The following is a 242,805-nucleotide window of genomic DNA, read 5'->3' on the forward strand; positions in this document are numbered from 1 at the left end:
GATGAGATGCCTGAAAGTATGAAGAATGAAAGAAAACTTACGGATTTTAAAAAAAAATGTTACGTTTATTGTAATAATGTAGTTATGTAAGAAATATTTAATGAGTATTTGTTATAATTGTAAATATATTAGTTAATATACAATGTAATATGAACTAACTTAAGTAAATAAATAAAAAAATAAAATAAAGAACTACATACTACAAAAATAAATAGAAATGTGCCTACTGCCAACTGCGACACGGTACAAATTACTAGTACTTAAACATACACTTTTTTCTACAAAACACTCGGTTTACCCTGGAGATGGCTCCTGAAATGGTAGCTGAAACGTCGGAACAAATCCAACACACACGGTATCACCCAAAAAAGAAACATATTATTAATTTATGTGTTATTTTTGAAGTACGTTTAAATACATATTTATTGACTTGATTCTAAAATATGAACACCCTTCTTTAAGAAGAAGTAGCGGTAAGTCTTCTATATGTTTGGTTACTGAAGCACTCTTTGGGGCCGAATTACTATGCCTACAGCGAAACCTTTTAATGCGTAACAAATTATAGCCTCCATTTGAAGCTCCCTTCCTAAATTTATTTGAGGCGATAAAATAGTTGAAGGGCTCTCGGAAACCGCATTTCAAATTCATTGGTGCTACAAGTTCTTATCGATACTAATAGTTAGAGAAACACGATATTACTAGAAACGAAAATATTTTATTTTTTACTTAAGTTAGCATTTAGTTTTGAAATTTGATTAAACTGAGAAAGCTAATAGAATACCTATTTTTTAAATTTATTTAAAAAAATTGTCTGTACTACACAATAGAATATTAACTAATATTCACTATTTATTGATAATACAAGGGTCGGCACTCAAAGTGTCTCCAATTAAAAATTCTGTAATTTTATCAATTTATTTTTTTAAAAAACTTCAGTTTATCTTAAAAACATTTCCATTTAAAAAATGTTTTTGCTATGTGGCCACCTTTAGCGTGGATAAAAATATCGGGTCAGTCCAAGAAGGCCTCAAACGCTGCACGAATGTGGGCTGATGGTATTTTGTCCCACTCTTGGCGAAGAGCAATCTTTAAGGCGTCGACCGTCTCATATTTTTTAGCTGATACTTTGGCCTCTGGATGGACCATTTGGAAATATCCATTGGGTTTAAGTCTGGGGAATATGGAGGCCACTGTTGTGATAAAATGAAGTTGAGAACTCTTTCTTATAAAAAAACATTAGGTTTTACGGGCCTTATGGGATAGTGCCGAGTCTTGTTAAAACGTCCAATGGTTTCTATCGAATTTTTTACGTACCCAAGGTAACACCGCATCATTTGATATTTTTTCACGGTAGATTTGCTGATTTACATTTACGCCCTATTCCATGACAATGAGCGGTGAGCGTCCTGTGGCAGTTACCGCGGCCCAAACCATCACTGATGCAGGCGCTTGCTTTCGCATCGCTGGTCTAAATTGTCTTTTAATTTACAATGTAACCATACACGATTGTTTTGTTTGTTTACATATTGCCTAACCGTAAAAATTTTTATCAGAAAAGACCAAATTTTCTAGTTCGCCACAACGTGCAAGCGTTTTAACACCTTTGCTCTTGCTAGGCGAACGGCTTTTGTGCAGGCGTTAAATCTTGCACTTTCTGTATTTTGTAGGGTTTCAATTGTAGTTTATTTTTTAATATGCACTCCATGCTGCGAGCAGACACATTGAGATTTTTCTCCAATCGAACTGCGCTTTGTCGTGGATTACGTTCAATACAGGCTTTCACCTTTCGAACCATTTTTCAATGTTGCTGTTTTTGGATGTCCACCTCCATGGCGTTTTTTTATGCTACCAGTATCATTGTACCATGAAATGGTCCGATACACAAACATTTCGTTTACGTGTAAATGTCGTAGCTCATTAATAGCTGGTTGCGATTTTTCACCTAAATACAAAGCAATAACACTGTCGAGTTTGAATTCCATATCGATAACTTTTTTTTGTTGTTACGTAAAACTATATAACAGACTGATACGTGTTAAAACATGAGCGCACTGTCATTAGCCGTTTGGTTGGTACAGCAGCGTAAAGTTGGTAACCGCCTACCCCTGTTTATACAATAGAGTCGGGTTGTAGCCCCGTGTCTAGTGTCTTGGACTCACAGATCAATGGTCTGTGGTTCGAATCCTACTCTACCCCAACTTAAATCCTTTTTTTCTAATAGTGAGTTATTTACAACTCGTTGAAAATGCCCCTCAAAATGAAATATTTACGTAAATTATAAGAACGCAAATTTTTATTTAAAAAAAAATAAATATGTATATTTATTATATACAATTATGGAATTTCACTAATTGAAATATTAAAAAAATACATTTTAACAAACCAAAATACAGATGGAGAACATTTTAGAGAAGGAAATGATGAAGTCTGGGCATTTACAGGAATTATGACCTGTTATTGGTTGCTTGACATACCACTTTACGCACTGTGTAACATGGGGAAATTGGTGAATTTTAGACAGTGTGTAAAGTAGTCACTTAAAGCAACCAATGGCAGGTTATGAGCGCTGTAAATGCATAGAGTAACGTATTTCTTTCTCTAAAATGTTGTTGATCTCTGTTTTTATTTATTGATTTTAATATAAACTCCTATTAGGTGAAATCCAGTCTTTAGTCTGCAAACATTTGGACAAAGCCTTTTTTCTGTTTTAATACTGATTTCATAGTAAATTTTGTACAAATAACGAGATATTTTGAAAATACACGGAATTAATGTATATTTAAAAAATCTTTATTTATTTCTCAATATAAATATAATCCCCCTTTAAATAATCATCATCGGATTTAATACATTTATGCCAGCGATTGTTCGAATCCTTGAAATTTCGGAACACACTTTTTCTACGTCTTTTAGTTATTTAAGCGATTCAGACTTTATCTTTTATATGGTCACGAAACGTCGTCCTTTCATAGTCCTCTTCATCTTTAGGAACAAGAAAAAGTTGCAGAGGACCAAGTCTGAAGAATACGGTGGCGGGGTATCAAATACGGTCTGCAGGCGTAAGCAGACATACGTCATTTTTATTGGAATAATCTTGAAAATTCGTCGATCACAACAAAACGCGTTTCACTTGTTTATCTGTCAAAAACTAACTACGCGTCTAAAATCGCCGAAAACAGACTTATGAATTAAAAACATGTGTACCAATTTAAAAAAAAAATGGCTTTTACAATTTCGTGTTTAAATTCGAAAATAAAATATTACGTGATTTTTTTTTATCTGTCCTCGTATATTAAATTATATTAAACGTGTGAAATAATATGGTAAAATATGTAATATAGAAGTAAGGAGGTCCTTTATATTTAGACTGGCACCTTTCCACTTAATGTAAAACTTTTGAGTTTGTTCTTAGAATCCTAACGTTTAATTATTAAATACTTCATGATTAACTTGAGAGGAAAGTATAGCAGAGAAAACATATTTTATTAAATTAATATGTAGAAAGTTACATATTAAGAAACTTCATGGATACTAATATGAGAAGTTTGAGTTAAATACTATATACCAGAGGCGAATGGTGATTTTATTTACAGGTAAGCAATAAAAAATATCATATATTTGTACCTATATAGAAGGTACATAATATAATGTAAGTAATATATATAATTCTCATCTGTGAAATCAACTCAAACGACGTAACTTCGTGATATATTATATTTAGATATATTATCCATTACTTTGATACATAACTCATTAAAAAATAATAGCACTATGAAATTCAGTCGATCTTACGTATACAATTAAAATATCAACTGGCCGAATTGTTCTAGAAATTAATAGTGCTAAAAACGGCCGCGTCGAGTGCCATATGTCCTGCGATATGACGCATGAACGTAATTATGGTCTTATGTTAAAAGTATTATCTCAAAGAAAAATAGCCCTTAAGAAACAATTGTTTGAAATACTGTTTTCCAAATCAAGAATCTTTAAATAATTTGTGTAATCTGCAAGTTTAATCAAGGAGTAAAAATCCGCACTGGGATTAAGACATTCAAAGTATAGTATACTTATTTGTATGAAAAAATAAGCTGGAATAATCGGCTAGTTTCTTGACTCACCGCAGGCGCTGGGCGCGCTTTATTAATATTAATATTTATAGGATAAAAATACAAACGGTGGAAATGATTTAAAATAAATATTAATTATTTTATTTGTTTTTCTGTAAATAAAGATACAGTAAAACGTTGTTATGGTTACTCAAATAATAATGGTAAGCTACCCATAATCGCTTCTATACACGATTCGCTCCTGCTGTATACTGATATATATATTCAAATTAAATTGTAAAATTTGATTCCATTAATTATGCCAGATTATTTTAATCATTCTCCGTTTTGTGATTTGAATTTTAATTAAAGGGAGTTAACAAAGGAAATGTTTTCATTCAAAAATTTATTCGTATATCACAATACGATATTTAAATAATATTTCTCTGTAATTTAAATTATATAATTAAAAAAAAGTTTTTTGTATTAACCGACATGATACGGATTTCATTAATTGGCAAGTCAGGATATCAACATTAAAACAATGTTATGTTTAATACTGATATCTCCGTAAATAATACACAAATATGTTTTTTTTTGTGTGCGCGCTTAAAGTATTTCAATTTTTTTTATATTTATTTCAAATGTGCGGTTAAAATATTATATTAATAAAATATTTTTTTTTTTTTTTCAAAAAGTTAATTGATAATATTAGCATGTTATATAATATGGATACTTCATTGGCTCATTAGAGATAAGTCTAATTTTGTATACTATAAAACTATATAATTTGCGGACAGTGTATACTTGTTATGCCGCATTGAACAGACTCCATGAACTCGCAAAAGTTATTCCCACGTATGTGATATATTAGTATAGGGTATTGTTCCTATAGAACAAACCTTTTGAACTTTTTCAAAGATGGTGAATGGTAAGTATATTTGTTTATTTATGCATTTCATAATATATACAACTTTTGTTCACTTCGCCCAACAGTACTTGTGATTTTCTTGTTATATTACTTTAAAATATTTAATTTGTTTTTTACATTTATTCTTGAATTGTTTAAACCTTCTACTGAATATGATGTAGAATTTTTAGGTATTTTTTTATAAATAAATCTTGTATAATTTTTAGGTTGAATTTTTTTATTAACCCTTGTTAAAATGAAATTTACGTTTAAAAAAAAATATATATAGTAAGCTAAATATGCTAGTATTATAGTTTTTTGTAAAAAACAGATTTGCCGTTTTTGTTAATAAAATAAATAAATTGTACTGTATGTTTCCTGAATAAAAGAAAAAAAAATCTTAATTCATACATACTATAAAACAAAGACATTAAAGTAACTCAAGTGCAGTTCGTTCGAATGTTTAATAACCCTATGTCAATGAGGAAGTGACATAATGTTTTCAAATAAAATGTTCTAGTGGACCTACTAACACAAATAACATTTTTGTGTTGACTTGGTTCACCGACAGGCACTGACACGTTTAAATAAGGTTATTAAACACTACGCACGAATGCCTTTATAAAATTTTAAAAATGCAAGACAATCTGGCATTGTAAAACTCCCTCAGAGACATAAAAAACATAAATTTTCAACATAATGGTAGCCCTTCTTACAGGCATAACATTTTGACGCTGTCTGAGGCAATTGGTATGTTGGTCCTGGATATTGTAACGTAGAATAGTCTTATTGTCGCTGTCTAAGGTAATTATCCGGAACATAAAACTAACACTTAGGATAATTTAGGTTTGTCGACAATACCGCGCCACAAAAGAAAGAAATGAGTAGCTAGATACACTTTCTTTTTCTGGTCTTTAAAATGTTGTATCCAAGCATACTATGATGCATATGACACTTCATTGGTACGCTAATCGCAGCGTATTTTAATAATTTTTTTGTTACATGAAGGTAAGATGATCAGTCTTACACTTGAGGTACTAGTCCAGGGACTATGAAATATTCTAGTGTGAAAAACACCTTTTGAATAAAAATGTTCATACCAACAATGTCGGGAATCGTACAGAGACCTCTCGAATGGTAGGTAAACGCACTAACCATTACACCACGAGGCCGACAAAAATACATATGCTCAAGTAATATTTTATCAGAAATATCGAGCATTTTCTAAATAATCTTATTGTGAAAAATTTGACTTATTTTATTTACATTCTAGACATTATTTATTTATTTATTTATATATCAATGGTTCAAAGAATCTTTTACAATAAAAAGTTTAACAGAAATAATCACAACAGTGAACATTTCATTGTGTAATTTATAATATGAAATAAAGTAGAATAATTTAAACTAAACAACCCAGTAAAAGTAAAATATAAAAAAAAAAAACAGAAAAAGTAAAAAAGAAACATAACATATCTAAGATGACAAATAAAAGATAGCAATTAAAATGAGAAAATCTTTTGTTCTAAACATAAATATATCAAAGTAAAGTTAAGAATAATTTAACATTAAAATAAAGTGGCTAGTATTTAACTAGGTAAAAATGAAAAAGAAAAATAATGCTACAATAATACTTTACAAATAATAAGTTTTTTGGAGCAATATAAAAACTGTAATAATTTCAAAAACCATCTTAAATTTATCAGTTGGTTGGAAGAAGTTGCCATTTGGCAATAAACCCACCAATATATAATTTATATAAAAATAAATAAAAAAACACGTATCCAAGAAAACAAAGTCAAATTTAATAATACATTTAAAAATACATTCATCAGTTTTCCAAAAAATAACGAGTGAGATTGTTTCCATACTTATGAATCCTGGATATAGGTGAATGCATTTCGAAGTTAGTTCGAGAATTGTTACAAAAAATAATTCTTTACTTCTAGTGCACCTACCAGGTATTCAAATTTGAATTAGTACAAGTAGAGCAGGGCTGTCAATTATTGATTTCATTATTTTAAATAAGTATAACAAATCAGTTATAACTCTTCGGTCTGACAATTCAAGTAATTTTATTTCACTTCTTAGAAAATCATAATTTAAGGCATCATTTATCTCTGAAAGCTCGACATATTTATTAGAAAAAAAAGGTTCAAGGGGTAAAAATCAAAGCCTTTCAAAGTGTTTGGGCGACTCAAGACACATTATTTATTTTAACGGTAAGATTATTAGAACACTAAAAGTTTAAAAAGGGTTTGGTTAGTAACGAATTGAATTGAAATTCTTCAGCCCAACGAATTTCACAATGTAAAAAACAGCATTTCCATTAGTTTGCGGTATGTGTAAAGTGTATTTGTAGCAAGCGAAGTCTCGAATTGGTTGGCGAAATTCTACCATTTGATTCCGAAGCTTGTGTACATTTTTTGCAAACATAGACTAGTTTTTACGAACATACCGGATGAATGGCAAGAGCTTCATTGGTCGTGGAAAAAATACGGTTTTGAACTAACGGATTTTCCTATTTAGGAGAGATGCAATCAAAACGTTGTATTAACATTTTTCTGTCAAAATACAAATAAAAACCTATCGCTCTGATATTAAATGTTTGTGGCTTTTCAATAGCTAGGCTTATATTTGTGAAACGTGAATTTTTTTTAAACCAATGAAAACTCTGAATAGAGAATAGGACAATTAAAGAGTGGTCATACAATGATTTTATTTCGTATTTCATATTATAAAAAGTCTCCTATACAACTTGTCCTAAAATTCAACGATAAGCAGGTACCAGTAAGTGGACCTGCTCAGACTACTCGAGAAAAAAAAATTATACCCACAAAAAAATTATAAAATCCGTCGAAAATTAACACCCTCTAAGCTATTTTGAACTACCCTGACCAAAATTTTTCAAATATTTCAGATTTTTATTGTATCGGTCTAAGTAGCACTGCTATCTACCACAACCCTTAGAAACCCTAAATGCCAGTTGTTTTTATAAAAAAAAAATCCTTAAATTTTTTTAATATTTATACTTTCAGTTTACTTTCACGCATTGTGATGTAAAAAAAAGTATGGACACTAATATGGCAAGCTTTTTAAAAAACTAGCGCAACTAGCGTGGTAGATAGCAGTGCTACTTAGGTTTCCGATACAAAAAAAAAGTTCGAAATATTTGAAAAATTGTGGTCAGGGTAGTTCAAAATAGCTTAGGGGGAGTTAATTTTCGACGGATTTTTTATATTTTTTTGTAAGTAATTTTTTTTTTCTCAAGTAGTCATGAGCAGGTCCACTCGCTGGTGCACGCTTATCGTTGAATTTTGGGACATGTTGTATATACCATAACAAGTCTCCTTTGTAAATACTATTATGACAGGGAGGACAACAATACTATTGTGACAGGTACGAGTGTTTAAATTTTACTCTTCAAAATTTAAGTGTTTTTTATCAAAAAAATTATCCACAACACTAATGGCTCCTAAAAAAGACATAAGAATCAAGGATTTGGTGGTGCAACCTAATTCTCCTCAACCACCTTTCTCTATAGGCATAGATGTAGGAAATGCAATTTCTGCTTTACAAAGTGAAGTTAAAAGAATTGCTGACTCCTACGACGAATTAAAACAGAACTTGGCACAAGATGGGGATAGATGGAACAAAGTCCTAGAAAATCTCGATATTGCAAAAAAAACCATTTATGTATTGAAACAAAAAAATCTGGAACTGGAAAATAGAGTGACTAAACTGGAAAGAATTGCTGAGATACAGGAACACGAAAAGAAATCCTGCAACATCGAAGTAACAGGGGTAATCGAAGACAAAAGTGAAAATATCATGGACAGCTTCACGAGAATATGTAAAACTATCAAGACATCGATAACTGCCTTGGATGTTGAAACTGCATATAGAGCCAACACTAAACCGTCAGAAGACAACACTCCGCGTCCCATTATCTACAAACTAAACACAAGAATGAAGAAAGAAGTGTTACTGAAAGACGTTAGAAACTACAATTCAAATAAGAAGCCGGAGGATAAACTTAGCTCCAAACAGATCGGTTTCTTAGGAACGAACAGGCAGATCTACATAGCGGAACAACTAACATTTCGGGCTAAACATTTATACTACTTGGCGAGGAAAGCTGGAAAGGACCGAGAGTATAAATTTGTTTGGACCAGGAATGGAAAGATATTCATGCGAAAAGATGTCGGTGCTCCGATCATACCAATTTTATCTGAAGATAAACTCCCTAAGTAGTTCCAGGTTAGATATGAATATTGTTTTTAAATTCACACTGTTAATATTTATTATTATAAGAAAGAACTTGAAAACTAAATTAAGGTTCTATTATTATAGAATTATCTTTTTTACACTCACTTTTAATACAAACCAGTTATTATTTATACTGAAAAAGAGATTTTTTTTGGCATTAACCATAGTACTTTATACTAAAGAAATAAAAATCATTCAACAATCGATGCTAAATTTTTCAATGTTACTTATTCATTTATATATAATTTATATGGCATTGAAGCATACAAAATTATTCCAGGCTCAACTCAACTATGTGAACCAAATGTCACTCGTTATTATGACAAGATTGAGCGCGTTTATTGAAAAACTAGTCGGTAAAACAGTCGCCACTAAGATGATAAATAATAACAATTTCATTTCTTATTACTATGAGGAACGCACTTATCAATTATTTTGTAGTATTTCAAAAACAAGTAATGTGTTAGAAACTTTATTTTTAAATTTGTTTTTATGTTTTTATTTTAAAGACCTTTTGGAAACAGTTTCTTTTTTACAGTATGTATACCCAAAAACATTCTGTAGAATTATTGTTATTATCAAAACGCTTGTCGGTAAAACAGACGCCATCAATATGATGAGCAATATTGTAAACATCATTTTTACATATATTATTAATATGTTGATTACTAGTGTATACTCTGATAACCTGAAAATATATTTCTGGCTTGTGACTAGAATAAATGTACCAACCTCTTCTATAAATGTTTTTCAATTCCATTGTACTCTTTATAACTATATTGAATTAATCTACTTTTATCCTTTCATTCTGTATTTGTGCCTAAATGTTATCTTTTACAAAATCACAGAAACAATTAAAACACCATCTATTGTTAAATATCCAAACTATTTTATTGTTAAATTATTGCATCTTACAACCGTTAATTTAATATCCTGTCGTATTTTCTTACTTTCTAGAAATGAAATTGTATGCCAATGTATTCAAATTTACAAGGAAACGATAATAACTACTCATATCTATTATTATCGACCATATCACATTTACACAAGTCAAATGACCATTAATATTTGTGTACATTTTAATTACTATAAATTTATTTTCTCCAACATAAAAATATCTCAAAACCTGACGCATATCTTTTTAATATTTAATTATGGAGGACAGTAATAATGATTTTTTAGAGAAAATGTACAATAATATAATAATAGATAACCTTGAAGAAATAAAGATATATGACTGGTATGGGTACAATTTAAAAATAATTCACCAAAATATAAGGAGTACGGTAAACTTAGATAACTTTTTAACTTTCTTGGATAATTTTAATGATAAATTCGATATAATTATCCTCACCGAGTGTTGGATAAATGAGTGCTATCAATCTAAAACGATTAATAACTATATTGAGCATCATTCTATCAAATGTATAAATAGAAGTAGTGGTATAATTGTATATGTTAAGGAAGGACTTATTGTCAATGTGGATGAAATGTTACTTTCTCAAGCTAATTGCCTAAAACTAACGTGTAATGATTTGACAATCCTGGCTATTTATCGGTCGCCATCGTTTCTTAATATTCACCCATTTCTCGACTCCCTTCAGTCTATACTCAATGACATGAGAGATCACAGGAAACAGATCGTTATTGGAGATATCAACATAAACACGATTAACAATAAACACCATCAAGCAAATGAATATACCTGTTTTCTCGGCGAACAGGGTCTACATTTGATTTCTGATGCGATTACTAGAGAGCAAAGTAATACATGTATCGATCATATTATAACAAAAGGAATATATGGTTTCGATGCCTTTACTTTTCATTCTAATATAACAGACCATCACACCATTGCCATATGTACCAAATCTGAATCTCACATTACAAAAGAAAAAAAATCTCGCGTTACAAAACTAATATACTCTGATTTGACAAATGATCTAGAAAACGAAATGTGGGAAAAAGTTTTTATGGAGAACGACGTGGATATGGCAATGGACGCATTCATTACAACATTGACTCAATACATAAACAAACACACGACCACAAAAAATGTCTCTCACAAAAAACTAAAATTCACTCCATGGATAACCAATACTTTAGTACAAAATATTCACAAACGGAATAAATTACATGTAAAAGCCAGTAAAAATCCTAGCGATATAATTATTCAATACGAGTATAAGAAATATAGAAATTTGTGTAAAAAGAATATAAGATTAGCGAAACAAAACTACTACAAAAAACTGATTTACGAAAATAGTAACTGCGACCCTGCACGGATGTGGAAAATAGTGAGGGAAATTACAAGAACTTCAAAATCGAAAACTACCCAAATAGACAGTATTGACATAAATAACACAACTTCAATATCAGACACTAAATCGATAGCAAACCATGCGAATAACTATTTTACTTCTGTTGGAAATACTTTAGCCCAAAATATTCTTAGTGAATTAAAATCTAACGAAGACACCCTGGCTTATAATATACCATCTCTTGCTTCAGCACATAAAATTGAAGAAATTACAACAACACCTATTGAAATAATAAAAACTATAGACTCCTTGAAACTGAGCACAGCTACGGGTCCAGATAAAATAAATTCAATTGTTATAAAATCAATTAAAACATATATAGCAAAACCATTAGCATTCATATTTAATCTTAGTTTTAATATAGGAATTTTTCCGAAACATTTGAAAGAATCGACTGTAATACCAATTTATAAAAATGGTGACAGTAAACGTATTAAAAACTACAGACCAATCTCCTTGCTCAATACTGTTTCTAAAATTATTGAAAAAATTGTCAAACTAAAGCTTAATAACTATTTAGAAAAAAATAATTTACTCTCAGAAAACCAATATGGATTTCGGACAGGCATGGGTACTGAAAACGCAATAGCTAAATTGACTGAAACAATAGCTAAACATCTAGACAATAGGGAAAAATGCTTGGCTATTTTTCTGGACCTGGCTAAAGCTTTTGACACTATTTCACATAAAATTCTATTTAAAAGGTTACATAATATAGGAATCCAAGGGCAGTTATATAAATGGTTAAACAGCTATGTAAGTGGAAGATTTCAGAAGGTGAAAGTGGGTAGTGACTTGAGCGAACCTGCTCAGCTCTCATTTGGTGTTCCACAAGGGAGCACTTTGGGACCACTGCTGTTCTTGATATATATTAACGAACTTTGTAACAAGCCATCACTTGGACAAATCATTTCATTTGCAGATGATACAGCTATAATTTATAGCGCATCAACTTGGTCAGAAACTCATAAAAAAGCAAGTAATGACTTAAGTTATATTAAAAAATGGCTAGACGAAAACTTGTTGACTTTAAATTCGGATAAAACAAAGTTCATACGTTTTAGTGCAACTTCCGCCGGGCAACCTAATGAAATTCACGAACTTCAACTACATAATTGTTCAGTGATGGTAAATTGCAACTGCAAAAAACTAAGTAGTGTTCAAAGTATAAAATATCTTGGAATAATTATAGACCAGTATTTGAGATGGAATGAACAAATTGAAACTATAACTGCAAAAATTAAGCGCTTAATACATTTTTTCATCCCACTTAGAAATATACTTAAAGTCCCGGACTTGAAACACCTATACCATGCACTGGCAAATTCTGTGTTGACTTACGGTCTAATTGGTTGGGGAGCTTGCACAAAAACCGCCCTTGAACCTGTAGCAATTGCACAGAAATCTTTAATCCGAGTCATCTTAAAAAAAACATTTCGCTATCCAAGTGACTTGCTCTTCAAAGAATTCAGAGTACTGAATATTATTCAACAGTATATATTGAGAACGGTAGTGGTTACACACATAAAGAGAGACATTTACCCAAGCGTCAACCACAACCATAATACAAGATACTCTAATAGGGATCTGATACCAAGTGAAGGGGTCAACACTGTTCTGGCATCGAGACAACACTATAACGTAGGCAAAAAGGTTCATAACCTTTTGCCAGAATCGTGGAAAGACGGGAGTGTTGTCAAGTTACGGAAGGTGTTGACCTCGCTCTTTCATGACATTGGTCGTAGGGAGTCAGAAAAGTTGATGCATGCCACGGATTGGAGAACCTTACTGGATGTCAAAAATAAAATATAAAAAATAAAGAATAATTTAAAAAATATATATTTATAGATGACAACCATGAAGTTTCGCATAAATAAATAGTCTATGTTTTTATGAATGTATGTATGTGTATGCGCATGCGTGTATGTACGTGTGTGTGTATGTACATATGTATATATGTGTATATTTATATATACATGTGTGTATATATGTGTATGTCTGTATGTATATGAAACAAAATGTGTATCCGAATAAGTTTATATTTTGTTTGTCTGTGCTCTATATTAATTTGTTAAGTATTATAATATATTAAAATGTAATTGCCTAGCTTGGAACGGGGTATGTACCCTTGTTAGCTGGGCAAAGTGAATATGGAATTGTATTTTGATAATAAGTGTGAATAAATAAATAAATAAATAAAATAAATAAATACAATTCATATCCTATTCATATATTTGGTATGTTTATGTTTCATAGAGTCTTTATTCAGTGGAATATACACATTATTACAATATTAATACATTATAAAGAAAACAAAGTATTAAGATATATTTTGTCCCGATAAACTATTCAATAATAGTTTGTAATCGGGTGCTGTATATGGGTGTGAGGGTGGGTTTATGGACAGGGTGGATAGAAACATCTTAAATTTATAATGTAAAAATATTTTTTTTATAAAGAAATAGATTTTTTTTTCAAATAATAGTTTTTTAATTCTTATTAAAAAAGTGGCAAGTAGTTATTTTGTAAAAATATATTTTTTAAGTCGTTAAATTATGGGTATATTTTAGTTTTCGACTTTTTAAAATTGATATACTAATGTTTTCATGTACAAACCTGGCCATCTTTGTTGGCATCAGCTCTCTGCCTCAGGCCGTCCCAGATCTTAATCATGGTGTCATATGTCTCCGTGTGCTTCGCATTGCCCTGCGACCACCCCCGCAGACTGCAAATTTTCTGTAAAAACGTTGCCATGTTATCGACATATTAATTTCAACTTGGACGACTTATTTTCTATAAATTTAAACATAACCACTTTACTATATATAAATATGTTCGTTTGTGTGTCTTCGATGAATTGAATAACTACTAAATCGATTTACGTGCGGTTTTCAGCGAAATGTAGATCTTTGCTACGAGCGTGTTTATAACTATTGGAATCTTCCATTTATTATGTAGAAAAATAAGTTTTTTTATCCATCACCAGGGTTGCATTCGACGAGAATGCATATAATAAAAAATGTGAATATGTTTTTTTTTAGTGAATAAAAAAGCTTGTTTTTGAAAATTTAACATTCGTTTTTGATAAATCCCAATCAGATTATTTCCTTAAATTCCTTATAATTTCTATCCTTTTATTTCTTTTTACTGGATGATTCATATCAAAATAATATCAACTGACATTCAATTCATTTTTGAAAATCGCATTCCTAAAAAAATACACCCCTGTTGGTGAGAAGAGCAAGTTTGACGTTTGCAAACCGAATTCTAAATTTAAAAATGAATTATTTTATGTTTTGGAATTCAAACATAAAAAAATTTCTACTTATAAATGAAATGTTACAACATCTTTTTTACGTTTATCTGAACGGTTTTTAGTAAAGCTTTGTAAGTTTACTTAATAATGTTTAATTTTAAGAGGAAACGCGTTCAGATTTTTCTTCATCCAAACGTATTCCCGTATTTTAATTTTAAACTCGGAATCAGATAAGAATTTATAAACTATGATTTCTTATTAAATACTTTGAACTTGTTAAAACTAACTGAGAGAAGAAAAATTATAATTTATTGAATTTATTTAAGATTGTCAACCTTACATGGGACTGCCCAAATCTATTAGCGCTCATTAACTTTAAGGTACCTAGACGAATGACTCGTCAAGTACCTCCGTTTAGTTGCAACAATTCGCGAACGATATACTCGTATAGTGCTATTATGAATCGACTCCATGTACTCGGCAATAACTATTCTGACGTTGTTGATATATTTTACATAAAGTATAGTTTATATTAATCAACTGTTTTTAATTATTTCAAAGATGGCTCACTGTAACTTACATTTGTCAAGCTATAGTTATGTACCTTTACCATATATTTAAAATTTTAATTGCTTTTTCAAAACTTTTTTTCTAGTTTTTGTATATTTTAGTGAACATATATTACATGTTTTTTTGATTCTTATTTATAACATTAAAAAAAAATCTCTTAAACTTCGATTTTGTAATTTTGTATTTTTTGTTAAATGTAATTATGATTAAAGATATACCTACCTGTCTTTTTTTTTAATGCCTCAAAAAAACTGTTTTCTTTCATTTTAATTTTTATATTCCTTTTAATATTTTTCAAATATTTTTATTCCTTAAAATGACTTTTTATTTTTTTAAATTTTATGTTAGCGTGTTCATTGAATGAAAACATCGTGATATAATATGTACCTACATATAAACTTTTGATCCTTTTTTTCCCCTCATTTATCTACTATATTGAAGGGTTTATTTCTACACAATACGTATTTTTCGTATAGTAAAAGGCACTACGTGCCGTGTATATTAATAATTAAATATTATGGAACTAGAGAAGTGATTTTTTTCCACACTATAGATATTTATTTTTGGCGTGTCCCTTTTGTTACGTTTTTATAAAAATAATTTATAATGGGAACTAGAACCATCCAAAAACCCGTAAAAAAGCGCAGTTTTATCTGCTGTCTTCGGGCGTACGGTAAACAAATATAACTATTTTTGAAAAATGCAAAAAAACTAATTAAGAAAATTTTATTCTTATACTTTATTTTATGTCAACCGAAACACAAAAATAATAATGTATACGTACAAATCTAATTTGGACTAAATACAATAATTGATATCAAACTTTCAATTGTGTTTATTTAATCTATATACGAGTATGTTCTTAAATCTAGCAATAGCAAAGCATTGCCGGGTTCAACTCGTAACATATACATTTTAACATACACAGAATACAGGAAAATGTAAACATTGTCATGTTATTAATGTATTAATTTTAACATGAAGTGCTCATTCACAGTAAATTTAAACATTGTGTTATGAATCAAACTCATCAACGATAAATCGTAATGCCATTTTTAGATTTAACATGCTGTTTGCAAGCCAACTTTTTCCCGGATATCTTCGTGACTTTTAAACGGCAAGTCGTTAAGATGTGAAATTTAGAAACAAAATCATCAGCATGGCATGTAATGTTAATGACCTTAGCAGATTCACTACTTTTTTTAGTTCTTAAAAGCGTTTTTTTAAAATACATTTATTTTGCTTGTGTAAAAAAAGGTTTTTGGCGTATATATTGTTGTTCTATAGTTATAAACGTGCTAAACTTGCTTTGTTTCTTTGTTGTTCTTAATATGTGTTATTTTCTAAATGTTTATATTATTTATGTCCCAAATTGAGTTGTTGTAACTCCTGGGAATGTAATTCAATGTATTATACTTGTAAAATACTTTGTGATACATGATTTATAAAAGAAAAAAAAAAAAAATACCATTTCTAGTACAATCATGCAAAGAAATTATCTGCCTCTCTCATTCAAAATTAAGCCTACCGAGTAAGTAAGTCGTCGCAACGGGAATATTCAACATTTTCAATTTCTTGCATGAAATTACATCATTAAAAAAAGAGAAAAATGACTGAAAATTGAGTTTAAACTGATGACGAGCGAGACCGAATAATAAATCTATTGTTTGATTATGTCCAAATGCTTGCAGACTGGCTGGAATTACTACCTGGTAAAAGAAGAAGTATAAAAATTGGAAAATTGTTTTCAGGCGTTGTCTAGTAGGTGATTTGGTTCAGCCGGATGAATCTCACCCACGTGATAAAGGTTTCAGCTCTTTTACTTCACAAAAGTCAACGGATGGAAGAGTTGAGGAAATGTGGATGTTCAAACATGGGCAGAATGGTGAATGTTACACAGTGTTAAGCGGCCACTTAAACCAGCCAATGACAGGTCATAAGCCCTGTAAATGCCTAGACTTCCATAGTACCTTCTCAAAATATTTTTTCCCTCTCTTTTGAAATAAATTTAAATAAATCTAATTTAAATTTAAAAATCCCGAAACAGTTAGTCGTAACGACGTGAAATTTAAAATCAACGTTTAAAATGCATTTTCTAAATCAACTGTCCTATTTCCATTATTATTTTCTCTGTTCTCTTCGTGAAATCAAATCACGGTAAGTCGTAGCGATTTGAAATTTAGAAACAAAATTAAAAATCCTACTTCAATTGCTGTTTCAAACCCAATTTTTCGTGACCTTCTTGGGTGCAAAATAAAACCTACTGACGGTAAGTCGTAACGATGGCAAAAAAAACCTCAATATTCTGGGATGATAAAATATTGCAGGATAAAAAAAATATATATATTCGATTTTATTTTTATTTCTATATAAAACAAAAAAATTATCATCCCACTTTCTTCATCAAGTGGTGTATAGGTCACTGCACATGTTAACCAAATGCTGCGTTATTTGATTATCTGTCATATGAAGGTATGGTTATCAGCCTAACGTTTCAGGTATCAGTCCAGGAACAATGAAATATTTGGCTCAAAAAACCTTTAAAATCAATATATTATTTTCACCCTGTCTGAAATCAAACCCAAGACCTCAAAAATTGTAGGCGAACACGTCAACCACATAATGATGAGGCGGACTTATCTTCATTCAATTTTCCGAGTCTGGATTTTAAGCTGAGAGCAAATGAGTTGGGAGCACTTGTCTAGGGTTCTGGTTCTATTCCAAACCAAGAACTGTATTCTTTATCCGCCTGGACACAACTTAAATCGATCCCGTAAAAACAATTATTAACCTATTTATAAATATACTAAAGCGTTTTGTGACAGGTATTGTATATCCTGCGTAAATATTTTGAATTACATACGATGCTAGTTTTAATAAATATTCCCGTGTTATTTTCCGAAGCAAAAAGATATAAATCGTCGCATTGTCACATGATATTCTGTATGATACGTGGGACGTGGGACAATCAATCGTACATTACGTGAGTATTTCGGAAGTAGTTTTTCCTGTACGAATTTCATTCCTTACAAATATCACCCAAAAGGGAAGTTTGGGTATATTATGATAGGGCGTATCATTTACAATCATAAAATCCAGATTTAAGGATACAAAACGAAATGTATTTTTTGTTTTGGGATATAGAAATATACAGGTTATGTTCATCATTTGATCAAAAGATTGACGCGTGATTTGAAAAAACATTTTTTTTATTCAATAAAATATACACATTATTACAATATTAATACATTATAAAGAAAACAAAGTATTAAGATATATTTTGTCCCGATAAACTATTCAATAATAGTTTGTCATCGGGTGCTCAGACATTAGTTTTAATTAATAATCAAATAAGAAGATAACATACATAATACTATATACGTATATAATAATAAACATAAAAAAATAGTTTAAAGAATTTTTTTTTTTTTAAATAGAGTAAAATAAAACAATTAACATTAAAGAATGGTAATTTACTTGAATATATTTTAAATATAAGAAAAATAAAATAAACACATATATAAATAGTGTGTGCTCATAAATGTAATCAAAACCAGGAAAAAAATAAATTAAACAAAGTAAAGTAAATCGAGAATTTTAATTCATATCTACAAAAAAAAAAAAATAATAATAAGAAAATTAAAAGAACAAAATAAAATTAAGATCTAAAAAATGTAAATAAAATAAAAAAGTAATAAAAGAAAAGGTTAACCTGAGAAAATAACAAAAATGTATTTAATGAGAGATACAAGAAATATTTAAAAAAAAAATGTTTTTCATAAATAATAAATCAATATAGGAAGGTTTTGTCTACTTATTATTTTCTTTAAATATTCTCTATGATAAATGATTGATTTTGGTTGATTGACATTTATTGTGCTGTTTCTCGACCAGCACAGCACAAACTATAATTTGCATGCACCAATATCCCAATTGTATCGCATTGTAAATTCGAGACATGATATGGACTTTTGTAGTGAGTCTTTCTAGACTAAAATCACTAAAACCGACCAGAGCTGTTTTTTTTTGTCCAAGCTTTGATTTCCTTTTGTTGTATTTAAATTTAATCATACCTGTACATAAAACCATAAAATGTTTTTATTATAACCCAATATACTGAACGAGTCTGTCAATCAATAAATTGAACAGATTTGTTTATTATGTGATGTTAATGTTAATGGGTAATGTGATGTTTAATGTCAAATACAATTTTGAAGTTGTAGAAGACTTTGTGTACCTGGGTCCACTGTCAATAAAAACAGTAATGAAAATGTGGACGTGAAAAGAAGAATAACAACAGCTAACAAAGCATTCTTCTATCTGTTACTAGTATTCAACTCTAGAATTGCCGAGCTGTACAATATCTATAAAGCTTCCAAGCTCTTTTTTTACATCAGACTGAACAGGCTACGATGGGCCGGACATGTGCAGAGAATGCCTTCATCACAGAAGAAAGGTCGGTAGGCTGCGATGTGAAGACGGCATAAAACAGGATGCATTTCAACAATTTTGTTTTTATTTATAGAAAAAAATGGGTTACAAAATAAAGTATAAAATTATACTTTGTTTGTACACACATAATCAATAATAACATTTGTACCTCTCTAATAGAGTTAAAACTCGTGTTTAGAAAGGGAGTTTGTTTTATGTTTAGTATGAATTTTTTATATTTCATTTTTACCATCTAAAACAGATTCTTTAAAATTAAATATTATATTCTAAAAGAAACTCAATTTTCTACAGTATAGAGTTTAAGATAGTGTGAGTTTCATGTGTTTTTAAAATTTGGATTGGAATATTTTGATATTGCTAATTACGATAATTTAAGTTTTTTTCCCCAACATGTGAAAACTAGTTTAAATATTGCATATGTGTAAAGTTAAATTATTTTGAAATCTAGAGTTTCGAGAATTTCGTAAATAAGCGTTTTTTCTTTTCTTTGAAAGTTTGTATAATAGATGCTTTTTTAAAGATGTCACTGATTGAGAAAGTTGATAAAGGTCAAGAGTCGATATGGGCTGTAGTGCTATTGGAGAAAATGTTAATTTACTATCATGAAGTAATGTTTTGAATACAGTTACCAATGTTTTGTTAACATTTGTTAAAATGCTAAATAATTTATTTTATAAAAAAATTTTCTTCAAATTAAATAAAGGTACGTAACAAAAAATCTTGTTAAAAGACATTATTATAATTAAATTATCTGCACAAATGTTGAGATCCGTACATTATGTACGGCTAAGATAAGCATTATCGACAAAATCAAGAAAGAAGCTCCGCGTCGGTTTGGACATTGGACATGTAGAGCGAATGAAGAGCGAAACAACGGCCAAAAAGATTTACGATGCGAATGTTGATATGTGTAGAAATAGAGGAAGACCGAAAAAGACATGGAATTACCGAATTTAACAAATATTTGAAGATGGACATGTCAAAAGTCGGAATAATCGTGCGCGTGCATGAGAAAATGAACGACTGCAGAGGAAACGAGATTTGTATGCAAAAACAGAGTGATATGGTGTTATATCCTCTCTGCTTACCCTAAAAGGGAAACATCGTGATTGTTGTTTGTTTGTGTTTTTGAAGTTATCTGTATTTATTTGTTTATTTATTTTATTTATTTCATTTTACAATACACCCAAGGGGCATTTACAAAAATAAGTACGAACATAGTAAGTAATATATTTAAAAATAAACAAAACGTTTTTTTGTATACATGTAGAAACAGAATAAGCATGCTGCAATGCTAAATCAAAAGTGAAAAAATAGAAAAATATGGGTGTAAAAAAATGTAAAATTAAAAAGCAAATTGTAAATAACTAGTAAAAAGTTTAAACAAAAAAATAAATTGTGGTAACAAATTAATTTAAAAATAAAATAAAATAATAAAGTAACCTTACAGTAAGTTTACAGAATAATAATATTTAACATATGGTACACGTATTTAAAAAATATTTTCAGAAATAGATAAGATAATAATAATACACGTCAAAAACAAAGAAAGAATAGCATCAAAAAGAAAGTTTTATTGTGACTTTTATAATTAGTTTTAAACAATGCAATTAAAAACGTTTAAAAATGAACAATTGTTGTATTAAAAGTGTCTATATCATAAGTAAATTTGTTGGCTAGGGAATGTCAACGCGGAATCGGAGAGAGTATGAGAAAACTCTCATTAATGCCAATCTGTTAGGGCTAACATAAGCTCGTTGATTGATTTAAAAAAATTAAAAAAAAAAACCCTCAACGTAATATTGTATTAATAAATCGTCGAACCTAAAACAAAATTGTATTTTGGAAAAAAAACTTTGGCGTCCTATAAAGCAGAACATGTCGAAATTACCTATACTTGTTGGCTGGTGTTATGTCCTATATATAACTGTGATTAGATGCAAAAATTATTAAGAAGACTAAAAATTTCAAAAGATTCTCATAGTTTTATTTTAGAAGGAGAATCAAAGAATCAAGGTTACGAATATAAATACGTATATTCAGAGATGATTTAAACAAAGTTTGCATTCTAGCCAATAAACTCCGAGTTTGTGTACGAAGCGTGAACTCAAAAGCAAACATATTCTAACAAGTCATAAAGAATAACCAATAGAGGTATATTTACTCAGAGCTTTTGGTTTTACGATATAAATAATGGCTGGTTTTACGTCACTTGGTGCCTATTTGCTGAAAATATGAGGATTTCTGTGAAGCATAAAAACAACCCTTTTATGCGTTATTATACGTATTTATTTGTAAGCAAAACCAACATTCAACCTTTATAAAAACAATTAAAAACGTTTTTCCTTCAAGCATTATTTTTTATGAATGTTTTTACAACTGTTAATGACGAGTGTATAAAAAAATACCAGCGATAATGTTGTAAAAAAGTTTATTTACTGATTTTTACCGGAGTTTGATTCCCATTTTCTTACTCGAATATTCATTTAATTTATTTTATTAAAATACATTTTTTTAACATGAAATGCGCACAGAATATTATAAAAATACTTTAAAAAGAGTCTTAATATATTTTCCACATTTGTAAAATTAAGCAGACAAATTAAGTGAACTATAACAAAATTAAATAATAGACAGCGAAAGAACAGATAAAAATGTTAACTATGCGAATGTTGATGAATGCAGAAATAGAGGACAACCGAGGAAGATATGGAATGACCAAATCCAATAAACGCTTGAAGATGGACATGTCAAAACTCGGAATAATCGGCGCGCGTGTATGAGAAGATGTATAAATGTAGAGGAAGCGAGATCTGTATGCAAAGATTGAGTGATGTGGCATTCTATGCTCTCTGCCTACTCTTACGGGAATCGTGATGGTTTGTTTGTTTATTTTGTTTGTAACAAAATTTAAATGTGTGAACAATGAGATTAACAAAAAATACAAAAGTAATGTCCGGACAGTAAAAAAATAATTGTTCGTTATAAATATTAAAAGTATATTTTAATTTTTCAAAACCGTTTTTTTTAATACTGACAAAAAATAATATAAAAGCATCAAAATAAGTATAGATTAGAAAAAATAAACAACAGAAAAAACATAAATTAAGGAAATGAGAAATTTGGAAAATAAGAAAAAAAAATCCGCCACTTTGTTTTCCGTGCTAACTTGACATATTGGTCATGCCAAATTGATATATTTATTTAAAAAAGGATTTTTTACACTGCAATATTTCATAGTCCCTGGACTGGCACCTGAAGCGTAAGACTGATCATTTTACCTTCATGTTACAAAAATGATCAAGGTGGGCTGCGGTTGGTGGCCCAATGCAGTGAACTATGCATTGTGAATATATAAATACGGTTATACAATTCCACGAAGATGATTTTTAATAAAAATATACGAAAAAACACATAAATATTATAAGAAATTTGTTTTTTTTTCCAGTGCTCCAGATATCAAAGTATGAACTTATGTGGGAGTACAGATTAAACTAGGGTTGTAATTCATTCAGCACCCTAGTTTTGAGCAGAAAATCACATTTTAATGATACCTTTTTAGTGAAAGAAGATTTTCTATTTTACTGATAGTATTTTCCTACGTGTTAAGGGATGCTTTTATAAATAAACGTCGAAGAAAATTTTCTCTTGAATGTTCTACTCGACCGAGGGATATTTATTCGGGTTGAACCTATTTATTTTTTAATTCTACAGACTTCTGGATTTCCCAATAGAATAAGGCTATTTTAAGGAGGTTTATGTTGTTGGCGGTGGATCTTCCAAAAAAATATTTTAAGTAAAATATTTGTATTAAAATTACATAAGTGTGAGTCACATACATTTGTGTCATTATTTTCAAAATCGCCTCACGCACCTCACGCTCCTATTACCACAATTCCTCTTTTTGCACCTAATGGTGCATAGGGTGCTGCATTGGTATAAATGGCTGCGTATCTCAATATTTTTTTTAATATAAAGGTTTAAATATCAGTTTAACGAATACGTTGCCGGTCCAGGGATTATAAAATATTGCAATTTGAAAACACCTTTTTAAATAATTATTTCATGCCAACTATATCCGGAATCAAACCCGAGACTTCTTAGATGGTAGGCAAAAATCATCATCATCATTGCATAGGAGAGTTAAGATCATGTTTCTAAAATTTTGATGTAATTCTTTAATAAGTTCATAATTGTTTTTAGTAATTTATTTTTTTATTATTTTTGAAATGAAAAACCGCTATTCCTCTATTTAGGGGCTTGAAAGCAGGAAGGAAAGAGGGAATATGGAAAGAGGTAATGAAATATACACCACAACACCCAGACTAGTTAACAAAAAATCTTTCTTGGATTTTTTTCTTGCAACTGGCAGGATTTGAACCTGCGACGCATGTTTCGCAGTCGGTCGTTTAACCAACTGCGCCACGGCGCCTGTTCTTAACTTTAACTAGATATATGTACTATTTTATATATTATTTAACAACTGTTGTTTTTCCTTAATAAATAAAATACAGTTTTATTTTATTTTAAAACCATAACTTTATTTTAGATGGTTTAGTAATAATCTTTTTTGAATACTAGTAATTGAAACTTCTTGCAGGTTAAGTGTTCATTTAAAAAATAATACAAAACAGTTATATTTCTTTCTCTCCTTAATTTTCTTTCACATTTAGTGAGCGCTAAAAAGCTAATTGTAAATTGCAAGTAACATTAAGTTGTTCTGAGTCGCCTTCTTCGTAGATAATTAAAATATTAACTGCACTTTATTCTTTAAGGACTCTATAGTCACTATCAAGACTTGTCAGTTGAACTAAAAAGGTTACAGGAAACGACTTTCACAAGTGAAAAGAGCTAAAGAAAATAAATAAGTACTTTTGTACGGGTAAGTGCATTTGACGAGCGCAGTATATTTCACCCTCAGATAAATAGTTATCCATTGAGAAAGCAATTTCTTTAACTAAAACAACCAGTTTCGTTGAAAGCTTTGTACCTGCAAAGAAAAACCATTATTTTCGTTTTTGTTGCGAGGTTTCATTCATTCGGTGGAATGACTCTTACAAAGTACCTTTTTAAGTAAGTTTGTCAATTTTTCATTTTAAGTCATTTTAAATTTAAGTACAAAAATGTGAATTAAGAGTCGAGAATTAATTATATTATTTTGTATATTCAATATTAAAAATTGAAAATCTTTTTGGTTCGGTAGTCCCGAAAATATGTACTAAATATGGTAGTAGAACTCATTACTATTTAGTACGGAGTACTAAATTTATTACAAAAAAAACTGTTTTATTTGGTAATAAATCAATAAAAATTTCCAACAAGCCACTAAATGTGACCATATTCGAGTATGGACTGGTTGCAAATTTGCATTTTCATGTTTAATAATAATTACTCAATTAATAGTTACGGTACAGACATTTACTAAAGAAATATTCCACAAATCTCGACTTATGACACCAAACTAACTATACGTTTTAACAATTTTAACTTTCGCTTTTAAAAACTACCAGTAATAGTAAAAATTCAAAAGTAATAATAAAAGTTTTTCTTTAAGTAATAATAAAAAAAACGTTCAGCAGTATTTTAAAATATTTTTTTGTTTGCTAATTGACTTTCAAACTAAGCCAATTTTTTTTAAAAACAAAATAACATCACAGCAATAAAGACACAGTTTCTAAAGTCTGTCTAAAATATTAGATGAAAATGCAACTTTATAATTTATGTCGTCTGCTGACCAGATATATATTATTAACTCAGTTGGCGGTAAGTATGAGTCCGTAAATAATACATGTTTTGTCTTTGTGATGAGATTAAAAGTGTTGCTGGCATAAACAACATATTTCTGGAAATAAAATATATCTTAAGATTGTCTATGCGTACTCTTATGGACTGGGTTATCTTGGGCGTATCTTCCCGACGTAAAAGGGGTGACTTGATGGTTCGTAGCACAAATTTGTATATGCCTCAATATATATACATATGTACATATAAGAAATACATAATTATCTTTGACTAAAAATGTTAAATGCTAAAATTTATATCTGATATCCATTGGATTTAGTTCATATGAAGCAACTCAAATTCTAATTAAAGATATATCGTGGTTACGCCTTGGGAATCGGCTACGTGTTTTTTTAGTGAATACATACTGAATTGTAGTATGTTTATGAGAATTGATCCGTTATCATTTTAATTGTGGTTAAAAATATGTTTCAAATATTTTTTGGCGTAAAAAATGTACTTGGTAAAATGAATACACCAAGCCAGTTTCCAAGGTGCAACGACAATATATATAACTCAATTTCAGCTAAAGTGATGCATGTGTAAAATTCTAAGTTATGAATAAAGAAATCTAATATTTCAATTTATTACATAGAAATAAATTGGATTTCAGGGTATATAAAGAGGAGTTAAAATATACAAGTATTTATATAAAGAAGGTAGTTTATTCTCATGATATAGTATGTACTTCATGAAATATTGAATATTAATTTGAACAATTCGCATTGTTCTGTAAAACTGTTGAGAAGTTTGTCATTAGTTTATCTCCGCCTAACTTAAAAAATAAAGTGACCAACATATTTTTATCAAAACGAGCAAATCATTTTCAGGAGATTGAGTTGGAATAGTTACAATTTGATTGATAATTGTATTTTGTTATTGTATAATTTCTTTAAAATTTATATGTATTTCAAGTAATTCATAATGTTTACATTACGAGTATGTTAATATGTCATACTCGATTTTTTTTTATATATTTTTAAAGCACACTTATACCACATGTATTTAAATGGCAATATAAATAATGTATATAAATAAATAAATTATTGGGCATATTTTTATGTAAGAGTCTGCTATAACCTCATAATTGTTTTAAAACAGTATTAAAAACAAAATAAATTAATTTCACAGGTTTAATACACCTATGATATGATATGTACTCGTAGTTCAACAGTTTATACTATTATGAAGATTAATATCATGTCATAATCCATGTTATCCTATGATTTAATTAGTATTCCAAACATGATGAATTACGAAATTGTACTAATGACAACCATAAGCCTTCAACGTTAATACACCTGTCAACAAAATACGATTATCGATGTGGAGGTAGGTATGCGTCAATTCGTAAAATCGGGGTATTTCCAATACATCTAAATTGGTATGAGCGACTGATTAGTTTGCCTACCACGTTTGAGGTCCTAGACTCAACTCCTGGTAGGGTGGACGTGAAATGGTTTGAAAGGCGGTTGTAAAATGTAATGTTTTATTATTACTAAACTGACTTCTGAAGCGTTAGACTGATCATCTTACCTTCCATCTCAGAAAAAATATGTTGATACTCTGCAATTGGAGTACAAATGCAGTGTCCCATGGTGCACAGGGTGTGTAAAGGTAAACTATTATGATGATCATGGAATATATTTTTGGTCTTTTGGTGAATTTTCTATTTTCATACATTTTTCTTCGTGTAATTAGCTTAAGCTATCACCATTATTAAAATAAAAAAAGAAGCTTCGCGTTAAATTTTTCATTTTGTTATTGATCGAGAAAACATTGCTTTAAATGTTGGGTACAAATAAACTAACTCATTCATTGCCTCTTAATACCCATAAAAACTCATAGTAACAGGCACAGCATGGCCTCCACATACCGGACACCATATCCGAGGACAAGTCTCCTTGGCGGTGCCCACGTACAACGAAAAATTGCTCATTTCCGAACGAGAAAAGCTGCCTGAAAGAGCTCTCTGTATTCTGGTAGCTTTGGTATCTTTGTGCTGAAAGAGTGTAATCAAGAAGTACATAATATGTACTTCTTAATTATTGATATTAATATTATTCATTGACTGGGATCAAATTGATAAGACATGATTAATTCGCCGAAATTATCACAAGGCTTTTTAAAAACCACCAGATATGTATATCCATATGCAATCAGTAGTAATGCATTGAAGATGTTAGGATTTTTTATGCGTGCTGCCAGGGTTTTCAAAAATACCCGCGTACTGAGAACTTTTTACAACTCCTTGGTACGAAGTAGACTCGAGAGTGGCTCGATGATGAACTGAAGTACTATCTTATGATAGAAAAACCCCAAAATATGTTTCTGAGATATCTCTACATGAGAGAGTGCGGGTATTATCCTTGGCTCCACCCGACCGAGTTTCTCCAGGGTATGCTTGGCTACAACAGTTTAGAGACTAGAAGGAATGTGTATTTGACTACACATTTTTATCGATTGTTGCGCGGTATTGGCGATAATCCTGATATTATGATGAGCATTGGTTTGTATGTTCCTGATAGTTACCTAAGACAGCGTCAGCATAGATTGTTTCATATTCTGATATACAGGACCAACCTGCCTATGATTATGTCTGTTGGAAGGGCTACTGCTATGCTGAACAACATCGCTCTGGATATTGATCTGTTCCATGTATCCGAAGGGGTTTTCTGGAGCAGGATTCTCCTACTACTTTGACATGCATCTCATTCATGTTTTTTTTCTTTTTCATAATATGTACGTTTTGAATATATGTTTGTAATGTATACGTTATATTTAAAATAATGAATTGAATTGAATTGAAAATTGAATTGAATCCAACAAAATGTATAAAAGGGCCACAAATAGTAGCAAGAAACTCCATCCAGAGTTCATAGAGCGAGTGAAAGGGACAAGATCACAGCACGTGTTCAGGAGATTGATTAAGGTATCCGCAGCAGCACGAAGGGTAGTAATTGGGACAGTTTTGAGGGTAAACGAGCAAGATGAACTCACTAAAGAAAGGAATTGAAAGGCTTCTTGTTGAACTTAGTCTAGGGCTGGAACAAATGGAGTCGTATCATACACCTAGTGTATGATTTTCCTGAAGACCACGACGCTTAGCATTGAGTAAGACGATGATGAAGAAAAATAGCCTTAAAAAAAATCGTACAGTGAGCTCAATACCATGAGTACAAATCAATCATGTAATATTATGTATGTAGTGTATACACTGGAGAAGCTGTGTTCATAATATCTTAGATGAATAGGTGAAATTTTTGTTATGTTGGATATTTTATGTTGTAAATCATTAACACACTACGTAATTTTGTTTTCAAAACCTTCCATTTAACAAAAGCAAGAAACAAATATTTTGCAACTAAAAAAATCGCACAGCACCTTGCAAAAAAGGTATACTAATAAAACAACAATGATGTAAATGTAGCATGCTATAAAAAAAAATTAGGAATAAAAAAAAATTAAACCGTTTTCTATTTACTGTACCTCAATTTTATTTTAAAAATAAAATGACACAACACTATATTAGTATTGTATTTTAAGTAAATAAATGAGTTATGTACGGCATTCCAACAAAGAAAAGTGTAATTAAAATAAAATAAATACAATCACTTTGTTTTTAACCACTTTTTTTTTTCTTCTTCAAATATTGTTGATTTTTTTTTCTTATTGTAAATCGCTTTTTTATTTCTAAGAAGCACAATATTGAAGGAGTTCATTAGTTAAGTATACCTTGATAAAGAAGTTTGTATAGCTTTGAAACAGGTCGGTAGAAAAAATAAAAAATAAGGTGCTAAAAACAAAGTTATTTTATTTATTTTATTGTAATAAATAACCACAAAGTTAGTGCTTCAAATATAAAATTTACAATAGTAAAATTATTGTATTGCCATAACGCATTTTAAATAAATGTTTTGAAAATAAAACATTTTGGACCCTGCAAAACGATGTTCAAGCGTATATTTTAGTTGTAAATACACCCAATAGTGTGTTTGAACCACGTTCGAGCACCTTTGCCAAACGACATTTACCTGGGTATGGAGTATTTATATTTGTCCCTTTTCCCTTCTCCTTTGGGACTTTTTATCCTAATTTAAAAAGTACCTTTTAAGCACAGATTTATTCGTACGATTGTCAAATGTTCGAAAATGGTGCTTTTGAATAGGTTTCTACAAATCAAAGTACGTTTTTGTAAAAAAAATATATCCACGAAAAAAGAAACTGATGGGGATATTTTACTCTTTACCTAAATATTGTGATCGTATATACACAGATACATATATGTATTTTTCAGCGGCGTGGCAGGAGTTTTATTAAGCGTAGGGAGTTGAAATAAATTATCTTAACCTAACACATATCAAAAGAGTTAGAGAACATTTTTGAGAAGGGAATATGGAAGTCGAGGCATAAACAGAGCTCCAGGGGCGAATGCTTCTTATGATCGATTTTTTGCCGCTTCCCATATTTTTTGACATCGAAAGTAATGTTTTATGTTTCATTATTATTAGGAAAAAACACATCACAAAAAAAAAACATTGCATTTCTTGGGTAAGTAAATTGACATCATATTTCTTTATTCCATACAGCGACCAGTTGCGCCTCTATTTGCCAAAATTATTAATACTGGATTACACGAGCTTACTCTGCTGAAGAAAAAACACGAATTTAAATACGTCTTAAACCTAAAATTTTAAAATCTTGTTAAAAAAATTACACCTGCAATTACAGTAAAATCTTGCAACTTTCATTAATGCAATAAAGTCTTTTAATACTTCTTCATAAAAACTATTATTCTTTAAAATAAATCAATTTGACTTACGACGGTCTAAGGGAGGTGACGATATACGCACTCGTTATGTGTGAGAAAGAGATAACGAATATATATTTTATATCTTAACACGGAAGTTACAATAATACTTAATCATACTTTTGTTTCGGTGATTTCAAAGTGAATTTGTTTTAAAATCAATTGATTTTTTGATATTTTAATCGAAATGAATTGATATTTTAATCCATAATATAAGCGTATCAGTATAAATCCTTTAGTGGGTTTTAAAAAACAAAGATTCGCAAGACAAAAATTAACTACACATGATTTGAAAAATGTTTTTGTGCTGACAATGACAGTTGAATTGTAGGTATCCATTTAAACTTTAAAAATTAAGTTTGGCTTATTATAAAAACGTTACTAGTGTAAAGTGTAAAAAATAAATAAATATAAAGAATTTTAAAATGTATAACTTATGCCGTTTTGTGAATATTAATGTGATATAAAAGTCAATGAAACAATGATTCTTAAAACGTAATTTATGTTTTGTTTAGTGAACTATCGTACTCGGTAAGGAATACTATTAAATTATTTAGTTTTTATCTCATTCATTAAAAAATATTGTTTTATTTCAAGACAAGTTTTAATAGTCAGACTTAAACAAAAATGCACCGGTACGCTAATGAATTATCCAGATTTATAAATGACTTTTTCGACAATCGGCCCAGAATACGAAATAGCCGCGTGGATGGGTTGTTGCTTTCTAATGACTAAGGCGGGGGTTCGAGTCCTTGAGGGTTCCAGTTTTTTTTACACTTATGTTTTTTTTAATGTATTTTTTAAAATCAAATGCTTGTGCTTCATTAGAAAATATTTTTACTGAAACTATATGCCGCCAGTGCCATTTGTTATTATTTATTTATTAAATGTAAAATAGACTTGTTTTTTTTTGTGCCATACTACCGCTATGAACATTTGATCAGAATTTTCGTAGCTTACCAATTTAAAAATTCACCGCTCAAAACTGCAGAGCTCATAGTTTGTCAGTGGCCCACTTTACACACTGAGTAACATCCTTCTTCTTCCTTGCCTCTTCCCAGCTCGTCTAGGGTCAGCCCTTCTGATATGCAGTCTCCAAGTGTTCCTGTTTGGTGTCATCTCACTGCTCCTTCCTCAGGTCTCTCTTAATATTGGTCCGCCAGGTGGCTTGTGGATGATCTCGGGCTCGCGCTTGTGTGGAGATATTCAAAGCAAGTCTGACCCCGTGATCTTCATTTCATCTATTAACGTGTCCATACCATGGGAGTCTAGTCTCTTTCAGTTTCTACGGAATAGGCGCGACCATAAAACTACCGTGAACATATTCATTCTTTATCTTATTAATACTGGTAATACTTGCGGATCACCTGAGCATCTTCATTTCTGCGGTACGAATTGTCTGCTTATGATTTTTCTTTATGGTCCAGCATTCTAATCCGTAAAACATAGCTGAATGAACGGCCATCTTGTTTATTTTGCTTTTGGTTTTAAGTGTAACACCGTGTTACATCCATATTGGATACTTCGATTCTTCCATCTGTTGATTTTTAGGAACTTAATGAGCTGAAACTTCGATTAATCTTACCACGTCTATTGGCGTGGGTAAGATTTATCTGATTTAATTATTTCACCCACTAGGCTAAACCTGAAAGTATTTTTTAATTTTTGACTTTTTTTCATACCAGTTAGTTTATTCAAAAATATTTTCACTATGTCCAAATGTTTGTGGACGTAGTTGGATTCGTAGCTCATGTTCTTAGCGCGGGCGAAAGAACCACCCCAACGAATGTCGGGAAGCTACTAACGGCATCTGAGAAAAGTACTAGAAACTTTGCACGTACGACGCGTGAAATTGTCTCTCTCGCTCCCAAATATACCTGTTTTATTGAGAGTGAGACGTAAAGACTGTGTGAGACCATTATATATTAGTATTACTCTTTTACTGCGTACGCAACATGCGACACATTGGTAAACTTTCTTTTGTATTGGTGATTTATCTCCGATTTTTTAATTAATGCTTTTTATGTTCAGAATAAGCATCAATTATTTAATAATAATACATTTTACACGATACGTAAATGCATAACGGAGGAATACCGAAAATCTTAATCCATAATTATTTATTATATTTATGGAGATATTGAAGTTATTGGATGCAATGTGTACTCGCTACATATCACCAGGAAGGGAAAGTTAAAAGCTCCCTAGGGGGTGAAATTAAATCATTTGAATGAATTTTAATAAGACATACCTTACCTCTTATTCTTTAGGGATTTTTTTTATAAGTACTTGAGAGACATCAATATATTTACATACAATATGCAAATTACACATTAAGTGTACCTACTAGATACTGATATTAATTAATTTCTTACTTACTTACTTTTCTTTATCTACCGGTTTCGAGACGTACCCGTCTCTTTGCCAGGATATTAATTACACAAAAATGTAAATTCCACTTTACACCTACACCATAGAAGCAACCCTTTTTTTGTTTTTTTTATCAAAGGGATTATTTACGTTCTTATTTCCCAAATATTTAGATTTTGCGGTCATTTTTAACGCGTCGTAAATAATTCACTATTAGAAAATCGGAATTAAGTTGGGATAGAGTGGGGTTCAGCTCTCGAATCTTTGGTCCGTGAGTCCGCGACACTAGCTATGTTCCTGGTCCCCATTACACATGGTAAATTCTCAGTTAAAAAACGCGTAGTTTCATACCACAAATAAACGGGTTGAAAATAACATACCTCGATGGCTAACTCGAAATCTTTTTTCTCGATAGTTCCACTTTGGTTGACATCTGAAACAAACGAAAATTAAAATTATTAAAATTTGAAAGAACATCGAATTGTTTTGACTAATTATTAATGGCTACCAACCATAAAGATTTAAGAGGACTAATATCAATACAAATAATATAATCACTAGATCCTCAACACAAAGACAACTTAAAAAAATACAAACTAATACCACTTTCGGACAAAGGGATTTTGAGTATTATTTAATTAAAATCTATAACCTACTTCCACTATCTATTACAACAATTAGTAACGAGAAAATGTTTAAAAAGGGTATAAAAAAATGGATAGTGAAGCTAGGTAGAAGTAAAATGGATTGTCTCATTCGCCCGAACCAATATTGAATCAACTGCTCCACAAGTGTATAGCTTATGTTAGGTTTTTGTTTTTTACATTGTGCGTTTTGTAATATAAATAATATAGATGTACATGTGCATTTAACCTGTACCTTTTAAGGTTTTGATTGACTTTTGGTATTTATTTTTAAACTAGAAAAAAAATGGACTTAACTTATGTTAATCAATACATGGTGAATAATTTGTATTTAAAGTAAAATTTTGTATTCTTGGTTCAGACTTGAAAATGCCAGCTTGGGTAAAAGGCTATTTTGTAAGTAAAGAAATTATTATTTTTATGGATGATTTACAAATCGCCAGTTTGTAAAAATCACCTCAAGGGCGCTATACAATCATTATCCCAACACGTTTTGCAGCTACAGAGCTCACAGACAATTGGGATTCTAGTTCCTCGTTTCCAATTAGGATTAAATTTAAAAACATAAATATAAGGGATAGATAACAGCACTTCTTTCAGCTACATAGTGCATAGACAGTAATATGTTAAACTCAGAAGTTTGATAATATAAAAATTAATTAATATAACATATTTTGAGTTTGTCCAAAGACTGGATATTGTGAGTACGGAGTTATCAAGATTAACATAAATAATTAACACAATTTACAGCAGAATATTTTATAAAGATATGAAAGTCTAGGCATTCATAGCGTCATGACGTGCCATTGGTTGTTTTAAGTGGCTACCACACACACTGTAACATTTACTATTATGTCTATGTTTAAAAAAAATAAATTAATTTTCGATATCTGGGTACGGATGATTAAAGAAACATGGGTTTTTAAACGTGTAGCAAAATGGTGAATGTCACACAATGTTTGGCTACTTAAACCAGCCATTGACAGGTCATATACCCTGTAAATGGCTAGACTTCCATATTATTTTCTCATAAATATTATCCATCTCCATTGCCATGTGTTAATTTTAATAATGTTCATTGCTTCGAGAATATTTAAATTTTCTCATTTATAAATACTGTCGGAAAAAACCGAGTTGTATTTTGGACTAAATCAGTAGGAATATAAAAATACCCTTAAATGCATTTCCATTTTTAAAGCGCCATATACGGGAGTAAATTTAATATGTATTTATGCATCCCTCGAAAAATGGGAGCTGTTTTGAAAAACTTGCTGTATTCATAGCTTTTTTCCCTATTCCGAATAAAAAAGATTATCCAAAGACCTGTTTCAAGTGATACCCAAACAGTCTTCATAGCATGTAGCCTTCTTGAGTCAAAAATCTTTTGCACCTCTAAATTTTACCGAAAGATTTCTTTTCCGATGGTATTTCATGTTTATTTAATGTTCGTAAATACAAAACCGGCGCGTCACGTAGGTAGCTTGGAATTGTTTGATGTTGTGAATACACGCATCAATGTTTCATTATCTCGTTTGGAAAACGACATCATCTTTTAAAATACATGGTTGAAAGCACTATGTAATTACTTATTATATTTAAAACTAGCTTTATTCGGCGGGATTAAGGGGCACTGGGTTGACATGGGAAGAAGCGAGAGTGTTGGCTGGCGATAGGGTCTCCTGGAAGCAACTGGTGATGTCCACATGCTCCACTTAGGAGCGGATGTGGAAGAGAAGAGAAGAAGAAAAAAACTAGCGGACCCGACAAACGTTCTCCTGCCCGAACGTTGGCTTGCGTGCTATCATATTGGAAAAATACTTTTCATCTAGGTACTTGTTTGTGATTAAATTCCAAAACTAAAAATTGTTGATATTAAAAAAATATTGAATTTAAGTAGGTACTTGTTTATGGTTGAATTCCAAAACATAAAATAAATATTTTTTAAAATATGGCATTCTTTTTGCAAACGTCAAACTCCGGTCGTCTCACCAACAAAGGGATGTACTTATTGTACTTACGATTTTTTTAAATGTATTGAATTTAATATTATTTTAATGTTACTAAAAATCCAATAAAAATAAATAAATAGATTATAAGTAATTTAAGGAAAAGATCTGATTGAGATCCACAAAAAACAAATGCTGTTTATAAACGTTCAAAAACAAACTTTTTTCATTCACAAAAAAACAACATCTTTCCATTTTTTTGCAAATGTATTCTCCTCGAATGCAACCCTGGTAGATCGATGAATATAACATTTATGCTCCTAACTTATTTTTAACATATTCGATTGAAAGTTTTAATATCTACGAACACGCACGGCGCAAAGATCTATATTTCTCTGAAAACCGCACGTAAATCGGTTAAGCCGTTTAGACGGAGTACGGTGACATCACACGTACAGAGGAATTATATAAATAAAGATAAAACAACTTTGTTTTTAAACACTTATTTTATATTTTATTATTGTCCGATTTTTAAGCTACGCCAGCTTCCTCATCAACGACTTCCTCTTAAAAAAATTAGTAAAACATATTATCCTATTTTAGAATATATTTTAACAAAGTCCACTTTTATCTTTCCTCTCCGCGATGGAGGTTGGTAATCATTGCAGAAATTCTCACTTTGTTGGCAGCTGCCTTGAACAAAGACTGACTGTAGCAATGGCGCTAGCCACGCTTCTTTAGCCAAGAAATGCACTTTCTAAATGCACTGCGTTTATTTTCAATCCTTTACTGTAGAATAACTATTAAAATGTTGTATTTTTCGCCTCTCATCAAATGCCTAAAATATCCATGTTTTCTTGTAGGGTGGGTGAGCGTCCACATTTTGTCACCGTAAAAAAGTACTGAGAAGACACATTGTACAAGGCGTATTCAAAGGTCTAAATTAAAGTTTCTACTGCAAAGGAAGTCACTCATCCTGAAAAGTAATCCTATTTATCATTCAGTCAGAGGTTTTTTTCCGAATAACCATTCAGTTGGTCTTAGACACATTCATTTCTAGCCCTTTATACAAAACTAGCCGTATGTACTTTTTCCAATAATACTCGTAGCTACAGGATTTTTATACTATCATCCGCGTAACAGATATTATTTATAATTTGTCCATGTATACAAATGCCGTTGGTTAATTCTTATAGTGCGTCTCTAAAAATGGCTTCTGAGTACATATTAAAAAGGTGCAGAGACAGAGTGCATCCTGCAACAGAGAGAGAAAACACTTTTGAGAATGGAATATGGAAGTCTAGACATTTACAGGGTTTATTTAAACCAGCCAATGACAGGTCGTAAGTACAAAAAAGCTTTCGTAACTGAATTGAATTCATGTCAACACAATATTTTCTACCATTGGTTTGCAATATGGTCGCGAGGATGAATGACAATATCCTATAAATAAATTCACAGTGAAAGGGGCGATTATTGCAATGGAATATATGCTGGCTTAACTAAATATAAAATGGAGCGATTGCAGTCAATTCTGAATGCAGCTGCCAGGTTAATATGTGGTGTATCAAAGTACGATCTCATTACACCGTTGCTTCAAAGTCTTCACTGGTTACATTTTCCAGAGAGGGTCGAGTACAAGCTGTGTTGGTTAATGTACAAGGCGATGCATAACCCGGCTCCTCAATACCTTAAGGAACTCTGCCTTCCGGACGAGCAGTCAGATAGGCGCCTCACTCTCCGCTCAACCTCCTGTTCTGCCGTAGGGAAGGCGATACAACCTCATTCACGCAACCAGAGTTCGAAATTTGGCGATAGGGCTTTTGCAATAGCCGGACCTTTGGCGTGGAATGCTTTGCCTTCAGAAGTTAAAAATTGTGCAACTGAATCCCTTTTCAGAAAAAAATTAAAAACATGTTTATTTGTGAAATCGTTTCCTGACACTAAAAGTGCTACTTTTTAGATGTAATTGTTAGAAGTACCATATTATGTGTATTACACAATTTGTAAAATTTGTCTATAAGTAAATAATAATTAAGAGTTGGCCTTATTTTTTTATTTAAGTATAATGTACAGCGCCCTTGATGTGATTACTCACGAAAACTGCGCTAAAAAAATTGTCGAAATTTATTATTATTATTATTATTAAAGCAGTTAAGTTAAATTCTATCAAAATTGCGATTTATGAAATTGAAGTTTTAAAAAAAGTGACTCGTTTTTTGATAAAAAAAATACTGCTTTTTAGTGTGAATGATGCCGAAGACCCACGATATTTTCGGTTTTTGGGAATGTGGAGGGAGTGCTTTCACTGAATGGAAGTGGCAGAGAAAGGGTGAAAGCAATGTGAACGCAGTCGATATGCGACTCTTATTGTATGGGAAATCACAGTAAGTAAATAATTACATTAATATTATGTTGCGTGTTTGAAATTGTGTTATTTTACTTTCGTTCAAATTTTATGAAATTTAATTATTTGCTTTTAAATTAAGAGTATATAAAAACGCGCCGTTTTTTAACATGCAAACAGAATCATTAAAAAGGCATTACAGTTTCATAAGCGAAAAATACATATTGTTTAAAGGGCTGGAGACCGATTACAAATGGAAGTTAACCGAGTTATCTTCAATTATTGCCTTAAAAGTAAAATCGAATTTTCAGTTACTACGAAAATTTGTATGAAAATTTGAGGGAGTTCAGTGGTTATTTTATTTATTTTAATTTGGTAATATACTATCAAACTAATTAAAAAATATATTAATATGTATCGTATTGTCAACCATGCATGATTGACATGAAATATTTATTTAAAAATATGTTTTTGCAATAAAATATTTCGTAGTCCCTGGACTGGTACCTGAAGCGTAACCCTTATCATCTAACCGTCATGTAACAAAAATGATTAAGATACACTGCGGAATGATGATGACGATGTTGATCGTATTGTCATCGCGATGATGTTTTAAGTTTTGTAATTTCAAAATTACTCCGCTCGCGTTGTCACGAGTTGTCGGAATTTTCGTTTAAGAAAAAAGCGATTCTCTGTTATTGGTGACGACCGTCTACTTCTAACTGAATAAATGTTTCAATCGGATATAAAAAAATGTCTTTAAATGCTCTTCTAGATACTTGGCAATCGCGATGGGAATCATCCCCTTCAGGGAGGGTTACAATTCTTTTTTTACTTCAATCCGTCAGTGTTTAAAATCTTTTTGGGTTATCCTAGATCACTGGACTATGCAGTTTTTATCAAGTCACGGTAAATTTAATGACAAATAATTTGTTTTTAATATCGTTGATTCCCTTTCGTGCTGCTGCAGATATCCTAATCAATCTTCTGAACACATCCTGTGGTCTTTTCCCTTTTCCCCTCTCTAGGATTACTGAATGGAGCTTCTCGCTACTATCCGTGGCCCTCTTATAGCTCCTATCGGATATACAGAGCTGGTGGAATCCAAAAAGGATTTCAAGGCTTTTAAAATGTTTTGTAATCATTTCAGCGAATTGATCATGGCCAGTCAATTTTATCCTAGTCAGTGAAAAATTCACTTCCCACTTTTCTCAATCCGATGAAGTCCATATTATGTACTTCTGTATTACTTTCTTTCAGCACAAAGATGCTAAGGCTACCAGAAAGCTCCTTTGATCGATTCGATTCGATCGATTATTTATTTTTCACAAAAACGTGTGACGGTTTAAAATTGTTCATTTTAATAACATCAATTTGGTTTTTTTTAACACATTTTCAAGAATATTTTATTTGCAACTTCCCATAGCACTCAATTTCCTCATTATAAATGCGTAAAAAGAATGTGTGAATACTTATTTTTTATTCATTATAATAAAAAAAGAACTTGATTTTTTTGCATTCGTTTTTTGTTTTATTACTGACGGTTTCAAAGCTACACGAGCAAGCTTCGTGACCAATGTAAAATTTAATAATTAAATTATTCTATTTAATAATATTCGTTACTAAATTAAACGTTCTTAAGGAAGCTTGTATAGTTTCGAAACCAGTCAATAATGACATTCAACGTAAGTCGAATAAGAACAAAATTGTTTTATTTTTAGACAATGTGGGTTGTCGTATTGGGAATTATATAAAACGCTATTTAATTCATCTACGCGCGGGTAGATAAAGAATGCAGTCATGTGTGTGAAATAAAACCAAAACCATCGGTCAGTGTTTTTGACGAGGCCCTAGGTTTGATTTCCGGGAAGGTTGAAATCAACCACTTGTTTTTAACGTTATTTTTCCACTGAAGTATTTGATTGTCTCTGGACTGGCACCTGAAGTGTAAGACTAATCACCTTACCTGCATGCAACGGATTTTTTTTTAAAATTTTTTTTAAAAAAAAAAAAAAAAGAAATATTTGCGTTCTTATAATTTACCCAAATATTTAATTTTGAGGGCCATTCTCAACGAGTTGTAAATAACTCACTATTAGAAAATGGAATCAAGTTGGGGTAGAGTGGGATTCGAACCACGGACTTTTGGTCTGTGAGTCCGAGACACTAGCCACGGGACCACAACCCGACTGATTGAGATACGCTTCATTTGATGTAAAAATGCAGTGCCCTATGCATCATATGGTGCGGATAAGAGTTTGATGATAATTTAAGTTCAAAATTTAAAAAAAAAAATGTTTTTTTTTTTTATAACATTTTCTTTTCCAGCCTTAAATTTCAATTTATTTTTGTATTAATGAAATTGGTTTATAATGCCAGAAGATAAATAAATATATTATTGAAGCTGTCGATTGGCTAAGTGATAAATTCTTCATACACATAATACAACACAAGATGTAATGTTCTTTGGTGACAGCAGCTGTCATCAAGCAAAGGCGATATAATTGCTTTTCAAAAGAAATATATGCTTTCTTGTCCATCCAAATATTTATTTGAAACATTTTGGCTCTAAATTATTATTCTTTAAAAATCAGTATTTCTGTGTTGAGAGTTAACACAAACATGTCGATTTTGGGTTTATTTTAAAATACACAGAAATAACTATTCTCATTCAGCGCGTACATGTCTCGGGGGTGGGCGCCTTTCACTTCAGTTGACCAAGTTTGAACGAGGACCCAGTATTGCGGGGTATATCGCGATTCCTTGCCCAGGGCTGCAGGCGAAGACCTCGACGGCTGTGATGGTGGAGATGAAGTGCATTAGTCGAGTTACCCGATGTAATACTCGGTTCTACTGCGGTCTATCATCGACCAATTACAGCGCAAATTCACCAGTAATGCGGATGCATGTACTCGCGAACCAATATGCTAACAACATCGATGTCTTTAACGTGAGTCTTGTAAATTTTAAATATCAATGTATATGTTCCATATCCAATAGAACTGAATATTCTGTTCATATTGTATTTTATAACATTATGAACCTAGCTGCTTTAAACCTTTAACTGCATTTCTTTAGCTTATTTGAAATATATATATTTATATATATATATATATATATTATCATATATTTTTTTTTAAACCATCTAAACTTCTAAACACAGTTCTATATTTTATTACTTTTTATTGTTTTTTTAAAAATGTATGTTGTTAATACACTCATCTTTTTATTTTTATTTTCATACCAACCATACTTCTTAACACTGTTCCTATCTTTTCTTTCTTTATATTGTTTTTTTTTTTTAAATTTATGCCGTTTATTCATCTTCTTTTTTTTTATACCAACTTTACTTCTAAACACTGTTCTATCTTATTTTGCTTTATATTGTATTTTTCAAATTTTATGTTGTATAAACACTCATATTTTATATAACTTTCATGTATGTAAAAGCCTTATGGGCGTGAAAAATTAATAAAATAAAAATAAAATAAATAAATAAAATTAGTTCGGCGGAACAGGCGGAAGGCGCACAAATCTTTTCTCAGACCATTTGGACTTACTTCGTGCTATGGGCTGTTGGGAGTCAGGACATTGTGTTGAGGATGGCAGCGGAGGGTCAATGGTCAACGGTGGCATCCTAAACCCCAATCAAACTGTCTTGGAATCAGGTTGCAATCGGCCGTAAAACAGAAACCAAAAAACAAATCTCCTAGTTTGACATGTAGATTATGGACAAGGAGGGCTGCTCCGAGTAAATGGGGAGAAAGAAAAAGAAGACCTAGAAATACCTAAGTGTGAAAGATGGGAAAAGCGGTGTTCGAATTTAGGATCTCTGATCTGTTAGTTGCGAGACTACCATGGGATTACAAGTCGGTTCAATAATGAAAAATGGAAAAACAGGTTTGAATTTCTGATATTGTCCATTACATGAAACAACTGCGCTTAGATTGTCTGGGCCATGTACTTTACAAAACATCAGATTCTTGATGTCCCGGTTCCATGAAAGGGAAATACTGTTCCCTATATAATTTTAAAAAAATTATTGTAAAATATAGAAACTTCTAAAAAGTATTTCACTGTGACTAGATTAAATTGAAGTAATTAGTTTTATTGAAATACGCGGTGTTAACTCCATAATCATGGAATAACATAATATGGCCTTATTTTGGATATTTGTTGCACTCACTTTGTGGATCATTGTTACATTTAAGAGATACATTAATAAAATTACTTCGTTTTATGAACCACTTTTTATTGACACAACCGACTAGTTTCGGCAACTACACGTTGCCCTGATCAGGGTTATATAATAACTAAACATACATATCGCTAGCCCAAAGAAACATTGAGATGATCCCGAAATTTCAAATTTTAAGATACACAAGCAGATATGTTCATAAATGAATGTTTTAAAATAATATAATATTGAAGTTTGTTTGTTGACTTATGCAAAAATAAAGCATTCATAATCTTATTCAAATAATTTAATTTAGTCAGACCCTTTGCATACCACAATGTCCGATTATCTTAAAATATGTTCTTCAGAGATATCTCACTGTTGCTTTCGGCTAGCGATATGTAAAAGAGACAGTTAACAGATTAGTGTCAATGAAAAGTGGTTCATAAAACAAAATATTTTTTTTTATATATCTTTGAAATATATGGCCTTACTTATAAACCTGGTCTAAAGTTAGGCTTAGGCATAGTGATAGAATAAGGATGAGGATACCTTCCTTATTTTACCGTTATAATAAGGATGGTATTCCCATACGTATTATACCACTATGCTTAGGCGTAACTTTAACGCATGTTTATAAGTAATACCAATAAAACATTATAATAGAACAATAATATACAACGATAAAATAAAATTTTTGCAACAATAACGTTTAAAATGTAAACATCATGCACCGTATTTTAACTTAATAAAAAATAGTAATTTATAAGTAAGTTGTAAGAATTGACCGATTATATCTCTGTGAAGTGATCAGTTTGTGATTTTAAAAACAACTAACTTTTTTTATTAAAAATCAAAATACATTGCATTGTCAGCATTGGTAAGAAATTTCGTTCTCTTATTATGTAATTAATGAATCTATTACACAGGTAAATATTTGTATTTGTTACACATGTAATATTTATTTTTACTTCTATTTTCTTCTAATGAGGTTTTTGTTTTAAAATTTTAAAGTAATTATATCATTACTATTATTTTGGTCCACTAAATTGTATATTCATTTATTTATTAATTCATATTTTTTCCATTATTAACTATGATTAATAATAAAATAAAATATGACCTAACTGGGGTTACCCGTGACGAGGACACTTAAAAAAAATATTTTTATTTGTGAGAATAAACAAAGAACACTTAGAAGTATAGATAATTAACAAAATATTCAGGCAGTTTTAAACACTTCGTATTTACGTTTATAATTAATTCATGTACATCTATATTATTTATATTACAAAACGTACAATGAAAGAACAAAATCAAAACATAAGCTATACGGTACACAATAAGGTAAACAATGTTGGTTTGGGAGAATGAGACAATCCATTTTACTTCTACCTAGCTCCACTATCCATTAAAAAATAAATCAATTAACAGGAATCGCGGCCAGACTTTTTTTCCATACAAACGTATTTCCGTATTTTCTCCCTGGATTATGGCACTAGAGAAATGATTTTTACACACTATCGATATTTACAATAAAGTGTGTATATTGTTTTGCTTTTGTGATGAATTATTTATTATGGGATCTAGGACCACCCAAAAACCATAAAATATTTTTAAATAAAATGAAAAACTACTCTTTATTAAATAAACAATCAAATCGGTTCAGTTTTGGGGTGCGGAAAACTGGACAACGTAACGTATATTTTTCCGATTTTAGTTAGGCGTAATCAGTCCCGACATGCAGTTGTCTTTTTTGCACAGTATCGGGGAGGCATTTGCGAGAGAGCGACAGAAAACTAACAAAACAATGTTCAAAAATTGAGGCGATGGTTCAAATATCAATTTATTAACATTATCAGTCACCGTATATCTTCATGACTTGCATGAATGGCGTCGGTAGTTAGGTAATACTTTTAAAAAAATATGCTAATAATCTAAAAATGGTAACGGGTTTTTGTTACTAGATTATACAAGTGAATAAACAGTTTTTGCTAGTTTGTGTAACTGCAAGAAAAACAATATCCGACATAATCCCTTTAAATAATTTGTCAAACTAACAATGAAAGGAGAAATACAAGCAGTAGAGTTAAATCCAATTAAAATCGTGGCATACAAAATTTAAATTGAAAATAAATAAAGTTAATGTACTACTAAAAAACAGTTTTTTTAGTATGAACGAAACCGATAGTAAGACCCTTGATTTTTAAAACTGTTTCTAGGTATGTTAATGGAGTGCTTTCACTGTACTGGTCGTCCAAAACTGATGGCTTGTCAACAATTCATGTCAGAACTATGCAACGCTCACTTGGCTGGTGGACGCACTGGAGTTAAAACATGAAGGATATTTATTTATTTTTATATACACCCAATGGGTATTTTTAAGGACATATTTATAAATATAAAATACAGGGGAGTCCGATGTCTTGCAGGGTACCCGCTGGCACAGCGCGGGTTTAAACTGTGTAACTCGGTTATAAGCTTAGACTATACCCTGTCTGCGTAATCTATAAGTGTGAAAGCACTACAATTAATGATATGAATCATACACGTATAAAATTATTATAAAGAAATGTAGAAAGACAATGGCATATAGTAGACTTGGTGGGTGAAAGCGAGAGAGAGGTGTTTATAATTGAATTTGATTCAGTGATCGTTTGAAAGAAGACAACTTGTTATCAAAGAAATAAAGACTGGTATGTTTGTTGGCAGACCTAAGAATTCTGGGCATAGGGGAATGAAAAAAAAATCATAAATGTAAATGTCCCAAAATGTTTACTCATTTCTTTTTCACGTAGCTCCAAACCTATTTCACATTAATATTTTTTAAGTAATCAAGCTATACAACGAGTTGAAAGTGTTCGTGATCTTGGTGTGATTCTAGATAAAAAACTTACGTATGAAAACCACATCGAAAATATAGTGAACCGGGCACACAGAAACTTGGTTTTGAAACAGGTTTTGTTATCCGCACTTGCCAAGTTTTTAATGATATTGGTAGTATCAAATTAATTTATTTCGCTTACGTTCGTAGTCTCCTTGAATATGCCTCCTCTGTGTGGTCTCCCCAGTATTCCATACACAAAATAAGGCTTGAAAATATTCAGAAAACATTTTTGAGACATCTCAATTGGAGATCCAGATTTACGGACCTTAACTATAAAACTTCTTGTCATAAACATAATATACTTAGTCTTGAGGATCGTCGTTTGTTATTAGATATGGGGATTTTACATGACATTCTTAATGGACGTCTTGATAGTCCTGTTCTGGTTTCTGAGTTGGCCCTTAACGTACTTGGCTACCGCACCCGTCACACGAATCAATCTCTTTTCTATGTATCCACAGTTCGCACCAACTATGCACGGAACTCTCCTCTGATTCGCTTGACGCGTAATTATAATTTATTTTTCAATAACATAGACATATTTAACTGCAGTAAACTCACTTTTAAAACCGAAATTAAAAAACTATTATTTGAAAAAAATTATGTTTCGTTATAAAAAAAATAAATATATTTTTACATTATAATTTTAAATTGTTTCTATTCACTCATATCAAATACACACTTACCCTGTCCTTAAACCTACCCTCACACCCATATACAATCACACACATATTCACATACCTACCAAAACCACGCTCCACTTTTTTACACACGCATCCTCACACAAAAAAAAAACTCGCACACATGCACTTCTATGAATTATATTTAACTGAACTGGATTTTTATAATTGTATTTATGTGGAAAACTGATTTGGCTTTATTTTATGTTTTTTTTTATAATGTTGTGTATATTTTTTTGTATTGCTGTTGTTTTTTTTTATAAACAAAAATTAAATAAAAAAAAAAAAATGAAAACCATAGTTAGTTCTATGGTTATCGGTATGAGAGAGTAAGTTGTGTCTGAGGTTTCTAGTTAGGATATTTTATTTTATTGAGCTCAGTAGCTCAGACGCATCAAAGAGTGAATTGAGAATTTTGAACAGGACTATTTGTGAACAACGTAATCTACAGAGGGGAGATGGAATGCGTGTATATTTGAACCTGCATGTGTTGTCGCCATGTTTGTTTTCTGCAAAACTAGAACAGGGGCAAGTTGGCTGCATACGATATAAATAATATGTTTTATTAAGGAGTATTGTTGCCTCATACATCACGATCAAACCATTAATCAACCGGTGTTGGTACATCAACACTAATAACCTCGCACTTGGGTGACCTACCTAGGCACTGAGACCAGGGTTGTGCAACAAAGGGAATTTTACACCATTATTTTTTTTTAATTTGCAGTTGAAGCACATAGAATTTTTGTGGAGACTTACGGTGACCATACGCTGACGGAAAAAAATGTGCAGAAATTGGATTCGAAGCTAAAAAAATAATTATTTTGATGTTAACGCTTTGCTGCACCGAAAATGTTTGAAGACAAGGAATTGGAAGCATTACTCGACGAAGACCCATGTCAGACCATGGGTATTCTGCGAAAAAACACCAAGTCAAAATTATTACTTCTGAGATAATTGAAGTTCAAAGTTTGTAACGAAATAACTTTTTTTATACTAAACATTACTAAGCCAACTTGAAAAAATGGCAAATCAATATAATTGCTATATTTTATTCATTGGTTAAATAAATAATAACTGAACTTTGGGAACATTTTTTCAAAATAATAGTGGATTGACATGACTTGATATGCATTTTCGCTGATACATAATACCACAGTAAGAAATTCAAATTGAAGTCACATTGTACCTACTATAGTCACATTGTGAAAAATGTTTTTTTTTTCCTTAAAAAAGTTATGTATTTATTTTATCTAATTACATTAGGTAAAATAATAATTAATTAGTAAAAAGAAAGAAAATAATAATTGCCACGTCTGCCCCTGAGTGAAGCATGTAGACATCACTTACTAGGCATCTTCAGAATATCATGTCGCTGACCAACAATCTCACCTTTTCTCAAGTCGGTACTGCTCCATAAGCTCCGCTGAATACATCCGAAATATGTTTATTGATGGTCCACCAGTGCGGCGTCCCTTGTCTCTTGGTGCTTTTTCCCTGAACGGATTTATGTTATATTGACTTATTACGGAAAATACCTCGACTTGTGATGTAGATAGAACTTAGTGCGTTTTTGCAGAATACCCACGAAACGTTCAAAAGCATTATAAACGGTTCGAAAGCAAGGAAATTGGGTGCATTACGAATTGAAGCCGAGAGACGTCGAACATCAACAGCGAGATCTTATTAATGGATATTTAACATTCGTAAAAACTACAAACTGTTTTACGACTTATGAAAAAATTAATTTCAAAATTTATATAGCGGCAATAGTGAAAGAAAGCTAATTATTTATTTACAAGTTGCCTTTTTGATAAAAACAGTGTATGTTTGTTTGGCACAGCCCTACGTCATACATACATTTACAACATACACCCTGCATACATGGATGGTGTTATGTAAAAATGTGTGAAGCCACGAAATCTAAAAAAAATGATGTGTCAGAATCATGATCCGAAATTGATATTCTTATTATTAATATTTAAAACATTAACTTTCTGGTCAAACATTTTACTAAATGTTTTTAAATATTACTGTAAAATATTAAATATTAGTAGTGAGTTTAATCTTACAATTTTTTAATAATACCTCGGTGTGTTGACCAAAAACCACGCAACTGGACCAAAAATAATGTAACAATTTATAATTTAAAACAACAAGATATTATTGCAAAAACGTGTAAACTCCGCAAAAGACGCTTCGTTTGACAAAATTGCCGACATTTTTTTTTTTACAAACGCTAACTACCTTTTTGTAATTTAAGGATTCATATTGGAAGTAAATGTCACGGTATTTTTAACGTCTCCTTTAGAACACGGAGCTTTTAACAATATTTTGAGTTTGTCCAAATTTTTGTAGACAAGGACTTTATTCAACTCCCTGGGGAGCTGTTTATATTAGTATATTACAACAGAAATGAAGAACATTTAAGAATGTTGCCTAGTATGTAGGTGAAATGATTCAATTAGATGAATCTCACCCGCATAAATAAAGGTTTCAGCTCTTTAACTTCACACACATCAACAGATGAAAGAATTGAAGGAATATAGATGTTCAAATATAGGAAGAATGGTGAATGTTACACAGTGTGTAAAGTAGCCACTTAAACCAGCCATTGACAGTTCATAAGCCCTGTAGATGCCTAGACTTCTATATTACCTTTTCTTAAATGTTCTTCATCTCTGTTGTAATATGTTAATATAAACAGCTCCCCAAGGAGTTGAATCCAGTCCTTGTCTACAAAAATTTGGACAAACTCAAAATATTGTTGATAAATTACCTGGTCCATGAAGAAGTATAGAAATTGAAAAAATAACATTTTCAGGCGCTGCCTAGTATGTAGGTGAAATAATTCAATTAGATAAATTTCACCCGTATTAATAAAGGTTTTAGCTCTTTAACTTCACAAACATCAACAGATGAAAGAATTGAAGGAATATAGATGTTCAAATATAGGCAGAATGGTGAATGTTACACAGTGTGTAAAGTGGCCACTTAAACCAGCCATTGACAGGTCATAAGCCCTGTAGATGCCTAGACTTATATATTACCTTTTCTTAAATGTTATTCACCTCTGTTGTAGTAGAAGCTTTTAATTAAATTTTATTTGATTTTAATGAATTAATAATTAAATATACAAACTATTGATAATTTCGTGATAAAAAAAATATAAACATTATCATAATCAACATCATTCCCTTCCCGCACCTAATGGCGCATAGGGCACTACATTGGTACACCAATCGCAGCGTATCTTGATCATATAAGTAACATGAAGGTAAGATGATCAGTCTTACGCTCTAGATACCAGTCCAGAGACTATGAAATATTGCAGTGTAAGAAATCCCTTTTTAAATAAATATATCAATTTGGCATGACCAATATGTCAATTTAGCACGGAAAGCAAAGAGGCGGATTTTTTTTCTTATTTTCCAAATTTGTAAATGTGTAAAAACAGCCTTTTAAATAAATATTTCATATCAACCATGTCGAGAATCGAACCCAAGTCTTCTTGCATGGAATGGAAACGCGCTGACCACTCCACCACGAGGCCGACTAATATTGATTATGTACATACCCGAAACATGCATGAAAACGCGCCTGATATTAAACATCAATTATTAGTCAGTTTGAGTTTATTTTATTTTATTTATAACTCCGTACTCACAATATCCAGTCTTTGGACAAACTTAAAATATGTTTTATTAATTAATTTTTATATTATCAAACTTCTGAGTTTAACATATTACTGTCTATGCACTATTTATTTATTTATTTATTTATTGACACTTTATATACATATACAATATTTATACATATAAGGGCAGGCATATTACCTTCAAGCAATTTCTTCCTACCTACCCAAACCGTTAAGTTTGAGAAAATTACAAATACATGGACATATTGAATCTTACAATTTTATACTAAAATTAAAAACAAAGATTAACAATATGAAAAAATATAAAAAAATAACAGTTTGGTGTGGTTTAACATATTTTTGCAACACCATCCACATATTGTTCACATACATGCACATAAGAAATTAATGTTTTATAGGAACATATTATAACTGCGACAAAAGATAACACGAATTCGATTCTAGCTTATACACAAAACGATCATTAATTCAGTTATTCAAATATTTATATGATTTAGTTCAATTTCCGTGTATCACATTATGAGTGTTTCCACTTTCCATAATTAATTGCCCGTATTTATATTCTCGCACATAGAAATGTCTCTTTATGCAAATGTCGTTTAAGTTTTAATAGTTATTATTTTTCGGTTTTAGTATTTTCTTTTTGGCTTTTCCAATTTCTTAATTAAAAAAATAATAATAATCACAGTTCTTCTTCAATTTACTTTATTTTATTTATTTATTTTTATTTGAGAAAAAAACAACAGTTTTTATATATATTGTATACAGATAATAAGAATATATATAAACGAAAATTGTGAAAACAGTCAATATTTTTTTTTCACAGTGGTGTAAGCTATTGATTAAGTACATTATCGGTATCATTATAAAAGCAATTAACAATCGATTCCCAGCATGGTTGACATGAAACATTTATTTGAAAAAGTGTTTTTACACTATGGTATTTCTCAGTCCCTGAACGCGAAAAAATGATCATCTTACTTTTATGTAACAATTTTTTTTCAAGATAAGTTACGAATTGTGTACCAGTGCAGTGCCCTATTCACCATTGTATTGTATTGTATTTATTTTAGATAGTTATACAAATAAAATTTGAACATCTAGTTGTACCTCAACTAATAAACAAAATATACAAATATAAATAATTTCAAAAACAAAACATAGTCATTAGGTGCGGAAATGGGAATGATGATAAAACATATATTGTAAGGAAACAAACTGTGATGAATTATTATCAAATTAAGAGCCAGTATTCATTCATGGCGGCCTCCGTGGTGTAGTGGTCAAGACGCTTGACTCACGCACGGAAGGTTCCGGGTTCGATTCCCGGTGAGAACACAAAAATTTAAATGTGATTTTTCTCAAGCCTGGGTGCTCTGTGATGTAATTCATCACTGTAATTAGGCCTCCTGGCCTGTTGTGGTGCAAAAAAAAATAATTTAAAAAGTGTTAAAATTAAAAAATAATGTGAAGTAAGTCAGACTGGTGATGTCGGTCACGACGAAACCCAGTCACTGGTAAAAAATTAATAAAATATTTATAAATAAAAGTGGAATAAAACTATAAAGTATTTTTATTATTATAATTAAAGGTTAAGTTAATGTTTGATGTCGATACTGCCAAAAATTTAACAGTAAGCAAACGTACTAACCAGATAAAACGGCTACTATGACCACTACGATGTATTCTCGAGATTGCAGTCCTCCATTTGTATCGGCATTCGACATTTCTGAGCGGCCACGAACGAAGCGTCTGTAGGATTAGATTGTTCATGAGGGTTCGAGCTCCTACTACAGTTAGAGATTAACAGAAGACAGGAGGTTGCTGTTCAATGCGTATTTATTACATGGCGAATAAATAATGAATTATGTCGCGGAGTGTTACGGCGATAAGTAGTTGAAGAGACTGCACATAAACTACATGCTGGATCTCAGTTGCTGCACGAATGACTGGCGTTGACTGGTTGATGCTGACTGACTGACTTGAACTGGACTGAATGGATATTGACTGCGCCCTGTGGTTTCTTTATAGTCCACGTTCCTTTGTTCTTCATGTCTCCTCGGTGGGGACGATGTGAATGTACTGCAGGATGACGATCTCGTATTTATATGCAATACTGTTAGAGTTGCATAATATGTTGTATTGGATTATATACGGTTACAATTATCCGATATACGGTTGTTCATGCTAGATTTTAAAACAAGTTGAGTACATTAAATATCTGGGAAAAATTATTGACCAAAATCTACGATGGGAGGTTCAGGTCCAATTGCTGGTTCCTAGATTAAGAAAACTGTGTTATGTATTCTGCTCACTTTGGAACATCTTGGACACTGGCACTCTCAAAACTGTGTATTTTGCTCTTTTCCAGTCAGTGGCAACCTATGGTATAGTGGGCTGGGGAGGTTGCACTGCGTCTATCATGATCCCCTAATAAACGTGCAAAAACTAATGCAAAGAGTGATGCTGCCTTGTCACTCCCCCTTTCTTATCTGAAACATTGTTCCAATTCATAAAGATACTGGACATAAGACAATTTTTTTAAAAGAGTCATTGACACATTTCTGATCATACAAGAGTAGATTCCAGCAGAATGCTCGTTCGAGGTGTCCCTGTAATTTGAATGATTTAATTTCAAAAATACGTGCGACGTTTGCTCAGAGGAATTTCTCTTTTGTGGCCCCAAGAATGTTCAATGTCCTGGATGAACATATAAAGTTCTCCAAACCGAAAGCCATTTTCAGGAGTGTACAAGTCTGGATTTTGTCTAAGGGAAGATATCATTGCAGGATACTGCTGCGAGAGATTGCATAGATTAATATACTAATTAGCGTGTTGTCCAGATGCCCTTTAAAATATATGGCTTATGTAATAATATTTTTAATTTATTTTTGTTTTCATTTGATAATGTATGTGCTTCTACTTTCCGTTATGTTGTATTCTAACTCAACACAAGGCCCTTGGTCTCATAGAGTTTGGGATACATTATTACTGTATTTTTTTGTGATATTTATTTATTTATTTCGACGGCTTACGCCTTTGACAAAGTATAAAATAATATTGAAAAATAACTAAACACCTGTACACAAGTACAGAAAATATAGATACATAAAATAAGATTTAATTAAATCAGCAGAAAACGAAGAAATAATAAAGGAAAATTAAATAAGAAATTATAACATAGATATGCAGAAAATTAACAATTAATAAAGAGTTTAAATACAAAAAGTATTGAAGTAACAGAGGCAATGTATCATAGTACAGTAAAACAAGTATGACACTTAGTACATTTTCAAAATTTAGAAAAGAAGTGATTAAAAAGTAATGATTTTAATTTGTATAAAGAGAAATAAAATAAATCAAAGTTTCCATGTTTGTTTGTTTGCTAACATGTGGAGCCGTAGAATAGGTGAGTATTTAGCATAGTTTGAACTTTGCAAATCAACAGCAAAAGAAGTATTTTGGCTCGTCTCACGCTGTCTCACATAAAACTTCACACAATTCAAAAGTTCGGGATTATTTAATAACTTAAAAAGCAGCACTATATCTGAAATTTCCCTTCTATCACTAATACATATTAATTTTAACTGCTGCATTAAACATTTATAGTTATATGTGTGTAATTGTATGAATAAATAAATAAATAAATAACTATAAAATGATCACTTGCTTCATCGGTCGTTGCACTATAATCAGGTAAAATTATTAAGCACATATGTGTCATCGATCATGGAATATAAACCCCACACGTCTGTTGAAGTTTTTATCTGGTTCGACCAGAGCATAAAAGACCCCCTTCGTCTTTTTCTCTCTGGTAATCTTCCTTTCTCCTTAAGAGGTGATCAAAATATCCGAGAACTCGTCTGAGGCATATGGACGAGATTCTGTCCAAATCAAGAATGGAGGCGTTGGCGTTGGTGCGTCTGCCTGTCCAGGATATTCTTAAAATGTTCCTCCAACACCACATCTCAAAGGAATCTATCATTGGCACACTCAAATAATAATAATTGAATAAAAACTTGATCGGTACAAGCGCACGTCAGTTTTCATCAGGGATTAGCTGATTTTTGGCTCAGAAGACATTAATTTAGTTTGAAGTTTATTGCTGGAATGTATGTTTGAAATACTAACTGAAAATGATTTACTGCTTATTGATGGAAATAACGTCTTGTGAGTTATATTAGTACGAGAACATTATTTTTTATTTTATAACATGTCAAACATCTTGTTTCTTTTTTTGCCAATTGTTTTCTTTTTGGCGATATTATTATAATTTTTTTGCTTCATTCAGATAAAAAAAATATTAGTATCTAATATTACTACTTAATACAATTTTTTAGATACATTTTAAACATACCTATATTTATACATTAAGGTGATTCTGGATGAAATATGAAACTAATTATTCATAGATGCCGCTTTTATAATTAATATTGAAAAATTAAAAAGTTATGTTTAAATTAAATGGCAATTTTACAAGACTTGGTTTGCGGAAACTTTACACTATATTCAATGTAACAAATATCGTAACAAAATAATTTAGGTTCTTTTCACTAAACGGTGTACAAAACAAAAAAAAACTTGTCTGATTTTTTTAAAAAATAAATATAAATAAACCGTGTTTTCAATCAGTGCTCCCCAAAAAAGAATTATAAATTTGACTTTTCGCTTCTTTCTTAAATATGTTGTTTTCCTGGTCGCATTTTTTATTTCCTTTGTTCATTTCATAAAATAAAATTTTCCTCTGAAAGTATAATGATGTTGTGCTGTAGTTGTTTTTAATTTTGAATGCAGATGTTACCAGTTGTTCTAGGTCGCGTACTTACGTTTTGTGACGTAGAAACACTACTATTTATGTTAGCCTTATATATTTGAAGTAAACAGTTATTTATAAATGACGATTTAATATTTAAAACACATTTTTTTAAATAATTGGACAGTGAGAAAAGAAGACGGTTTTTTTAAATGTTACTTTTGTAATAAATTTTTGTATTTTTTTGACCGGTAAAATATTTGTTTTAAAAGCAACATCCCATCCGATTATTCCGTACTGTAATATGGATTGGGCAAATGCAAATTATATTAGAACTATCTGTCGTTGGCTGGTATATTCTGTGAACATTAATATAACCTATGTTTTGGAATTTTTTTTTTGTGTTTTTTGTAAAGAATAAAATTTTGTCTGAACGAGGGAGAGATTTTATTCACCTGATTTTAGAAATCTCCGGATACAATGTTGAATTTTCTATAAACTCCTTTTTTGTCCTTTGAAACACAGCGGTACAAAAAACGTACCACACATTATTTTTTTAAACATTTTATCCGTGGTAAAAATTCAACATTGATAATACAACATTTATTTATTTATTCATATTTTACTCTTACAAACTATACACAATTATAAAAATAATGTGACCTCACCCGTGCCGAGGAAACTTAACAATATAATATTTTGAAATGTTTTTACATTTGAGAATAAACAAAGAAGACTTACTTAATAAACAAAATATTCAGACTGTTTTAAAAACTAGGTATTTATGTACATCTATATTATTTATATTACAAAACGCACAATAAAAAAAACAAAAGCCTAACATAAGCTATAGACTTGTGGAGAAGTTGATTCAATATGGGCATAACATTTTCGCCAACATAAGTCACAGGTCTCTGACTGATATAAAGATTTGTTTACTTCGTTACTGGCATGGTGGTAGTCAAATTTATTGCACATGGAAAAGCGTTTTTTTTTTTTTTTTTTAATTTATTTGGAAGTTCAACAAGAATACATACAATACATACATTTTTTAAGTGAGCATAACTAACGTTCTTTACATATATTCTCAATTATAGAACTTCAACATCTTTCATAAATTATATAAAATAAGAGTGTAAATTCAATTTAAGTAATGGTAAAGATTAAGTTTAGTGAAAGGTAAAAATAAAGAAAGATTTTTTTTTTTTTTTTTTAAAGAAAAGAAAAGAGAAATTAAAAACATATAAGATATAATAAAAAAGACTAAAATTAATTTACATACACAAAACTAAGGATTAGGCATTTGATCTAAGATACATAGTAATGTTTTTTTTATAACTATTTGCTCTATCATGATAAATGTCAATGTTAACTTTTTTTTCCATTTTGTTATAGAGTCTTAACATACTTGCAAGAGGGTTAAAATGTGCCATATTGTTTGTAAAAATTGGAAGGTAAAATGTATTAGGTGATCTAAGGCGCCTACGGGGAACGTACAATGACACACTTTGAACACAAAACACTGAATCAACATTATTGTGAATTATATTATACAAGTACATCATATCTATAATTTGTCTCCTAGTTTCTAACTTTTCAATTTTAAAATACTCCAAGCGCTCTTCATAACATTGAAGTATTCTGCCCATGTTACACTTAAACGACAAAGAACGAAGAATTTTTTTCTGTACAGTTTCAATTATATTTTTATAAATCACATAATGAGGTGACCAAACAATACTTCCAAATTCCAACTTGCTACGTACAAGAGAATTATACAAACAAATTATTGATGCTGCATTTCTAAATGGCTTGGATATTCTGTGTATGAAGCCCAGCATTTGTAAAGATTTCTCTTTAACAATATTGAAATGATTGGAAAAAGTTAAACGTGAGTCAAATGTGATTCCAAGATCTCGGATTGTGCTTACTGAGTTGAGGTCAATATTATTAATGCTATAAGTAAAACAGTTTTGAGTTCTTTTTCTTGTAAACGTTATTTGATAGCATTTTTTAACATTCAGGTGCATATCATTCAGTTTACACCATTCACTTAAGGAATCAAGATCTTTTTGAAGCATTGCGTGATCATCTGTTGATTCAATTTTACGAAATATTTTCAAGTCATCAGCATAGAAAAGATAATTACACTCTAACAGGGAGCCAAGATCATTTATAAAAATTAAAAATAATAATGGTCCAAGATTAGAGCCCTGCGGCACACCAGATGTTACAGTTAAAGGTGATGATTCAAATTTATTTATGCATACAATTTGGGTTCTGTTTTTCAAATAAGATATCATCCAATTTAGAAGATCGCCATGTATACCGATTGCTTCCAACTTTTGTATCAATATATGGTGGTTAACTTTATCAAAGGCCTTCTGGAAATCTGTATACACAGCATCCACCTGACATTTTTTATTAAATGATGAACAAATATAGTCACAATATTCCAGAAGGTTAGAATTAATAGATCTTTTAGGAAGAAAACCGTGTTGTTTGGGACAAATTAATGGCTTAACATATTCCAGAACAACTTTATAGATTAACGATTCAAAAACTTTGTCCACTAGTTGTCCACTAGTTACTTTTTTTTTTGAATCGCAGTAAGTATTAAAAGAAATAATAGCAATTGATTTATTTTTCAATAAAATTAAAGGCTGTGCCTCAAAGAGTTAAACAGATTAATAAACAAAAATAGTATGTCTAAATCTTTGTAAATAACTACGTCAGCGTTCAGCGTTCTACGCCATATCACACGGTTCGAAAAGTGATCTCGTCATAAACCAAATAATGCCATAACAAGCTTGGAGTTATGGTCTTTTCACTTTCATGCTTAATAATGATAATAATTATCATCACCATCATCATCATTCCCTTTCCGTACCTAATGGCGCATAGGGCACTGCATTGGTACACCCATCGTTGCGTATTTTGATCATTTTTGTAACATGAAGGTAAGACAATCAGTCTTACGCATCACGTACCAGTCCAGAGACAATAAAGTATTTTGCTGAGAAAACGCCCTTTAAATAAATATTTCATTTCAATCATATCGGTAAGCGAACCCGAGACCTCTCGCATGGTATGCAAACGCGCTGACCATTACACCACAAGGCCGAATATAAAAATAATAATAGTTTATGATCAAAATTACACTTTCTTAATCTACTACATTTTTTAAGGTAATAGACATCTCTGGATTATTTTTTTTTATTTAAAAAAAAAGAAATATTTTCGTCCTTATAATTAACGGATATATTTAATTTTGAGGGCCATTTTCACCGAGTTGTAAATAACTCACCCTTAGAAAATAGGAATCAAGTTGTTGTAGAGTGGGATTCGAACCACGGACCTTTAATCCGTAAGTCCGAGACACTAGCGACAGGACCACAACCCAATTCAAATTATGACATGTGTAGTCTGCCTAACTAGGTACAACCTGTTTTACGACAGGCATTTTTTTGTGTGGAGCTTAATTAATGAAACATATCTAGGTACCTACTAGTAAATTGATTGAAATTTTTTACTATATTAAATTTTATTTTTCCTTTTTTTTATGAAATGTATTTTAACAAATGTTTTTATTTTTCTCTACCCAAGTCCTGTAATAATTTTTTGTAAATGTATCAAATTGGATCCGGGTCATGATTTTACAATGATCGGGTAATACATTGTATATTTTAGGACCCAAAAAGCCGAAATTTCTTTGCCCGTATTCAGAGTTTGTGGTAAACCCCATGACCCATCATCTAGTTTGATTCCTGGTAGTATGCGAGTGTTACTTTTATGATTGGGCGAAATAGTGAACTTTTACAAACATTATGGTTTTATGAATATACAACTTCCTTATATCTGATATCTTGGATTCCTCAAACAACTCATCACTGGGGTACCTAAAGGATTAACGTCTTTGTTTGAGATGCATATTAATCCACTTTAAACGCATTGATAAACTTCTGATCCTTTTTGCGAAGCTAACGGTGGCGTCCGGTTAGAAGGTACAGTGTGACGGAAACGAAACAGTATAAACTTTCGATACAGTGAACTTTAGGCCGAATCTGATCAACATTTTGTTTGGCATAGGGTTTACGTTTAGCTCGACAGTTTGTTGCTTCGTAAAGGGAGTGTCGGAAAACTTTTTCTTTTGTGACGAAAATGCTTTGTGTAACTTGAAAATGGAAAACACGCTCAGAAATCGAGAGTTTACGACAGGGAAAGTAAATGATGGAACTCTATTAGGTTATTTTAACAGTTTTTGCACAAAATGTTTTATGATACAATGGACTATGATATTGGAGGAATGAAACGTATATATATCCATGTGTGTGGTGAGAGGGGGGGGGGGGGGTTAACAACCACATACGTCAAAATGTATTACTTTTCAGGAGACAGTTTTTTGTGTCTCAAACATTTTAGAAATCAAATCTAACATTGAAAAAATGTACCCTATTTTTTTCCATACTAAAAGGAATTAGATAATTGCTAATAACCGAGAATACATCTTTAAACTTTGACCCGACAGGATATAAATAAGTATTATTATAAAGTTTATATTTGAATCACTAACTTTGTGGTTATTCATTATAATAAAATAAATAAAACAACTTTGTGTTTAACCTCTAATTTTTATTTTTCACCGACCGGTTTCAAAGCAAACCTTGACGAAGAAGCTTGTTTACTTTGAAACCGGTCGGTGAAAAATAAAAATTAGTGGTTAAAAACAAAGTTGTTTTTATTATAATGAATCACCACAAAGTTAGTGCTTCAAATATAAACTTTATAATAATACTTATTTACATCCTGTCAGGTTAAAGTTTAAAGATACATAAGCCCCGTCGATGCCTAGACTTCAATATTACCTTCTCTAAAATGTTCTTCATCTCTTTTGTAATATGTTAATGTTAACAGCTTCCCGGGCAGTTGAAACCAGTTATTATCTACATAAATTTGAACAAACTCAAAATATTGTTGAAGGATAATATTATCAATGTATTCTATTTCATTACACAAAATAAATTTATTAGTTATCGGCTACAAAAAAGGTTTATAGAAGAAGGACCTTTTCTAACTTTATGCCTTAAATGACGTTACATTGAAGAGTGATTACCTTTTATGTATTCTCGGTTTTCAGCAATAATCTAATTCTTTTTAGTTTGGAGAAAATAGAAGTCATTTTTTCAATGTTAGATTTGATTCCCGCAATGTTTGAGACACAACAAAAAAACAGTCTCCTGAAAAGTAAATTTATTGATAATTTTAAGTTGCCAGAATTTCACTCGTCCATGCACTTTGTAGCTGCAAGACGATTAATAATCTAGCTTCAATAGGTTAATGTTAATAACTATCAAATCACGTTACCTTTTGAAGCTAGATTATTAATCGCCTTGCAGCTACAAAGTGCATGGACGAGTGAAACTCTGGCAACTTAAAATTATCAATAAATTTACAAAAACAAACATTTAGCATAATAGTAAATTTGTAAAGTGTTCGTGCTAAAAAGTAAACAATAAAAAAGTAAAGTTAGGTATGCATCAGGTTTGCCAACTGAAAAGGCATTCCAGTGCTGGCAACCTGATAATGTTTATTTAAGTACTTCGCTCTCCGCTACAATCCATTAAAATATATTTTTAAATAATATTTGAATGAATGTATATATTTGAATGAATAACCGTTTTAGAAAATAGGAAACAGATTGTACTAGAGGGTGGTTCGAATTTCAGATTTCCTAATCCGGAATCCGCGAAACTACCTCGGGATCATAACCCGTTTCATATATAATATTATGTATATCACTTTATAATGCTTTCGAACAAATTTACCATGCTAATAATTCAACCTGAATTACTTGTTTAGAACTTCTCAGTTTGTGAGTAAACTTTGAACTTGTAAATTTTCCTGTAATTTATCACATTTATGAAATTCTTATATTAGAAACCCTCGTAACAAAAAAGTTTAAGTGATGGTTCTTCTAGATTTGTATGAAATATGACTTTTTCTCTTACTTGCACATTCACGTTTTTAACCACTTCAAGAACAAAATGGTGCTCAAAAAAGTTGTAAGCAAGGTCTTATTTATTTCCTGTAGTAATTATAAAGCATTTCAAACGCACCTTTCAAAAGCAATGATAACCTTTAACACACTAAGGGAAACAACTCCCTCGAGTCATTGTGTGGAAACCTGAGGTTAGGAAATGATTGCCTGATAACCGCAGTCTCTTTTCATTTTATATAATATTTTTATTTTTTTATAGAAAAAAGAAATACTAGCGTTTTTAAAATTTACCCAAATATTTAAATTTTTATGTCCATTTTTAACGAGCTATGAAAACTGAGTATTAAAAAATGGAAATCAAGTTGAGGTAGGGTGGGGTTTGAACCTCGGACCTCTGGCCCGCGAGTCTACAACACTAGCCACCGCACCAACCTGATTCTAATTAGATTACATCTCTTTCTCACAAATAAATGTTTTATATATTTGTCTCAGGATACACGATATTTTTTCATTTTCGTTTATCCGGATGGGCAAAATATTACATCGAATTTTTTTAATATACCTAAATGTGTGATATATTTTTTTTAAATGTGTTAATGTTTACTTGAAGATTACAAAAAATCGTTGTAATTTTTATAGTAGCTGCCAAAATATTAATAAATTATGAAGAATTTGCAACGCCAGTTACTTCACAGGAACGGGCGAGTTATATTTATTAAAAATTGAATCACGAATATATTTTTTTGTGTCCTAGCGGATGAAGAATACAGTTTTGTGTGAAATGGAAACAGAATTATGGACGAGTGTTTTTTTTGACTTGATGGCTATTCTTATGTTTGTTTTTTGTATCCATGCGGGTGAAGAATACAGTTTTGCGTGTGAAATGAAACCAGAATCCTGGACGAGAGTTTTCGACTCGATGTCTATTCTCAGGTAAATTACCTTAAAAATTGTCAGTCTCGAAAAACGAATACGAGTGGAGGAAAGTTAGCCTTTAGGAAATTGTTAGGCGTATTTGCCTACCATGCCTGAGGTGCTGGGTTCGGTTCCTGAGAGGGTCATAAAAACATTTGTTTTTCAAGTGATTTTTAAGTGCCCAAGACAGAGAGAAAAAAATTAAAAGAGACTTACATAAGAGGGTTAAAATCAAAACCGCCACTGTCCATGATCACTGTTTTTGGAAAGACCAACAAAATCAGTAGCGAAAAGACATCCTTTTAAGTTCAATGTGCTCATTGGTATGTATATATATATATATATATATATATACAGAGGCGTGCAGTGAGATGTTTGATAGGTAAGCAATTAATATATAGGTAATTGATAAATAACAATATGGCGTGATGGTAGTAGTAGTAGCACTGCCTTTAAGAAATTAGAGACAAACTCAATACTATATACATATGATTAGAAATAATAACAATAATTTGACATTTATAATAATAAATTGTTATGACAAATCAACCTACTTCACGATATTTACTATAATAAATACCTGCGAAGGATTTTCTGGCGTTATATTTTATTTGACTAAAATTCAGTGAAACCAAAATAGATATTATCTTCGTAGAAAACAATTACTTTTCAACGAAAAAAAATTGGTCATTATTTGAACCGAAAAACCAATATGGCAAATTATAAACATTTTTCATATGCCAAATAAACATTATTATTAATGTCACGTAAAAATTAAATTTTTGTTTTATTTTGTATTCCCACTCTTTCACAAAATAATTATTATATTATCATGTTCAGCGCCAAAATACCAAAATTGCATCTGTGCTGCGCGGCACGGCGCGGCGTTGCGCTGGAACAAAATTTCGAATTTGGTTCCAGATCGATCCAGTAGCCATGTAGCAAGTACGCCGTACGCGCCAATCAGTACGCGCATGACAGCGCTGACAAATAGATGTGTTTGGGGGTTACATTGCTTTTTAATATATTTTATAAGGCGATAGTAAAACTCCTCCGCAATTTTTCGTGACTTTTAATAAAATCATTATTACAGTATTTGTCTATTGTAATATAAATGTTGGGTATTATGACCGAACTTTAATTTATTAAACATGCTGTTTTCAAAACATTATTTGGCTAAATTTAGGGGAACCAACGGTTCCATGCGTTCTATGGACGGACGGCGCATCATGTATATATGAGGGTTCTACTTGCAAACCCGGAAAAATTCATATTTCTTTATTTTGAGCAAATCACAAAAAACTGATACAATACTTAACTTCAACTTTTTTTCGAACTTAATTTTTTAATTATAATCAGTAAATATTTTATACGTAAGCAATGATGACATAAGCATGATTATGTCAAAAAACAGTAGTGAAATAATACATTTACATTTAATGTATAAAATTAAATAATACATTTAATTTTATACATTACCAACTTTGCAATACTCAAGTCGAGGTTGCCATGTTTGCAACAAAGTCGATAGTTTAAAAGTCAAGTTTTACAAATTAAGCCGTATTTTTAACTGACAATGTTAATAAGCGGAATAGGGAATGTTGTAGAATTCTACATGAAAGTGGCCACTTGAACCCAACCTATGACAGGTCATAAGCCCTGTAAACGCTCGAATATCCATAATCTTGAAACAAAAAATTCTACCCATCTCTGTAGTGATATAAATAATAATGTTAAAATTATTGTAAAATAAGTTTCAATTAAAATATCACTTTTTTAAATTTTGGATTCTGCCGGGTTTGCAAGTAGAACCCTTATATATATGTATGTGTGTATTTTTATGCATATATGTGTATGTATTTGTATATATATGTATCAATATGTATACACTAGTAACTTTATATTTTATTTGTTTGTTCTTTCTTTTAACTTCTAAATTATTTTAATGTATTAAAATGTAATTGCCTAGCTTGGAACGGGGTATGTACCTTTATTAGCTGAGCAAAGCGTACAAAAAAATGTATGTTTAACGATAAAATGTATTGATGAATCAATAAAGATAATAATAAATGACTTAAAATAAATAGTTAGAATAATTCTTGACTTGCTATACCACGCACAAGTTGCGCATTGAATAGAACCGAGGTAGTCTTTTCGCCACTGGTCTTGCTGGTCTTCTAAAAAAACAAAAAAAACTGTCTGTCTAAAAACAGTAATCATGGCCAGTGGCGGGTTTGATCTTAACCTCCTCATATTCAGCAGTAGAGAGAAACGATAAAAAGAAGAAGACGAAAAATGAATAAATGTAAAACATTGTAGAATTCGGATCTGTGAATCAGAGTTCATAATATTACTGTGATATTATACCCAATTTGATTTATTGTATGGTCTTAGATTAAAGAGTAAGATTGAGGGAAGGACTTAATATATTGGTTTTCTAGTATATGTAAAAAAAAAAAATATTTTAAAATATTGTAAAATACGCCCATTTTAATCTGGCAATGGATGAATTTATTTATATGAGAGTTTTAAAAGCTACAACTAGGATATAAAATAGGAGAGGAAATTTTTAATGTGGTATGTTGTGCGGATGCCATAATTATAAATGATGAAATACAAATATTGCTATACAGACACACGATGCTTGTAGTCTGTCTAGCAATACTAATGTAACATGGTAATTTCTATTTAAAAGACAAAATGTATGACCTTCTCCAAAATACCAAAAATATGTAATCTGACTGTAGAGCACAAACTCATAGATCAGGTCTGCACCTTCAGGTATTTAGGCATATATCTGGTTGGAGAAAATGATCTGTGTGAGGGAATACAAGCCCACATATACAAGGCGGCTGCCGTTTCTGGAGCTTTGAAATCCACAATATGGACAAATAAAGATATGGACATTAAGATTAACATAAGAATCTACAAAGTGTGAATAAGACTAATAGTGATATATGGCTTTGAAGTAATGGCAGACACAGTCAGGACGAAACAAGTATTGAAGACTTCCGAGATGAAAACACAAGGGATGATAGCAGGCAAATCTCTAAGATATGGTGTGAGGAACACCAGAATAAGAGAGAGATGTAAGGCTGAGGACATCGTAAAATAAAGTAGACAGCAAAAGAGGGATTGGGTATGGTCATGTCCAAAAAATGGGCACCACCAGACTTCCTTATGTTGCACTGCATTATCAGCCTCACAGGACTCGTCCTCGTGCAAGACTTCTCAAAATATAGATGGACAGCTGGGAATCTACCTCACAGGTGGAAAACTCTCTGGAAAACAGACCACATAAGTCTATAACAATGAAGAAGAACAAGAATAAGTAAAACAAGCTCAAAGGTAATCTTGAAGGCCTAAAACGTGCAGTAATTGTCTATATAATATTGAGTTCTCACACCTTAATAGGTGTAAAATATGTTAATATTCACCATAAACAATTTTAATTGTGTGCGCATGCGAAAACGTATAGACACTTTACGGAGCACGTTTATCAGGAAGTCTCCATCTACGCCTATACATAAATTTGTAGGCTTCACAGGGGCGAAACTTTTCACCCTTACACCTGATCTCGAGGGAGGATTTTCCTGATATATAGGCCCATTAGAATGAAAAAGCAACATTTAATAACGCGGAATCCCGCAGAGTTGCATGTTTATAAGTCTCAATACTCGAGGATTTTTAAGATTTTGTTCAGTAGAAACATATTTAACAGATTTTTTTGAAGAGACGAAGAACCTCTTTAAAAAAAATAATACAGTAGTGGAGGAGTGTACAGATCTAATAACTAGTCATTCACTAGTTTTCGATATAAAAAAAGTTATATCCTACACAGTGGGTATATTTATTTATTTATGCATATTTATTTATTTATTCACACTCTTTATCAAAATACAATTCCATATTCACTTTGCCCAGCTAACAAGGGTACATACCCCGTTCCAAGCTAGGCAATTACATTTTAATATATTATAATACTTAACAAATTAATATAGAGCACAGACAAACAAAATATAAACTTATTCGGATACACATTTTGATTCATATACATACAGACATACACATATATACACACATGTATATATAAATATACACATATATACACATGTACATACACACACCCATGCGCATACACATAGATACATTCATAAAAACATAGACAATTTATTTATGCGAAACTTCATGGTTGTCATCTATAAATATATATTTTTAAAATTATTCCTTACTTTTTATATTTTATTTTTGACATCCAGTAAGGTTCTCCAATCCGTGGCATGCATTAACTTTTCTGACTCCCTACGACCAATTTCATGAAAGAGCGAGGTCAACACCTTCCGTAACTTGACAACACTCCCGTCTTTCCACGATTCTGGCAAAAGGTTATGGACCTTTTTGCCTACGTTATAGTGTTGTCTCGATGCCAGAACAGTGTTGACCCCTTCACTTAGTATCAGATCCCTATTAGAGTATCTTTTATTATGGTTGTGGTTGACGCAAAAACATTTTTCACTTTGTGGTATGACATTTTACACTTATTTGTTTATAAATTTGTATAAACCACTTTAATTTTTTGATTACACTTCGACCGGTTTTGAGGTTACTTACTCATCGTCAGGAATTTAACTAACTTATAATTACACGCGTTGCTATTTATATAATAAAATATTGTATGTTTCTTTATTTAAAAATGAAATTCAAACAAAAAGCTTGCGTATTTTTTAAGGCACAATATGTATCTTATTATTACTAGTTATTTACTCATTTATTTGCGGACTTATTCAGTCCATTTGAATACAAAAAACAACCTTTTTAATTTGCCAGAACAGCACAGCATCCAGGCTAGAAATAACTCATATGTATTTTTTGCGTTCTCACCGGAAATCGAAGCAGGAACCCGGAATTCGCGCGTGAGTAAAAAAAATGCTTAAATAACAAAAACCAATGGCTTGACACAAAACGGATAGTAATTATATTATTGTATTTTTTAATTTTATTTTAATAATCTTTTAAACCTCCGGGTTATGAACGATAATCCAGAAAATATTAACCGGAAGCGAACGAAATTATGACTTATTTTTCCTGACTAAAAGGTAATTAGTTTCCCGTCTCATTCTAACTTGTAATTTGTAACATGAAAAATTACGTATGTGTATACATCTACCCACAATATGGAAGGAGATTGCTGTTTGATTTATGACAAGTTCAAAAGTTTCTGTGTAGTTCTTTACTTTACAAATTCGTGCCACTGGAAAAGCGTAACCTGAAAGTGGTAGGAAATTAGAAACAGATTTGATTTATTTGAGCAATGGATGGATTCATGGTATTCCATAAATGTAATAATATTTAATTAAACATTTATTCAATAAAATTTACGATGATGCTTAATTTTTTATTTACATAATACGCCAATTCTGCGAATTATTAAGTGCCCGATTTCATTGCTTTTGAAATAATACAGAAAATTTGAAACTTGTTTAAACATGTCCAACAAAGTTGAGTGCACAATTAAATTAAAATTGAAAACTTCTCTCTATTTTTTTATTTCGTGATAATGATCTGAATATTTTCAAATCCGGATGACTGTAATAATAATAATAATATTTGGCTGATTTATATAGCACTATTTTTGAGAAAAATCACCTCAAGGGCGCCCTACAATTGTGAACTTAAACTTACATTATTTTTAAAATTTATTTATTGAAATCTCTAGTCATATACACAAATAATACAGTTATAATATAAAAGATACTTAATACTAGACTTAACATTATTTCAAACTTATAATTAACAATTTACGTAATATGTCATTAATAAAGTTATATTATACGCGTAAGCATAGAATTTGGAAAACCATAAATTAAATGTTTGTACATATTTGTACGAGTACCTATGTAAATTTAAATTAAAATGAAAAAAATAATTGGATTTACCCATCACTGCTCACCCACGACGACAATGCCTGCATGCTGTCGCTGAATTCCCTTTTGAATTTATTATTATTCAAGTAGAATATATCACTCGCATCGGCTCCGATAGTATTTTTATACAAGTTGCGAATTCTATGTATGCATGAATTTTTTGCTGCATTAGTGTTTACATCGATGCAGTTAAAAAAATTGGTGTAATGGGTACGTTTAAAAGGTACACGGAAATTAATTAAACTAAGTCAACTAAGTCAATTCTAACTAATCTAAAGTCTCAACTCCGTAGTTCGATTAAAAGGAGTGTTACTAAACCATTAATATGCACATATTTACATAAAATGAATAAATTAATTCTGTGCCTATCCAAAAAGAGGCAAGCTATTGTGCTTGGAGAGGGATGTAAACCGTTACAAATAAAATATATGAGCTGGAAAAAAAAATCCTTTTATTTATTTTTCGGTTAATTTTTACTATTCATTAAAAATATAACGAAGCGATATATATATATTTTTTTCATTTCCGTTGAGAGACATTTTTTTTAAATGCGTAAATTTAAGTATATGATTTTACTGGATTTTTATATTTTTGTAATACTCGTAAGTTATTTGGTAATTTCAAAGTTTAAATAGTTTTGAATAAGGTATTATTATTTTCGATCGATTATTTCATTTTTCCTAAATGTTTTACTTTTTAATGAAATATTGTTAGAGAAGAACATATCAATGAAAAAAACAAATAGGAAGAAAATATTATGAATCTTGATCAGAATGTTTTTAGAGTTGGACTCGAAATTAAATTAAATTGATTATTTATTTTTAGAAGTTTTTTGTTAATAGCTTGACATATTTCAAGATTGTCTAAACGAAAATCCCATTTTATTAATATGTACAATTTCTAGGTCCTTTCTTGATTAAAACTGTGGTTTCCAGAAATCAGATAATTCGCAAATTCTAGTTATTGGTTTTATAACATTTTATCATATGTTTTTTGATTCTTATTTAAAATTCAATAAATTTATTTATTTTATTGAAACGACAATTACACTCAAATATTAAACATATTACAGATTCAAAAACTACTCTTACTCAAATGAAAGCCATAACCCCTACAATACATCACAAACAAATAATATAATCACTAGATCCTCAACACAAAAACAACTTAAACAAATACACACTAATACCACTTTCGAACAAAGGGATTTCGAGTTTTAATTTAATTAAAATCTATAACCTACTTCCACTATCTGTTAAAACAATTAGTAACGAGAAAATGTTTAAAAAGGCTATAAAAAATGGATAGTGGAGCTAGGTAGAAGTAAAATGGATTGTCTCATTCACCCAAACCAATATTGAATCAACCGCTCCACAAGTGTTTAGCTTATGTTAGGTTTTTGTTATTTTCATTGTGCGTTTTGTAATATAAATAATATAGATGTACATGTATACCTAGTTTTGAGAACTGTGAATATTTTGTTAATTATCTCTGTTTATTAAGTTCGTCTTCTTTGTTTATTCTCTAATGTAAAAACATTTCAAAAAGTATATTGGTAAGTGTCCTCTGCACGGGTAACCCCAGTGAGGTCACATTATTTTTATTATGTATTATTTAAAGTTTGTAAGAGAAAAATATGAATAAATAAAAAATAAAAAAATTATAAAGTATACAAAAAAAAAGAGAAATTCGTATATAATACATGCCGGATGGTATTATTTGACCTCAATACTATTTGAGATGCCATAAATCTTTCAATCACCAATTCAAGTACATTTATTTGAATAAGATCAGTGGGCTGAACCAAAAAGCAATTCATTTGTCTGACCCGACTTGCTGAATTTCAATTGTTTCTAGACAGTCGTCTAAATTTGCGGAATAAGCACTAGTTTGGCTTAGAGTATTTTAGTGCTAATAATAATAATTAAAGTACTTGGGAGGCGATTACAAACGCTATTTTCGTCGGTATTTATGGAGGCGGTATAATTATTTTTTCTACGATCTATATCTACCGAGGCATTACAAAGCCGGCACTACCCACATGTCGATATTGTATCCAGAAAAATGAATACAAATGAAATAGGAATGTTTGTTTTTCATAGAGGCCACATTTCTTCCAAAGTGTTGCCATTACATCGAATAGAGTATGATGTCATCTCAAACGTCAAATGATCTGACGCATACGCTGTAACTACCTCAAATTTTTAAATCTTAACCGCTAGACGACTAGATGGTGCTGTTTTGACTATAATACTTTATTCGGCGCCAAAAATTCAAATTGAAATTAACTTGTTTCTCTTTTGTATTTTAAATACGCTGTAATTAAAATAAATCACCTAAAAACGATTTAAAACTGAAATTAATGGCAAAAAAGTAAAAAACGCTTATTTGAGCATGATTTTAGTCTCTTTCGGTTAGTAGATACGTGTACCGTGAGATACGTGGGCCCTTTGATAGGTTTCGATGTGTTTTCTTTAAAACTGGAAGATACAGGGTCGATGGTGTATCTTCATAATCGTTCGGGAGAATTTATCATCAACTATACCGCCACAGTGAAGGTATGGCTTCCGTAGTTTCCGATTGTAATCGCCCCCTGCCATTATTTCTGAACACAATTTATTCGAGGCTATAAATTTATTTTGTAAAGCATTTGCCTTTGAAGATATCAAATCAATATTAATGATAAGCAGAGAATCACAAAGAGACTGAGTGTTCAGTACAAAAGTCAACAATTGTTTACGTTCGAAAATCATTTTCACGAACCCGAAACGAGCGCGAACACATACGGAATCTTAGGTATTGTAATAAGAAAAAAAACAATTTTGTTTTAATTTTGTATATATTTTGGTAAACATATTCATCATGACCATATCCTTATATGCACATGGTGGTGCGTAGGGTTTTGAATTTGATAATTTGTTGCACGAAGGCAAAGTAATCAGTTTTATGATTAAGAGAGGCAGTTTCCGGAAATTTTGATAGATCAGTATTAGAACATTGCTTTTTGTCGCTCTGTCAAGTATTTTTTCTGTAATAACAAAATTAAGTTTTCTGTGTTTGTATCTTTTCCGTTTTTCAAAATTTGTAAACCGTGGGGCCGAAAATCGCAAATAAAATTGGTCGCTTTTTTGGGTTATTGTATGGTTTAAAATTTTAATAATGCAAAACAATCGAAACACGCCAATGTATCTATAGAGAGGAAAAATATCACTGCTCTAGTGCCATAATTCAGAGAGAAAATACGAGAATACGTTTGTACAAAGAACGGCTCTTTTGTCGGAGTTATCGTTAAATGTCCCCGGCTACCGCACCCGTCACACGTCGAGCTCTCTATTTCATGTGCCAGGAGTTCGCACGAACTATGCCCAGAACTCTCCACTTATACGTTTTGCTAGTGAATATAATTCGAACTTTCCCCTTATTGATCCATTTGATTGTAAAAAAATAACATTTAAAATGCGCGTCTTAAAACACACTTTTTTGTCTTATACTTAGTTTTAATAATAATAACTTATTTTATCTTATTATATTTTATTTTATTATATATTATCTCTAATTCTTAATATTTGATATATATATTTATATTTTCGACACTTGACACTTGTGCAATATTTACACACATGTCCACCCTCATTCCAATATAACACCCACTCACCCACCCTCTCACTCACTTACACTCACACAAACACACTAGTATGTATTGTACGTGTATTTAATGTATTTCTGTGGATATCTGTCATTGGTTTTATTTTCTGTATATTTTATTTGTTATATTTTTGTTACATGTATTACTGTTGATATACCCACTAAATAAAAAAAAGCCAGACCGTGTTTCCTCGTAAGGTGCTAGTCCGGGAACAGTGAAATATTACTACCTAAAAATCACCTTTGTAACCAATATTTCATATCGATCTTGTAATAGAAATCGGAACTTCAAATGAGATGGGCAAATGCGCCAATCACTACACCTCAAAGCTGACTACTCTTCGCTCGATCAACTTTTTTAGGATTTCTACCCGAGTGTAGCTAACGAGTCAATTTTGGATTTTGGTTTTATTTTAAACGCAGAAACGTATCCTTAATTCACCTGGACACAGACAAAAAAGAGCATACTGAGAATAGAGTTTAAGCTTTTGACATATGACTTCGCTAAGTTGTAAGCGAATTTTCGTTAAACCACAAAGAAAAGTAGAGTTGGAATTGAATCTCGAACACAGCATGTTAGCACCAAATACGATCTTTCGCTTTAGCGATCGCAAAAACCTTCGTTAGGTTGAATTTGTGTATAACCAACCTCTTCGGGCAACTCTAAGAACTTTGGTAAGAGGTCTTATCTCACAACTTTAGATTACAAAATGGCCGATATACCTAAGTGAGTGTTTCGTACTAGGATGAACAGTTTGCTAAACTAGCTGTTATTTGGATTGCATCTAGTGCAGTTGATTGCTGTAATCATGTTTGCTGTTGAGGCCAGGTTTTGGTTAAAGTTGAATTTAATAATTTTAGAGCAGTTTGGTGTTCAGACTCCCGAGTGGTATGAAACTTATTTGAAATTAACTCTCGTTTTGAGTTGTTTGTAAACTGCTATTTATTTATTTATTTTTACTTGTTTAAATATAAGTGAACTTAGCGGCTTAGTGGCTTTTGCGGCTACGCCCGTGTCAAGTCATAATAATTAACAGTAAAAAATACTTGGTATAATTAATTCAATTTAAATATAATGACATGTGGTGCAATATAATAACAATCCAGAAAAAAGGTTTAAGTAATAAATTTTTAAATTCCCAAGAATATGATTTAAAAAACATAATCAAACATAAATATTAAACTGTAAATTATAAATTATATAAACATAGATTAATGCATAATCAAATAAGCAAAATAATAGTATCATTGAAATCGACAAAATAAAAATAAAATAGTAAAATATAGTAGTATTGAAAAAAAAAACAAAATAATAGTATCATTGAAATCAATAGAAAAAGAAAATAAATATAAAAAACATTATTTATTTTATTTCATAAATTTATTGCATAAAATTAGTCTACATATTTAATAACAGGGAATCTTTATAAAACCATTTAATATAAAATGAAAATGGAGTCTTCTCTGTTTATGATAGTCTCCATCTAACATGGCTCAGCCTGTTCTAAGACGGAGATTTTTATCTTTTAGAGCATAAGTAGTCCTATACTAACAAAACAGTAACATAAAATAATAAAAATAAACTACTTAATTATAAATGCCTAGCTTGTCAAATGTAAGAAATTAAAAATTGTTAACATACAAATATAAAGTACATATATATATGTGCCAAGAATACATGTTACTTAAACATAAATAATATAGTATAATAAATTATAAAAAACAAATACAAAGCAATGAAATACATTAAAATATAAATTGTAAATATAAATATATATTGAATTTTGAAATAAAATTAATCAATTTTGAAATAAAAAAAGATAATAAATTGAAATGATAATTGAGATATAGTTTCTATAAACTCACTCAACTCTGTAGTAAGAAATATGATGTTTGATGCTATGTTTAAAAAAAAAAAGACTACATAAGAAAAATCTAGATTCGAACTCTATTAAAACTCGATTCCCATTTTTGTTTATGACTATTTAAAAGCAACTCAAAAATATATATTTATTTGCAAATCATTTAATAAATCGATCGAAGAAACCAGGCCTGTCAAATACCATTTCGGAAATGCGTGCAGAATGGATAGGTTATATGCAGCAACATAAAAATCTTCGCAATACCAGTGTACATGATGGAATGATTGGGGGATCGATTGGCAGAGGGCGTCCTCACCGAGAGTATGTGGAGAAAATATGCCACGATATGGACTGTACTTCCTTTACAGAGCTGAAGAGGATCGTTAAATTCCGAGAGGAATGTAAGAAGAGATGCAGGGCTTTGCTGCCAACTAATCCCCAGGATTAAAACTGAGGCAGAAGAAGATACTCGTATTATAAAAGACTTAAATGTCTATTTCTTCGAAAGAATCTTACACCGTTATTTATGTGTAAATACAAGTGTTTCTTTCATGTGTACTTTCGTTCATTTTTATATATGTATAAGAGCTGTAAGAACCTTATTGATGTAGTAGTTTTCAACATAGCAGTATGTACCTATTTAAACGATTTTTTTAAACAAAGTATGTCCAAATGTTTGCAGACCGGCTGGATTTCCACCCTAAGGAGTTTTTCACATCTAAATTGGTTGTGACAGAAGGAAAACATTTTTGAGAAAGGAATATGGTAGTCTACGCATTTACAGGGCTTATGAACTGTCGTTGGTGAGAAAATATACCCTATGAGGAGATATATAAAATATATAATATGAGGAGAATGGTGAATGTTACACAATGTGTAAAGTTGCCACTTAAACCAGCCAATGACAGGTCATAAGCCCTATAGATGCCTAGACTTCTAAATTACCTTCTCTTAAATGTTCTTCATCTCTGTTGTTATATGTTAATATAAACAGCTCCCCAGGGAGTTGAATCCAGTCCTTGTCTACAAGAATTTGGACAAACTAAAAATATTGTTGATAAATTACCTGGTCCATGAAGAAGTATAGAAATGGAAAAAATAACATTTTCAGGCGTTGCCTAGTATGTAGGTGAAATAAAAAAATTAGATGAATCTCACCTGCATAAATAAAGGTTTCAGCTCTTTAACTTTACAAACATCAACAGATGAAAGAATTGAAGGAATATAGATGTTCAAATATAGGAAGAATGGTGAATGTTACACAGTGTGTAAAGTGGCCACTTAAACTAGCCATTGACAGGTCATAAGCCCTGTAGATGCCTAGACTTCTATATTACCTTTTCTTAAATGTTCTTCAGCTATGTTGTAATATGTTAGAATATTTTTATGTTATTGAAAAATACATTATAATTACGCGCCCAGCGAATCAGATTTTTTAGCTCTTTTATTTTACAAAAATTGCAAATGGAAGAGCTGAGGAAATGCAGATGTTCACACTTGAGTAGAATGATGAATGTTACACGGTGTGTAAAGTGGCCACTTAAACTAGTCAAAGACAGATCAAAAGTTCTGTAAACGCCTAGACTTCCATATTTCCTTCTCAAAAATAATTTTCCTCTGTTGCAACAAATTTAGGTCTCATAAAAATTTTAACCTTAAGCAAAGGAAGATAATTTTGTTAGTGCTCTTCCGTCCACATACTGTTTGTTATGAAACTGATTAAATACTTGCACTATTTTATGGCTGGCAAAACTAATTAATTTTGATTACATCGAATAGCTATTACAAATTATTTTACGGTTCAATAAAGATTTCACAATGAAATCCTTCATCAAAGTATCGCGAAGTTTGCCATACTTCGGATAAACGACCCCTCGATTTACAAATTAGGCGTGCATTAAGGTCTATGTCGTATTATATGGCCAGAATATGGTATCAGATCTTCTGAAGACTCGACTTGATGAATATCGTGCTATGTAATACATAATAATGAAATATTGAAATAGAACTCGACGTCACGATTGTCAAGGCCAAACATGTCGCGTTTTTGGGGAGACGTATTTATTAACAATTATATTTTTAAAATTATGAATGAGAACGTTTTTCCGAAACGTCCATGGTGATTTTTTCAAATAAAATTAATTTTCCTAAATCCGTTTCGCATATTTTACTAAAAAATCTTTTGTCAAAATGTATGCGCGCATTTCGCGCCGTGATATTGACTATCATATTCACTCATATTTGCTAACGCATATTTGCTTCTCAAAAATGTTGTCGATATAAATAATTAAACGCAAAAAAATATCGAATAAAAATGTAAGACGTTGATTGTTAAAACGTGTTAATAATGTTTTATTATTTCTCAACAATTCCTAAAAAATAGATTTCTCTCCGATATAAGCGTACATAGATAGAACACAAGTAGTACAGCACAAAATCATTATTAAGTACCTTCTGAAATAAAAAATATTCTAAATTAATGTGTGTTTATCGATACTGTAATAAAGCAAATATTGTTTGTAAAATTATCAATAATGCAAACATAAATCTCACTAATAAAATTTGTAAAGCGATCTCCCTCTCTAAAAACAAACGTCTTGCTCTTTTAGAGAAGTAGCAACGTTAAGTCTTTAATGCATAAATATAATATGGGTATATTTAAAAAAATGTAAAACGTTTTCGAAGTCATAATCGAAAATATGTATTTAAAAAAGTGGTAAAGCATTTTTTTTTGTTTGAAATTTTTTTTGCTTGTACCGAAAAAAATAAATAACGTATGAAAAACAGCATTTCTTATCGCTTTACGGAAGATACTAAAATCACGTCTGTTTACTTCTAGGGATATAAAAATCCTGCGGATTCAGGACATCCGATAAAGGATCTAGTACGTATTTTTAATCCGTGATACTCTCCTAACTGTTATCTCATACTTTTATAAATCGTTTCCTTGCAAGTCCAGAACGAAGCAAAATGACGAAAATATAACGTTTTAGGAATCGGCATTACGTGTTTACTCCTTTTCTAGAGTTTAATGTGGTAAAAGTGGTCAAAAGAAAGGAGAACGAAATTAATGGTTCAGCAAAAAGATGCCAGAAAATAAGTTGTGCTACATGCTTTGACCCGTCTGATTGTTGCATAGTGGAATTTAACCTGCGCATTAGTTCTAAGTAAAAAAAATAATGCATCTTATGTTTAAAGCATTTTATCGGCAGTATAAACAATACAGTTTTAAGTGTGTGAAAAAGAACCAGAACCCTGGACAAGCGTTTTTGACTCGATGGATACTCTCGGGTAAAGATCATGAAAAAGAAAATCGAGTGGATATAAATCCGCTTTTTCGTTCTAGGTGATGAATTATAATATCAATTCTTGAAGTTAAAGTTAGTTTATTTATTTACAAATGCCTTCGGAGTTTTCACATTATGATTAACATAAAAAATACATATACGAATGACTCTACAAAAATACAGTTGCAATAAAAAATTAACTCGAAAAAAATAAAATTAACTCGCCCTTAAGAAAAACCCAGTCCTAACCACTTGAATTGAAATACTAATAAAAAAAATAAAATTATGTATTTTCAACAGTTTCTCAAAACATTCATTTTACAAACAAATTAAACGATTTATTTACAGCGAAAAGAAATACGGTCTAACTTTTGAGCGCGTGTGATATGAAAGCGTCACTTTAAAAAAAATCGATAGCTTTTAGTAGTTCTACACCAGGAGTGCGTGAAATTCGTATATAAACTTTGTTTACTATGTAAATGTTTTGCGTAATAATGTTTTTACCTGTCCACCTGTAATTTTTTGAATTTGTAACCATGTAAATAAACTACTTAATTTATCAAGCTGATAAATTAATAAGGCTATTATAAATTTAATCAGACATTACAATTACAATATTCTTAGTTTGTCTAAACGTTTGTAGACACAATACTGGATTTCATGGGGGACTCATTAAGATTAACAAACTACAACAAGGATGGAGAACATTTGAGGAGAGGGAATATGGAAGTCCAGAAATTTAAAGGGCTTAGGCCTTGTCATTGTCTAGTTTAAGTGGCTTCTTTACACATTGTTTAACGTTCACGATTTTGCATATGTTTAAACATGCATATCTCTTATCAACTTCAGGGTGCCTGGAAGAATGACTTGGCAGGTGCCACCGTTTTGTAGCAACAATTCACGGACACTGTATACTTGTAATGGCGTATTAAACAGACTTCATGAACTCGGCAATAGTTATTCCCACGTATCTGATATATTTAGTGTAGGGTATTGTTCCTATAGAACAAACCTTTAGGATTTTTTTAAAGATGGTGAATGGTAATTAGATTTATTTATTCATGCATTTCATAATATATACAGTTTTTGTTCACTTTTCCCAGCTGTATGAAACAATACTAATGATTTTCTTGTTGTATTACTGTAGAATGTTTCATAATTTAATTTAGTTTTTTACATTTATCTTTGAATTGTTTAAATTTTCTACTGAATATGTTGTACAATTTTTAGGTTATTTTTTAAAATATAAACCTTGTATAATTTTTAGGTTTAATTTTTTTTATAAATCTTGGGTATAAGGAAATTTATGTTTCAAAAAAAAAATTAAGCCATAAATGTTAGTATCATAAATTTTTGTAAAAAGCAGAATTGCCGTTTATTTTGATAAATTAAATATTTCTTCAGTTCTTCCATCTGTTGATTTTAGAGAAGTTTAATAGCTAAAACCTTTGTCGGTGTGAATAGATTCATCTGATCGAATTATTTCACATACTAGGCAACGCCTAAAAACTTTTTTTTTTTATTTACTAAAGTGACAATTTACACACTTTCGTTATTTTTATTGATAAATTCATCATAAACGAAAATTGGAGTATAAAAACATATCACAAAACGCATATAAAGAAAACAAACGTTGAATTTAAGTTTAATACTTGTTTTATCCCCAAATTTGAGCACTTTAATTTCAATAAACACACTACAACAGAGATGATAAGACCAACGATACTGTGAACTGTCAAATGCGTATATTTCCTTCTCAAAAATGTTGTCAATACAAATAATTTGATGTAATTTTTTTAAAAATTAAAACGTCAGAATAATATTAACGAATACACACAGAGATGGACAACATTTCGGAGAAGGAAATAAAGAAGACTAGGCATTTACAAGGCTTATGATCCTTCAGTCGCTGTTTTAAGTAGCCAATATGCACATTGTGTAACATTTACTTTTATTATTATTATTTAAATTTTTTTTATAAACTTTTCACGCCCATTAGGCTTTTACATACATGGAAGTTATATAAAATATGAGTATAAAAACAACATAAAATTTAAAAAATACAATATAAAGCAATAAAAGATAGAACAGTGTTTAGAAGTTAAGTTCGGGTTGTGGTCCAGTGGCTAGTGTCTCGGACTCACGGACCAAAGGTCTGTGGTTTGAATCCCACTCTACCCCAACTCAATTCCATTTTATAATAGTGAGTTATTTACAACTCGTTGAAAATAGCCCCCAAAATGAAATATTTGCGTAAATCATAAGAACGCAAATATTTCTTAAAAAAAAAAAAGTTCGCATAAAAAAAAAGATGAGTATACAAACAACATAAATTTAAAAAAAAATAATACAAATAAATAAAATAAAGGATCAGCGTTAAGAAGTATAGCTGGTATAAAAATAAAAAGATGAGTGCATAAACAACATAAATTCAAAAAAATACAATATAAAGAAATAAAATATAGAGCTGTGTTAAGAAGTTTAGTTGGTTATGATTATGCTTATGTTCGAACATTCATATATCTTCTATTATTTTTTCTGTTGATTTTAAACTAGCTAATGAAGGCTCATACGCTCTTTAAATAAATCTTAGATCGGGTTGTGGTCCTGTGGCTAGTGTCTCGGACTCACGGACCAAAGGTCCGTGGTTCGAATCCTACTCTACCCCAACTTAATTCCCATTTTCTAATAGTGAGTTATTTACAACTCGTTGAAAATGGCCCTCAAAATTAAATATTTGGGTAAATCATAAGAACGCAAATATTTCTTTTTTTAAAACAAAAAAAAATAAAAAATGTCTGAACTTCTATATTCCATTTTCTAAAATGTTCTTTATGTCTGTTATCGTGTGTAAATGTTTACAAAATTTGGGCAAACTCTGAACATTGTTTACGTTAATTTAAGAATAGTGAAAAATGGTAGGTAAATAACTTTTTAATAATAAGTTTAGTATTTAAGCACTTTAATCAAAAGAATGCAAAAAAGTAATTATCAAAATAGGGAAGCAAAAAATATCAAAGTGTAAACAACACTTACCCTAAGCGTTTGTTAATTAATACACTTTTTTGTAATATTTGCTTTAAGGAAACCAAAAATGCTTTGGCCAGATTGCGCCAAACTTTTTTTGGGTAATTGTGTCTTCAGACGCCATCATACTTACTATTTTTGTATAAATATATCAAATATTACAATAAGTCTCGATGTAGCAAAAGTGATGAAACCGGTTACTCGTTGTTCCAAATGTGTGGATTAAAGTATCACCCGTCTTTCATTATTCTAGAGTTAATAATAAAAATATGTTTACGTGGAAAGGTTTAAAAATTGTTGATACCAGATCAAACTCCGAGGTAGATATTTGGCACCTATTTTAAATAAAATAAAATTATAAATAGTATTAAAAAAACCTGATGGGAATGCTCGTATTTTTAGATTTTAAAAAAATGACTCGTTTTTGAAACAATTACTTAAATACGTAAAAAAATTTAAGTAAGAAATTGGAGTATAAATTGTACTTTTATGTTTACGAAATATTAAAAAAAAAATAAACAAACCTTTGCCGGGCTTTGTACAGGGCACCGACTCTAGTTAGAAAAGCAACGATACAATAAATAATTATTTAAAAAAATGTATATTATTATTTTTATGTTGATGCTCTCTGTAACAGGGCTGAGAAGGTGTAGTTTGCTTTGCTTTTTAAAAAATGTAATAATTCACGTGTATCTGTTTTTTTTGTAAACTTATAATGAAATAAATATATTTAAAATGTAACGATTAATACTTTGGACCACTAATGAAAATCGTGCACACTTTAAAATCTTTTTATTTATTGCTCCCAAAACGAACTCACAATTAAAGAAATACGATCCATTGTGAGGTGTTGATAAATTTGATAAAAACTTTGTGAATGGCTTGTAAAGCAAATGGTAGATGTACGCAAAATGGCGGAGTAATGAATGTAGATCTGTGACTTACCGAAGAAGACGTTGAACACGTACAAAAGCTTCTTCTTGCGGAAGTCTGAGATAGGCATTGTGTGATGAAGGGGCCTGAAAGGAAAAATTCACTCTTAGAAAGGAAATTCAAGTTTTGTTAAGATGAAAAATGAACACGGTGATTAATATGCTCGCTTCAACATAGAAGTAATTTTTCTCAGACGTTCAATACATATACATGTATGTAGATATAAGATGCAAAAGACAAAGTCAACAAGACAGTATTAACCAAAATACATTTTTTTCTTAATTAATGCTCTTTACTTAAAACAGAAAAATGATGTTCACAAATTACATATTTTTAAATTTACTTCCTATGTTAATTTTTCGTTCTATTAATAAAATTTTTACTCGATGTCTTTATTCAGATAACGATATAATTATTCACATCGGCAAAACATACTGTAGAAATCAAATACGTATACCTAAAATATTATTTTATAAACAATAAAAAAAACATGATTACATCAAGGAAGGATTTCAACAGATATACTAAAATTTTATATTTAGATTTTTTTTTTTCAAATGATTATTGAAGGCATAATTTAACCTGCAATTATATATATATTTTTAATACAACAATACGTGTGTAATTTTAAATGCTTGTGATTCCTCATAAAAACAAAAATTACAGTCTTTTAATTTTAACTTTCCTTTTCAATTAGTTTGAACAAATCTTAGTAATATTTAAAGCATTAACTTTGTGGTCAAACATTTTACTAAATGTTATTAAATTGGTTGGTTTGCGTGTTGGTTTAATTGGTGGCCTGACGAAGATACAGGTACGTCTCGAAACCGGTAGACAAGAAAAGTCGGTAAGTGGTTATATACAAATATTTAATAACATTTAGAGAAAAAATCTTTCTTCAATAATGTTTCTTTATACAAGCATCAATGTACCTAAGTTTGGTCTAAATTTCAAGAGACCTAATCTGCCTGCCGAAAAGTCATTTTATTTTAGTCACATTTTCATTATATTTATTTTCATAAATGACCTAAAAATAATTGTTCATGTCTAATGTATATATAAGTTATTTTTTTAATGGCTCGATTTTGAAAGAACGCCGTTAAAAAATGGAAAATTAGTATTATTTCCGTATTTTTTATAAGACTATAGTCTTAATAAGTCGTAAAATAATGCTACTTAGTACGGTATTTTTCAGAATAAATGGAGAAAAGTAATATTTTAAGGACACAAACATTAGTTTTTTACTGAGGAGGATTAGAATGTCAGCTTTAATATTCTTACGAAACAAGAAAAATCATCCCTTTTTACAAATAAAAAAAGCAATTTTACGAGTAAAAACTACTTATAATTCTCACTTTATGGGTTCAAGTATACTTATTTATTTATTTTATTTATTATGGTTCACAAACAATAAAAAAAACATACAATATTGGTATGATAAACACAATTTGTTATGCTTAGATATTGTTCATCAATTATATGTAAACACAACATGCCCAAATATATTTTTTTAAAGTTAATATATTTAAAAAAAATGACTAGCTTAGTAAAATTATGTTAATATAATGAAAATTATGGCAATAAATTATACAAACAGGTTATTACAAATTATATTACCTAACTAACATAAGGGAAAATTTGATTTACTAAATTGCGTTACAGTTCTCCGATAATTAATGTATTGTTAAAGATATCAATATCAGCATTACTTTCTATATAATTCTATAATCTTAACATACACCATATTCCATTAAGTGTTTTTTACACTTGTATTAAAAATATATATTTTTTTATAATATACGCTGTTCACCCAATGATGCATAGGACATTGATACTCCAATACTTATCATTGAATACATATTCATATTAGTTTTTAAAACAGAAGTGAAGCTGCCGAGAGTCAGAAGTGGAGTCATTTACAGAGTTTATCTGTCATCGACTAGGTTAAGTAATTAATAAACAACATTCACCATTCTGCCTGTTTTTTTTTTTTTAAAAGGAATAACCCGCTAAACATCTATGTAAAGGTTTGTCAGCAGGTGGGATAGAAGGGATATGGAAGAAGGTAATGAAAAATACATTACAACACCTAGCCCGATTAAGAAAAAAATCTTTCTTGGATTTTTTTCTAGCAATGGCGGGAATCGAACCCGCGACGCCAGTTTCACAGTTAGCCGTCTAACCAACTGCGCCACGGCGCCCGTCTATATTTAGTTAACTTCTATATTTATTATCAGCCTCGTGGCGCAGTGGTTAGCGCGTTCGCCTACCATGCAAGAGGTCTCGGTTCGATTCCTTACATGGTTGATATGAAATATTGATTTACAAGGGCTAAAGCGCAAGACTGATCATATTTCCTTCATGGAACAAAAATGATCAAAATACACTACGATTGGTGTACCAATAAAGTGCCCTTTGTACCATTTGGCGCGGAAAGGGAATGTTGATGATGATGATATTCACGTATAGGATTTTTAATTACTATGTAATGATATTACATTCTCATGCTCGTTGGCTCTCATGGAGTAAAGTTAAACTTTTTTACAAACCAGAAATAATTGTATTTGATTCGTTTCTAAGGCACACAACGGGAAAAAATTCAACTAACATTTTTTTATAAAACTTGATGATTTTTGTTAACAGTATTTTGAATAAGTTCATATCTTTATAAGCAAAAACTGACACTTATTGTATATTTTTTATCTTATACACTAAGGCAATAAGATAAGTAAAATGCTTCAGATCCAGTCCGTGGAATTCCCTTCATTAAAAAATACTGTATGAACACTTCCAGGAATCAAACTTGAGACCTCAGACATGGCAGGCATAGCACGCTCTAAACTGTACACCACGAGGCCGGCTTTTCATCACTCGATTTTCCCTTTCAGGATTTATACCTGAGAGAAACCATCGAGGCAGAAATACTTCTCCAGGGTTCTGATTTTATTTTACATATAACTATGGAACGATAAAAGCAGTAAAATTGATAAATTTATTAAATGCGGTTTATGAAATTTGTATTTAAAAATGTATCTCAAATTTCAACAAAATATTTTTTCGCGGAAGCGAAACCGATAGGAAGACTCGTTTTCCCTTGAGTAGGTATTTTACTGTCCCTGTACTCGCACCTGAAACGTACGACTGATCACCTTAACAAAATGAATCAGTTATTTGAGATAAGTTGCATTTTGTGTGTCAATGCAGTGCCCTATGCACAATCCGGCAAGGAAAGTTGAATGATGGTGGTGATTTTTGAGATTTTCTTTTGAGTGTTCACATTACAAGTACCTTTTACATTACATATATTTATATATTATATTATATACATCAAGGTATTTCGAATACTATCTGAATGTTTACAACTTACATTTAAAAGACTCAAACTAAAGAACATAAAATAATTAAAAAAATATTGTATATTCATAGCTAACGAAACATGAGAAATAAAACGAAAATTTAAATAATATTTGAGTTTGTCCAAATGTTTGTAGACAAAATACTGGATTTAATCCCCTCGGGAGTCATTAAGATTAACAAATGAATATGGATGTTCAAACATAGGCAAAATGGTGAATGTTTCACAGTGACCAGCCAATGAGAGACCGTAAGCCCTGTAAATGCCCCGACTTTTATATTCCCTTCTTTAAGGTATTCTTCATCCCTGTTGTTATTTGAAAATTTAAATGTTATTAAATATTTGAATAATATATTACTACTTACCGACTTTTCTATGAATGTATATCGGTTTCGAAACGTATTTGTCTATTTGTCAGGACACCAATTAACATGCACAGTGCATCAGTGTTACTACTAAAACTATGTTATTTTAAATCGGAACGATGGTTTTATATTTTTTGTGCAACTATGCCGAAGGTGTAAAGTGGGATTTAGATGTTATTTTTAGTTTATTACAGCCCTGACAAAAGAACGGGTAGATATAAAAAAGTCGGTAAGTGGCTTTACAAATATTTGATAGTATTAAGTAAAATATTTGACCACAAAGTTAATGCTTTAAATAATAATGTGACGAAAAATATCCAAATTTTTAAAGAGGCGGTGACAAAATCGACAAAGGGCATGTTTGCCACTTAATACTGGCCTAATCTTGTTGAATAATCAGTAATTTTGAATACTTGAGTACGCGATTATGTAGGAGGAAAAGCCTTCAAAAGCCTTCATAAAGGTGACACGTTTTATAACCGCGCGTCAGTCAATTTCCTTTTCAAGAAATGATAAAGATTTAGTCTCTGAAAAGATTTTCGCCTTTGGAAACTGTCTGAATTTTCAACCCCCATTTATATTTGTAGATTTTTCATTTGAGAACCCATTGATGAGACTTTTATAATATATATTGCAGAGATACGCTTTAAATAATAGCAATGAGAATAATCGGCTTACGTGAGTATGCGGTTGAATAATATGTAAGTGCGTAAATTTTCAAGGTCGCTGTTGTCATTATGTATTGTTTTTAAGTGATCCTGTGAAAGTTAGATTCGTTTCAAAGTTTCTGCTGAAGGCGTTGAACGAGGCGATTGAAATACACATACACATAAATAACAAAAACAGAGAGGACGGGCTTAAAATAAAATTCTGCAAAATAACACTGAATGTACCTAAACATGTTGTACATACACACATATTTTTTCTACCTAACACAAAGCATACCATAAAGATGGCTTCGGTTACGGTAGCCGGACGTCAGAAAGAATCTAACAAATATTTTTGCTATTCATATGTTATGTTCACCAAACAAATGACTCTTTTTAATTTGCTGGTGTTGTTTTTTGTGATTTGGTTGTACAACCAGACGTCTGATTGTGGATGGAGTAGCCGCCTATAATCATATAACTAAAAAATTGTAGTGAAGAACCACCGTAGGCGAACATCCTTACTACTACGTTACGAGGCGGATTAATCTCCACGCGCTTTTCTTTTTCAGGATTTTTACCTGAGAGTATCCATCGCATTCTGTCAAAAATACTCGTCAAGAGTTTTGGTTCTATTTTACACTCAGAACTATTTGCATTATTTATCATAAATTTAAAATTAAAAGACTCATCCGGAAACAAACGCCCACTGTCATTTGACCTACTATCGTCTTAAAGACAGTACAGAAATTAATCGTTCATGTTCTGTATCGAAACAATAGCTTATCAAAACATCCAAGTTGCTGACGGCCATGGAATTATTATATGACTTTAAGTCCCCACTAGGAAGTAAAGTAAACATTGGCAATTACTACATACAAGAAGAAGCATCCTGAGATACTTAGTTTAGTCCAGTCAGTTAGTTAGTCACGTAAGTAAAACGTTAACGCAGTAACTCTCTGGTACTACGTTTATTCAATATGTAATAAATACACTTAAACGCATGACGTCATTTTCTTCTGTCACCCACAACTGGGTTTTATTTGAAATGTTAAACTTGAATATTTAAAAGTTAAAACGATTATTTTAATAAACGGTTATGAATAATTCATCAACCCGTTATGCCCATCACTACGACTTAGCATCCCGGACAGGAATTCTCTTCTGAGTTTTGCTGAAGATGTACAGACGTTTTTGTGGATTCAAAAGATTTATTATGATTTGATATTTTAATGTGAATACCGGAAATATTTTGTACAACTTTAAAATACAAATTTCTCTTTTAAGTCAATAAAGTTTAAAGTTTTCATTTTTTACGGACCGATTCGAACGTTCACACGGTGTTACTCACGTAAACGTCCCCCGGAAAAAGTGTAGGGCTGGCTTCTAAGGAATTATAAAGTCAAGCCAAAAAAGTTATTCGTTTTCGTATAAAAAAAAAGAATCATCGTTTTTAGCAAGTTGAAGGAAGAAATATGAGAAAAATACGTTAGTAAAATTTGTTAGTCATTAGTTCGTGTAATCAAGGACTTCGTAACTGGTAACTGAAATTTGAGATGTTATTTGTGGCGAAATCTTAATGTATAACGGAAAGTTATTCAACAAAAAAAAACGGGTAAGTTTTAGATAGTGAAATTTATTTACAAATGATTTCGTTATAACATAGACATTTGTGAGTAACAGCATAGACATTATATAAATATTACGGACAGTCTGATGGAAATACGAAACTGAAATTATATTTTTCGATTTACCAATGGCAATTTTGTATTTCTGTGTGTATTTTATATGAGATATTGTAGGATTAAGGTTAATCCTGCAGTTTGCAACCGCGTCACGTCTGATATTGAATTGGTTTAAAAGAGATCCCTTAACCAAAGAACTGGGCAAAAATAATTTTTATGGTTTGTTTGTCACAGTTTTTATATCAAAGCAACAAAAATTAATGTTAATCAACGAGAAATATTAGAGTATCTCTTTGAGAAGAGAAAAAGTTTACCCATTTACAGAATCCTGTCATTGCCCACACTAAGTGACATTTAAGGGCCGTTTATACGTGGACAATGCAATAAAAAACATTTAGAAAAAAGTCGCAAATTTCTATTTTATATAAGGCAGTAAAAAACCGAAGGTTGTATGGATGGGTACGCGTGATTTGATTTGAGGTTAAATGAGAAAATGGACTACAATTGAAGTTATTTATTGAGTAGATACACACAAGTTACATCCTTACAATTTTGTACAGGAGGAATTTACAATGGCGAACACTGGCGAGGAGCTTGCAATACGAAATGCCAAGATAAAATGTGCATATCGTCACTTAAGCGGCAACATGACCTATCTCATTTTTTTTGCACATTACAGGAAAGACAAAAAACTGAGTAAGATATACGTCATGTTATCTAGAAAATTTTGATATGTCATGTTAATATGAGTTGATTTGTGGTGCCTCTAGTGGGAGTTCGTCAAAACTGAGTATGCAGGTCGATTTAGAAGGCTACAAAGCTTTTACATACTCATCTCAATATGGTAAAAACATGAGATTGGTCATGTTGCCGCTTAAGCGACGTTTAATTACTTGTCCGAGCTGACGCTGCGTTGAGTTACACGTTGCGGGCCAGAACGATGTTCGACCCTGCCAACTTTATGTGTTCAGTTACTTTTAAATGAAATAAATGTACATTGTTATTATTAGAGCACACATAATTACATGTTTATGTGCTCCCTATTTCAAGATTCAAAATAAAATAAATATGTCTGACAATATTGTCTTGTCCCAGCTCTGCAAAAAGCTTACAATATAAACACTGGACAGTACACAAATTCTGACGCAGTTCATACATGAGCGCTGCGAAAGTGAATACACGACGGCGCGGCGTTTATTACGAACGAATTCACGAAAAATACTTTTTATTTTTTACCAGAATGTATTGGAATTGTTGGAAAGCAAATTAAACATTGAAATCTTTTTTTCTGTCTCCATTTCCGGCAAAAAAAATGTGCGAGAGCGACACGTTAATGTTTAGCAAATCGCTGTTGTCACGAAGTCTTGTCCGTGTATGTGGGTGAAGGTTATCACTGTCCCACGGAGATAGCATGCCGGTCTATCTCGGTGGCAATATTTCGAAATAATTTTTTGTCCTACAACTTGCTAGACAATGGTCGAGTCCTAGGTCAAAACCATATTGTATTGTCCACGCGTAAACGGCCTTTACTGCCACCGTACCAAGCTAATGATACTTTTGAACCGAGTGAGGGATATAACCAAAGCCTTTACAGGGCACTGCACATTTAATAAACTCCTTGGTAGAATGAATCTGAAATGTTTTTTTGTGGAAAGTACATCTTAGTCTGTAGCTCAATCATAAATAACTATCGACGTGCTTTAAAACATGCTAAGCATTTGAGCGATCACAATAAACAATAATGAACATGCTAAAGTTATCGCAGCCATAAAAATCGACGCGTGTGTAATCTCCAAGTCAACGCTCGTGTCGGTTTGTTTTTTGTTTTCCTCGTAAATAAATACAGTTCATTGGCAAAAATCGGCGTTTACTTTTAAAAATAACAAAATATATTGCATTTGTAAAAAAGTAAGGAGTATCTTATTTATTTATCAATTTATATATACGCCCAATGGACATATTATTATTTTAAAGGGCCCAAGATTATTACAGAGGAAGAAATACACGATGGTAAATAGTAGACTTGGTGGGAGTGGAAGCGGGAGAGAGGCGTTTATAATTGAATTTGATCCAGTGATCGTTTGAAAAAAGACAACTTGTTGTCAAAGAAATCAAGACTGGTATATTTGTTGACAGACCTAAGAATTCTGGGCATAGAATGAAAACCATTGATAGTTCTATAGTTCGGTAGTAAGATGGCAGAAGGGACCATCTGTATTTTTGTCTATGTTTTTGTTTTCAAAAGTTTGAATGAATATTTCTGTAAATACACGCAGAAAAAAATTTAAAAAATCAGCGTCATTTAGAATGGGAATTTACTATTGAAAAGCAACACTAAAATATTTTAGTTTGTGGATTGAAGTCTTGAAATTGAGACGTATTTCAACTCTCCTTAACATTTTTGAAAATTACAGATGGTTCCTTCTGCCATCTGACTTCCGTGTTATCGGTATGAAAGAGTATGTTTTGTCTGAGATTTCTGGTTGGGATATTTAATTTTATTGAGCTCAGTAGTTCAGGCGCATCAAAGAGTTAGTTGAGAATTTTAAATATAACCAGAAGGTCGGATTTATTTCGACGGTCTTGAAGAGAAGATATATTTAAGGTTGTTCTTAACACATTATACGTATATTGGCATCTGGATAAGCCCAACCTCCAGCCTTTTTTTCTGAAAATTTGATATTGAACTGATTCAATATTCTTGATGTGAACATTACAATATGGAGACCAGATAACAGGGGAATACTCTAGGTGCAAACGAACTTAGGAACGGAAGAGAGTTTTAAAGGTATTGATATTTTTGAATTCAGTTGTGCTTCTGTTTATAAATCCAAGGAGTTTTAAGGATCTATTAATAACATGTTCTGTATGAATTGTAAAAAAAAAATAGTGTCAAGTATAATACCTAAATCTCGTATACTAGACACAGATGATAATATTTCATCGCTCAGTGTGAAATCGGATATGATTGGATTTTTCACACGAAAAAATCTCATAACCTTGCACTTACTTAAGTTGAGATGTAGATTATTGGATGAGCACCAGGTGCTAAAAGACAGTAAATCAGATTGTATTCTAATACAAAAAAGGGAAAAAAACCTTTGACATGGACGAGCGACACATCGTATTTCGGATCCCTGAGGATAGTTATGGAGTTGAAAGATGTAAATGACAGTGCTGAAAAGGGGTGTCAAATTAACGCAAGATTTTCGTTGACTACTGACTGTAGATGAGAAACATAAGCAATGTGTGTTGTAATGTGTTCAAAAACATCCAGATTGCAAGAAAGTAACATTAAAAAAATAGTATCCACAAGAATACTTCTTCATCCTCTTCCTTTGCTTTCTCTAAGACTGCATCCTGTTATTGCTCTGAGTCTGTTCCTGGAATGCGGACGTCCAGCAGTCTCGCCATTTTTTTGGTGGTATTGGTAAAATTATAATTACTATGGTGACTGCTTTTCTTGACATTTGGCTTGCCAACCGCCAGCTAAATGCAATGAATAGCATGATAAAAAATTAATAAATAAATAAAAATATCAGTTTTGGAATATTTTCCATATTTACACCGGTGAAATTCAAATACGAGATTGCGCAGCAGGATTGTTCGTCGCGAAATGTAAATATTTTGATATTTAATATTAGGTGTTCACGGATGTTCCATTGTAATCGGGAATACGATCGAATACGATCTCGAGTACGAGGAAAGTAAAATTTAGTTTTAAGTTCTTCTTTTTCCTCGGATATTTATTTCTTACTTTATGCAAATGTTTTATGCGAGAGAAGCCGCAACCTCGGGGGACCGCGGCGCTGGTTCATCCAGAGTACTATGTTCAGAGTACTATATACTAGGCTCGCCGCCTACCTAATATCCCGATATTTGAAGGATCTGGGCTTGGAGGGGGAGATTAAGCAATATGAGAGCACTCGCCTTGCACAAAAATATGTATATTCTTATTCAAACTCTGAAAGATAGGGGTCAGTGCTACTTTGTAGGCTCCTGAAGTCAGCGTCAATGCAACATGTCTAGATCTATTGGGACGGGTCTCAGTAAATAGAGAAATATAACTTTTTTAATGTAACAAGGATCTATGAAATATTATCTAGTAAAAAAAATATTAGTAGCGTAATTATTTTTTTTAATTTGTGATTTTTGATTCCCGCAAAAACGGGCATTGTATTAGCCGCGCCCTTAATACGTGAGGATTCATGTTTATTTTCAACTTTATTCCAAATCATTCATGATTTTATCGAACGTCGTCACAACTATCAATGCAAACATGTCGCGTTTTTTTAGTGACATATTTATGTATATATATTTTTTGATTAGTAAGTGAAAACATGATTGATTTTCAAAATACAAAAAAATATTCTAAATCCATTACAAAATCCAGGTTTTTTTTATATTTTTTTTTTAGAGTCTTTATTCAATAAAATATACATATTATTACATTATAATACATTATAAAGAAAACAAAGTATTAAGATATATTTTGTCCCGATAAACTATTCAATAATAGTTTGTCATCGGGTGCTCAGACATTAGTTTTAATTAATAATCAAATAAGAAGAGTACAGACATAATACTGTATACGTATAAAATAATAAACATAAAAATAGTTTAAAGATTTTTTTTTTTTTTTTTAAGTAAGAAAATAGAGTAAAATAATACAATTAAAATTAAAGAATAGTAATTCACTTAAATATATTTTAAATATAAGAAAAAAATAATAATAGACACATATATAAATAGTGTGTGCTCATAAATGTAATCAAAACAAGATAAAAAATAAATTAAACAAGGTAAAGTAAATCTAGAATTTCAATTCATATCTACAGAAAAAAAAAAAAAAAAAAATTAGTAAGAAAATTAAAAGTACATATTAAAATTAAGATCTAACATTTTACATTTGTAAATGAAATAAGAAAGTAAGAAAGTAATAAAAGAAAAGAAAAGGTTAACCCAAGAAAATAACAAAAATGTAATTAATGAGGGATAAATTTTTTTTTTTTTTCAAAAAATGTATATATGTAAAAAAAATAATAATAAGTAAAAAATATTAAAAAAATTAAAAAATGTATTACATAAATATTACATAAATAATAAATCAATATAGGAACGTTTTATCTACTAACCACTTACGTAATAGAAACTTAATTTTATTTTTACTATGACATGTTTTCATGTCAAGTGGCAACAAATTAAATACTTTTGGAACAATATAATCCAACGTACGTTGTCCATATTTATTTTTAAATTTTGGTACTACTAGGCCATCAACAGATGTAAATCTTGTTAGATAGCTGTGTTCTAATTTATTTTTATATATCGAGCTGAACATCTGTTGGATAACAATTTTGCTCCATAAAATACCCTTAACTGGTAAAACATTTAATTTATCATACATAAATGGGGTATTATTCCTCTGATTGTATACATAATTGGGTGCAATCAATTTGACAAGTGCATTTTGAACATTTTGTACATATTTAATGTTTGTTGAACAAGAATGTCCCCAAGCAGTGATCCCGTATCTTATTATAGATTCTCCCAGAGACAAATATACTAATCTTAGTGTGGAGAGAGGAACTAAAAACTTTAATTTGTGTAGTTGACTAACTACAGATCTTAACCGTTTGCATGTTTTCATAATATGAATATTCCACTTAAAAAAGTTATCAATAGTTAAACCTAAATAAACATATTCATTCACAATTTTTAATTTATCGCATAAGCAAGCTCTATCAAAGGTAGAGTTATGAAGGCATTCAAAATTATGAGTTTTTACAATAGGTAACATATTTGTTTTGGCGTGTGGCGATCTAACATGCATTAATTGACTTTTTTTGGCATTTATTAAAAGACCCGCATCATGACACCAAATTTGTAAAATATTAAAGTCATCCTGCAACATTTCAGTACATTTATTAATATCCCTATGCGAAACAACTAGAGCAGTATCGTCTGCATAAACAAAGTGTTTAACATGTGAAAAAATATTTTTAATGAATGATACATATATTATATACAATATGGGTCCTAATATGGAACCCTGGGGGACACCTGCTTTGATATTTCTATTACTGCTTTGTGCACTATCGATACTTACGGACATTGTTCTATTAGTTAGGTAGTTTTTGAAGAGGTTAAGTAATGGTCCTCTTATTCCGATTATATTTAAACATTTTAATAGTTTACAATGATCTATAGTATCAAAAGCCTTAGAAAAATCAATAAATAATATTAATACATGTTTTCTATTATTTAGTTCATTATTAACATAATTAGCAAAACTTTGGAGAAGAGTTTCAGTACTCTTCTTTTTTTGAAAACCGTGTTGGTTAATATCAATTATTCCAAAAAGTCCGAGATATTTTGTTAATTTTAATAATACATATTTTTCAAAGATCTTTTCAAGAGCAGGTAGAATACTAATAGGTCTATAATTTCCTAATAATGAATGATCACCTCCTTTGTATATTGGTCTAATTATACTGCATTTTAATTTCAATGGAATTTCGCCCTGAGATATAATTTTATTTATTAAATGCGTTACAATCGGTCCTAGAATATCAATATGTTTTTTAATATCAACCATTCTGATTAGATCAGCTCCTGGTGCTTTCGAGTTTTTCATTAGCCTTATGATATTAACGATTTCAAATAGTTTAGCTTGAGGTAAGTATAGACTGTGGGGGAGCTCTTCAGATATTGATTTATCAATTTTCTTGTCACAGATGTGTAACATTTGAGACACATTTTCAGAGAAATACTCGGCAAAATCATTCGAGACCTTTTCAACGTTATCATCATTGTTAACAAAGTACCTTTTAATAACTTCATCACAGTTTGTTTTAGATTTTCTGCCCAATATTCTGTTACATTCGTCCCATGTCTTTTTAACATCATTGAAACAATTTTGAAATTTCACATTGTAATGTGCGATCTTAAATTTGTTAATTTTTTTATTTAGATTGTTCCGTAACCTTTTATATTCCTTTTCGTAATATTTATTGCCAGGAGAGCTTTTCCATTTCTTAAATAATACGTCTCTAAATTTTATATCATTCAATATTTCACCATTCATCCAATCTTTAACAGCGCGAGGTCTGGTTTTATTCTTATATGAAACTAAAACTAAACTATCCTTATATATATTCGCAAAATTCTCACTAATTTTATTGTATAATGCGTTGACATCATTTTCCCCTAGGAGGGCATGCCAGTCATATTTTGTAATGTGTCTATCTACACACTTCTGTGACAGTATGTACGTTGGTTTACTTTTGGCAGCATTTAGATAGTTATTATTTGCGGCAAATTGAAAACTAATCGCTGTCGTATAATGATCAGCTATCATGTATTCGCATACACAGGCACGTATGTTTGCGGAGAACGCCTCTCGCCGCATACCACCTTCCTTTTTTGGAATATATCTCAAGTATATGTGGTCTATACATGAGATAGTAATTCCATTTCTAACTATCGCTTCCCTTGTGACGTCGGAAATACATTTTACTAAAAAGTTATCAGTCATTATGTTTTCATATGAGATAGTCATCGGATCAAATTCATTCAAAAGATTTAAATTAATATCTCCTAAGAACAATAAGTTTTCATTTATATTTATACTATCTTTGAGGAATAGTGAGATTTCATTTAAGAACCCCTGTTTGTTTAGATTTGGGGGTCTATATATTGCCAGGATATGTACATTGCTTTTATTAGGTAAAGTCAAAGTCCCAAATACATTTTCGAAAAAAGTGGTTTGTAATGTTTTTTTTATTAAAATTTAACCTCTTACTAATATATAGCATTATTCCGCCACCCTGCTTATTAGTTCTGCAAAAATTGAAAGAATTATACTCTGATATATTATAAAAACAGGTTTCATGTTCCTTGATCGAAGTTTCACATAGCATTAGAACATCAATAAACTGTAAGCAGTTCTTGAAATATGCATAGAATATATCCCAATATTTACATATTGAGCGAATATTTAACTGGACACAAGTAATTTTATTATTTAAACGCATATTACAATTAATTAATTCAATGAAATCCTCTAGTTTGCTAACTCTTATATATTCGACGTCGCTCTCGTAATCTATAAATTCAAGACTCATGGCATGATATTCCCTTTCAATATAATACAATCTATCAAAATATAAATATGTTCACAGTGTTTAAGAAGCTTTTTAAGCCTAAATAAAATATAGAAATATACTTGTGACAGTTGTAGTGAATAAAAAAACATAATATTGTATACAAAAGCAGGTAACATAATATGGTTCAAAAACAACCGATGAGGTAAATATAATAGTGATGTATGACTATTATATGTTAAAAAAATTGTCATATCAACAAATTTATAAATGAAATAATATATACAAGTTTTAGCCGTGTCATAATATTCAATGCAATATATATAATTTAGTAAATATTTCCTTAGTTTTAATATTTCAATGGAATAACCATATACTATTCTTAAAAATGTAAAACAATAAATAAAAGAGAGTATGTATGTTACAAGTAGTATACCTATACAATTAGAAAACACAACACCGTGCATTATAAGCACGTATATGAAAACTTTTAAAACTAGTACTTGTTGAAGAGATTTATTTTTATTATAAAATATAAGTCTCATTAAATTGTATATAAATATCCGTTGATTTAGTTGCATATCTACCAAATTCATATAAAAATATTTACGCGTACGAGTATGTTCACTAAAGTAAAAATAAAAAATGAGGCGTGAAACCAGTTCACGGATTAAAATGTAAACAACACTAGATAATATATTGTCATGAATGTAGTAAAATTTAAGTATTTTTTCATCACACATCATTGCACCAATAACATTCGTATTTAAATATTTACATATCAAATACATTATATACAAATAAGGAAACAAAATAAAATATACACTTAATAATCTATAGAATGGTTTGTAGCGTTCTAGTAAAATATTTACATTATTACATTTAGTTATTAAATGCATTTTGAGCTTACTGCGTATATGTGCATACAAGCAATCACACATAAAAAACGATATATGACTTATTTTAATATTCAATATTTTGTTCGGCAAGGTGCAACATTTAAGCATAATATTTACAGTGTATCTTATCGTTGGCCCTGTGATCCGTCGGAAATGTCAGCTTAAACCTAGTATTGTTATTAATACAATTTTTACACTTGGGAGCATGTTCTTTATTTTCACAATGTTGATGCGTATGTGGCCCTCCGCAGTATGTACAGCTCACCTTTTCCTTGTCCGCGAGTAAGCACCGTCCCGCGCTGTGTCCCCAACGTAAACAATGATAACACTGCATCAAGATGTTAGCGTCTTCAACTGCGACTTTTTGATACCCAATATTCACTTTATTAGTCCTTATCATCGCTCTTCTTATTTTTTTTTTTTTTTCTTAACCTCTTACTGCATACAGATCCATAAATGGCTTTAAATATCAAAGTAAATATGGATCAACAATGTTTTGAGTAAAGTATCCAAATGCTTGCTGACTGGCTGGATTTTCTCCCTAGGGAGGTGTTTATATTTAAACTTGTTACAACAGAGGTGGAAAACACTTTTGAGAAGGGAATATGGGACTATAGGCATTTACAGGACTTATATCCTGTCATTGGCTGGTTTAAGTGGCCACTTTACACAAGTGAATTGGTTCATTCGGATGAATCTCACTTACATGATAAAGGTTTTAGCTCTTTTACTTCACAAAAGTCGACAGATGGAAGAGTTGAGGAAATGTGGATGTTCAAACATAGGCAGAGTGGTAAATGTTACACAGTGTGTAAAGTGGCCACTAAAACCAGCCAATGATAGGTCATAAGCCCTGTAAATGCCTAGAATCCCATATTCCCTTCTCAATAATATAATTATTTCGAAAGCGAGCGCCGCACGTCATTATGATTATTCGCAAATAAATCCATGTTTAATGATTTTGTTATAATATTTAAATTATTAAAAGTTTGCCATAAATATGAATTGTGCCAATTATTAGATGAAGCAAGAGTAATGTGAAGAAGGTTATTCCTTAGAAGTTTGGAAGGAACATTAATAGAGAGTTTGCATAGTAGTTGAGGATAGTCAATTGAACGTCTATTCATCCCTATTCTCAAGAAAACTATCGTGTAAGCATGTTATAAGTGCATGATGTGCCGAATATCAACATTCCCTTTCTGCACCAAATGGTGTATAGGGCACTGCATCGGTACATCAACCACAGTGTATCTTGATAATTTTGGTAACATGAACGTAAAATGATCAGTCTAACGCTTCAAATACCAGCCCAGGGACTATGAAATATTTTAGTGTAAAAACAGATTTTCAAATAAATATTTCATGTCAACCATGTCGGGAATGGAACCCAAAATCTCTTGCATTGAAGGCAAACGCGCTAACGCCATAGTATAACATGCACCAAATATGGCCAAGTTTTACTATGGGTTTTTAATACATGTATGGACCGATTTATTTTACTTTATAATTAAAAAAATATATAAATATATTTTTAAGTTTTCTCCAAAAAATTTTTTATTAAACCGAAAAAAAACCTATGCGGTATGCAGTCAAATTATCGGAAAAAGTGCATATTCAAAAGGTAGTATTGTATTTTCTTTTTACAATTTTGATTGTCCTTATCTCTTAAGGATTAGAGCGTATTTCAATCAATTGTCCCGTTAAGTCACTACGACAGATTCTGTTTTTTAGAAATCCATTGTCGTAAAAAAAATATGTTCAAAACTCATTTATCAATCGTAGCAGCTCTAATTTTAATTTACTTTGTCCCCATATGAATACTTTTACTATAAAATTTTGTGACTAAACAAAAATTTCAAACACTTTAAAATAAAATATTTATCCGTGTGTAGTTAATTTACGTTCCTTTCAATATGTTTATGTTAGTCTAGTAATTATATTTCTGTTTTAAAAAACCCCTCTTTTCAACCTCTCCACTTATTTCCCTCATCCCCAATAGCAGTGCTCTTCTTTTCTTTTTTACTTAATGTTTTATGTTTTTTTCTTTATTGTGTAAAACGTTCTATCACTATATTTATTGAAAAAAATTAACAGGATGTATGTTATGTTTTTTATAAAACATTTGTAGATTTTCCTAATTAATTGGTATTGAAGCTGTACAATGAGTTATATGAAGGAATAAAGGATATAGAAAAGATCGAATTTATTTTAAAAAATAAGTTTTTCTGAAATTTTGATAACAAAAATTGTAATGTTATTTAAAGTTACAAACTTACTTAATAAAGCATAAATAAATAAACAAAAATATAAATATATTTTTTTATTTGATTATTTTTATTTAAGAAGATATATACTCGTACATGTACAGAAAATATTTAAAAAAATCATTAAACCCACAAACTGCGAAACCGGCTTTTCAGCAGGTTTCTTTTTTTTTCCTTTTAAATGAAAAACGTTAAGAAATTATATGAATTTAAAAAGTAATCTAAACATTATTTGGAACTAAAGGATAAACATACGTATTTTTCAGACAAAATAAATATGGAAAAAAAAAATAGGATGTTAACATAAAATAATAATCAAAATCAGCCTTGTAACATATATTAACCATTGAATTATTTTTTTCTTAAATGTTTTGGCAATATTTTCTTCTAAGGTCTGCTTAGAAATCTTATTGAAAATTGTAGGAATTGTGTAAGGAAATGGTCTTTGGCCATACTTGTTTAAAAACTTAGGTACTGACAAGCTGACACGTTGTGCCAGCAAGCGTAGAATTAACCCTTAATTGCAGATTTTTAAAAATAATTAACTTGGTAATAAAAACTCATAATATAATTAAAAATTTTGATAAAAGTATCGATGAACCCTACTTGCTTAAGTTTTTTTTTATTTTTTTATTTATCAACGAGAGCTTTCTCGGTCAGTCTTAAAGACGTTAAATTAGGTGAAATAACTGGTTGATAAATATAGAAGTAACTAATATTATACATTAGTTCAGCGTTTTGGTACGATTTAACACTCAGAACCTTCATATATATTATTTATGTGTGTAGTATACATATAAGATTATTTATATGTTCCTGTAGTGTTACCTGAAGCGTAAACCTGATAATTTAATCTTCCATGTAACAAATTATTGAATTATGCCGCATTTGGTTTAATAATATAGTACCATATCCATCACTGAGTGCAGAAAGGGGAATGAAGATGTTAATTCTGGGGGGAAAGGGAACAATGAAAATGTTCTTCGCAAATGTTCTTCGTCTCTGTTATAATATGTTGATATAAACAGCTCCCAAGGGTGTTGAATCCAGTCCTTGCCTACAAAAGTTTGGACAACTCAAAAAAATGTTGATAAATCCACCTGGTCCATGAAGAAGTATAGAAATTGAAAACAAATTATCAGGAGTTGCCTAGTATGTAGGTGAAATAATTCAATCACATGAATCTCACCCACATAAATAAAGGTTTCAGCTCTTTAGCTTCCCAAACATCAACGAATGAAAGAACTGAGGGAATATAGATGTTCAAATATGAACAGAATGTTGAATATTACATAGTATGTAAAGTGGCCACATAAATTAGCTAATGACAGGTCATAAGCCCTGTAGATGCCTAGACTTCTATATCACCTTCTAATATTCTTCGTCTCTGTTGTAATATGTTAATATAAACAGTTCCCCAGGGAGTTGAATCCAGTCTTTGCCTACAAAAATTTGGACAAACTAAAAAAATCGTTAACAATGAAATAAGTAAATTTTACTCATTCTGTTGTTTCGTTTCTTTCGCGCACAATTGGACACAAAAAATGTTTCCTGGCGCGCGGTAAAAATTAGAGCATTAAATGGTACTTTAAAGTTTCTTGAAAATATACGAAAATAATAATAAAATCTATTATAATAAAAATACACATGTTTGATTGACGTCACTGGTTCACATGAACCAACCAATGATGTGACAGCTGTGAAGGATATCCGGTTAGCTTACTGTAAATATACCAATGGGAAGAACTAACAGTAAACAACCTCTGACGTAACACGCGGAGTTATTTCAGAAATACAAAACTTTAAAAAATCATAGCGCTGATAATACGATACGTAAAAAAAAGTTTTTTTTTAGCTTAGTTTTATAGTCTATTAACAAAGAAAAGAAAGACACTGAACTTCATCATTATTTTGTAAAAAGTTAATGCTGACGAATCATAAAATGTTATTTTATCAATAACGCATTGATTATCTGATCTGTTGTTTCAATTAATACCCTCTTCTTACTATAAATAATTCAAAGGGTTGGAGTGCTTTTCAATTTACAGGTGAGACGTAACTGTTACCCTTATTATTCGGTTCATAAATATTGTAGGAGATAAAATCGTTTTAACGTGAAATCGATTATTTGATGTTAATAATCAAAATATATTCTCACGAAGTTGGCTAATTTTTTTTGTTTATTACCTGTAAAATATTTATACTTTTCAAACTTAGTAAGGAAAAAATCATGAAATACATAAAAAGAAATTCATTCGGAAATTGGATATAAAAAAATGTATTTATTTATTTGACACTTTATATACATATAAGGGCGGGCATATTGCCTTAAAGCAATTTCTTCCTACCTACCCAAACCGTTCAGTTTGAGAAAATTATAAATACATGGACATATTGAATCTTACAATTTTATACAAAAATTAAAAGCAAAGATTAACAAAAATAAATATATACAGAAAAAAAAATAACACTATACTGTAAAGAGTGGAGAGGGGATGGGAAGGAAAGAAGTAGGACAAAAGAACGATTTAAAAATTTAGATAGTGACATTTCAATCTTGACTTAAATGTAAATAAAGAAGGGGCGTCTCTAACATTAGTGGATAGATTATTTCATAATTGAGCGGCAACTGCTGTGAAAGAGGAGGCAAGAAAATTAGAGTGATGACAGGGTATTAAAGGGGTTCTCTCGTTACTAGAACGAAGAGATACTCCGTGTTGTGATAGAGGTTGGATGATCTCTCTCAGATAAACAGGCGAAGAGGGATTATTTAAAATATTGTGAAGAAGTGATAGAATGTGAATGTTTCTTCTATGCCTGATACTGAGCCAGTGTAGTTGCGTGCGATACTCGGTTGTTGTGCGATATTGGTCCAAGAAGGAGTTTCGAAATTGGAAAATTGAGGCCCGCTCTATCAAATATGGCGAAACGACCCCATACCTATTTTCAAGAAAATTTCGAAAATCTGTAATAGCACTTTTCAATTGAAATATCTAGAAAAAAAAGATTTTTTAAATAATATTTGGTGCCATTAACACTTTGAACAATTAACCTTAAGGTTTAAACAACAAAAAAATGCTATTTATATTGAGTATTAAATATGCAGTTAGCCGCTATTAATACTATTTTTAGCGTTTGGCCATCGTTGATACTGAGGGCCTCAATTGATTCCAGGCGTTGCCTAGTATGTGAAATTATTTAATCAGATGAATCTCTTCACAATAATAAAGGTTATAGCTCTTTAACTTCTCTGAAATCGACAGATGGAAGAATTGAAAAAATATGGAGGTTCAAACACAGGCAAAATGGTGAATGTTACACAGTGTGTAAAGTGGCTACTTAAACCAGCCAATGACTGGTCATAAACCCTGTACATGCCTAGACTACCATATTCTCTTCTTCGAAACGTTTTCCATCCCTGTTGTAATTTGTTAAAATAATATTTCTGGAATTTTTTCTTTCACCTGATGGGCATCAATCACGCGACTCCAGTTTCATAGGCCGTCTAATCTTAGCACCACGGCGCGGCGTCTATGTAGAATATAATATATTTAGTAAAAAATATCAAATATTGTCATTTTATTATGGATTTTTCACTTTATTATGTAGCTGTTTTTTTTAAAAAATGTTTCATGAATTTATTTTTAATTTATTGATACCTCGCATTTCTTGAATTTCAGAAATATTTTTTTTTTGTGCTTAAATATTTTATTTTATTTGGATTAGAATTGTTTAGCATAATATTTTTTCAATTCGAAATCATTCGGAAATCTTAACGATGTGCTTTGTTAATTGTCGTTTTATTGTTTTCTTTGAGTAACTGAATAATACATTTTTTTCTAAAAATAATGTCTTTGTTAGAAACTTGGAATAAATATCTGTCATATATTCAATTTCTTTAATAAATAGTGTTAAAAATTCTAATGTAATATTTTGATAATCTTTTACCGTCTCTTCATGATGCGAGTTTGGCGTAACTAATCGATTTTGCGTCCCAATCAAATATGTATGAATGAAAAGGTGAATATGAAATGTATACATGCATGTGTGTACGTGTTGGCAAGACAGGAAATAAGAGCCTTTTCCCCTATTCATACATATGTTTCCTACCCCCTTACAATAGTACTATATTGAAGTTACGAATTGTATGAACGATTTGATTTCCCATATATTCCACATGTCATTCTGACGAATGAAAGCGAGAAGTTATTCCTACATGATCAGGGCGTTATTTTAGTACTTGTTCACTTTGAATCTGTTGAAATTTATTCTAAAGGGTTTTATCAGAAATTTGATAGAATTCGTTTTATTAAATCTTGTTAAAAATAGTCGTTTTCGTCCTGGATTCTGGTTCAGTTTACACACAGAACTGTATTAACGCGAACAGAAAAAAGTTTCGAAAATCCTTTTTTTCATTTATTAGAAATTCCACTTTGAAATAAAATAAAATAATGTAACATGTTACGTAAAACAACGCACAATTTCTTGTAGAGCAGAAAAATTCCTTTCATATGACGTATAACCTTTCCCATTGTGTTTTACTTTTGGGGCTAATTTTTAAATTAGGAAAAAAACTGGCACAACCTATGTAGTATAAATTATTAATTCAAAATTATATCTTAATTAGTTTGGCCAAATAAAAAAAAAAACATAGTTTATCTTTAGGTAGCCTGATACATAAATATGCTAAGTATATTATTATGCATTTTTTTGCTACAAAACTCAACGCTTAGTTTAATGTATTCAAAATTATATGAAACACGATCCATTTGATTTTAGACACTCTTGACAGGGAGTGTGAAATATGAAGAGAGTGAATCGTAACAAAAAAAGGACTTGGCTAAATCAGATAAACCAAAATCTATCTACGCCTCCGGTACCATGTGCTCAAAATGATTTCGCTTAGTTCGATAACAATTTTACTATTAAATTATGAAAGGTGAATCCAATTAATAATTTTATACAAACTTCAGATTAAATTTAATAAAAGGCATAAGCCAGAACAAGTTCCGCCACCTCCGACGTATTTCAAGCGGAAAATTTCCAGCTGGAAATCTAATAACTACAGTTATATTCAAAACTACCCCGACAAAATAGACAGTATAATGAGAAAATGCAATTGTATGTATAAAGAAAAACTTTATGATGTGGAAACTGAAATGCATGTGAAGTGTTTATCCGATTTTTTACGACCTTAAAAATTCACACGTTACCATAAAATTACGTAGGGTGGATTGATATTGATTGCGTTATAATTACTTTTATTTCAGGCAAACGCACTAACAAGGGTACACCATAAAGCCGACTAATCTCCAAAATGGATTCTTACTTGATTTATTATTATTTTTTATAATTGATATTATTGTTCTTTGTACTCTGACTTCAATCATCCTTTACCACTCCTTATCAATTTCTTTCTTTTCCTTCCCTTCTTCCTATCTTCTTGTTTTGTCCAAATTTATCTTATTTTAACATTTGGTGTATTTATTATTTATTTAGTTTAAACTTTAAGCCATCGTCGCTTTATTACAGTATTATTTAGTAAGTCCATATATTTGGATGGCAGGCCCTACTATGTTTATAAAGTTTTTTTAAATATTAATTCAACCTGTACATTTATTTGTATTCGAAATAAATAAAATAAAAATAAAATAAAATAAATAAAATTATATGTTATAGGTTGATATAGTCGTAGACCGAAAATACCTAAGTGGCAAACCCATGAATTCTTTTATTTTACAAAAACAATCTCTGGATGCAAACCGTCAATTTTAAAAGTACCGCTAGCAATATTATGTAAAAAAAAAACGTAAACAAAATTGCCAACATTAGAGCTACTCGAACATGCAATATTGGCACATCTTGGAAAGGTATCAGAAAGCCAGGTAATAAATAAGCATCCTGGTCAAATGGTGTGCGCCTTTGTTTCGTCACGGGAGCCATCTCCAAAAACCGAGCCACATTTTAAAGTAGGACCTTTCAATGCACAACGAAACAATAATATTTTTGAAGCTCGACATATTTAAAATTCAAGATTAAAATTACAGTTAAAAATCATATTTAGATTTGAAGCGCAGGGCATCATTATTTAATTCGCATGTATGACGCATGAGACACTGCAAGGGTAACTAAAAGACAAGGTGATCCCGCTTACGCTTCAAATCCCAACTCTAGCACAAATTTCATTATTTTATTCAATATTACTTTTTACCTTAAAATAATAAATTAGACTGAATGAAAACTAAATTAATCGTTATTCCCTAATGAATAACTGGCGCCCGAAAAACACGATTCGTAACATCTCTCTCTTTAATATATACTTTTTTAAAATTTTGGATTATTTGAATTGACTCTTTTGAAAGTATCGAAGTGTTAACGTAAGTTGTGTTCGTTTTTTTCAAAAAATTAAAAATGAGCACCAAAAGTGAAACAAACTGGTAAAGCTATAATTGATACGAATAAAAAAGGGTTTAGATGGTTTGGTCATGTATAATAAATGGATGAAGAAAGAATAATTAAACATATATATTTATATGGCGAGAATGATCATTCATTCTCGCCATATATCATATTTATCCTCGTCCTACGGTATCATACCATAAGACGAGGATGACAATCAAATACGTGGCATATCATATCAGATTAACCAAAATATTAAGTCTAGTCGCATCAAAAGCAGACAAAACCGGAGGGCGTGTATATGGAATAAGCTAGGAATGTATGTCAAGATAGACGTCTGTGGCGGTCCATCCTCCCTGCCTACTTCTATAAATATAATAATTAACTCGGTTAACATGCCATTAAACTAGGTGTTAACATAAGTTTTGTAAGCTTTTTTACAAATTAACCCGAGAGCAGACATCGAGTAAAAAATACTTGCCCAAGATTCTGGTTCTATTTCACAAACATATCTGTATTCTTTATCCGCCCAGACACAGACAAAATCTGTATGCCTATAGTTTAATACGTAACAAATATTTTACAAAACTACTTAACTAAACTTAAAGTATGTTTCAAGTCAAACATAAATAAGAAACGAGTGATACTCAAATTTATATATTTAAGCATCAATTGAACGCAGTTATGCAGACAGCAGCCAGTTCACAATAAAAAAAAATAAAAAAATAGATATTGGTATTATCAGCTGCGGTTAGGATAATTTTATGTTCTGCTAAAAACAGCCAGACCGCTTCCATATAAAAACTGTAATAATCCCCTACTGAAAATAGTTTCGATCATAAAAACAGCATTTCTCAATATGCAAAAAACACCCACAACACTAAAAAAATCTTTCGGTACTTTAAAAATCATTAAAATTGGTCAAATACATAATTGAATTCTTGTTTGTAATAGAGTTAAAAACTCATGTATTCATTGTTTATCATTTATTGAAATCAAAAACATTATGTCATTTCGATTATTGACTCTTTTCATAAAAGTTCTATTTTCTCAGTTTCACTTTTCTATGGCTGGCTGCTTTCTGCATAATTACGTTCAATAGTCTTTGATTTTTATAGTAATGTATGTTTGCAAATCAATATTTTTGCATAAAATAAAATAAATAAAACAACTTTGTTTTTAACCACTAATTTTTTTTCCACCGACCCGACCGGTTTCAAAGCAAACAATCTTTTTCATCAAGGTTTACGTAACTTATGAATTCATAATAAAAACAAAATTATACATAACCAAATAACCAATACTTCTTTTAGTCCTCTCCTGTCTAGCTTCGAAAAAATATTTATATCAAATTACCACCCTTGCAAGAAAAGAAGACTTGATTTATTGGGTCCACGTGTAGTATTTAGTGAACTTGATAAAAATAAAATATGAATCAATTCATTAGTTACGTAAACCTTGACGAAGAAGCTTGTTTGCTTTGAAACCGGTCGATGGAACAAAAAATAAAAAAAATAGTGGTTAAAAACAAAGTTGTTTTATTTATTTTATTATAATGAATAACCACAAAGCTAGTGCTTCAAATAAAAACTTTACAATATTTTTGCGTTTAGAAAATATTACAGGGAGTTTACTCTGCACACACAAATTAAATAACCAACTGTCAATGGAGTCGTTTTAGGAAACGTGTTTAACAGCTAATTCGATAATGTTTACGAATGAAAGCCCTCGTCTATTTCCAATTTAGAACTGTTAAAGCCTCCGTATTTCCCGCCAAGTGTTGAATAAACATTAGAATGGTCACTATTGACACTGTCAATAGGCATTAATGTCAATCCTGATGTAGGGTGTCTAACACGTGTCGATCACATGGAAAACATGCTTTGTAGCACTGGGGAACAGAAGTGTTAATGACGCTAACGTCATGTCCAGTAATACTCGTGTACGAGTATGTAGAAGCAAGCGTTAGTGTCTCCGTATTCATATAACTCTTTGAATCACAGAAGGAAATTTGATTTGAGTTTGTAACACAGTTGTACCTATTGTAGTGAATACAAACTGTAACTTTTTGTACATAATTTTTATTGTACTTAATGCCAAACGCCAATTTAAATTATGCCTTTCCAGGTTTAATGCCAAGCAGCAATTTCTTCTAACCCAACCAATAAAATACAAGTATTATTTATATCATTTTAGTTTCGATGCTTTTAAAAATGAAAATTAAATGTAAACATCTTTTAAGAAATACAAAAATAGAAAAAAATATTTGTATATAAATAACCTCAATTCAGATTAATAAATTACAAAAAGAGATTATGAACATTTTAGAGAAGAAATATGGAAGTCTAGGCATTTACAGGGCTTATGACCGGGGCTGGTTTAAGTGGCCACTCAACACACTGTAAACATTCACCATTATGCTTATGCTTGAATATCCACATTTTTTCAACTCTTCCATCTGTCGATTTTAGTAAAGTTAAAGAGCTGAAACTTTTATTTTTGTGAAGAGATTCATTTTATCTAATTATTTCACATACTATGCAACGTCTGAAAATATTTTTTAATTTTTTAAACTTCTTCTTAGACCAGTTGGTTTTATTACAATATTTTAAGATTGTCCAAATTTTTGTAGACAAAAGACAGGATTTTACTTTAATAATCCAGTCTAGGGTGAAATATATATATTTGGATAATTTATATAGCGCCGTTTTTGTGAAAATCACCTCACGGGCGCTGTACAATAAATAAATATCCCAGCACGCACAGCAGCTACTTAGCGCATGGACGATTGGAGTTCTAGACCCCATTTACTAAATTTAGATATTTGCGAGTTGATATCATTTACCTATAGAAGCTAGAATACTAATCGTCTTGCGGAGACAAATATCAAAATGTGCGTCACAGAAATATTTTGTCGTTTGAAAAAACCATTGGCATAAAAGTATAATAATCGATGGTGATTACTATAAAAGGGACAATATTAATATGTTCTTCATAACAGAGTTCTGAAAAGCATTCATGGACTGAAATAGGATTTCAAGGATATTTCCCAACAGACAAACAAATTCCTTTCATGGTAATGGTATTGCATGACATGTCATCACCAACACTATTTTGAATATATTTTTTTCTGCTCGCACAAATATAAAATACGCATTTAATCATGATATTCACAACTACAATACACGAAACTCTAAAAATCTTCATGTGCATAAATTTCACTCAACGAAGCTCGGCAAAAAGTCTTTGGAAAATATTAGTCATTCCCAATTGAATAAACTGCCCTATGAATAATTAAAAAACTAAAAGTCGAATAGCAAATATAACAGGGTTGTTATGAAAAAATATAACTTTTATCTTTTTGATAGTGATAGCTATTAATATGATTGATATAAATAGTGCATAATACTGTGTTTTATGTTTGTTTTCTTACTATTTTAGATCGGATAAACTGATATTAGGTGTTGTGAAAAAATGTTTTCTTTTTGTGTGCCGTCGCAAATAAGTTTTTTTAATAAATCTTGAGAGTATTATATTTAGTTTATGTATTAAATTTTTTTTTTTTTAAATGTCGAAGAATAAAATAAATAAATGTAAATTTACAAAATTTCGTTGTACTTTTTAGGGAATATTAACGCTTATTAAATTTTGCCACCATACATCGATTCCTTAGAATAAACAAGGCCCATTTACTATTGCTCTGCTTAACCAGCTTTGAATGTTTCATATCAATGTTTCTCCAACCGATTTCCTTCTAGAATTTAACTCAAGAGAAGCAATCAAATCAAAAACACTCGTCAAGAATTCTGGTTCTATAACTTCAAATTACGTTATATACACATAAAACTCATTATCAATATTGAGGAAATATTCCGATTCGACATACAGCCCCAAATTTCAACGCTTTCAATTGAAATGCCCCAAATCCTCTATCCGGTTAACATTAGCTTCCCTAGCTAATTGTGTTGAATCAACAACGCTTTTCCAAATACCTGAAAGGCATATCGCGTGTTGGAAGCCTCCTTTCAAAACTCTCCCCTGGAGCTAAGAGTAGTAAGTTGCATAGGAACATTGATTAAAAATCCAAATTCTTTGCGCATGCCACACGAAAAGTTAAGTTACAGCAGAAAACCTCTAGATAACATAATTGTTTTTGAATATTTATTAAAACAATTCTACGTATTAAGATATTTTTAAAAAATGTTTTTACCTTTGTATTTAAAATATTATTATGCATTTATATTTTTAACACAATTGTATTTAAAATTAAGTGTAACAAAAGTTTTCAATAAATATTATAATAAACCCATCTGTTCCTTAATTAGTGTTTTTAATTGGCTGAATATAAGAAAAGAAGAAGATTAAAAAGCTTATGGTGATTAGTCTATTTTAAATGTGCAAAGACCGTAATATAATTCCTTCACTGATTTAATGATTCATATTACTGTATTCAAAAGGAAATAAAATAGAAATTATTTTTGTCACAGACTGACTTTTATTTTTACGGTGGAAATACGGTTTTAACGCAATTTTCTTTTTATTGAATTAATTATGGCTTTTACCATTCTTGGTTATATTAGCCAGAAACATAAAATATTTACAAATGTTAAATGGAAGCAAAACAATATTACAGAAAACAAGACAGAAAAATAAGATTAACACTAAAAAATAAAAAAAATACATAGATATTAAAATTTAAAAAACAAAAATTAGAATTATAATACGCATTATTAAGAAAAAACCCAAAACCTTGATTATACATATTTTATAACCAAAATATATAATGGGAATTTATTTGACGTAGGTATACTATTCTAGAGATAAAAATAATTAATGAGAACTTATTTCTATTTACATATTAAGTAACATTATTTTTGGTACGTGTACTTGTACACACACAAATCTGGATTTTCTCCCAAGGGGGAAGTAGGTATATATTTTTATTTATATCCCTACAGAGATGAGGTAGAATTTTTTCAAATTCAGGATTACGGATATTCGAGCGTTTACAGGGCTTATGACCTGTCATTGGCTGGGTTAAGTGGCCACTTTAAGTACTACAACATTCCCCATTCCGCTTATTAGCGAATATCCACACCAGGTAACATTTTTGATTTTTGTATTTATGTTACGAATTGAGAAACCATCCACAAGCGAGTTGGAGCGCCATCTATGTATTGATATTGAAGTTAAGTATTTTAATTAAGCAGAATCCTGTAAACGCTCGAATATCCATAATACTGAATTTGAAAAAAATCTACCTCATCTCCGTAGGGATATAAATAAAAAAATACATGTTAAGTGCTTAAAATATTCACATATGGCAATAATTATTTGATGGATTATATGTTACAATAAATGTCATAATTATTAGAGATCGCTAAGGTCTACTTTATTATATAAATATTGTTTTTAGAGGAATATTTACGTATTGCAGAAATTATACCCCATTTTTCATATAAATGAAAGTAACATTTGGATGTAAATTGGTAAAGTTATAAAGTCAATTAGGATTTTCTTGATTAATTCGTGTCTGTTTTCCATTAAATGACAATTAAAAAATATGTGGTTTGAATCACCAATATTCTCACTACAATCACGGATTGGAGAGTTAACGCACTTAAATGAATTTTATTTCGCCATTAACGTGTGATTATTTAAAAATAAACAACGACCGATAAATTTAACGAAATGAACTTGAGCACGGACTTGAATAATAATTGATTATGGCTTTTGTCTTCTGTTTCTCCATTCCGTTGTTGATTTTATTTTTTTATGCTTTATTGAGTCAGTTCATTATATTTTAAGAACTTATATAAACTTTTAATCCATTACATTTTTTTATTAAAATTTCACAAGAACGTATTGTTTCAAATAGTTTTGAAATATTTTAATGCTTTCTATTTCTTCAGGTAATTCATAATTTTTATTTTATTTTATTTTAATAACATAAACGGCAAATCTGCCTTTTACAAAAAAATATGATACTAACATATTTGGCTTAATATATATATATTTTTTTTGAAACACAAATTTCCTTATAGCCAAGAATTATTAAAAAAAATTAAACCTAAAAATTATACAAGATTTATATTAAATATATTATTTATTTATATTAAACAGCTGCAATCCCCTGTACAGTAAATTTTGAAACTCGGTTTTTCCTCATAAGTAAAATTATCTTTTTTATCCGTAGTTTCATATGTATGCCATTGTTAGTTAATTGTGATTATATTTGATGTAAAGCACAGATGAATAAAAACGTTATTTGATTCGTTTTTGGCCACGTCGTGTCGTCACTAGTAACTTCTCGCCGTAAACCTACGACAACATATACATATTTGTACCATAGCACGTTCAGCTGTTTAAAATGCAGAAGATTCTGTCACTGTGCCAAATTTTACCAGCAGCCGTGCCGTTAAGGTGTTTTTTTGTGAAATATTTCGCAAGTTTTACGAACGTTTCCACATTTAGGGAATCGGGGAGTTCCAGCTGTCGCTCGAAGCAATAATGCTTCAAAAGGACTCTTCACATTCATTTATGTGCTGAAGGTTTTGAAATTTAAAATGCATTAAAACTTGGAGATTTTATTACGAGGGGAGTCTGAAAATTCTTAAGCATAATAAATAACGTATTTTTTTAATTTTATGTATTTATTCAAAACAGTTTAGTCGAGTAAAAGTCCTACAGAAGTATCGCGGACTTTAACGAGATCCGAGGGTCGCTTCCTATTATAATATTTAAATGTTGTTATTTAACAACAATATTTTGAGTTTGTCCAAATTTTTGTAGACAAGACTGGATTCAACTCCCTGGGGAGCTGTTAACATTAACATATTACAACAGAGATGAAGAACATTTTAGAGACGGTAATATAGAAGTCTAGGCATCTACGGGGCATATGACCTGTCATTGGCAGGTTTAAGTGGCCACTTTACACACTGTGTAACATTCACTAAATTCTTTCATCTGTTGATGTTTGTGAAGTTAAAGAGTTGAAACCTTTATTTATGCTGTATATAAGTAATTACTTTATTCTATATTACCTTCTCTAAAATGTTCTTCATCTCTAGTGTTATATGTTAATGTTGTTATTTGAAATGGGCTTTTGATGTCTTGACGGAACTGAATTTAAATAATTATTATTTATATAAAGTAATTACTTCTGAGGTAAGACGTATATTAAGACGTATATTAGACGTATATTACTTTATATTAAATATTCTTTCTTTGTGGATACCATATGCTTCAACTAGGGAGCGGACATGGAATGATGATGATTATTTCATTAAAAAATGAGTTACTTTAAGCTTTTCCGATTAAAATATTTCAGTAAAAAGTCCAATAAATTGTGTAATTTATTTTTTATTAAATGTTTTAGAGAAAATCTGGAATCAACCCCCTTGAGTGTTAATTATATTAATATGTTACATCCAAGATAAATAATATTTTATAGAAGGGAATATGGAATTTTTGTTTCAAGGCTTATAACCTGTCATTGGCTAGTTTGAGTGACTTTACATACTTCATTAGTATTGTCATGCCCCAAAATATATTTTCATATGCACCAAAAATAATTGTAACCTAATTTTAACTTTTATTAAATTATGTACAACTTCTAAGAAGGTAGTTAATAGGATATTTATCATGCTAAGAAAATCTATTGGAGTAAATTGATATCTTGATTAAACCTTGTTCAAAATTCCCATTAAACTTGAAACAACAAAGAGCGGGTATTCCGAAGTTTACCTGTATAAATCTAGCTTTAAACTTTGTAGGAACGCTAAATATGTTTGAGTACGCAGGCGCATTTACTTAATTTTTTTAATACCAAAAGGCAAACGTACGACTTAAAGTTCAGAGACATAAATTTTATTTTTCTTTGCAAATCCTCACAGCGACGTGGAATTCTCACTGTGAGTAGTTGGTAAGTTTTACCGCCTAAATTTGGAAAGAAAATTATTTTCGACACACGATTTATTTTTCTCAAACATTTGATTCTGAAATTTTTCCCTATATTTTTTTTGAGAAATGATATCATTGATGGAAATTTAAAATGCGGTAGGAAGTAAAATGTTATTTTTCAATTTTCAATGTGTTTATTGTAACAAAATTAATTGATTTGTTTATGCATTAACTAAAAAACGCTCAGTCTTCAAATAAAAAAAAAGGTATAACTATGCCTAAAATTATAAAATATTATTATTTTCCAATATGATGTAATAACTTATATTTCTATATAAGTTATAATTTCAAAAATACTTGGTACACTTCCACTTATTTATTTTGACCAATTAGCGCTTTCACCCGCTAATGAGCATCTTAAGACTGGTGAATATTACACAGTGTAAGGGTAATTTATATAAAACTAAATATTATCTTAAGTGTAGGTACATTTAAAAATTAGTTGAAAAAGATACAATACGCAATATTGCAATGGAACAGAGTGATTTAAATAATTTAAATGAAATTTTACAATATGTTTTTTTACACTTTGTATAATTTATTTATTTATTTTATTTATTTATTTATTCATTAAAAATTACAAAATTAAATATTTATGAACTTATTAAAGCTTTTTAGGCTATGCCCGTGTCAAGCCACAATAAATAACAATAAAAATACATAGTAAAATTAATTAGATCAAATTATAATGATATAGAATCACAATCTAGAAAAAAAGGTAAATGTAATAAATAATCGAATTCCAAAGAATACAATGCAAAAAAGATAATCAGAAATAATTTTTAAAATATAAATTATACAAATTGAGAATCACACATAATCAAATATACAAAATAGTGGTATCATCATAATATTTACTTTCCGCTTATGTTTGAACATCTTTATTTTTTCGTACTTCTTGTGATATTTAATAATCCATCTCCCTCTCCCAAAAACTTTATGATGTATGTATGCCGATGATGCGGTTATAATTGACGATTCAGTCCGAGGTCTTCAGGTCACTGTAGATGAGTTAAATAGGTAATCCGCATGCATGGGTTTAAAAATCAATATTCCTGAAACCCATGTACTGTTAAACACTTCGTGTCTTGATGCTTAAAATTACCTGACTTAAATATCAAACCAAATCATCAAACGGGTCGAGAGTTTCAAATACCTGGGAGTAATATGCTACCGAAAACGCAGAAAATCACCGAGAATGCGGCTAGGAGTAGCATGTGCTACATTTAGCAGTTTGGAGGCTGTCTGGAGATTGCATATCTAATCAGTAGTAAAACCAAATGCCGCCTATTAAACGCCTGCATAACCTTTTTAAAAAGACCACTTTTGCTTACTTTACAAGGCATCGGGTTCTCGACGACATGGACGTCCACTGTTGACTGTTCATCGATAGTTAATGTCTGAACGGTACGCGAATCTAACTTAAGAGGACGCACGGGAGCTGGCACTCGATAGAGATTAATAGAGGATATTTGCGGACACCACATGCTCCAACCAAGGAGCAGACATGGAATTATGATGTTTTATTGAATAACTGAAACTTTCCAACTATGTTTTGAGTTTGTCCAAATTTTTGTAGACAAGGCTTGGATTCAACTCCCTGAGGAGTTGTTAAAATTAACATATTACAACAGAGATGAAGAACATTTAAGAGAAGGTAATATAGAAGTCTAGGCATCTATAGGGCTTATGACCTGTCATTGGCTGGTTTAAGTGGTAACTTTACACATTGTGTAACATTCACCATTCTGCCCATATTTGAGCATCTATATTTCTTCAATGTTTTCATCTGTCGATATTTGTGAAGTTAAAGAGCTGAAACCTTTATTTATGCGGGTGAGATTCATCTACTTGAATTATTTCACCTACAAACAAGGCAACGCCTGAAAATTTTATTTTTTCAATTTCTATACTTCTTCATGGACCAGGTGGATTTATCAACAATAATTTGAGTTTGTCCAATTTTTTGTAGACAAGAACTGGATCCAACTCCTTTGGGAGCTGTTAACATTAACATATTACAACAGAGATGAAGAACATTTTAGAGAAGGTAATATAGAAGTCTAGGCATGTATAGGGCTTGGTCCATGAAGAAGTATAGAAATTGAAAAAAATAAAATTTTCAGGCGTTGCCTAGTATGTAGGTGAAATAATTCAGTTAGATGAATCTCACCCACATAAATAAAAGTTTCAGCTCTTTAACTTCACGAATGTCAACAAATGAAAGAATTGAATAAATATAGATTATTTTTTAACAATGTTTGTAATAATAAAGTATTAAAATGAAAGTTCACCGGTTGTTCGATTGGAGAAGTGAAGGCGACCCCCTCACTTAAAAACTCTTTCCGTGCTGGCTGGTTTTCTTGCACCTCTGTTGGTTAGAGCAAAAACATCAAGAACAGCCAACTATCTCTAGTTACTGTAATTTTTGAGATTTTAATTTAATATGACTACCTGTATTGTTTTATTCAATAAAATTAAGTTTAAACAAAGCCATCTCCTTTATTTTTGCAAAGAAAATATTTAAAAAGTAATACCAACTCACTAGTTATATTATTCGCTCAAAGACTAAAAGTTGATTTGCTCAATTTCACTTACAATGATGGATGAAGCTAGGTTTGTTTTTAAATGTCACAATTCAGTTTCCATTTCACGCAAAGTACAGTATTTTTCATCCGCTCTAAAACAGACAAAGCTCAATAATAAATTTCATATGATTGGTTTTAATTCATGCATATGGAAATCTTGACCAGTGATCAATCTTCTCACATGGAAAATAAATTAATCAGGTGTACTAATCCATCATAACACACACCAGATAAACAGCAGCGTAAACTGCATCATCACCATATATTGGTGTAAGCTAAAAGCACTCAGAGTGGTGAGTTAGCAATTTTATCAAAATGAATGTTGGCTTTGAAAGAACGCACTTCCATACGGTTTTTCATCACGTAGAAGTTCAAAGGATTTTATTTTGCTACTGAATATAATCTCAGCGCGTCATCCAAACATGCTTTAAAAAAAATACGTGTTTACGTAAATCATTTCTGTTTAAATTTTGAACCGTTTTATAGATCTAACCTTTATATTTTACTATTATTTTGTTGATTTTATTGATACCTTTATTTTGTATATTTGATTATGTGTGATTCTTAATTTGTATAATTTATATTTTAAAAATGATTTCTGTTTTCTTTTTCGCATTGTATTCTTTGGAATTTGATTATTTATAACATTTACCTTTTTTTTCTAGATTGTTATTCTATGTCATAATAATCTGATCTATTTAATTTTACTATGTATTTTTATTGTTATTTATTGTGGCTTGACACGGGCATAGCCTAAAAAGCTTTAATAAGTTCATAAATATTTAATTTTGTAATTTTGAATGAAAATAAAAAGTAAATAAATAAATAAATAAATCTTTCAAAGCGAATTTCAAAAAAATGTAAAAAAAACAACAATCAATATTTATTAATTTATTCATCGTATTTGCTTCAAGTTTGACCTACTTTGTTCTGATTCATCCACGGAAATTGTTTGGCTAAAAAAAACTTCTGATTTACTTTTTTTTTTTTTTTAACATATAAATTATCAATTCGTCAGCAGGTGCTTATAGTTAAGTTCTATTATATTTACACAATCTTATTTCTTAAATTCTATAAAGATATAAAAACTCTTATTACTCTGGAAAAAAAATATGTACATCGAAAACAAAAAATTGTCAAAATAAAAAAGAAAAACACATAAACCTTTATATAAAATAAAACGTTCTAAAAGCCAGTCCATCATCATAATCATCCCTCTTTTCCTACCCAGTGATGCATTGGGCACTGTTTTGTTAAAAAAAATGGAATGAATTTCAATAATCAATTAAAGGAAAGGTGAACAGTCTTACGCTTCATGTGCCAGTTCAGAACAATGAAATTTTGCAGTTCAAACAAACTTTGAAATAATTGTTTCACTTTCACTCTGATTGTAATCGAACACGGGACCTAAATAAATAATGGTAGGCGAACGCGCCAATCACTTTGCATCTAGGCGGACTTATCGCTGTTATATTTTCTATTTACGATTTTTACATAGGAGCAGCCATCGAGACAAAAATTCTCGCCAAGTATTCTGGTTCCATTTCACACACATAAATGTATTTTTAATCCATTCGGGCACGAACATGTAAAAAAGCTTGTATTATCAATATTAAAGCGTGTGCATGGGTTTCCAATACATGAATTGTGTTCAAATATTTTAATACCCCGTCGGCTTACTTTATTAAATAAAAATTCTACACGTCTTTCACATGTGAAGTTGGATTTTAGATTAATTCATCTCTGTTCTTCACAAACAGCTCTTTAATCTAGCTCTTTACCACAAATAGTCTTACTGACAGACCCGCTTTAACATGGAAATGGTCTAGAAATTGGCGAAGGACAGACGTATTCCCGAACATTATATGCTCCTCTATACCACGGTCTAGTAAGCCGGACTTCTCTCTATGTCTTATTCTATATATACTAGAATTAGACTTACCTATGTAGACTGAACGGTGTGCTCTGATGAAACAATGAAATGAGAAATTGTCGATACGTGCATTGAAAGGTAAAATGTTGACATCAAATTCCTAATTTAACTCAAGATTATAAACTTCGGACCGAATCAAAACCAAAATAAAACAATAAAATGTCCACACACAAATTACTGTTCTTCCATTCTTTTTTTATGTGATGAAGGAGAAATTAAAAATATACGAATTCTTCAAAATAAGGCAATGAGGATTATACTCAAAATAAATATCTATTCTAATGCAGAAAGAATGCACAAAGAAATTGGCCTGCTCACAGTAAAGCAACAAATTAAATATAATGTAGCAATTTTTATACCTTAAATAATTAAGGGGATGAAAAAAATAAAAACAATAATAAAATTAAACCAACGATGTCATACATATGAAACAAGGGGTGAAAAAAAGATAAGATTACCAATGAGGAGAAAAACAGAATCTCAAAACTCATTGTACAAAAGATTGAAGCTGTACAATGAGTAACCTGAAGAAATAAAGGAAATATTTAAAATTAATTTGTAAAAAAATGTTATTGAGAAATTTTTATAAAAAAATTGTAATATTATTAAAAGTTTTTTTATGTATTTTTAATTTTTTTTAAATTTATTATTATTATTTTTATTTTTTTTCAAGAAATATTAGCGTTCTTATAGTTTACACAAATATTTCAATTTTGGTGGCCATTTTCAACGAGTAAATAACTCACTAGTAGAGGGGGGTTTGAACCTCGGGCATCTGGCCCCGCGAGTCCGCAACACTAGCCACGGGACCACACACCGATTCAATATTAGTTCTTAAGATGTTATGAACTAAGTTAATCACGCATAAATAAAGAAATAATTCAAGAGAGGTGATATTCATACGACGCCAGGATCAAATGATGTTCTAAAAATCATCGAATGCCAAGGAAAGCGGAGATGGGGCAGTGAGCGTTGTCGCGTCATGCCGCATCAACAATGCCATGCAAAACGCGCGGTAGAGCAAAAAAGACCAAGTGTCTTTGTCCCTTGACAGTGAAATACTTTTTGATATCATCTTCCCATTGCAGCCTCGGTCAATCGACTTTTTATCTGCCTCCTGAGTGCCCATCTAAGACTCGTTCTAGCTCAATTGTGCTATTTTCAACCAAAACATTGACAATTCTTCTAGGCATAAAAAAAAACTCGTTCAACAATGCTTTGAGTATGTCCAAATGCTTGCATTTTTGTGAAGTAAAAGAGCTGAAACCTTTATCACGTGGGTGAGATTCATCCGGCTGAACCAATTCACCTACTAGGCAACGCCTAAAAACAATTTTCCACTTTTTATGCTTCTTCTTCTACCAGGTAGATAATTCAACGATGATGGGTGGATGAATCTTACCCACATGATAAAGGTTTCAGCTCTTTTACTTCACAAAAGTCAACAGATGGAAGAGTTGAGGAAATGTGGATGTTCAAACATGGGCAGAATGGTGAATTTTACACAGTGTGTAAAGTGGCCACTTAAACCAGCCAATAACAGGTCATAAGCCCTGTAAATGCCTAGACTCCCATATTCCCTTCTCAAAAATGTTTTCCCTCTCTGCTGCAACAAATTTAAATAAAAACTCATTCAGATTAAGTAGTAACGATGTGAAACTTAAACACATTTAAATTAACATTCCTAGATCAAAATGTGCAGTTTTCAAACCAAACTTTTGACGTGAAATTCTAACAAAGCATTAAAAATGCCGTTTCAAGTTCAGATGTACTGTTTTCAAGCTAAACTTTTTTTAATTTTTTTCGTTATAAAATCAAATTTACCAATGGTAACTTAATCATGTGAAATTTGGACGTAGATGCTAATTTTTAGTCAATCGTGCTATTTTTTAGCCAAATTATTCACTTTAATTTCTCAAACGGCAGTCATGGCGATAGGAAATTTAAAAAAAAATGGATGGCAAAATTGTGAATGTTACTTAGTGTGTAAAGCGTTTACTCGAACCATTCAATGACAAGGCCCCGTAAGTCCCTAAACGTTAACATTCCTAAAAGTAAATCACTATCTCAGTTAAAATGCTGAATTTTGATTGATTTTTATTATTAATATACGTCACTGATATTATATATTTGTCATCGTATTAATTTCAGAGTCTAATCTGCCGTATTATAGGTTTTTATTATTTTTTTACATAAATCTTATGTTACAAGGCACCATTTGTTTTTTAGATGGAAAACAAAATGTAATAAACTTAATTAAATCTAAGACTTAGACAGGTTTGCAATGTAAGATTTTTTGTCAAAAAAGGCTATTAAATTATACAGTATTTCGGCCTAATAAATTGTTTCAGTTATGTAAGTCAGCAGAAAAGTTGAAGTAAATAATACGAAAGCATTTGTATAGTACTTACTCATATTTATTTAACGAGCCATAATTCTTCTGTATTTTCAAAGCTATACTGAAAAATTAAAAAAGACAAAGCCATTTCCTTTTCTCGTTATAGGAGCTAAATTAATTCAATGAACCGCAACAGAAAAGAAAAATATTTTTGAGAAAGGATTATGGAAGTCTAGGTATTTACAGGGCTCGTGACGTGTCGTGGGCTGATATCAGTGGCCACTTTACAAAATGTGTAACGTTCACCGTGTTTGAACATCCACACTTTCTTAACTCATGTTAAGATGGAAAAGTTTACCAATGACATGTTATAAGTCCTGTAAATGCCTAGACCTCCGTTTCCCCCTAAAAAAAATGTTTTCTCTCTGTGTTGCAATAAGTTTCAATCTTGATAACTCCCTAGAAAGTAGAATCCAGCCTTGTTTGGACATCAAAATATTGTTTATTAACCTAAATTGAACTGGGTTGTGGTCCCGTGGCTAGTGTCGCAGACTCACGGATCAGAGGTCTATGTTCGCACCCTGCTCTACCACAACTTTTGTCTGATTTTCTAATAGTGAGTTCAAAGTTTTAATATTTGAATTAACTGAAACTTGACGTAACTTAAATTATAAATTTGGCTAAGCTCTTACAATTAAACGCAACTTCGGAACTTTTACGTTTACATTTGAAACGATAATATGTGACTGAAGCTTATGGAGATAGTATGATTATAGAATAATGAATTGACTCCATTTACGTATAGTAAAATTGTCTGATTAAATATAAAATAAACTGTGTTATCTCAAAAGTCAGAATTATCGATTTGAGTGCCCGAGAAGATGAGAAGATGTATGAAGCTAGCAAAACATATTAAAGACAATGCGCAATGGTGTGATATTCTACTTTCTCTGCCTGTTCATATAATACGTACATATCGACAGCGAAAAGGCAAAATTTACTAAGCGACATCTAGGAACTTTACGCAAGACGCAATTAAAGCTTTTTTCATTTAATTTATAAAAAAATCTCATCAACATATGTACATATATATATATATTATATATTATATTGGCGTAATTCATACATTAATAAAACAAAAAATGATATTATCCTTTTTTTTTTAAATCTTCAATTCACTCTTTCACAAAGTTGGCTCAATGTCGCTCAGTAAAATTTTCACTTCCACTGTCATTTTTCGCTACATAAAAAAAAAATGCGGTCTTATGATTTACCCCAATATTAAAATTATGCAACCATTTTCGTGTTAGAAAATGGGAAACACGTTGTATTAGAGCGGGTTTTGAACCATCCTTGGCTGATTTAACTGCGTAACATTCATTATTCTACCTTAATTTGAACAACCCCTTTTTTTTCAACTGTTACACCTGCCAAAGTTTCTGAAGTAAAAGAGTTGAAACCTTTATTGAAGTGGGTTAAATTTATCAGACTGAATTATTTTACCTACCAGGCAACGCATTTTATAATTTTATATCATACTTTTTAGACCGGATGGTTTAATCAAGTGTAAAAACATTTTGATTTTATTGATATATTTGAGAAAATTTGGGAGTTTTTAAAAAGTCTCATTTTAAATGCCGTTTTTTATTGAAATAGTTTTTTTTACCAACTTTCATACTTTTAATTAAACATTTATCTGTAAATTCGTGATTTTAAGTTGAAAAAAAATTACTGCGTCACGAATTTATTCTAATCAACTTTTCTGATTTCACGGAAAATATTTTTGCTAGTAAAACCCATTCATCATTTGAAAAAAACCTTGAACTTTTTACTGAAATTAAAATTCTCATTTCCCAGCTATTAAATTATGTATCGAATTATACAATCTCGGATATTTTTTTTCAATTTCTGTTAGTTACAGTGTATTTATGTTCATGTCCTGACATCCTAAAAAAACCATTTATTCGGGACGCACAAATAAGTTAACAGGTAAAATACTCCGCACGTAAATTAAGTCGATAAACAAAATTATGCAATGAATTATTTAAACAGGAGTCATAGATATCATAGATAGCACAGAAAAATTGAAATGACAGTGGGCAGGAGACTTGACGGGACAAATGATAACTGCTGAATATCCAAAATAACAAAGAGGAGACAATGAGCAAACGAAAGAGGTGTTGAAAGACCACAAAAAGATAAGCCGACACATTGCCTTGACAGGAAGAGCATTGCAGAAAAAAGCTGGGGACATAAGCAGTGGATATGTTTTTAAGAGACCAAGGGTTAATGTGAGTCAAATGTCGCCCATTTCAGTTAATATTTTCTTTAAAAAATGTATTATAGGATATAATCAAATTTAACACTTTATACTTCTTCTTCTTCATCTTCTTGTAGATCTGACAATCTGTTTTACTCAGACTACTCAGTTACCGGTAATTGAGTCCAACTATCCTTTCATCACTTAGGGGCTCTTCCAGGTGGGTGCCTCGCCGCGCTGTCCGGGAGGCAACTCTTTAGCTGCTGTGGATACCAGTTTAACTCTGCTCATTCTGTTTGTGTGCTCCCAGAATCTTCCAAAGCATCTGCTCTAGTGTGCTTTATCTTTATATTCCCGACCTAGTCGAGCAGAGTGTTTCTGGTAATGGATCTGATCTACTTTGATGTTCTCAGCAGGTTCTTTGTTCTTGTGGTATCCGCTCGTGTTTCTGCAGCATATTACAAGATGGATGTAATACATTTCTTATATATTCTGACTTTGCTGTTAATTCGTGTGTTTTTTTCCTCCAAATTAGAATTAGACTTTGTTGACTTGATCTCGGACTTTGTTGTACAAATCCTTATGGTTTTATTGATAAATTCCTAAATATCTGAAACTTGCGACTTGTTTTATTGATTGATTGTAAATCATTTTACACTTTTTAGATAGTCTTAATATAACAAAACTTTAGACGAAAGATGAATTATTTATCAATATAACTAAACAAAAATACATATTAGGTTTTCTTTGTTAAGTATTGTAAACAATTAAAAGAAAAAAATCAAATCCAGACCACTGCAAAAAAGCATCTATCCCACATACCGCGGTGTCTCCCTCGCGGAATGTGGGAAAATGCCCAATAAATTAAATAAATAAAAATCTATTCAGATATTCAAAATTTAAAAAAGTGCAAGTTTCATATAGTCAGATTTATTTTTGTAAGAACACAATTTTCCCTGCACAAACATTGAAATATTTTTTCAATCTACATTAACTTATTCAGGTTTGAAAGGGTATGAGGGTTTTGAGCCTAGGGCAGGTAACTTATGTAAAGAGAAAGCAGTTTTTCTTTAAGACATACAAAAATACATTGACTATGTATAAAAAAAGCTTATTCTTAGTAGTCAACCACTAATATAACCGCTTTTGTGAGGAATCCCGAGTATAACTACTTTATAAATGTATTCCAGTAGACTAATCATCTGAGTAGACTTAATTCTGACAGGAGTTGAGTTGCCTTTGACCCAACGAATGAAATATTCAGCATTCCTGAATACCTTAGAAAGGTTGGTCGGATTTATTCCTACGTAAGAGTATAGCTATGTATAATATTGTACAATGTGCCTTCATTAATTATGGATTCAAAGAAATGAATCAAATTCTGGTCAAGAAATTGCCTAAATTATCTGTGACCCATATTAAAAATCCCCTTTAGTAAAAAGTCGGTAAGTTGTTACATACTAACATTAATAATAATGTGTGGCCACGTAGTTATTGCTTTAAAAATAAATGATGTCTTTTTTTAATCAGCCAGTTTATTCTATGATATTCGAGAAGCAAACATTAAAAAAGTGATTAGTCCAAATTTGAAAAAAATAAGATTATCTAAAAATTTTAGTTCATCGCTAAATCCACGAGAAAAAGCCACATAATTTATTCTAAATGCGTTTATTACTACATAAAATATTTCCTGAAGTTAATACGTTCCGTCAAATAGCGTTCTTAAAAATAAAGTTTTCTTAATTTTTTAATCTTCATATTTATGTGACGAATCACTTTTTGAATGCTCCTCATTTAGAGCATGTCTAAATGTATGAAGAAAAGGTTGGATTCCGATCCCTAGGCCCAATTAGTCATGTAAATGCTAAAATATGCATATTCCCTTCTTAAAAATGTTTTCCCTCTCTGTTGAAATAAATAACAAATATGTCCCATGTATTCATTTTTGATGGTTTAATCATCGCCATCAAACTCCTTTATGCAACCGGTGATCCATAGGGCACTGCATTATTAAAAAAATGTAGGTATGTCGGTCATCCATTCTAGGAAGGTAAGATAACCATTCTTACGCCCTTAACAAAAATATTGCAGAAATTGCTTTAACTATAAGAAAATAACAAAAATTTTAGCTTGAAATATTTCATTTCCCAGGAATCAAACCCGGGACCTCAAGCATGGTAGGTGAATACGCAACTACTACACAATGAATCAAATCTTGTTTTCCTTATGCAGGATTTTCACATGAGGGCAGCCACAAAATCAAAAACATTTGTCCGGGGAGTTGGTTCTTTTCATTAACTGAACAGTTTTCTTCGTCTGCTTGGTCACTTATTTTGGATTTTAATTTATGTATTCTGTGTTTAAAATAGATTTTGAGAGTTTTCCTGCACAAATAAAACTGTTAAATATGTATTAATGTGGGATCAAACATGGGCAGAATGGTAAATGTTAAAAACATTTTTTCAATTTTGTATACTCCTCCTTCTACCGAGTAGTTAATTCAACGATGATGGGGGGATGAATCTCACCCACGTAATAAAAGTTTCTGCTCTTTTACTTCACAAAAGTCAAGAGATTGAAGAGTTGAGGAAATGTGGATGCTCAAACATAGGCAGAATGGTGAATGTTACACAATGTGTAAAGTGGCCACTTAAACTAGCCAATGACAGTTCGTAAGCCTTGAAAATGCCTAGAATCCTATATTACCGTCTCAAAAAGTTTCCCATCTCTGTTAAAAGAAATGTAAATATGAATAACTCCCTAGGGAGGATATCCAGTAAGTCTGCAAGCATTTGAACATACTCAATATTGTTGAATAAACTACCTGGTAAAAGAAGAAGAGCACAAATTGGAAAATTGTTTTCAGGCGTTGCCTAATAGGTGATTTGGTTCAGCCGGATGAATCTCACCCATGTGATAAAACTTTTAGCTCTTTTACTTCACAAAAGTCAACAGATGGAAGAGTTGAGGAAATGTGGATGTTCAAACATGGACAGAATGGTGAATGTTACACAATGGGTAAAGTGGCTACTAAAACTAGCCAATGACAGGTCATAAGCCCTGTAAACGCCTAGATTTCCATATTACTTTCTCAAAAATGTTTTCCCTCTCTGTTGAAATTAATTTAAATATGAATAACTTCCTAAGAAGGAAATCCAGCCAGTTAAATAGGCACTATTAGGTTTTTAGTGGATTTTTTCACATAGTGCTTATTACAAATTATGTTAAAATTTTGTTGGTTTAGTCGCGTGTTAATTATTATAAATATAATTAATCTTATGTTGTTATCGTATATTTTCATTACTGTTATATTTATGAACATTCTATTATTCATGTCCTTCTTGTTTTTGTTGTTTTTATGCCCTTTAAAAAAAATTAATGCATGTCACTTGTCTTAGTCCGATGTTATCATATTTTGGCAAACTGCATAAAGGAAAAATAACTAAAAATCAAATCTTGTTTCTGAAAAATATTTATTTAAAAAGACGATATCGCCTTCGTACTAAAGAGGAATCAACCATGTCAAATAAATTGGTCATCGAAAAAAACATTTTATTGCCATGACCGACTCGCTTCACTATCTACAAACCAAGTGCCTGAAAATATCTGAAATCATGAATTTTATATTGATAGATTAAATTCAAACGGTCTGATATCAGAACGACTACGACTCTTACAGAATTTCTAAATTCTATGCAATCTACTTTTAAACTGAGTATTTTTTCTAGAACTAAACATGGCTGTCTTCTCGAATTCAGCCAAACACAAATCACAGCGCCTTTTCAGACCACTTAGGGACTCTGCCAACAAATCACGTGCTGTTCGATCGAAATCTAGAATTCACTTCGCTGAAAGATGCTTAAATTATTCAACTTTAATAAGTTCTTGTGGTTTCTTAAAAGGTGGTTAGTAATTTACGTCTTCTCAGCGAATTCTCGGGAAGTCTCTATGCTATTAATTATACCACTCAATCTTAGATCTTGATGGAATAATTCTTTCTGTTTTCTAAAAACGAGAACTCATTTTGCAATTTTCCCTTACATTTACTCTGAGGATATTTTAAATACATGTTTCTTCGCCAAACATGTTTTTCTTAAAAAAAAGTATCAATAGTTTTGGTAGATGGTTTTTGCATACCCATAGAAAAATTAAAGATGATTTTGTTTTAATTATAGTGACTTTAAGAAAAGAAACAACCAGTCAAACATTTGAAAATAAAAAACTAATCCAGTTTTAAAAAAAACACTTTTATATTTAACCCTTATCTTCGCAGAACGAATAAAAATATTTTTATTCATTTGATGGTTAAAATGGCTTTAGAATCCCAAAATATTTTTATGGTCTTAATATTAAAATTAATCATTGATCATGATACGGTTATTTATTTATTTTATTGTATTTATAAGTGTATACACGGCACAAATGCCTTTTATAAACATAAACATAACCATGAATACAATTAACATAACAGTGTTCTATTACAAAATTATGAAATAATATAATAACAATATATTTTTATTATATTGCGTGTTTTTCATTCTTTATTTCAATTCTTAATTTTTAATTACTCATAAAAATTTTCTTCATTTTTAATATTATTTCCATTTGTAAATACTCACTACAAACTACAAACTTTAAAATATCTTTTTTTCACTTAAATTTTAATTTTTAAACAACTTTCATGCATATTTTTCTTTTTCCTTCTCTTTTTTATACTTTCATAATTAACCTTACATATAATTGGTTTATAATATGGGAACTTCACTGGTCCATTAAAATTAAGTCTAATTGTGTAAAATATTAAACTTTGTAACTGTACTGTATCTTTCCTAAATAAAAGAAAAATTAAAATAAAAATAAATAAAATATCTATATATATTATACAGTTGTTTTATAAATGTTCTATTTTATAACTTTGGGATTTTAATACTTAACATATTTAGGTAGAAAAATAATAAAAATAATTATAACGCGGTATATTCGGAATAGTAAAAGTCATAAATCATTGATTTGTTTAAAATAAATATGCTGTTGAGAGTGAAAAATATGGTAAAGCAGTTTTAACTAAAGTCTGTTTTACTCGTGTTTTAGTTCAAGAGAAAGAAATATATCATTTCTGTATTTCCTAAATAATACATTGCCAAGAAAAGGGTTTTAACACCACTTCAACCTTATTTTTAAAAAAAGATTTTTTTGTGTTCTTAGGATTAAAATATTTAGTTTGAAGAAGTTGTTTGTAAGCAATTATAAATAACTTACTGTAAGAAAATCGGAGGTAAGTAGTGGTTAGGCGGGCTTGGACCTCGGACCCAATTCGCGGCATATTCTTTTTTTATTACTACAGTAGGTACCCAGTTAATCGCAAAAACATTGGTAATTTTTTTTTTTTGCATAGATTAGATACAACGTCTATTGTTTCATTAAAATTTAAAATGTTAACTGCAATTAAAAATTAAGGACGAGAACTAAAAACGAATGTGAGTGTTAATAAAGTGAATACTAAGATACGTATTGTAGATCGTATTCATTTAGTCACCAAGTCAAATGCTTAGGGAGCCTTAAGGTTGTCCATGCATTTAATAGCCTCGGCTCTTGGACATTCAGTTCAGTATCGAAAATCAGTGTTTGTTATAGCAAATAATACAATATGTTTTGTTTGCAAAACTTTGAAAAAGGGTACAATTAAGTTTAATTGTATGGAGTACAATTTTGTAAAATTAAATTATGAGCCAACATATTAGGTATGGTAAATACCTGTTTTGAAGTAGACAGAATTGATAAATTTTTACGTGATACAACATATTTTGCTTAGTGATTGTGCAGTAGTCTAAGTAATGATTTAAATATGGAAATCTTTTGTATTTAAGAAAAAATAATAATTTAAAATAAGAAAATCGTACAAAATTAATGGAATTAAAAGAAACTTAAATGTTGTTTACGAAACTGGAAAAAATAAATAGAAAAAAGTTCGAGAAGATAAAAACTAATAGAAAAATACTAGAATCCAGTGACAAAATAACATTTTTGTAAATATGACTTTAAAGGAAAAAAACCCAATATAACAGATGCTTTTGAGATGGGTTCTGGAGGCATATGGCAAGAATATCTTGGATAGCAAGAAGCACCAACGCGCCACCTTTATTCTCCATGAACTAAAGCTAATGGGCAGACTCTCTATTATTGATATGCTTTAGACGAGTTCTCCAATATTTTGGTAACTTCGCAAGAAAAGAGGACGATTTCCTGGAGAAGCTTGTTGTGATCGGTAGCACAGAGGGGAAAGAAGGGTCACATGCGCTGGTAGGACCAGATAAAAACTGCAACTACACTTCGTTTGTGGCGGCTCTCAGAAATGAGGAGTGTCGAAGCAAGTGGAAATCTGCACTCTCGAAAATACAACATGATGGTTACGATTCATAATTATCAGGTATCGACTAGGATGAAGAAATAAAACGTTCAAATATTGTCGAAGTAGTGAATATTGCAAAGTATCTACCTATATAAGCAGTCAGAAAGGTCATGGACCCAGCTTATACGCCCATACTATCGTCTAAAAAGGTTTTTTATTTCTGTTAAAATATATTGGTTCTAAGATGAAGTTTTTACACTGCAAAAAATATATTCTTTACATATATTTGTGCGTAAAACAAAATACTGGCACTGTTGCGAATACTTTTTGATAAATAGAAATATTATTTTTGTTATAAACTTCGAATAGAGTTTGAACTTGTTAACGTATTAATATTTTAATACGGATTTGTGGTGTTTTATGCAAATAATTTCTGGTTGAACCGCAATAAACCTGAATCCAGCAATGTGTGGATCAGTAATTCGCTGAAACCACCCTCACTCTGAAGGGGGCTGTAAAATGTACCGCCTAATTTAGCGTTTCACCCCAAATCCTTTACAAGTATGCTCGTTAAATTTCAAAGCATGTTTTGCAATAAGACCGGATTGTGGTATTGCAACACCAGCATACCAAATATAATAACTTAGATATCTGTTCGTATATATGTTTGTAGCAAATACGTGAGTTATACATAAAACTCGTATGTTTGATTAGTAGGCTATACACATATTATGATGATTATAACTCCTAATTATCAATTTATTTATTTCGCACACCATTACACAATTCAATTTGAATGCAATTTTTATTAATTCATTAATTTATTTATTTATTTATTTATTTTTTTTTTTAATTATTTTTTTTTAATTATTATTTTACATATTTATTACAGCAATATACAAGTAATTATTTATACAACAAATTAATTCAGTAGTAAAAGTAAGCATACATATTTTTTATTTTTGCTGTTGGTTCATCTAAACTGCCTAACTAGGGATAGCTTCCCCGTTCTAAGGCAGTAAATTATGTATTTTATAATGATATTTAAAAGTATTTACAGTTTTATCATAATGTGTGCTTTTTCAGTCTTAAAGGTAAACAATGAATATCCAGAGAAAACATAAATTATACCAAAATCTCTATATCCTAAGTCCCAAGTCATTACTAGTAAAACAAGCAACCAGCTTACGTCCTTCTACATCGGACAACAAATTCTCTGACTCCCTCCGACCAATATGGATTAAGAATGCAGTCAACACCTTCCTCAGCCTGGCAATCCCACCACATTTCCACGAAACTGGGATAAGGTTTTATACCCTCGGGCCTATATAATATTTCTGCTTTTGAGCTAAAAAAGTATTGACTCCTCTCTGTAGAATCAGATCCTTATTGGAGTGTCTAGTATTATGAACATGACAAACCCTTGCGTATTTTTCCCTGTTGAGATGTGTGTTACTTTTATTTTATGAATTACATACACATCGAGAATTTTCCAGAAAGATGGCCGATGTGGACAGCTAAATGCTTTCTCGAGGTCAACGAAGCATCACGTAAGGCCTGAGTTTATTTCATTACTCTGTTGGCGAATAATGCATCTTATATTATATATTATAAAATTCGCACACGATTTATAATTTAACTATTTTAAAACTAACATTGAAGTCCGCAAACGGACGCAGCAGCCTCCTATTACGAACGTTTTGAGGTTGCGGCAGAGGATCTGGCTTGGACCCATGCCGATCAGGAAAGCCTCAAGTTGCTTTCTCTTCACACTTTAAATATTTATTTATTTTATTTTTTTACTCATATTTTTCTCTTACAAACTATAATTAATAAGAAAATAATGTGACCTCACTGAGGTTACTTGGGCTGAGAATACTTAACGATATACTTTTTTAAAATGTTTTTACAATTTTTTCAATTCAACTGGTCCAAGAAGAATTTCAAAAATTGTTTTCAGGCGTTGCCTAGTATGTGAAATAATTCAGTCAGATGAATCTCTTCACAACAATAAAGGTTTCAGCTCTTTAACTTCACTAAAATCAACAAATGGAAGAATTGAAGAAATATGGATGTTCAAACATAGGCGAAAATGGTGAATGTTACACAGTGTGTAAAGTGGCCACTAAACCAGCCAAAGACAGGTCATAAGCCCTGTAAATGTCTAGGCTTCCATATTCCCTTATTTAAGGTTTTCTCCATCCCTGTTGTAATTTGTTAATCTTAATGACTCCCGAGGGGGTAAAATCCAGTCTTTTGTCTACAAACATTTGGACGAACTCAAATTTTGTAATATATAAAAACCTTTCTCCACAATATCCATATCGATTTTGTAAATACAATTAATTATTCAAAATCGATTTCACGCGTTTTAATCGGTATTCATAGCATGCGATATTTCCCTTTTTAGAAGAAAAATATATTCGTCTTTAAAATACTGATTTTGTGGGTTACGATGTTTTGACGATCATGGCTCAATACGTAAGTTTAAATTTGTGCCACAGACAAAATGTGGCTGATTTTCTCCCTGGATTGTCATATCCTTGCATTTCCCGCTTGAATTTCACCAAAATGCGAATTCCGCCTCCCGGGATTCATGGGTCTCTTTAAATGGAAATTTCTCGATACATAATGCATCCGAGTATAAGCCTCCGAGCTAACTGTTCCACGGCAAGGGTGTTAAGCCGGAACGGTATACGAGAACCATGTGTTAAGATAGCTTTGAGAATTTATACAATAAAACGTATTGATTATTAAATTAATTAAACACGGCTAAGAATTAACCTAGAAATCAAAGTACCGGAGACATGCCCCGTATTTCTAGATTATTAATTTATTTAACAAAAATTGTAAAAAGAGTTTACGTTAATTTTCTATTATGGTAATTTATTTTGAATATATTTCATAAATAGTACAGGTTTTTTTTATTCTATACAAATCTACTTTTCAAGTGAATATTATAACTATAACTTTCCAAAAATAACTCTTGTACTTTGAGAGTGACTTACACTGTTATAGTTATTTATTTATTAGAATTTATGTCATTTTGAATATACGAGTAAATGAGAGGAAAAATAAAAACTTGTAGGATGTAATAGGAAAAGTAGAAAATAATAATACATTCATGCAAATAAAAATGAATACAGTTTTTACACTTGTTCAAGAAATTCTTTAAATTTATTTGAATTTATTTATTGATCTATCAGTTTTAATAGATTTCAGTTCATTGGGGAGATTATTATGATTTTTGACACCTTTGAAGACAAAACTATTTTGACCATGACTTGAGTGGAATTTAGGGATTTTAATATCATTTTAGTATCTGAGTGACTTATTCATTTCAAATTATTTAATTTTTTCTTCTTAATAATTTGTATTATGGAATTTATTTTATAAATAGTGTCTACTTTATGAACTTTACATAATTTATATAGAATTTCCCTATTGAATGTTAAGGGTTTCTTTAAAGTTAATAATATAATTAATCTTTGTACTATTTTAACAGGGTTTAATATATTGGCACATGCACCACCCCATCCAACAGTACCATAATGTAACAAAGATTGTACAGTTGAGTAATAAGCTAATTTTAAATTAAGTTAATTTATATTAAATAGTAAAATTAAACGAAGAAATACAATTGTGAATAAGGGATAAAAATAGCAATAAAATATAAATAAATTTATATTCCATAAAATGTGTTGTCCAGATGTTTAATTAGGTTAATGCCTATGCTTAAATTATTTATTCATGGTATTTTAAACTATAGGAAATAAACGAAAACAATAAAAAATGCTTCAATAAAATCTTTTTTTAATTAAAAAAACAAATAAACTACAAGTAAAAAAAATAACGAAACATAATATAATCTTCATAATTTCCTTTCTGCACCTAATGGTGCATAGGGCAATGCATTGGTACACCAATCGCAACGTTTCTTAATCAATTCTGTTAGTGTGACAACACCCTTTTAAATTAATTTTTCGGTCAACATGTCTGGAATCAAACCCGAAACCTTTAGCATGGTAGGCAAACACGCTGACACCACCCACTATAAAACCCGATTAGTATAATAATAAACATAAAACACAAAAAAATCTTTCGATTTTAATATAAGCATAGAAACGATAGAAAAAAAAAGTTTAAGAAATGAAAAACTTAAAATTAAAAATAATTTATGAAATTTACAAAAACTATTAGCGACCCATCCTATCAATTAACTTCCCACACGGCACGATAAAATAACATAGAGTGGATTGATATTTATTGTATTATACTTTTTTAATTATTCATTTAATTGCAGGCAAACGCAATAATCAGTATACTATGGGTCCGACTACTCTTCGCCTTATTTTCCTTTGCAAAAAATGCAAATGTATAAATTATAAATAAATAAAAAATAGTAGATGATTATAAGTTTAAATCCACCCTCATTTTACAGTGAAGTGATTTGGACTATACGTGTGAAATTGGTCAAAGGTACTTTCCGTTTCAAATGCATTTTTAAAATTTAAAAATGTACCTCTCGCAAACAACAATGTAATTTTTGTTTTGATAATACAAGCACATAATTATTTATAAACCATTTTTACTTACTTTGCATACACAAAAGTTTTTATATTTTTATAAATTTAAGTTTTAATTTTGATTTTGCCATCGCGTACAAGATAAATCTTTTCGCGTCCCTTATTTCAAGCTTTTTAGGTTCTGAAGGAAGAATTTACAAGGTTCTACCTTGTAAGGACGAAAATTACAACGGAAGACAATTGTGCCTACTACCCGCAGGAAATTACCAAAGGATCGTGTTAAAAGTTGGAGCAAGAATGACAAGAGAAGACATGAACCCTTATCTTGTCCCAATTAGATCCTTCTAGTCCTAAATTACACGGGCTACTGTCGTAAACTCTTCTTTACTTCGTTTACTTTGATACGATGTCAGACCAACCCCTAGTAAAGACTGATTGAAATTGTTATTACAAAAATACATGACTTATTAGGTTTTGATTAAATTAACATTCCGAGTAAATTGAAACCAATTTTTCCAAAAACTGTTTTGTTATTAATATTTAAAGCATTTACTTTATGATATTTTTTTTTGCTTAACATAATAGAATATTTATATGTAACCACATACCGACTTTATTTATGTTCTACAAAAGACAGACAACCTTTACAAAGATATTAAAAATATAATTATTAACAATAGATTGTTACCCGTGAGGGTTTGTAAATAAATAAATTTCAAATTATTTAATTTATTTATTTATTCATGAAATAATATTAACGTATCTCAATCTCTATGAGGCCAAGGGTCCTGTGTTGAGTTGAGATACAACATAATAGAAGGTAGAAGCGTTTACATTGTTAAATCATAAAAAAAAAAAAACATTATTAATAATTAAACACGAACATATATTTTAATAAAAATCTGGACAACACTCTTAATAGTATAAACATCTATGCAATATCTCTCAGCAGTCTCCAGCAATGATCAAAAACCCTTAGACAAAATCCAAACTTGTACACTCTTTCTGAAAATGGCTTTTGTTTTGGAGGACTTAATATGTTCATCCAAGAGATAGAACACTCTTGGGACCATAAAAGGGAAATTCCTTTGAAAAAACGTCGTAGGTGCTTTAGAATTAAATAATTCAAATTACAGGAAAACCTCGTACGAGCATTTTGCTGGGATCTACTCTTGTAGTTGCATGCCCAGGAATGTGTCAATGACTCTTTTAAATAAAAAGTCTAATGTCCAGTACCTTCATGAATTAGAACAACGCTAGTTTTTCTCATTAAGTGTATTAGGGACACCGACACTGATATTTTTTTTAAGATCTGGTTTAAAGAGCCACACGGTATTTTAAAAACTAACGGAATAAACAAACCTTCGCATAATACTAAAAAACTAACCACTTTAAAAAAAAATTCTTCGACAGTAGAAATCAATTGAAAAAACAATAAAAAAAAAATATCTCAAAAACGGTTCTCAATTCACTTGAAATATTTCTCTTTTTTTGCAGCTCTAACCCCTGAATATGTTTACATAAAGTGTTTGGGCACCTGTATAAAAATGAGTATCTTATTTAAAAATCAATATTTAAATTTTTATAACTTACCCAAATATTAAAATTTTTAGATAATTTTATAAAAGTCAATAACTTGTTCGTACAGAAAAATGGGAGTATAATTGTGGTAAAATAGGATTTGAGAACCTTGGAACTTTGATTTGTGAGTCTACAAAACTACTACGAGACCGTAAGCTGTTTTTTTTTGCCAATCCAAGGGAAATCAAAGTAAATGATTTTATCATCGCCACTAGGTATATTAATGTAAAAATGGACACTGTACAAATTGTTGACAGATATTTCAAACGTTAAAAAGTCTAATTTAAGTATTTAAAAAAAAAAATAATTTGAACTAAAAAAAATACGAACCCTTTATTCTTAAGGATATAATATTTTCATCGATTATAAATGATTTGTGAATTACATTATTTATTTGTATTTAAAAAAAATAAAAATATGATACATTAAATTATATATCGTAAATAATATTTCATAATTTCTATGTTTTCTTTTAGTTAATAATGTTTTACTTTTTTTTTTTACAGCATTTTAAATGTCTGTCAACGATATTGAATGGACTAACCGAGTAAGTTTTGAAAGAGTGCGGAAAGAAATAGGCCCGGATGTTCTGTTTGAGTTTCCAGGTTGGTTGCTATTGCTCATTCTTCTCCTGATTAAGGGCACTTAAATTATTGCGCTGAGAACAAAGAAAAATAAAAAAAACAATAAAACAAATAAAAATAAAATCTACAAAAATTTTTCGACTCTTGTAATAGAACAATAACATAATTATACAGAATACAAAATAAAATACCCTTAAACGTTAAATTTACCTAGGTCTTAATCAAATTGTAATGTTATCAAAACTCTAATAATAACAATACAAGCTTAAGATGTTATGAACTAACTTAATAAAGCATTAATAAATTTAATTATACAGTGTTTTTTTTTTCAGAAATGATTTTTTTCTGGCTAGTCTCTATTTCGCATTCGTTTAGTGAAACTTATGTAGATATCAGTGAGAAACTATTTTTTTAACTTAATATTATATTTAATGGTTAATAAGGTATTTTTTTAATGTTTAAGATGATTTTCAACATTTATTCCAGAAAACTGTTAACCCTTTCAAATCAAGTATCTTACACCATATGGGACAAACGGCACGTATTATATTACCGCGTCATAGTTTTACGCAATGTTTGTTAGAAGCGTACTCGGCGTTCAGAATGAACGCGACGTTAACTGCGAGCTGTTTTTATGTGCTCATTTTAAAACTAGAAAATTTTGAAAAGAGACCAGTTTTTCGTGCATTGTATCGTTAAAACTCGCTTTGAATGTCAAATAATTTATCAACGTTTTTCCCTTTTTGACAAAATATCCTATTATTGATATGATTTTCATAAGCACTCAATAGTGTATCAATGAAATAATACGTCACAAGCAATGACCTAAATGATATTTAAAAACTTTCACCCAAATTAAATGGTTGCAAGCTTTTTAGGTTTGTACTGAAATCTTGTAAAGTCGTAAAAAAGTGAAGACTGTAATTTGTACAAAATCAATGTTTTTCAACCCGTGGGTTGCAAACCCTTGCTTGAGGGGTCGCAATCGTAAAAATCAAAGTTATCGGGACCTACATTACAATAAAAATATACCTACATAACAATTTCAGTGAGAACGCTGTACACGTTTATTTTCAACCGATTTTGTAAACCACGGATTTATTTTTGAGACGCAAAGAACCAACTTATTTTATAATTGGAGTATATTTCTTTATAACATCACTTTACGTAGGTAAGATGTGAAAAATGCCATTTATAATTTCAGAGCTTTCTTTGTTAGCTCTGAATGTATTTCTGTGTAACCTCACCCAATGGAACTTGTTTAATCAAAAATAAAATCATGTATATCTCAAAAACTAGAGCCGCCAGAGCAAATTTGACCACTGTTTTGGAATTCTGCACTCAAAAATTACCCAAAAAGAGTTTAAAAATCTTTGGGACCAAAATGTATTAAATATACATATATTGTTTAAGATCATAATGTTGATGGCCTGCTACGTCCGTTCTTACATTACACTCGCTAAACCGGATAGATAGACCGGATCTTGTCTTGAGGTAGCAATTTTTATTTTTTTTGTCCTAGCTTTAATTTCATTGATTTGTATTTTATTTTATTAGTGCCTGTATTTATTAAAAGAAATTGTATTTACCATCGTTAGAATGGACTGCATAAGTCCGTCAAATAAATAAATAAACGTACTTTATTTTCGGGGGTCGCTAATTTTCTTTTACGAAAAAGGTAGCATTTTTAAAAATGTTGGAAAACACTGTACAAGAGGAACCTTGAAAAGATTATGATTTATTATGCTGTGTACATTGCGATTCAAATTTAAATTTTCCAAAGCTTTTTAACAGCAATTTTCCCTTCCAGATTGAGCGTTTTATGCCATTGTTGTAAACAATCGTTAAAAAAAACAATAATTTCATTAAATAACGGCATGCGCTATAAATGATAAGGGTCCACCATACAAATTCAGGGTCTAAAGTCCGTTTCACATAGGTCAGAAAACAGAACAAGAAATTTATCGGAGTTCTGAACGTTTTTTGTGTGTGAAATATTTTTCGGGTTATTATGCCATGTGTTGTTCGTCTTCACTGCTAACATTTCAGATATCATTGTGAGACTATCACCAAGAAAAATATTATAAGGCTGTCAAAATTAAAAAAAATTGAAATCTCGATCCGAATTTTGCGAATATCTTTTTATTGTATCACACAATATAAGTTTTGGTTTTAAAATTAAACCTTATCCAGTTTTAAATAAGCAAAAAGAAACAAGAAAAAAATAAAAACCTGCAGATACTGAATCAGAAAACTAATTCAACCTTGAGTTTGTTGTAACGATTTTTCATAAGAATCCGTCATCTTAAAATTTGTTAAGGATACCTTTTTTCAACAGAGAAGCATATTTGAGACAGAACTATGGATTCGTAGGCATTTACAGGACTTACTCCGTGTCTTTTGCTGGTTTCAGTAGCCACTTTACACACAGTGTAACGTTCACCATTTTCCCTATGTTTAAACATCCACATTTCCTCAACTCTTCCATATGTTGACTTTTGTAAAGTAAAACAGCTGAAACCTTTATTAAAGTGGGTGAGATTATTCTGGCTGAATTATTTCATCTACTAGGAAACGCATGAAAACATTTTTCATTTTTTTTTACATTTTCTGGTACCAGTAAGTTTAATCAACAATGATTTGAGTACGTATAAATGTTTGTAGACATGCCCGTGTTGACAAATATTTTTCCTCTCTGTTGCAACAAATTTAAATCTTAATCCCAGGGATGAAATCCAGCCTGTCTCCGAAATTTGGACATTTTGGGTCCCGCGGCGAGTGTTTCAGATTCACAGATCAAAGGTTCGAGGTTTGCACTCCGCTTTACCACAACTTGATTTCCATTTCTTAATAGTGATTTATCTATAGCTCTGTGAAAAAGCCTCCATAAGAACGCAAATGTTTTTTTTTTTTTTAATATTTGAAACATTATTTAACATGTTTTAAGTACGTCCAAATGTTTAAATATACTGGATTTCCTCCCTAGGGAGTTATTTATATTTAAATTTGCTGCAGCGGAGAGAGAAAACGTTTTGAGAAAGGACATACTGAAAACATGATGACTTAAATAAAAAATTGAAAATTGTTTTCAGGCGTTGCCTAGTAGATGAATTAGTTCAGCCGGATGAATCTCACCCACATAATAAAGATTTCAGCACTTTTGATTCGCAACAGTCAACAAATGGAAAAATTGAGGAAATATGGATGTTCATTATTTTTTTTTTAATTATTAATTGTTTGGCGCGATCAAGATTTTGTTTACTTTTTTATAAATTTGAATAGATAAAATAATGAAAAATGGCAAAATGGTGAATGTTAAACATTGTTTTAAGTGGCCACTTAAACCAGCCAATGACAGGTCATTAACCCTGTTGACTTGCCTAGACTTTCATATTTCCTTCTTTTATTGTCATTTTTTTTTTTATTGAAATTTTTTTCACATAAGCATTCTTCTTAACATTTTTTTTAAATCCCGCCTTACGGCAAAAACAGTTTTTTTGCAGGGTTATATCAAAATTTAGATGAAACATTGTCACATAAATATATTTTTAAAAGCTCGGAACCGAAATCTATAATACTTTTCGTTTAGTTTTCTGGCCCATATAAAACAGGCTTTCGACGCCAGTGGTTCGAAAGGAAAATTTTCTATACAACGCGAACGTCACGCAAAACATCTGGGGGAGTGACTAACAAAGAACCAAGGTAGGTAGTTGTAACACGCATTAATTACTGGTAATTTAAATGAATAAACGTTGCGCGAATGTCGGAATAAGAACAGAAAACTTCGGAGCGGGATTTTCTCAAAAGGACTATTAAACAGGCATTCACCGAAAAGGTTTTACGTGTAAAATCAAGGAATTAATTTCACAATTTTTTATAACTAGTGCTTTGTGCTTTCATACAAGCGAACCAATGTACTTTTGAACCAATATGATCACAACATTGTTATTGTTGTTGCTACGTTATTTCATTAAAAGTGTATTTCAAAAAAATAAAATAATATTTTTGCCCATTCAACATGATAGGGTTATTGTAGATGCGCATGACGGTTAGACACAGCGACGTGTGGTATTAATTTTTTAAGGGTCCGCGGTTCGAATCCCACTGTACTCCAACTTGATTCCCATTTTCTAATAGTGAGTTATTTACAATTCGTTGAATATGGCCCATAAAATTAAATATTTGCATAAATTATAAGAACAAAAAAAAAATTTTTTTTCAAAATAAAATTAAAAATAATAAAATGTAAGTCATATATATAAAGTAATAAACATAAACTAGTAAATAGAGTAAAATTTATTTATTAAAAAAATATATATATGCGTTCTTATGATTTACCCAAATATTTAATTTTGAGGACCATTTTCAACGAGTTAAAAATAACTCAATATTAGAAAATAGGAATCAAGTTGGGGTAGAGTGGGATTCGAACCACGGACCTTTGATCATGGAGTCCGAGGCACTGGCCATGGGACCTCAACTCGATTTTGATTTTTTTTTTTTTTTTTTAAGAAAAGTAAATATTTGCGTTCCTATGATTTACCCAAATATTTAATTTTGAGGGCCATTTTTAACGAGTTGTAAATAACTCACTATTAAAAAATGGAATCGAGTTGGAGTAGAGTGGGATTCGAACCACGGACCTTTGGTCCGTGAGACCAAGACACTAACCACGGGACCACAATCCGATATAAATGTATTTATTTGAATAGTGTATATTAATGAATAACATATAAACAAAAGAACTAGTTACAAGATACGAGGTCGTGATCTCCCAATGCATCAATTGACTTTTTTGCAATTAAACGTTGATTATTTTATCGTGAATTGTTTTAGACAAGTAAGAATGTAGTGCTATTTTTTAACGAGTTTTATCACAAGCTCCAGGCCACAATTTGAATAGTTCATAAAATATATATATTATGATAGCTTTTGAAAGAATTACCGTTTTGAATATCAGTTTCAGAAAACTTTTAGCCGAAAAGTTTTTCATAAGCATTTCAATAACGAGCTCATATTAATCACCTATTTTTACTACTGTGGCAGGTGTTCTGCGTCACAAGGATTTTTCGAGTCTAATGAATTAATTTTAAAATTAACAATTGCAGGAATAATTATTTATAATATTTGTGAAAAACCAGTAATTTATCGTAATCATTTCTCTACCCTCACCAATTGGTGTATACGGCACTGTATTTTTACACACAATTCAGCGTACCTGGATAATCTATTACATGGAGGTAACGTGATTAGTCTTAAGCTTTAGGTGCCCGTCTAGAAAAAATGAAATATTGCATTGTGAAACCGGGAAAGAGTGAACCAAGTTGTGGTCTCGTGGCTAGTGTCAAGAACTCACGGACCAGAGCTTTGAACACACTCTGCCACAACTTGATTCTCATTTTATCATGGTGGGTTATATATAAAAGCGTATGATAAAGTAGATAGAATGAAATTGTGGGGCGTGTTGGAAAAGTATGGAGTAAACAATAAACTTATATGTGCAGTATCGTCTCTCTATGAGGAGAGTTCAGCGTGTATAAGAGTTAATGGGGGATTTACATCTTGGTTTGCGATCTCAAAAGGCGTGAAACAGGGATGTGTAATGTCACCATGGTTGTTTAATCTATACATGGACAACTGTAAGAAAGAGATAGAATGTATGGGTATTGGAGCAAAAATTTATAATTTTTCAGTAAGCTGCTTGTTGTATGCTGATGATGCAGTTCTGTTAGCAAGCAGCAAGGATGATTTGCAGCAAATAGTTTCTAGAATGTATGATGTATGCCTGGAGAGCGAATTGGCGATGAACGAAAGAAAGTCAAAAGTGATGGTATTTGAAAGGGATGGTGAGGTTACTGACTGCATAATAAATGTAAATAACGAATGTCTCGAGCAAGTAGAAGAATTCGTGTATCTGGGATGCATGTTTTCAAGAGATGGAAGAGTAGAAAAAGATGTTGAAAGAAGAGTGAATGCGGGCAACAAAATGAACGGAGCACTAAGCACAGTAATTTCTAATAAAAATATGTCAATCGAAGCTAAACTGGCAGTGCACAACGGAGTTTTAGTCCCAACACTTAAGTATGAAAGTGAATCATGGAACTGGCAGAGGAAGGATGAAAGCCGAGTGAACGCGGTTGAAATGCGATCTCTTAGACGAATGTGTGGAAAAATCAATGTACGACAGGGTTACGAATGATGAAATCAGGCGAGAGTGTAAATCTGAGACAAGTATAATTGATAAGATTAAGAAAGGGTCTCTGAGATGTTTTGGTCACGTAGAACGAATGGACGACGAAAGAATGGTAAAACAAGTATATATGGCGAAAATGAATGGCAACGTTAGACGAGGACAACCAAGGAAGACGTGGCATGATCAGATAAACCAAAATCTTAAGTCTGGTCATGTCAAAAGCAGACAGAACCGAAAGGCATGTATGACAAGATGTATGAATGTGGAAGAGACTAGGATTGTATGCCAGGATAGACGTGTGTGGCGGTCCATTCTTTCTGCCTACCCCTACGGGGAAATGGCGTGATGGTAGTTGTAGTAGTAGTAGGGTTATTTGTAACTCGTTGAAAATGGTCCTCAAAATTTAAGTATTTGCACCAATCAGTGGAACGTGATTTTTTTAATATTTTTTAAAACGCCTTAAAATTAAGGTTGTCATACGTCCTAATATATCGGGACTGTCACCGTTATTAAGCCCTCTGTCCTGACGACCCGATGAAATCTTATATGTCCCGATTTAAACTTATACAGTGCAAAAGCGCAGTTAACCAAAAAAATATCTTCCAAGGCTTACTGACAATGAAAGAGTGAATAAGGTGTCAAATGCTTTTGGCAATTTATTTACATAAATATTTTTTTAGAATCTGAACTTACCTCGAAGTCGATAGGTACTGTGGAAGAAAAATGGATTCATTTTTTTCAATTGTTTAAATTATTCAAGTAAAGATTTATTATCAACATCATTGATGTCGACCCAGTGCATTAGACCAATTTAAGAAATCGTCTGCTGCCAGAGACTGAAGAATCAATATTACAGCATCAAGTTATTGTAAAATGACTTGCACTGGTTTCTACAGATACGTAAAAGGAAAAAAGAACTGCTCATAGTAAAATCATTAAAAAAATATTTTCAGCAAGTACTTATTTAAAAAAAAACACCACATCAAATGTAAGCAAATTATTTCAATTAAATTTTTGAAAATTAATTATAAAACTGCATTTTTTGCTACCACATCTCTCCATCTCAGAACGTCTCCACAAAACCCTAGCAAAATCTGGCAACTCTACTTTAAATAAATATTTCTTATTTATTTTGTCAGGAATCGAATCCACTATACTAGGAAGCGGAGTTATCGGCACTTCTTTTTTTATTTAAGGCTGAGAGTAGCCATTGAGTTCAAAATATGTACACTGTCCTGTAAATAGTAATGTCTTAATTCGCATATTTCCTTTTTTAACGAGGGTCTTAATATGTTTTTAAGTTTCTATTAAACAATGTTTAATAATTTATAACAACTGCCTTTTTTCATTGTTTTTTATTCCAAATCCAATTAAATCCGGAAACAAATTATTTTTAAAGTTTCGTTGGGTTGAAAAAAGATCGATCGTCGAATTAAACTGACCTAAAAGCTTTAGTTTTTCGAGCTTTTGTTTACAATTTATTCGTGCAATAAAACTTTTTTCAAAACAAAGAAACTTTATTTACCTGCAGGATACAAAAGCGCTATTTTAAAATTGACTTTTTGCCTGGCACTTTATGTATTTTGGTGATGTTTTGCTTCGTTTGAATTAAATTAGTTTTTATGATACAAATTTAATTTAATCCTGAAAAACTTTTTTTAAATTTTGAATAGAGTGAATGAAATTTTAAATGCATATTTATACTTCTTTTTTCTGCAATATGCATAAATTTTGTCATATAAGCTCTAATTTTCGACATGCCCAGATTTGAGTTTTTGATTTATCTGAGCATTCCGAGTCATTGTTTGTTATTATATTATCGTTCATTCCCGCCATTTAACCATTCTTTCATCATCCAAAGATACAAGTAACAAACGCTTAAAGTGAGCCTTTCTTTTTGGTTGAACATGCATCAGATTGCTGCTTTCCTTTCATCATTCGTACACACACGTCTAGAATGTCGCATTTCTATCATCATCAGTGCTTTATCCACACTCAGTGGTGCATGTTGCACTTCATTGGCATATTGATTCATGTTAACCTTATTCTTATTCTTAGAGGTAAGGGTCAGTTCTACGCAAGCTCCTGACGTCATGACTGCGACCTGTGAAGATCTATTGTGACGGGTCACAATGAATAGTTCTCGCCTTCCGAGTTCAGGTCTCTAAAGAACCTGTGTAAAGATTACTGTGTAAAAGGCGAGAGTTCATATTTTACTAAATCTCCCCCTCCATGCCCAAATCCGTATTGTACCAGGGTATTAGATAGGGGGCGAGCTCTTTAACATCCTCAGGTTTAACCAGTGGTCCCCCGATGATGAGGCTCCTTTTATGACGTAAAGCATCACATTCACATGGAATGTGTAAAGGTGTTTCCTCATCTAAACTGCAGAACCTACATCTAGAAGTTTCGGAAAGGTTTATTCTAGTAAGGTGTTTGTTCAATCTGCAGTACAATGTCAACCTTATTGCAAATTTAACCTAAAACTACAAGCATTGTAGGAGAACGGTTTTTTTATTGGTTTGTGGTCTCGTTACTAGTGTTGTGGATTCACAGATATGAGATCCGCGGTTCAAACCTCCCATTTCCTAGTGAGCTATTTGTAACTCCTCGAAATCAGCCCAAAAATTGAAATAATTATGCTAATGCTTGCCTGGGTTTCTAAATCTATTTCGCAGAGAGAACCGTATTTTTCTGAAAATGTAAAAAGGATATCTTTTCAACTGCACTCAATGTTAATTTCATATTTTGCCAGTTTCATATGACTAATACATGGGTAGAATTCGTATTGATGCATTGGAAGCTTTTACCTCATCTATTTTTAAATTCCATATTTACATTTAAATTTATTTATTTTTGACAACCACAAAATACAAGGTTTTTAATCTTTACATATTACATTCTATTACATATTTTATTTGTACAAAATATTCCAAATCAGCAAAAGTGCTGGTATGAGGAGATATTATAAATAATAACACAATAGTTTAAATAAAAATTTGATAAAAAAACATCACATATCACTCGTCACACGGGCTGTGACAACTGTTTTATTTAGGTGTTTTTTTAAGTACGTACATGTTTTGTATATTTTTTAGATCATTAGAAAGTGAACTGTAAAATTCGATTTCTGTATACAAAAAAAACTTTCTTTTTCTGTTGGTCCTAGGTTGTTCGTAAGTTAATTTATTTTATGCTCTTGTATTTATTTTATGTTTGTTGCAGTAAAAAATTAATTTAATATTTGTCTTTATTTTATTCTTTTTCATCTTAAATATATTTTTTTTTCTGTGTAGATCAATTCCTCTAGATTGAGCATTTTTGTTATTCTATTTAAATCTGTGGTTCTTGTAGATTTATTAAAATTTAATGTTACTTTAAGTGCTTTATTCACTGTTCTTTGTATTGATTCTTGCATCTGTTTATGATTCTAACTTCCATTTGGATATTTTAAGGAATATAGGTATGTTCTTGATGACAACAATATTACTACAGTCTTCAGCAAACTTTCATATTCTGTTTAGCTTATTCTAGATTTGTATATTCTAAAACACAGTCACTTACTTAGTAAAATCCAACTAACAGATATCATAATTATTACATGTGAGGTTTTAAAATTACACAGATTATTTAGAGTAACACAGATTTCATTGTAAAATTCGATGGTTTCATGTGAGAATAGATTCTCCTATTTCGATTCGTTTTTTAGTTTAATTTATTTCAAGGAATCGAATTTCATACACATTTATAAATACATATTATTTTATTTAAATTATTTATTGACAAATCTTGATGGAATTCTATTGTAATGATGTAATAACTTATATTTACATATAAATTATTAATTTATTGAGTTTTTCTACTGATATTTCTTGGTGGAACTGCATATTAATTATAATAATAAAAATACTTTAATAGTTTTATTCCACTTTTATTTATAATTATTTTATAATTTTTTTACTAGTGACCGGGTTTCGCCCTGACCGTCGTGCCCGACCAGTCGGCGATGTCGGTCACGACGAAACCCGGTTACTGGTAAAAAATTTATAAAATAATTATAAATGAAAATGGAATAAAACTATTAAGAATTTTTATTATTATAATGATAAGTTATTAATTTAAAAATAGAGGGTGAAAGCACTAATTGGTCAACTAAATAAGTGGAAGCGTACTTATAAAAAAAAAAACTTATATGTAAATATAATTTATTACATAAATACATGAGTTTATAAATTGCTTTTGATGCAGACTTGCTTAATGAAAGAGAAAAAGGAATAAATGTCAATTTAATTTGTTCAGATTTAATTATAATAAATAATTTATACATAAAACTTTGTTAGTGAAAGAACTTTATTATGGCAGTGAACCGTATCAACGTGAGTTGATTTATGACGTGTTAGAAGTAAACTTCGTTTCCATTAGTGAAATAATGTAAGAATAGCTTTACTTTTTCGATAATGTCTACTGAAGTTCTCGAATAGCCCTGAAAGAAAACAAGAAAATGTCTTTTAAAGGTAATGGAGTCGTTATCGAGATAAAATTTTCCATATCCGTTTTGGGGGCATTGTTTCCACGTTTCCCTCCATTACACATACCGAAGCGCTTTAGTATACTTTGATATATTTTTTTACAAAAGAACACATTTGTACAGATCGTTTTGTGAAAATATACATAACTGTGATTTTTTATTCTTATAAAAGTGCTTAGCAGTGCATTGTTATGTATGTTTCTTCTGCAAAAGTATGACGATCCGTTAGTCTATGGCAACGTTGTATTGTTATTCTGTTTACACATCCAAAATCCTACTACAAAACCAAAAGGCAAAGCAAACCGCGACAGATAAAGCAAGCCGAGTATTTAGATTTTTCAAATTTTAGAACATACGTAATATCATAATTGTCCAAATAGTAAAGCTACTCGTATTTATTGTGTAAAAAATAATAAATCAAACTAAATCGAAATTGGATTTCTCAGCAAAGATTTTTCTTGTGAGGAATACATTGATTCTTCTTACGGTGCCTTATCAGGTACCCCTGACGTTGGCGATTACTACTGAGAAAATTTCTCGGTCCTGCGCTACTTCAAAGCCAGGACAACCGCTTGTTAGATGTACTCGCCATAGTGATTTCTGGGAAAAAATGATCAAAGTGGTTTCATGTTGCCTTTTCTGGTGGATTTTTCTGTCGGGGTTACCTTCCCTTAGCTGGTTGGTTCTGGTTTGGAAGCGCCAGAAACTCGGCTTCCATCCTCTCGTTATCTGCTGCAATCACACCGTTATGAGTGTGATTCCACTGGCCATGGTTCGCGACGTGGACGCTAACGAGTTGGACTAGTCAATAGTGTTGCCGGTGGAATGCAACTAGGCATTTGTAGCATTTAAGAGAATCACGCCGTCCAACAGATTGTAACTCACTGCGACTCTACTGACGGTTCGTACCTGATTTACATTGATTAATTTATTATTAATCACACAATCTTTTCTCGTAAATAATTTAACAATAAAAAAAAACAGTGTTCCGCACTTTTTCAACAAAGATGAAGCTGTTGATAATTTATTTTTATTTGGATAACCAAAACCTATAATTATCTCATATTTATATAACAAAACAAATAACAAATAAGCCAATTACAGGTTTTCACAAGTAGCATCACAGTAAGTTAAAAAAGATTCTCGAACATAAAATGAATAGTAATTAAATGTAAATTTATAAGAAAAGAAAAAAATACTACGAGTTATTTCGAAAGCAAACGCCGTACGTTATTAAGATTATTTGCAAATAAATCTATGTTAAATGATTTATTTATTACATTAAAATTATTAAAAGTTCGCCATAAATATGAATTTTGCCTATAATTAGATGAAACAAGAGGTATGTGGAGAAGAGGGTTATTTCTTAAAACTTTGGAAGGAACATTGATAGAAAGTTTGCAAAGTAGTTCAGGACAGTCAATTGAACCAGAGGCAATTTTAAGTAAATAAATTATATCCGCTATTTCACGACGTTTTTGCAGAGGCAGTAGGTGATGTTTTTTACATATATGAATATACTGGTCAGATTTAAACTCAAGTTTCAACCGGAAACACATGAACTTTACGATTTTTTTTGAATATTTTCAATGCGTGATATCTGCACATTGTACATAGGATTCCATATTTGTGGTGCACATTCTAAGTTGCTTTGCACTAATGTACAGTAAAGGATTTTAAGTGTCTTTGCCATAGTGAACAACGTATAGCTACGCATAACAAAGCCAAGCGCACGCGATGACTTTTTTATGATGCTGTCAACATGGGCGTCAAAAAGGAATTTACTATCATGGAAGACACCTAGATCCTTTACACATAATGAGCGTTGGAGGTTTTGACCCTTAAGCACATAGTTAGTACGTATAAATTTTACTTTGCGACTAAATGTAGTAACTGAACACTTAGAAGGGTTAAGGTCCAAGCAGTTTTATTTATTTATTGCGGAGGTTACGGCGTTTACAGAGCTAATGATCTTGATATTTATTAAGCATCGACATTTATAAGGTTGTATTCAATATTCACATGGATGAAATTATTAATAAGGCGTAAAAAACGTTTGATTTTTTAATACGAATGTCTTACGTCTTAAAAACATTAAAACATTAACACTCTTATGTAACACATATGTGAGAAGTCAGTTAAAATATGCTTCAAGTATATGTAATCTCCAATATAAAATATGGGCATAAACAACCTAAAAAGGATACGAAAAAAAATTTTGCATTCAATAAAATTCAAATTTTATTCAACGCCAATTGCAATTCAAACTCTGGAGTATAGAAGAGTGATTGCAGATCAATTATTCCTACTTAAACAAGTTGACAGACTAAAACATATTTTTGAAAATAAACAAGTCCCTATATGGTTGAAAAGACAAGTATATGAATTGTGCATATTGCCGGTGACAATATACGGACTAGAAACCGTGTCTATAACACGAAAATGTAACCAGAAATTAAAATGCACGGAAAAATAGTTGCTCGGTGTATGTCTAAGAGACAGAATATGAAATGAAGAAATAAGGCGCCAAACCGGAGTCGTGGATATCGTGGATCGTGCAGCGAAATTGAAATGAGAGTAGGCAGGACACTTAGCGAGACAGAATGAGGGTAGGTGGACACCCAGAATAATAAAATGAAAACCATGGGTAAACAAAAGAAGTGTTGGAAGGCCACAGAAAAGATGGGTCGACGACATTGCCTCTATTGCCGGTAAAACGTAAATGATGAAAGCGGGTGATAAGAAGGAATGGAGACGTTTGGAAGAGGTTTTTAACCAGCAGTGCAGAGAATAAGGCTAAAGAAGAAGAAGAGGAAACAAGTTGACAACATCATAGACTGCCCTTTTTTTACAACAATATCTTGTACTCAACAGAACAAGACTCGAAAATACTCGTACATACAATTTGCCGATACCTAGGACTAACTCAGGGAAAAATGATTTCATTTTTAGTGCCAGTTAATATTATAATATCTCTCCGGTCACGCAGACATTTTTCATCTCTCCTATACGAAATATAGAAGATTTCTTATAGACAGTACACTTGTTTAGTTATACGGTGTAGGTAATTACGTATGTTCATTATTATGTTTTGTACCTTCAACAATATTTTTATATAACTAACTTTTTTCCCTGTTCTTTAAATTTAATTAATTTTATTTCTATTTATTTTATTATTATAACTATGTATGCACATATTTGTATTTTTATTTAATTTTTTTGCAACTTTTAAATTCCTATCATTTATCGATTTTTAAATTGGTTTTATTTTTATACCGATAGAGTACTTAATCAACAGCTCACTGTAGAAAATTTGCATATAAAATTTTTACAATTGTTGTTTCTACTCGTATATATTCTTATTTTTTGTATGCAATACATGTAAAAACTGTTGTTTTTTCCTAAACAAATAAATAAATTACCCCACGAATGAGTCAGAATTTTCCTTTATTACAACAGAGGGGGAAAACCTTTTTAAGAAGGGAAATGTAGGTGGAATAATGTAGCCAGATGAATCTCATCTACATCTATAAAGGTTTCAGCTCTTTTAATTTGCAAAAGTTAACATATGGAAAAGTTGAAGAAATGTGTATGTTTAAACATGGGTGGTAAATGCTACACAGTGTGTAAAGTGGCCACTTAAACCGACCCAGGTCGTATGCCCCGTAAATGCCTAGACTTCCACATTCCTTTCTCAAAAATGTTTTCCAACTCTGTTGCATGAAACTTATACCTAACATAGAATGGATTGAATTTTATTGTATTATAATTCTTAACAGTTATTTTTATTTATTTAATGCCCGGAAAACGCAATAACCAGTTCACTGTGAAGTTAATGTCCACTCAATTTCAGGATTTTTACCTGAGGGTAGTCGCTGAATAAATTTGAAATAAACGCGTTAACATTAATTAATTTTTGTTTTTATTAAATTAAATTAAATTAAGTTTTGTAAATGCTAACACTTCTATATAGCCTTTTAAAAAATAGCTTCCCTCTCTGTTGCAATAATAACTCCCTAGGGACGAAATCCAGCATGTCTACAAACATTTGAATGTACTTAAAACATTAAACCTATTTTCAATTATATATTGAATCAACATTAACTTTGTAGAATAACGTGATTAAATTTATTATAGTAAATATTAAATTTAACACTTTGTAAGACCACTTGAATTTAATTAGTTATAAATTTATCAAGTAAGATTTTTTTTATATATGAAGCACTATCTCTGTGTTTATTTATTTTAATAAAATTAATTTAACAAATTTGTTTTTAACGACTATTTTTTTAGTTTTTTAGTTCCACCGATCGGTTTTCCTGATTTATTAAAAAAAAAAACTTGATTTATTCATTTCATTGGCGGCATACTGATAATATAAAATTAAATTAAAATTAATTCATAAGTTAAGTATACCTTGAGCAAGAAGTTTGTTTGGCTTTGAAACCGATCGAAGTGTAAAAAAATAGTGGTAAAAAACGAAGTTGTATATTTATTTTATTATAATTTATTTATTTATAAATTAAGCTAAAACTACTCCAGATGCTCAATCACAGATGTTTTCCACGTCGCGTCTTTAAAAGTCCTTAACCAACACTGAACCATAAGAAATGTGTATCGCGTCGTAATTACCGACAAGTGCGGCCACTGTGATTGCTACTCAGGAGCTTAATCACAGTTGTCTATCGCGATGTTTATCACGTCGATTAGTAACTACAAGTAACCGACAAGTGCGGTCATTGTGATTAATCTGCTGTAAATGGAGAGATCCATGTTTTCTAAACTATGTAGTTGTTTAGTATAAAACAGCATTTATCGACATTGTTCCTGGCCGATAACCATTCTTTCCCATCCCTCACCTGACCCATCTTTATGGTACCGACCTAATATCAAGATTGAAGATTTACAAAAATAGAACATTTGGATTTGGAACAAAAAAACAACATTTTGACATAACATAACATTGCATAAACATTATTGAATTTGTCGCTCGTCGTTGTAAAAGTTATCATAAATCGTTACATAATTCATAGTAAATTTTATCATCCAGTGCTAAAAATGGAAGAATATCCTCGTTGTATCAAAGGTAGGTCCATTTCCGTGTTTCTTTCCTTTCTTAAAATATTTCCAACCTTTTAAAAAACTGAATGAAATTGATTTTTTCGTTACAATCCGCTTTTCGTTAACAATAGTAGAGCTTCAAAATAGTTTTAGTTGTCTCATAATAAAGTCATCAATTATAAAGTTGATAAATCCACCTGGTCCATGAAGAAGTATAGAAATTGAAAAAATAACATTTTCAGGCGTTGCCTAGTATGTAGGTGAAATAATTCAATTATATGAATCTCATCCGCATAAATAAAAGTTTCAGCTATTTAACTTCACAAATATCAACAGATGAAAGAATTAAAGGAATATAGATGTTCAAATATGAGCAGAATGGTGAATGTTACATAGTGTGTAAAGTGGCCACTTAAACCAGTCATTGACAGGTCATAAGCCCTGTAGGCCTGAACTTCTATATTACCTTCTCTTAAATGTTCTTCATCTCTGTTGTAATATGTTAATCATAATAAAGTATTAAATATATCTGTACCTTAGAAGATAAAACACGGTTGTCCACTTTTTGATGTTTTGAATTTAAAAATTCAAAAATTATCGTAATAAGCTATTGTATATGTGAATAAAACATCAAAGACCACTTTTGTCGTACAAATACTTTTTTGAGATGATTTAAAAATCTGATGTGCACTTCGTTTTAATGCAAAAAACATCAGTAGTCCTAGAAACGATATTTTAATATGCACTTTTATTTTCAAAAAAATAATTATTTTACATCGAAATTTCTTAATATGTTGAAATTAACTGTTGGTTCAAAAGATTTGTTTTGGAAATCGCACAGTAACAAAATCTTGTTTCCTGAACATTTCGTTCAATGTGACTCCCGAGGTTAATACTTTAAGGTTCAGATATTAGACTTTATTTTTACTTCGTATTTACAATGACAGAATAAAAAAAAAAGTTTTTCCACCTGCCCTGCTATTCCAAATGCTCTCGCGGCCGTAGAAAACTCTTTTATAGCGCGTATTTAGCATGTGAATACGCGCTATAAAAGCTTAAATATAATGAAATAGCAGCCCTGAGATGTAATAATTAAGCAAAGCGTTACAATTTACCATTCGTTCCCAAGAATTTCACTACATTCCTTATCTTCAATAAGTTAAAACATTTTTTTACCTCTGTTGATTAAATCTTTAGAAAAAGTAAAAATTAATGAATGTTTTCGGGCTGTTTTCATAAATGTTTTCTCACATGCTTAAGGTAAATTCTTACAAAAAACCAATTTCGAAAACTGGTTAATATTTGCCATGTTTCAAAGTTGCGGAGACTTAACACGCGATTAACAAAATGTGGCATTTACTACGAGTTCACTTGTATTTACACAGCCTATTTCTTACAAAATAAGGCATTACGAAATTGTACTTTTAGAAGGAACGAGTAGTTCTCACCTTCCAATTTACAAACAAACAAACCATCACGCCGTTTCCCCGTAGGGGTAGGCAGAGAGAATAGAACGCCATATTACTCTATTTTTGCATACAGACATCGCTTCCTCTACATTCATACATTTTCTCATGCACGCACGCTTTGCACATTATTCCTACTCTTGACATATCAATCTTTAAGTATTTGATGGACTTGATCGGGACATGTCTTTCTCGGTCTTCCTCATTCACTGCATCCATCAACATTCGCATCACAGATTCTTTTAGCCGTTTTTTTGCTGTCCATTCGCTCTACATGTCCAAAACAACGTAGCACCAGTTCCTTGGTTCTGTCGATAGTGAATGTCTCAGCCTTACACAATTCACGGATCTCGATATTTGTGCACCTATCATACATCGTTTTACCACACATTCGCTTGAGGGATCGCATTTCGACAGCAATTAACCTACTTTCATAATCATTTTTCCGATTCCATACTTCACTTCTAAACATTAGAGTTGGCACTAGAGCTCAATTGTGAACTGCTAGTTTAGCCTTCTGCGATAAACATTTGTTTGCCAAAGTAGATTTTAGTGCACCTTTCACCCCGTTCACTCACTCTCCTGTCAATATCTTTCTCAGTCTTTCCATTCCTCGTAAACATACTTCCCAGATATACAAATTCTTCTACCTGATTTAGAATATCCCCGTTCACACTGATCTAAGATTTACTTATATTTTCATTCCTTTCAAAAACCATCACGTTCGATTTATCAACATTCATAAGCAAATCGCTTTTCTTGCATACATCGTAGATTTTTGTTACCAAGAATTGTAGGTCTTCTTTGCTGCTAGCAAAAAGCACGGTATCATTAGCATACAGAAGACTTAATAATATACAATTTATGGGATAAAAGTAACTTTGTAAAATATTGATTTAATCTTAAATTTGTACAAATATAAAGCAAAGTATTGGCGTTTTTATGAGTTACCCAAATATTAAATTTCGAAGGCTATTTTCAACGGGTTGAAAATATCTCACTATTAAAAATAAGAATCAAGTTGGGGTAGAGTGGGATTCGAACCACGGACCTTTGAGCCGTGAGTACGAGATACTAGCCACGGGACCACAACCCAAAAATTTAATGCGAAACACCTCCATATTCTTTAATTAATTCCTATTTTATTTTTCGATTCAAATATATATTTTTAAATATTATACTAACTGAAGTCTTATTCTTTTATTTGTTTATTTAAACTAATTTACGCGTTATTAGATAAACCCTTATGGATTGTTTTGTAAACAAGTACATAAAAAGTTAATTAAATTAAGAAATAAAAGGTATGATCAAAACATGAGTTACATATTGTAAAAAACATAATAAAAGAAAAAAAAATAGAAAAACAGGTAATTATTATATTAGAGTTACAAGAAACAAGACATTATTGTCCTGTCTGTAACTTTCATATTTCGAAAAGTGAGTTAAATGTTTCTCTTTTGAATAACTCGCTTTGCTGTAAGAATACATCGACCAAGCTGTCTATGGACACTTCATTATAAAGCCTAAAGTCAGTTAATTTTTACTAGGATTTCTAAATAGACAAACCAGCTGTGCGATATCCGACAGTGAATGGCCTTTTTTACACATATCATCTTCAAATTAAATTAGTGTGGATTGACATTTATAAGATTCGTTCGTACCTATTTAAATTTGATAAAATGTATGTTTTTCTTTTTTTTTTTATAAAACCCCATAGTTAATGATTTTAGTAAAAATATCAATAAAAATGCCTCGGTTGATAAATTATTTAAAAAAATAAAATGTTAGTGTTTTTATGATTAAGACAAAATTTTCCATTTTGGTGACCATTTTCAGTTGAGTTGTAAATACTTCACTATTTAAAAATAAACATCAAGTTGGGGAAGAATGGGGTTAGAACCTCGGGCCTCTGATCCATTAGCCCGCAACATTAGCTACGGCCAGACCACAACCCGATTCAAATAATATTGTAAAACTTAACAAAAGAGATTTAAATGATTATTTTATCTAATAATTATTCAAATTTAACTAGTACTTTCAGGTAAAAATCCTGCAAAAGGAAATCGACTGGAGATTAATTGGTCTCACGGTGTACGGGTTGTTGCATTAGCCAGGCATTAAAAAAGATAATAATTGTAAAACAATAAATATCGATCCACCGTATTTGATTTTATAATGCTGTGTAGATGTTTACGTGGTGTGAAATCGGTCAATCATGCGATATCACGCAGAGATATAATTGGGTCGTTTATTGTCAAAAAATGTTTTTTTAATATAAATTAAACCGATAGATAGAATGCATGGTTCAACAATGTTTTTAGTGTGTCAAAATGTTTGCAAACTGGCTGGATTTCCTCCCTAGGGATTTATTCAGATCTGTCTTTGTTGCAACAGAGGAAAACATTTTTGAGAATGAAATATGGAAGTCTAGGTATTTAACCAGTCGTAAAATGCCTAGACTTTCATATTCCCCTTTCAAAATTGGTTTCCCCCGGTTGCAACAAATTTACATCTGAATAACTCCCTAGGAAGGAAATCCAGCCAGTCTGCAAATAATTGAAGTTGTAGTTTCCAGCAAAAAAAATGTAGTAATCTTAGGTGCAACTCAGAAAAAGGCAAAAAAGTTTGTGTACCTTGGAAACTAGATTGCCTGGAATGGAAGAACAAAAAGAGAAGTCGACTGCCGCATACATCAAGCAAGGCTTGTGTTCAACAAAAAATCAAAGATTTTCGAGTCAAATAATTTAAACCTGAAACTCCGCAAGCAACTTGCCAAGACATATGAGGCATATTGATATATGGTTGTTAGACATGGTGCCTTTCCGAAAGAAATAAAAAAAGAGAAATAAACTCGAGGCCTTTGAGATGCGGTGCTACGAAATAATATTAGGAATTTTCTGGAGATACCAAATCACTGATGACGAAGCTCTCAGCAAAATTGAAAAAAGGAGGCACCTTATCAAATCCCCAGGATTACGACTGCAGAGAAGAATTATAAAATTGTTTGATAAATTATTTGGTTTAAAATCATATTATTATCATATTAAACTATTCTCGTATGCACGAGTATATTACTGCGAGAATATTCTGCGGTCATTAAGGATCTTTATCAACTAACATAATAATGAAGTGAGGATGTTAATAGGGATGATTAATTATTTAATAGCCTGAGAACAAAAGAGCTTTCTCTAATGAATACGGGAACATTCTGAAATCACAAAGTTCCATGGCTAGATACCTGCTTTATACAGTCGGTGAATTTCTGTAGATAGAGGCAGCTACTATAAATATAACTGTCCTTAAATATAAATTGAAGCTTTGTGTTTTTTTATATTATTTTATTGTTATTTCAATAATAATATGTCTGTGGGTATTCAGGCTGAAGAAAAATACAGGTATGTGTATGAAATAGAAACAGAATCCGGAACAGGGGCGAATCGTCAAAATAAGCAAGTATTCAAAGCTTACCATTATAATTGACTCTTCTTTCCTTCCCATCCCCTCTCCTCTCTTCATAGTATAGTGTTAATTTTTTTTATTTTGTTAATCTTTGTTTTTAATTTTTGTATAAAATTGTAAGATTCAATATGTCCATGTATTTATAATTTTCTCAAACTGAACGGTTTGGGTAGGTAGGAAGAAATTGCCTTAAGGCAATATGCCCGCCCTTACATGTATTTATATTGTGTATGTATATAAAGTGACAAAAAAAATTAATAATTTGATAATAAATATGTTTATGCGAAAATAATCAAATAACTGTTATTTTAACATATTACAACAGAGATGAAGAACATTTAAGAAAAGGTAATATAGAAGTCTAGGCATCTACAGGGCTTATGACCTGTCAATGGCTGGTTTAAGTTGCAACTTTACACACTGTGTACCATTCACCATTCTGCCTATATTTGAACACCTATATTCCTTCAATTCTTTCATCTGTTGATGTTTGTGAAGTTAAAGAGCTGAAACCTTTATTTATGCAGGTGAGATTCATCTAATTGAATTATTTCACCTACATACTAGGCAACGCCTCAAAATGTTATTTTTTCAATTTCTATATTTCTTCATGGACCAGGTAATTTATCAACAATATTTTGAGTTTGTCCAAATTTTTGTAGACAAGGACTGCATTCAACTCCCTGGGGAGCTGTTTATATTGACATATTACAACAGAGATGAAGAACATTTAAGAAAAGGTAATATAGAAGTCTAGGCATCTACAGGGCGTATGACCTGTCATCTCTGTTGTAATATGTTAATATAAACAGCTCCCCAGGGAGTTGAATCCAGTCCTTGTCTACAAAAATTTGGACAAACTCAAAATATTGTTAACTGTTATTTATTATAAATCACTACCATCGTTTATGTCTTCCTACAAAAAAATATCCATGAAGTGCGCCCGAGACCCAGCCCGTTCTCAGTGAATGATGAAACTAGCCAATTTCCTCTGCTTTTTTTCTCCATACAAAAAAAATACACTATATTTTACATCTTTAACCCAAGTCAGCCTTTTAGTACTAAAACAATCTTGCAGATTACAAATATTATTTGAAGATTCTCTATTTGGAAACTAATATTTCGAACATTATTTCCGAAGGATTATTTTTCTTTGGTTGGATACCGTTGACATACTCGTTTTATGTATCACATAGGATATGTGACGTTCGCAGTGGCCATTTTTGGCAAGATCAATTTTGAAAGCAATTGGCCAGTGCCATAGACTAATGCCAGTGCTCAGTGTTGACTGTTGGCTGTTGACAGTTACTACTTAATGTCATTGTGGTATTTGTTAATATTTTTTTTACTAGTATTGTATTAAAATAATGTAGAATAAAGCTACGTTTATCGCGTGGTTAATAATAATTGTTGTTAGAGTTTATTTTCACAGAACCAGAGAAAAAATAGTCATTAAAAATTATATTACTTACATATTGAACTTTTTCAAAGATGGAGAATGGTAATTATATTGATTTATTTATACATTTCATAATATATAAAAAAAATGGTTCCTTTTGCCCAGCTGTATGAAACATTACTTACGATTTTCTGTTATATTACTTTAAAATATTTTATTATTAAATTTGTTTTTTCATTTATTCGTAAATTTAACAATGTTTGAGTATGTCCAAATGCTTGCAGACTGGCTGGATTTTCTCCCTAGGGAGTTTTTCATATTTAAATTTATTTCAACAGAGAGAAAAAACGTTTTTGAGAAGGGAATATGGAAGTCTAGGCATTTATAGGGGTTATGACCTGTCATTGGCTGGTTTGAGTGGCCACTTTACACACTGTGTAACATTCACCATTCTGCCCATGTTTGAACATCCACATTTCCTCAACTCTTCCATCTGTTGACTTTTGTGAAGTAAAAGAGCTGAAACCTTTATCACGTGGGTGAGATTCATCCGGCTGAACCAAATAACCTACTAGGCAACGCCTGAAAACAATTTTCCAATTTTTATACTTCTTTTACCAGAAAGTAATTCAACAATGTTTGAGTATGTTCAAATGCTTGCAATACTTAAACCAGCCAATGACAGATCATAAGCCCTGTAAATGCCTAGACTTCCATATTCCCTTCTCAAAAACGTTTTCCCTCTCTGTTGAAATAAATTTAAATATTCGTAAATTGTTTAAACTAACTACTGAATATGTTGTATAATTTTCAGGTTAATTTTTTTTTTAGATCTTGTATAATTTTTAGGTCAAACTATTTTACAAATCTTGTAAAGGGAAATTTATGTTTTTTAAAAATATATTTTAAGCCAAATATGTTAGTATTATACATTTTTGTGAAAGGCAGATTTGCCGTTTATGTTAATAAAATAAAAAATGTATATAATGTACATATATATATAGGTACAAATAAATTAACATTTTTGTAGATAACTTATAAAATAAATAACGGCTCGCCACTATCCTGGAAGAGTGTAAAGTACTCTAAGGTAAAAATCTTGAAAAAGAAAATCGAGTAGGGATAAGTCCGCCTACCATGCTTGAAATTTCTGGTTCGATTCATACTAAGGTCAACGTAAAATAATAAAAAGATGAACCGGCACCTAAAACTTAAGATTTATTACCTTACTTCTTGTAACAGATGATAGAGTTAAGCTGCATTTACGTTACCAATATAGTGGCCTATCCACCATCAGGTGCGAATAAGGGTTTGATGATTGATGAAGATAATTTTGCATGTGATTTGCTTATAAATAATTCAGTTTTTTTTTACTTGATTAAATGTACAAAACAGCACAACTGTCAATTTAACTATAAGTAGGGGAAAGCGGGGGAATTTCAGCCTTCTAAGGGAAAATGTTGATAAAAACCACATTTGTTTACTTTGTTATCATTTTTTATAAGTAACTTTAACCTCGTTTATTTGACTATCTTTTCATTGCCGTTTAAATCAACTACAGCCATGCATTAAGGTACAATAAAGATTTAATTTTAAAAAGTCAATCACTCCCATTACCCCATACTTGCGGGTAATGAGAGCCCATTTAATGCTCATATAAGAAATGGGAGCCATAATTTTTACTTCTCAAAAAATAAAGCTCAACTTATTTAAAAAGCAAATCTTAGTAGTGTGTATGCTAAGATTTCAGAAAGAAGTTTAATATTCAATACCTTGTTTTTATTGATGTACGGTTGTAGCATTGGGCTTACAATGGACTCAATAGGCTTCCATTAACCGCTGACTACCATCTTTTAAAGTAATAACACGAATATCATATTTGACTTTCTATCACAATTTGACGAATGGCACTTGAAAGAAGACAAAATTAGGTATGTAATAAGCGTAAATATACTACAATAAGAATATATCTTCATCCTTAACTGAACGCTGGCAATTGGCTGTTTTTTATAAACGCGGACCGAAAAACTCACAAAAGTTTCTCGTGACTCAACGCAGAGCACTAACGGCTCATGTGTATCAGACGAACTTTTTTGATGGTTGACAGAAACGGCCAAGTGCTTAAGGTCACTCGATTGTGCATAGGTTCCGTAAAATCGCCATCGCTCCGATTATCCGCCCGCTCTGATTACCCCGCGCTCTCCTACACACGTGATTAGTATTTACAAAAACGTCTTTAAAAAAAGTTCACCCTTTATTTATAAGGTACAACAATTAATCCATAAAAACTAAATCAAACAATGACGACTTTAACATTCAACTAAAATAAAACGGCAAAAATCTGAAAAAATTAAATTTCTACAAATGTATTTATATAAAAATCACTAGTATATTTATTATGATACATAGAAAGGGTCTAAAATTGGTTATTCCAACTTGAAAAAGATCTACCTCTCTTGGTAGACTGTTCAAAAGACCAATTACTCTATCTACAGGCATAATGCACGATAAACTTATACCTATAGGAAATGGGTCCGATTAGACCCATTGCAAATGATCGATTATGTGAAAACGATTTTTTATGCATCATTTTATTTAACTAATTCATGAAAAATTGCACGTCTCTCAATGATTCAGAGCATATTGTGATCATATTAAAAACATGAAATAATAATGTAATAAACCCCACAAAAATGCCTGAAACGCGACATTTTAAACTGGCTCTAATTTTACCCAACGTAGCCACGCCCGTATTTTTTGGAGCCAGTGGGCTTTAAGAGTTAATTTGTCCTGCATTCAGGAACAACAAATGACCTGTGTTGCCTTGCTTTGAAGTAGTTGCTCAGTACGTTTAATTTTATGCGCTCCAAAATGTTGGAGTTATAAACTAATCCGTTCAGAAGTTTAAAGTCCATCAAAGGCAAGGCAATACTCCTGGCCCGCAAACTCGTGATACTAAGCATACCTTAAAGGAACAATGACTGGTACTGTAATGTGAAGTATCTATACTCATGTGCAGGTAACGAAGAAACTTCTTCTTTATTACAGGTGTATTTGTTAATTAATCAATTTGAAAAGTCCATGAGCATTAACTTATGTATTATGTTAATAAATAAATAAATTTCATAAAGTTTATTTATTTATTTGCATTATGTACAACACTAAACAATAAAAACAATGCGTCAGGATATACCGTGCCCAGGGCTGCAATTCCAAATGCTCTCGCGGCCCCAGAAAAAGCTTTTATAGCGCGTATCAACATATTAAATGTGTTAAATATAGAAGTGAATGTGTAGGAAAATGTGTTAAGTATAGAAATGAATGTGTAGGAAAATGCGTAATGTGTAAAAAAAATAAATAGGACTTAATTTTGGGTTGTGGTCCCGTGGCTAGTGTCTCGAACTCACGGATCAAAGGTTCGTAGTTTGAATCCCATTCTATCCCAACTTGATTCCCATTTCCTCAAAGTGAGTTATTTACATCTCGTTCAAAATGGTCTTCATAAAATATTTGCGTAAATTATAAGAAGGTAAATATTTTTTTTCTTCTAAAAAATCATATTCATCTAATAAATAATTAAATATATTTTCAATATAGCCAACTTTTTTATTTAAAAGTTAACCAATCGTGTAACGTTTAACCTCTTAGCCCCCCCCTTCTTACTCCCTCCCCTCCCACACATACTTCAACATATCGCTAAAGATTATTGACATGGTGGGTTTTACATCCCCTTTAACTCTGTATGTAGTTGATGTATTTTTTCGTAAATACTACGTATACAACGGCGATAGTAAAGGTGAAAGTGTATTTAAGTATTTGCATGTTAGTGTAGTGAGTGTCCTGACGAAGAGACGCGTACGTCTCAAAACCAGTAGCTATAAAAAGTCGGTAAGTGGTTAAATACTATTATTAACATTATACTTAAGATTATTTTACACGTGGGAATAAACATAGAAAATATAATAAATCGAGGAAAATTTATAAAATTTTAAAAACAGTATTACCTACAATTTAAAATACTACACATATAATTATTTTCTATTTGAATACCGATGTATTATTTTTATTATAAAAAGTACGAAAAGAACATAAAAACAAATTGGTTTGGCTGAACGACATCAATTTTACTTCTACCCGCTGAAATCCCCACCATCCAATTTTATAACCTTTTTCGTTACTTGCATTAATTGTAGTTTATAGGTTTTGATTGCATAATCAAAGTCTCTGATTGATTAATTAAATGAATTAAAGTCATTCGTATTGTTAAAACGACCACTGTCAAAGCAATTTCCTATAGTACTGCAATCAAATTCAGTAGAAAAGTCTTTACCATAGGCGGTGTCAATAATTGAATACCGAACTCGGTAATCGCTTACAAATAGACCTGACATATTGGTTTGGCTGAAGTTTGGAATTATCCCGTATTGTCTGGACTCAGCCATTTTAACGACGGATTAAACACATCACTAAACAAACCCGTCGCAATTAATTTTGCATTCTGAATCGAAACGATTATCTGGCATGACGGGTGTTCTAAACTTTATTTATGGATATCTGAATTTAATTATGATCGTGGTGACAGGAAAATCGAAATATAACAGGAAGACTAAATCCTCAATTAAAAATGATAAATTGTTTAATAAAATAAGATCGAAATTTAAATCGAAAGCACTGTCTTTGTAATCAATTTGATGAAAACCAAATTATACATATACATGTATGAGTAAATATATTTGAACTGGGTTGTTGTCTTCGGTAGTATCGTAGATTTAAGGATCAGTAAACTCTTCATTTGAAAGAATAAATAAAAAACAATGGATGCCGCTTTCTAAGAATGATAACAAGAACGATGCATAATAAAACGGATGTGATACAGTTGACTGGAACACACTGCAGATACCTCCTTAACATAGGTGGACTCACAAAACTTAGCAGCCGAAGAGTCCTGGATTATAATCATGATGCTTTTTGATTTTTTGAACAATACGTTTCATTACCATACTCGCATAAATTACAATTATTTTTAGGACCAAATATTTATCGACAGGGCTTGATTCTACATTATAGAGTCATCTTTCTTTTGTTTACAACAGAGAGTAAAATCGTTTTTAAGAAAGAAATATGGAAGTCTAGGCATTAACGTAGCTAATAACCAGTCATTTGCTTATTTCACGATTTTGCCCATGTTTAAACATTCATATTGTTTGATTTTACTGTTTACCATATTGATGTACCATACATGTCTTTTTGAATTATTTTTGTGTTTCTGATCCTATATTTGTGGTGATATACTCACGTGTCTGTGTCAACTAGGGGCAAACCGTGTATAGAAGCGATTATGCGCAGCTTACCATTATATTTGACTAACCATAATTATGTTCTACTGTAACTTTATTTATATAAAAACAAATAAATAACAACCATATATTTTAAATCATTTCCACCGTTTCTATTTTTATCCAAATATAAATATTAATAAAGCGCGCCCAGCGCCTGCGATTCCAGCTTATTTTTTCATACAAATATGTATACTATATGTATTTTGAGTTTTTTCTCGTAGATTAAATTTGCAGATTACACAAATTATTTTAAGATTCTTGATTTGGAAAACAGTATTTCAAACATTGTTTCTTATGGGCTATTTTTCTTTGATATGGTAATTTTGACCATAATAACTTTCATGCGTCATATTACAGGACATATATCGCTCGACGCGGCCGTTTTTAGCACTATTCATTTCTAGAACAATTCGGTCAGTTGACATTTTAATTGAATACCTAATATCGACCGAATTCGTAGTGCACAGCATAGTATTTATTATTTATTTTTTAATGATTTATGTTTTAAAGTAATGGATAATATACCTTTATAATATAATATATTACGAAGTAACATCGTTTGAGTTAATTTCATGGACGAGAGATGTTTTATCACACAGAACCACAGAAAAATATCAATTTATAGTATATATTACTTACATTATATTGTGTATCTTCTATGTAAGTACAAATATATGATATATTTTTATAGCTTACCTGTAAATAATATAAATAAAATCACCATTTGCGACTGGTATAAACTAATTGCTCGTCCCATCTCAACACAGAACTTTTAGTCCCATGGAGTTGGAACTGATGTCTCTAATAATCTGTTATAAACTACATGTATGTGACTAAATTACTAAATAAAATATCCCCTTGTTAAAAATATTACAAGACTTACGACCTGTTATCGACTCGTTGAAGTAGCCACATTACACACTGTGTAAATTCATTAACATTGACTACTCTCCCTATGTGGAAAATTTCACATTCCCTCCTCAAAAATGTTTTCCCTCTGTGTTGCAATAAATATCATTCACTCAATTTATCAATTTGTCCAAAGTTAAAACCATGATGTAAATATTGCTTTATTTGATGGGAGAGAAATCTTTTTTGTACTGGTTAACATGTAAATGTTTTTTTTTAAATTACTAATATTACTATTTTCATTTTAACTTTTGTATTTTTTAAATATTGTACTATTTTTATCATTGCATACCTTGCACTTTGAGCGATTAAATTCAATATTTTTTTAAGTAAAATATTAAACATATTTTTTAGCACTCGATAACAAATTGCTCAAAAACCAGAATATGGGAACTTACTTTTGAATTTGAAAAAAAACTCTATGAATACTTTTTTTTTAATAAAGATTTTTTAATTTATTTAATTTTCTTACAGAAACATACAGACAACAATGCTTTAATTATGTAATAAAAATAATGTTTAAAGTCGACCAGCGAAGTTTCTAAATAAAAATCATACATATTAAATTATGGTATATTTTTAATATGTATGATTTTTATTTAGAAACTGCGCTGGTCTGTCTTTAAATATTATTTTTATTACACATCTATATATAAATAACAAATGGTACGTTCGTGTGTGTTTGTGTGAGACTAAGTGTTCAGGTGTGTGTAAGCGTGTGTATCATTAAAAAGCAAGGAGGAGCGTATCGCAGCCAGATAAAATAAGTCTTAATTAAATCTTTAATTAATTAATGATTATCATTCTAATGAACTAAACACTATTAAAAAAAATAAATCAATAAATAAATTTAAAGTTAATCTTAAGAAATTTTTAGAACTAGAGTAAGAACCACATTAAATTTTAATTAATATAAATGTATTGTTGTTTTATGTTTTTTCTTTATATATCCAATGTTTTTATTCTATTTTTTCATGTACTCTTATTTAAAATTATATAAACTCTTATGAATAATCAACTAAAACAGTGTAAGTCACTCTCCAAGCACAAGAATTAGTCCCCCTTTTCGGAGAGTTACAGTGATAACATTGACTAGATGTGTAAAAGTAGATATGTGTAAAATTTTACAAAAACATGTACTTTTTATGAAATTTAGAAATAAAAAAAATAATAAAATAATTTCTAATAGAAAAAATCAAGGGACGTATTAAATATGTCAAAGGATGAAAAAAAAAATATTTATAAAGAATTGTTTGAAATAAATATAACTAAAAATTGCTTGTCTGCCGTATTTGCCTTTAGTTCCACGTAACTTCAATCTTGAAAACATCGCATTTTAGTCTACGAAGTTCAGAGCACTGAGATGCTTGACTGTTCTCTTGGAAAATGTTTACTGAAGAGAAGTTTAGGAAAATAGTTTTTTGTAAGAAGTTAAATAGCGAAGAATCGAGATAAAGATACGTTCGAGCCGAAAAACGTACTTTACAAAGTACATAGTAGTAAATTAAAACGTGGTGTCTCGAATCGACATAAAACAAAGACGTTTAATTGTTTAAGATCAAAACCCCTCACACATTGTAATTAAGCACTGTGTTACACCACTTTCGCAAAGATACTTTTTTAAACAAGATTTTTAAAATTTATTTATCTTATTATATAATTATGTTTTTGCATATATTTTAAAGGAAATTTTGTTTAAACCAATGATATTAATTTTGTTTGACACTTAAAAAAAAAAGTTTTTTTTTTGTGATAGTATGCAAATAAAGAAAATATATTATGCCTTATTATAAAAATGAATTTAATGACTAACAATATATACTTATACTAAGGCCAAAATAAAACAAACAATAAAACGAAACGAAATATCACACCAAAAAAGGCCACTTTGTGCTAGGAGTAGAATTACACGTTAACTAGTTATTTAATTATCAAAAGTATAAAGTACTGAAAAAAGATAGTAATGTGTATAAAATTCAGAATCGGGTTTTGGTCCCGTAGGTAATGTTGCGAACTTACGGGCAGAGGTCCAAAGTTCAAACTCCACGCTACCCCAACTTGATTTCAATTTTCTAATAGTGAATCATTTGTTGAAAATGGCCACCAAAATTTAAACATCTGGTTAAACTATTATTAAGGCGGCCTTCGTGGTGTAGTGGTCAAGACGCTTGACTCACGCACAGAAGGTTCCGGGATCGATTCCCGGTGAGAACACAAAAAAATAAAATGTATTTTTTCTCAAGCCTGGGTGTTCTGTGATGTAATTCACCACTGTAATCGGGCCTCCTGGCCTGTTGTGGTGCAAAAAAAAATACAAGAACAAATAAAAAACGTTAATATTTCTTTTTCCTAAAAAAAATTGGTATACTGATAAATAAAAGGTACCTTTGAGTCTTAAGCTAAAAGAATACGAAGCCTTTCACCCATCGGCCCAGCCAGCCATACTTGATGACAGATGCTGAGTCCATTGTATAATTTCTTTATTCCTCAAGTAGTCATTCGACCGTATTATTTTGTGGCACCTATTCTCGATAGATTACAATGTCGGTTTCCTGTATGACACGATTTTTATCTGTAGAAAAGAAAATATGCTTTACAGGCATTTTATAGGAAACATTCGGTTTTCATCGAATAACGTATGTATATTACACTACTTAGCGGATTTATATCAACTCGATTTGCTTTTTCAAGACTATTATCTGAAAGTAGTTATCGAGTCGAAAACATACTTTCTGGGCTTGGAAACTGAATATAGTTATCAACAAAAAACAAAGAAAACATATAAATTAGTTTAGTTTGGAATGCCGTTGGCATAGAATTAAGAATATTCCAGAAACCGTTTACGCACATCAAACAGAAGGCGACTAAACTACTCATGACCTATTTGACCCATTAGTTTCTTTGTAGACGTAGCTTTGATGGGATCATTTGATGGGATGGGATCAATTTGATGGGATCAAATTTCATGCGTAATTAGCAAATGAATGTTTAAGTAGCAAATGCATTACTTAAAAATTGAATTATTTTTCCATCTGTCAGATCGTCGAATTGGTAGTAAATTATTTTACCCTACTTTGCTAATCTAATAAAAGAATTAATGAACAGTGGACCTCGAATTAAACACCTCTGTGGTGGACACTAGGCTGACATTATCTTCAAAACATCAAATATTATTTAACATGATATAAAAATATCCGTTTTATGTAAAATAAAATTTGTTTTATATTTTAAGTTCAAAGTTCATTCATTTAATTACTTATTAAATTACCCTTTACGTATCTGCTCTGTTGTGTTAATAAATATTTCCGCGTGCACAATAAAATTTTAGAGAAATAAACAGATTGCTTTTTTTTAACCTTACATTTGTGTTGTGATTATTTTTATAATTATTTCCCATCAAGCAACATTACGCGGCGACATCGCAAATGCGCGCGGCAAAAGTAGGCCATAGTGGGGGGATTATTGGACACAGTCCGATGTATTCAAATATGATTCTACGCTCCTTCTGAACTATTCTTAATTCTGTGGCCGTTGATTGAAATAATTATCAAATGCAGTTAAACTCATACACATGTTAAAGAGTTAGCTAACAAGTTACTCCATACAAGGGATTTGCAAGTGTGACTTATTCAAATGTCCTTTATTCTCGAGCATACTATCCAACTTTACAGTAAATTCCCTTTAACAATGCGCGCATTATTTCACAGGAAAATAATCTCTATGTACGGTTAATCCAAAGCTGGTTTTAGCTTGGGGGCGTGGGTCACCCACATCAGAACAATTTCTCTGAGTTAACTTGTACCGCCCATTGTAAAACACGGTTATTGAATCATACATGAATTATTCAATGCAAAGTGGGGTCAAAGCTAAACCTTACTTTACACAACTCAGCACGAGCCTCTAGAATATCGAAGGGTGGTTTTTTTACACGCTTGGGTCGGTATCACGTCGGGGTCACTAATGTAATCTATGTGATGAAAACTATTTGTTTACGTCTATTGCAACAGAATCAATTGTGTTTAGTTTGTTACGGTTTTGAGCATGTGTGTAAAGTTTTCAGTGTAGATCAGGGTTGGAGAGAAGTCAAAGCTTACCCATAAGAATGCGGATAATATACGTGCTAGCACTTATCACTGCACATAGAAAAATATACAATAAAACGTAGTTAATACTTTGAAATATAAGTAAAGTAATAAAAAATTGTTCATAGTCTTGTTCCACTTTTATTTATATTTTTACTAGTGCTCGGGTTTTGTCGTGACCGAAATCGTCAAAGTGGTTTAATTTATTGCAGGTTAAAAAAATGCAGATCCACCAAAAAATGCCAGTAAAAAAACTCGATCTATTCAAAATATAAGTTCCTTTATTGGATCTACAATGAAAGTTCTCACCTTTTTCTAGAAACTGTTTAAGAAGACCTGTGTCTTACTTCAGTTTCGCATATTGACTATCAACTTTTTAAACAAACAAAGTGAAAATTGAATATTTTTTTACTATCGAACCGCGTTAATAACAAAACATTGAAACTTTAAAAACTTTCATGCTATTCTTCATTGCAGTATTGTCAATTTGTGGTCAATCAAGTACACATGGTCAGTGAAATCAATTTATTATAATTTCCCAGCATGCCAGTGAAGACAAAGAGTTACGAAATTGTCACGAAATTTTTGTTTTAATATTTCCAAAAATAAAATAAAGTGTTTAGTAGACTCAAATGAGTATTTAATTTCTTTTATTAAAAAATTTGGAGTTTGACAAAATAAACATCAAATCATTCAATCAATAAGGCGCATACGGGGTAATTACAAATGCTTTCTTCATCGGTATATACCAAAACAGTCAACATAACTTCAGTACTATCTCTCGGTATGCTTACCGACTTGTCATCTCTGACGTCATATAATTGAATTCAACCAACAATTGACTCAGAAACTTTACTTTGCGTTCCTTACTCAATTAAAATATTCTCATATATATTATAAATATCTATGATAAAATCTACTGTGATAAAAAGTAGCTACTTCAAAGCTATGATTTACTAAAAAAAAGGCCAATTAAAGCAAAAAATGCTAGCTAAAACATTATTTTCATACGACTTTTGACAATTACCAAGAGGGTATGCTTAATTTTCGTCCGAATTTGTCTACCAAGGTATTACATAGCCGGCCATTTTGACATGTCGATACGTACACTAAGGTAAATAGTAAAGCAGGTGGAAAAAAATCGATAGCTAAATTATAATTTTTTTGTTGGCAATGTTTTTACGGCCAAATGCTACTACATGTTTATACGACAGCATTTTGCCATTTGATTACTGCATTTCTAGCCGCGAGGATGCCAAACTTAAAGTTATGTCAGAATTTAAGGTGATTTTTTTCAAGGCAATTCATCACTGAAATTGGGCCTCCTGGGCTGTAATGGTGCAAAAAAAAGTATTATAGAGAATTTTGAAAATATCATACGTCGCATTGCCCAACCGTTATACGCATATATAATGACGTGTTTAAGTTTCACGGTTCTACGACCGTTTTGGAGAAGTTCCTGTGACGGACAAACAAACAGACATACAAATAAACACACACGTATATTTTCAGTTTAAAAAATAAATTTCTTACTAAACTTACCGAAAGCTAAATCGAGACCTAGAAAAAATTGACCAAACATATTTATCACTAGACCGCGAGGCAAAATAAACCAACCATTACGTCATTTCCCCATAGTGGTAGGCAGAGATTAAATTCATACATATACAATATACGCAATTGTTTTACTCGGAAGGATTTAATATAATAACTGATGGAAAATACTTTCGGGCTGTTTCTTTTGTTTCCGAGTGTTATATGAATGTGGATTCGTGACAATAACATTCATGAAAAGTGACTTTGTTAAACTTGAAAAACGCTTGTGTCACACAATTCGCTTAAATTTATTCAAAATGTAAAGCGGTTAACATGACCTGAAATGAAAGCCATTATACTGGTTGGTTGCTTCGCTAGCGAGAAGAAATGGTGAACATTAATTCTCTTAGGACTTAATAATATACCCTGCCCTAAGTATGGTAAGGACTTCACCCTTGTGTGAACATATGAACTGAAAATACGGTTTTTCTATAAGAGTTCTTCAGCACAAGTATTCTGTGTTCCGTGAGCCCTGGACAAGTGTTTTTTGACTGGATATAAGGTTGAAAATAAGTCCACTCCGTATTGAAGTGGTTGGCGCATTTGCTAACCATGTTCGAGGTTCTTGGGTCAATTCTAAGCAGGGTGCCTAGGCTAGTCCTTAAATTTCTCGATTGAAATGGAAAAAATAAAATGACTCTACACGTAACATTTGTTAATCTCAATCATTAGGACAAATAACTAACCTCTGAAGAATTGGTATTTGATAACTAAAACATGAAACGTAAGGAAAATTGACGGACAATGTAAGCGTAAAAATATTGAGTTGATTGTGGTGTTTTTGACTATAGTCGGACAGGTTTAAAATCTAAAATTGACTGACTCGTTCCAGAGATACAACTGGACTAAGCGCGCGCCGTGCCCACACGAGCCCAAATATAGATATCCACGCATAGCGCTGTGACGTCACTTCACAACACCCCTTTTGCCTGCAATTTCTTTTTACAAATATACACAAACAAATTCCTGGTAGTCAATGAAACGAGCTATCTAATTAATATTTTTAACATTATGTAATTTTTATGGTTTTTGCGCACGAGACCCTCGCAAATATACAAATATTGGTATCGGCAAAACCTTACATGACCCCGAGAACGAACCGTAAAATGTTCATTCGCAGTCACCAAAAAATATAATAAAAAAAGAGATTAAGGAAGAAAAAGGAGATGTTTCTCCATGCATGATTTAAACAGAACTACGGTTGAAACATCTTTGATAGTGGGTGGGAGATGATTTAACAGCAGAGAACAGAAGTGTGAGGGTGTGATAGTCTCTCCACTGCACCGTCTAATTTTAAGCCATTTCAGTTGCCTCCGTTGTTCAGATAGGTGGTCATATTTTCTAAAACCAAGTAAATAGTTGGTGCAAGTATTTTGAAGACATTTAAATTTATCAAGTAGTTCAGAGCTAAAACAAGATAATGCGTAAGACTCTTTGTTAATACACGAAAGGTTTCGGATTCGATTCCCGCTCTGTTCTGTAATCTACCACTTACTGATGTGCAAAAATAACCGAATATATTTGGATTAGATTTTTTGTATTAATAGATGGAGTGTAGCAGTAATATGTAAAACAGTTTGTTTTCAAAAAAAAATTTAAAACAGTAATTGAAAAAAGGGACTTTGTGTATAATTTCAGAATCAGTCAACTTTAGCTAAAATAACACGCACGGCCGAGTAGATAAAGCCAGCAAAACAAAAGTTCAGCTCAATAATCATATTATATTTTGAAATCATTTATTGTTTCAAGAACAATGATTTCGCTAATCGAAAACATACATTTATTTATTGATTCAACGACTTATGCCTTTGACAAAATATAACAGAATTTAAAAAAAAATATTGTTTTAAAGTGGTAAATCTATACAATAAAAAATAAATGACAAATATTTTAACTTGACAAAAAACATTTTAATAAATATTTCATAAACAGTAGAGGCATTTAATTAATTAATGATACTGTTTCCTAGTACCCAGCGCTGGAGGCAGTACACCACATAATAATATGAAAATCACAATAAATTTTATATCGAAAATAAATGTTTACAAAGTACGGATTATATTTCCGGTAATCACTTTACTACCACTAAGGCACGTTCCACAATGTCTTTTTTTATATATCTCACATTGCAACTGGAATGTATTCTTTAGTTTTGTTAATAATATTTTTTTTTAAAAAAAGGGAAAAAAGATAGAAAAAAATTGCAACGTATTTAATGCCAATTAATCAAATTTTTAACTGTGCTTAAAATAACAGTTATATTCATAAGATTAATATTTTCATAATTTTTAAAATCTAAAATAAATTCTGTTAATTATTTAACCCTATTTTTCCTTCACATTATTATTTTACTACCTAATAAAATTCAAATTGTCTACATAACTACGATATACCTATAAATTTCGTTTAGTGGGTTTTAAAACTAAAATCCCGTGGAAAATAGGGTGACTTTGTATCAATCAGTACAATGTGGTTATATTGGAAAACTTTAGCTGATATTAAATTGTGCATTCGTTGATAAAATTTTAATATGTCATAAAAACTGACAGCTATGCAAATATGAAAACAAAGGACTTTAATCTTCTAACCAGATATTCCGACGTATTACCCTACAAAATAGTAGTTCTTTTTTTAAAAATATTTATATTAATTAGTGCCTGCCCATCCTTTTATGCCATAAGTTATAATAAAGTTATAATTAAATGGATAAGAATTTTAGCAATCTTCTAAGTGAGTGTAGACAGAAAAATATTTTGCAGCTTAATTCATTAGTATGTGCGTAGATGTCAGCATAGATGCCAACATAGATGTTCATCAGTTAGTACAGTTTGATTTTTTACAGACCTTATGTATTAGCTATAGGTACCATTGACATTAAGACGATTAGGAGTAGATAAGTCTAACTTACTAAGCAATATTTGACTACCCGCAGACAAGTTATACAAGTTTTTAAAAAATTAAATTAAATTAAGGTTCTGAAACAACAAATATTTCACTGTAGAACCATCATGAAATAATATTTCACGTCCACCCTGCAGGAATTGAATCTAGTATCTCAAGCATGGTAGACGAATGCACCAGCCACTACACAATAACGCGGACTAATCTCCACCTTATTTCATTCTTCAAGATTCTCGCTTGAAAGTACGCATCGAAGCAAAAACACTCGTCCAGGGTTTTGGTTCTATTTCACACTCAAAACATTATTTTTAATCCATCAGAATACACAAAAAATCTTAAAATGCTAGGTACTATGTGCATTCCCCTTGAGATTTTAGATAATTTAGTATTTTTACAGATTTTTATCCATTTTTTGTAATTCATAAGATAAAAGTAACTACAAAAAAGACTTGATTTATTTTTTTATTCCTGATTTTAATAAACAACTACTTTCTAAAGTTAACTCTTAAAATTTAACTTGTTTTTTGTAACTTGTTTTGTTTGACGCTAGAAATGTCTATTTTTAAGTTTAAAGTTATGAATAAATACTCTTATAACATTATTAAAATAAGTTTAATTTATTTTGTAAAAAAAAAACGGCCTATTGATGAAAAATAATACTGATATTTGATTTTTCTTTTTGGGGGACCATGCTCCCCCACGTGTGTAGATGCATGGCCAGAAATATCGTGGGGTGCTAAGGGTTAAGGCAATTTCTTTCTGACTACCCAACCTGTTCAGTTTGAGAAAATTAGAAGTATATGAACATATTCTTTGTAATTTTTTACGAATTTTTAAATTAAAATAAACTAAAAATCTACAATACACTATGAAGATAGTAAAGATTTTTAGAAAATATTTTTTTTATTTAATAATACCGTGAAACGATTCATTGAATGGATTGTAGAAATTCTGTATTGCAGATCTCGTACCATTTATAAATTCAATTTGAGTTTCAGTTTCCTGAAAACTTTGAGTGCATTTATGAAGTCGAAATTATTCAGCAAAACATCTCTTGTTCCATTTAATTCGAGGCTCAGATATAATTTAGTCATTCAATTTAATAGTTTTGTAGTTTCAAGTTAAAATACCGTTTCTAGAAATTTGTGACCAACATTTGGAAGGGATTATTTTGTTGCTTAGCCATTGACCGACTATGACGGGTAATTTGGCAGCCACAGCAGACAGAAAAAGTTGAAGTATTAAGGTAGACACATTTATACATACGTGACGTGACATACTTATTGCTAATATTTAGTTTCAGTGCAGCAGAGAAGCGTTTATTTAATAAATTGATATACATATGACAATTTGTTACCCACCAAGTCTAAAGACTTTTCGGTGGGACACATTTTTTTTTATTGACAGGTTTATTATACATTATTTTATTTATATTATGTTAATTTATTTATGAACATGCACTTATAAAGCATTTAGAAGATATTGCTTCAGTTCTTTTTTTCATTTGAAGATCTTTCATGTCAATGGTGGTTCATGGGAGATCATTGAACAACCTTGGAATAACGAATTTAATGTTCGCTCTTCGAAGTAATTTGTAATTCGGGGAACGATCAGGGAGCCCTTAGTTTTTGATCTAGTGTTGTGAGTGTGGAAAACTCTTTTTATTATATTGAGGATCAACAAAGTGATCTACGATTAATTTGTAATCACAAAGTTGTTTTACCGGCAGGACATTACAGAATTTAAAAAATATACACCTTCGTTTATATATTTCACCCCACGGATTATTCCGATGGAAGTATCTTAGTATATGCATACGTACAGCGAACTGCCAACTAAAAAAATATATAAATAAATAATTGGTGGTGTGTTCCACACAACATGGTAAAAAAATGCTAAAAAATATAATGATATACTCATATGTAGTGTTTTTAATGTGATTTCGATTTGCTGTATAATTAAGAAAGCAATAAAAAAATATCTTGGAGTAAATTTTGCGTTTTCTTTCAAACAATTGCCTTAATTTTATGGTTAGTCTAATTATCTGAATTCCTGCATTTCCGGATAACATCTGGCATTTATTTATCCGGATAACTGGAATTTTACTGTTTGCATTTTTTAATGACGTATTTTTATAAACAAGGTAGTTGTATGCAACATACGCATTTAATCAGGAAGTTGTGGATTTTTTGTTTATGTTTTTTTATTTATTAAGATACTATGAAACCAAGTCAAAAACAAAATTATTTTTTTTATGTGTCGTATTATCACCGTCATAATGTGTTGAGATAACACCGCCCAAGACGTCATGAGTACAAGTTGCAGAGTTTTTCTGACATTTAAAAAGAGAACCTCGTACCCTTCAAAACATGGCTAACCGGAAACAAAAAAATTATTACAACGCTAAAATTGATTGGCCATTGTCAACGCGTGCTCACCTGTGATGTTTTAAAGTAGTTCATTTTTATTAAAACGGTTTTTATTTTTACGTTTTTGAGAATCTTAGCCGTAAAATTAAATGCTTCAATTTTTACCGCCTGAAATTAAACATTTTTTTTGAAAAAATAAGCTGAAATAATCGGCTAGTTTCTTGGCTCACCGCAGGCACTGGGCGCGCTTTATTAACATTTATATTTATATAACGATAAAAAAACAAATGGTGGAAGTGATTTAAAATAAACGTCAATTAATTATTTGTTTTTCTGTAAATAAAGTTACAACAAAACATTATTATGGTAAGTCAAATATAATGGTAAGCTGCGCATAATCGCTTCTATTCAAGGCTCGCCCCTGCCATATTATAATAGTGTGGGCAACTATTACCAATTTTTCCCATTGATATGATATTTTACCATATTTTTTTAACGTTTAAACCAAAATAAAATAAAATAAATAAAACTATTTGCATGTGACGAATGAATATATGAAACAGAAAATGACAATGATACAAAAAAAATTAACATTATTGAAGATTTCAAAAATATTTCCAATTATTAAAATAAAACGGTCTCTTCGCTTTGTCTTTGTAACCATTTTGTTGTGCGTGTCGTCTTTGATAACCCTATCACGTTTTTTCCAGATATTTTGTTATTTCTAGAAATAAGTATTTTTTTACCTAGTTATTATGTTATTTTGTACGTATATTATGATCAAATAAGCATTATCAAAAACGACGTTCTTAAAAATAAATTCATAAGAAAATCCCATTAAACAGTCGAATTCTTGTGTAAGCATTTAAGAAAACTTGCTATATTTTGTTTGAGTATTCAGACCGCTTTGGCATACAAAGTTACGGATGAGTGAGTCACTTGGTGTGTTTTTCGTTACAAAATTCTTTGTTATTATACAAAAGAAAGAAAGCTCCCGCCTTCATAACAAATACAAAAAAACTTCAAAAGCTGTTCAAAAAACAAAATAAAGGAAACGAACAATGATTAATTACCCTTTTGATACTTTCACATCATTTTAGGAAAACGTTCACTCGCTTAGGTCCCTACATACATATTTAAAATAAAATTGTTTTGTCATTTTTATGACAAATTATTTTTGCATACTTCACCGAAAACGACATCTTTCGACTCGTGCCATTATTATCCCTCAGATTCATTTTTTTTTTCATATTTTAATAAATATTCATTGCTGCGACTAAATACTGCAAGTTAGATAACGGAAAACAAAGAGTAAATAATTACTTCGTCGCCATTTAATCTTTATTAGCCAGACTTGAATTTAAATAGCGCCATTTTAAATCGTGACGTAAGTCACTAAGATAAGCATTTTAAATCAGATATCCAAACTGACTAAGTACTTCACATATCTGCAATGAACAAGCAGTTTTACAGGTAAAGGCTTAACTTAATGCGAAACACAAGGACGCCAAAGTAAATCAGGTTAACATGTCATTAATACCGGCATTTAATTGCCTAAATTTATTATTTATTATTTGGAATATGTGGAATAACACGTGTTAAGATGAGTTACACAAATGAGTTAAAAAAAGAACATGTTAATCAAACAGTTACTTAATTCTAGTAACTTATTTTACTATATTTTTTAAAGCATGTAATCGAATAATTGCTTTAAAATATGATCAACTTCTTACCAACATAAATATAAATACCCTAATTTCCGATCATTAAGTAAACACCTTACCATACTTTTTTATTTCATTTAAATTATTTATTGACAGAAATGAATTTAAACATACTTTTGATAAAATAAAAAACAAAAAAAATTTACATGTAGGACATAAAGGTCAAAAGTTAGATAGATTAGAAATTTTAGAAATAAATAGGATAAAAAATAATAGCGATAGAATTTTAATAAATCAGCAGATAGAATTTAAAAACTCACCCTTATTAGCCCCCTTAGTTAGACCCTGTACATTGTAATAAAACAGTAAAAATATTTTATATAATAGAATATTTTCTTAAAGTACACCGCCGCCAACACATGTTTCAATAATTTGTCTCACTCTGTTCCATTGCAATATTGTATCTTTTTCAACTTATTTTTTTTTAAATATACCTACACTTAAGATAATATTTAGTTTTATATAAATCGCCCTTACACTGTATAACATTCACCTGTCTGAAGATGCCTATTAGAGGGCGAAAGCGCTAATTGGTCAAAATAAATAAGTGGAAGTGTACCAAGTATCTTTTAAATTAATAACTTACATGGAAATATAAGTTATTACATCATTACCTTACCTTATACTTAACTATTGATTTTTCTTATACACACGCTATAATTTTTCAATGCACACGCCAAAAATGATGCATTTAATTATTATTTAAATATCTAGGCTTTTGAAAACTGTATATTATTGGGACTTCATTCTATTTGATTTTCAAATTGGTTTGAAAATGTCCTTGTAAGAAGAAATATTTCCGATTTTTGATGTGATGATGTTCCGAATGAATGAATTATTAGACTCAAATCAGTTATTTATTTTGATATTAAGATTCTGGCACAAAGTTCTACAAAATAAACGCTAATTCAATAAATAATTGCATAAAACACTTCACACAAACTAGAATATACGAGTATATAAAACGGAAAATGGTAGATTTTAAAAAGAGCTGGGAATGCGGCTAGGAATAGCGGGCGCCGCATTCAATAGTGTAAAGGCTGACTGAAAAATCAGATATTTACTTAGTGAAAACCAAATTTCGTCTTTATAAAACCTGCATAACACCCTTTTCCCCTAGGATGCGAATAGTGACACCTCACTAGGGCCCAAAGCAGAAAAGTACTGAGTTTTGTGAATAGGTGACTATTAAAACTTTGTGGTGATATTTATGATATTACATTTTCGTTTCTGAATAACTAACAGAAATAATAATAAAAGGAAAATAATAATCTCTACTTTAAGCCAAACACTGCAGTAAACAAAAACATTATTTTTTCTAAGGCTTTCTTAGATTTGCCTGATTGGTGGCGCTTAAAAGCTTTGAGGCTGGCGAAGGCCATACGGCCAGATATCTTAAGTTCCAATCTCCATAATTTAGGGCACTTAAGGTATAATCGCTAAACAAATAAATAACAAATGTACAATAACCGTTTTACAACACATTTAAGAAAGTGTTTATTTTCATATTTAGTTTATTTGAATACCGTAAAACATATTTTTTAAAACGACGATCGCTATTTTCGACTCAATGTCCAACTATTTGCTTATTACATACAGTTTTGTTGATATAACTCATGTTTTTTTTGGTCCTGACTTGTTAGGACTTTCCAGGGTTTAACTTAATGCATTTATTTTTGAATGTTTTTTTTATTGCATAATATAAGGAAAGAAATCGGACTTTCAACTAAATACTATCATAATGTTGCACATTTAAAGTTTAAACCTAAGTAGAGCATAATTTAAGTTTTATACATCAGCTGCTTATGGGAGAAAATTTCCAGGTAATAATTGGAACTTACGTAGTAGTTAACAAAGTACATACCATTTTGTTGTCAACCGAATAATAGGTTTGTTCGATTCGTAAAAACTCTCTATTGGTGAAGTATCAAATTGATACGTAAATAATAATATTTTTTGTTCTAGAAAAGCTGAATAGTGGTAGTGAATACATATGAATATATAGTGAAAAAAAAGAGTTTATATGCATCTAGACGTTACTGCGACAAGAGTGCATTTTCTACCTTCATGTAAAAATCGTAAAAGAGAAATCTTGTGGATATTTTTTTAGCTTGTATTGTACTAGTTAGAGAATTTGCCAATTCCAAACATTGGGTAGAATGATGAATGTCACAAAGTGTGTATTTTTAAGTGGTCACTTTGATCCCTAAGAGAAAACGAGACTTCTCCATTGATTATGAAACTAGGCTTACTTGACTCACTCACGGAAGGTTCCGGGTTCGATTCCCGGTGAGAACACAAAAATTAAAAATTTGATTTTTCTCAAGTGTAATGTAATTTACCACTGTAATTGGGCATCCCGGCCTGTTGTGGTGCAAAAAAAAAAAGAAATTAAAAAAGGAGGATTTTTTTCACGCTCTGTAGATATTTACCATCCGCGTGTCCTCATTATTTTACTTTTTTGATGAATTGTTTTTTACGGGTGCTAGGACCATTCAAAAACTTTATAAAGCGCCCAGTTTTATCAGCCCTTCTTCGAATATATGGCATACAAATATGATAAATAATTTTAGAAAACGAAAATGGTACCGACACAGAAAATTTCATTTTGTTACTCTTTCTAAAAAAAACAAACAAACTCTGTTCAATTTTGAGGTACGGAAAACTGAACAATGAAACTTCGTTTTTTTCGGCGTAATAAGTCCGATGCGCAGTTGTCTTTTCCGCACAAAATCGGGGAAGCATCGCTAAGAGGGTGAAGGAAAAACTATGTACAAATCCATCAAATTCCTTGTCACCGCATTTCTTCTCGGGTGTAAGTAAGTTAGTTCAATGACAGGTAGTAAACCCTTTGATAAGATTTTCTCAAAATCGAATCATTTTCTTTATACCGGCTATATCTTTTTCACAAAACGTCAACAGATGTCGCTCACGACAAATATTTAAATAATATAAAAGTATGCCTGCTTTGACAAGATATGTAAAACTTAGGAATTTTTCGGTGATGTGGAAATCATAAACATAAAACAGAATGATAAATGTTACACAGTGTGTAAAGTGAGCACTTTAATCAACCAATGGCATGTCGTAAGACTTGTCGATGTTTAAAAATGAGAATTGAAATGGAGAACTCATGCATTTTCCAATAAATATGTAAATGATATAGATATATTTAAAATAACACTTTGAATTTTAAAAGGCAGGGTATTCAATTTAAGTGCATAATTTTTACTTTATTTATTTTAACTGTTAGCCTTCTATTAACTTACATTCGTATACTTAATTATTATTTTTCTAACTTCTTCTAATTTTGAGATTCTTTTTAATTGATAGAAAAAAGTGCACTTTTGTTCTCTTCACTGCAACACATGTATGTATTTAATGTATAATGTATTTCCATTTTTTTTACAAATACGTAAACATGTTTTTTTTTCATTTGCTACTTTTAAAAAAAATACATTTCTCACTTTATATTTATAAACGTAAAACAAGTTAAAGCATACAAGGCGTTTAAGTCAAATCAAAAAAAAAAAAGTAAATTTATTATAAATTAGAAACTAAATAAAAAAAAAATATAACTCTAGTATGAATTTAAAAACAATACTATAAACTTTATTTTAAAAAGTAATAGTTAACCACATTTTTCACTTTGAATTCTTAATTTTTGATGAGAAAGTTCTTTAATCATCTGTTTTATTGCTCCAGACTGGAAGAGCCTTTCACCTCAGCGGGAAGCTCGTTAAAAAGCATTAGAACAAGAAATTCAGCTGTTCAGCATCCATTGAAGTTCTGTGCTCAGGACTCTACCAGTTTCACGGTTGAAATAAATTGACCTAATTTCATGTTGGAGATTGAGCAAGGTTTTTTTACTCATCAAAGTAACTTAAACAATTAAAAGCAAAAAATTCATTGCTCCGAAACGTTTCAAAGCATTTTTTAAGAATAAAAATATGACAGAGAGCAATTATTTAAATTAGTTTTTTTTTTAATTGTGGATAAAAAAGGCAGTTTTAAGTAGGTTTTTTTCGCAACGAATAGCCCAGCTTAGGTTCATTTTTAAGCTGTATGTTTTAATAATAGAATTTTTATCAATTTCTTTCAATAGTCTTAGATACTGTTTTTTTGTGTATACCCTTTTTGTTTATTTAAAAGTGTTTTTTGTATTTGTAACAAACGGGCAATATTTTCCTAAGCTGATGAAGGTTGATCATACACAGTAAGCCTCGTTCAAATGTAATTTAACATATACTAGGTAAAAAACATATTTTTTTTCATATACCCAACGAACAAAAGTTTAAAAAGTTTTTTTCGTTTTTTGAAAACTAAGTTAGGTTTGTGAGTATGTTCACGTAAATATTATGTAAAACGCCGGTGAATCGTAATTAGGTTTTTCACCCTCGTCAATTTGTACCTCAAAAAACATTTAAAATGGGATTTATATTTTAAAACATTACCTAAAACATTTTACATTACATTTTGACATTTTTAAAATAGGTACTCTAATTTACATTTTTTTAAAAATATGTATTAACGCTTTATTAAGTTAGATAATAAGATCTCAAAATATTATTCCAAGATAACTTTTAAAATCAAATTTACTAGCGTTTAAAAAACCGCAGATGTATTTATTATTACGTTTTTTTTCCGTGTCCGGACGCAACGTGAAATATGGTCATGGGTGTGAAATAGAACCAAAACACTTATCAAATGTAGTTAACTCGGTGGCTTCTCTCAGGTAAAAAAAAAACAAAGATATCTTTAAAGAATATGAAAAAGGATAAAAAAGAAGTGTGAGAGCATGTTAAAAAAAAACACTGACACATTTTCGAGACGTTTTTCCCGTATCTACACGCAATGTAAAATACAATTATGCGTGTGAAATATAACTAGAACACAAGAAAACATATTAAACTATTTTGGTCGGGTTGTGGTCGTGTGGCTAGTGTCTCGGACTCACGGACCAAAGGTCTGTAGTTCAAATCCCACTCTACCCTAATTTGATTCCATTTTCTAATAGTGAGTTACTTACAACTCGTTGAAAATGGCCCTCAAAATTAAATATTTGGGTAAATCATAAGAAAGCAAATATTTCTTTTATTAAAAAAAAAAACTCAATGTGATGGCTACATTCAGGTAAAAATTCTTAAAAAAGCATAGCTCGCCTCGTGGTTTACTAATTAGTGGTTTTGCCTGTTATGCTTGTGGTGCCGGATCGATTCCGAGAAGGTTGATATTCACTGTCATGTTTCATAGTACCAGGATCTGAGGGGTAAGAGTGATCATATTGCCGTCATAAATAGAATAATAAATACACCTGAAATTAGAATATCCATGCAGTGCCCAATGCATCACTGGGTGTGGATATTGAAACGGTGATAATATTTACTATGAAAAAACTATTAGTATTAACTTACATTGGATTGGATTGTCTAAGGTCTTAGGAAATATGCCATTGCAAGAGACCGCTTCTAGACATAACATAGATTTATATATATAGAATTATTGAGCGGGTTGTCTAAATATTTATTAAAATTAATGTAATAATTTTTATTTTTAGTATTTTTTAATAACATGCATGCTTCCACTTTCTATGTTGTTGAATCAGAGGGACAACTCGCCAAAGGCTCTTGGTCTTATAGAGTTAGGGATACGTTATTATTTGTTTTTTTTAAATACTCGTATGTGTCTATATATGAATAAAAACATATTACAACAGACATGATGAACATTTTACAGAAAGGAATATAAAATTCTAGGCATCGAAAGGGCTATGATCTGTCGTTGGCTGGTTTAAGTGGCTACTTTACACACTCTGAAACATTTACCACTTAAACCAGCCAATGACATGTCATAAGCCCTGTGAATGCCTAGACTATTATATTCATTTCTGTGAAATGTTCTCCATGTCTGTTGTATCAGCTCTCTAGGGGGTTGAATCCAATCCTTGTCGACAAAAATAAGATAAACTCTGAACATTTTTTATATGAATAAATCAATTTTAAAAAAAGGCGAAAGCTTATTTACTCAGTATAAGTTATTGACAATTATGCTTTATCATTTTTTTAAAGAAATAACCAGCCAAGCTTCTGAGATTTGACAGCAGGTGAGAAAGAGTGTAGACGTAATAAATAAAAAATATACCATAATATACATGACAAATACTTTTTCTTGGTTTTTATTGTAATGGCGCCTGTAGTATATATTATTTGACTTTATAGTCATGCTTCAGGAGAGCCTAAACCCAAGTTGCCTCTTCTGTGAACCTGCGGGCTCACGCTGTCTCAGAAAGGCGTCGATGACAATCTTTTGACTTTTTTGGCGGAACTAAGGGGTACTGGATTGATGTGGGAGGAAGCAAAAATGCTGGTTGGTGATAGAGTCTCCTGGAGGCGACTGGTGATGTCCACATGCTCCACTAAGGAGGACATATGGTAAAGAAAAAAGAAGAGAAGTCTTTATGGCCAGCGCGTTTGCCTACCATAAAAAAGATTCTGACATGACTGACACGAAATGTAAATTTTGAAATGTGTTTCTACATTAAAATATTTCATAGTCCCTGGACTGGCACTTAAAGCGAAAGACAAATTATCTTACCTTCATGTTACAAAAATAATCAAGATACCCTGTGGCTAATGTGCCAATGCAGTGCCCTGTGCACAATTAAGTGCAAAAAGGGAATGAACATATATACTGTTCGTAAGTTTGATTTTTGTATTGATTTGTTTTTTTTCCCAGTAAAAAGAGTTCAACCAGTATTTCAGTCCAAATACAAATTTCATCGAAACATTGTAAGTAAAATTTTCCGATTATATTAGCTACCTCTGTGGAGTAATTTGATAAGGGTAGAATAGGTGGTATCTGTAATAAGATTATCAATCAACTTTCACTGACATCAAACACGAAACCCGCCTTTTTATTTCCGTTGAGCTAAAATTCAGAAATTGAAAAAGTTCAACAGTTGATTTTGTGTAATTTTTTATTTTCTAAAGGAATAACCCGCTAATCCTCTATTTTGAGGCTTGTCAGCAGGTGGGAGAGAGGGGTTATGGAAGGAGGTAACGAAAAATACGCCACAACACCCAGACCAATTGAGGAAAATCTTTCTTGGATTTTTTTTCTTGCAACTGGCGGAAATTGAACCCGCGACGCCAGTTTCACAATTGACCGTCTTACCAACTGCGCCACGGCGCCTGTCGTGTATAAAATAAATTTGTTTTAAACATTTTTTTTTTTTACCGGTTTCAAAGCTATTCAACCTTTTTGATCAAAAGCGATACATAATTTTGAAAAAAGTAAACAAATTAACAATATTTACTTTGGTCCACTATCGTCTTGTTTTAAAGATCGTATCCATCTCATTTAACACTTCCCATCTTTACAAGAACCATTTGACAAAAATGCTAGATTTATTTGTACCATATGTTTGATGTATATTTATTGGATAATATTTAGTAACCACTTTTCAAATAAAATAGGATATGATTCATTAGTTAAGTACATCTTGATAAATAAGCTTCTGTTGTTTTGAAACCGGTCAGTAGAAAAAATATAAGTGGTTAAAAAGAGAGTTATTATTTATTTATTTATTTAACTTTTTTAATTTTTCGCCCCCATAAGGCTTTTGCATACATTAAGCTATATAAAATACGAGTTTATATAAACAACGTACATTTCAAAAAATACAGTATATAGACATAAAAGATAGAACAGTATTTAGAAATAAAATTGAAATAAAGAAATATACAGAAACTGTTATAGAGAAAATTTTGTATTGGATATTAAAAGTAAAAATTCAGATAAACAAATAAAATCCAAACATGCGTCACGTAAAGAAATACAGTTTGAAAGTTTGAAGCAGCTAGGTCCATAATATTATAAAACAATATAAACAGAATATTTATTTTTATTTGATATCGAACATAAACATTGATTTTTGATACTATTAAGAGTGGAGAGGGGATGGGAAAGGAAGAGAAAGGAGAAATGAAAAACTCAAATATTCATATAATGATATTTCAATCTTGATTTAATGTGTAAATTAATATACACGTAGAACTAGACAAAATACTCTTTATTATTGTTACCCTTCTCAACTGTATTTGTCACTCACCTATACCGCGTATACATAAACTATGAAATAAATGTACTTCTCATATCAACATTTTTAACTCGAGTCTTAGTGAATTCAAATCATCTCTTTATAAATTTAGAACTTAATATTTTGAAAAAAGTTTTGTATATCAGGGAATAAATTTCTATAACAATTTGCCCGACGAAATAAAAATTATAAATGTCTTTATAAAATTCAAACTAAAGGTAAAAATATTTGTCAATCAACCTCCTTAATTAAATATTGCTTTTTAACATTTAAATTATATTTAAGTTTTCTAAAATTAACGAAATATGTTTTATTGTTTTCTTTTTTTTCCAATGTTTTTTCTACAGTACTTGAAGTTCTTTTGTAAAGTAACTTGAAAACCTTATTTTATCATTTTCTTCACCGTGTTATATATTTTTTTATTTTTTATTTTCTTTTATTCAGGAAACATACAGTACAGTTACAAAGTTTAATATTTTACACAATTAGACTTAATTCTAATGGACCAGTGAAGTTTCCATATTATGAAGCAATTATATGTAAGGTTAATTATGAACGTATAAAAAAGAGAAGGAAAAAGAAAAACATAAATGAAAGTTGTTGAAAAATTAAAATTTAAGTGAAAAAAAAAATATTTTAAAGTTTGTAGTTTGTAGTGAGTATTTACAAATGGAAATAATATTAAAAATGAAGAAAGTTTGTAAGAGTAATAAAAAATTAAGAATTGAAATACAGAATGAAAAACATTCTCAGATAAAAATAAAATAGTAATAATTTTTTTTTAAAAAAGGAAAACCATAAATATACGCATATTTATTTTAAGGGATTCAAAGAAACGACGAGAAGAATCTTTAAGTGAAATATAAGACGATAAATTTAGGTCAATTTAAAAAACATCTACAAAATTAATGACACATTATAGCAAGAGCAGCAATATGTTGATTTTATTTACATTTATAATATAAGTAATTAAAAGTAGTTAAAAATTTTATGTGGGTACATGTTTATGTGCGTGTGAGTGAGTGTGCGTGAGCGTAATATGTGTGTGTAATTTTACATGCGTACGCACGCATGCTCATTTGCATGCATATGTTTATGCACTTATTTATAAAAAATGTTTTATATAATTTCATTTATTTTTTGAAATATATGTGTATTTTGCACTGAAATTATTAATATTGTAATCCCACAGCAAGCACAAAAGGTTCTTTCTTTTTTGGTGTGGTATTTCGTTTCGTTTTTTGTTTGTGTACTTTTGCTTTATTATGTATTTCTTTTTGTTAACATGTTGTGAATTTATTTTTTATTAAATATAAAAAATAAAAAAATATTTCATTATGTTCTACAATAACGATAAGCGAATTATTTGCAATAGCTACCTCAATTTATACTTTTTATATATTTTGTATGCTGACATATATACATGTCAATATAAATTAGATATTTCTGTTCTTATTTTTATTATTCTCATTATATTGTTACATTTTTATTGTAAAAGGTACTTGTGCCGTATAATAAACAAATAAATAAATAAAGAAAAGGCGTCGCTGGCATTATAGGGTTTATTTTTTTGTAATAACTTTTACATATTATATCAACACAGCACCGTGTGCACAACATTAACTATTATTTTTGTGATATTTTAAAATATGATTTAAACTATAAAATGTTTTTTGGAAACGTTATTATAAAACGTAAACGTGAATAGAAATTAGGTTGGTAAAAAAAATTGGGCCAAAATTTGAATTTTCAACCCTTTAATATGAAATTCTCGGAAGAAAATTCTCGTAAAGAAAGCGGAGTTCTTCCCCTTTTACTAACGATTCTTCTAATGAGCTACTAGCGAAGACAGACTATTATTTACAATGGAAGGGGCTTATAAAGCTTAATCAACATTTGTTTTTCTTTTCGCCAAGCACTGAGTTTCTGAAAAACTTGGTTTCACGCAAAAATATATTCTCCGGCTAAAAATAACGAGATAAAAATGTATTTTTAGTTAAATATCCGCAGTTAATTGAGCATTTACGAATTGAGTAAACACAGGTTAATTAGTGTTTATTCTAATAACATCGCTTCTAAAACTTTTGTTCGTCGCGTGATCAAATATTTACCGCATTTGTGTACAATTCAGCAGGTCTTGGGTTCGATTCCCGACATAGTTGACGGGAAATATTTATTTTAAAATGTGTTTTTACGCTAGAATACATTATTATTACTGGACTAGCAGCTGAAGCGAAAAACTATGAATATAACCTTCATATAATAAAAAATCATGATACGTTGCGGTTGGTCTACTTAAGCCATGCCCTGTCAGGTGCGGAAATTAAATAAAAAAAAGATTTTAACTCACAATATTTAAAGTTTTTCTAAAGGTTTTAAGATATGTAGGTACCGTTTTTCAGCCCAAGAGAATTTATAATATGTATACATTGGAACCTCTTTTAACACGAGATATACTTTTGGCGCACTACCGTGTAAAAATGTACTATGTAACTTCTAAGAAAATAACAATGGGGGGGGGGGGTAGGTTTTCTCATATAAAAATCATTTTGGGATTTAAGAAAAAAATAAAAATGTTATTGTACCTCAATTTTGTTCAAATAATTAAAGACACGAGTGAATGAAGGCGTTTTGTAGTATTTATAAAAAAAAACTTTTTAAAATAAATCGAGATTTTATGTACAGCACTTTCACACAAAGACAATCAAATCTTCAAAAAGCACCAAAAAACTTTTCTGTGATGAAATAAAAATATTCAATATGTTTTTAAAATTCAAACTCAAGGTACAAATGTTTGTTTAACCACCTTAATTAAATGTTTATTTTTTAATATAAGTTGTATCGAAATTATTGATTTAATATTTTTTTATTATTTTAATATTTTTCAACACATATGTACCTACTTTTGTTTAGCAACTAGAAATCTTTCTTTAATTATTCCTATTACCACATTTATGCGTATGCATGTGTGAGTGTGATTATGTTTATACATATACGCGACCGTGGGCGCATGCACGCATATATAAGTATACGTCGACAAAAAAATTGTTTTGTACATATTAATATTAAATATATATTTAAAAAAAAAAATGTTTTTTAGCTATAAATCCCACACCGAGCACAAGAGGTTAACTTTTTTTTAAATGTGGTTATTCGTTTCGTTTTCTTCATGTGTAGGCAAAAGCCTTACGTATTTCTTTGGAATTATTTTTGTAATTAATTAAACATGTTGAATAAAAATAAACCTATTTTAGGAGCGAATGAAGGTGTTCTTTGCTAACAATTGTACCGGTATTCAAAACGTTAACCTCAGATATCTCTGTTTTTTGTTTTTGTCACATAACACATTTATTTACTTTAATTTTCAATTATATAACATATATAAAAAAATTATAACTTTCATAAAGTGTAATTTGTCCGATTAAAATAAACGTTAAGGACGTATATAAGATTTGTCATTTATATGACAGAGTTAAACACACCTAACATATTAATGGAACACGAGTGGCTAAACCAACAGCATGCGTGGATGAAGTGTTACTAAACAATGATCGATTGTCTCATTTAATTATTTAAAATTATCCAAGCATAATTTAATTTATTTATGGGAAAATAATCAATTACTTTCACCGTAAAATCGTGAACCGTTTCCATATTAGAACGATTGTTTTCTCCTGTTAAATATGAATAAAAAAGTAAATTAAGTAATTAAAGTTTATTACAACAGAGACAGAAAATCATTTTTGAGAAGTAAATATGGAAATATGCTTTTTGCTATACAACATACATTCAATTTTTGTATTATGACTTTAAATATGTTTCTTACTATGTATTCTGTTTTTATTTCGCATTTTACTGAGTTTCAAAATATTTTTATAGACATATTTATATATTTTCATGGTTTTTACTATGTTTTCACTGCATTTATTACTTTGTTTTTATCTTTTTTTTTGGCAACGTTTTTTTACTACTTTTTTACTATGTTTTTACTACATTTTTTACCATGTTTTTACTCCATTTTTTACTTTGTTTTTCACTTTGTCCTGTTTCTTTATAACTGTTTCTTTAAATTGAATTCTGTTTTTTATATTTTTTTGACTGCCTTAGAACGGGATAAATAACCCTAGTTAGACAGTCAAAGCAACTTTACATAAATTATAATTTTGTGTATGTAGTATAATGATTATAAATAAATAAATAAATAAATTTAGGCATTTACAAGGCACACTACCTGTCTGAGGCTATTTTGATCAGCCATTTTACACACTGTGTATCATTTATAATTCTGTCTATGCTTGAAAATCCGTGTTTTTTCAACTCTTTTTTAACTAATGTGGATGTTAAAAAATAGACAGAATCGTGAATGCTACACAATGTGTAAAGCGGCCAATTAATCCAGCCAATGACAGGTTATATAATATCACTCCCCGTTGCAAAAATTTAAAACTTTGAATTCCTAAGGAGTGAAATCTAGCCTTGTTTACAAACATTTAGATATACTGAAAATATCGTTGAAATTATATAAAATTTACGCTATTTAAAATCCAAGGTGGCTTTACGAATAATTTCGAGGTATGATCGCCAAAGATCGTAACCGACGAAAACAGTATCTTACGGTGGAACATTTTGTTATTCTTAATTATTAAAGAATATACTTTGAAAACCAACTTTCGTGTCTAATACTCGTTTATTAATTTTATTCATATCAATTAAAAATAATAAAAAACACTCTCCTGTTAAATACTGTTTTCGTTGGTTACGATGTTTGGGCGATCACGGCTCGATTTGTTTGTAACGGGAACAGATATTTCGATTTTAAATACTACGTCTTCTCAAGCTAGGTGACAGTTTCTGTTTTACATTTGTTTAAATAAACAACGCTTTCATTGTAGAAATTTACTTTGAAAATCAGTTCCATAGCAAATTGTCGCCAAACGTGCGGAGTTCTTCCTTAAATCATGAATCCTCTTCGTAATAAGTTTGGCGACAACATTATTTTCAGAAATATCCCTTTCAATTACATTGAAAATATTTATTACCAAACAATTTTGTTATAACGGTTTTTCTATTTTTTTTTTATTTAACATTATGTAATCATTTAATTTTCAGCTTTAGAAAGAAGAATCCTCAGAGTTTTTTAAAGTCCTGTGAGAGAAAACAACCATTGGCGTCGTCGCTACAATAGATAGCTATACGATATCTAGCGCCCGATGTTATCAACTCCATCAAGGTGGGACGCTTGAGGTGGGCTGGCCATATAATTAGAATGGACGACAAAAATCCCATAAAACGCCTAACTCTACCTGCGCCACAAGGACGACAAAAACCTGGAAGGTCCAAAATGCGATGGATGGACTGCATCAGCGCAGATATGACAATGTTGGAAGCGAGGAACTGGAGATGAAAAGCAGCAGACCGGTAAGAGTGAAGGAGACCCCTGGATTAATCTAAAACCCACCCAAGGCTCTCGAGCTTATGATGATAATGATTCATTAAATTTCCTTATGAATGCCAAATTTAACATAGATCTCTGTATAATTTCTCATGATTTTCACTGTATCCATCAGAATATTATACAACCCTGCAATTGTGATATACGAGTATTAGAAAATATTATCTAGTATGTTTATTTAGGATTAACTATCGATTGCCATTTTAAATGGGATGCTCATGTACAGAAATTGTGAAATTGACTTAGATCAATAGTTAGTAAAATGTACATATTGAAATATTATGTCCCTGATACTTTAAGAATAATTTATTTGTCACTTTCAGAATTAATTATTAGATACGCTTTAACCCCATTGGATTTTTCTAATAATACAAACATAAACCTTCTTCATAACTTACAAAATTCAATGATCAAATTATCAATTGAAAAAATGGTTCTGTCAACGACATGATATTTCAATATCCTTATTGTATAAACCTATAAATATTTTATCCGTTAGAGCTTTATTATGGTCCATGCTGGTTTCTCAGCATGCGTCTCTATCTGAATATAGAAATAAATTGGAGCATGTGTATAGTACTCGGTTCACTAGTGTAGATGAACTAGTTCTCCCTAAATTCAATAATAAATACAAGAAAAGAACACTAGAGTACAATATACCAAAAATGTATAATATTAAATTTAAAAAATCAAAAAAACATATCTGGCTCAAGAGAAAGACGTCTGCTGAGAATCTGGATTTTAGAACGTGGTTTTTGTATCGAAAATTTTTTGTGTTTTTTTTTTAATTTGGTTTGTTTTTATTTTTGTATTTTTGATGTACATATTTTATTTTTTTCGTACGGTAATAAGAGTTTTTATATGTTTATAGAATTTAAGAGATAAGATTATGTATATATATAAGAACTTAACTATAAGCACCTGCTGACGATCTGCATTTTATCCAGTGCAGTAGGACTTGATAATTTATATGTTAATTTTTTGTACGCTTTTAATAAATAAATAAATATTAAAAAAAAAACCATTATAAAAATGGGAAGACTAACAAAAAGGTTAAAAATAATTAAAGTGGATGGTATTTATGATAAAAATAACAGATTTAAAAAATGTATTTACTGTCTTAAAACTAGGAAACAATCCCTAGTTAGGTAGTTTGGATGTATCAGCTGCAAAAACCAAAATAATGTTGGTTTTTACTCCTCATCAAAGCTATTGTTTGAATCTAATATAATAAATGTCTTGACATTGAATTTCCTATAAGACTACGTTAACCCGACACTGCCCAATATAGAGGATCTGCTACAAATCGATAATCGGAGTATTAAGAGTGATTTCAAACATATTTATCACTTGGCAACTAGTGTATTATGTTTTTTACATACTAATCTTTTTAATTTATTTCACAAATCGCTACCAGAGTAAAATTGTTCGATAATTTTTTTTTCAAAATTCAGTTGTACGTGTCCTGTCAAATATGTAATTTTTTTATGTTCTAATTGTGATTCATTCGTATTTAAAAAAAAAAAAATGAATGAATAGTTGTTTCCATTTAGATAAAATAATGTTAATTAAAAACGTAATTTCTGTTTTTTCTTATATTCTTGTATTTTCAAAGCTTTTATGCTCGATGCAGCATAATTGGGGGTATTAAAAGCAAACTATGAAATCTCCACCAAAAAACAGAAAATTTGTTATTGATGCCAAAATAAACTGTACATAAAAACCGACCTGCCTAAATAAAAGCGTTATTTAAACCTGTCTCTAAATCTTGCAAAAACAGATTTCAATTATACTTCTTGACACCGCCAACTAAGCATTCTCTATTGAGTTAGTGAAGCATAATTAGAAATCTCACAATTCTTTTTTCAAAGTTTTTCTCAAATACCACAGTAATTCTTACTTGGAGATTTCTACGTTTACTTCTAAAACCTTCAATTCTCTACTTACAACTTGTCCAGATAGGGCGAATTCGCTGCGATTCTCTAGTGCGTAATACGCGCGACCGTTGGCATTGCGTCCAGGAGCGTTACCAATGCGCGAGCATTTGTGGACCAATCAAGTCAGTAAAAACCATGAAGTTGAACGAAGCGCACTTGATATGTGCACTCACTCTGGAGTTCGCGCGTCAACTGGACGCAACAAGGCGTCTCTAGCATTTCGAATCGCGCGCAATACGCGCAAACCCAGCGCGAGTCGAGACTCTGGCGAAGTGCACGCGATTTACGCGCGTATTTTAATTTCGCGCGAAGCTTGTGGACGCAATGTATTGGCGCCTAGTATCTCGCTGACGCGCGAAACGTTTCGCGGCGAAATCGCTCCTTCTGAACAATCTCTTACCTTAAATATGAAAATGAATCTTTAATTTTAAATTGATTTTTTTTCGTTATTTTCCCCCGTATCGACACAAGAAAACAAACAAAAATATGTATTTTTAGTCAGAATTTGTAACTAATGGGCAGAAAAAAGTTGAGTCCTTGCTCCAAGGAAATAAACTGACAACTCTTGAACCATCGAAAGTCAATATATTTAGAAGCAACGTTTCAGAAATAGCGCCGGATTTCTTTAAACGAGTGGCCAAACATCGGATCGACAGAATGCGCTTCATACGCTTAGTTACCTGCAAGTAACGGGGATAATTGTCGGATATATCATTTTCTAAAAATAAATCTGTATTTCCAATATTTTGGACAAAATTATTCCTATTATATATATATTATTATTATTTTGGATAAAAATATATTTATTATTCCAAGAAATCTTGGCTTCTTTTTATTTTTTTATCTCGCTTAAAAAACACAGGAATATTTATGTTTTGCTACACAACAAGCCAGGGGGTCTATTTGCGGTAGTGACTGAATTACAGCACAGTACACCAAGGCTTGAAAAAAAAAAAAAATTTTTTTTTCAGTTCTCACTACGAATTGACATCGGAACTTTCCGTGTGTGAGTCAAATGTCTTAACCACTACAGCACAAAGGCCGCCTATTATTATTGATAAACTGGAATTTTATTTGCATGATAAATAATGCATGTTTTTAAGTATTTTAAGTTTTATTGAACTGAACTTGGATTTTATTGGATTTTTTTAATGAAATTGAATTGAGAAAACGTACAATGCCATTTACAATGATTGATCAACTTTCAGTATTGACTGTCTTATTGTAATGCAGTTTTTAGTGTAATTAAAAATAATTATAAATAATTTATTAGTTAGATTATCAGACTTGCTAAGCAGAAAATCCTTAAGCTGACGAGTTATTAAGTTTGCTGGATTTCGAGTAGAAGTTTGAGTTTGTGAAATGTGAATTATATTAGTAAAATATCTAAGTAAGCTACAAAACTGTCTAGTTTTAAAACCGAAGTCTATCTTTAATTTATTTCTTATTTTACAATTTATAAGTTTATTTTTTGAAAATATAAAAAAATGTTTTTCGAGTGTTTTGGGTTAGATTCCCGGTGAGAACTCACATTTTGAAATGTGTTTTTTCTCGAGTCTTGGCGTTTTGTGTTGTGATTTACCGCTGAAATTGGGCCTGGCCTTTTATAGTGCAAAAATTCATTTAAAAAATGGATACAAAATGCCTATCGTTCTAATAAAATAAAAATATTCCAATAATTACTTTATTTAATTTCTTAGAATCTTTTAGATAATGACAGTTTTTTATTTAAATATAACACAATGAAGTTAAAAATAACTTTTTTATCATAAAATGTTATCAAGTTTTTTATATTATGTATTACATTCGTGTTTTATTAGAAAATACGGTTTTTGTAAATCTTTATCTAAAATCTATATTGTATATAATAAAAAACACGGGAATCAATTTTTTTCCATTTTGAAGTTAAAAATGCAAAAATTATCGCAAAAGATTCTTTTATACGTGAATTAAATAATTAAGTCAACTTTCGTTGCAAAAATGTTTTTTTAAATTTCAATTTAAAATCTCAAGTCCAATTTGTTTTTATGCAAAAAACACCAGCAGTCCCAGATACACTGTTTTAGTATATCCTATTATTATAATAAAATGATTATTTTTTCATTAAAAGTTCCTTACAGGGTGAAATTATCTCATGAGTTCAAAAGTTAAGATGTTTTGGAAATTGCAGTACCACGAAATCTTTTTTCCTGAACATTTCGTTACATATGACTGCCGTGGTTTATTCTTCAAGGTACAGTTTTTCAAAATTTTCATGAATTCCATTTCACAAAAGAAATGTTTTATGAAAGTTAACCATGGTTTTACATATTTTGAGCCTCGTTTGAAATTTAATTACGGAAATAAATTTCGGAGAATTTAGATGTATTTTTTTCCGAAGCTCTTCAATTTTCAATCTTTTCTTTTCACCCCAAAAGAAAATCAATTTGTTAAACTAATTACATTTGTGATTAAAAAAAAACTTAAAGATCTACATAAAATGAAATTTGGGTTATTTTAACGTTTGATTTTGAATAAGCAAAGATTTTCTAAAGAAAAGCGCTTTGTGTTATTAATTAAAGGTAAGTCAAGGTTTTACTATGCGGTATAAAAGATATATCTCGTTACTTACACATAAACGTACCTAATATGAGTAAAATTTAATTCAATTCATCTTTTCAACTTTATTTCTTTTGGAAAGCTAAGACCAGTATATTTCAGTTTTCAAAATCAAAATTTTCTTAGAATATAAAATAAACACTGAAATGAAAACAGTAAATTATTATTCGCGTTAATCTATTAAAGTATTATATTAATTTTACAGCTGAATTAGTTCCAGTCGGTAAATAAAAAAATCTTGCATTCTGAATTAGAAATTATTTGCAAATATTCAAAATTAAAAAAAATAAATATTTTTTAGTTTTTGTTTTATTATCTTACTCAAATTTAATTCAGTCAAAATAATATCAACAACATAAAAATCCATCGTATCGTTTCTCCGTAAGGGTAGACAGAGAGGACAAAATGTCACTTTAAATCTGTCTTTGCATACATATCTCGTTCTCTCTTTGTTTATACATTTCATGTACGTACGACGATTATTAAATAGTATTTGTAGAATTTGTTCATGCCATGTCTTTCTCGGTATGCCTTGTTTTCTGCATAGAATCAAAATTCTCATCGTAAATAATTTAAACTGTTTTTCCCTGTCCATTTGCTCTAGATATTCAAACCGATGCAGCATTCCTTTCTTGGTTTTATCGATAATGCTTATCTCAGCCTTACAATGCAAGAATGGATGCAAGAAAAAGATGATGCCGTGCTTCTTGCTAGCAGCAAAGAAGACCTTCAACTCTTGGTAACAAAAGTCTACGATGTATGCAAGAAAAGCGATTCGCTTATAAATGTTAATAAATTGAATGTGATGGTTTTTGAAAGGGATGAAAATATAACTAAATGCGAGATCAGCGTGAACGGAGATATTCTGAATCAGGTAGAAGAATTTGTGTACCTGGGAAGTATGTTTACTAGGGACGGAAAGGCCGAGAAAGATATTGAAAGGAGGGTGAGTGCCGGGAACAGGGTGAACGGTGCACTAAAATCTACTTTGGCAAACAAATGTTTGTCGCAGGAGGCTTAACTAGCAGTTCACAACGGAGTTCTAGTGCCAACTCTAATGTATGGGAGCGAAGTATGGAATTGGAAAAATAATGATGAAAGTAGGTTAAATGCTGTCGAAATGCGATCCCTCAGGCGAATGTGTGGTAAAACGATGTGTGATAGGTGCAAAAATGTCGAGATCCGTGAAGTGTGTAAGGCTGAGACATGCATTATTGACAGAATCAAGAAAGGGGTGCTTCGTTGGTTTGGACATGTAGAGCGAATGTACAGTGAAAGAACGGCTAAAAGGATCTACGATGCAAATGTTGATGGATGCAGAAAACGAGAAAGTCATGGCATGATCAAGTCCACCAAATACTTGAAGATGGACATGTCGAAAGTAGGAATAATCGGCGTGCGTGCATGAGAAGATGTATGAATGTAGAAGAAGCGAGGTCGGTATGCCAAGATAGAGTGTTATGGCGTTCTTTCCTCTCTGCCTACCTCTACGGGGAAACGGCGTGATGATTTGTTTGTTTGTTTGTGAGAATGCAAGAATCTGGATATGTTAAATAGTTTTACTACACATTTACCTAAAAAAACGCAGTTCAACAGCATTCAGCCTTTTTTTCATACTTATCTTCCGAATTTAACAAAAATTATTGCCCTCCAACTCCCTCGTATCTATCAGAATAGTTGTTCCAGTGTACGAAAGTACTGCATGAGATACAATTTTACCTAAGAGCATTAACACACTTCTGGTCGAACAATAAGAAGAGGTCCAAGCTAAATGTTTATATGTGGTTTTCCCCGATTATGAATTATATTACACCCAAAACCCACTCAAAATGTTTTTTAGAGGCACCTCACCTTTATCGCACAGAAAATGATTAATATTTTGGAAGGACAAGAACATAACCTATTATCAAGAAAAAGTTTCAGGACTGGATTTGAGTACGAATCTTGATTATTTTTTTAATATTTCATGTGAACATAGTATTTGTCTTTTTTGTGATTTTTATATTGATCTGCCATGTGTAATTTTAACGATGTTCTCATTTTGTACGATATTTGATGGGCTTAAAGCTTATCAGGCAACTCAACTCCGGACTTTGGTCTTATGGAGTTGAGACTTTTAAATCAATAATTGTTAATTAAACAAATTACAGTGAAAAAATAAAGTAAATAGAACCTCTAATGCTTTATTTCCATACATTTGCATCGGTACTAGGAAATTCTAAGAGATACAAATTCCAGTATTGGTCAAATCAATACCTACATTCCATTGGAATTAAATTTCTTAGTACACTTCCATTTATTTATTTCCACAATAAAGTGAACACCGTTGAGAGGAGATCATTAAAGTTGTTAATAGTTCGTAAGATAGATTCTACGTAGTTTGAAGTTTTGTAGGAAATAAGAAGAGCTGAAAGTTCACGCCCATAGCGGAAATATACCGAGAGCTTTGAGGGTAATTATGTTTTTAAGTTTGCTTCGCTTCATGAGCAAGAAATGCAACACCGATGCATATAAACTGCACTTCGAGAATGCAAACAATGCTCCGTATAATTATAATTACCTTTGCTCCAAATAAAAAGGAGGAAAAACGTTTTTGAGAGAGAATACGGTAGTTAAGGCATTTTGGGGTTTACGACCTGATATTTTCTCAACTCTTCCATCCGTTGACTTTTGTAAAAAAAAAAGAAATAAAACCTTTATTGATCCGGGTGAGATTCATCTGGCTGAATTAGGCAACGCCTAAAAACATTTTTTAATTTTTATACTTTTTTTTTATTCCAGTAAGTTTATTCAGCAATATTTTGAGCATGTCGAAATATTTGAAGATAAGGTTCTCTTTTAATTCTAGAGTGTTTCTTTAAGTTAATAAAAAAATATAGTAAAAAATAAATATTTTTGTTCTTCTAATTTTAAAGTTATAAAATTTAAGTGGCTATTTTTAACGAGTTGTAAACAACTCACTATTAGAAAATGGAAATCATGTTGGGATATAGTGAGGTTTGAACCATAAACCTCTAATCCGTGAGTCTGCAACATTAGACACGGGTCCACAGCCCGATTATTTGGCCAAGTTATTGTAACTGGTAACTCCATGAGGAGTTAAATCCAGCCACGTTTACAAACATTTGAATATGCTCGAAAAGTTGTTGTATACGATACTTTTGTTTTATTGTTACAATTGTGAAATTTATGCAAAATTTTTGGGAAAATTGATTTTTTGACTTCTTAAAATGCGTGTATTTCCACGCTTATTACCGTCATCATACTTAAATTATATTAACTGTTCGAAAAATTTTACATGGCGCATAAAAAATAACGACTTTGTTACCACAAAACAAATTATGCAGGCGCTACAACCACTGTTACAATATTTACGAAAATGGAATATAAGTGAATATTTTTAATGTTGCCACTCCCGCGGTATTATATTTTACCTCAGACAAGCTAAAATCAATCTTTAATACACCTTTTTAAACCTCAGGGAAGCAAATTAAAATAATGTTTATAACTTAGGTAAAACGTTGTACTTTGTCTATCACTAAATCATTTTTTGAGCCTTTAACACTTTTTATGTAAAAATTAAAATTAATGAATTAATTTTATTTTAACTTAAAATTGAAAAGTATAACTGGGCGTTGCCTAGTAGGTGAAATAATTCAGCCGAAAGAGTCTCACTCACATCAATAAAGGTTTCAATTCTTTTTCTTCACAAAAGTCAAGAAGTGGAAGAGTTGATGAAATGTGGATGTTTAACCATTTCAGGGATGACGTTTCAAATGTGTTTTGGTGTAAAATAACTTAAATATCACTTAAAAGAGAGTGCATTTGGTGTAACTAATCAATCTCGGTACATATTTTGTCATTTTTTAGTAGTTTTAGTCATTTTAAAGTAAGTAGTTAGAATATGCGTCATAAACATGGTCACCTATTTATAGTGTAAATATTGACAACTTAGAGCGAGTCCAGAGAAAGTTCCCACGATATGTAAACTATATTGGCGGCCTCCGTGGTGTAGTGGTCGAGACGCTTGACTCACGCACGGAAGGTTCCGGGTTCGATTCCCGGTGAGAACACAAAAATTAAAAATGTGATTTTTCTCAAGCCTGGGTGTTCACTGATGTGATTCACCACTGTAATTGGGCCTTCTGGCCTGTTGTGGTGCAAAAATAAAAATAAAAATAAATAAAATAAATAAGATTGGTCTGCCTCTTTCTGAGATATCATATAATTTAATGTTCGAAAATTTGCATATTTTCTTCCTTTTTAACTAAACGCACAGTAGCTGATGTTGTCACACTATATGATTTGTGAATAATGTTATAGATTGTCCATGCTTGGCAAATGAATTAAATTTGTAATTTCCTTTTAAGACCACCAGGCTTAGATGTACTTTCCATACTAAATCATTCTAAACAAATTATGCTCAGTTCTCTCCGTTAGTTAAATTTCACCTAAATGCCAATAAATTTAACCATCTATTTGATATATTTTATACTTCGCCTGCTTTTATTAAATAAAAAAATATGTAAAGTACAATGTAATAAATTACCAGTTTTTTTTTTACTCTTTCAGATATATTAAATTATACATTGTAATAAGTAGATTACTTCTACTATAACTTCTTTAACATGTTTTTATCAACTTAATTTTTTAACCTCTGTACTTGTATAACTGCTACCTATTTTTGTTTGTAAACTTGATCATGTATTATGTAAGCAAATTTGTATTGTAAAAGCCTGTATATAAAAATTAAAAAAACAATTTACTTCTGGGGATCGGTTTTTTCGTAGATTTATCACCCGTTTGGTTGGGTAATATTTCTTCTTTACCAACTATAATATTATAATTATTATAGCAAGTTAGTTATCGTTCTTTCTTATATTTATGTGGTGTGATCATAATGAATATTTTGAAAAAATAACATCCTTTTATATTGCAACGTAAAATTGTGCCACATTAAAAAAAAATAAAGTGTCTTAATAATATAAAAAGGGTTTTTTTTTATTGTTTTCAATCTATAAATAACATAAACCAAAGAAAAAGTTCAAAAACTCTACTAAATCTATGTTCAGGGACCAAAAGGTTGAACATGCCTAGAATTTTATATTCTTATCTCAAAGATGTGTTGGAATAAATAAATTTACAAATATATTGTTTGAAACAAATTTATATTTTTTAAACATAACGAAGTAGTCCTGTTTGTTATATTCCAGGCAAATGAAGAATACATGAAATTCTTTATGAATGTAATTAGAACTAGAATCCTGGAAATATTTTTGACTCGTTAGCTGTTATTTTAACATCCAGAAATGTTAATCTAGGGAAGATATGTCCGCCTCGTAGTGTAGTAGTTGGCGCGTGTGCCTACTATGCTTGAGGACCCGGGTTCAATTTCCAACATGTTTGAAAGGAAGTTCTTATACTGCATTATTTAATTACTGCCGTTTTTTTCCCATGAAGGGGAAGCCTTTCTAACCTTTGAGGTTGAAATTGTCGAAGTAGTATGTACTACATTTTTTTCACCATAACTCGATAAAATTTATGCTGTTAAAAACAGCATAAATTGGTGTGGTGCCTCATGCATCATTGTTGAATTTATAATTTGATGACTTTTAAGAAGGGTGTCCGAGTTAAGTGAATTTTATTTGTAATAAATATTGAACTGAACATAGACTTTTGTAATGGAATATTATGATACATGTAAACACAGTTTTTGCTACCATTCGTGCTTACAATATAGTCATGAAGAAGACTGAAAATACTCGACAAAGGCTCTACGTATAATTTTTCAAGAAAGAGTACAATTAAAGCAGTAGAGTAAAATTCAATTTAAATCGACATATACGAAATTTTAATTTTTGAAAAAATCGTTTATTGACAGAATATTATTGCTTTTTGTATAAGCAAAACAAAAAGGAAGACCTACGGTCTTTAAAACGGTTTTCGGGTATGTGAAGGAAGTATTTTACTTGTAATATTTTATTGTATCTGAAGCGTAATGCTTATCATATTACCTTCAAGAAACAAATAATGAATGTGTGCTATATTTCGTGTAGCAATGTAGTTCCCTATGCACCACTGCGTACAGATAATAAAACTATTAAAATCATTGCGAGGAAGAAAAATAATTTCATCCACAGAGACACAGTAAAAAAATAAAGAATATGCAATTAGAATTTTAATTAAAAAAAATAATAACACAACTGGTCAAATTTACAAAAATATTGGCATTTGAAGGCGATTCTCCACCGAGAGAAAATAAGTAAATGGGTTGTAGTCCTGTGGGTGGTGTCGACGACTCTGGGTCAGGAGGTCCGAGGTTTGAATTCCACCCGACTTTAATTAGTTTCCCGTTTTCTGTCACGGTTTTTTTTACGAATAAAAGAAAATTGTCCGAAATTTGAATGGCAAATCATAAGAACGCATATTTCTTTTTTTTAAATTGTGCTATTAAAGAGAATTTCAGTTGTCGTAGAAGAAGATTTATATCTCACAACCCTAATCACTTTACATTGAAACTTCATTCGCTTTTCTACGTCTGAACAATTGTATTTTTTTAACATTTTTGTCTTTATTTTTAAGTAAAATAATTGAAATATTAGTTCTTAAATTACTTTTAAAATCTTTTCTTAGTTAAAAAAAATCCCCAAATACTTTTTAGCATAAAAAATATTTTTTTAAACTTCGTTAATGCTTAAAAATCCTAAGTTCTCTTTTAAAAGGTTTATTATCTCTTTTGAAATTTACATTTAATAAGCTCTTGTTCGTTCAAATTTAGTACTTGTCTTCTAAGATTTGGACATAAAAGACATAATTATCACTTAAATATCATTTATTGTTCGCTATAGTTCCGATAATGGACGCCTCATTACAATCCCAAACTAAAACTTTAGTATGAAGTACAAACGATACGGGCATAGCACCCCCGAAAAGTGGTTTCATCAAACAACGTAAAAACATTAACAAAAAAATTAGCAAATCCATTTTTTGTTTATAAAAAAATCCTTTTGTAATGTAATTTTTAAATAATTAAGTCTATTCGATTTTCGGAAATAATTTTTTTATTCAGATTTTCAAAATTTTTATTTTTTATTGATTTTTATGAAATATGAAATAGGCATGTATTTTTTATTGATTTTTTCGAAATCAGCTATGCATGACAAAAAAGCCTTTTGTATTTTTTTTTCTGAAATAAATTAAAAATGTTTGTTTAAATTAAACTTTAAAATAAATTAAATTAAAATACACAAGAATATATTTTCTTTTTAAAATTCGCCTGACACCTACTTACATTTAGTAAAATCAAAGTATTCAAAAAAAACTTGTCATAAACGATGTTTGATAAATAAATTAATATGTATCTTATAAACTTGTACCTCCATTAAGGTTTTTATGTCAATGCAACAAGCACATTATTGTCGCATTTTTAATGTTATATGAAACAGAAACATTACTAAAGGTTATTTTTGCTTGTTCAACTTGAAAAAAATCTCAATGTCTTTGTTGAATTTTCAATACATGAAAAAACTAGAACATTTTTTTGTATTTTTAATAAAAACATCCTTGATTATTATTTTTTAAAAATGTAAAAAAAAAATTGTTTTTTTTTTTGTTTTTAGGAATATGAAAATATTATTGTTGCATTTTACGATTATGTATTATAGTTTTGTGACAACTTACCTGTCCCGTATCAGCTGAATTTGATTCCAAACGCTTTCGACGAAATCGCGAACGCGGTCCGTTTTTACGAAGTCACAAAACCGGGAGTTAGAAAACTCTTTAGTGTCGGGGTGCGTGCGGTGAATTGGTGGTTCGTTCGCGGCGAAGAAGTGGCCGGTTCGGAGTACAGGTCAGGTGAGAGAAGAGAACATAGGCACGCGACCGACCGGGGAGAAGTCGTGATAACGAATGACTTAGCGATCGGTGTGTTGCTCCTTATATGGGAGGCGCTGGGGGTGGGCGGGTAACCAGGGGCGGCCCCGACATAAAAATTGCCCTAATTACAATAAAACAGTCCACAAAAAACCATACGCTCTTCATTTTAACAAATTAGAAATACTTCTTTGAAATTTTTTTATCTTTCAGTTATTTTTTTTAAACTATTCATTGAATTTTTAAGCATGATATTATAATTGAATCAATTTATCAAGTTTGTAGAACAAAGTTGCATGTGATTTCTGGTCACGTGAGAAAATTTTTTTTTATGGTTTTATATCATAAAATGTTTGTGTTGAATTTTTAAATTATAATTTATTTATTTATTTATTAGTTTATACATACATTGTTACAAAAATGGTACAAAAAACACTCTGGCAAACTCTGCTTGTACTAGGAGTAGGCTCAGTATATGAAGAGTTGGCAAGCCAGAAATATTAGTATGCCTAATGTTGCTATCGGTTCCTATATGGGCAAATGCCTGTTCTAAGAAACCGATTTGTTGCGGCAAATATGGTTTTCGAATATGTTTCCTATAAATTTGTTACTGTTTATTTTGAAATTATTAAAACTAAGCCATAGGAGAGTTATAACTGATTTATTAAATTTATATAAAACAATCCATTCGATGTTTGACACCCCTGTAATTTTATCACTAATTAATTTTAATGTACCGAAAAGGGCAACTCGGCAAACCTGCCAATACTGTGGCAACAATACTTCGACATCATATGGTAAAAATGCAGTCATCAATAGACTTCACTCTCTAGGCAATAAGTACCAGGACGTTGGTGACTCATTTCATATGAAATTTAGTACATATAGAACGGCTCTTCTTCTTTATTTTATTGGTAATAGTTCTAGGTAACTATTTGTTACTATTGTTAAGAATTGTTTTAAACTTCTTTATTAGTGTTTTTTTTAATTTTTTTTCGATTCGTTTCTTGAATTAATTTATCAGGACAAAATATTTCCCTTCATCATTTTTTTTACATCCTTATATATTTTTATACATAAATATTTACTATTTACGTAAGTATTAGTTTAAAATAATTTTTTATTTTTTTAAATGTTATTCAAAATTATTTTCTTAGTTTTTTTAAACTGGTTCAAAGTATTTCTAATACCAAATTATCATTCTTTTATCGATAATTCCATAACTGGTAATATTTTATTCTTTTATATAGTTTATCTTTTTTAGACTTTCTTAATTTGTTAATTTATAATATTGTTTTAAATGCTGTGTATTACTTATGCTTACATGTATGTATATTTAATTGTATTTGTAACTAATATGCAAAAGGGTCTAAGTGCCGTTAATTTCAATAAAATAAAATAAAATAAAAATAACTTGAGACTATTTGTTTTTCCTGAATGCAGGACAAATTTAGAGGTAGATCTTTTCCATTCTAGGATTACCAGTTTTAGACTCTTCTTCTCTCAATATGTATCATAATGCGTATTCGTGTCTTATTTGTTTTTGTTAACTTTTTTTTTATGAACCATTAAAAACAAGTATTCATTTTTTTTTAAACATGTTTTTGTAATCACCTAATTATATAGGTAGGATTAGGTTGTTGAGCGTTGGTTGAAGTTCCTACCCAGTTAGAGATTGACAGAGAAGACACGAGATTGTTGTTTGATGTTTATTTAAGACATGGCGAATAAATAATGAATTATGTGTGGCGAATGTTTCGGCGGTGAGGAGTTAAAGTAACTGCACTTGAAATACATGCTTGATCTGAGTGACGTCATTGAGCTGGTCTGACTGACTGAATTGAACTTGTTGGGCCGACTGACTGAACAAGTTGACTAACTAGCGTTGCGTTCTATGGTCTCTTCATAGACGACGGTTCTTGTAGTTCATTTCTTCATGGTAGGGACGATGTAAATGTACTGCAGAACGATGCCCTCCTATTCATGTGCAATACTTATAGAGTTGCATTATACGTATGTATTGGATTCGATAGAAAATAATGACATTGCATCGTCGGCCATTAGTCTACTTCAGGTGAACTAATTAAACACGTATGTGTCATCGATTATGAACTATTGACCCCACATTTATGTACATTGTAATTGGCAGTCATGGTGTAATGTACAATTAAACAAAATAGATAATAAATAAAATTAAAAAAATATGCACAAAAGTATGTTATTTGATGCTTCAGTTAGTCATACATATATATTTTTTCAAACATGGAAAAAAAGCCTTAACGTACATCAAATATAAAAGAAAGTCAATGGCGCATTTTTCGCACATCCGTCGTTGTTCTACTATCCCGACGAATTATTTCGATGATGACTTTTTTTAAATATCATCAAATCATGCATTTTTCTCTTATAATAAAGGAAATCATAGAAATATTTTTTTGTAAATAAAAACGCTTAGTTGGAAAACAACCAAAATCTTTGCTTACTATCTAACTTTAAACATAGTTCGATTATGTTTTTTTCAGAGATCGTTATTTTAAAAAATTCATTTAATGATGCAGCTAAACCTGGATATGTTGAAGCAAGGGAGTTTATCGAGGGTTTAAAAATACATGTATTTTTCGTGGCAAGGGAAACGTTTTTCCCGTAACTCCCAAAGAACAACATATCTTATATTTTAGCATGAAAATATTTCTTTAAATGAAAAACAAAATTAAAAATATTACAACATATTATACCCACCGAGCATACATCGTTTAAGATCAATTCTGTTCCAGTAGCCTACAAAATTTATATATTTTATATAAATGTTTTACTTAAGTTTTTGTCTTTTGACTAGTAATTTTTAAAAGTGTAACTCCTGTAATTTTTCTTCTTATTTTTTTAGCTAACAAAATATGATATGCCAAGTTCTATGCAGACATGAAAAGTGTGTAATCTTTGAAGAAGTAGCGATAATAACGCTGGCTTCTTAAATGCTTGCCATTGTTGTCGGAACGCATCGACTTTACTGTTTAGAGAGATTTTGTTTTATATTAAGTTATACGAGAAAGTTAATAGCCGCCGCCCCTGTTTTTTTAACTACGGCATGATTCCTATCTTGATGCAAGTCAATTTTATTACGTACTGCTTGAACAATACAGTAATTTCTCTTGCTACCTGGTTCCACGATTCTGCTGATTTTCCAAACAAACACTTGGCACGAATTCCGTAAGGGAAAACGCTTTTCTCATAGACGAGCAAGTGCCTTATAACAAAAACACCCCGACTTATAAATCAATTATGAAACGACTGCCGGGCATTGATATAATTGCTAACGGAGACATTTTAAAACCAAATAATTAGTTTTATTGATACAAACTAATAAACAAACAAACTGTCACGCCGTTTCCTCACCCAGAAATACATATTATCCGGCGTTCTTCACTGTCCATTCGCTTTTAATGTCTAAACCAACGCAGAACTCCTTTCTTGATTTTATCAATAACACGTATCTCAACCTTACATAACACATCGATCACGACATTTGTACACTTACCTACGTGTACATAGTTTTACCACATATTCGCTTGAGAGCTCGCAATTTCACAGAATTTCACCTACTTTTATCCCTGTTTTTCAAATTTCATACTTCACTAACATACATAAGGCTCAGTACTGAGCTCATTGTGAACGGTTTATTTCACCTCTTGCAAGAAACATTTATTTGCCAAAATTGATTTTAAAGCACCTTTCACCCAGCTCCTGGCATATACCCTCTTTTCATTATCTTTTTTAGTATTTTCATCCCTAGTAAACAAACTTGCCAGATATTAAAATTCCACCACTTGTTTCAGGCTAGCACATCATTCACACTGATCATACTTTCACTTCTTACATTCATTTCTTTAAACAAACCATCCCATTTGGCTTATCAACATTCATCAATCATTTCCCTTGCGTATATTGTAGACTTTAGTTACTAAGAATTATTGCACGTCCTCTTTGTTTCTAGCAAGACGCAAGGATCATCAGTGTACAAAGACAATAAAGAAATTTGTTTTGTTTTTAACAAATTTAAATTAAAAAAGGCATATGAAATACTGTTGAGTAAAAAAAATCATTTTGTACTCCATAATAACAAATGTGTTTTTTATGTACAATTTTAAATTCTTACGAAAACAGTTCATTGTATTAGCACGCCTATAATACGTCACGATTTGGTTTAATTTTGAACTTCGTGAGCATTAAAATTCAAATAGAACGTCGTCATCAATCTTGACGTCACAATTGCCAAGGCCAAACATGTTGCGTTTTTGCGGAGACGCATTTTGAACAATTTCACTAAAAAAGTTATGAAAACAACAATATTCCACAATATCCATATTGATACAATTAGTTTTTCTAACTACTTTCACATATTTTTATAGGTGTTCGTAGTACATGATATTTTCCTATTATTTATTTTTGCTCCAATTTTTAAACATTTTAGTTATTTTATACAGTTATACGTATATACGTTGAACAGCCATCAAGACACAAAGACAAATGTACCAATTTCAAACTAATCAACGATCTTCATAAAAATACAGGAAAATTCTATCGGAAACTATTTTGATAAAAACATTGTCTAACAAAAACATTTCACACAAAGTTATTTCGTTACTTTTCAATAAACAAATGGCATAGATAAACACATTTCTGACTGTTTTTGAAGCAAGTGCATTCCATTTTAATGCAGTTTAGAAGATTGTAGTTTTATTTCGTGTTTTATGCCTTCATACCTTCCAGAGTTCTGCACGATCCTATAAACTTAGCGTTTAAGAGGAGTATAAAATGAATGGCTTCTGCGTTTTACGAGATATTTCCGTCAAGGTAAATAATTACTACCTAATAAAAACACCCATTTAAGAATCAAAACTCAAATACGGTGATTAATTTACGTTATTGTACTTTTTTTCAAAATCAGCAAATCAATAACCGAGGCAAATAAGAGTCATCGTAGAAAAATATTATGTATGGGAGTGCAATTTTTATTGTTGTGTTTTAAAAAACACATACAGTTAAAACGGTGTTTCTAAATATTTTTACTTTTAGACTATGTCTTTTACTTTGCGTTTTACAATGTTTTTGCCCTTTTTTTCACTAAGTTTTTTACTGGTTTTTTTAAACTGTTTTTTAAAATATATTTTTACCATTTATTAGTTATGTTTATTACTTTGTCTTTTACCAAGTGTTAAACTACGCTTTCAAGTATGTTATTTTACGATAAATTTTAACTCTGTTTACTACCTTTTCTAGAATCAAAGTTTTCAATTTATTTTTCCTCTTTTAGAACGAAGTAAATAACCCTAGTTATACAGTCAAAGCAACTTTATATTAAAATATATTTTATTCGTTGTAAAATAAATATTAAGATATTAAATAAAAATTAAATTCAACTTAATGTTATGAAACATTTTTCTGTGAATGCGCGGATTGCGAAGGATTACAATCCTTTTTCAGTTAAGTTAAATTTCGGAATTCCTAGAAACTGAAAGTAAATACCATAGTGTCAATGAATTTTTGTAACTGAATATAATACAAGAAAATTAACATTTTTTGTTTGTTTTCGTGTAATTGTAATACAGCCATGAGAAAAAACGACAAGATACGACATAAGATGATGATGATGTGCTTTATACAGACTTTTCTAAAGCTTTCGATAAAGTCAATCACACAATTCATCTGGCTAAATTACAAGCCATTGGTATAAGAGATCCTTTATTATAATTTTTCAGGTCTTACCTAAGTAAAAGAAAACAGTTGATTCAAATTAATTATTCCTTGTCTCCTCCAATCACTGTTACTTCTGGAGTACCTCAAGGAGCCCACCTTGCTGCATTATTATTTAATATTTTTATAAATGATATTATCAATGTTTTCTAGAAATACAAAATTCTGGATTTTTGCTGATGACAACAAGGTACTTAAACTGATTGAATCTCCCAATGATTGTCTTCTTTTTCAACATGATATTAATTGTTTTAATGAATGGTGCGACATCAATTGTCTTCAACTTAACATTGACAAATGTAAAATAATGTCTTTATCGCGACGAATAAAACCTATACAATTCAACTACAAACTAAAAAATACTTCCCTTTTCATGGTTTCGTCAATAAAGGATCTTGGCATTACTTTAGATTGTAAACTCTCCTATCGTGAACACATTAGTAATATTGTTAACAAATCTCTCAAACTTCTCGGTTTTATCAATAGAGTGACGGCAGACTTCAAAAATATTAATACCATCAAAACTCTCTATTGCTCACTAGTTCGACCCCATCTAGAATACGCTTCTCCTATTTGGTTTCCATTCTACAGGACTCATATTGACCATATTGAGTCTGTCCAACACCGTTTTTTAAGAAAAGTGGCATGGTTGCTTGGATAACAAAGGGGTAATTATTTTTATTTTGAAATAGAGCAATCTCTTAATCTATCTTCATTGGAGAGACGTAGAACTGAGATAGACCTTCTATGCATTTTAAAAATGCTTAATGCTTTAAGTGATGTCCCATCTCTGTTACAATCAATTTCTTTTCGTGTTCCCAACCGTGTCATCAGAAGTCAAAATCTGCTATTTATAAAATCTTGTAAGAGCAACTTTGGTTTTTTGCCCCAATGTCCAGAATGTGTAGATTAGTCAATTCATCACACGACTTGGAATTTTTTGGGATAGATATTCCGGCTTTTCGTAGATCTCTTCGCGACTAAACAGTGTGGGATGAAGTTGGATTGGCATGGTTTAGCTCAAAGTTTTTGGTCTTTCGTTTTTTTTAATAAATTGTATACTATTATTGTTTTGCCCTTGTTTGTCTTTGCTAAATAGTTTTATGTTCTTTTTGTTCGGTTTCTTGCATTTATGTTTCTTCATTTAACTGTTGTATTTGGCTTAGGCCGTATATATATAATAAATAAATAAATAAGCATTCCATAAAATTTGCTAAATTCAAAGTGAAGAAAACTATTAACAAGCAATATTTTGAATTTGTCCAATTTTTTGTAGACAGGGACTGAATTCGAATCCTTGGGGAGCTGTTTACATAGCCTAGTATGCAGGTGAAATAATTCAATTAGATGAATCTCACCCGCATAAATAACGGTTTCAGCTCTTTAACTTCATAAACATCAACAGATGAAAGAATTGAAGGAATATAGAAGTTCAAATATAAGCAGAATGGTGAATGTTACACAGTGTGTAAAGTGGCCACTTAAACCAGCCATTGACAGGTCATAAGCCTTGTAGATGCCTAGACAGAAGTCTAGGCATCTAAGTCTTGAGAGAATATAGAAATATTACCTTCTCTTAAATTTTCTTCATCTCTGTTGTAATATGTTAATGAAAAGTATTAAAACTAGAATTACATTCAATTAAAATTTTCAAAAATACTTGTTTGTTGATAAAAAAAAAAAATCTATGAGTATCACCGAATAGGGAATTGATTTGAAATCGAAAGGATGAACCCTGGTATTCTAAGCGGTGTTCGGTATGTAAAGGGAGTGCTTTCACTTAAAGTTTTCATTTTAAAATTAAATTAATAGAAAAAACCTATTTATTTAAATGCAGACTAAAAAATAACAATATAAATACAATATATATCGTAAAAAATGTAGATACAAATTGACGGTCCCTACGTTGACCATGGAAATTTCATTTTGCCAGGTTTACAGGAGGGCAAAAGCAAAGTTTGATATTTTTTTAAGAAGCTGTTTGATACTGTAGACTTGCCAAACATGTGTCTTTTGTGTTTTAAACCTGTGTAAACCTCACAAAATTTAATTTCGATAGTATGTTATTTCGTAGGAACCGTCGATATACGTAAACAAATCTGGTAGGAATTGTATTGGTTTAAAACCAAGCATCTAGAATGAACGTTTTCGACCCGATGGTAAAAATCCTGAAAAACTACTTGTAATGCGGTGGTTGGCGCATTTGCCTACGAAGTCTCGTGTTTGATCTCCGGCAGCGTGAATGTGAAATATTAGGTTTTAAATGTTATTTCACTGTCCCCGGACTGACACTTGAAGACTGATCACCTTATAATATATTTCACCTCACATTTAACAGTATAAAGCCTGTCTGGAGATCGGATATTTACTCAGTGAAAATTATACCGTCTAGAAAACGCCTGCTAACACATATTCTACTCTATGGATGCGAATCGTGGCATCTCACTAGGGCTTAAAACAGCATCACAGTGCGTTTTAAAAATAGGTGTTTTAGAAGAACCTTGGGTGTGCGGTGGTTTGACTTTGTGAGGAATAAAGTAGTAAAAGAACAGACGTAGCAAACTCCGTTGACAACTGTCATCAAACGGAGACAATGCAGTTGGCTTGGCCATGTACTGCGGATTCCTCCTGAGAGCCTTAGCCACGCTTGCCTACTTTACAAGGTATCAGGTTCTCGACGTTCTGGGAGTCCAATGCTAACTGTTAGTCGGCAGTTTATGTCAGAACTAAGAGACGCAAACCTATCTTGAGAGAATGCACAAGAGCTGGCAGCTGACAAAGATATCTGGAGGATCTTCGTGGACACCATATGCTCCAACTAAGAAGCGGACGAAGCGGAGAAGCGGAGAAACGGACTGATGACAATTTTTATATTTCATTAGATTTTTTTATAGTTGCAGTTTTTGAGTAGGTACCTACTATTTTACTTTTAAAATAAATGAATAAACACACGTAAAATTTATTTGTATTAATTTATACGTCATTATGCATAATTTGGCCTGTATTCTCTAATTTAACACTAATGTCTAAGCACCCGATGACAAACTATACGTTAATCGTTTATCGGGACAACTATTGATTGATATTTTATGAATTAAAATATAGACTATGATAAAATTAAATCTTTTTACATTAGAAAATGTAATACTTTAAAATGATTTTGTCGTTTTTAAAAATGCCTGAAAACTTTAAATAAATAGTTTAAACTTAAAACTAAATATCAGTTGATTGAAGATTTTGAATGATTTAAAATTAAGAGGCAATAAATAACAACACTCAACAACGAATTTTCTAGCGACTTTTTTTGAATACGCTAGACTTTTTATTGCTATTGCTTTTTCTACAGTGCATATATAGGTACAACTGCATATGGTGCATATGTGTACATTCCAAGGTAATGCTCATGTGCAACTTAGCGTGAACATAGAGTGAAGTATCATTATCTCTTGGTAGTGATGTAAAATGGGGATTATAGTGATAAAAGGACGAGTATCCACATAATCGAATACTCTTAACGAATAATCAAAATCAAATTTAACACAAACATTAAAAATAACTTTTTTCGTACGCTTAGATTGATGTATATAAAAATGTTTATATTTAGCAACTAATCTGCGTAAGACTGATCATCTTAAATTTTAAATCTTGCTTTAGTTTGTAGTCAATTTGAATACAACTCGTTTATCATTATATCGAAAGAGTTTAACATAATTTCTTACGTTTCTTTAATTTTAAATTAAGTATTCCAGTTGAACATATATATTATTAATACTAAATTAAGAATTTAAATGTACAAAAGTTAGAAAATAAAAAAAACTTCAGTGATTTTTTATTTAAAATATTAAATTCAATATTTGACTGTTCCCAACTGTTAAAACCGATTAACTTGCGAGTGCCTGGCCGGGTAACTTGATTTAATAAACTCTTCAATGTAAATGTATCTACAAAAAACTACAGCTCACAATCGCCAATAAGGAGAATTCATGCGTTTGCAAATAAATACGTAAATGATATAGATATATTTAATATAACACTTGTGAATTTTAAAACGTGTTGTATCAATTTATTATCTTCAAATTTAAATGCCTAAATATTACTATGTTGTTTTAAATTATGTACCTATTATTAACATTTATCTGTATTTTCAATAATTCTTTTTCTAACTGCTTCTGATTCTAAGATGCTTTTTATATAACCAAAGGGAAAAAATGTACTTCTGTTTCTTCTACTGCAATATATGTATGTACTTTATGTATACTCATATATTTTTTACTAATATGTAAGATGACTTTTGATATTTTTTATTATCTTATTCTTATTAATTAAGTTTTATTTTTTTCTTCTCTTGTGTAAAATACATGTCTTTTTTTATGTAAAACATGTAAAAGCCTACAATGTGTTTTCATTAGTGAATGCGTAATGTTTTTTTTTACGTTAATATTTTTTGATAATTATTGTTGCATGAAAAATGAAGTAACCATATGTGCTAGTCCCGGAGTATAAAATCGTAAAATAAAAGGTGTAAAATCAAACCATACTTTCTTCATTTGGCAACATGTCTTTCATTTATGTTTTCTTTTTCCTTCTCTTTTTTATACTTTCATAATTAACATTAGATTTAATTGTTTTTTAATATGGAAACTTCACTGGTCCATTAGAATTAAGTCCAATTGTGTAAAATATTAAACTTTGTAACTGTACTGTATGTTTCCTGAATAATAGAAAATAAAAATGTCTTTTAGTGAATTTCGCCTTTCCACGGCTGATATTTATTATTTATGATGTTGTCATGCTATTGAAGCTTTGTTATAAAATAATAAATAACCGAATTTCCGCATCACTATTTCATAGCTAAGCTTTAAAGTTTTTCTCGACATTTTCCGGAAGTGATCGTTATCAGGAAGTACTTCTCGACACACATACTCGTATATGACGAGCACCTGAGCTCAGCCGTTTTATGACCTCCCACGGGATTCGTATTTTGGGCGACGCAACGAATTTTAAAAAAATAACGCTAAACGAACAACTGGGAAGCATTATTGCGAGAATTAAACGATTACTCACGAGTAATAAAAAAAAATATCCAGATAAACCTACATTTTTCCTTTATTTAAGCCATCAACGCCCAACTTTTCTAATTCTAACTAAAAACATATTTTTATAAACATTTTTTGATGCAAATACTGGTAATTTTTTTTTTTTTTTTAGTTTTAATTTCATATTTTAGTTTATGTAGACAATATGCTACATCAGGCATTAAAAGGTTATAAAATACAAAAATGTAAGGTTAACAGGAAATAATTTTTTTTATGAACATCTTTTTAGTCGTTTATAATAATGAAAGTTGCGGAAACAAATATAACTTCAAATCTTAAAAAAAAAAAACAAAGAAATCACTCTTTGAACTTTAGCTAAATTATGCTTTTGACAGAGGACCTGCAACTGACTTTGTGTTTCAAATTTTATTGAAAAACCCTGTTGGTGACTTTAAAAAATAAATTACAATGACTAGTATGTATACAACACAATAAACTAGTCGCCGAGTGAAAAACATGTTTAAAATCACTATTATCCACCGATTACGGTATGTAGCTAATCGTCTACATTGGGCATTGTAGGGTTAAACACTCATTTTTTATTTAAGTGTTTTGAGTTTGTCCAAATATGAAATCCAGTATTTTGTCTTCAAACATTTGGAGAAACTCAAATTATTTAAATAAAACCAACCGGTCCAAGAATTTTAAAAATTAAAAAAGGCGTTTCCTAGTTAGTGAGACATTTCGACCACATGATTCTCTTCACAAAAATAAGGGTTAAAGCTTTTTAACATCACCAAAATCAACAGATGAAAGAGTTGAAGAAATATAGTTATTCAAACATTGTCAAAATGGTGCATGTTACACGGTGTGGAAAGTGGCCACTTAAACCAGTAAATGACAGCTCATAAGCCCTATAAATGTTTAGCCTTTCATATTCTCGTAGGATTAGGTTTTTGCGAATTGGAGCTCTTACCCCAGTTAGAGATTAACAGAAGACACAAGGTTGCTGTTAAATGGGTATTTATTACATGGCGAATACATATTAAATTGTGTCGCGCGAGTGTTACGACGATGAGGAGTTGAAGAGACTGCACTTCAACTATTTTTATTATTATTTAAAGAAAACTTAAGCTATTAAAACAATAAAAAAATACATTATTTACAAATAAACTAAAATTATAGGCCGATTTAAGTTTTTTTTTAAACATAAAAGTTAAAACAATGCAAAAAAAGATATGAAAAAAAGCGTACCCGTTAAAAATATATTTTTTATCATTTGTGCTTTCCAGCATCTCAAAAGTCGTCAATGTAGGTTTTCTGGTACGGAAATAGTCAATTTTTCAGTTTCATTTTGAATTTTCGACTTGATTCGGCCCATGAGTCTGCATTAAAAATTTCCGTTTTCTATCTGTGTAATATAATATGTATATACATAATATGTGAGTAATATAATATGTATATCCTTAATGTACCTCGCCGTAACTTGCGTACCAATCCTGTCTTTGCTGTGGGAAATTATAAAACTAACTTGGTAATGTATCCAAAATAAAACAAATTTATTGGATTATAATTCTATTTTATTTTTTTTATAAAATATACAAAGGGTATATTGTGACGCGTTTCGTCTTGTAAGGACATTTTCAAACTAACTCATGTTTGTTTCAAACAAATGTATATGGAATTCTACTAATTATCTGCTTACACAATAAATAATATAAAATTAACATCGAATTGTTTTCATCTCTGCCAAAGATACTCAGAACATGGAACAAAATCTTACTAAACGTACTGTCGATGTGTTCCTACAGCAAGGGCAGGCATTTAAGAAGCAAGCGGTGTTGTCTCTCCTGACTCGCGATGTCACACTTGCCATTTCCGCCTAGATTATGCTATATACATAAATTTTGTTAATTATACACTTTGTTAATTAAAGTAGATTTTAAGGATGTTTAGATTAAGTATTACTCATTAATGCCAATCTATTAGGGTTTACTTAAGCCTCTTGATTGGCTTAAAAAAAAATAAAAAAAATATACACAACTGTGTCGTGAGAAGCCGTATTGTAGGAGGGTACCCGGAAAATGTTAATAGTAATTACTATAAATTACTTAATTGAATAGTAATTAATTTTATCAATAGAATAATAGATCTTACGGCTTTTCGTAGATCTTTTCACCATTATTACCGTGTGGAATAAATACGGATTAGCTTGGATTAGCTCGAAGTATTATATATTGATCGTGTTTATGAATATATTGCTCATAGAATGAGGAAGCACTAACACACTTCTATTAGAACAATAAGGAGAGGTCTCAGCAAAATGTCCTGACGAGATTTTCCCAGAACACGAATTATGTCGTACAAAAAACCCGTACGATTTTTCCTCACAGATATATCTTTTTTTTCGCACCGAGAGTGTTAAATATTTTGAAAGAACGTATTAAGCTCTCAAGGACAAAAACTATTTTCGAGAGAGGAGTTAAGGACTGGATTTTCCTTAGTGAGAGAGATTTGAATAGAAAACTCCTTGATGATTTTCCGAATTATTATTACTATTATGGATAACTTAAAAAGCGCTATTTTCATAATTTAATACCCCAAGGGCGCTTAAAAAAGTGATTATATAAAGAAGTAAATTTAATTTCAAATTTTTATATTTGTAATTTAAGAAAAACAATGTACTATGTTGACACATGTTGAGGATTTATTTAAATGATTTAGAGAAAAAGTAAGTTTTGAATTTTTCCGAAACACCATATCACTCTTACAGTTTCGCACCTCTGCTAGGAGAGCATTACATGCCGTAGAGCCTGCGACCGCAAATGCGCGTTCACCGAATTTAGTGCGCTGTTTGCGTAGAGGTATAATAACTTTTCCACTCGACGTAGATGTGGCAGATCTAAGCGTAAGACACCTGTCAGCTGGTTCATCTGAAATGCAGAGTTCCCTTAGACATTCTGAATGTTTGAGTTTACTGTTAAGCTTATTGATGTGCCATATACCAGTTCTATGCATATTAATGAAAGGGGAGGAAAATATATGGACAAAGGCCCACGCGTCATCTCTACCCCTCAGGGTCCCCTCAATGCCTCTGTTTTTTTATTCAAATATAAAATAAACAAAATTTACAAATTATTTATACAAACAATATTTTGAGTTTGTCCATATGTTTGTTGCTAAATCCACCTGGTCTATGAAGAAGTATAGAAATTGAAAACGAATTTTCAGGCATCGCCTAGTATGTAGGTGAAATAATTAAATCAGATGAATCTCACCCGCACGAATAAAGGTTTCAACAAAGTATGATGCATATAAATTACATTCCCTGGAGCTACTAAAACTCAATTCGGGACTTATGTAATATTGACATTAAAAAAAACACATTCAGAGCAACAAAGTTTAACAATTTTATAACTAAACATTTAAGCTAAGAAGTACAAACAAAATAAATATTTAAAAACGCTTTCAGAAAAGGATAAATGGAAAATCTAGAACGAAGGTCGTTAACATCGCATGCTGTTTACAAAGAAACAAGAGGAATGAACGAGTATAATATATATTTTACAAGAACAAAATTAAAAACGCGCTTTTTTACAAATGAGATAATGAGTTTAAATAAAGAAGGAAGTGAAGTATTGCAGTATTAAACCACTGTTAAAAAAATGTTTTATGTCGACCTTGCTAGGAATAGCACCCGGGATCTCAACGATGGTAAGCTGACCAATAGACTACGTGGCTGACTTATTCCTACTTTCTGGATTTCCCTTTTCTGGATTTTTACCTTATAGTAGCCATCGGGTCGAAAACACTAATCCAGGGTTCTGGTTCTATTTCACACATAGAACTGTACATTTCATCCCCTTAGAAACCGAGTTAATAAATTATTATTTCCTTTTCATTTCAAATACTCGAAATCCTCCAAAACCATAAGTTGTTTTTATAAATGTATTATCTCTACCATTTATGTAACGAAACTCCCATTCTTCACACGATGAAAAGTTTTTCTTTCTTTTGTCAAAAATGTCCAACAGAAATCACAATACATATTTTTTGCAATTGGATTTCATTTCTATTGTCGGACCAGTGGTTATTATTTATTTTCTTTCTTTTCGTCAGGGTTCTGTCTCGTAATGTAGCAAATAGCATGTCAAGCCACTGTGCACAAAGTTCAGCGTTCGATGTTGGCTTAATTAAAAATTAACTTTCATAAATAAAATGAATTTATTGGCATATTATATAAATGCCTTTTTTTGTTTATAAAGTAAAAATCTAATCATTTAATCTTCAAATGTCCAGTCTTTTTAAATCTTTAATACCTGTTTTATGTGAGCGTGACAATAAGTATTTTTTTTAAATCATTCTAGTTCACAAGCACTAACAAATTAACATAATGTTATTAAATATTTTAACGTACTGTACTTTATTAAATTCTATGGTAATTAAATTGATATTAATCATAGACTTTATGCATATTTTATAACGTTGTTAATTAAACCAAGAAGAAGAAGTATATATATATGAAACCTAACATTTGAAACTGCCCAGAAGATATAATTTTGATGAATTTCACAAATCTTAATAAATATTTAAGCTCCTTCACCTCACAGAATCAAACAAAAAACGATTGAAAAAATATATATACATCTTTAAACAGGCAAAATGATAGTTACTCACTGCTTGGATTGTTTAAGTGGTCCATTTGCAAACATTTACTGTTTCTGCCTTTGTTTTTAAAATTTTGTACTTCCGCATCTTTGATTTTGTTTACAAGATCAAAAAAGAATGAAAATCTATAGCCTTCCAATCTACAAAAAACATTTAATTAGTAAAAAAAATATCATTTTAATTATTGTCTTTTCCGCAGCCAGTGGTGAATAGACCACTGAAATTGTAAACAAAATACAGCATATTTTAATAATCTGTTACTTGGAGGTAAAGTGATCTCTCTACAATTCACGCTTCATTTCTGAGGATGGTGATCACGCCCGACTCCAGACATGTCTCGTCTGTGGACAGTCTTTCTTCATTTGGAACGGTCTTGTGTTGTTCTGTAGGCAATTGTCAGTGATAGTTCTGATAATTTAGTGATCAAATAGCTTCATTTTGTCGGTTGGCTTCCATGCAAAGTTGTCCCTTCGACACTTCCCAGTAGGAAAGTTTTCTCTTAACTATCAGAAAAATATGCCCAAAGATCTGCAGGATTCTTTTCTCACAAACGTATGTTATTCTTTCTTTGAAGCCTAGTTTCTGACAAATAGATATGTTGGTTCGTCTAGCTGTCCATGAAATCCGCAACATTCTCCGCAAACACTTCAATCCAAACACTTCATTTTTTATATTTTTTTTTCTTTTTGATTATCTCAGTGCCCAAGACTCCACACCGTTCCTGAACACCAAGAAAACCAAGGTCTTTACCAGTCACTTTTTGGTGTTTATGGTTATGCTGAAATTCTTCTACATTTTAGTAATTAATCCTACACTAAAAAGCTCTCTATTAACCAATATTTTATGCCGACCCTGCAAGGAATCAAACCCAGCACCTTTAAAAATGCGAATACGCCAATCGTTATCCTATAGGCGGATTAGTCTTCGTTCGATTTCCTTTTTCAAAATGTTCACCTGAGAGAAGTCATCGAGTAGAAAGCTCAAGATTTTGTATTTATTTCACTCACAGAAATGTATTTTCATGCACCTGGATACAGACAAATAAATAATATTAATATTTGAAGCACTAATTTTGTGATTTTCTTTATCAAATATTCTTCTTCTTCTTAAGAAAATACATTTATGTATGTTTTATTAATTACGAAAAAGCATTTGACAGAGTAAAACACTCAGATTTTATTAAAATGCGACGAAGCTGCGGTATAGACGAAAAGGGTGTGAGAATAATGAAAAACCTGTATTGGGACCAGAGCGTTATTATTAAACTAGAAAATGGGAATACTTCACAAGGTATTCCCATTCAGTGAGGGGTTGGACAGGGTTGTGTTCTATCGCCTACTTTGTTTAACCTGTACTCTGATTTCGTCTTTAAAGAAGCTCTGATTGGTACAAATCTCGGTGTGAAGGTAAACGGTGTAGCCATCAATAATATTAGATATGCAGATAACACCGTTCTGATTGATTAAGACAAAACACAAGACCTTTAAGAATTGCTTGATAAGATTAACTCCGTCGGTGAACGTTTTGGTTTAAATATTAATGAAACAAAGCTAAACTTATGATTTTTAGTAAATCTCCAACTTTAGGGTGTCAATATTGAGAGAGTGATACAGTTTAGGTACTTAAGCAGTATCATCACAGAAAATCTAGACCCCGACATTGAGATAAAATGCAGAATAGAAGCAGCCCGAAGAGTATTTAGCAAAATGAAAAATCTTCTTTGTGACGATAATATAAGCTTTAAGCTGAGACGAATGGTCAAATGTTATATATGGTCTGTCTTAATGTACGGTGTAGAGGCGTGAACTCTAAAAAGATGGGTTCTTGATTCGTAGCATATATACAAAAACCAAAAATGTTACCTGGTGTGGATATTCGCTAAATAAGCGTAATGGGGAATGTTGTAGTACCTACATAAAGTGGCCACTTAACCCAGCTAATGACAGGTCATAAGCCCTGTAAACGCTCGAATATCCATAATCCTGAACCTTGAATTTGAAAAAATTCTACCTCATCTCTGTAGGGATATAAATAAAAATCTAAAAGTTAATATTATAAACCGCCTTGAAGCATTTGAAATGTGGATCCACCGTAGAATGTTAAGAATATCTTGGACTGATATGATAACCAACAATGAAGTATTACATGGAGCCAATACTAATAGAGAAATTTTTACCACTGTTAAGCTCCGTAAGATTTCATATTTTGGCCATGGGTTGAGAGGTGATAAATATGCCATACTTCAGTTTGTCATGAAGGGGAAGATCAAAAGACGTAGAGGGGTTGGAAGAAAACAGCTTTCCTGGCTTCGAAACATCCGAGCATGGACCAGGATTAGTTTCATTTTTCATTCATTTCTCCCAAATGATCGTTAACGTCGGAGGGACCCGACATGACACGTGAAGAGAAGAAGAAGAAAATACGTTAATGTATGTTTATTTTATGCATTGATAAAGGAACAATCGTGTTCTGAAAATGGTCGGCAAATTAAAAATAAATATTTAGATATATTATTTAACATACACATTACCCTAGCATTGCTAAGAAAAAGTTTACCAAGGAGGTTAGTTCTATTTTAATGTATAGGTTCCTAACGGTATACGTTTTCAAACTTTTATTTCATTTATTCAAGTGGTGCGGGGTTATTGATTACTTTTCAAATTCTTAAACGAACTGTAGAAGGGTTAAAAAGTAATAATAAACTAAACATCTCATAAGAAAAAGAAGTAAAAAGATCATTTCTTTAGAAAATTGCATTACACCTCATACTGCAAGTTACTTTTCCAGTAAATTCAATTTTGTCTGTACAATTTGATCCCCACGGGACGAGGTTTAACAGAATCGCAATATTACAATACTGAGTGAAGTCTAGATGGCTAAATAGCCCCCGTGGTGTTTATTAAATCATCTGGGAATAACACAAATCCCTCATTTTCATTTTAATTAAAGGTTGGGTGTCTAAATTCGAGTCAATAAGGTGTGGAGACGAACACGTATCTCGTCAGGACCATAGAATTAAGAATAGTCAGAAACCGAATACGAGCATCAAACAGAAGGCGACTAAACTACTCATAAATGAGTAGAAAATGTCAAACTACTGAAATGATCAAAATGTAAAACTACTCATAAATGAGTAGTTTTACATTTTGACCCATTAGTTTAAAGAAACCACAACAAATGACAAAGTTAGACGTCGCTCAGTACGCGACTCCTGATTTGAATTCAACTTTGCCGTGTTGTGTCTTTTTAAAGTGTAGAAATCTTGAAGAAACAGGATAGGATCATATTTCATGTGTAATTAGTAAATAAATGTGTAAGTAGCAAATACATTACTTAAAAAAATAATTATTTTTCCATCTGTCAGTATTCGAAGAAATCATAATGGACATTTCGTTAGTGTTGCCAGGGTAGTATTTTTTTTACCCTACTTTGCTTATCTAATGAGAGAACTAATGAAAATTAGACCTCGGATTAAACAATTCTGTGGTAGACATTTGACCGACATTATCTTTCAAACATCAAATTGTATTTTTTATACAATAGGTAGGTACATTAAATATATATTTTTTTATGGATATAGCCACTCCACTGGCCCACAGGCACGTTCCGGAGTGTAAGTGTATTATTTATTTATACATAATTCTACATAATTTCACATCAATTGTGTAAAAATTCAAAATAAATAAAAAAAAAAATGAAAACATCTCTACATCAATAAAACGAAAAAGGATTTTCAAGAAAGTATAATTACATTCTTATATATGAAACATATTCCTCAGCTTCCTGTTTAGTCTTTTTAGCAATCCATTTATGTACGCTTTGAAAATATTGTTTTCATTTTGTTCGCCAATATGTCCTTGCTTAAAAAGTTGTATAGCTTAGGGGCCATTAATTCAATTACTCTTATTAAATAACCCTTTAATCTGTTGTGTCAATCAATATTTCCGCGTGCACAATGAAATTTTAGAGAAATTAACAGATTGTTTTTTTTTTTTACCTTACATTTGTGTTATGATTATATTTTTTCCCATGGTGCAACATTGTGCGGCGACGCGCGAATGCGCGCGGTGAAAGTGGGGCGTAGTGAGGGGTTTTTGGACACAGTCCCATGTATTCAAATATGATTCTACGCTCCTTCTGGACTATTCTTAATTCTATGGTCAGGACTTATTAAAAAATATAGATATGAATAATTAACTTTTAAAAAAATTATATCTTCGTCGGTAACAAGTAGTAGCAGTAAGTCATTCATACATGTTTAGAAAAAAAATGCAAATATATATATATAAATATATATTATATGTTCCCGTATACACGTGAAAAGGAGAAAACAGTTTGGTTTGTGAAATAGATCCAGAAATATTTGGGTTAGTTACAATAATAATAATAGTAATATTTTTTAAATAAAATAAATATTTGCGTTCTTATGATTTACCCAAATACTTAATTTTGAGGGCCATTTCCAACGAGTTGTAAATAACTCACTATTAAAAAATGGAATCAAGTTGGGGTAGAGTGGGATTTGAACCACGGACCTTTGGTCCGTGAGTCCGAGACACTAGTCACGGGACCACAACCCGATATAATAATAATCATGGTTTTTCAACAAAAAAATACAATGTCTTTATCTACTACATATACATTTAGGTAATAGATTTCTCTGGATTATGTCTAGTCTGTCTAACTAGGTACAACCTGTTTTAAAGCAGACATTTCTATGCAAAAATAAACAATATCATGTCGACCTACTAGTTTATTTATTATTTTATTATATAAATCGTGCAATTTATGCAGAAATGCATAAACGAATCAGTATGGATAAGGGTAGTGTAAAATGTTTTAAAAACCGCATAAATATCTATAAAAATGATTTTTTTGTATAAATTGGATAGAATTTTGTTCTGCACAACAAACAATCGCTTGTTTGTAGAGACAATTCCATAAAGAATGCTGACACGTTCATCTATTGATTGTCAAGTTGTCGCAATGTTGGAAATTTTAAACTCAAACAAAACACATGTACAATTGAGAACAATAGGACCTTCTTGTTTTAGGAGTTTAAGTATTTAGGTATTTTCATGGATGATAGTTTTATGGGGATTGTCAAATATTTAAACTGTGATCGAATGCGGACTTTTGTGAGAACTTTTTAGTTGTCTTTTATTTTGCCTGAAAGCACTTTTAAAACTATTTATTTTTACTAAGTAGACTCAATTACATGGCATAAAGTCGTGGGATTAAAAATTAAAATTAATATTAAAATGATCCAGGGTCTACAGTACTCTATTATTTAAAAAAAATACCAGTAGGGATTTACAGACAAAAAAGTGATAAATTTATCCAGTAGAAAACACTTTGCCAGTTCAAGGATTACTGTGGCTTTGCATAATTTTAGAAAAAAATTAAAAATAATAATTTAAAAAATTCCTCTTAAACACAACCATAATACACGTTTTACGTATAATGATGGTTTAGTTGTATCAAAAATATTTATTTATTTATAGACGGACTTATGCAGTCCATTCTAACGACCGTCGCGACGGTAAAAACAATTTATTATAATAAATACATGTACTAATTAAATAAAATACAACGAAATAAAATTAAAGCTAGGACAAAAAAAAATACCTCGAGACAAGATCCGGTCTATTTTAGTGATTTTTTTTAATTTATAAAGACTTACACCAAAAAAGTCCAGATCTTGTCTCGAGCCCACAATACGACACAATCGGGACATTGGTGCATGCAAGCCATAGTTTGTGCTGTGTTGATCAAAGAACAGCACATTATTATTTCGCAACTGGTGGATTGGAACATTGAATGCCACTTGTTCCAGAAACGATGGTACATCAATTAAGTCATTCAGTAAATTAAACATAAATATGTAGTCAATGTTATTTCTACGTTTTTGTAGACTTGAGATTTTTAACATTTACTCCATTTCTCGTTAAGTGTAGTCTCCCTTCTCGGGGCCAATCATCCATGCTACTTTTCTTAGCAAACGAAGTTGCACCGATTCGATATGATTTATCCGGGCATTGAAGGGAGACCAGATCACGGATGCATATCTAAAAGAGGATGAACAAGTGAGCAACATGGTGTTTTAACCGCGAACATATTAGTAAAGTCACTAGATGTCCTGCTAACAAAACCCAAGAGTTTTAGTGACTTGTTAATCATAGTATCAATATGTAATGAGTATAATAATAGAACTTTTTCATAGTCTCTCGGAAACATGTATGGATAGCTCTGTTGTATAGAGTCGTGTTTTTATAACCTAGACAATATACGTAAGGTCTGTGCAAACATACCAATTATTTTCGTTTGGCGGGTTGCAAGGGATTTGTTACAGCTTAACTTTTGTCGGTGTCTTTATTTTAAAGCCAATTGAATTATTTATTTCTTTTTGACAATGTTTTGTTTGTAAACGCTGCCTTGTTGTTTTCCATACTTCACACGTATAATGTCAAACTAAGTGGTAAATAAAAATACTCATGTCTAATTTTTTTTAGCCGTAAAACCATTCAATGTTTTTTGTTCTACTTCTCTGTGTCCAGGCGGATGAAAAGTATAGTTATGTGTGTAAAATAGAACCAGAACCTTAGACGAATGTTTTTAACTGCTCTCAAGTAAAAGTCCTGAAAAGGGAAATCGAATGAAGATAAGTCCGCCTCGTTGTAGAGTAGTTAGCGCGTTAACTTACCATTCTTAAGATTTAGAGTTCTATTTCTGGCAGGGTGATTGTGATAAATTGATTTTAAAGGATGTTTCAACTGCTAACTCAATGACCCTTGAATATTGTATAAGTCTATGTTAACTAACTTTTGTTTAAATAGATTTAAGCATATCAACTTTAAGCTGCTTTCTTTAAATAAATAATAATTATAATAATAATAATCTGAAACATTTCTACCACCTGATCTTTATGTGGTAGATGATTTAATTACGCTGCATTTGGTTTACAAATGCAGTGCCCTATGCCTCGTTTAGCACGGAAAAGAAAATGTTGATGATGATGTTCTACAAACTTCTTTGCTTTTGGTTTCCTCAGAATCTTCCCATTTTAATCATTTGTCAGCCAACCTAGCCAACTCATTTTATCTATTATTCTTCTGAAACATGTTATTTCAAATGCTTTCTACGTGTTCCACTTCCACTACTTAATATTTTAGGATCACTTCCATAAAGTGGTACGAGCATACTCTGGGTGCTTGTATTATCTAATATATCATTTGGTTTTCCGGGTTATCTGAGAAAATTAATTACAGTTGTAATACAGTTAGTAAAATCTTGAAAATTATCGTACAAGGGAAAATAGGGTAAATCTGATGAAAATTAAGCAATTAATAATGCAACTTTTTAGCACGTACCGTCCATTATTTCCTCATAAGAAAAACGTGCAACGGAGATGGATCTTACATTCATTTTCAAAATACTTAATGCTAAAATTGATATCTCATCTCAATAACTATCAGTCTCCTTTTATTTATTTATTTATAACTTCAAGTACAAAGAATAAGTACTTTGGCGGACGTATTGCTAAATGCAATATCTTCATGCCAACCAAAAAACAGATCCATCAAAATTTTGTGCCAAAAAAAACATCGATAGGTACATTTATGAAATTAAAAAAAACCTAATCAATTTTTTAAAAAGGCTTTTTTTGAATTGGGATATAAGGCTTGCACATATTAACTTTGATAAAATTTTAAAAGTACATAATATTATACATGTTTAATAATGAGGAATGTGGGATCTGATAGTGTGTTTGGAAGGAGAGAGAAAAAGAGGAGCTAAGTAGAGAAAAAAAATATGAAAATACATATTTAAGAAAAAGAAAAAAAACAGTAAAACTCAGGAAGTAAAGGATTTTGGGGATACATAATAATGTTTCAGGCGTTTCTTTAAGGTGGCTAGAGAAGGTGCATTTTTTTATGAATAGGTAGCTTATTCCAAAGTCTAGCAGCTTGGACGGAAAAGGAATTGCTGAAAAATGATGTGCTTTGTCGAGGAATGGAAAGTGTTCTCTTCTTAGAAGAGCAAAGCGAAAGGCCATGGTCAGAAAGGTCAATTAAATTATCCGCAAGATATTTTGGAGTGCAAGGATTTTGAAAAATATTATTAAGAAGTGAGAGAGATTGAAAGTTTATGCGCTGATAAAAAAGAAGCCAATTTACATTCCCAACCACGTAACCTAAAGTCAAAATTAGCTGTATATCAAATCTTCTAAGAGCAACATCTGTTTTCATACTCCATTGTCCAGAATGCATAGACAAGTGAACTGATTTCACAAATTGTAGTTCTTTGGAATAGATATTCCTGCTTTTCATCAATCTCTTCGTCACTCATGCAGTATGGAATTAAGAATGATTAAAATAGCTTACTCGTAGCTTGATGTCTTATGTAGATCATGTTTTTTTTTTAAATTGACTGTTCACCATTACATTTTTGTCTTTATTCATCTTGTCTACATTCTGTTTACCCAGTTTCTTATATTTGTCATTACTATTTGTTTTTACTATTTTAATGTTATATATTAATGTTTTATATTAATGTGATATATTTATGTCATATATTAATATTGATGTTATTAATAATTAATGTTTATATTTAATAATGTCATAACTATTTTATTTTTACATTTGAGCATGTTTTCATTCTTTATTTTAATTCTTAACTTTTAATTACTTTTACAATTTTTCTTCATTTTTAATATTATTTCCATTTTTAAATACTGACTACAACCTTTAAAATAACTTTTTTTACTTTAATTTTATTTTTCAAACAATTTCCATTCATGTTTTTATTTCCTAATTTTTTTTGTACTTTTATTTATAACCCTACATATAATTACTTTATAATATGCAAACTTCACTGGTCCATTAGAGTTAAGTCTAACTGTGAAAAATATAAAACTATGGAACTGTACTGTATGTTTCCTAAATAAAAGAAAATAAAAGAATAAAATAATAAAAAAAATATATGTTGCAGCACAAGTGCAGCCAATTATTATTTCTTATCAAGAAATATTTTTTTAATCAATTACCACTCAAAATAAAAATTATTGAAAAATTTTCAAATTTAAATTAAAAAATCATCTGAAACCATCGAGTTAAGATGGCTCATTAAGGGTTCTGGTTCTATTTCACATACATAACTGTATTATTTTTTGCTTTGATATGGAACATTTTTTTTCAGTATATTTGGATTCAATTTGTTTCCATAAAATCTCAACTGGCACTTTGTAGCGGGCTGAAGTATTTTGAGTAGCTTCCTAAAAACAATAATTTTTTTATAAAAAATTAACCATCACTCGATTTTGAGTTAAATCAATATTTGAAGAATCACTTAGTGAAGCTCTTTTGAGGTATTATATTACGAAAATGGCACTTTATTCGTTATCCATAATAATAATAATAATATTCGAAAGGTGTATTTTTAGTCTTTATGAATGTTTTTTTGTAGAGACTCAATTTTATACAAGCTTGAAAGTAAATTCATGTTCAATTGGAAAGACAAAATTAAATGATAAAAAACCTTCATATTTTCCTTTAAAATATGCCAAGTAATACTTTTTGCGTGCAAACTTATATTTGGAGGGTGCTTGTATTGTATTAAGGTAACTTAAATGAATATTAAATTGAGTTTCCATGTTGAATATACGAGTTATTTTATCACTCCTTTTAACATTATTCTGCCCTCGGCTGAATACATTGTGAACATCTATACGTTTGTACATTGTAGCGATTTGATGTTACTATACGTGTGTCTAAATTCTAGCAGATTTGACGTCAATAAACAAACGTATACATTGAAGTGATTTGACGTCATAAATTCGTATCAAATTCGACATTTTCATGAAAAAAGCCAGTTTCAAATTAAAACGATTTTGCGTATGCCAAATGTTTGTAGACATGGCTGAATTTCACTCTCTAGGGAGGTATTAAAATTGAAACTCATTGCGAACAAGAGCGAAAACATTTTTGGAATGAGAATATGCTCGGTGGATGAAATAATTTAGCCAGATGAATCTCTACTACACCAATAAATGCTTCAGCTCTTATAATCTCTTTTTATCGCGATGTTACTTGACGTTAAGAATTGTCACAAACAATTTTTGAATTAAGTATTTATTTAATTTCATAACTATGATCTCATTTTCACATTGATTGCTTCAAAAAGCATCTCCCGGGTAAACCAAAAAGCGTTGTTTCATATGATTTTTCTCATATTTTGTAAATTTATGAAATAATTGCTTGATCCCTATTAAACATAATTATTGTCTCATATGGAATATATTTGCATTGTTTTTCAAAATAATTAAACATTTCATTTCAAAGCGAGTTGTTAATGTGAATTAAAAAAATGTAGGTACTTTTTTATTGAGTTTATTTAGCAGAATTCCATGTAAGAGTTTTAATATAAAATCAAACGCTCATTAGAGCTAACTTATTTTATTTTTCAAAAAAACGGACGATTGTTTCATCTTTTTGAACATTTTTGCGATGCATTTTTTGTAAATGAGTCAAATACCCCGCCAGCTCTCTATTTTATTTCACAATAAGCTAAAAAAGGGCATACTCTTCGTGGCAAAATATGGGGGCAAAATATGAGGCCTCTCTTTTTTTGACAGTTGTTAGTAATTCTATTTGTTTATTCATGATGCTTAATACTGCTTCATTTAAGACACGATCAGTCCATTACATTTAAAACATTTTTCTGCACAACCATAGTTTGAAGGTTTCAATTTTGGTCATGACGACATTGAGACATAGAGAGTCCAAGCCTCCATATCATATATTTTTAATCAGACCAAGCAAGTTAGCCCAAAGAGCCCGCCTCACCAAGTCAGCCTTGCCTTGTCAGCTTTTTTGCCTTCCTAGCAGCTATAGATAGACAGAAGCAACTGAATTAATGTTCCGATGTGTATTTTTTACAAGGCGAATGGGTATGTGAAATACAAGAGTAATGGCGGTTATGAGTTGAACTGACCGTACTGTGACTACATGCTGGAACTGAGCGACTGCGTTGAGCTGACTTGGTTGGGTTGGCTATCTGGGCTGACTTGATTGGGCTGATTTCTTGGGGTTGACTGACGTTACCACACCCTGTGGTCTCTTTATAGGCCACGTTCCTTTGTTCTTTTTATTTATTTATTTGACTTTTTGTAGATAATGTTATTTGTACATTAGTGGGCTTATTGCCAAATGGCAATTTCTTCCAACCAACCAATAAAATAAATGTTTTATTTTTAAAACATATTCAAAAGAAAAAAAAGATTAAAAAGCTAAAGATATATAAAAATAGAAATCAACGTATTTAAATTTATTTCAACAGAGAGGGAAAAATTTTTTGAGAAGAAAATATGGAAGTCTAGGCATTCACAGGGCTTATGACCTGTCATTGGCTGGTTTAAGTGGCCACTTTACACACTGTGTAACATTCACCATTCTTGTTGAATTACTACCTGGTAAAAGAAGAAGTATAAAAATTGAAAAATTGTTTTCAGGCGTTGCCTAGTAGGTGATTTGGTTCAGCCGGATGAATCTCACCCACGTGATAAAGGTTTCAGCTCTTTTACTTCACAAAAGTCAACAGATGGAAGAGTAGAGGAAATGTGGATGTTCAAACATGGGCAGAATGGTGAATGTTACACAGTGTGTAAAGTGGCCACTTTAACCAGCCAATGACAGGTCATAAGCCCTGTGAATGCCTAGACTTCCATATTTTCTTCTCAAAAAATTTTTCTCTCTCTGTTGAAATAAATTTAAATATGAACAACTCCCTAGGGAGGAGATCCAGCCAGTCTGCAAGCATTTGGACATAATCAAACATTGTTGATAAACGTATTTGTTTATAAATTACCTTAAATTAAAACTATTACTCAATGGGAAAAAGGAAAAAAGAGGAAAAAGGAAAGGAAGAGAAATTAAGGAAGAGAAGGGAGATGTTTCTTCAGACGTTATTTAAACAGAGATAATGTAGTAACATCTTTGATGGTGGATAGGAGATGATTCCACAGTTGAGCCGCATGGACACTATATGAGTAAGAGAAGAAAAAGAAATTGTGGATGGGTATTAAGAGAGTGCCTTGAGAATTAGAACGAAGAGTTAAACCATGAACTGATAAGTGTTGAAATTTTTCACGCAGGTATATAGGAGCGTTAGGACTATGAAGTACATTGAACAGAAGTAAGAGGTAGTGATAGTCTCTCCGCTGTTTAATTTTTAGCCATTTCAGTTGCCTACGATAATCAGAAATGAGGTCATATTTCCTAAGACCAAAAATGTACCTTATGCCTTATGTTCTTCATGTCTCCAAAGTGGGAACAAAGATAATGTACTAAAGGATGGTGTTTTTATGCAGACTGATGTTTTATATACAATACTGCTAGTCCTGTAAAATATGTTGTATAGCATTCAATATAAAACGATGACCTGCTTTATCGGTCGTTGCTCTATATTTCAGATGAAATCATTGCACGTGTGTATGTCATTGATTATTGAACTACGACCCCCACATATTTTTTTTATGCTTTTCTTATTTGATGAAAATCTTAAGAAGTTGAAATCCAGTTCTTGTCTACAAAGATTTGAACGATCATGAAAAAAAATATTAGCTTCTTCTTCGTATTTCTTTTAGGTCAGCCGATTTTAATAGACCTTGAAAAAAACATGCATCAATTTTTCAAACATAATCTCGATCATAAAATTTTTCATGTTTTGTTAACCCGTTCAGACCGGGTGTTAATTCGAATACGAATTTAAGATCAATTTTTTCCCATACCAACTAAAATTTAAAAGTTTATTTTTTAACGAATTACAACATGTGTGGATAGTTAAGTTTATATGTACACCAGATGATGGGTAATTCAGAATACCTAAACTAGTAATGTCATTATATTAATCTCGTATGTAGTAAAAAAAAAACAGAGTTTTTTATTTTAAATCAATTTAAGATGTGGACAACATTTAAGAGAAGGAAATACGATATTCTAAGCCCTTACAGGATTTTTAACATGTCATTGGCTGGTTTGAGTTGCGACTTTACACACTGTGTAACATTATCCATGTTTAAACATTCACATTTCCTCAAATATTCGACGTGTCAATTTTCATAATGTCATAGAACTGAAACCATTATTGATGTGGGGGAGTTTTATCTGACTAAATTCCTCCCTTTCTCTTCTTCCTTTGTTTCGACTATCCCCAGAAGGTCAATTAAAAAAGATAAAAACAAACATTGCGAGTTTGTGTTAGTTTCTAATAGCATATGTTCTATCAGCACTATAGTGAAGGTGTATAGAGAGATTTGTGTGCTAGTGAAGAGACGGGTACGTCTTGAATTGACGGGTACGCGTTAGATTTGTAAGCACTCTGACATTTCATGAACACATAGAGACAATCAGTGGTAATGCATTGAAGATGTTAGAATTTGTTCTGCGTACTGCCAGGGTTTTCGAAAATACCCGCGTACTGAGAACTCTTTACAACTCCTTGGTGCGAAGTAAACTCGTAAGTGACTCAATGATTTGGGGGCCACATGAACTGAACTACTCTCTTATGATAGAGAAAATCCAAAAGAAGTTTCTGAGATATCTCTACATGAGAGAGTGCGGGTATTATCCTTGGCTCTACCCGAGCGAGTTTCTCCAGAGTATGCTTGGCTACAACAGTTTAGAGACTAGAAGGAATGTGTATTTGACTACACATTTTTATCGATTGTTGCGCGGTATGATCGATAATTCTGAAATTATGATGAGCAATGGTTTGTATGTTCCTGATAATTACCTAAGACAGCGTCAGCATATATTGTTTCACATTCTGATATTCAGGACCAACCTGCCTATGGTTATGCCTGTTGGAAGGGCTACCGCTATGCTGAACAACATCGCTTTGGATATTGATCTGTTCCATGTATCCGATGGGGTTTTCCGGAGCAGGATTCTTCGACTACTTTGACATGAGTCTCTTTCGTGTATTTTTTTTTCTTTTTTATAATATGTACGTATTGAATATATTTTTTAATGTATATGTTAAATTTAAAATAAATAAATTGAATTGAATTGAATTGAATTGAAACCAATAGACATGGAGAAGTCTCAAAGTGGTTACATACAAATGTTTACTTACATTTCTTTTAATGTTTGACTACAAAGCTATTTTTTATACGTGTTTTTTAAAAGTAAAATCTAACTTTAAATCGATTTAAAAACAAAGAAAAATACCGTTTCTTTAGTACATACATGGTCCAAAATATTGTTTATATCCACAATAATTAATTCAGGTTAACAATATCTGATAGGGTTAACACTTACAAAATATGTATACTCAGTGACTTAAAAATTATCTTTCCTTATCACGAAACTGCAAAATAATGTTTGTTTGCGTCTTAAGCCATCACTTTGTACTGCATTGCGCATTTATTATGTAAAACAAAGTCACATTATTTGATTTGATTTACTTCGAATACAAACAGATGTACAGGTTAAATGAATATGAATAAAAACTATAACAAATGTATTCATAGTAGGGCCTGCCATCTAATAATGTAAATTCACTTAATTATGCGGCAATAATATTTGACTACAAATAAATATGACACACTGATCAAACAAATAATAATGCACAAAAAGCTTTGATAAAAATTATCTTAAGAGTCCCAATCAGAACTAGCTCTTAAAAGAAAATCTTAATGTAAAATCTATAAAACACTATTATGTAAAAGCTCTGTTACTATACGCACATTAACATTATTCTCTACCTTCCGTTACAAATACAAGAATTACTGGACACTTCACCCTGATGTTGCAAAAAAATAAAAATAATACAACCTTCGGTCAAAGAGGATTGGCCTACTACTCGGTTAAAGTGTGCAATCCACTTCCATTATCCATAAGAACAATTAGTAAGTACTCACAGTATATAATTGCTATTAAGAAATGGATAGTGGAGGTGGGTTGCACACGGATCGATGAGTGGATCAAGCCAAATATGTAAAATGTGTGTACTGTTTAAGAAATTTTGTCAATTGGTCTATATAAATTGGTTATGTTTTTAATAGTTATTTTAGTTTATATTGTTTACGTTAATGAAAATTACGTTCATAAGATTGAATTTAGTTTTTTTAATATTATGTTAACTTTGTCAAATAACTAATATAGGGCATGTTTCACATTTTGTAAAATGTTTCCTTCGGCACGGAACACCCAGTGAGGGAACATTATTCTGTATATAAAAAATAATACAACAATGTAAAAGTATAAATAAATAAACAAAGCGACGACGGTTATATGAGGATTAAATATACTTTATGTTAAATTAAAATAAATATGGGAAAAAACAAGGAGATAGTGGGAATAAAAGAAAGAAATTGATAATGAATGATGGAGGGTAATTGAAGGAAAGTAGGAGTGGAAAATTGCATTTGATTTAATGTTAAGGGGAAAAAAAGAGACAATACGTCTTTTTTTGTTATTCTGAATCAAGCCTATTAGTTCTTTTCTGTACCTATTATATGGAGTGTCAAATATATCAAGACTTAAAATTATTGTTAAATGCTTCACTATGTGAATGAACGAGGAATGATAGATAAATATTCTCGTACAGAAAAATAGCATACTTGTCTGCATACGTATAACTAATATAATCACTTAAGGTATTATATATATTATAATGATATTGTACGGGACATGTGTTTTTTTAAATAATATTATTAAAAAATTAATAGTCGAAAATAATATCATACATAAATTGCAAAATAAGCATAACATATGATTAACAACAATATGTTGAGTATGTCTTATGTTTGCTGATAAGTACTGGGTAGTGGATATTTAACTTTTAAGTAGTATAAGGGGAGAATTGTTTAATAGTTTACGGGGAGAGATATACAAAATAATTCGTATCATACTAAAGAGAAAGGTTAAATATAAAGGCAGTTTAGGAAGACGCCGAATCTTCTTGCTTAAAAACTTTAAAAAGTCATTTGTTTATTTATCTATAAAATAATATCCATTTTATATACATATAAGGATGGGCATATAACCGTTAGGCAATTTCTTCCTACTGTGGAGAGGCTCCAAAACACTTCAAAAAAGATCGAAGCCTTTGAAATGTAGTGGTACAAGAGGATATTAAAAACCTCCTGGGTGGATAAAGTCCGAAACGATGATGTTCTCCAACGGATGGAAAAAGATAAAGAGGAACTGAAGACCATAAAGAAAAGAAAACTTGAGTACTTGAGGCATGTGATGAGAGGCAAAAAATGTAAAATTATACAAGTCATTCTACAGGGAAGGATTGAAGGAAGACGCAGTGCAGGTAGAAGGCGCATCTCTTGGCTTAAGAACTTGCGCGACTGGTTCCATTGCAGCACTCAGTCTTTGTTCAGGGCAGCTGCCAATAAAGTAAGAATCGCAACGATGATTTCCAACGGTGGAGGAACCAAGAGAAGAAAGAAGTGGAGAGGCCTATTGTTGGGGTCACCAGTTGTGTTGGTCACCAAGTGTAGACTTTACTATTGTCTATGTAGGTAGTTCAACCAGCGTGCAAACGCTACACGAAAGTATTTTTATTCCTGCACTGCATCCAACATCTCACATATCTTGGATGTACGTAGTCTCAATAACGGCACCCATCTCTTTAAATTGACATCTTTAATCAGCGTGAAAACTGCCGTTTGTAATGCCCACTCCATCACGGCATATAATAGCCGCCAGATAACGGCAGCACTATTTCAGGAAACTATAGCTTTACTCAAAATCATTACATAGTTAAATGGTTAAATTAATGGCACTTCTCAGCCGCCAAAAAAAATTGAAAACCTTATCGCATTATTTATTTTGTAACACATAAAATATGTACCCTATTGCTATTAACATAAAAAAACACGTAACAACTGATTAGAAAATACTAAAAAATATGAAATTGCATTAAAACGTGTGGTCGCTTATTCTTTCTTGAAAGTTGAATAAATAATAATAATAATATTCGTTTATAGTTTCATCTCTCTTTTGTTTATAATTATACCAGTGACCAGGTTTTGCCGAGACCGACATTCTCAGACTGGTGAAGGACTAAACAAATTTCTATGTTATGTACAAGTGCAAGCAGGAGTTTTCAATCATGATTTTACATGGTGTAAAGTAATAACAGTTATATGAATTTAAGTAATATTTTAATGTAAATGACAAAAACAAGTGTACAATGTAGTTAAAACTCGTTTTTTCACATAATTACATCTAATTATAATTAAAGAAATAATAAAAACCATTTCTAAAATTAAAATACAAATTATTGATATTTTTTTTACTTTTTTTTGCACTACATCATGCCGGAGGCCCAATTAAAGTGGTTAATTACCACACAAAACACCCAGGCTTGAGAAAAATCACGATTGAGAAGAATCGAAATCGGAACTTTCCGTGCGTGAGACAAGTAACTTAACTACTACACCACGGAGACCACCTTGTTTGCTTAGTTTCCTATCAGTCTAATGATGTCGATCACAACAAAACCCGGTCACTGTTTATAATAATTATTAAAAGTGGAATTAAACTATAAACGTGTTTTTTTATTATAATTAAGCTGCAGTCCCACCAAGAAATGTCAGTGGGAAAACTCAATCTATTATATCGTTGAATTTGACAAATGGACTTTTCCAATTTGGAATAGAGTTATCAGATGGAATCTTATCTTCAATATACAACTTATCAATATAGGCTTTTAAAAAGTTTTGTAAACATTTCGGCAAATTGATCACGACTAATCAGTTTAATCCCAGTCATTGAAGAATTTAATTCCTTCTTTTCCCCAATTTAAAGAAGTACATATTTTGTACTTCGTTCTGACTTATTATCTTTCAGCACAAATATGCTAATGCTACCAGGTAACACAGAACTCTTTTGGGCAGATTTCCTCGTTCGGCATTGAACAATTTTTCCTTGAATATGAGCACTGCCAAGGAGACACGAGACTGCTCAGATATGGTGTGCGGTATGTGGCTGTGAATACTTCGTATTATGTCCACAAAATAGTATTGCATGTACAAAATAGAACCAGACCCTGTGCGAGTAGAGATAAGTTCGCTTCTTAGTGTAGTGATTGGCGCGTACGTTTATCATACTTAAAGCCCCGAGTTCGATTTTTAGCAGGGTAGATATATTTTATATAAATCGACAGATCGAAGAATCGAAGAAATATGGATGTTCAAATGTAGGCAGAATGGTGAATGTTTTTAAGTGTGTTAAGTTGACACATAAACCAGCCAACAATATTTTTTTCTCTCGCAATATAATTCTCAAACATTTCTCTATGTTTAAAAATGTTTTCCTTATTTGCTTTTTCATATTTATGCATATATTTCTTTAATATTTTTCGTTACTTATGTGTATTTACCTACTTGTTACTTTTGTTACAGTTATGCAATTTTATAATTTTTTGTTATTTATTTATTTATTATTATAACTAACGGCCGTCCCAAATTTGTAAAAAATTAAAGTTAAATACAAAGTTATAAAATAGAAAGAAAACATAGTTAATCGTTAACGTTAAACTCAATAAAAGTAATGTATAGTAAAAAAAAGAATAAAAGATCTATTTTAAAACACTAAAGTATAGAAGAAAAGTAGTAAATAAGAAAAACATTTTAGGTTTGTAAATCTTACATAAGCACACATTATTAGGCACACAATTTCAGCAAAAATAAAAATGTATAGACTAAAAGTATTTATATATTTGAATAAATGTTTTTTTCTTCATATTTATGTTCAATATATATGTATATGTAAAAGGCAATTTATGCCGTTTATGTAAAAATAAATAAGTAAATAGGTTATAAGCCCTGTAAAAGCCAAAAAATCTGTATGCCCTTGTGCATATCAGTTGTAATAATATGTTCAAATAAAATTATTCCACATAACGCAATATTTTTTTAATGTACAATTCTTTCAAAAAAGGGCGTTGTCCGATCAATATGAAAAAATGTTGCCATCTAACGGTAGAGGTTGGAAGGAAAACACTAGAATGGAAAATTCCAGAAAATAGTATTGCTTTTTATGTTCTTAATTTACTTTGTGGAAATTTACACAGATGGCTCTGATTAAAAATCAATATAAAGGTTTTAAAATGTGTACTATAATATTTGTTATTTTTTTTAAAATATTTTAAACTTAACTTAAAAATATCATAATTTTAAGATAAATTTAACATTAACATATTCAAACTGGGAATACTATAAATACTATAGGACTTATCATAAGCTGGTTTTATCGGCCACTTTACACTCGTGTAACATTCACCATTATTATTAACATATTACAACAGAGATGAAGAACATTTAAGAGAAGGTAATATAAAAGTCCAGGCATCTACAGGGCTTATGACATTGGCTTGTGAGATTCATCAAATTGAATTACCACCATTAACCATTATGCCTTTGTTTGAACGTTACTATTACTAGAATTGTTTTTTTAATGTTTTATTTATTTACTATTTAATAAAGGAAGCATGCTGTTTATATTTTACATCTTCAGTTAAGTTTGTTGGGTTTTATCGTATTTTTTAGTTCATACTCAAAATTTCTGTATATTTCTTGTTTAAATATTGTTAAGAACTGCAATGGAACCAGTCACGCAAGTTCTTTAGCCAAGAGATGAGTCTTCTACCTGCACTACGTCTTCCTTTAATCATTTTCTGTAGAACGACTTGAAAAATGTTATATTTTTCGCCTCTCATCACATACCCAAAGTACTCAAGTTTTCTTTTCTTCATGGTCTTCTGTACTTCTTTTTCTTTTTTATCCGTCGGATATTATCATCGTTTTGGACTCTGTCCACCCAGGAGATTTTTAATATCACCCTGTAGCGATACATTTCAAAGGCTTCGACTTTTTTTGAAGTGTTTTGGGTGAGTGTCCACGTTTCGACGCCGACGCTGTAAAAAAGTACTGAGAAAACGTAACATCGTACAATGCGCATTCAGAGGTCTAAATTAAAGTCTCTAGTACAAAGAAAGTCACGCATCCTGAAAAAGCAGTCGCGCGCCATCTTTATTCTGACTTTGATCTTTTGTGAGTGATCCCATTTATCATTCAGCCAGCATCCTAAATATTTATATTGATGGACTTGCTCAATAACCTGTGCTCCATGTTTTAAAATCATTGGCAAAGTTTGTAGCGTTTTTTTAATAACCATACATTTAGGAGGAAAAAATATGGTGTAACTTTTCATTGATGAATTTGAGTCAATCCCGTCAGTGAAAAATTAAATTACTCCTTTTTTTCAATAAAAAATGGTACATATTATGTACTTCAACTTAAAGTAATTAATTTTTAAATACACAACTCTTTTTGAAAATATCAAACCATTTAAATATTGTTTACCATTATTGTATTGCCCTTGTTTTATTATTTTTGTTCATTTTCTTATATATATGTTTTATATTGTAACTGTTGTAATTGGCTAAGGCCGTTTAAATAATCAAACATATAAATGAATTTTAAAGATTTAATAACTTCCTCAATTTTTTTTAGTATATGCACTTTTGTCGAATGCAACTCTGGTAGGTTGATGAATGTAACATTTACTATCCTATCTTTTTTTCTACATATTAAATTCAAGATTTTAAGAGCCATAAATATACTCAGCATAAAACTCATATTTTTGAAAAAAACCGCACGTAAATCAGTCTAGAAGTAATTAAATCTGTCGAGGACACACATACAAAATTGCCCTTAATATATGTAAATATAGATAATTAAAATTACTTACACATTATAATGGCTGGTTAGTTGCCAAATGGCACTTTTTTTCAAATTTACCCATAAAACATTTAAATTTGTTGGTGAAAATTCTTTGTGGAAGTTTTTTGTATTTTTTTATAGAAATAAAGTCGAGTGCATAAAATGAAAGTTCAATTGAGTTATATAGACGAGTGATACTTAAGTCCACAAATTTGAAATAACCGGTGATCGGTTTCATTACTTTCGCAACATCCTGTACTCATAAAAACATTTAATTTTATAATTAACATACTAATTTTTAAGTTATTTCAATTTTTTTGGTCTTAATACTTTGTATCCTGGAGCCGTGTAAACACGTGATTATAATAACCATGCGTTGTGTCCCGGTCCCGTGTTTTCAAGTGGTTTATCAGCCGTATAAAAAACTGCATTTTATTGACATCTAGTGACTTTTATTAGTACTTTTTTGTTGCTGGTAAACCACGTGAAAACACGGGACCGGGACACAACGCATGGTTATTATAATCACGTGTTTACACGGCTCCGGGATACAAATCACAAAAAAAGGAGTGAGGCTCTGTATATGTGCATACATTGCAATGCGCAATGTGGCTCTACATAAAGGCTAAAGTTGGCAAAACTCCCATACAAAAATGACTTATTTAATTGTTTCAAATAAATATGAGAAGTTTGAATTGGTTAAACCCAGTATTTTCATAATTATGACACTTTTAAGAAACCCTTCACAAAGCATGAAATTTCACAAAAATGTGCCGGGTACAGGGTAAATTCTATGTGCATTCGGCCGGTGCTAATTTTCTTTTTTATTTCTCTAATAAACTACCCATAAAATATTAGAAAAAATAATTACAGGTTGTGTCGAGTATAAAATAAAAATAACAAACAATTCACATGGAGTATGAAAATAATGACATAATTTTATCATCATGACTTTCCTATCAGCACCAAGTGGTGTATTAGGCACTTTATTAGAACCTCAACTTCTCACGTATCTTTATTATTGTACAGAAAGTTATAAGTAATGAACCACGCGTTATTTATTGTATAAATACGGGGGTTAAGGGTCATAAAGGTGAAACTACAAAAACACAGTTTTGAGATAAATGATAAAACAGTTTTCAAAAAATAATACTGTCTTTTAAGGGTAACAAATAAAGAAAATAAAAAATATAGTTAATAGAGCATAAAATGTTTTAGAGACAAAAATATGAAACTACGCTTTCGTCTATATGACCCTAACTTGCGCTTACATAAGTAAATTAACAAAATGATGTAAAGGGTGTTTTATTCTTCTGACTTTAAACAAAACGCTTCATTTGTAGTTTCACACAAATTTATCTAGGTAACTACTTATCGGATGAGTTTCATCTTTTTGTCACTAACAGGATATTTTGTTTGGATATCAGATTAGTACTTAACACAAAACAGCATTTTTTGTAGTTTCGCCCTTATGACCCTAAGCCCCCGAATAGTAAAGTACTTTTTTTCCATAATTTGGCCAAAACTGTTTCGAAAATTTAAATATCTTTGTTCCAAAATACACGTTGTTTATTCAAACAAAAGTTCTGTAAAATTTTCTACCATATTCCAATCCGGATTTGCAAACTAGCCTCAGTTCGCTTTGAAATTCCAGTGCTCTTTGACGTTTATCTCCCAAATTAAAATATATTCAAGATGCCTTGTGGACCTTGTGGACCTTGTGGACCTTGCGCACCTTGTGGACCTTGCGCGCCTTGTGGACCTTGCGCGCCTTGTGGAGTTCCATGCTCTCCTATAATTCCCATTGGCTGTCCTCCTTGCCCGCCTTGCAAGCCAGGAGGATTGAAGATCACCATCTACAGCTGTTACACTGATCTGCAGTAGTTTAAAGCAAGTAAAAACGTGAAAATAAGGATACCATGAAGACGATTTAAAAAAAGGGATAAATGTATACCGAAATCTCTAAAAAATTCAACGTACCATTTAAACCAATATTGAAATGACTCCGTAGCGCTTTGAAGCATAAATTTCTAAGATTCTTGAAAAATCGGAAAAAGAAACGCCACCACCAAAAGTTGATTTTGGATGCGTGACGATTCAAAGAATTATAAAATTTTCAACGGTTTCTTCTGCAAATCAGAAATAAGAGATGTGGCCATTGAATTGAATTGAAGAATTGGCATACGAGTATGTTTGACGACACAGGAACAAAACACTAACTTCGAAGAACAGCTGGGTCTCTTTAAAGTGATGGAAAATCAGTGCTTAAAATTCTTTGTGAAAATATTAATCTGCCCTGCCGCTTACTTTAATCGGTAATCAAGAAAATTCAAAAATCGTTTCGTGAAATACATAATTTTACACTTTTGGAAGACAGATTCATTCAGATTTCGGCCATTTGAAAAAACAATTTTTATCAAGAATTTTTTTGTCTTGAAAACGGTGAAGTGACAATTTCCATTGTATTTGTTGTGAGATGTGTGTAAACCTGTTTAAAAGTATTTAAATAAATTTCACTGGAAACATGAAATCCGTTTTATAAAAATTTAAAGATATTGAGAGCCTTTATTTTTTTAAAATATCTTCAACTGATTACCTTGATAGCCATTTAGATGTATTATATTTTAAAGAGAATATAGGTACGCACATATATTACACGTCATTGGTTCGTGAATACTTGACTAATTTTTTTTTGTTAATTTTCAAGAAATTTTTCCGTACAATTGAATGTAACCTAATTTTTACCGAGCACGTGAAAACATTTTTTTGTATCCAATTACTCGTATGGCGACTAGTTAGAATTTCGCAACGGAATCAGGTATGATAAAATTTCATGGAAACTGGTCAAATTTGCATGTACTAATATGATAACTAATATGTTGCTAACCATAGAATTAAGAATAGTCCAGAAACCGCATACGCACATCAAACAGAAGGCGACTCAATTACTCATAAATGAGTAAGTTTACGTTTCGCCCCATTAGTTTCTTTGTAGACGTCGCTCAATAAGCAACTCCTGATTTGGATTCAGCTATGCCGTGTTGTGTCTTTAAAGTGTACAAATACTGCTAAGGATCTTAAAAAAACAGGATGGCCTTACATTTCATGTGTTTATTAACAAACGAATGTTTAAGTAGCAAATGAATTACTTAAAATTTGAATTATTTTTCTATATGTCAGATTGTCGAAGAAACAAAATGGAAATTTCGTTAGTGTTGCCAGGGTAGAATCTTTTTACCCGACTTTGCTCATTTGATAAAAGAACTAATGAAAATTAGACCTCGGATTAAACAACGCCGTGGGGGACATTTGAACGACAATACCTTTACAACATCAAATATAATTAAGAATGATATAAAAATATCCATTTTGTGTCAAATGAAATTTGTTTTATATTTTAAGTTCAAGGTTCATAAATTCAATTACTCTTATTAAATGACCCTTTATTTATCTAATCTGTTGTGTCGATCAATGTTTCCGCGCGCTCGATAATATTTTAGAGAAATTAACAGATTACTTTTTTTTTTACCTTACATTTGTGTTATGATTTTTTTTTCCATTAAGCAACATTACCCGGCGACTTAACGTATGCGCGCGGCGAAAGTGAGTAAGTGGGGGAATTCAAATATGATTCTACCTTCTGGACTATTCTTAATTCTATGCTAGGGAGTTATTTAAATTAATACACTATTTAACAATAATCATTCTGCCTCATTTAAAACATTCACATTTCCTACTCTTCCAACTTTTGACTTTGTGAAGTAAAAATAAAACCATTATTGATGTGGGGAAGATTCATCTAACTGAATTATTTCACCTTAGGGTTACATAGTTGAAGTGGTGTGTTGGGGAGCCATCTGGAGTGTATTGCTTCTATGGATATTTCAAGAGCAGAATTACATTACTCTAGTCTATTGTGAAATGGTTCTTCGATCAACGCACGAGAGCAATGTAATTCTGCCCAAACAATATCCATAGAAGCGATGTCTGCCAGATGGCTGATCAACACATCACTCCACGACACGAGAGAACAATGTAATCCTACCTTTATTATATGTCAATGGTCGTAAGTATTATTCTATTCCAAATCGACATCATAACAATGAGGATGTTCAGTGTTTTTTTAAAAAAAATAATGGTCTATCAATCTAACCCAAAAGTTTTCTTTTAAATTTTCATGTACGGTATTATAATATCTATGATTTTTTAACGTTTTCTATTTATGAAATTACACCGTCTTTGACTTCAAGTTCAAATAAATGGGTTTTTCTTACATTTTAAAGAAGAACCCTGTACCTGTCAAAACATCTTGATATTAAAAAAATGGGTACCCGGAAACCGGAAGTCTATCACCAGAAATAACAAAGCTATTTTTGATTAATTATTACTGTTCACCCAAACCTGTGACGTTTCAAAGTAGTTCAATTTTATTAAAAGCATTTTTTTGTCCTTTGCGGTACAATTTAATGTTCTTATTTTTATTGCGCGTTAGAAAACAGTTTCAATGCCAATTTCTCGTAGCACTAAACTTTATCATTTTTACACAGGTAGATACATTGTGAATTGACAGACACACTCTGAGTGCATTTGCCAAATGAGAATATTTTACCTACCTGGGAAAACCAAGAACATATTTTTATCTCTAAAAATCTAGAATGTTCCACGTGTTTCTCTGTAAGACAAAGAATTGCATCTCTAAGATAACATTGTTTATATGTTTCGTACAAGGTAACTTGGTTATCTTGAAATGGCTAAAAAATTACATTTGATAACAGGTGTTTTTTTGTCATGATAGAATTTTCTCTCTTGTCAAATGAATGAACAGTATTTTTCACATTCGTACTCTGTAACAAAACTTAAATAAATAATGGAAAGCCAAATACTTCAACAACGATTAAAAAATTGCGTCAATACAGTTATAAAATCGGTTTTCTTTTTGCAAAACTCCTAGGGCTCTTCGTGTAACTATGGGCCTTACTTATAAACCTGGTATAAAGTTACGACTAGGCACAGTAGTAGAATAAGGATAGGAATATTACATTTTTAAAGTGGAAGAATGGTTTTCCCATCCCTATTCTACCACCATGCTTGGGCGTAACTATATATCAGGTTTATCAGTAAGGCTCCATGAGTTTATGTTGTAACAGGTGTGCGAACAGCTTGCCTACCACATACCGCACACCGCATCTGAGGACATATATCTCTCTTGGCGGTGCCCACATGCACGGAATATTTGTTCGTTGTCAAACGAGAAAAATCGCCCAAAGGAGCTCTCTGTAATCTGGTAGCCTTACCATCTTGTGCTTAAAGGAAGTTCTCCAAAAGCACATAATATGGTGTAAGAACATCATAATTTTCAGAAGCGGTCTTATTAATTGACCTCCTAGAGCAAACTGACGCCGTTGAATATTTTTTTAAGTACATGGCAACAAACAAACCACCCTTAAAGCATTGGAAACCAATATAACGCGCGTAATTCGGAAACAACACCAGATTTGATTGAAAAAGTTGCCAATAATTCTACCGAAAGAATGCGCTATGTAACTCTTAGTTGCTGTAGAAGTTAGTATATAACAGGCGTTTGCCACATATGACAGGGGACCTAACTCATTAACTTCGTACAATGTTACGCCTAGGCATATTGGTAGAATAAGGATAAGAATACCATATTTATTCTACCACTATGCTTAGGCGTAACACTTTACCAGGTTTATAAGTTGAGTCAGGCATTTTAAGGTTTAAACAGGCGTGCTGCCGGCATTGCTCTGAGAAAGGTATTCTTGAATTTCAAACTAAAATACATCTATTCAGAAAGAAGATGCATCGTATGTAGAAATAAACGGTTATTAAATGCCCTCATATCAGAAATCTTTATCCACTGACGGATATTCAAAAACTCAAAACTCTGGAAAACATTGAAGTTAATTGAATTACATACTCGTATTTCAAAGCAGAAATTCAAAGCCTGTAAGGCCAACTTAAGATTTTTCCTTCATCCGTTGGACAATTTTAGAAAAAAATAAGTTCCATTGCTTCATCAGTAATATTTATTTTAAATATATATCATATAATTAAGAAAAGTACAGAAGGAGCGTAGAATCATATTTGAATACATCGGACTGTGTTCGAAAATTCCCCCACTATGCCCCACTTTTGCCGCGCTTATTCGTGATGTTGCCGCGTTATGTTGCACGATGGGAAAAAATATAATCATAACACAAATGTAAGGTAAAAAAAAAAGCAATCTGTTAATTTCTCTAAAATTTTATTGTGCTCGCGGAAATATTGATTGACACAACAGAGTAGATAAGTA

At 30.9% G+C, this 242,805-nt stretch overlaps 2 protein-coding genes across 2 annotated transcripts; one reads left to right on the forward strand and one right to left on the reverse strand.

The window, feature by feature from the left end:
• The first annotated feature begins 8,424 nt into the window (after positions 1-8,424).
• On the forward strand, positions 8,425-9,210 carry LOC148280061 (uncharacterized). Its single transcript, XM_088228974.1, has one exon. The coding sequence runs from the start codon at positions 8,425-8,427 to the stop codon at positions 9,208-9,210; it is 786 nt and encodes a 261-aa protein (XP_088085100.1).
• A 4,940-nt stretch (positions 9,211-14,150) lies between these two features.
• Positions 14,151-133,353, reverse strand: LOC148280062 (sarcoplasmic calcium-binding proteins I, III, and IV-like). The gene is made up of 4 exons (XM_088228981.1): positions 133,272-133,353; positions 79,481-79,554; positions 33,166-33,218; positions 14,151-14,282 (listed from the first exon to the last, which is right to left on the reverse strand). Exons 1-4 carry the CDS (start codon positions 133,349-133,351, stop codon positions 14,151-14,153), a joined length of 339 nt encoding a protein of 112 aa, XP_088085107.1. The 5' UTR covers positions 133,352-133,353.
• Between the last annotated feature and the right edge of the window lie 109,452 nt (positions 133,354-242,805).

Source organism: Micrasema longulum, unplaced genomic scaffold (genome assembly GCF_059751315.1).
Source record: "Micrasema longulum isolate JH-2025_06_02 unplaced genomic scaffold, ASM5975131v1 h1tg000621l, whole genome shotgun sequence".
In the NCBI taxonomy this organism is placed as follows: Eukaryota; Metazoa; Arthropoda; class Insecta; order Trichoptera; family Brachycentridae; genus Micrasema; species Micrasema longulum.

Bases quoted from the DNA above. Each gene is read 5' to 3' on its own strand.
- LOC148280061 (XM_088228974.1), top strand. From the start codon at position 8,425: ATGGCTCCTAAAAAAGACATAAGAATCAAGGATTTGGTGGTGCAACCT.
- LOC148280062 (XM_088228981.1), bottom strand. From the start codon at position 133,351: ATGAGCAATAGCAACCAACCTGGAAACTCAAACAGAACATCCGGGCCT. The intron at 33,219-79,480 runs GTAAGTCACAGA...CGTTTGTTTCAG, and splicing joins CGTGTTCAACGTCTTCTTCG to ATGTCAACCAAAGTGGAACT. The intron at 14,283-33,165 runs GTATGTTATTTT...ACGTTTTTACAG, and splicing joins ATTTCGAGTTAGCCATCGAG to AAAATTTGCAGTCTGCGGGG.